Raw genomic sequence first — 236,107 nt, 5'->3', positions numbered from 1 at the left:
ACCAGTAACCAGTGAGGGACCAGCCTGTCAATAAGACGGTAAACCAGTTTAAACATAAAACCAGTAACCAGTGAGGGACCAGCCTGTCAGTCAGACAGAAAACTAGTTTAAAGGAGTAGTATTTGTGTAAAATCCACTTTTTTTATCTTTAAATCATGTCGTAATGTTATTCCCCCATCCAAAACAAACCTGGAGTGTTGCTTTGATTCTAATGTATGTTTGAGAAATTCTTTAATTTCCATGGCAACCATTCAGCTGTTCAAAATGCCTGGGGGGGCCTAGCCCCGCCTTCGAGGTGCAAGTCCTCCTCAGAGCTGCTGTTTCCAAGCTACTGCCCTGTTCTTTGAGCTTCTGCCTCACAGAGCAGCGCTTCCCCATGACTCAGCTCCTTCAGACTAGCCACAAGCAATTAGCAAACACCTGGTGGAACTTTGCACCTGCCACTGAAACACTGGTAAAAATGTTGTCATAGGGTTAATAGAGGAGCCATGTTGTGATGACTTTCTGAAGGCAGAGTTTCAGAAAGAGCAGGAGTTTTTAGTGACACAGACCCAATTTCAAAGCATTAGATCAAGAAGTGAAATATCTTACAAGTAATATTTCATAGCTATAGCACTTTCATAAAAATGTAAGTTAGTAGCCTGATTGTGCTGTAAAATGGCACTATAGGTCTGGAAAATATATAATACTGTCCCTTTAAGAAGCAGTTTAAAGCATAGTTGGTTGGTGATAAATCAACTCCTTTTAGGAGCTTTCTATTTAAGTCAGTATTTCATCAACGATATCGTCTTGTAAACACTTTGATATTAGTGGTTGGTAAAAACCAACCACTTGTTCTAATTCACTTCGTACAGAGGGTCTGGACTTAGTTGAGGTTTTAACTGCTAACGTTTGGCCATGACGTACGTAACGAGGCAGTTGAAGCTTACCGGAAATGGTCTGCGCGGTAAGCAACCGTCCTCCACTGCGAAGAGAGAAGTGCCGAGCAGAAAAATATGACTTTTTCAGCCACATTGTTGTTAATTCAACACGGACCGGACCGAACCGAACTGTTTTGTTCACTTCCTCCGCTGCCGATGCTAAACTACTTATCCTGTTTTTCACAGTAGGAAAAAAAACTGGACGTGTGAATTACCGCCACCTAGTGGTATGGGGTGTTTCATGATGATTTAATTTCGAATATCGTCGCCTTTCGAAATAATAAAGTCACCTAATAAAGTTGTGTTTTGTTTCATAAATTATCTTTTGGCAATCAGAAAGGGGTCATTTTTATTCATTTATTTACTTTTTGCCAAACTCACATTTGGAAAAAAAAAATACTTAGGCCATCATTTTAGGAAGGTGACATCTATCTACAGGCAAATTACAATTTAAAAACAGCACAGGAAATAATGTTTACAACTTCTATTTGCTGATTGGTCTTGAGAAATCCAAGTGAATGAGAGAAATTCCAGGCAGTGCACTGAAGGGAGATGAGTATCTAGTTGAAATGTGTAAGAAAGCAAAACCTTTACAAGTTTAATTGGCTTTGTTGTTTTTATTTGCTCTTCCCACTGCATTCTTGTCTTCATTTTTTTAACTGCTAACGTTTGGCCATGACGTACGTAATGCAGCAGTTGAAGCTTACCGGAAATGGTCTGCGCGGTAAGCAACCGTCCTCCACTGCGGAGAGAAGTGCCGAGCAGAAAAATGACTTTTTCAGCCACATTGTTGTTAATTCAACACGGACCGAACCGAACTGTTTTAACAAGTTTTTTTGGTACTTGTTATTTTTGAGTGTTATGTTTGTTTTGGGTGACTGTGGATCAATAATATTAAATGTTATTTTTAAACAAAACTAATTTTGTGAATAAAAAGTGTGAATTCCTAATGTTTTTATGGTCTGAATACAATAAAGTAACCGATTTAATCTTCCTTCTGATTTTTTTCTAACGATTCCCACTGACCAGACTAGTGGACCCAAGTAAAACCCTCAAACAAAAAGAATCCAAACACATAGCTGAATGCTTTATATATTTTATATACAAACAGATAAATTAGAGTGAAGAACAAGAAATCATTTTTACTCTACAGAGTCAGGTTGCTCAAAAAGACGCAACGATTTACCTTCATGTTTTCCGGCCTGCAGAACGACTACAGGATCTACAGGATCTGGTTGGGTTCTCTAACTGCTGGCAAAAATATCAGCTATTCCTAAAATATTCACTTTTAATATTTACATATAAACAAAGAGTTCCCAAGAACAGAATAGAGTGAAGTGGATTTAAACATTCAACAACAGATTCATCCAGAAACAAGAAGTCAGTGAAGTGCAACATCGGGTTCAGGCTGCAGGACGAAGTTCTGCTGATGAGTTTGTTAGAAACTCTAATTTCTATCATTGACATTAAATGGGCTCTGAGGGAGGGGAGTCCAAACGTTTTGCAACATGGGACAGAATCACAAAGTCTAAAGTATTGAGGAGCCATATTGTTTTTTCAACTTAAAAACACATAATTATACATGCAATATTTAATGAAGCAAAGTGGCATTTTCTTTGCATTAATAAAAGCTGGACAGTTTCCTAACTTTTCTGAGTTGTTTTTTCAGCTTAATTGGTTTAAAAAATCTTTAAGTCAATTGCTTGAAACAAAAATTACGATATTCTTTAAAAGAAAAACCTTACATTAACCAAGTTTAATAGAAGTACTAATGTGCTTTAATTTTTAAAAATAGTAATTAAAACTCAAAGAAGTTTCTGTTAAAAAAAGAATTAAAGGTGTCATTAAAACTTTCGTGCTAAAAATGACAAAAGTGGAGGGCCACATTCAGTTTCTAAGAATCAAAATAAAATATTGTATTCAGAAACAAATACTTTTTCTGAAATTATTTTCAAAAAAATAATTTCCAAAAATTATGTTTCCAAAATTATTTTCTGGAATATTATTTCAGAAAAAGAATTAAAAAAAATAATTACATTATTTCAGAATAAATATTTTCAGAAATAATTTTTCAGAAAAATAATTTTTCTAGATGTTACGACCACTTATAGTGCAATAAAAACAACCAATATAAAAGGGACAATATTTATTATTACAAAATAAGAGGATGTGTATTTGCAAAAAGCAATAAGTAAACAAAAATAAATGAAAAACAATGGAAAAAGAAAATCAAACTAAAAGAACAGCAGGGTGCAGCGACAACTGCAAAAAACAAAAAAACAAATTACCAAACACCTATTAAATCTTTACAATAAAACCATTCAATTCAATCCAGTTAAAAATATACAAAGCCTACCTGCAGCGTCGACAAACCACACGCCCAAGTAGGAATCGTCAGCTCAACACATGCAGTGTGGCCCTATATAAAAACATCACACAAACACACTGACTAAATATAATCAGTTTAAGAGTTTTTCTTTACAACAAAAAAACTGACAAACCTGATCACAACAGTGGGACTTGTGGGCCAACACACCTGGTCAAACACAGAGGAGATTGACAATTGCCCACCAGCCTGACAGCTTCCCTTTTATGGGCGCTCAAAATGTAGAGGAAGCGACCCCTGGTGGTTCCACCCGTTACATTCCCCCCCATCATTATGCATCGGCGACCCGACGATGTACATAAAAAAATTAGTACTCAATAACTGAATCACTTCTTCTGCACAGGACAGGGCAGCCTGTAAGGGTTGGAATGCTGTCCGGCAGTTTTCCGAGCCGACCTCCTCAGCTCAGGGATGATGGTAGTGTCAATCTCCTGTGTGGGTTTTTTGCCAGAAAGAGGCTGAACATCAGAATTTACATCAACAGAAACAACATCATCATCATCATTCTCAGCCTCTGATTGAATCTCAGATTGAGGCAAGTCCACCATTTCATCTCCCGCCTCAATATCTGTCTGCACATCTTCCAAACCAGTTTCCTGACACCCTTCCCCTCCACCATTTTCAGGGACACTTCTAAGCTCAACCCTGTGGACCTGACGGAGGGGTCCCTCCTGACCCACGGGCGCTATAGAGTACACTACCCCTCGCTCAGAAGGTGGACGAACCACTTGATAGGGAGTTGAATCATAAAAGTCCTGAATCTTGCTGCGACCCCTCACTGAATGATTTCTCGCATACACCAAGTCTCCTTCCAGAAAATCTGGAGCAACATCCTCATCCTGATGTCTCTGAGCCCTTCTACTTTCTACTTTTTGGTGCACCGTTTCATAGGCAGCATGAAGTGATTTTTGGTGCTCTTCAACCCACTCTTCCAAGGGCAGGTCAGGTCCTCCATCACTTTCACTCAAACCCACAAAAAAATCCACAGGCAACTGTGGTTTTCTACCAAACATCAAAAAGTAAGGCGTCATACCAGTGGATTGATGGACAGTTGTATTATAAGCAAAGGTGACTTGGGAAATATGCCGGGGCCACCTGCGTTTCTGTTCAGGTGAGAGAGTTCTTAGCAAATCATGTAAAGTGCGATTAAAACGCTCACACTGCCCATTCCCCTCAGGATGATAAGGAGTCGTGCGACTTTTCTCAATTTTATACACTTTGCAGAGCTGATGAACCAACTTACTCTCAAAATTTCTCCCCTGATCAGAATGAATCCGAACAGGAGGCCCAAAAAGTTGAAACCAGTGCTTCACCAGTGCCTCTGCAACAGTACTGGCACGCTGATCTTTTGTGGGGACAGTTTGTGTAAACTTTGAGAAAACATCAGTCATTACAAGGACATTTTCTCTGCCGTCTGTAGCAGGTTCCAAAACTGTAAAATCTATTGCCAGAATCTCATTAGGTCTAGATGCTTTAATTGTTCCCATATAGGTTTTAACTTTGGGCAATAGAGCCTTTGACACCACACATCTTTCACAGTTTTTACACCACTGCTCTACATCCGAGTGCATATTGGGCCAATAAAACCGTGACCGAATTAGCTGCAAAGTCCGCTCCACCCCCTGGTGGCCATGATCATCATGGAGCGAACGGAGGACACCTTCCTGCAAACACAGAGGTAACACCACCTGTTCAACCTCAGTCTGCCCATCAGAGGCCTGAACACAGCGATAAAGGATTGATTCTCGCTCCCTAAGCCGATTCCACTGCCGAACCAATTCCCGGGTAACCTTATCAAGTTCATTCCTCTCTTTAGCATCAGGCATCCTACCCCTCTTCCAAAATTGCATAAAAGAACCGATGTTAGGATCCTTATGCTGCAATATACACAGGTCAGCACCTGACAAACCAGGTAAGACACTGATCTCTTCCTGTACTCCAGCAAACCCCTCACGTAAACCAGAGCCAGCCCCTGCTTCTCCGTGTGTGGTATGCTGACGGGACAATGCATCTGCATTGGCATTTTGAGAACCAGGACGATATTTCAAGGTCAAATCGAAAGCTGCCAGTTCCGAAACCCACCTCTGCTCTGTTGCTCCAAGCTTTGCTGTAGCCAGATGACTCAATGGATTATTATCTGTAAAAACTGTGCATTTATTACCCAGCAAATACTCTCTGAACTTTTCTGTAACAGCCCACTTAAGAGCAACAAGCTCCAATTTCATGGAGCTGTAATTATTCATATTCCGCTCGGTGGGCTTCAGACTGCGGCTAGCGAACGCTATAGGGCGCAATTTACCCCCATGATCTTGAGAGAGTACTGCTCCTAACCCTGCATGGCTGGCATCTACTTCCAAAACAAATGGCTTCTGGAAGTCTGCATAGGCAAGAACAGGAGTTGTTATTAATGCAGCTGGATGAAACACCAGTGCGACAACCTTATCGACGCATTGTCCCTTCTCAGTATGATTTAGTTCGCAATCATATTCAACAGCTACTACAAAGTCATGTTATTAGGGAAAGCAGTAGTCCATATGCTTCACCAATAGTTTTAGTTCAGAAGAAGGATGGAACATTGCGCATGTGTGTGGACTATAGACAATTAAACTCTAAAACCAGAAAGGATGCATTTCCTTTACCCAGAATTGATGAATCCTTGGATGCTCTGGCTGGGGCACAGTGGTTCACAACATTAGATTTGGCAAGTGGGTATAGTCAGGTTGAGATGGCTGAGAAAGACAAGGAAAAAACAGCTTTCTGTACTCCATTTGGACTATTTGAGTTTAATCGCATGCCTTTTGGATTGTGTAACGCACCCAGTACTTTTCAACGTCTTATGGAGCGCTTATTTGGAGATTGCCGTTACCAGTCATTACTGCTGTATTTAGATGATGTAATTGTCTTTTCAGCATCAGTTGAACAACATTTGGAAAGATTAAATCAGGTATTTTCCAGATTAGAAACTCAGGGGCTAAAGGTTAAGTTGTCAAAATGTCATTTTTTTCAGAAGAGAGTTAAATATTTGGGTCATGTGGTGTCAGAAGAGGGGGTCTCTACTGACCCAGACAAGGTAGCAGCAGTACGTGACTGGAGGCAACCTACTACTTTAGCAGAACTTCGTTCATTTTTGGGATTTGCCAGTTACTATCGGAGGTTTATTTGTGGTTTTTCGAATATGGCTTCCCCTTTAAACCGTCTTGTTGCTAGACTGCTCTCTCCTGGAAAAAAGGGCAAAACCCCTAAGAAGCCCTTGGGTGGCTTCTGGGATGAGGAATGTGAGCAGAGTTTTCACAAGCTCAAAATGTAGAGGAAGCGACCCCTGGTGGTTCCACCCGTTACATAGAGTAATAATAAAAAAAAACTATAACTGAAGTTTCTCATCAGAAACAATTACAAAGGTTGAATTTTGATCTTTTAAAATACAGAATATTAAATTATGTTATTTCATTTTGTGGCAGCAGATGAGTAGACATTTTTGTTTGATTTTCTTTCATGTTTTAACTAATTCATATTTTTTTAGGGGGTCTGACGACGCCTGAACTCGATGTTAAACACGTCACACTCACGACTGAATATGAAGCCTCTGCAGACCTGGACAGTGCTCATCCTGAACGCTTTGAATTACATTGTAGAAAAATTTAAACCCTTTAATTTGTTACTGGTTTTTCAGACTGGATCAAACTGTTACAAGGGGAGTATAAACATAAACCTGGATCACAGGAGACAGTCCTGATGCCGTCTGAAGGATCAAATGATTTCCACCTTCAAATGAAGTCCATGATCAGAGAGACACTCTGATCTGATGACATCCTTAGAAAACAAAAGGTGGAGCTGTACAAAAAACACATAATTCATCTTACATACATTATATGGCCTCAATAAGGTTTTAGACCAGACAGCAGCCTGTTTGCAGTTTCTGTCCTGATTTGGGTTAACTGGGGTTTTAATGTGCTGCTCCTCTTCCATTCATTGGATCATCAGATCCAAAGGAGCGTTCCTTAGTTTCCAGCTGGATGGAGGAAATAAAAAGATTGTTCTCAGAAACCGCACCTGAAGAGACAAGAGAGTGAAAATAATCAGTTTATCCACAAAACAAGTTGGAGATGTGTCTATAATAAAGAAATACAGTTAAAGTTCTGCTCCGTTTCATATGGATCTGAGTCCTTCACACCAGGAGAAATATAAAATTCACGACTAATAAATAATATTTATTTCATAATATTTTAACAGTTTGTTTTTGGGTTTTATTCTGGCACAACCGGACCTTTAAGAATATTTATGACCCAGATTTGGCCCAAAATGAAAATGAGTTTGAGAGCCCAAAAAGCCAATGAAATAAAACTGAACCAAAATGAAAAACCCAAACTATTAAAACCCTGGTAACTACCTTGTCTGTCCACCTGATGTCACTGTTGCGCTGCTGCCGTCTCCTCTTCCTCCATCCTCTCTTCATCCACCTCCTCCTGCATCATCTCCTCCTCTTCCGTCGCCATCGGGCAGGACGGACGTTCTCTCCGTCTTTGGCTTCGCCGGCCCTTGTGGGCGACGCCTTTCCTTCTCGGGGGCAGCGAGGACGGGCTGGCGGACGGTGAGGGGCAGGAGGAGGAGGGAGAGCCGGGTTTGGATCGAGGTGCAGGGCTTTGGGGTGGACTGGAGGCAGGAGAGGACGGTTGGCCCGAGGAGGTGCAGTGATCCTGGAACAGCCGATGGAGCGACGCGTTGTCCTGGTCCAGAACCGGCGCCGAGGTGGAGGAATCTGGAGCCATCAGGCAGACGGCTGCTTCGATGTCGGCGAGAACTCTGGGAGGAGAATCTGGGAGAGGGGAGGGAATAATCCGAGTTCAGACCGTTTGAAAACATTTTCCACGTCTGAGGAAGAAAACTTTACCGTACCGGGTCCGCTGCTGGTCTGAGACTCGTCTGTCATCGGCGGCTCTGCTTCCTCCTGGATCGTCGGTACCGATGCCAGCAGGCCTAGAACACAGATATGTTATTTAATTAAAGATGATCATTTATGTTTCATTGAACAAGTTACGGCATTTATTACATTTTTTGCACAAAATGTAATAAATACTTAGATAATCAGATATTAGTCTAGTCAGTTCTGCCTATTTTTGAGCTGTTTTAGGGACTCCTGTCACGTTTAATCAAAATAAGCAGCTGCTGGCCACGGCCCCCAGCTCAAAGTTAACACTCTCATGAAAAAGGCTTCAAAATGATGCATAATTTTACAAGGGTATAGCTTTGAAAAACATTAGTAGAGCCTCCTGCACAACCAAAAATAATACAACAACTGGTTTCTGGATGATAAGTCAACAACAAAACACAGCCATTGTACAGCACATACAGTCATAAAATAGCTGACCAAACATGCTGGAGCTCAGCTTGGGTTGCTAGGTAACAGATGGAACTCTGCTCCAGTTGCTAGGTAACACAGTGTGACTCAACAATTGGGAGGTTTTTGAAATGGTTCGTTTTTCAGACACCAGAATACATTAACGTATTGCCAAAAAAACAACTCAATGTTTTTGTTAAATGCTTGGGTTGTTTATAGAAGCAGTTGAGACCCAAAGGAAAGTATAAAAACACGCTAAAAGTCAGTTTTGCATAATAGGTCCCCTTTAAACCTCCTGCTGTTTAATCTACAATCAGAGGATTTGATGCTTTTCTGTATTACAGAAAACGTGTGATAAGTTTTGGTTTTGGTCTACAGTGATTTAGAAATCCTCTGTCTACAAGATACACTTTTTGTTTCATTAAAATATTTTTAAATTAAAGGAGATTGAAGTAAAAAAAAAAAAAAAAAATATATATATATATATATATATATATATATATATATATATATATATATATATATATATATATATATATATATATATATATATATATATATATATATATATAGGCAATTTTAATAAAAAAAAAAACATTTAATTGGCCTCAAGTACCTTCAGCTTGATTTCGGCCCAAAAGTCAAAGAGTTTGGACACCAGCAGTTTAAACATCTCCTCGTTGCTCCCTTTAGGGGGCGCTACAGCAGGTAAGAACTGTACTTACTGAGTCCCCTGTAATGGGACAGCTGCTGGTAAACTTGCTTCATGCGCTCGATGTTGAGCCGGCTGCCTTCGGCGTGGTTTATCATCGGTTTGGGGTAATCGACTCCCACCACGCAGTTCGCCGCCTTCTGCAGAGACTCCGGGGCGTTCCACGGCTCATAGATGTAGCGGTTCGGAAAGTCCTTCAGGATGGGAATGTAACGTCTGCAGGACGAATCAGTATGTCAAGTTTAGTAATTTTATTAAAATTAGCTAAAACACTAATTTTAGCTTAAATGCTACCATTAGCATCTGGGCTATCACTAGAACATCGGCTAACATTGACTTACTCCATTCAGTAAATGGGGTTTAGCTTTTCTATAAAAATTTGCTAAAATTATCTTCAGTTACCATTAACATCTGGGCTGTCGCTGGCATGTTGACTAATATGCACTTACTCCATTCAGTGTGATGTTTATCTTTTCTATAAGAGAATAGATGAACACTTATTCTAGCTTGAAATGCTACCATTAGCATGTGGGCTGTCACTAGAATGATAACCAACATTGGCTAACTCCATTCTCTACTAGCCTCCAATGCACTTGCATTGCTATGGCAGGTCCCAATAATATAACTGTTTAACATTGTCCAGCCCTAATGTCCAGAATCTTCATCATGGACCAAAGTCTTCCTGCAGTATTACGTCAGCTCTGCATCCGTTTGCGTTTTTACAGTGTAACCCAACCCCACTGTGTAGGCAACTACCATACATTTTTACTGCTTTCTGCTTCTGTAGTTTACTTCTCCATCGATTGATCAAATTTATCATCTGAGAGAATTTGCTGACGGTGAAGAATTTGTCCTTTAAAGCGATCCGGTACCGTATGCTGGTGCACAGCTCGAGCTGAGTGCTGCAAAGCTGTGGTTTGAAATCTGTGCTTGAAATTCACCACACTTCCTGAAGTCAAGCAGTTGGTACAGGAAGTGCATCCTTCATACACAGACAGAACGACACAACCTGAGCTACACTGGCCATCCGAGACTGAAATCTGTCAGTTTGCTCTCGATTCGCTCTGTTCTTCGTCTATAAACCAACATTCTTTGTTTTAAATTCAGCAAAACTGATAAGATTTAAGGTCAAATGCAGTGAAGCAGAAATGATGATAATCTATCAGTTTCTCCATTTGCTGTTGGATTTACACCTTCTCAGCTCTTGTTTTATCCTTGATGCATGCATAAAACCAGGAGTGCTTTTATTGTGAAAAGAACAAAAATGTTCCATTTTCTAAGGTTTAAATATCTGTTAGGACTGGGCGATGAATCAGTTTTATCAATTAAGTTAATTTTTGGTTTTTGATGATTTAATTTTTAGAAAATAAGAACATTTTCCACCCAATTAACTCTTTGAGTTTCCATAGTTCAGAGTGATTGAGCTGCCATTTTGCTTGAAAACCGTTTTTATCAGCTTCTATTTATTTGGAATTTGAATTCAGGTCGACTCTATGACAAAATATTAGGGATAGGTTAACATTTTTTTAATATTACGAGAATAAAGTCATAGTATAATGAGAACACATTCATAATATTATGAGAACGGACTATTAATTTTATGAGAATTCCAACACAAAAAATACATTTACAGATGAACAGAAATAGTTAATCTTTTACCACATCAGCATCAAATTATTACCAGTTTTAGGGCTTTGAAAGGATCAAACTGCTTATAAAGTCCACCTGTGTCTATTTTGAAGAAAGAACCACACAAACTCAGGTTTATCAAATCCCTTTTCTCATTAAAACAACTTTTTCTTGAAATTTTAAGACGTTTTTGTTTTCAGGTAAAATTGCATCCTTTTTCTGCTGATATGACCACATTCTCATAATTAAACAAAAATCCTGAAGTCCCACCAATCAAATAAAAAGCACTTTTACAAGTCATCTGTAATTTTTTTTTTATAAAAGTGAGAGGGGAAAAAATTAGGTAATCTAATATTTTGGTTTTAAACCATATATAAAAAAAAACCCCACTGTGGGGCCGTAAAGTTTGTTCAAAAGAGAAAAAAAAGTTAAAAAATAAAAAATAAAAAGTAAAAAAAAAAAAAAAAAACATTTGAAATTGAAAAAAAAAGTTTGAATCTGAAAAAATAAAAAAAAGTTTTGAAACATATGTATGGCCCCAATTTAGTTCCATACATATCACCCAGTTGTAGTATCTCATACCGGTGAATTAGCAGATCTGACATCAAAGAAAGCCAGAAATGCGTGTAAGCCTGCAGTCAGTCGGGTGTGCAGGTGGGCGCTAAGCTGACCTGATGTAGTCTCCGGACGGGTCGGTCCTCCGCCCGAAGCCCACGGGACAGTAGCAGTGAAAGAACTGCTGGAAGAAGGCGCTGCAGGACAGCCACATCCAGCTGCCGGCGTTCACGCTCCAGTCGGCGTCCAGGAGCAGCTCCTCAAACACCTGCAGGAAAAACAGCAACACACCGTCAGTCGGCTTAAACTAAAGTCAGCGACTTGTAAAATGTGATACCTTGGACCTGGTTATCAGTTTGTCAATATAATGACATTGTGTGCCTTTTTCTGATAGTCTGCATAATTGTGTCATTTTCCTGACCACCGATCGATGATTAGCAACGGCGCATGTGTAGGGCATGACAGTCCGACCTTCATCCCGCTCTCCCAGCTGATCCACAGGTCGCCTCTGGTGAGGAAGCAGGCCACGGCGTGCCGCGCCCGGTGGTGGATCCAGCCCTCCTGCCTCAGCTGAGTCATGATGGCGTCGATCCAGGGGAAGCCGGTCCGTCCCTCGGCCCACTTGGCCAGCGCCTCTGGGTTCTGGTCCCATGGGATCTATTGACAAACAGGTAAATAAGCATTAATCTCTGCTGTGGAGCTGCAGAGTAAACATTAATGCCCCTCGTACACTTTTCAAGCATTTTCAAGGTAAGTTTTCAAACTTTCAGCACTGGATATAAAAACAAATGAACTGAGAAAAAGACATTTTCTATTCACTATTTTATGATATTTTATTCTGCAAAAATATTCTACATTCTGCAGCAGGGAGAAGATAAACTGAACAAAATGACATTTTTTGAAATGGTTGTCTCACACACCTGGCTGGCCTGAGAACAAAATACTAAATTAACACAAACACAAAAACATGAATAAGATACACAGATCATTAAGTCATTAATAATAAGAAATATTCATCAAACTGAAACAATACAAACAAATTATGTTAAGGTAAATTACCTTTATGCTCAAATTAAATGCTTAAAACTCAATATGCAAAGAAAGTTGCCCAAACAAATTCTCAAAAAATGTTCTCACCAAATTTTTTGGCAATTAGCAAATAGAAATATGCATCTTTATACACCTGTAGTAGGTGTGTAGAGATGATCTGGTTTCAACTGTAAGTAACGTTTTCAAAATTTATGCTTTTAATCAAAACTCTTCAGTTTGAACATCAAGTCCTTTCAAGGACTTGATAGATAAATCAAGCACTTTCCAAACCTTGAAACCACCAAATTGAAAATTCAAGCATTTTCAAGGATTTCAAACAGACCCGACTCACCTGCACGCAGATGGGGTTTCCCTCCATGCGGTCAAAGTTTGGGTTGTTAGTGGCGGCGGTGTAGAAGAACTCCCTCCACAGCAGCTGGCCGTACAGGGACAGCGGAGGACTGCTGCGCTTACAGAGCTGAGGAGGAGGAGGAGGAGGAGCAAACCCACAGAGATGAAGATTACGTTTGGTTCTGGATCAAAACGGGAATATTCAACCACCTTCCTGTCCAAACCACTTTTTACACAATTCTTAACTGCTTAGGGCAAGTTAGGCTGAAGACTTTAAGGCATTTTTATGACACATCGAATAAAATTTAAGACCAACGTCAAAATAAACACAAATTAAACAACCACAGTTGCCAAAGTTTTATTCAGAATTTCTATTTTACCATAAAGCATGACTCTTTAGTCCAGTGTAAAAGTTTCCAGAGACGAAGAAAACGTAAAAATGCCCAAATGGTGGATAAGTATAACTGCATAATTTGTGTTTATTCACAATATCTCTGCTTTAAAACTGCAGTTTGTAACTTTTTTAAAAATGTGTTTCTTATATTTTTGTTAAAAGTGTCATCATGTGTCAGATAAAAATCTAAGTCCTCTGCCTTCTCCCAGTGTTGGCTACAGAAAAAACAGCCAATCAGATCCAGGAGAAGGGCTTGAGCGCTGTCAATCATGCTCATGTACAATTGAGATTGTTCTCTGGCTCTGATTGGTTGTTTCTGCTTGTTGCCAGAAACAGAAACAGCTGTCTGTAAAACAGTAAAAAGGATGTTTCTCACAGTTGTGCTTAGTTTTGGACAGAAGCTGTGTGTGTTCTCAGTACCTTCATGTAGATCTCTCTGAGGTTGTAGTACAGCACCCTGCAGGACAGGCAGCCGAAGCGCAGGTAGGGGCTGAGGCCTGTGGGGCTGGCGTACAGAGAGCAAGTCTTCACCCGAGTGTTGGCCACCCACACCTGAGGAGACAGACGCACAGGTGTGAATCGGTCAGCGGAGCGACAGATGTGACTCCAATCAGACGCTGAGATACTAAAAGTAGTTTAATAAAACTCTGCTTTTTAAAAAGTTACAGATTGAAGCTTAATAAATCTACAGTATAAAAAAAAACATTTCCAATATTAAATGAACTTATTGAAGTTAGAGTTTATAACAGTGACATATAAGAGTGAAACGTCTCAGTAAATAATCTCACACTGATGCTGCTCATTCTGTGGATTTTTATGGAGGACTAATCCTGCTAAACTGGGAAAAAATAAATAAATAAAATATAAGATTTTACTTCAGTATTAGTTTTCCAAGAAATTTTGTTCTTATTCCTGAGAACAAAATAAAATATTTTCTATTTTTTCCAAAAGTGAAGTAAAAAAAAAAAAAGAAAATTGGATGCTTTTTGAAATAAATGAATAGACAAATAAGGCTTATGAAAAAAAAACATTTTTTCAGTTTTCGCTCTAAAGTTTTTATACACATTTTGTTCTGTCAATAAAATAAAATCAACAAATAATAAATAAAATAAAAACAGATTTTTTGCTTAATATTACATTATTACCTAATTGTTGAAAATTCTTTTCAATTTTAGTTTTTTTAAATTACATTTCTTGTCTTCCAAATGATTTTTACGCAGTTTTGTAAAAATTACTTTAAGGTGTATTCATCTTTATCCTGATTCCTTACGTCATTATTATCGGGGTTTTTCACACAAATCGAAAGCAAAACAAGCGTTAATGTCCTGCCGCTCGGCTCTAGTGTCAGTTTTACGTTTTTGTCCAGGTATCTGCTCAGTCGGTCCAAAGCCTCCGACTCTCCTCCCCGCCACACAGCTGGAGGTAACCCCTCCGTCCTGAAACCTGCACACACATTTAAATCAAATCAAGTTAAAACAGTAGTCCAATAAAGCAAAACAAAGCTCTCTAGAAGCAGGGAAGCAAGGTTTCAAATGGAAAAATGATTAAAGAAAGCAAGATATCAAACATTTTGGTAAGCAGATCATTTATTTCCACACTCTACAGCTTGTTTGCGGCTTCAAGATCCACACACAAAGTGTTAAAAATGAATAGAAAAAAGGTTTTTGTATTTACATTAAAAATCATAATATTTTAAGGGTCCAAGATAAACTACAGTCACATTTACTTAATGGTTTCTAAAATTTATATCGGTTCATAATTAATTTCTTGTCAAAACTACCGCTTTAAATTCTCCTTTGGCGTTCCACAGGGCTCACAGTTAGATCCTTTTCTTTTCATCCGTTTCTTTTATGATCTTAATAATAACATTTGTAACAATAAGAACATTTAGCATATTTATTTATATATAAATAAAGTAAAGAGCAACAGTGAACCATCAGAGTATAACAAAGGGCCTGAAAATTTTCTTTTTATTCTATATTTTTGTACTTTATAAGATATAAATATATTTGGAGGGATAATTCTCTATAATAAACCTGGAAAACAAGCTTGACTGACTTTCAAAGAACCTCAAGATACAAACTTCTTAAAAATAATTTAAAAAAATAAACTTTGAGACGTTCCAATCCTGGATTCATTTTTTTAAAATTAAATTCAAAAATGTTTTCTTCATCCCAAATGGAATTTAAATGTTGTCGTAGTTTGTATCTTCAAAGAGTCATTGTTGATGGAGATGCTGTGGCCAGGAGGGATCTTCAGTAGCAGTCAGTGTTGCAACGACTCTGCAGAGGCCTCTGACTGAAGACAGTTGACATGACTGTCACGACATGCAAACAGCTCGATTTCCAGACAGCAGGGAGGACATGAAACCATAATATGTCCTGGAAGATCCCATCAGATGTAGGCAAAGTCTGCTAACCAACCTCGTTTGCTTTTGCTTCCCCTTTTTAAATCTCAACATTCTCGAGATGTTGGAGTAGGGGATATAATTTTTGTCCGCTATGATGGATTGAAGGAAAGGTTTAAATTTCCTCCTTCTTTCTCATAGTTGAAATATTATTTGAGCTTCTGAGACGCTAATCAGCTACTTCCAGTTGTGAAGATAGCCTGTTGCCATGGTTACGGATCACAACTGCCCAAAAGTAATGAAGTTGGAGCCAAAATTTTTCTAGCTGCACAGCAACCAAAACCAGGAGTAATTGTCTGAAAAAGCAACAACTCAGCCGAAGAACTGAACAAAAGTCAACCAAGAGAAAAACAAACAGAAACGGCGTAAGAGAGCGACTTCAACATGAATTCATCAAAAATAGGAGTGATTACTCCAATAACTTCACAATAATGCAATGAAGTGTCTGAGTCAGTGATGTCATAAAATGTTCCCAGTAAGGCAATAAGTTATTGCACAGAAAACAAAGGAAAGGTAAGATTGCACGTCTTTAAAATTAGATATTTTTGTGCGTTTTGATAATCAAATATTAATTATAGTAGTTTAAGTGATATAGTAATGCAAAAACATGTTCTCAAAGACCAATAAACATTAAACTTTAAAATATCCCAAGTGAATAAACAAAACAACCAATTTATTCCGACAGGCCTAATGGTACTGTCCTCATAAGTCAGCAAAAATATGTACAAAACATGTTTTACTTAGAATATAGCTTACATGCTTTCATACTTAAATGAATGATTGAATACCTTTGACCCGATAACCACAGAGCAGAAGCCGTGTTATCATTTGTTTTAATTTAATGTGGATTAAAAAGCTGCAGGTGGATCTGGAGATGCTTACCCAGCTCCTCCAGTGAAGGTATACTGTACAGCTGGTCGTGGTTGTCAGAGATTTTGCCGAGGCATCGGTTCATCTGTTGCTGGCTGACGGGAGTCAGTGGTCTCCTAGGCAACTCCAGTCGGCTCACGATGGCCTGGAAGCGTTTAAAGGTCAGAGGCGGGTTGTTGTTGTTCATCTCGATTATCCTGCAGGCATGAAAACAGCAGAGGAGGATTACATCTCTGATGCATTTAAAGTCAGTTGATTCCAGGAATTCAACCTGGAAACTGAAACTCATGAATTATAGAGAGTCATTAAAGCACAGACTGAGGTTTATTTTCGGCTATCTTCCATGGTAAACAATTAAAACTACGGAGACTATATTTGCTGAAAAGTAATTTATTTATTGGTAGAACTTAAAAAAGCTACTTTCCAGACTACATTTTGTAGATTTTTTTCCTGCAACGTTTTTATTGACATTTAGGGAATTTCAGTTCAAAATAATAGAGTTTTGCTATCTGTGTTCCACAATAATGGAGCTATGTGATGCTAAAACTGGCTTTACATTTCTGAAGTGAACTGTTTAAACCATTTCAAAGATTTTGAAATTTTATTTTTAAAATCTAGAACAAAACTTATCAAATAAGGAATTTATTTTGCACAAGGTTCCTTAAATCTAGAATAAAACCCCACCCGTTGATACATTATTAGTAAAACATTAATCAACATTTTGATGTTACATTTGACAAAATGTAATGCTTCAGTTAATGACTGTGTGTTCCGTGACTTTGCATTTTTGTGTTTTTATGACGTAAAGCACTTTGAAATGTCTTTTTTTATACAAATAACCTTTTTAATTTTATTTGTTTTATGCCTTTGTTTAGCATTTTATGCCCAGTTTCAGAGCAGCTCCACCCTGCGCTTAATGAAGAACATCTGAGTGAATCAGAACCAATCTGTGTTTTCATCAGCCCGTCTGGCTGCTGCAGTCTCAGTTTTAAACGGATCAGCTGCCCTGTGGACTTTTTTAAGTTTCCTTCTTACACAACCTGCTCAGGATCTGCAGCAGGGATGGCGTCCCATTGGCTGGGTCCGCTCTGAATGAGCGCATTTTCACAACGCTGGAACGCACAAAGCCCAGCTTCACCCAGCTGGTACACTAACACACAGGCCGGCGGTAATCCGCTGGTTGCATAACGCTGCACTGGTCATGCAGCAGCGCAGAGAGGCATGGAGAAAGTTCTTCACTCTCACTCGTTAAAACCCACTTATCCGCGCACATGGGTGCAGTATGTGACCTGCAGTGGCAGCAGCCAGCCACTGGGGGCTCCACCGAGTCTGACACTCTGGAGATTCACTTCAGCTGTGACTCAGAAAATTTGACCAAAATTTATTTATCTATAAAATAAATTTCTATAAGTTAAATTTTTCTTAACATCCCAGTTATTTCTGTGTTTCTACCATATTTTTATATTTATTGAGATATACTTATTATTTTATTCAATTATTTGACTTGACTTTAAAAACTGCTATTTTTTTAAACTTTCTTTTGTGAACAATGAGAATAAAATGAGTTCTGATTTTGAATATAGTGTTAAATTACATTACATTAAGCTACCATGCTTCATTAAGAATGTCAGATGCAGCCAGAAAGACCCAAAGTTACAGATTTTACCATGATAAAGCTCCAATTTGTAGCTGCGTACAGTTGCAATTTTCTGGCCGATCTCCAGTCTTTAAATAATATGAAACTGATTTATTTTCTAAATGACACCATCAGGTGTTTTAGATAGAGATGCATGGTCACGAGATTAATATCTCAGATTGTAATTCCTGAGAATAAGTCTGACAGCACTTGAACTCCTCTAGATATATACTAAAGTTCCGATATTATTAAAAACTCTACAGTTTCTCTCTTTTCTTTTAGCAAGTGCCCAGGTCTGTGATGAAAATACACGAATATTATCATCAGTTGTTCTAAAAGTGCTAAAAAATATTTCTTTATCCACACATTTCTTTAGGATAGAAGTTGTTTTTAGTTTAAACTACCAGAAGAAAAAAAGACCTGTCTCAGATCAGCAGTTATTAAAAACTCTGTGGAGACACGAGAAGCTCATTCCAGGGGAAATAAAGAGAATTTTTTAATTTAATCTCATTTTCCTCATAAAACCATCTCCTTTAAATGATACCCCTTGCTTGTGGAAGCTGAATCTCACTGTGAATCTCAGACCTGTCCAGGTTGTAGAGGGTGTGCGAGTTCCTGACCACCGTCTCCACTCCAAACTCCTGGGCCATCTTGATGATGGCGCCGTCCCTCTCCTTCCCGTAAGGCTCCGGGTCGCATTCGAACGTCAGCCGGGTCACGTTCCATTCCTGAAGTGGGACGAAACAGGAACAAAGGTTTGTGGAAAGAATAAATAAAACCGAATGAAGAAAGAAAGAAATGCAGCTAAATCAATAAGATTTTTCATAAATATATGTCTGTATGTTTTTATGTGGTGTTCATCATTTAGACGAAGATGAAAATGAAGACTTAGATTAAGACAAAGATAAAGATTTAGATGAAAACAAAGATTTGATGAAGATTTAAATAAAGACAAAGACAATGAGGATGGTTTAGTTGAGACAAAGATGATAATTCAGATGGAGGCAAATATGGTGGCTTAGATTTAAATGATGACAAGGTGATTTAGATTAAGACAAAGATCATGATTTAGTTGAAGATGACAAGGAGAAAGATCAAGATAATGGCAAAAAGCAGTGGAAGAGAAAGACAGGGGCGATGTCTCAACCACCGTTTCATTATCAGTTTAATTGGAACGTAAATAGGACCACAAACATAAACAGCAGACTTGGGCATTCCCATTTATTAAGCTTGACTAAAAACAAAAGAGTGACCCATTTCCTGTTCTAGTTGTAATTATACACAACAAACAATCGAAACAAAGATGAACGACATGAAAAATGTAGATCATCTGTTTCACTTTTATTGTTTTATTTCTTGACTGGACAAACTGGCCAGGCCCTGATTTACAGACGCATTTCTACAAAAATAAGATTACAATGGACTCCTGGTATATATGGGGGTTAGGAGTTGCTCAAATCCATGAATACTTCAGACTTGATATAAAACCCCTTATAACATACTATTTTAATAGTTCAAACTCCAAATATACCTTAATATGCATTAATAAACACAGTAGAAACCGTCTTAGGACAACTGCAGGAGCTAACATCCACAGTCTTCCTCATCTCCAATGGAGGGTTTCAACCAATCAGTGCAAAGGAAAATGAATGGGATTCCTGGATTGGCTGCTTTGCAAATGACAACATCCCAAACTAGCATTACACCCAGCTCCATTTTCTTTTTAATATGTTAGATATGCTCTGCAAACTTTCTCTCAAATAATTTAGTTGCATAATCCATGACAAACAGTTTGAACACAAATAAATCTGTATATTTACACAGCAGAGGAAAATTTGTGACATGAAGAAAACATTAGATCATAAATAAACTTTCAAGCACACCCAACATCACCACAGGTATTCAATCTGCCTCATCGTTGGTAAACCAGAACAAAAGAAGTGGATAAGCCAGTTCTAAGAGGCTGAGGATGGCAGATAAAAACAAAAATACATCTGATTGATTTACTCTTCAAGAACTTCCAAGCCAAAGAATGTCCAGCAAGCTCTGTCAGCAAAAAGATTCATTTTATTGTCGACTAATGGTTTATTACATTAAAATGAGTTCCAATCAACTAACAAATAACGCCGGTTTAGACCTCCTTTCAGTGTTGTAGTTTGGACGCCATCCAGAAGAGGGCGCCACTGGTCATCCTTTAGAGGCACCACAAATTTGATACAGGAATAAAGATGGCGGCCAGACAAAACTGTAAGGAGAAACGGCCCAAACAGAGTCCAGTTTGGGACGCAAAAATGCACTTTTTATGCGGTTCTGTTTGGAAATATAATCACTTGACAAACGCATTAATTTAAGTTTCACCTTAATGGCAAAATTCACGTGTCAAGTTATTAAAAATTTACTGATGTGCTACGAAGGTGAGGAGGATGTGATGACACAAACCCAGAGGAGATTACACAGAAAAACTCTAACATAATGGGAAAAAACATGATGGGATTTCATAAATTAATGCAATTCATGGAGCTACAGAAGATGTTTATGTATGAATATCTTTGCGTTAATGACGAATCAAGCATTTCACATATTTTACTCTTTCAGCAGCCTAAGAGTTTTCCGTTTTCTTATGTTTTATAAATATATTTAAGTTTAAAAATATGAGAAACCACCATTTTCTCTTTATTCAGTGAGCATTTAATACAGCTGACACAAAATAATGTATTTTTTAATTTAGCGTATAAGATGTAGAACTTCATGTTACTGACAGACGGTCGATACTCTTGAAACAAGAAAAAAAACTCAGGTTCTTAAGAAAATGGCAGTTTATCAATGAATTAGACGATTAATAAGATCAATCAAATTTAGATTAACTCATTAATTGATAACATGCATCCTAGTCCAAATGCATTTCCCCATTACAAATAAACACATTGGTGTTTAATCACCACATTCACAGAGATCCTGGTGGAGAACATGACATGTGCAGGACCACCGACCTTAAAGAGTCTCGGGAAGACCTCGGTGGGCTGACCTCTGACCACAAACAGCCTCGAGTTGAGCTTCTTCAGACTGTTGTCCAGGTCCTCCAGAGACTCCAACAGAAACCTGCACAGAGAAAAAATATCACACGTCACACAGCTGCAGAGATTCATTTGTTATGAAGCTTCTCCTGATGTGATCTTTACCGTCTCCATGGATACAAAAAGCAGGCTTTGAACTCTAGAGATGTATATTCTAATATCATTGAGCCCAGGTTGTAGTTTATGTCCTGAAAACTTGCAATTATCCCAACTGTCTACCTTTTTTCTTCCACTCAACTTTCCATTAATTTATTGCATCCAACGCTCTTTACAGCCACCATCTTTGACAATCATTTTCTGGAGGCTCTTTGTATCCCTGAACCTATATTAGCTATTTTGCATTTTAAAAAGGTGTTTTAATTAGTCTTCTGCAACATTCTACTGTTCGTAAAAACTGAAATTTCCATTTTTAAAACCAGCAACATAACTTTTGTCACTGGCCTTCAACCCAACTGAGACTTGATTTTACTGGTATTGATTTCATCTCTTTAATTGAGTTTTTTGATTCTGTTTTGAATTTAGTTTTTAATAAACTGCGTACTTATCTTTGTCACGTTTTTATCTTATTACTGATATTCAGCACTTTGTTTCAGCTGTGACTGGTGTTAAAGCGCTTTATAAATAAAATTGATGATGATTATTTTTATTTACGGCCTAATGATCAAAATTAGCACAAAGGCGTTGAAGTATATCCCTGTGAATGTAATGAACCTACTTACGATTTTCTTTGTTTGATTTGAATTAGTAAGATAAATTAGCTTCTTGATTTTTGAGACGTGCCTGCGAAAGAAGATTTGTTTATGTTGCTGTAGAAATGCAACAATCTGACAATAATCCCGAAATTGCCCCGAATTAATTAGGTCACATTAAGGATCCCAACTAATTAAATTGCTTTTCTGTAAACGTACACACTGAAGTAATATTTGAGGATCAATTAAAATTGTGACTTTTGTTTATGGAGTTTCTTATGAGCTAGTTTTAGCTAACAGAGCGGAGGCCAAGGCCTTAACTCTGAGGACTGCACATAAAAACATAAGAACCCTCGACCTGATAAACCCTCCGAACGACATAAATAATGTCCTGGAAACAATTCAAAGTAACTGTAAGGTTTATGAGATGATGTCAAAAAATGTCAGACCTCCATCTGTTGATCCCGACGTTAGCGGCTCCGGCGAACCAAGGGTCCAGGACATAAACACAGCGTACCGTGTCCGCTCCGTTAAGGGCCTCCTGCAGTGCCGGATTATCATGCAGCCGAAGACCTTTGCGGAACCAGTGCACGGAATTCACCACCATGCTTCCCTCTTATTCCACCATCAGAATAAAATCCACCAGAAAGTCAGCATTAATCCAGAAAAACGGGGACAAACGAGGACATCAGCGGGACTTCAGAAAACTTTACCAGCAGCAGCGGGCGAGGTTTACTGAACAGAGGGCGTGGCTAGTTGTTGGCTTGCTCCCTGATTGGACAGATGGAGAAACGTCAAGATGAATTACAAAACTGGGCTGCTGTGATTGGCTGGGTCGACAGATGGCAGAGAAAAGCTGTAAGGTGACAAGCTGTGTCACGTTTTTGTTTGCCTCGGATGTAGGGTTGAGCAGGTAGGGGTGAGATAGAGTGCGGGTTACAGACAAATGAAGGCTCTCATTTCAGCTGTGTTCACATTATTATAGGGGCCATGTGATTTATATAGCACAGTTTATAAAGGTAATTTGATTCAGTTATATAAATAAATACATCAAACCTTGGTAAACAAATTTAAGCATCAAATAGCGTGTTTCATATAAAACTAATTTTAATATTAGGCTAAAAAACAAGACAAAACTATTTTACTCTATTTACAAACAACCATAGAAAAAAGCCAGTCTACCAGTAATTACAAAGTTTCCCTAGCTCAGAGAAAATCAGCAGTAACTATCAAATTATGGATTTTTTAGTACTGATTTGTGTTTAACTAGTGGGCTTGCCAGAAGAAAGTCTGTTCTCTCTAAACAATATAATAGCACCCCTTGCAAAGTCACATCTAAATGAAAAACTTTGATTCCAAAATATTCTACTCATCCCTAAGGAAAATTAAATGTTGTAAATGATACCATCCAAGTCTCTTTAGTCATTGTGAATGATGAATGTGCAGGCAGGAAAAATCTTCAATCTTCAGTAGCAGTCAGTCTGGCAACAAATCTCAAGAGGCCTCTGACTGTAGACTGCTGTTGTATGACAGCCTCATGACCGTAAAGACACACCAGCAGCTCAGTATCTGCCCATCAGTAATGATGTTCCATGGTGATATGTCCTGGATGACACCATCACTTATTAGCAAGCTCTGCTAATCCACCTCATTTGCTATTTATTATTTTGGTTATGCTCTGCATTTATTAAGCCTCTTTTTCAACACCTTTGGGAGTCATAGTTCAGGCGTTATTTGAGCTTTTTGGATGGTGTCAGCTTTTAACAAAACATTGTTGCCACAAGCAACGATTCTACAAACATTGCAATGCCTCAACCAAAACAATTGTGGACAAAACAAACAAGTCAGAATGCAACAGATCTACTCCAACATACTGCCAAGATTAGTGTTTCAAGTCTACATGAGACCAAATAATCAGAGTTGTTTTTCTGATTTTATGCACAATTTGTGAATTGTTATGCCCAAATCTTTTTTTTGCTCTTATTTTAAAGTGATATTCTTAGAGAAGCAACTGTTGCTGCCACTTTCAAACTGAAATCCTTCATTTTACAGCTGTCAGTCTTCACAGCACATCCCAACATAGTCATTCCAAGGTCTGGGCGTTCACTGCTCAGAAACAAAAGAGCTCCACCTATGAGCCTGCAGGCCGCAGCATGTTAGATGTTACAGTTCAAAATAAATAGACCCAAATATGGATGCTTGGAATAGTTGAAAGTTATTTATAAAAATATGACATACTAAGGGTTTGTAAAGGTACATCTGGATGAACAAGACTTCTGGGTGGAAGACATGAAAGTTGAGAATGGAGGGTGACTTCAGTAGTCGCGTTTCCATCACAAATTTGCACAAAACTTTGCCAGTATCTTGCTAATGTGAGGGGAAAAAAATACAATTTCACAATTGCAGTGTTTCCCTTAAATAAGAAACGCAATTAAAAATCATGCAAATAAGTTTGTTCATATCAGTCATTGAAACAAATGCTTCCTTCAACTACTTTCTGTTGGCTTCTTTGTCATTTGCACCAGTGTATGAAGGGAACCAGGATGGATTCAGATGTAACTTAGTGGTTTAGATGTTATTACCATAGTATAAAAATCCTTTTAAAATAAACAAAGCTTAGCCTGCTGACCCGCCAGGCTGATAAAACACTGGGGGAAACTTGACTTCTAGAGAGCAGAAGTTTTGAGTACAAGCATTGCAAGTTTTGAGAAGACAGACATGAAGTCCTCCTTTCAAACTGCAAATGTGTGGACTCGTCTTATGGCAGAAAACTTCCCCCATAGGACCTTTTGAATCAGCTGCGTTGAGCAGAGACTCATGTAAAAAAAAACATTTATGATTAGAGGGAACATCGTATGCCAGTGGTCTCAAACTCCAGTCCTTGATATGCAGAGTCCTGCAACTTTTAGTCCAACACTTGAATTATATGGCAAAACCATCACGCCAACATGCCTTCAAGCTAATAGTGGAGCGAAGTGTGCTGAAGAAAAGACATCTAAAAGTTGCAGGACTCCGTCATTTGGAGTTTGAAATCACTGCTTTATACCAATTAAGTATGGTTTTGAAGTATGATTTTGATTTTTAGCAAACTTGGGAAAAACCAGATCAACTAAACCAGGGGTCTGCAACCCTTGGCTCCTGAGCCACATGTGGTGCTTTGGCCTCTGTACTGTGGCTCTTAAAAAACAATTAGGACAGGTTTTTGATAATATTAAGAAAAAGTGGTATGAGCAAACTTTTTGTAGACAAATTAAATGTGTGGCTCTGAATTGAAATAGGTTTCTGACCCCTGAACTAAATACATTTACAGAAGCAGAAGTTCTGGTTTAATAGTGGCCTAAAGGTCAGTTGTACCTCAAATCTGAGTTTGGATAAGCCTGAAGTCTATTCCATCTGACCTTTTGTCAGTTGTCTCATAGTGGCAGAGTTTATCAAGAGGAAGTTTTATGCAACAGATTGAGATAGAGAGCATTTCAGTCATCCGAAGCTTAAACTTCATTTTGACACTAGTGCCATCTTCTGGACAAACTGAAGTTCATTTTGGATGAACAGTTGAAAACCACAGCAGCTTTCAGTCCTGATCCCTGCTTTTCTCAAAAGGATTCTGCAAGATTTCACCAATAAAGTTTTTGCGGAAAGAATCCTGGCAGCACACAGATTAGAAAGTTAAAGATTCCTCAGCTGAAATTTGACAAGTTATTCTCAAAACAGTAACTTTAGGGTCGTGCATTTCTGTAACTAGTCCCAAGAAGATGGCGCATAAAAATTGAAGACTTCTTCCAAGTTCAGATATTAGGCACTGAATTAAAGTTGCACAAATATCCTATGGTATAGGAGACAAACCTAAGGTCCTCATGAAAATTTAGTCTAGTGCATCTACAAGTGGCTAAGGCTAAAATAAGTCTAGTGGACAATGATAACCTTAAGACACAAAGCATTGAGTTGTTTCTCCAGACATGTTATTACAAGTTTTGATGCAGCAGCTCATCCCTGGAGACAGACAAGAATCAGCATAAGCCATCAGACACCAACCAGTCCGTGAAGTGAGCCTCACCACAGAGAGCTTCAGGACTCTTCAGGACCCTAACCTCTTCTGGATGGTCAGGATGTTTCCCTGGATAGTGAGGCTTTTCCCAGGATGGGGAAACAATAGTGGCTGAAGGACACTTGGTTCTGTTGGGGTGTAGCAGAACTGGCTGAACCTCAACTCCATGCGGGAACGCGACCTGGATTTGAAGGCGTAGACTTGATCCTCGTCATCTACAGGAGTGAAGATCAGCTTAGGGTCTGGTACCGCTGGTACCAGATGAAGAGCTCCAGCTCTCCTCTGCAGACTGGTGAGGGCTGCTGTCACCTGGAGCCCCCTGCTGGCCACTCTGCTGGGTCCCAGGGGTAGAACTGCTGTCAGAACCTCCAGTTCCACTGGTTCTACTGTAGTACTGAACTACTGGCTAACTGCCGTAACTACCAGAACCAGCCTGTCCAATGGGGTTCTGGTAGTCTGCCTGAGATGGGTTCTGTTCCGATGAAGAAACTATACACAGTAGTTAGTTGTCTTTATTCTGTAACATGGATCATTGTTTAAAGAAAATAAAGGAGTAAATTTCTGCCAAAAGAAAACTCTGAAACTTTGAGAATAATCTTAGAAATTTCCTTAAAAAGCAAGAAAATTTCTGAGCTCAAAAGAAAAACAAATCTGACATTTTGAGATTAATCTCAGATATTTTCTAGAAAAAAACCCCTCAAAAGTTCCCAAGTCTTTCTTTCTTTCACTTTTTTTTTTTTGCATTTGAAACTCCCAAGTTTTCCCATCTATAATGATTCTTTGAAGAATTTGAATTAAACATTTAATTTTCCTTTGGGATCAATACATTATTTTTGAATAGTAAGAAAACACTTCTTCCCATTGATACCACACAATTACTCTATTTAATTTAATAAATTTTCAAGACTTGTGGGACTTTCAGAAGAATCGTATTATGGTTTAAAAGCTTGACTTTCTTCTACAGGAGGAATTGGATTTTTTTTTTTTTAAATAAAAAAAACATTAGTGTTAAATTTAGCCTTTTAGGAACAATTGATTGAAATAATATTTTACATTTTAATTCATACAATATATATATTCTGCTGAAGTACAAACTGTTAAACTTCGGTGACAGGAATGGTTTTCTGTCTGGAGCTCTCTGTGTTCTGCAGATTGGTCACTAGGGGTCAGTGTTGTCAAGCTATTTATTTTTTTTCAACTTATAAAAGTCAAAGATATGAGATATTACTTTGTCAAGTTTGATTTGTTGACTTTGCATTTTGCAGTTCACAGATAAAAACTCCTTTGATTTGATCAGTACAATAATACTTAAGCAAATATTATCTTCAAGATTCTATTTATATGTCTCTTTGGAGTATATAGGGCCACATAAAAAGTGGAGGAGGACTGGATTTGGCCCCTGGACCTTGAGTTTGACACCTGTGCCATAACAGATTCATGAGCAGCAACAGTTATTTTTCTGCTGTCATTGCCTTATTCCTTTCCTTTGTGTGTTAACTCAAACGTTCATGCTTCAGGGATGCAAAAAGCCAAAACTCCTGCTAATTTGGTCCACAGCTCCCAACTGCATTACAAAGTAGACTGAGTTGGTTAGTTACTAGTTACATTTACTCAATTACATGAGTAACTTTTTGGACATAAATGTAGTTTTAGGAGTACTTTTACTATGCTTTTTACTTTTCATTTTTATTTCACTAATTTTATTATGAAGTATCTCTACTCTTGAGTAGAGATACTTCATTCCACTGAATGAAAATCAAACATGTTTTTACCAAAAATTCACCAGACACAGACACACAATGATTATCATGTGAACTAATAATGATGACAGAGACTATGTTAAAATAACCAAATCATAGTTGAGTTGCATAATTTATCATTAACGCAACATCACTGGAGCATTTTGTATCATTATTACATCATGAACACCAACCAAAGCACAAGGCTGCCTCCACATTCAGGAGAAAAATCCATCATTCTGGTTGTTTTGGTATAATAGAGGTCATTACTTCCTGCTCAATCTCAGCAGCAGTTAGGGAAATCTAAGGGAAAGGTTCTGCTGATTTGACTTCACAGCACCACAGTCCATCTCTTGGATGTCATGCAAACGTGTAAGACTGTGTTTCAGGTGGAACTTCATCATCACCATGAGTCTGGAAACCTCTGTGTCATTATGTAAATAGAATCAACAACGTGTTTCCTCCTGCTGGAAGGTTTTTAGACGGGTGTATTTGCCCAGTAAAGTGCCCTGCGGAATATTCACTCCTCTTTGAACTTTTCTCAGTTTTTGTTTCCTGACAACTATAAATTTTAATGCATTTTTACTGGAATTTTATGTCTTAGACCAATTCAAAGTAGGGGCAATTGTGAAATGGAAGAAAAAAGGCATGGTTGTCAAACAGAAATGCTTAAAGTGTGGTGTGCATTTGTATTCAATTTCCACGAATCAATTCCTTATGTAATCACCAAGCTGCAGGTGTTCCTGGGTGTGTCTCTATCAGCTTTGTGAAACTGGAGACTTACAATTGAAGCCAGAAGTTTAAATACACCAAATAAAAAGACAAAAGCTGTGCTTCCATTATAAATGTGCACAAATCTTTGTGTATATTCTGCAAATGTTGAACAAATACAATTTTACAATTTCGCTGTTTCCATTAAATAAGAAATAAAATTAAAATCACACGTGAGTAAGCTTCAGTTTCCACAAACTTGAATTCCAGAAACTTGAATACCTAAACTCAATTTTATAATAATAATAATAATAATAATAATAATAATAATAATAATAATAATAATAATAATAATAATAATAATACACCCGGTTGAAAATAAATTGTTTATTTCTGAGGGAAATCATGTTTGAGATGATAGAAAAGACAATAGTAATAATAATAAAACGTATGCAGGATTCTAAATAATAACTATAAAATCCACCATTGAAACACAGTGAACAGTTTATGTTGTTTTCCTTTTTAGATGAACCTGGTCTCTCTTACTTTGTGTCTCTTACTTACACCCTGACTACTCGCTGGTACAATGCAGTTATGTAACCAATCCTTCTCCATAATCCCTCCAACCCCCACTAAACTCTACTCACTTTCTCTAAGGGGTGGTGAGGTGGGGGCTTCTCTATGTCCAGATTGCTATAGTGGAAGCAGCATGACTTGTTAATCTTAATCTCAGCCGACTTTGGTGCTGAATACATTATAGAGCTTAAATCACATGATTGTAGTATTACGGTCAGGAAATGGAATAAAAGAAACAGAGAAAATATCAAAACTAAACAGCTTATGATGAAATATGCACCTAAATGATAATAAATGAGTTGGATATGAAGACGGATGCAAAGTAAATATATAAAATAAAATAAAAAAAAAAAATAATAATAATAATAATAAAAAAAAAAAAAAATATATATATATATATATATATATATATATATATATATATATATATATATATATATATATATATATATATATATATATATATATATATATATATCAGTGATAGCTGGTGAGGCACCGACATTTGCAAATCTAGACCACCTGGATGTTATTGTTTACTTAAGGAAATTTCGCGCATGCGTACAATGCTGGAGGGCAAAAAGACTATTCTTTAACATGTGATGCTTAGCCGCGCCGCCGCCGCAGAATAATTCCGTTATCTCAAACTTAGACATGTAGATATTATTAATTTCGTGCTCTGCTTAACAGCAAAGGGAGAAACGTTAAAGTGCAACTCAAAACCACGTCTTTCTCGCTCTCTGTATCAGCACAGCTACTGTATGGCTAGCTAGCTGTTACTGTCTCTTACTCTGCAGTTGTGGAGTCACACTGTCTGGGTTCATGAGCGCCCCCAGCGATGAGGCAAGAGAACTGTCTGCCTCACCTCGAATCTGTTCTCTGCCGTTTCTGATCGCTCCTCAGCACACGAAACATGTTACACACAGTTAGTGACAATAAAAATACAGTACATTAAATACATAAGCTAAATTATGGAAATCAGTTCATACATTAAATGTTTTTAACCATTTTATTGGCGACGTACAGGCAGGATGAACATGCTCTCATAGAATGGCAACCGGTGCAGTTAGCGAGAGATTGCGCAATCCCAGGTGAGGCTCAGCTCACTGCTGCCTCACAGGCTTCGCTTCCAAGCATTTGAATGGGAAAATGCGAAAATTCAGCAATTTTGAAGAAAAAAATAATCAAATTAAATGAAACCATTCATTTTAGCTTTTAAAGTGGTTCTATTGATCCTGTGTCCAGACAGAGGGATAATCAGTAGCCTAGCATCATGACCTGTTTGTGGTGAAGATCCTGCAGCTTCCACTTCTCTTCCTAACATGGCGCCTCCGCACCCTAACTCTCATACTGATAGAAGGTAAAATAACTGAACTGGTGATCAACTCTAAACCACTTGCACATTTTTACTCTCCGTCTCTCTTTGTCAAAAGCACACCCGTTGCCATGGCAACCTCCTGCGCTCCACAAGCTGATCAAAGATTATGTTAAAAACATAACATTCAGTCCATCAGGTTTTCAGGCTTGATATTTATTTTGCGATCATTAATAAGCGCTCCCTGAACAGAGCGGTGGTTGATTAGTTAATATTAAACTCCTGCTCTGCTAGTTATTTTAGTAATGGAACCGAAACGCACAGAATTGCGCAACACCTTGTTGAAACAATAATTACTGAGATTATTATTGTTGTTGGGTCATTAATTTGAGCACGTTTTGTAGATTTTTTGTTGTTGTTGTTGTTGTTCTTTAATTAAGTTACGAAACGTTTTAAGGAGTCAGAGGAGGACGTGCTGGTCTCAGCGTCCTGGCGGCGTTCAGTTTGTCACCTAATGCCGAGATCGACTCAAAACCTTCCGCGATCGATGTATTGCAGCCCTGCTCTAGCAAAGCACGAACAGCTCAGAAACAATATGAAAAGGGAAAAAAGTTATTTATTAACTGATTAAGTTCTTTTTTGATTGTTCTTGAAAAACTAATCAGTCACTGCTGATTAGTGGGTGAACTTACGGCTACACAGTGAACCCATTGATTTTTTTTACAGCTGACAGCCGCTCCTCTCTCTTGCAGGTTCTGCGGACCCCCGCTAATTCTTTTAGGGGGTACGCTGTACCCTACCGTATATATATATATATATATATATATATATATATATATATATATATATATATATATATATATATATATATATATATAAATAAAAAAAATTTTCCCCTCTCACCCTCCGTGGGTGGTCTCTTTCATCCTCTGAGCTCGGGTCCTCTACCAGAGGCCTGGGAGCTTGAGGGTTCTGCGCAGTATCTTGGCTGTGCCTAGAACTGCACATTTCTGGACTGAGATGTCTGATGTTGTTCCTGGGATCTGTTTGAGCCACTGCTCCAGTTTGGGGGTGACTGCCCCGAGGGCCCCGATGACCACAGGCACCACTGTGGTCTTCACCTTCCAGGCCTTTTCCAGTTCCTCTCTGAGGCCCTGGTATTTCTCCAGTTTCTCATGCTCCTTCTTCCTGATGTTGTGGTCACTTGGTATTGCTACATCCACCACAACGGCTTTCCTCTGTTCTTTGTCCACCACCACAATGTCCGGTTGGTTCGCCATTACCATCTTGTCTGTCTGGATCTGGAAGTCCCACAGGATCTTAGCTCGGTCATTCTCCACCACCTTTGGGGGTGTCCCCCATTTTGACCTCGGGGCTTCCAGTCCATATTCTGCATATATATATATATATATATATATATATATATATATATATATATATATATATATATATATATATATCTGATTACTGGTAAGGCATCAGATAGATCAGATCTACCACACCAGACAAGACCCAAGGTGTAGGTTGTGCAAGGAGGCCTCTGAGACAGTCCAGCACATAACAGCAGGGTGCAAGATGCTGGCAGGGAAAGCGTACATGGAACGACATAACCAAGTGGCGGGCATAGTGTACAGGAACATCTGTGCAGAATATGGACTGGAAGCCCCGAGGTCAAAATGGGGGACACCCCCAAAGGTGGTGGAGAATGACCGAGCTAAGATCCTGTGGGACTTCCAGATCCAGACAGACAAGATGGTAATGTCGAACCAACCGGACATTGTGGTGGTGGATAAAGAACAGAGGAAAGCCGTTGTGGTGGATGTAGCAATACCAAGTGACCACAACATCAGGAAAAAGGAGCATGAGAAACTGGAGAAATACCAGGGCCTCAGAGAGGAACTGGAGAAGGCCTGGAAGGTGAAGACCACAGTGGTGCCTGTGGTCATCGGGGCCCTCGGGGCAGTCACCCCCAAACTGGAGCAGTGGCTCAAACAGATCCCAGGAACAACATCAGACATCTCAGTCCAGAAATGTGCAGTTCTAGGCACAGCCAAGATACTGCGCAGAACCCTCAAGCTCCCAGGCCTCTGGTAGAGGACCCGAGCTCAGAGGATGAAAGAGACCACCCACGGAGGGTGAGAGGGGAATTTATTATTATTTATTATATATATCCACACCACCAGGATCTACAGCACTGACATTGGGATGTCATTCGGACTAGAGAAGTGTGGCCGGATGATTACAAAGAGAGGGAAGGTCACCCACACAGAAGGGGTCTCACTCCCAGAGGGAACAATAGCAGACATAGAGCACAGCTACAAGTACCTGGGAATACCACAAGCAAATGGCAACCTCGATGAGGTCACAAGGAAAGGAGCCACAGCCAGATACCTCCAACGAATAAGGCAAGTCCTGAGAAGCCAGCTCAATGGCAAGAACAAGATCCGTGCAATAAACAGCTATGCCTTACCAGTAATCAGATACCCTGCCGGAATAATTAGCTGGCCAATGGAAGAGATAAAGGCCACGGACGTTAAGACTCGGAAGCTACTAACCATGCATGGAGGGTTCCACCCCAAATCCAGCACCCTGAGACTGTACACAAGCCGTAAGGAAGGAGGCAGAGGACTAGTGAGTGTGAGAGCCACTGTCCAGGATGAAACATCCAAGATCCATAAATACATCAAGGACAAAGCCTCAATGGACGATGTGCTCAGCGAATGTCTCAGACAATGGGGAACAGAGGACGAGGTGCTGGAGGAACCATCATGGGAAGACAAGCCCCTACATGGGATGTACCACCGACAAATAACTGAAGTGGCTGATATCAGGAAATCCTACCAATGGCTGGAGAAAGCTGGACTCAAGGACAGCACAGAGGCCCTCATCCTGGCCGCCCAGGAACAGGCACTAAACACCAGAGCAATAGAGGCTCAGATCTACCACACCAGACAAGACCCAAGGTGTAGGTTGTGCAAGGAGGCCTCTGAAACAGTCCAGCACATAACAGCAGGATGCAAGATGCTGGCAGGGAAAGCATACATGGAACGACATAACCAAGTGGCGGGCATAGTGTACAGGAACATCTGTGCCGAATATGGACTGGAAGCCCCGAGGTCAAAGTGGGGAACACCCCCAAAGGTGGTGGAGAATGACCGAGCTAAGATCCTGTGGGACTTCCAGATCCAAACAGACAAGATGGTAATGGCGAACCAACCGGACATTGTGGTGGTGGATAAAGAACAGAGGAAAGCCGTTGTGGTGGATGTAGCAATACCAAGTGACCACAACATCAGGAAAAAGGAGCATGAGAAACTGGAGAAATACCAGGGCCTCAGAGAGGAACTGGAGAAGGCCTGGAAGGTCAAGACCACAGTGGTGCCTGTGGTCATAGGGGCCCTCGGGGCAGTCACCCCCAAACTGGAGCAGTGGCTCAAACAGATCCCAGGAACAACATCAGACATCTCAGTCCAGAAATGTGCAGTTCTAGGCACAGCCAAGATACTGCGCAGAACCCTCAAGCTCCCAGGCCTCTGGTAGAGGACCCGAGCTCAGAGGATGAAAGAGACCACCCGCGGAGGGTGAGAAGGGAATTTTTTTTTTTTTTTTATATATAGACTCTAAGAGCCTTCATTGCAAACTCGATGGGGCTGTGGAAAACCACCCTTGAAGCCAACTGCAAACCACTTGCACAAGTGTCCATCAAATGTGGCATATACCAAGGAGATGCTCTGTCCCCACTGCTGTTCTGCATAGGCCTGAACCCCCTTAGCCAAATCATCAACAAGACTGGCTACGGATACCGACTCAAGAATGGGGCCACAATCAGTCACCTCCTCTACATGGATGACATCAAGCTGTACGCCAAGAGCGAGCGAGACATCGACTCACTGATCCACACCACCAGGATCTACAGCACTGACATTGGGATGTCATTCGGACTAGAGAAGTGTGGCCGGATGGTTACAAAGAGAGGGAAGGTCGTCCGCACAGAAGGGGTCTCACTCCCAGAGGGAACGATAGCAGACATAGAGCACAGCTACAAGTACCTGGGAATACCACAAGCAAATGGCAACCTCGATGAGGTCACAAGGAAAGGAGCCACAGCCAAATACCTCCAACGAATAAGGCAAGTCCTGAGAAGCCAGCTCAATGGCAAGAACAAGATCCGTGCAATAAACAGCTATGCCTTACCAGTAATCAGATACCCTGCCGGAATAATTAGCTGGCCAATGGAAGAGATAAAGGCCACGGACGTTAAGACTCGGAAGCTACTAACCATGCATGGAGGGTTCCACCCCAAATCCAGCACCCTGAGACTGTACACAAGCCGTAAGGAAGGAGGCAGAGGACTAGTGAGTGTGAGAGCCACTGTCCAGGATGAAACATCCAAGATCCATAAATACATCAAGGACAAAGCCTCAATGGACGATGTGCTCAGCGAATGTCTCAGACAATGGGGAACAGAGGACGAGGTGCTGGAGGAACCATCATGGGAAGACAAGCCCCTACATGGGATGTACCACCGACAAATAACTGAAGTGGCTGATATCAGGAAATCCTACCAATGGCTGGAGAAAGCTGGACTCAAGGACAGCACAGAGGCCCTCATCCTGGCCGCCCAGGAACAGGCCCTAAACACCAGAGCAATAGAGGCTCAGATCTACCACACCAGACAAGACCCAAGGTGTAGGTTGTGCAAGGAGGCCTCTGAGACAGTCCAGCACATAACAGCAGGGTGCAAGATGCTGGCAGGGAAAGCGTACATGGAACGACATAACCAAGTGGCGGGCATAGTGTACAGGAACATCTGTGCCGAATATGGACTGGAAGCCCCGAGGTCAAAATGGGGAACACCCCCAAAGGTGGTGGAGAATGACCGAGCTAAGATCCTGTGGGACTTCCAGATCCAGACAGACAAGATGGTAATGGCGAACCAACCGGACATTGTGGTGATGGATAAAGAACAGAGGAAAGCCGTTGTGGTGGATGTAGCAATACCAAGTGACCACAACATCAGGAAAAAGGAGCATGAGAAACTGGAGAAATACCAGGGCCTCAGAGAGGAACTGGAGAAGGCCTGGAAGGTGAAGACCACAGTGGTGCCTGTGGTCATCAGGGCCCTCGGGGCAGTCACCCCCAAACTGGAGCAGTGGCTCAAACAGATCCCAGGAACAACATCAGACATCTCAGTCCAGAAATGTGTAGTTCTAGGCACAGCCAAGATACTGCGCAGAACCCTCAAGCTCCCAGGCCTCTGGTAGAGGACCCGAGCTCAGAGGATGAAAGAGACCACCCACGGAGGGTGAGAAGGGATTTTTTTTTTAATATATATATATATATATATATATATATATATATATATATATATATATATATATATATATATATATATATATATATATATATATATATACATATGTACCTGGGTCTTGTACTCAGGTACAAGTTTGGGTCAGTCAGATTTGAGCTCACTTTGTTTATTTATTTATTATTTTTTTTAGTTGTTATGTGCATCACTTTTTTTCATTTTAATTGTCACCCATTTGCCTAGCCCCCCCTGTCCCCATCTCCTATCAACGTCCCTGGTGTCAGCGAGCTTCGTGCTGTGCTCGCTCCCGACAAAAAAACTTGAGTACGCGCGCGCCCCGGCTGCTACTAAGCGCCTGGAGTCTGTCTGAGTCGGAGCTCCGATGTGTTCACCGAGTAGACGGAGGAAAGACGACAAACAGGGACCCTGGCTCCGTCTCCTCGCCGTTCACCCGCTCAGTGATCCGTTGTGAGCTGAAGCAGCCGTCTTTCAAAGGTGAGCGGGGGATTTTAGCGTGATCAGCACCGGGTTTTTCAGAGCAGCCTCCTTCGGTGAAAACAACAGCAGACGTTAGCTTCAGCCATTAGCTCCTTGCTAACAGGAGGAGTGGTTATCCCTTTAAAACGGCGCTGTTTACGGTCTGCAGTCGGGTGACAAGCATTTATAAAAGATCCGCTGGTGCTAACATTGACTGGAAGGTTGTTGAAATTGCACCGGGTTATTTCCTTTTTTGTCTGGTACGGATTGAGCTAAGGGCTAACGGCTAATCTGATCCGGGTTTACTGCACGACGGAGGCCTTTGCTGTCTGTAACGGCGAGAGCACCGACAAACCGGGCCGCTCAGGTCTGCAGAAACTGGTCGGGGTGTGGGCTTAAAGCTTTTCTCGAGTACTTAACTGGTTTTACTGTGGAGAAGGCGTTGAGTTACGTTCACCCAATCCACGGTGATCGTTGTGGCTGCACTGAGATCCACGGTGACTGCGTGGGTCTGCAGCTTCTCCTGCATCACTAGGATCGGGTTCATTTACGAAGCACCTGTAGATGGAGATGCTTTTGGCTGTGAGCAGAAAATCAGATAAGTTAGCGTGGTGTTTGGGTTTAAAGGGACTATGATGAGCAAGAACAACCGGTCTGAGGAACCCGTACCATAATACCGGTATGGCAACAGTTTCTTCCCAGTTGCATCTGAGCATCCTCAACATATGTTATCGAGCATTTTAAGAGCTAGTTTAGTTCGTCTTTGCATACTTTTTTAGTTTTCAATCACAACTGTTTGAATAAAGCATTTCCCGCTTCATTCTTGTGCAGGTATTTGTTTTGTTTTTATATGTGCATGCTTGTCGTTATACAGTACAATAAGAAAACATCGTCGGTGTAGGTGTGGCGATAAGACTTAAAGTTTTATCACGATATTTTGTGGTACAATCGTGATGAAGAGAAAAGTGATAAGAACTATTTACTTATTTTTTTAGGTAACTATAGGACTGTAACTGCAAGGCATAGCAGTCAGAGCTGGAAAAACACAATAATGCTCTTGAAAAACATTCCCATATATAATATGTTTCTTTAGGACACCAGTCACTAAAAACAGTGTGATTTGTGTCACTAAGCTGCACATGGTAACTGTATTTCATAAATATTTTCAAATGAATTAATATTTATTATTGATCTATATAAAAAAAAATCAATAAATGGTAAAAAAAAAATAACATTCCTAACAATACGGACAGTTTTGGGTTTTTAAAAAATCATTAATTGGAATTTACCGTGACGATAAATTAAAATCATTATAATAAGAAATTTTATAATAAATGATAAATGATAATGCCCACCCCTACGTCAGTGCAACGATTCCCAAACTATGGCGAGAATTACATGTTAGAGTATATTTGTCTATGCCTGATTTAAATGTATTGAAAACAGAACTTTGACTGCAACATCAAAATTTATTATGAACTGGAATTTTTTTTTTTTTTTTATGCGCTGCTACAAGCCAAATTATACGCCTATTTTGTATGTATTATGTCAGGTCAACATTTCAGTGCTTATAATGCGTAATCTGTCTTTATTAACATCGATATTGGTTCGGTTCGGTGAGGTTTCACGTTGGTCAATTTTGACCTGCTTCAAAATTGAAGCAGGTCAAAACCTGCAAAACCTGCAAAAACGCAAACCTCCCCATTCACTCAGTGCGTTATAGTTCCACATCGCTTAGGATTTGTTGCTGCGCGTTTGCGCAGAGTGAAGGAAAGAGGAGACCAGCTGCACAGGCAGGTTGGAAATGAGATGATCGGTATCGGCAACAAGAGCCAATTATCGCCGATCACCGATCATGCACTTTTTCACGAAAATCGGCCCGATTGTGATCGGTGACCGATCGATCGGCACACCTCTAATGTATATGTTTGTACAGTTTTGGCTTAGTATGTGCTGTTATCTTGTTGTTCTTGCAGGAAATGGTCTTTTTACTATGTAAGCTCCAGTTAACAGTTATTTGATTACTAAATTATTTATCGATTATTTAAATTATTTTTTTCAGCCCCCCCAAAGTAGAACTGTTACTTTTTAGTAGAGATGCACCAATCTAATATTAATATCTGTATCAGTCTCGATATTGAAAAAAGCTCTCGATCAGATGTTGGTGACAATGTGTCTGCTCCATAAAGGCTGATCTATTCAGTCTAATTCTATGCTTTGTGCTCTGAGTGATGCCATGCTTTATTAGATATTTTACGTTATATTTAAAATGTTCAAGTGCACTTTCTGAACCATTTGAAATTTTTGTTGCAGTTTATTTTTTACATGTTTGACCATAGTAGTCAACTTATTGTTTTTGTCAACTTCTTAATTATTCATTTTGCATTGGCTGTTATATTTTTAATTGGACTGACTGAACAAATTAAAGTTGTTTTTACATGTTTGACAAAGATTGTGAGGCTATTGGGGTATTTAACTGTCGTGAGTTATCAAATGTGTAATTCAGCATGTTTATGTCTGTAAAAAACATTTTAAGTCAATGTAGTGATGCTTTTCTGTATTGGATCGGTAACGGCTGATACCAAACCTCAGATATCAGTATTGGAATTGAAAAAGTGGATTGGTGCGTCCTAGTTTTTATTATTATTTTTATTTATTTATTTTTTAACATAAATATTGTTAAAATCACGTTAAAGTGTGCTATATATGACAGACTGACAACTTTAGGTTAATATATTTTTAATACTTATACGTATTTTACTGTGTGCAAGCAGGTGTGTAGATGCATCAGGATGGTGGATGAAGGCCTTTTTTAAGTTTTATTTAAAAAAAACAACACTTTCTGGGTAATTCCAAGCAGAAACCATAAAATAATTTTCCCAGCAGACTTGAACATCCCCAGTATAGCTAAACTAACAGCAGCATGCTTGTAGCTGCAATTAACCTGCATTCTTCTGTAGCTCTTTATCTGCTCTGCTGCTCCAACTGAACCATCAACCGAACAGTACAAACCTGCTCAGATTCTCTCTAAACATTCATGTTTAGTCATTTGACAAATTAATTGCAAATGGTTTTGGATCCATAATATCTGAAAAACCATTTCAATAGACAATGATTAAGATCAGTTTTCAACATTCTGACATTAACCTACAAATTAAAACTGAAAGGAATAGTTGAGGAATAGTTAGTGGATTTGCACCAAAATGCATTATTGCAGGCTGCTAACATCACGAATCAATAGATTATTGATCCTCTTTAAAACCTAATGAGCTTTTGAAAGCCAAATCCGTTCTGTGCAGAGTTTTATTAAGCCAACACAACGAGCAGAAAAGTAGTTTTCATCTCCTTCAGTTTTCATTCCCATTGGATTCAGTTAATGTGGAATACTGGAAATGATCTCAATCATTATACCATGGCAGTGATATTAAACCTAATCCTGTTTGATAATAATATGTTTTTGTGTGTGAAATGATCTGCCTTCCAGTCTTCTCTCTTATAGTTTCTGTGAAATAAAACACATTCCTACATAAAAACCCAAAAGATGGAGAAAGTGAGAGTTGCTCCATGGTTTCCTGAGTCCAGGTGTCTCCGGTTTCTGGAGCAATCCGGGCCCAGCTGTTGGTTTTCTGTTTTGGTCTGAGGTTTCACGTTGGCATCCATCATTAGGCATATTTTGGGCTGATGGCAGTCCTCGTCGTAAGGCAGTAGGAAACGTTTGACGCTGGGATTTGAGTAATCCTCTCGGGGATCAGTTCTGTCCAGAGTTGGTTGGTTGCAGAACTGCAGCCAAGACGTTTGACATGCTGTGTAACTACAGACACAAAGCTCGGCCTGTGTGGCAGGGTTGACGCAGAGAAACTGTATTTATAGCTAAGTTTTGATAATTTTTACTTGGTCTGTCGCAATAAATCAGTTAATCACATGATTAAGTTTTATTAATGGCTTCCAGTTCCAGTGTTAAATCACTTTGAGAATGTGTTCTTGCATTATTATTCCATTATCATTATATTACTTGAAAATGGTTTCAAAATGACAAAATTATTGTTTATCGCAATAACATCTGGAACAATGTATCGTCAAAACTTGCTAATTTTTACAATGCCTGTCGTGATAAACAAATTAATCGCCTGATAAACTAAAGGAAGCTCAATAATTTACATTTCCATGATTTATTTTTCTGTTTTCTCTTGTTCTACCAATAATCGGATGACAAAAGTCTTCACTTTGGTCTAAAATAGCATCTTAATTTCTAAAATTGTCGCAATTTATTGTTATCGTGACAGGCCTGCTTGTAAAATGTAACTAAGTGCTCGACTCATGCTCCACGAACAGTTAAAGTGTGTGCTGCTGTTGTGACATGCCGTCTATGAGGGGACAGATTGTGCTGTTTCTCATTTTGGTCTTTTTATCTGGGACCATGAGTACCTGGTGAGAAATCACTTCGTTTGTTCTTTTCTTCTTCTCTTCTAAATGGACTTTGTGGAAGCCGCCACATTATCGCCCCCTGTATGGGTGAAGTCCAAAGTGTGTGTTCTGGGGTTATACTGAGCTAAAACATTTCTTTATTTTTATGTATTGTTGAATGATTTGATGATTAAATTTATTGTAATTTTTCTCAGTACAGTGAGATTAAAGTAAAAGTGCTTCTCCAAAAACAGTGCAGTACAATATAAATACAATATAAACATAAATATGGTGATATTTACAACATATACTCAAAAATGGCTTCTCCCCGAATACAACAATGCACTAATTCACACACACACACACACACACACACACACACACACACACACACACACACACACACACACACACACACACACACACACACACACACATATGAATTATGTATTTCAGTTGTTGTGATTTATTGATGCTGTTTTAAACAACAAGCAGCAGTAGTTTGGGCCAATCAGATCAGCTGATCTCTGATCAAATTGGTGCTGGTAAATGATAGTTTTCCACAACATCCAGATTGAAATTAAAAGTCAATATTTCAGAACCAAAACATAAATGGCATTCTTGAATTCAGGGAAATAAGTTTGAGCAGCTTCCTGTGGCTTGTTGACCTGCTTAAATACCATGATGGGTGATATCAAAATAAACTGCGGCGAGTTGACCATCAGTGCGCTCATGTTGTTCTGATTCTTCATGATGAGCTTGTTATTTTCGTCTTAAGGTAGACAGATTAATCTGAAGCTAAGTGTGCAGATTTAAACATGGTGATCATAAGATCTGATTTGTTTTGTCCTCAATAAGTCCAAAGTTGTTCATCATCTGGTCTGAGTCAAAGTCAGAGCTCAGAAAGAACCGGTTCATTGGGCAACTGCCAGAAAGAACCAGTGCTAATTTAGCGCTATTACAAATCAAATTTTAAACTGCTGCTTTGTAATGTTTTGTAAATAATATCTAATAGTTTAATAGAAATACAGGAAACTTGGTCTGTTTAAGCACCAATCTGCTTTTTTCACTTTTGATACCGATACAGATATCGGAGGTTTAATATCGTCCATTTCAATACAGAAAAGCGTTGCTGAATTGATTTAAATTCTTTTTTATTTTTTAAATGATTTGATGATTAAATTTATTGTCATTTTACTCAGTGAGATTAAACTAAAGAATGAATAGTTTTTTTTTTTGTTTTGTTTTCCGATATTTGACCCAATACGGTTATTGATATTAAATTGTTGCATTTCTAGTTTTTGTAGGTTCAGACGTGATAATTAGCTGATTTCCTGGAACATTTGCAGTGGATTTAGAGCGCTGAACTCTGGAGTTTGGTCGAATATTTCCAGCTGATGCTCAGATGCAGGATAAGCTGTGATTCTGTGATTCTGAAGAAAAACAGAGACTTCAGTCTGACTCCATCACACCAGGGATGTGAATTTTCATGTTATTAGTTTAAATAAACAAAAGGACTTCCTTTTCATTCTGGTTTTATCAGTCTTGATTTATAGTTAATTATTTAGTTCTCCCATTTGTTTCCTGCATCGTATGACCTGGTGAGCAGAAACCTGAATGGATTTTGACTCATTGTTGCATTCCTGAGAGTTTTACCTTTCTGCTGCTCAGAGGAGTGAGCTGCCGCTGCTCTGGTTGGTATTTGTCCTTTCAGTGAACTGTTGGGGGTCAGGAGCTGCTGTTTGAGGTCAGTTCTTTGGTACGATCGGGAATGTTGATCCATTTGAGTTTGGACCTTTGAACTGTGAAATATGTGTTACCCAATTTCTCTTGCATTGTCCCAGGAAATCACTCTGATAAAACTGATTTGTTTTGTTCCATTTTGCTGATTGTATGTGTATAAATTGGTGCACCAATGTGTTCAGGTAATCAGAATTAAAAGGGTGTGTAAAGTTTGTTGAATTTTTATCCAAGTATTGAGTTTTTATTTTAATTTTTATCCATGCTTTATTTTGGATATTTATTTATATTTTTGGATAGGATGGAATAAGACTTTATTGTCCAATAAGGTGAAAATTTTCCTTTGGCTCGCCAACCGTAAAAAAACAAACAAAAAAAACAACAACTTTCATACACAATATCATTATTTTTGTGCATAGATTAACACGCTTTGCATGCCATCGGTAGATGTTGACATTTAGTTTGGTTAAACATAGAGGTGTGCCGATTGATCGGCCACCGATCATAATCGGCCGATTTCCATGGAAAAAGTTTATGATCGGTGATGAACCGATCACCTGTATCTAATTTCACAGCTTACGTGTGCAGGAGATCTCTTCTTTCTTTCACACTGCGCAAGCGTGTGGCAACAAATCCCAGGCGATGTGGTGAGGAACTCCAGCGCTCAGAGTTTTGTTGAATGTCGTATCTGTTGGGATGAGATCTGTTGTCAGCGGCGGCCATTGATGTAAGGAGAATAGAAGCTTGTTTGCTCACAAAACCATCTACCATGTCAATTAAAACTGTGATTTTTAATTGACATGGTAGCAATTAAAAAGCACACAATCACAAAGTGATTGTGTGCTTTCTTTCCCTAAAATCTAAATTTGTCATTCACCTGGTCTGCTTCTCTTTTTCACTTTTTTCTCGCATGCTTATGCACTTTGCGACAAATTTGGTTGTTTAAGGGCTTCTTTAGCAGAGCTTGGTTGAAATAAAACCTTGGAACTGGTTTGGGATATTTAACAGCTTTTGGTTTCTGGTTCTAGTTTTCTGTTTTTGAGAAATTTTATATTTTAATTTTTAATCCATCTCAGTGTTTAGCTGTTTGCTTACAGTGATGAGATTGTCAAAGCTCTGCTGCTGATCCCAAAGTGACTTTTATGATTTATTTAATTTATGTATTTTTTGGTCACTTTTAGATCTCTTTGTGAATGTGTGTATGGTTCACATCTTTTGTTTGTTTCATTACAGTATTGATAGGGAGTGAAGCTTTTTTCTGTGCTTGGTGTCGGGGATTGTCTCGCCTTTGCTCTGCTCTTCCTACCTCATGACGCCTCCTTGGTAATGGACTGTCTAGAGGCGTTGCTATTATTTTTTCCTCCTGGGGATAAGATTGGAAAGCAGAATAAAAACACCAACACTCCCTGAATGCAGGAGAAAATCCCTTTATGTTTACTTTAAGAGCTGAATTTGGTTTCCTGCTGTTGCTGAATCTGTTAGGGTGGGTTTACACCAGCCCTGTTTAGTTCACTTTAATTTAATTTGTCTAGAAAATCTGGTTTATTTGGGGGAGGTGTGAATACAGACCAAAAAGTGAACTCTGGTCCGCCTAAAATCCTCGGCCTCGGTTGAAGTGAACTCTGTTGTGAATGCTGGGCAGACCAGAGACGCTCCAAAAGCAGAACGCGAACTATAGCGCAAGGCATTCTGGGTAAATGCAACCAAAACAAACAATGCTGCAGGAAGAACAAAGACAAAAAAGAAATACTACACCCACTACAATCTGACACAGCTCCATTTTTGTTTACATTTTGTGAAGAAGGAAGTTGCGCTCATGTCTTCTGAAGTTTTTGTCGTTTCCTTCAGTGTTTTTTTGTGCAGCGCCCCCACAGGCAAGGAGGGGAACAGAGCTTTTGATCGTTTGACACAGAGCGGTGTGAAAACAAACTACAGCAGCAGAAAATGTAAAAAATAGATTATCTATTTTTACTCTCATCCAAATCCAGTTTGATCCTGGAAGTGTAGTCCTCTCACTGCCCAACACCTGACTGTTGGGTTAGCTGGTGTCTGTAAATTGTCCTGTGTGTTGACCTGTGATGGGCAGGTGACCCGTTCAGAGTGAACCCTGCCTCTCGCCCGATGACGGTGCTGCTTACAGTTTGTCTTTAAAAGGCAGTGCAGACTCAGATGCTGAAGTGTTTTTACCGTCAGCATCTTCCCTTTCAGTACACCTGCCATCCATGACGTGCAGAAACGGAGATTTGATCCTCAGCGACGGCGGTGCATGCTTGTGCAAATTAAAAGATCAACTACAAGTTGGAATGTTCAGCTGAGGAAAACACTCAAAACTCAGAGTGGACAAACTTGTTTTTTCTTTGTAGCGGTTGGTAAATCTGAAACAGCAACACAATTCAGATCCGCCTCCATCTTCTGTATGTTTTCTCCCAGAAAAGAAGACTTGAGGAAGAAAATCTTAATAAAAAAAAATGTCGAGATTTTCAGCTGTTAGGCTACATCCAGTGACCAGAACTGGGGCCATCTTGATGCAGACGGTTGGTTCTGGGCAACATTTAAATATCACAACATTTTGTTGTGTTATTGTGATAACAACAAAAGTGACTATTAGAATGATTTATTTCTTCTTTTTCAAGCAACCCTATGGCTGCTACTGCATGGCACAACAACTGTAGACCAACAAAAACAAATACCTTCCTAAAATAATGACCCAAGTCATTTTTTGCCAAAAAGTGGCCATTGTTTTGGGAAGATGATGATATGCTTTTTTTAGGTCACCAGTCATATAAAGAGGTGTGATTTGTATCACTATACTGCACAAACTAATGGCATTTAATCATATTTCCTTATTTATCGATTTATATTGATACTCTCATTGAACAAATAGTGGAGAAGATAGTAAACCTAACAAGTAATATAATGGTAATGACATAATAATACAAGAACACACTCTCAAAGATCAATGGACATTTAACACTGGAACTGGAAGACATTTTAAATATCCAGAATAAATAAACAGAACAACAAATAAGAACAAAATTGTCCTTAAAAACGGGGCTAGTTGAGACCAAAGACTTTTATCATCCACATTTTGGTAGAAAAAACAGAAAAACTATAAATCATGCAAATGGAAATTATTGAGTTAGTTTTAATTTATCATTTGATTGATTAATTTATTGTGAGGATGGATTAATTTCACTTTTAGGTATGTTTGTGTTGATCCAACCTCTCTTTCCAACTGCTTACATTTAAAGAATCAGAGAATGTAAAGGAAGAAGTGAAAGGTTTACATCAGAGGTCTTGATTTATTTTGCTCTGCAGCACTTGAAGGATTTATTGTTTTTTTTTTTTTAATCAGATGTGCAGATTAGATCTGACCTGTCAGGTATTCCTGTGATATCTTCATTGCTTACGGATGTTTGATGTAATCAAAGCGATTTTCTGGCTTTCGCCGGCTGCTTGCATCCCAGCGTGAGGCCTGTAAGTGAAAAGGACAGCAGGCGTCGTTTCATATGGAAATGCGAGCTCGTGTTTTACGCGGCTCACCCCGCCGCATCTCGACTCGTCGAGTTTGGAGTTTCTCTTTCTGAAGCAACAGCTCACGGATGTTTTCATTAGAGTGACAGATTAAAGATGTTTAAAATGTAAATGACCCGTCTTCGTCCCCTCTTCCTCTTTGTAAACTTCCTGGCTGGAGGTGATGAAGTGTTTGGGTCGCTGCTGATGAACTGCTGCCTGGTCCAGATGGCTCATTGTTGTTTCCCCTCGGCCTGCCCCTTTAATGATGCACTTCGGGCAGGGGCCAGTTTCACCGCGGCTGCTGCTTTACAGCTCAAAGTTGGCATGTGGGACGCAGCGGGGTCTCTTTGTGTCCATGTTTTTCTGCTGCTGTCTGGTACATAATATGACCAGCTGTAGTGGAACGGGTTGCTGAACAAATCCTGCAGCTCGGATCGAAATTATGACGACTTAACGCCAGGGCTGGGCAGTATGGCTTAAAAATAAAATCAATTTTTTATTTTATTTTTTTTGTGTGTCATACCAGATGAAATTTTTTGATTTTTATATTTTTTCCAAAAATGGAAATTACAAATGAGCAAAATTATTTTCAAAAATTGTCTTTTCTTTCCATCGTCCCTTCTGTGAGTCGAATTACAGAAAAATGTAATTCTTGTTAAATTTCTGTTAAAGGGGCAGTAATATGTGAAATCACTTTGTTATTCCCTCATCAAAAACCTGCCTGGAGTGTTGCTTTGATTCTTTCCTGCATGTTTGAAAAAAAATCTCTCAATCTCCATGGCAACCATTCAGCTGTGCAAAACGCCTGGTTGGACGTAGCCCCGCCTTCAGGACAAAGCTCCTCCCCCAAGCTGCCGCCTCACAGAGCAGCCCTTCCCTTGCCACTCCCTCACTCGGCTCCTTCAGACTAGCCAGCAGCAATTGGCAAACACCTGGTCGAACTTGATCAGCTGAGTTTATTAAATGAGGTACTTCTCAGTGAAATGCTGGTAAAAAAAATTATGTTTAAGGGTTAATAGAGGAGCTGTGTTGCGATGACTTCCAGAAGTTTGAGTTTCTTAAAGAGACAAAGGCCCAATTTCAAGTCAAATTTCTTTTAAGTCATAATTAGTACAGCATGTTTTATAACAATTGAAGCTAACATAGTTACTTGATTATACTATAAAAAGACACTGTGGCTGGAAACACATAATACTGCCTCTTTAATTGCAAAATAGTTTCCTAGTAGTTTTGGTTTAATTACTGCTCTTGGTGTGTTTTTCAGCATATATTTTGTCTGCATTCCTCAGTTAACAATTAATAATTACTAAATAGTTGACACTTATTTCAATAATTGTTTCATTAATCATTTCAGCCCTACATCAAAATCCTGGCCGTGTAAATTAAAGGAGAGATTTCTCTCTGTTTAAAACTATCTTTGAGAAAATAATGGAGATTTTTTTTCTGCCTTCTTCTTAGTCTGGAGCCGATTGTGGTTTGTTTCATTTTAGTTTGCTGGTTCTGGTTGACTTGGTTCAGTTCTGTGCACAGGAATGAGCTTGTGTTGAAATTCCCAGAAAGTATCATGTGCAAATGCCTTTTAACAAAATCCCAAAGGAGTTTATATTTTGTTTTGTTTTGTTTTTTAGTTGCTGTGAGAATGCCTCATTTTCCATCTGAGCCAGTTACCGTGGCAAAGCCAGAAAGAGAAGCGATCTGGACAGAAAGGAAAAGCAGCGAGAAAGTGAAAAAGTGAAGCATGGTGTCAGGGAGGGCAGCTGGTGGTAGAGCCTGCAGCGAGACGAAGACTGAAATCTGACACTTGCACAACCAGCATTGGGCGAAGGGAGGGGGGAGAGAGAGGGAGAAAGTCGGGAGAAAGGGGAAAATATGCAGGATTTAAGCTGACATAACCGTGGAAGGAAGTGCTCAGGAAGGAGAGGAGGGGGAGCCGATAAGACGCGGAGCAGGAATCAGTTGGAGTCGTCTCTGTTCGGGTGACGAGTTGTAAACGGAGGGACAGGATGCCAGTGAGCATGCTCCGTTCGGACTGACATTGGATGCCAGCTTACTTTAGCTCTCACACACAAGCAGGCAGCTGCAGGGGCACCTAACTCACCGCAGGGGACAAAAAGATCAGCGCCGGGATAAAAGCCAGGAATCTTCTCCTGACTTTTCCTTCTTTCTCTCAAACCAGGATTGTTTCACTCTGTTGTTTTGTGTTATTATTTGGAAGATTAAAAATCTGTGGAATAGTTCCTGAGGAGAAGACGGTGGAAGTTGGACGCGGATAATTGCCGTAATGAGTTGTCTGTTGGAAGTTTTCAAATCTGTGACTTTGTGTCAAAGTCCTTTAGCTCCACTCATCAGCTGCTGTTTCCAGAAACGATCCAGTCAACACAGAGGATCTTTGTAACTTTTTATTTTTATTTTCTTCTCCCTCCCTTGGTGTTTTTTGTATTTCTCTGGCTGCTACGGATCCCGTTTCCGTTGCATGGACACCGTCTTTGTTTTACTCCAACATTCCCTGGACCGTCGCAAGCTTCCTATACTGGGGAGTGGGAGGAAGAAATATGAGCCAGTGTTTGGGGCAGTGTGTAATGGTTTCTGTGAAAAAGGCCAGAGTAATGTGGCAGAGGGGGGCTGCATGAATGTCTGTGGTGAAACCCAAGCCAGCAAGCGTCGCTCTGCATTCTCCACCCTGGAATTCCTTCTGCAGACTCTTCCCATGCGTAGCCGCGAGGAACGTCCACTCCGCTAAAGGTGAACGAGCGTGAAAACGCCGGCGCGTGCGTGCGCGTTTCGCCGAGCGAGCCGCCGTGTTTTCGCAGCTGTGCAGCTTGAGGTGGGGTGCGGAGCGGCGATTTCCTGCTCCCTGTGTTTGTGACGGCTTCATGAATTCGGACTGTGTGCAGAGAGCTGGGATGTGTTCTGGCTGTGGGTGAGAACAGAGGGCCCTTTAAGCGGCGTACATTATGTTTCTGTGTGCGCGCGAACGCAGTCTGATGTTTGGGAGAAAGTGGGCCACGAGTTCGGAACAAAGAATGACATGTTTGTGTCCAACTCCCCCCTCCATCCAGCTCAGTCCATCTTCTGCCTTCATCCATTCTGCTGCCATAATAAACAGTAATTGCACCAACTTTTATCATTTTTAGCAAAAACGGCATTCAAATTCAAAAATACTTTATTGATACCAAAAGGGAATTAAATGTTGTAACTCGCATCGATTCAAAGTCTTCAGAGTTATTATAGACATTGATAACTGTTGGCAGGAAAGAGCTCCTGTAGCAGTCCATATTACAGTGGATTTGTTGAAACATCTGACTGAAGACACTCTGACAGTCTCATGAAGAGGATGATCAGGGTTGTCCATAATTTTCTTGATTTTTGTGAAGAATCCTCTTGCATGATCATCTCCAGAGGTTTCACATTCAGTCAGATACCAACATCATCAGATATTTCAGCGCCACATGGAGGATGATTGACAGCGCTAAGGCCCTCCTCCTGGCTGTGATTGGCTGTTTCAAGCACTGGGAGAAGGAAGAAAAGCTCAATGTTTCCAGATTATCTGTCACGACAAATGTGTGAAAAACAATATATTTTTAAGTAAAGTTACATACCGCAGTTTTAATATGGTTCCCACAGTCTGGATAAGTCTGAAATGGGCTTTTATTCTGATAGCAATTTAATTTAAATTAATTTAAAAATCCCAAAATTAAATCTTCAGATACAGATAATTCAGTTAATTTATAAAATTAATTTATTGCCCACCCTTAATAATGCCTTTTTTTTATTGAATCAACATGATTCATCTTATAATTGGCACATCGCGCATATTTAAAAACATTTATCCACTCTGGAGTAACCGAAGAACAACTGGAACTACTTTTAGATTAAGGTTTCAATAAAATCGCATATCATGTGATGGAGGTAATTTAGGTAAACATTGATATCAGTTCCAATAGATCTATTATCTTTAATAATATGACAATATCTGAATTACTCTACAAAATTAATAGTGAAGTCAGTAGCCAGCCGGATAAAAAAGAATAACCTAATAGTGTGTCTTTCCTGTAGCCTTGGTTGAAGGAAGAACCTTGGATCGAGTGGTTCAAGCTTCATCGCAGTGTAAACAAGAGCCTGCTCCATTCAAATGAAGGTTCAGTTTATGTTTCTTTGGTGATTTTGCATCATATTTTCATTGACCAAATGGTCAGCAGGGCAGTTTGGTTTGGGACGACTTTCTGATCAACCTGTAAGCTTTTCTTAAGTTTTTAAACGCTTGCAATCCATTCAAAACTTGTGGATTAACTACATTTGTTCATGTTCAAATGTGTAGCGTTTTTAATGTTTCTTTAACATAAACACTTGCCGCCATTTCCTTTTCTTCTGACCAGAGCAGGGATGGGATCCCTCCTGCTTGGCCTGTGAAAACGTGTGCAAACATTAGAAATGAAAACATCTGTTTGTTTTGATTTTGAAGTAAATTAGTGTATTTAATGAGTTAATATTTTTACTACTGATTAAATCTATTTTTTAATATTACCTAAATTCATGATGCTTCAGTTATTTAATCACTGTTGTAATTCAGCCACTTTTTCTTTGGCTGATTAGCAGGACAAAGAAAATCAGAGTAAAACTTAACCAAACTTCAGCACATTTTTCTTTTGTGCTTATTGTTTGTTACACTTAATCACTAAAGTAAAATGAAGTTTACACATATTGGGGGTTTGAATTTAGATGGGGTAAATAAATTTAAATATGCAAGTTGGACTTTAAAGATAAATTTCTGTCTGTTATAAAGAGTAAAGGGCTGGGTGGTGCTTCACTGCTCATTAGCTTTTTTAAATTTATTTTTAAATTTGGCTGAGATTACTATGATGAAGTATTGGGCCCACACTAGAAAAAATTTAAAATTAAATTATAAGAATATAGTTGCAGAATTATGAGAATAAGGTAATGAAATTATGACTTTATCCTCTTAATATTATTTCACCGACTTTATTCTCAAAATATTGTGACCGTATGACATTATAGTGTTTAATGTAACTAAAAATGATTATAGTATTATTATTGCGATATTATGACTTTATTCTTGTCATTTTATTTTTAATTAATATACCCCTAATTCTCTGTTGTAGATTATGAAATCAAGTTTAAATTTTCCCTGAGAGGCAGCGGAGCTACTAAATTACTTTGCTTTGCGGTTTAAAAGTTGCAACGTTTCAACTTTCCACTGGTTCTGGTCTTGTTTGTGTCGGATACTGATGCCAAGTTCAGGATTCAGTCCTGCAGGGCGAAGCTGTTTGGAAAACAAACATCTGTCCACCTGAGCTTTTTCCTGTTTGCTTCAGAAACAAAATGAAACGTGCTGATGGGGAAACTGGTGGCCTCTGTGTTGACGGTTCACACATAATGACATTTTAGATCAGTTTGAAGTCTTTCATCACGTCAGTAATCTGTAGAAAACAGAAACTACGTCTCAGGTGTTGGAGCACAATGGCTTGTTTTCTGAACTGTGGGAGATATAATCCAGAAAGAATATAAAAAATTGGAGCAATGTCTGATATCAATAAAAAAACAATTGGAGATTCAAGAAAACGCCACATTTGTGTTTGCGTGTGTTTATGGGGAAGCAGAGATTTACAGTCCCACTTATAAAAACGGTCTGAAACAAAGAACGCGCCAAAATATCCATGAACTTGTTTTGAATAACGTTGATTATTCACAATGTTTTTATTACTTTATTTGAGAGAAGGTCAACCTATATATCCATCCATACAAATAAACCTCTTTGTGCCAATAGGAAGTTATTTTGAAGCAATCCGATTGGCTGAGACAGGTTTTATCTTTGCGCTACACTGCCCCCTATGGGTTGGGCATGTTTAAAAGGACAACATGTTGAATTTTGCAGGTTCATGAGGATAAACAATTTTCTGATATTGATTGCGTGTTTACCATATATTTTTTGTAAACAATATGATGGGGATATTTGTTTTTTATAAATATCCGGCTAACAGAAATGTGTCTAAATGTTTTGTTAGTCACATTTCTAGTTTCTTTTGCTGTTTTTGTTCTGTCTGGATTTTCTTGGGTGATAAAGACGTTATACATGCTCCCTCCCAGAGGAGTTCTTATTATGTTAACAAACCGCTCTTTGGTCTAACTGGGCTCCAAAGAGAATCAGAATATTCTGATCCTGACTGCAGGGATCCCAGTTTCAGGATAAGACGGTGGCTGTATTTGCACTATTAAATATGAATGAGAAGCAGCAGCAGCCAGCTCAGCAGGACCAGTGATTATGCAGTCGCTCTGCGATACGCGCTACATTAGCAGCAGGTAAAAGCCCTAAATGCATTTATTGAGCATTCTTCAGTCTGCTTAAATGGGCCGAATGGACGGGTTCTTCCTGATCCCAGTCTGCCTGTGGGCACGGTGGAGACAGCAGCCATAAAACACAAACTGATCCCACCTGAGAGGAGGACGCTGGTCCTCAATGGACTTCCCCTCAGCAGCCCAGAAACGGCTCTGCTGCTTAATATCTGGTCCTGCCACTGTTAATTTATCAACTATTATTTGTATTAATCAAAACAGCCAATTTTTTTTTATAAAATGTGTATATATTTTATATTTGTCGCATGAAGCAAAAATGTAAACAAGTACTTAAGACGCATTAAAGTAGGAAATTACCCATGGGCATAAAGTGGCAAAAAATATGCACAGGCATTTCGTTACTGAAATGCCTGTTTAATTGTTTAGTTATCAGTTTTTTGACCTTTTTATTTACTTTTGTCTTTTCAGAGGTCCCCACATTTCAAGATCAAAAGAAAGCCGCCTTTGGAAATCTTATGGACGAAGGTGAGTGCAGGCAAACAGAAAAGCTGAATCATCACCGCTGTTTATGTTTGGAGACATAAATCTGTTCTGTTTCTTGACACTGAGCTGGATATTTTCATCACTCTCTCTATAGAGCTGCCCTGATATGAAAATCATGGGCGATAGTTACAGATGATATATTTTAATTGTGTTCCAAAACATGGATTCACATAAGAATCCTGATTCTCACTTGCTACAATGCAGAGCTGATGTAAAGTGTCCCAAAGTCAATTTAAAGAAATAAAACGGATCCAGTGTCTGTTTTCCTCCATTTTGTTACTGATGTTCTAGTTTGCAGCCGGTACTGAAACGTACGCATGTGTGGAAAGCACCAAAACAGAGGAAACTAGAAAAATGAAAGAGAGATTCAGCCGACTCTGTCTTCGTTAAGGAAAACATTTGGATTTATTTTGGTTCATCTTTTGGTTCCGATTCTTCACTAAATAACTGCAACGATTGTCTGATCGTTAAAAACCTTTTAGATGTAAACGGCAGCGCCGTCGTCCGTGGAGGAGGAGGAAGTCTCTGTGATCGCTTCGTTAAAGCAAAACGAAGCCATGGAGTAATTCCATCTTGGCATGGAATAATATTTAAAATTTAATAAATGTGAAAAAATAAATATTTTTATTAGAGCCAGTCAAACAAATTGCAGTGTTCAATTCTTATTATACATATACACTAAAAATAATCTTGACAAAATAGTCCATCAAAAAAATACAGTGCACCAGTTTCAGCCCCTTTTGTTGCTTTTTTAGCAAAAGAAGAAAAAGTTAAATGAAAAATAAAACTAGAGAACAAACTCAACCCCCTTCACATGTCAGCTCACCAAATTCAACCAAAAAAAGAAAACAACACATCATACATTTACACTCATCCTCCCAATTACACCTTCAGTTGGGCAAAAAACCTCCAAGTTTGGAAAGGAGGAAATAAAACATTGCCGCTTTTTGTAAAATCTTTGTGCGCATCCTCGTAAAGTGTATTTAATTTTCTCAAGCTTTAAAAAAGCATAATGTCTTTAATGCACAGGGATATTTCATCAGACTTCCAGTGTGACAATAAAAGACCATCTAACAATTAAAGATGTAAAAGCAATAATGTCCTTTAGAGCCGAAATGACCAAATATAGCAAATGGACAAAGTTGCAAATTCACTTTGAGAACAGAAGAAATAACTTAGAAGCAACTTAAACCAAAAATGATGTAATTTAGGACAGAAAAAGAACAAGGCCAAGATGACACGGCGCCAAAAGGAAAAGTGAAAGTCTGCGTTTGCCACTTGCAAAACAAACTGGAGTAGATCATAAGGAGCCTTTTCACACAGATGGATTAAAGCTGAAATCACCATGAATGTCTGATACTGATGTCACTGCAGATGTGTTGTGCTCAATATTGCAGTTGCCAACGCACCGGCTAATGACTATTTAGGTGTGAAATATTAAGAAGGATATTATTCCAAATGCCATTTAATAATACTTTAATTGGTGGGTTGATTGGCGGCTGATGTTTAGACGTAACACCTGAGATTATAAACCCCAAAGACAGTGGTGTGGCATTGTGTAAAAGTAAAGAGTCAGGAAAATGTGGATTTATGTTTTGAGTCCAGTTTTCTGCGTGTTTTAACGTTACAAACCAACGAGAAGCTGGTGCTTTTTGGAGTCCACACTGCGAGGAGAGTTGCCCAGGAGCTGCGGAAATGTAAACCGTGAGTGGAGAAGCCTCCCTGCCAACAACAAAAGAAGCTGCAGCCTGCGCTGCTTTAATCTCGGCACCTTGCTGGCACCACATGTGCCGGCTCAAACTGCCGTGCTATGTTTATCCGCCTGACGGACACGTAGCGGCTTGTCGCCGTCCGACGTGCAGAGAAGCAGCTTTTACAGCTTCTGGGATCTGAAATGTTGAAATAATTATTCCAGATATGTCGTAAGCTTTTATTTGTGTCCTCAAAGCCCATCAGTCTGGTAGGCCTGTCGCAATAAGCATTGAATCAGTTAGTTGTTTGATAAATTAAAACAAGCTCCATCATTTCCACAGGCATATATTATCATTTTTCTCTGTTTCTACCAAAACTGGATGATAAAAGTCTTCAGTCTGGTGATTTGGTCTCAACTAAGCCTGTTTTTGAAGGAAAATTTTGTTTATACAGACTTTATAATTAATTTTTATTTATTTTGTTAATTTATTTTGGATATTTGAAAGTTCCAGTGTTAAATGTTGATTATAATTTAAAGTTTATTGATCTTTGAGAATGTGTTCTTGCATTATTATTGTGTCATTACCACTATATTACCTGAAAATGGTCTCAAAACAACAATATTATCGTTTATCGGAATAACTAATATATCGTGCAGCAGAATTGATCATGACCAGCCCAGACCGGAGTAGAACCACTGTTCTGGTTTTAGGGGGAAAAGCCACAATAGTTTAATCTTCACAGTTAAAATAATCTCTGATCTTTGAGCCACTTTGTCATTTTGGTGGTTAGACAGGAACATGCAGAGAAATCTACAGACCGCCTCCAGTCTGTTCCTGGATCAGTGGAGGAAGTCTGCAGTACCTGTTTGCTCATTGTTTAAGTACGATGCATTCAGGCTCTCTGTGCCTGTTAAACACTTGGTAAATATTGGTGCTTACTGCAGCAAAAACGTCTTAAGAGCCAAAAAGGTGGTAAAATCAAAACAAACTACAACTACAAAGCGTTGCTGCTACTTATTGCCTATCATGGTAAGTAGTTAATTGCATGATAAATTAAATGAGCTGGATAATTTCTGTTGTGGTTTAATATTTTTTGAAGATCAATCTTGTTCACATTGTTCATGATCAGTTTTATTTATGGTTTTGGTTGTGTGTGGTTTATTTTCTGTTATTGTTTTTAGTTTAATTTTGTCTTCTGAACAAACTTCTTGTTGGTCTTTGAGGAAGTGAATTTACACTATTATGCCATAATTATTGTATTAGTCGAAAATGGTGTCAAAACGTCAATATTATCTCATTCGTTTGAGGGACGGCGTATTGTCCTATATGACAGGCCCACGGTTTACATAGGAAAAGTCATATTACATCATCATCGTCATCATTTCCACATATCGTTTCCGGTCCTAATCCCAGTTTGGAGGAAACGACTCCTGAAGCTTCCTGACTCTCCTGTGTCCTGAAATCACCAGGACACAGGAGGGAATTGTTCTTCTCTGCCACTAATCCTCTCAGCATGACGTTCCTGAAGCTCTCAGCTGTTATTTCTGCAGTTTCCTTCACGAGAACTGGTTCTAATTAATACACCAATACCGATAACTGATATTTACCAATATTATATATATATTTATATCCCTCCACTGTTTCCACAGCATGAACAAACGACTGCGCCGCTGTCGTTGCTTCTCTGCTTCGGTTAAAGACTAACCCTGCTCTGCAGGCGGTGCGGTTGCTTTGGCACAGAAAGGAGCAAATCTGTGATTAACTCGATGAATAAAATCTTCTTAAACATTCATTTAGGTACAAGACAAATTATTTTTTTCTTTTCTGTTTTCATTGATTACACGGGACTAAAACCAGCAAGCGCTGCCCAAGTTTTGTTGCCAAACAAAATGACAATTAAACCTGACAAATATTTTTTTAAATATTTACCTTTGATTTAATACAGCAACTCTGCAACAACCCATTTATATTCTGGATCTCCAATAATTCCAATAAGAAAAAATAAAGTTCTCTCAACTTAACAGTTTTGGACAAAGTTTGGACACAGAAATGTATATAATATCTGTTATTGGCCATAACAGCAGCAGTAATATTGGTTATTGATATCGGCCTAAATTTTCATGGCTGCATCCTTCGAGCTAACTGTTGCTAAGGCAACAGTTCCAGCTCATCTGCCTGACTCTGTGTAAATAAAGACAAAATAAAATATTTTCCTGATCAGTTTCTGCCAAAATCCCAGAAAGATTGTCTTTTTACTAAGTAACTTTATAATCTTTTGGATGATGAAAATACTGTCAGCACAGAGACCAGAGCTGAAAACTACCTAGATTTATGCAATTATCTTTACTTGAGTAACTTTTTTTTGAAAAAGTGCTTTTAGGAGTTTTACTTGAGTAATTGTATTATAAAAGTATCTCTACTCGTGAGTAAAATGTCTGTATTTTCTACCTACTGAATGAAATTCAAACATGTTTTAACCAAAAATCCACCAGACACAGAAACAAACCTGCATTTTCTGATAAAGTTTCATAAGTTTTTTTATTAAAATGATTTGGAAAATTTTCTTTTGGCTGATTTTCATCCTTAAAATATCAAAATTTCCACCTAAGTTTATATTTTGGTAAATAATTAATAATTTGATTACTTACTCAGTAGTTGAGTAGACGTTTATAAAATATTCTTTTACTTGAATAATTTCTTTTACAACTGCCTTTTACTTTTGCTTTAGTAAAACTTGAAGTATTTCTGCTCTTACTTGAATAGATTTGTGTTACTCTGCCTGCGTCTGGCTGCTTGCGTCTCCGTTGCAGACTTTGTGCACACAGGCCTCTGAATGTCCTGAACTAATTTGGTCTGTGCTGCTGTTAGCATGTTAAGAGTGGCTAATAATAGCCGCTAAGCCTGCAGCTCCGCCATGGCAGATGTTTAGAGGCATTTTCTGCCTCTGCAGCTGCTAACAACCTGCACATCTGCAGCTACCAGCTGCTTGTGTTCTGCTGCTCATTGTCGTCACTGTTTGTTGTTGTAGAATTATGTCAAAAGTTTCTAAATTACAACAAAATAAGAATATTTCTTAATTCTTATGTTTTTATAAATCCTGCAGCTCCTGCTGACCAAAGATCAGAGCTCAGAAGCTGCTGTTGTTTGCTAATACGTGTGCAGAATTAAATATTTAACAGCTTTCCTTAGCTGCTGTGTACATATTGTTCCCACCTGAATCTCTTCTCCTCCCACGCACGATGCCATCACTTCTCCACTGTCTGACTCCTGCACATCATTAGGGCTGGAAACCAGAACGGAGCGCGTCAGGTGGTAAAATGGGTGGGAAAGCCGATCTCCCTCCCATTTTACAGCTTGGAGATGTTTTTTTGTCCAAACCGTCCAAACTCGTCAGGTTTTTATTCTGCTTTTGATTCATTTTATAAGTTGGAGCTGAGAATGATGATTATCCAAGCCGAGTGTTGTTGTCGTCATCCATCATTAGCATGAAAAGCTAGCAGCTACATTTCATTTGTGGCTTTCAAACACAAAGCAATGTGATGAGCAGCAGTTATTTCACAAACCGTGTAAATAGTTTACACCTGCAGCTCTTATTATATGATATGTTCTGATGTTTAAGGATAATTCTTTGTTTTTCTGACACTAACTGATGGCAAAATAATAGATAATAAAATGAATGACACAAAAATAATGGATAAAAAAATAATAGAAATCCAAAAAATATTTTTATTGATGTTTTATTTATATTTCTTTTATTTTTTTTATCTTCTGTGTTCTTATTTTTTTAGGTGCTATTTTTATTTCACTAGTTTAATTATTTATTACTGTTTATTACTCCTCTACCCAAATGGAAATAACAATTTTAAACAATAAGAATAAGTTTCAGATAAAAATAATTAGAAATTCAAATAAAATTTTTGTATTATTTTTGCTACTGTTTTTTTTTAATTTATTTTATTTATGTATTTTTTCAGTTTTTATTACGGTTTTAATTTATTATAATTGTTTATGGCATCCAAATGGTAATAATTAAATACATTTTAAACAATAAGAATTGTCCTATAAAATATGAGGCATAATTGAGGAGACCTCATTTTTTTATATTGATATTTAACGCATTTTATGGTTAAACTGAACTTTTAAACTAAGAATATAATTTGGAGTGGGAACAATAAAGAGCTTAATTTTGTAACCTTATTTCTAACTTGTCTTTCTTTATAGTTGTATTGTTTTAATATTGAATAGACAAAGAAAGGAAATCCTACTTGATGCACGCACCCATTTGTTGTTGTTTTTCTCTCTGTGCCGTGGAGTTGCAATAAAAAACCTGCTGTGTGGTTTCAGTCACCACCTGAATCTGCTTTTATTTAAATTAAAGGTCAGCTGCAGGATGTAAAGGTTTCCTCTGCTCTCTGTGTCATCGTCAGAAATGAGTCGCCAGACCGCCACCGCGCTGCCCACAGGAACCTCCAAGTGCCCCCCGTCTCAGCGCGTGCCCACTCTGTCAGGCACCACCGCCTCCAACAGCGACCTGGCCAGCCTGTTCGAGTGTCCTGTCTGCTTCGACTATGTGCTGCCCCCCATCCTGCAGTGTCAGTCCGGACACCTGGTACGTCCCCCCGCTCAGGTTTAAAAAACTAAAAGCACCAAAAATGTACAAGCACGTATAAGCAATAAATCAATTAATCAAATTAGGGGTGCACCGATTTATTAGTGCCAATTTCCTTAATTTTGTGAGATCGGTGATTGGCTTATTTTTACATGTGAAGCTGATCTTATCCACCGATGTTATCAACCTCAGCAAAGGTCTAAAAATCAACCACTGTGCTTTTCTTTTCTCCTGTGAGAGACGTTTTACTGACGAACCGGCCGACCAGCTCATGTTGCACATTGACAGTTAACAGTAGTCGCCACATTGTGGCCAATTCAGCAACTTTCTTCACACATTGAGCAACTTTTCAGACAAAAAACTGGTATCGGCCAAAATCGGTAAGTTAGGCCTTTTGAAAGATCAGTAAAACTGCAATCGGTGCACCTGTAAATCAAATGATAAATTAAAATGACCTAGAGGATTTCCAGCCAAACAACAACTGTTGGAGAGATGCTACAATTTGATTTCATATTTTACAACCGTCCTAGCTGCCACCTTTACCTGTTTTCTCTGTCTAAGCTGAATGGTTAATATTTGTTGAAATATTAACCATTTGCTTACAGAGACTTCATAAAACGACAATTGAATTATTGTCGTTTGTTTATTATTTTGGATATTTAAAATGTTTTCCAGTTCCAGTGTTTAATATTCTTTAGAAATTAAAGGGCTTTTGCATTAATATGCCTTTTATCGTTGAAAATTGTCTCAAAATGATATTATTGTTTATTGTAATAATTTGTGGAATAATTTATCGTCCAGCTAAATTTATTCCGCCTATAATCAGAGAACATCTCATTTTAACCTCGGCTCCGACCGACTGGGGTCCGTTTGTTTCTCTGACTGAAAATATCGTCCTGTACTTTCTCCAGGTGTGTTCCAACTGCCGGCCCAAGCTCACCTGCTGTCCCACCTGCAGGGGCCCGCTGGGCTCCATCAGGAACCTGGCCATGGAGAAGGTGGCCAACTCCGTCCTGTTCCCCTGCAAGTACGCGTCGTCGGGCTGCGAGGTCACGCTGCCACACACCGACAAGACGGAGCACGAGGAGCTGTGCGAGTTCCGGCCGTACTCCTGCCCCTGTCCCGGCGCCTCCTGCAAGTGGCAGGGGTCGCTGGACGCCGTCATGCCGCACCTGATGCATCAGCACAAGTCCATCACCACGCTGCAGGTCAGAACCGCACCACTGAAACTAAACTAAACGATTCGTACCTGCTAAACTCTTCCACATTTTGATATAGCTTCGAGTTTTTGTGTAAGATCAGCAAAAAGTCTCACCTGAGTGAAGTCATGATGCTGCCACCACCGTGTTTCACCATAACGAGGGTGTTTCTGGTATTTTCAGCCACACAGTCTGCAGGTCAGCCGGAATGTTTGGTTTCAAATGTTTGAGTTTTATGTCAGATTAGAGAGCTTTCAACGAGCTGGACGTCAGGAACCAATCAGAACAGAGAGCCTTTAACGAACTGAATGTCAGGAACCAATTGGAGCAGAGAACCTTTAACGAGCTGAATGTTTAGGAACCATTGGGCAAGACTTTCCTTTTTGAAAAAACAGTGTTGTAATTCTTTCCTCTCCTGACCTGAAAATATAGTTTTTATATTTTTCTCTCTAAATACTTTGAGATTTTGAATGTCGAGTTGAATTTATGTTATAAACTTCTTCTGAATAGTTTATTTTGAATAAAATCTGAGGCGGCAGGATGTTTTCTGGATGTTTTATCTCACACCAACAGTTCAGAGCGCCCTCTGCTGGACCACAGGATAAACTACCTGGAATAGATGAAACGCAGTGAAGCAGCAGCAGGACTGAGCTGACTGTGTGGCGTTGACGTTCTGTGAGGATTCTGATGGTTCTCGTGTTGCTGCAGGGCGAGGACATCGTGTTCCTGGCGACGGACATCAACCTCCCGGGCGCGGTGGACTGGGTCATGATGCAGTCCTGCTTTGGCTTCCACTTCATGCTGGTCCTGGAGAAGCAGGAGAAGTACGATGGCCACCAGCAGTTCTTCGCCATCGTGCAGCTCATCGGGACGCGCAAGCAGGCAGAGAACTTCGCCTACCGGCTGGAGCTGAACGGCCACCGGCGCCGGCTCACCTGGGAGGCCACGCCCCGCTCCATCCACGAGGGCATCGCCACCGCCATCATGAACAGCGACTGCCTGGTGTTCGACACGTCGATCGCACAGCTGTTCGCCGAGAACGGAAACCTGGGCATCAACGTCACCATCTCTATGTGCTGAGAACGTTCCGCAGGCGAGCGTCGGAGTGCAAGTTTGCCGGGGGGGTAACGGGGGCCCGATCAGTCAGGAGCCCGGGCCCCTCCCTCTCTCTGCTACACCCCTGAGACATGGAACTGGACTGTGTTCGGGCAGCGCAGACGGCCCAGGGGTGCTGGATGGATGGATGAGTGGATGGATGGATGCGTTTAAAAAACAAGGACGTAACTGTGTAGTGAGGACATCTTAAACACTCGTGGGAGACTCGTGCACGCGCATGTGTCATAAACCCGATTAAAGTGAGAAGGTGTTTCCGTTTTCTCTCTCGCTCTCTCTCTCTCTGTCCGTGTCCGTCTCAGATGTTCGTGTCGGGTCAGAAGCTAGCTTGCCAGCTAGCTTGTTTTTCTTCCTTTTATTTCCTCCCTCCATCTTTCCTAACCGACCGACCCGATTCCGACTACGGCAGCTGGAGCAGCCACCTTGTGTACGCAGACTGCTGCAGTTCCCGACCGGAACCGGGTCTCAGTCTAGATTACAGAAGATTCATCCAAGTTCAGGAGGTTTTGGACCGGATTGAGCTGAGGGGAAAGCTCTATTTCAGTTTGCGTTAGGATTTTATTTTAATGTTTTTAGTTTCCGAACTCCACCCCTCTCCTTTTTGTTTTTTTTTTTTTTTTTTTTTTAAACCTCCTGTGTCTAACACCCAACCTGGAACGAGAGGCACTTTCTACTGTTAAAAACATTGCTGTTATAAGTAAATAGAAGTATCATAATTCTCATTTTTTTGTATTGAATTTTAAGAATTAAAGGCAGTTGTAAAACTTGTGGCTAAATTTCAGTGTTCGTAGAAAAGAAGAAGAAAAAAAAGTTAGTTTTTTCTCCAGAGTTGGGCTGTTTTCATCTCTGTCCTCCTGTGTGTGAACTTCCTGTTTCTTTTCTTCTGTGGAGGGAAACCATCAATCACACCTCCTCCCCTCCTCCCATCCCTTCTCGTTTTTCTCGTGGAGTCTCGGTAATGTTGCTGCTCTTCCCCAGAAGCTCCATGACTTCTTTCTGTTTTCATTTGTCATTAAATAAATCTATCTTTTTCATATCTGCCGCTGCGGTTTTTTCTCGTCTCTGAGGTTTATAGTTCTTTGTTTGGGTCAACTTGATACCAACTTAAACTCGCTGAAACTACATGGCTACAAAAAATAGGCCAGGTAATGAATCTGTTTTATCAAATTTTTGAAGATTTAATTTTTTAAAAATCAGTCTTTTTTTTTCTTCCTGAAATCATCTTTGTGTTTCACCAAAGCATTCGGAGTGATGCCAGGTCCGCCATCTTGTTTGACAACCTTTTCTCAGTACAACACAATATTAGGACCAAGCTACATTTTTTATTTTTTAATTACTAAAATTAGTCACACTATTAGGAGAGTGAAGTAATAATTTGTTGAGAACTCCATCTTATGAGGTCATACATTATCAGAAACACTTCCTGTTTTAGCATCAAATTATCAATATCAGAACTTCGAAACGATTGAAACTGATCTATTTGACATCACAATCTTGTTTTTATTCACTTCATTCAAATTTTATCTGTTTATTTTATATCTAATTTCTCTATATTTCATAATGGGAGTCACCCGTTGGGACACAACGGCGACTTAAGTTCAACGAAGAAACAACGGCCCCTAACAAAAGGTCATTTGTTCATTTAAAATTTTATCACATATATCCATTTAAATAAAACAAATCCCACTAATATGTTCCAAGACACAATTCAATATTTTGTCTTTTAGATTCAATTTTTTTCTTCTTTGGTTTCTGATAAATACCAAACATTTGAACTCGTTCTGACTGTTGAAACCTGCCAGAAAAAGAAGAAAAAAAACAAAACAACAAATCGATGGTTTCTGATATATTTATCTTAAATGCAGCTGAAATTCGCTCCGCTAACCAGAGGAGACAGATCAAATATTTAAACTATATTTTGTTGACGTTTCAGCCCGGAAAACAAAAGTGAGCACCGCCCCCAAGTGGCCACAACACGCATAACAACCTACATTTACAAACCTCAAACCATTTTCAGGCAAACTTGGTGAAAACAAAGGTTAAAAATACTGACCCTGTCTAAAAATAAAACCGTTTATCTTAAATATTTTAAAACAAAAATCTAAAATTTGAGTTTTGAATCTATTTCCATGATTTTTCTAAAATGTTTCTGAGATTAATCTCAAAATCTGACTTTTTTCTTGCAATTTTCCAACTTTTCCAACTCAGAAATTTCCCTTTTATCGGGAACATTTCAGAAATTAATATCAATTTCTGAATTTTTAATGCCGCTGAAAAAAATTATAAAATAGCCCAATTATGTATGAATAAGTACATTTTAAAATGGAAAAATAAAAAAAGGAACAATGATGCACTTTAGGACAACAAAAATATTTTATTTCCTCTTGAAGTAAAACAGGCATCAAGTAAAATTACTAAATCAAACGTTTTCTGAAATTTAAAATGAAACGATGTAAACGTAGTTCAGACTTAGTAAAATCTAATTGAAATACTAAATTACTTAGACGTCTTCAAGTGACTTTTACGAAGTTCCTAAATCAAAAGTTTTTCAGGAGTTCTCCAACACGACTTCTGCTAAACCATCCAAGAACCTTCAATAATTCAACATTTTGTTTATTGAAGGCTGAGAATTAGTCATTTAATTTTCACTTTAGTTCATTCCAGCTACTTTGTTGTATTATTAATAAACTGAATTCATCAAAAATAAATCCAGATGTCTTCAGAAAGAACAGCAGCTTTGACTCAAAGATGCAGCTTCCAATTATTTCACATCTATAAATCGATATGATTAGTTTCCAACATGGCCGCCTCTGCTGGTTTCCCTCACAGTTTGCTGCTGATCTGAGGGTGGGCACGCGTGCCGGCTTTCGCTGGGAACCCGCCGTCGAAGGAGGCGTTCAGAACGTCGTCCAGGTTCTCGGCCATCACGAAGTCCAGGTCGGCCCGGACGTTGGCCGGCAGCTCCTCCAGGTCTTTCTCGTTCCGCTTTGGGAGGACGACCCGCTTCACGCCGGCTCGGTGCGCCGCCAAGACCTTATCCTTGATCCCGCCCACCTGACGGAAAGGGAAAAAAAGACGATTTTCACAAAATAAACCCCAGACGGATTGTTTTAACGGCTGATCTGTTCTTTTTGGTAAAAGATTTTTACAACTTTGGATGAAAGAGGAGAAAAGATGAGAAAAGATGAGTCAAAGCAGCAGGAGAGGAAACGGGAAGCAGCGAGGATGAAAAATCAGAGAGTAATTTATGACTCCATGTTCCTGCAGCCATTCGCAGCCAGGAGAACAAAAGCAGCTGGAAGGAGCTGGAAGGAGCTTCCTGTGGGGGCAGAACCGCTGGCAGAACCGCTGCTCATCCAGTCTGGAGGAGACAGTCCTGAGACGATGGATGGATGGATGTGGGGATCAAACGGTTCGGATCTGAATCCAGGTCCGGATGTGGACAGGAAGTGAACCTTCTCCGTTTTGAAGCTCCGCCCTGCAGAGCTGCTGAACCAGGAAGTTGGACCCGACGTTGAGCTCACCGGCAGCACCAGGCCTCTCAGCGTGATCTCTCCGGTCATCGCCACGTCTGACCTCACCAGCCGGCCGCTGAACAGAGACGCCAGGCAGGTTACCATGGTGACGCCAGCAGAGGGGCCGTCCTTGGTGACGGCTCCGGCGGGAAAGTGCAGGTGAATGTCCGTCCCCTCCATCGGATCCGGACCGCCCACCACTAGGCAGACACACACACAGATCCAGTCACTGAGCGGCTCCGACGGGCAGCTTCACTCTGCAGTGCTGATTTTTCCCCCCGAATTTTAATTTTTTGTTTTTCCCTGAATTCCATTTTTTATTTTCTGAAATCTGATTTTTTTTTTTATTTTTGCTCACAACTCGAAGCTTTTTGTGGAGCATGGACTGAAACTTCTGCAGATTTTATTATATATTTTATTTTTATTATTGTAACCCTGATACTCCATCATAGAATCGCTTTGTTCAGACTGCTGTCGGATTTCTGTGACCTTTGCCCTGGACTCACGGTTGGTGAGCTGGTAGGTCCTGGCGTTCGCTCGCAGCCAGCTGATGGCCAGATGGGCGGACTCCTTCATGACGTCGCCCAGCTGACCCGTCAGCGTCAGCTGACCTTCGCCCTCCATGCGGCTGGCCTCCACGAACATGATCTCCCCGCCGAGCGGCGTCCAGGCGAGACCCAGAGCCACGCCGGGCAGCGTGAGCCGCTCAGAGACCTGCGGACACACGGAGAGCCGAGGGAGGAAAGCTCAGGGGCCCGACGGGTTCGTTCCCGAGGGGTCCGACGGGCTCCCGAGGGGCCCGACGGGTTCGTTCCCGAGGGGCCCGACGGGTTCGTTCCCGAGGGGTCTGATGGGTTCCTGAGGGGCCCGACGGGTTCGTTCCCGAGGGGTCTGATGGGTTCCTGAGGGGTCTGATGGGTTCGTTCCCGAGGGGTCTGATGGGTTCCTTCCCGAGGGGCCCGACGGGTTCGTTCCCGAGGGGTCTGACGGGTTCCTTCCCGAGGGGCCCGACGGGTTCGTTCCCGAGGGGCCCGATGGGTTTCCGAGGCCGTCCTGCTTACCTCCATGTCGAACAGCGGCGGCCCCAGGATGTCCTTCAGGGCCACATGATCGATCACGATGGGCATCTCTGGAGGCGCTGCCTTATCTGACGAAAACACGACAAAACCTTGGAGATATAGATCTATATATATCTATACATAGATATATATTTACAGATATGGATGGATGGTAGGTAGAAAAAATGAACGGACAGATGGACGTATCGTCCGTCCATATGGACATTCAGTTGAATCACACCAGGAAGTTCACCTCTGAATGACTCAAAACAACCAAACAAATGTTTTGGAGTGGCCTAGTCAAAGTACAAACCTAAATCACAATGTGTGAACTCCCAATGGATTGGGTAAATGGAGTAACAACTTAAAAAGTAGATCCACACAGAATAGAATGTTATGTTTTGGACAAACTGTTCGCTAAAAGATCCATTTACTACGTAATCTCCCTTTAGGATCAATAAAGCATTTTTTGAATTTGAATGAAATGTTTAATATTGCAGCTCTACTGGGATGGAAACCGTCCAATGAGGCTGAATTAAATTAATTTAAACTACCAAAAGCGTCCAACCTTCCTGCTGCTGTTCCTGTCCAGAGGGCGTCGCCTCCTTCACTCTGTGACCTTCAGCGACCTTGACGGCCACGGCTCGACAGATGGCGCCGATCTTCCTCTCCAGGGAGCGCACGCCTGCCTCCCGGGTGTACCTGTCGGAGCGACGACAGGAAACGGACCTGCGTCAGCGCAACACACGGCGGCTACACCAGGTGACGCTGCTTGGGAAAACTACAGCAGCTTAGAAAATATTCAGCAGAAGAAGAAAAACTTAAAGGTGCCTCCAACCGAGACGGTTCTGTAGAACACAAAAAACAAAATCCTGTGGTTCTGATTGGGTTACAGTAAGTTAACACCAGATCATTCAGGTAGAACATGGAATCACCCCACAGAGATACCAGGCTTCATCCCAGCACTTTGACCCTGAGGTCGGTGTCTGACCCAGGCCCGGTTCTGTTGGTCCGGCGGTACCTGCTGATGACGTTCTGGGTGGAGTCCTGAGGGAGGAGCAGCTGCTGAGGCGTCAGGCCGTGCTGCTCCAGCTGGTTTGGGATCAGGTGGCGGTGAGCGATCTCCAGCTTCTCCTCCTGCGTGTAACCTGGAGGCCGAGGCCGTAAAAACAAGATGGCCGACATCAAGGGAGGGAGGGCGGCCAACCAACATCCAGCATCCAACTGACATCCAACAAACATTCAACTGACATCCAACCAACATCCATCATCCAGCATCCAACTGACATCCAACAAACATTCAACATCCAGCTGACACCCAACCAACATCCAGCATCCAACTGACATCCAACAAACATTCAACATCCAGCTGACATCCAACCAACATCCAGCATCCAACTGACATCCAACAAACATCCAGCATCCAACTGACATCCAACCAACATTCAGCATCCAACTGACATCCAACAAACATTCAACATCCAGCTGACATCCAACCAACATCCAGTATCCAACCGACATCCAACATTCAACAAACATCCAACCGACATCCAGCATCCAACTGACATCCAACCGACATCCAGCATCCAACTGACATCCAACCGACATTCAGCATCCAACTGACATCCAACCGACATTCAGCATTCAACTGACATCCAACCAACCAACCAACCAACCAACCAACCAACCAACCAACCAACCAACCAACCAACCAACCAACCAACCAACCAACCATTTGTCCACCAGTTCCTCCTGCAGTAAACAATCCCAGAGCATGATACTGCCACCCTTGTACTTTACAGGCGGGACTTTGTTCTCAAGTTGTAAAGTTTCCTCTTTTTTTCCTCCAAACTAAAAAAGTGATTACGGTCAAACAGTTTTTACTAATACTAATAATGATAATAATGCACCAATTAACTTTAATGTTATAAATTAATCTGTAAAAAGACTTTAAATAAATATAAATACATTTTATTTAAGAGAGGAGGAGCCAGACCTGGAACCTGCAGCACCTCCATCCTGTCCAGCAGAGCCGGCGGGATGGTCGCCGTGGTGTTGGCAGTGGCGATGAAGAGCACCTGGGAGAGGTCAAAGGCCACGTTGAGATAATGATCGGTGAAGCTGTGGTTCTGCTCCGGGTCCAGGACCTGGAAAGGAGCAAACGGAAGAAGAAATGCTGATCAATTTAAAGGTTGGACCCATCAGCAGGACTCCATGACAGGCAGCCGTCTGACCTCCAGCAGGGCGGCGGCGGGGTCTCCCTGCAGGCTCTTCCCCAGCTTGTCCACTTCGTCCAGGAGGAAGACCGGGTTGTTGACTCCAACCGCCTTCAAGCCGTTGATGATCCGGCCGGGCATGCTGCCCACGTACGTCCGCCTGGAGACACAACAGACCCGAAGCCCGGAATATAAACCTTCATCGCCAACATGCACTGCAAAAACACCAGGTAGTTTTGGTGAAGTTTCTAGTGCAGATAACTTAGTTTTAATTGACGTTTTCTAACTCATGAGTAACTTTTCAGCAAAATATAAATGTTTTCTTACATCTTGTACAACTGACTGGTCCCAGTAAGTTACAAAAATATTTCAAAAAAATATTCTTGATAAAGTTTTCTGAAATTTAGCAAATAGAAATAATTTTGGTAATTCTATCTGACCTAACGGAAGAGAAATTTGGTCTGATTTCACTTCAGAACGTGAGAAAAAATTGCGCATGTATTTTTATCATCTGATTTCAACTGTAAATAACGTTTTCAAAATTTAAGCTGTTAATCGAACGTTAGACTGAACTTTATTACGTGACTGGACAGTTTAAATATCAATCATTTCAAGGACTTCATACAGAAAGTCATTTGTTCCTGCATATTATTTTAGTCATTTTTCTGAGGATTCATTCACATCAGTCCTGTTTAGTCCACTTAAATCAAACTCCAGTCCGTTTTTCTTAAAGTCCGGTTTGTTTGTGGAGGTGTGAATGTGTAAAAGTGAACTTTGGTCCTCCTACAAAACTCGGTCTCCATTTAGTAGAAGTGAACTCTGGTGCAGTTTGAATGTGAACACTCCAGAAGCAGGAAGCGGACTACGACGCAGGGCATTCTGGGTAAAAACAAGCAAAACAAACACTAACCCCAGCGGGAGAAACAGCTCGTGATCTTTCTTAAAAACAATTGATAAAATCTGGAGTCACATCATTTTTGTTTACATTTGGTGAAGAAATGTAAACAATGGTTACATCTGGAGTTTTTCCTGTTGTTTCTTTCAGTGGTTCTTGGTGCAGCGCCCCCAATAGGCGAGGAGGGGAACAGGTTCCTCAGTGGGTTTGGACACAGGGCTGTTTGAAAGCAAACTGCAACAGCTGAAAAATGTAACAAATGTTGCAATGAGATGGAGCTCTTGGGATTTTTCTCTAAGCTACACACTCTGAACCTCTGCTCAGATGTCCTGGGAAGATCCTGGATTTAAATGTTTTCCATTTACTGATAATATTTCTCTCTGTAGAATGATGGAGTTTGAATAGTTTGTAACTGGCCTTTTGATCGATGAGCAGCTGAGGTTACTTTTCTAAGGTCACTGCTGAAGTTTTTGTCTTTGGCGTTGTGCTAGCACACACCTGAACGGACAAAACTTCTTTCTCTTGCAGAGATGCTCACACGGCCGGGTTTGTACAGGTTTCCCACATTAAAATTCAAGCACTTTCAAGGTTTTCAAACTTTTTCAGCACCATACTTTGCAAATTAAAACAATGCAAATGAACTAAAGAAGACAGTTTCAATTCACTAATGCATCAAATCATTTATTACTGTTATTAATAATATTTTGTAACTATATTCTAAATTCTACAGCAAAGACTAGGTCAACTAAAATATAACAAAATATAATGTTTTGACATGTCTAACGTAACAAAAAAACCTGACAATTTCAATAATGTTAAGTAAAATATATATGCTAACTTTTATTTCAATTATGCAGATCAATAAGTCATTGAGAAATTTGAAATATGAAATATTTTTTACATTGAAACAATCCAAACAAATCTTGTGACCTTCCTGCTCAAATTAAATACTCAGACATTTTATAAAGAATCTCTAAAAAAGGCTCTCGCTAATGTTTCTGGTGTTTAGTAAACAGAAATAGTTTTGGTGATTCTAACTGACCTAAAACAAGAAAAGTTTAATTTGATTTAACTTCAGACAGTGAGAAAAAACGTGTTTGTGTCTTTTTATTAGGTGTACGAAAATATCTGGTTTCAACTGTAAAGTTTTCCAAATTTAGGCTTTCAATCAAACGTTAGATTGAACTTTATTAGAAAGCTGCACAGTCTGAATTTAAGGACTTCATAAATAAATCTCTCTTGAATCCTGCGGGAGCCGACAGGATGCACTCACTGTCCTTGGTGTGATTTCTTTCAAATTAAAAGTTTAAGCGGGAGGATCAGATCGTTTTTATTTTGTTTTGATGCAAAGGGTTTTATAATCTGATGTACATGTTCAGAGAATAAAGCCGTCATGTTTCTGTTTATCCTGTCGTTCTCCATCTTGTCCACTAGGTGTCCTCGTGCTTTCATCCCTGCTGTCCATCAGCTGTCCATCATCACACTCAGGACTCCTGAGGCTTTTCCATGAACTCTCACGTCATGGATGTTTGTCGCAGCCAGACTCAGAACCAGAACCGCCCTGATTATTTATGGTAAAAGAAAACCCATCAGTTGTTCTGCATGTGGGTCCTGTTTAGAGTTGGATGGGGAGCGGCAGCTTATGTAATCAATATTTATGAGCATCGGTGTCAAATGTCTTTGAGTGATTTCAACATCGCTGCTCCTGATGGTGTCATGAGAAACGCGGGTCGGACTGAGCCAAGCAGGTCTGACAGTGGAGGTTCTGTTGGGACCGTGATCGCTTCTGAAGCGCCTCATCTCTTTATAGGCCTAAAAATATCAAACGCAGGTGATGATTCTGCAGGGTCCATGCAGCTCTATGTGATTTGTGAGCCTCTCCGATGACTGAAAATTACTCAAGTAGACGAAAGATGGTCTGCTCGCTCCTCCGCAGCAGGTGCACTTCTGGGAAAAACTCAGGATAAAAAAGAAACCTTTTCTGTTGAAACACTCTGCGTCAAAGTGATTGATAATGTCAGCAACTCATCTGTCCTGAAACACTGCAGTGATGTTACATTCTGCGTAGGATTAAAGATCAATACTCATAAATTTCAATTTTTCGGAGAAACTTCAGGTCACAGTTGGGTTGCTAAAGGTCGCCGACTCATACCTGTGTCCTCTGATGTCCGACTGGTCGCAGACGCCTCCCAAAGCGATCCGATGAAACTCCCTGCCAAGAGTCCGTGCGATGGAGCGTCCCACGCTCGTCTTTCCGACCCCTGGAGGTCCAACGAAACACAAGATGGGGCCCTGCAGAAACATCCAGGGAAACATGGGAGGACGTTCTTAACAAGTAGGATTAAGAAGAAGCCAGTGCGTTTTATTAAAACAGTTCAGTGCCAGTTTTTTTCACATTACTCCTCAGTTTTATTTGGCTCTCCTCTGACGGCGTTAGAAGAACTCATACTAAGCAAAAAACATCAACTGGGAATTGTGGAAACTATGATTTATGTTGACGTATTAGACAGAAAATAATGAGGTATAAATTTCACCAATTTCCTCTGAAATTTTGAGATTCATCTCAGAAATGTCAGATTTTCAAAGGTTGAAAATTTTCGACTTTTGAGACTCCAAAAATTTCCAAAAGGTGAAGATTTTCGACTTGAAACGTTCATGTTTTCTAATACAAAATTAATATGAAAACTTCAGGGGGTTTTTTGCAAATGTTCGACTTTTTTTTTCCAGAATATTTCTGAAACTAGTCTCAAAATTTCCAAGTTTTTTAAATAGAAAATTTCTGATATTAATCTCAAAATTCTTGAGTTCTTTGGCAGAAATTTACAAATGTCTTTTTATTTTTATCTACAATGGCCCTAATACACCGTTGTCATAAATCAAAACAGTTTTTCAAAATGTGCAAAAATAGGCACAGCTCTGCCATACGGTCCAGCAGAAAAAACATTTGAAGTTTAAACACATCACAGATGGTTGGACTTTATCTGACTGAACTGGTATTTCGATACCTTTTACAGGTTTTACACAATTATAACTGAAGCTTCATGACTTTTATGTTTTTTTATGATTTTCCCACAGAAAGTTCACATTTGACTCTGTGAAGAATTCAGAAACATTTTAAGTTACTTTTGTGCCCAGGGTTTATACATCAAATGATGGGTATTTTTCTCTGCTTTCACCCAATGTGTCTCCCACCGCTGCAGGACTTACAGTTTTCTACTAAATGAGCCCCGAGTGCAGAGAACGCACACCCAGCCTGAACCTTTCATACTAACCTGGAGCCAAACGGGTTTTTAACGCCTCATAGCTCCTAAATAAAACAATGTAGAGACATAAAAATGGTAACAAGTGGCCACCAGAAGGTTCTGACATTCGTGGTTCAAGATCTGTTTTGATATCACTTTTAATTTTCACACACAGAGTTTTTGTTTAAGCTGTTGTCTCTTTCCCGCCTTTTCTGCTCCTCCAGCAAAGAAGAGAATCACCATAGCAACCCAGAAAAGAAAAATCAGACTCTGGTTTTTATATAACTCAGTACAAGTTACTCAGTTGGTTGTTGCTAGGTAACCAAAGAGCGTGAGTTGCTAGGTAACCAAAGAATGCGTGAGTTGCTAGGTAACCAAAGAATGAGTGAGTTGCTAGGTAACCAAAGAGCGTGAGTTAGTTGATTCCACCAACATTTCTTAGCTGTCCATGAGGCGTTAAGCAGCCAAAGCCTTAGAGTGTTGATGTTTTATCTGCTGATGTTGATCATCTGAATCCTGAACTCTGAATCTACCCTTCTTCTCGGTTTCAGTGGGACTGAAGCCCAGATCGGGTTAAATCACCTTCAGTGAGGTCTTCAGCTGTCTGACGGCGAGGTACTCCAGCACACGCCTCTTCAGCTTGTCCATGGCGTAGTGGTCGTTGTCCAGCAGCGTCCGAGCGGCTCGGATGTCCAGGCAGTCTGAACACGTTGAAAACAGAAAAAACGACGAAGTTAGACTAGATTTAATGAATCCACGTCTGTAGGAAGGTTATTCTTCCACCAAGAGTCAGACAATAAATCGATTTGTTTGGCTTTTGAAGATTTCATTTTTGTAAAATCAGGATATTTTTTTGGATCTCTACAGTTCAGAGTGATGTCAGCACGCCCTCATCCTCCATCTTGTTTTATAAGCGTATTTTACAGCTTCTATTCTTTTGGACATTGAATTGGACTGAACACATCTCTGTTCATCTAGAAAAGCATCCAGAAAAAAAGTCAGAAATTTCTGAGATCTAAAAGTTGAAAACTTGCTAGAAAAAAACCAGAAATTTTGAGATTACTCAGTAATTTTTGAAACTCAGAAATGTTCATGTTTTTTCTAGAAAATTTCTGAGTAACCTAACATTTTTTGGGGGGGTTTTTTCCAAGCAAATTTTTGACATTTCAAAATTTGAAATTTTATTATCTTTTAAAAAAATTTCTGAGTTTTCAGGTATAAATTCAGTTCTATTTTTTTCCATCTACAATGTATCTGAGGCGCCATCGTAGTGATGTGACCAGCTCAGTCGGTCAAGTGTCATTGGGTAAATAATGACACTTTTAATGCAAAGTTCCATCAAAACTTGCATTAAAAGTCCATTAAAAGTGTCATCTTTGCATTAAAGGTGTAGTTATTTACCGAGTAACTCTGCATGACAACAGTCCTAAACATTCATGAATGCTCCTCCATGTTATTGACAGTGTTATGTCAGTTATTCTGTCCCTTCTGAACAATTTCTTCTGTGGTCCGGCTGCATGTTGGGATAAAAACATGCACTGCCAATGGAGGAAGAGATGTAGCTCTTTAGTTCTGGGCTTACTTGGAAGTGAGTTGGACACTGGTCAAAACTGTCCTGCGCTGGTGGCCGGATAAAACCCCGATTGCTGCAGGGACCAGCTGCATCCTGGATGGATGCTGTTTTCCTCTTTACTCCGTTCCTTGCAACAAAAGCCCTGGAACGCTGATCCTCCTGACCACAACCCGCCATCCCAGATGCCTCGAGTGAAACCGCTCATGCATACATACATGTGGGAGCGTCCATTCTTATTTGTATTTTCCAAACTTGTCCTGATTGGAGCTGTAGCTTTGCTTCCCCCACATGCTGCCTCTGGGAGATACGGTGTTTATCTCCTCAGATGATAAATGCTCCAACATGTTCGCTGGCTGATGGCCAGCTCTGTCGCTGCACAAAGACCAGGAGGCCTCCAGGAAAAACCCGGCTCTTCAGACGAATCGTGACATTTGACTGTTTGGACGGAGCTGATTACTTTTAAAGGATTATATAAGCTATCTGAGTCGTTTAACATTCCTGGCGCACAAACTGGGAATAATCTGTTATCCAGCTATCTTTACACTTGAGAAAAGTTTTCCAGCATCATAGAATTGGCTCCATTTGAGTAAGATAATATTGACACTTAAAGCCAAACACACTGATTTCCACTTAATGACACATTAAGGTATCAACGCTTTTTATTGCCTTTGCAATTAAGAGTTGCACTAATCTGTTAATTGCATCACAACTGAAAACTCCTACAATTTCCGGTCTGTAAACACATCGACAGACTTCCTGTTTGTTGACGCAGGGCAATTAAATTTACATACAAATTATTAGATGCTTAAATAGAGAGAATTTGTTCATTTCTTCTCTTTAATGTGTCCTTAGAAAAATGTAACAGAATCAGCAAATCAGACCTCTTAGAAAATAAAGAAATCTATTCGATGCAAATGAAAATATGCATAAGATGAAAGACCAGCTGACCGTGCAACTAATTTTCACAACTCCCATTCCTCTTGATCTTAAAATAATGCATCTCCACAATTTAAAGGAAGAGATGGATATCTGTGGAAAAACTTTTTATTTTGTGCAAAACTCCTTTTTTCTTGCAAACCCCTTGTTAGCTTAAACGTTGCTACAAGTTAATGTCCTCTCTGTGTTTTCTGAGAGAAAAACTAAAGTAAACCTTAAATAAATAAATAATGAGCAGCTAAGTGAAAGAAAAGGGCCAAACTCTGTGCACCTTTGGTGCTTTTGCTCCACGGCAGCTCCACCATCAGCTCCAAGTAGTTTCTGGTCAGCGCATACTCAGGCATGGACTGAGGCATCTTCTTCAACCTGAAAACACCCAATCAGACCCGACACGTTACCAGCTTAATGGAAAGACAAAAAAAGGATAAAATTCAGCTCAACAACATCACTGATGAGGGACGCTTTCCACAGTCAGGACACGGTGTCCACACATCCTTAAAAATCATTAAAATATAAGTTAGCTTTAAATATGTCAACCATAGATGTTAAATTTTGTGTGGCAGGATAATTTAATCTTGTATATTCTATGTATTTTTTCATCACTGGACTTTTCTGTCAGGCAAACGTTTGAATCACCCACAAACATCTTCATTGCAGTTTTGTGGGAGTTTGTTCCAGATTTGTGGTGCCTAGAAGCTGAATGCTGCTTCTCCATTTCCGTTGATTTTTCTCCAAAATTGTCAAAAACTTTCTTACTTGTACTAAACAGCTGCCTCAGATTTAATTGATGTCAGATTATAATCCATGATTGATACAAGTAACAAAAAGTGGCATTTACTGTCATAAATGAGCGCAAATATTTCCAAATTAGTGCCACAAACACTTTGATTTTTATTGCAAAAATCACAAAAAGAATCACAAAAACCTGGAGGGACTGAAAGATATTCAATTATATTACTTAATTTTAAGAACTGATAAATATTTGAACAGTTTGTGAAAAGGTTTCAATAATACATTCTGGCACAACCGTCCCTTTAAAAGGATTCATGATCTTGATTTGACCCAAAATTAAAATGATTTTGAAACCCTGATATAAAATCTGCATTTTGTTTGTAGGTTTCTGTCATGATCCAGGTTTTAAATGTTACATCTGTGTTGAATGATGGTTGAAGATGCTGTTTCAGGGAGAAAACAGCTGCAGTAACCTAAACGTCTTGTTTTTACCTTTTTAGTTCTTTCAGACAGACTCTGAGTGCCGCTTCCGGCATGCTGGCGCCCTGGATCTTCCTCTCCAGAGCCGCCATGTCATCACCATCCTCACCCTCATCATCCTCGTCTAGATTGAACTGTCGCCCTGGGAACACGCCGCCCTTACGCACCGACAACACCTGAACAGGTGACAAAGGGTTGGTTTTATTCTCACTGATTGGTGGTTCCACTCAGAAATGCGTGCAATACAAAAGTATTCCCACTTATTTCACTTTCTCACAGTTTGTGGCTCTGAGCTCCACCAGTCTGGCAGAAAAAAAAAGCAATTGTTGCATATGAAGAAAGTGGAAGGAGGATCTCACATTGACCCTAAAGCATCGACTCCGAGGAGGGGAATAAAAACGCAGACAAACATTTCAGATTTTCATTTGGAAAATAAAATGTATCCATATCCAGGACTTCATCTCTGGGTGATTCAGTAAAGGATTCTTCAGTTATTCAGAATCTGATTCTTCAGGTCTGATTTGCTCTTAGATTTTTCAGTTATGAACATGGCTGGAAGAAACCAAAATGTCATTTGTAGTCAGAACATTCAGAGTGAAAGGGCCGTTAAGGTCGATAATGGGATCATAAAGGAGATGTGAGTCTGATGCTCTGTTCAGTTAAATGTTTGTTGCATGGCAACCAAAGCAAGAATAAAGACGATATAAAACCATAACAGCCTTATTGGTTATTCCAACTTGTTATTCCCAAGAGCCTCCTTTTTCTTCCCACTTTATAATTATGCACCTTCTTGTGTCTACCAAATAAAATCCAGATGAAACACTTTGAACTTTGACCTCTGAGAGATACACATTACAGCTGTATTTATGCTAAGATAAAGTTACTCTGTTTTGTCTTATTTAGGTGACATTCGAACAAAGTGCTGGTTTGTGCTGGTCCTAAACTTTGAGCGCATAAGGAAAACCCCGGTTACCCTCTTGTCAGAGTCTGGACTCATTTTCCTGGTTTTCTGCAGCAGCTTCAGTCCCTCGATCTGCCTGGTCAGCATGGGCAGAGCCTTCCTGAAGCGCTCCTCCAGCCTGACTGCATCCAGCACCTTGATGAACCACAAACAGACGGACGTTCCTACCAACTCAGCCAAATGGTTTTTACTTGTCATGCAGTGATATCAAAGTGTCAGCTTCACATTCAGTGTGAGCCGTCAATAGTCTGAGGTCCCACCTGGAGTTTCTCCTTGTTGGAGGTGCGGATCATCGAGGCAACCACATCCGGCAGAGTTTCCCTGGGCAGACTGTCCAGCAGGCGCCTGAACTTGGCCACTACCGGGACCGACATGTCCAACATTCCTAATAACTGCAACACACACAAGGAGAAGCATTTGGATCTGATTGAAACAATTAAAGCATGTTTCCACAAACTTTTGTCGTCATATCCCATCAACTGTGCGTTGCTACGATAAGCTGTTTTGAAACTACAGCTCGCTTTCATCACGCTCCAATATTTCCACTGGGGAGACTGGAAGCAGCGCCGACATCCACAGCGGAGTTATATGGAGCTGATCCGATGAACCTGGTTGGGAGAGACGCTGCAGGGAGAGGCTTTGGAGTGATGCGATTAGTGAAAAAGCTGAATTATTTGGAAACCTGAAGGATGTCTGGTCAGATAACTCAGTAATATTTCAGTCAGTAACAACACGGTGTGCCAAGTTTTCAGCCAGCAGCGTTTTAGAAATAATCTCTGGAGTTTACAACCATTTTTATTCACATTCTTTAATAATCTGCTACATTGTGCCATAAAAGCTGAAAATGATTGATACCCCAGCCAGATTTGAAGTTTAAATCATCTTTATGCAACAATCACAAGAGAGGTTTCATTTTAAGAAACAATAAAGCATGTCCTTTTAATAATTACAGAGCAGATTTTCTTCATGTTTCCACTTGATCTTTGGCAAAGAAGCTCAACTCTGAGGTTGGAACCATAATTTTCATTTCCCTCCAGATTCTCAATCAGATTTAAGTCGGGACTCTAAAATGTTGATAATACTCCCAGTTAAAAAAAATAAATCAACAAATACTCAACTTTCTCATTTTCAATAAAATACAAAGTGATTATTGTTAAGCAAGAAAAAAAAATTGTGGTAATTTCCACTTGACAAATTTCCAAGTGTCAAAACAGATTTTTGCATATTTTTGTACTTCCCTTTGGGTTTCAACTGCTTCTAAAAACAGCTTCAAAAAAACTTTTTTTGGCAATAAGTTTATGTTTACGAGCCGTTTCAAAAACCTCCAGAAAGTAATGTTACAAATCAGCAGGCACTGCCCCGTTACCTAGCAACCTCAGCAGAGTTCTGCCCCATTACCTAGCAACCTCAGCAGAGTTCTGCCCCATCCATTACCTAGCAACCCCAGCAGAGTTCTGCCCCATTACCTAGCAACCTCAGCAGAGTTCTGCCCCATCCATTACCTAGCAACCCCAGCAGAGTTCTGCCCCGTTACCTAGCAACCTCAGCAGAGTTCTGCCCCATCCATTACCTAGCAACCCCAGCAGAGTTCTGCCCCATTACCTAGCAACCTCAGCAGAGTTCTGCCCCATCCATTACCTAGCAACCCCACCAAAGTTCCACCTGTAACCTAGCAACCCCAGTCAATCCCAGCATGTTTGGTCAGCAGGTTTTACTGCTGTATTTACTGTACAGTGGCTGCTGGAAAAGATAAGTGTTTTCTTGTTGACTTAGTATCCAGAAACCACTTGCTGCATTCTTGTTGATTGTGTAGGAGGCTCCACTTCTGCTTTTCAAAGATGTATTGTTGCATAATTGTGCAACTGCTAGCAGCCATTTTCACATGTGAGTGGAAGCTGAATTGGGGGGCGTGGCCAACAGCGGCTGATTGGGATATAAAGTGACAAGACGCCCTAAAACTAAGCTCATTGTAGGTGAAAATTAAAGTCAGAGAATGAGTCCATCAAAGTCCATTTTGAATATTTTTATGTTTTAAGTCCACTTATGACTACTGAGGTTGGCAATGAACTTAGCAGTCTTCGGGCTTTAAACATCAAATCTTTGGAGGGTCGATGTTTCTGTTCTCTAATTGAACTAATAACACTTAAAGCTAATTCCAAACATTTCTTTATCTTTAAGGATTGCATAGAAACCCTGATGACTGATTGGGCTGAAATGAATCAAATTATTGAAAAATCCAAAGGTAAACTCTGAAAGTCCGGCAGTAAGCCTGGAGAACTTCAGATCTGGACCAGGTCAGTTGGGTTCACAGGACAAAGATAGACATTTAAAACTTTTGGATCAGACAGCAGCAACGTTTCCTTCTCAGCGGCTCTGCAGGTTCACCTCATTTCAAACGTGAACCACCAGCCTGAAGACAGAAAACATTAAGAGCAAGTTTTCAAACCATCATTCCTGACGGGGTTAAACGGATTATCGATCAAATCCATCAGAGCTTTTCGTTTTCAGAAACCTGCAGCCGTTTATAAACCGGAGAAGACAGATTCTGTCTGTTTCATCCCATGCTGATAAAATTCAACATTCCAGCGGTAATCTCCTTTTTTTTCACCTGCAGATCGTCAGAGTGGATCTTTACACGAATTGTGGGAACAGAGATGGACGGGGCGCCTTGTGATTTCAAAAATTTAGTGCTGCACATCTGCTGGCCGCAGGTCTTCGCATGACAACATAATTCAACGAAGAACTTAATTCATTCCCAGGGAAAGCTGTGCCCTACAAAAAAGAGCTCCAACCGAGCTTCTATGTGTGTGCGCATGTTCAAAAGGACATCTGTGAGATGGAAGATGAAGACGAGAAGTGGAGGAATGATTCAGATCCGATCTGACTGCATGCCTACAACATGAGGTCGGAGGAGAAACTGGAACTAATCACAGAGTTGGGTAAAAATCAGCAGCGTAGGAATATGAACTATGAAAGGATGAATTACTTCAGCTCTGTGTTCTCAGTTTGGCCGTGAATTTATTATCCCTCCCCTCCGAAAACCCCCACCCCCCACCCCAAAATAATCCCAACAGCCAGAAATGTTTCCAAACTTTATGTTTGGAAACATAAAGTTTCCAGCTGATCGCAACATCGACTGGGTTCTAAAACTTCATGTTAAACTAATAACATTTTATTATTAATAACAATAATATTATTATATTGTCATCATAATAATATTAGATTATGAAATATTATAACCCAATGCATTATAATGAAGTAAGTAAGGGAAGAAAGGGGATAAAAAAAGAAGAAAGGTTTGAAGGAAGGAAGGAATAAAGGAAGGAAAGAATATTTGAATGATGGAAAGGAGAGAATAAGTAAATGAATGAAGGAAGAAAAGAAGGAATCAAAGAGGGAGATGGGAAGGTAAGAAGGAAATGAAGGATGAAAGGAAGGAAGGAAACAGAAGAAAGCATAAACCGATGGATGGACTGAAGGTTGGCTTTAAATTTTATTCAATTTAATGTAAAAAAAAAAAACAGTTTGACTGCAAAATTTTTTTTGTAATGTTTACATTTTTAAAAAAAAGTTAAATCCTGGAGTCAAAATTTGTTTCTTTCCTGAAACTTGAAAAGGGTCTTCAGAAAATAATATCTGTCATTTTCCTGATCGGATTTCCACTCTGTTGCATCAACCTGTTGGGAAAACCTCAGTAAACTGAGGGACGGAAAACTGATGCATCCGAAACAAGGAAAAAAGAAAGTAGCTCTTTTCCCTGAAGCTGCAACAACCAGAACAACGATCACACTTCACAGGAAGTGCATACGTCCAAACTGTTATATCTGAGTAGCTTTTCTGAATAAATGTACTTTTAGGAGTAATTTTACTATGCTGTACTTTTTACTTTTACTTCAGTAATTTTATTATGCTGTATCTTACACCTGCTAGCAGGTAAGAGGAAAATTACATTATTCAGTTTTTGCAGAGTACGTATCAAAGCTTATTTATCCTCTGTTCTCCTCCTCACTCAAGTTTCTTCCAAACTAATTAACCAAAGACGACTGGAAACGTTTCAAAAGACATAAAACACACCTCTTGTCTCTGGGCTATGATGTCAGCTCATCAACATGAAACACGATTATTACGAAGAGGAAATTAGCGCATATAAAACTTTGAAAAACATTAAATCCTGAGAACTTTAAAAGCTCGTTTCCCTGCAGGTTTGCAGTAAATCAAATAATTCCAGGAGCTGAAAGAGGCCGAGTCAGCTGTGATAGAGCCAAATCTTTCCATCTGTAAAGCTTATCAAAGTCTTCTTTCTTGCACTTTGCAACTTCTGAGAAATTATTACAGAATAGCAGCTGATGGAAACACAGCGGGATGGGAGAAGATTTCAGGAAACCTGTCAAATCTTTGCTAAATCGCTGCTGGGCAGGAAGACAAAGAGAAATGTTCTCCAGAAGGAGAGATACTCTGCAGGGCCGTTCCAACGAGGGAAGATCAGGTCATGTGTGGACAGGCCGCCGCAGACACGGGCGAACAAAGCTCGACTCCTCAAACAGAGTCAGACAGAGGCAGCAGCACTATGACATTCTGACTTTTTAAAGGACGGCAGAGAAAACACTGAGGAAGACAAACTTCCAACCTGAGCTTCAATTCAGTTTCCCTCTGCTCAGTTAAAACGTGATATACTGATATTTCTACATATAGTCATAAAAAGAAGCTACACCTTCAAGTCAGCTTTAGGTTGCTTTCCTACCTGAAAGTCCGGTAGATTCAGTTTTATTGGGGACCAAAATGGCAACATTTGTTACATTTCAGCACTGTGGAAATGTGCTGCGTCAAACAAACTAAACTCTTTGAAAAACCTTTTCCCCTCCTCACCTGTGGGGGCGCTGCACCAAGAACCACTGGAGGAAATGACACGAAAACCTCCAAAGAATACAATGAGTGCAACTTCCTTCTTCACAAAATGTAAACATGTAACAAATGTTGCAAATTTGGTAAAGGTAATTTTACCTACATAGCACATTTTCAGCAACAAGGCAATACAAGGTGCTTTGCAGGAATTAAAAGGAAATACAAACAAAGTAACAAACCAAAGGAAAGAGAAAAAGAAGAAAAAGCTAATAATGTTGATCCAAAGTAAATAAACTAGATACTTCTATTCAGGGTTGCTAGATAAGTATAAGTAAGTATCCTTTGGTCTAATTCATTTTCTGGGTTGGAAGAATAGGAGTCTAAAACGCAGTTGCTAAGGTCGTTTTTCTGGATTCCAAGTTTATTGTAATCCCTGTTCTGGGCTGCTAAATAAGTGTAAGTATCATCTTGACTTTCTTTTTAATGGTTTTATTGGCTCTGGTGGCCTTTATTTGATAGTTAATTGACAGGAAGGTTGGTAATGAGAGGGGGGGAAGACATGTGGCGGGGGTCGCCAGGCCGGGAATCGAACCTGTGACGGCTGCGTTGAGGACTAAGGCCTCCAAACATGGGTTGTGCTTAACCGCTGCGCCACCACAGCACATGCCTCCAAAAATAGGATCCAAAAACAGAGCAAGCAGGGCAGAAAGGACAGGGAGGGAGCAGAGGAAAAAAGCATCACGGAGAGCAAGAGAGCAAAAGTCTCCAATCGAACCAAGTCCACTGGACTATCAGGTGTGAAAACACTAAAGTCTGAATGACCTGATTTCTCAGTTGTTGACATGAGCCATCTGACCTTTTAATTCGTTTTCCAAAATCTCCCAATCCCTGGAGTCTTTTTGCATTCAGTTTATATGAATAAACAAACTTTAAAGGACATAAAGCACATGTACTTATCCATCAGGAAACAGACAAGAGATGTGATCTTGTAGAGCGTGGGGACAGGTTAACACAGGGACACACAGGACAAAAAGCATCCACGCAGTAAGACGCACATTTTTGGAAAAAGTGTGGAGACTGGAGGAAAATTCTGGAAGGAGATCAAGCAAACTCTTCATGCTGCAAGGCAGCGATGCAGCTGCATCTGGCGTTTGGTTTATTTTTAGCAAAACAAACGATGACACAGAGAACCAGAACACTGCGAGTCACTTTGTCTTCCCCTGCTTTTTAAAACCCACATCAGGTGCTAATGAAGTTGAATAAAACACACCTGAACAGCAGCCTGGTAGAACCTCTGAGAGAGCTCTCCCAGTTCTCCATCTTCTGCTGTAGCGCCCTCTGCTGTTGACGTTGTGTACTGCTCCAGCTTATCCAGCTGCTCCACCTGCATTTCACCACAAAAGACAGAAGACTCAGACATTTGTGTATTTTTGCAGATGACACCAGATTTTTACATACACCTAATAAAAAGATGCAAACAAGTTTTTCTCGGTCTGAAGTTAAATCAAACCAATTTTTTCTTGTTTTAGCTTAGTTAAACTGATCAAAATTATTTTTATTTGGAAATGCCAGAAAATGTAGCGAGAACATTCTTTAGATATGTTTTTTTTTTAAGTCTGACAAAGTCAGAAATGTACAATTATTTTCTAGGACATTTCTGAGATTAATCTAAAAATTTCTTGATTTTTGTCTAGCAAATTTAAAATTGTTCAAACTCAGAAATGTCCATGTTGTTCATAAAAATTTCTGAGAGTAATCCTTTCTGGTTAATCTCAGACTTGTTTCTAGCAACTCTTCGACTTTCCAAAATCAAAAATTATAATACGTTTTGTAGAAAATTTCTGAGATTAACTTAAAATTCTTGGAGGAAATTTACTCCTCCTTTCTCTTCCATCTACAATGAATGTTTGAATCTTGTGTTTGTTGAGACTACAGATGGAAATCCATCTAAATCCGCTACATTTACAACAATATTCTACATACAATAACACAATCCTATTCAAATAAAGTCAGTCAATCAGAAACTGGGTTAAGGTTGCAGACAAAGTCATCTTGCAGCTCTGCAGGAGTTTCGTGCATCCCTTTGGGTTCATGTGACCTTTGAACTTCCTGTGTGTTTTGTTTTAAGATGTCGGTCCAGCTGTATGGACTCCATTGACACCTGAAGGCATCGTGAGCCTCCAGACGTGATCCGACTGAGCTGTGATCACCATGAGGAGAAATTCACACCCTGATCCACATCAGGTCTGTTGGACTTTTGTTCCCGTCTCCTATAAGGCCTTAATCGTAGCACATTTTCTGCATTTACAGAATGCTAAAAGGCCAGAAATCGCAGCCAGGAGGGTTATTTACGACCACAGAGAGATAAAACCTCCTCAGAACAGCTCGTCTTGGCAGCGAAGGTGTTTAACAGCAACGGTTCAAAGAATGCAAACACAGACAGAACCACAGCGCTGCTGCGGCCCGATCTGTGGTTTCATCGGCTCATTTGGTCTGTGGGAATCCCAACACTACGCTTCCACTTAAGAGTTTATACGAAGCAATAAAGCTGCGGTCTCTTCGATCTGCTGATGAACGGGGAAAAGAATGAAAACATTTATTTTCTTGTTTTCAACATAACAGTGTGGCAGTCAGGGATTTACTTGGGTTTTAATGGAAACTGCTGAAAGAAACAGAAACAGAAACATCCTGAGAAACTATCTTGGGGTTTTTTTATAACATTTTTATTTTAACGCAGGTTTTGTTTTCCTCAACAGCGAGGAAGAACAAGCTGAATAGTAGAATGAATATGAGCCACCAGTGTTGATGAAAGCGAAGGTTTTTACCTCTGCCAGGACAAACGGCCGCTCCTTCAGCAGACTGGAAACCCGGAAACGACAGAGACCAGTGATGAGGAGCGTGTAGTGAGGCTTCGGCCAGTTACTGCCGACAACCTGGACGGCGATTCCTGCTGTACCGATCCTGGAGAGAGGGAGAGAGGGAGGGACGGAGGGGGGAGGGAGAGGGAGAGAGATTTTAAACAGAGGATGGAGAGAAGAAAGAGCAGAAGGAAGGAATGAAAGAGCACAGAAGTGAAGGAAAGAAGGAAGGGAAAAGGAGAAAAAGAAGGAAGGAAGAGTGAGGAAGGATCAAAGGAATTAAGTAAGGGAAGGAAGGAAATGTAAGGAAGGATGGAACAAGGGAATGCATGAATGAATGAAGGGCAGATGAAAGAATGGAGGAAACGCAAAAGGAAGGAAGGAAAGAGCACAGAAAGTGAAGGAAAGAAGGGAGGGAAGAAGGAGAGAATGAAAGAAGGAAACACAGAAGGAAGGAAGGAAGGAAGGAAGGAAGGGAGGGAGAATAGAAGGAAGAAAGGATTAAATGAAGTAAAGAAGGAAGGATAAAAGGAAAGTAGGGCATAAAGGAAAGGAGAAAAAGGAGAGAAAGAAGGAAGGGTGAGAAGAAGTAAGTAAGTAAGGAAAGTCAGAAGGAAGTGAGGAAGGAAGGAATGAAGTATAGGAAGGAATGAAGGAAGTGAAGGACTGTTCCCTCCCAGACGTTTCAGAGGAGATTCTCTTATCAACTTAAAATGTTCCCAAAATCTCTTTATAAGCCATTAAATGTTGGACTGAATCTGGCAGCGAAGCTGAAGACAAACTGAGCAGGAAAGAAAGAAAAACACTGAGACATAAAAACGTCCACAAAATGAGCAAATAATAAAAACAGAGTTAGGTTCTGCTACAGGAAGCAGGTCTGCCTCTGGTTCTGACCGGGTCAGAACATTATCACAAACAGCAGGTTTGATCTTCACAATGCTTTTGTTTAGATCTCAAAATGAAACTGGATGAATGAATGAATGAATGAATGAATGAATGAATGAATGGACGGATTAAAAGAAAAGTCTACAGAATGTGACATTTTTTATCCGATTAATAGTCTGAATGATCAACAGAAGCATACACCAAAGGAAGGATGTGATGTTGCATTTAGGAATTTTATTTTGTTTTTTTAAAAGGAACTAATTTGTTTCTTTGTATCCTTTAATCTATTTAAAATACTGTTTAATAAAAGGCTTTTTGAATCTGATTAATTGATTAATCATCTGAATAATTAATAGAATAATAATTTGCTGAAATGACCGTTAGTTGCAGCCCTGGATGAAGATGACTGGTGTTGGTGGTGAAAGGATAAACCAACAGGAGCTTCAGCTGCTACTGAGTAACCAAGCAGAGCGAGACGCAGCTGATAAAAAGCTTAAAGTCCACTCCTCTGTGGTCACCTTGAGTGAAAATGCTACAGCTGGCCTCTGGAAATTTCTGGAATAAATCGCTTCCCACAGCAAAAAAACAAGTCAATTAGGCGCTTCCAGTGTAACTCAGTGACAGGATATAAAAGCTGTCTTTTTATTATGTATAAATATAAAACCCTTGCCTTACCTGGACAGGAAAGTGAACCTTCTGCGAATTCTGAAATTTTCAGTGTGGTACCGGATCTTTAAACATCATAACTCAGGTTTAACGAGTCCCAAACTGCCTTTAATACGACTTCCTCTCTAAAAGTTGCACGATCCAGTCCAGATGTAACCAGTTTAAGACTTGTGGTTTCTGGCCTGGACTGCATCAACTTTGGTAGAGCAGATGAAAAGAAAAATGCTAAATTACCCTTTGGTTATTTCACACACTGCTGAGAACATTTAGGATCATTCTGAGACATGAGGCACTAAATCCTCTCTGACTGGGCGATGAATGGTTTATCATGGTTTACGTAATTATTTGTCTTTTAGTTTTTGTGTGTGTCAACTTTTATGGGGGTTATTTGTTTCCTTATGAGCCACATTTTTGTAATTTATTTGTATAGTCTTAGGACTTACTTTGTTTTTGTTTTTATTCATTTTGATTCATGTCTGTTTTTCTTAATAATTAATTGATTTACATTTGTTTTATAATAATCTACACTTTATCTTTTGGATGGTTATGCTTATTTCATTTATTTATTACCCCTCTATTTAGTTCTATAGGTATGTATTTTATTTTTAGGCTGATTTTTTAGTTTTTCTTTTCTTTTGATTTATGACTACTTATGATGCCCTTTCATGACTCTTATTTATATTTAGTTTTTGAGGATATGCATTACTATTTTTAGGCTGATTTTTTTGTTTGTTTTTTATATTTTTTTTTATATAATTTTTTAAAAAATTGGTTTATGGCCCATTTTTTTTCATTTGACATGACTCGTCTATAATTTTCTTTTCATTTTAGATATTTATTTGACTTGGGGGTTTTACGCCCTATATTTTAAAGTATTGATTAGGTCTATGATGAAAGTCACTTCATTAATTTTTGGTCATTGACCCGATGACCTGTTACGTCACAGCCCCAGACCTGACAAACCCCAGGCCAATCTGACCAGTAACCCCACCAGTGTCTCCAGCTGAGCAGCGGACTGGTTCTTACTGGTGAACCGGCGGCAGAGGGTCGGAGTCCTGTTCGGGGTCTCTGGTGTTGGGGATCATTCCGATGATGGTGCTCTTCAGGGAGGTCCCCTTCAGCAGCCGTTGGCCCACTAGCTGCATGTTCCGCGGCGAGTCCACGCTGAACCGGACCGTAGAGCCCGGCAGGAGCACTCCTTCGTGGGTCAGCAGCAGCGGCAGACGGTTCGGTATCTGGATACCCCCGGCTGAGGCCATTTCTGAGGAACTTGACCGAAAAACAGGTCTCTGTTTACAACACAGGGTCCTGAACTGTCGCCACTTCCGGGTTAGAACTTTCAAAACAAAAGCTTCGACAACTTACAGCTATGTGAAAATTCTAGTGTACGGCCAGCGCGGAGGGACATAATACTACGTAACGAAAAATCACAACATCTCCTGTTGAGCTTTCTGCCTGTTCCTTATATTTTTACGGCAAAGGGACTTTATTTAAAAATCATTTTAAATTGTTTGAAGTACTAAATTATTATTAAATGTTTAATAGTAATTTAAACAAACAAAATTTAAAATATACAATTAGTCTGCTCTCTTTAGGAAACAGACCACTGTTATGTTCCAAGTTCAGCATCTTTTTTCTTTTGTTTCTTTTTTTATGGGTGACATGACAGATTACCTTCCCCCTTAGAAATACAGGGTTACAGCTAAAAATGTGCCTGGCTGTGTGCTTTTTAAATAAGCTTTACTACAGATTAAAAACAATAAAAAATAGAGGACACACTGACTGAAAGTAAACAAAAACACCTACTGTTAAGGTAACAGTTTTATACCCATTGCAGATTTAAATGTAAAAAAAAAAGAAAGCTTTTTTTCCTCATGAGTGAGGCTTGATGTCTCCCAATAATAAGGCAAGGTTCAGAAATATAGACTCTTCTCAATACTTTTTACTTATACTTGGGTAATTTACACAAGTCACATGATGAACAACTGGATATTGCCACTGGTGCAAAACACAAAGAAGACAACAGGAAGTAGTTGGAGAATTGTCGAGGATCATGTTTTTTAATGATTTATGGCATAAATAAACTTATTCACATGTGACTTTAATTGCGTTTCTTATTCAATGGAAACAGCACAATTGCTTGTGCTTTTTCGACATTAGTGGAATGTTGGCAAAGTTTTGCAGACATATGTAATGGAAACACAGCTACTGTCGCTAAGTTAGCAAGAATGCTACTCTCGTCCTGACCACAGTCACATGGAGGTACTTTTTCTGGTTCATTCAAAAATAGATATCCATTTTTTCAGAGATAAACAATTATTTTTCTCATACAAACAATACATTGATTATTAATTAAATGTATTGAATCAAGACACAGAGTTAGTTGATAAAAATATTGATTTATTTTCATAAAAGTATTGTCAGAGCGTTACACACTTCCAAAAACAACAAAAATTCAATATCTTGTGTATAAAACAATAATCTGTGAGACCGCAAACATTCATGTTTTTGCAGGTTTTTTTCTCTGTTATATCTGAATCAAGCTCCTACACAAACAAAAGCACTTACATGGTTTCTGAAGCACGAGAAAGAAACACTCAGACAATTGTATGTAGGAAAAATATACAAACATTGTTCTTTGTGCACATTGTTGCATATGTCTTGTTGCATATGTGGACCAGCTTAAAATTGGACCTGAATTTAGTTACATGTCAGGACTAAATGCAGACTGAAGTTGTAACTTATGCAAACAGAACCATGTCACATAAAATTTTAAACCAAACTCAATGCGAAATGTGAAGCTAGCAAGGTGTTTCAATACCTTAAATTCTGCAATAAACATTTCAGCTCCATCTCTTTATTCTGATTTAATCCAACATGTATGAGCAAATATTATTCCTGACTGCTGTCTTACAATGTGTGTGTGTGTGTGTGTGTGTGTGTGTGTGTGTGTGTGTGTGTGTGTGTGTGTGTGTGTGTGTGTGGGGGGGGATAGCTTGTGGGTTGTTTAGAAACCAGCTCTGCTTCAAACTGTGAGAAATAGCAAACAAAGTAAACCAAAGAGTAACACGGGGGTAAGTCCTACAGTAAAAACAAGGCAAACCAGCTTGACGGGATTTACAGGAAATTAACCATGTGTCTTAAGTTAAAGTCTGAGCCACTGAAAGAAATCAAAAAACAACATGGTTTAAGAGTTTAGACTTATGGTCGTATGAGGGTGAAGCTAAAATCTGAATCTGCTGCAGAGAAAACATAAATATAAACTTTAGTTGTTCAAATGAATCCTCTTTGTGACAGTGGCTCACATGCAGAAGACAATCTGGATGGAGATGATTTACATGGAGCTGATGTCTAAAATGGCCAGTAGAGGGCAAAAGTGAGCAATCAGAAGCGGCAGCAATCGCCGTTGGATGATCCTGTTACTGCCTGTAACCATGGTGATGCCAACTTTTGCCCTCTGGTGGCCGTTCTAGTCACGTCTGCTCCCTGAAAATCACCAATTTCTCCTCTACATATGGACAAACATTACTTTTAGAGAGCTTCACATGGTATAAAACCGATTTTATCAGTAGGTGTGTCATACTCGAGTGCTTCTGTATTCACTTTACATTTTTATAAAATAAATTATTTATTTGTAATAAACCAAAACAGAGAAACAGGACTCTCAGGTCATTTTCTGAAATGTTGTGAAGAAAGTGTACAATAATAAAAATTAAAGATGAATAAAACAAACTCATTTATTTATCCTAAACATCCTGAAATTACTTCTGTTGTGCATTACATTTCTGCAAATATAACCCAAGAAAAGATTTTTATCCAATGTAAGTTATAATTTTTAAAATTTGCAGTTGATTTATTGTGCTACATAACTATAGTTGAAAACAAGCAAAAGGGGCTAATGGAGCCTGAAACCAAGAAAACCCCCCCAAAACATCTGTGTAACATGGTGGTGACTACATTATGGAGTGGGCTTGTTTTATTGCACATGATGTGGTTCACATGGACACTAACATCTTTATGTTCTTTTAAAGGTGTTTTTATACATTTCTTTTTGCAGGGTGAATTCATTATACATCACAAATATGAAACAATATCAAAAAAGAGAGAAAAATACACAGTGAATTTAGTTTTGTGCACAAAGTTCTTGGTTTTAAAAATCATTGCTGATATTGACTTTTTGCACGTGACGTCACGCTCTCCAGAACTCCTCCCACTCCGCCATGATGGACTTCAAAACAACCAATGAGTTCCTTAAAAGCTAGTCTAAAACAGACATCTGCAACCTAATATCGCTTCTATTTAGTTGATTTCACTTAAAATATGGTCATACGATGGTGCTGCGCGATCGACTACACAGATAAAGATGCAGATCAAACTTACCATTTTATCTTATAACTTTTAATAAGGAAAGATACGGCGGCGATGAACAGCAGCTGTCAAATTAATGACTGGCAGCTGTCTATATGATTGTCAGCCCTCGGTGTAATCGTGGATTTGCAGCGAACACCTTTTACAAGGTAAGAAGATTAACGTTCATATACTTTATAAGTAAGTATTATTAGAGATATGGAGAAAATACGTGTCTAACCATTGGTAACCATGGAAACAGTGCCGCACCTTCATGTAGCCTAGCATGTATGGAAAAAACTGGTTAGCATCTTGTCTTTAGTACGTTTTTAATGCTGCTCTGGTGTAAGGGGAAACTCTGTATTTGATTGTGATATAAATCGTGTGGCGTGAATTCAGACGAAGTCGATAATTTGATCAACACGTCAGGAGGGAGATGGTATGGGTCGGTTAGCTAGCTATTATAGCTAGCTATTTATATGACCCCCCCCAACCAGGTGTGTTACGTTCACAGACAAATTAGCTCGACTCGAACAAGTAGAAGCCATAAATAAACTGGCAAAAACAACTTTGGAAAACTATTTTAGTCGCTCTGTTCAATGCTCCCATCCCTCATTTCCGACGTCCATCATGGCGCCGAAATGATTTGTGACGTAGTTACAAAGGGTCAATACATTGAAATATAAAAATAAATAAATCATTAAAAGCCTCAAAATTAATGACATTCATGCATGACAGGTGGACAGAAGCCTGGATTTTTCTTTAGTTCGACGGTAAGCAGAAAACCAATACCGTGTTCAACCATGATGAGCAAACTTTGTTTACACCAAATTTATGCGCTATAGGCGACCAGGAATGCCACGACAGTTCTGGATTTCCTTTAAATTGCTCCCTGTCTGCAGCTGAAGAGTCAAGATCAAAGATTACTATCTGATCCACGGAATCACTGGGTTTATTGTGCTCCAGGGCGATTAAGTAAAACACCACAGATATGTATAGCTGGATTGGAAACCATTTTGTATTTATTCTCAGCTCTTTAAGTTGTCAAATCAGCGCTGCCAAAACCAGACTGCCCAGCTTTCTCAGCCCAGATGTTACAAATTTACTGGTTCCTTGTACAGATTAACCTTTTGCACCAACCCAACCACTGCTGTCTGTGCACATTAAGTCATAATGTATACCATGTGTTGGCTCCGCACTCCAGGTGTGAAATAAACAATAAGCAAACCTCCAGCTGTGAGCAGAAACTTTACAGTTACACAAATTCAAGAAAGCCAATTATATCCTTGAGGCTGAGCAGAAAGTATTGCTGCAGAAAAACTGAGGCTCTGTTAAGGGTGCAAAAGATTAACAGTGGTTAAGAGGTTCCTTTGTATTAACTATGGAGATATTTGACCTCTCATTCTCAGTTATGTCTTTTAGGAGGTTTCCAATAGAAGAAGAGTCTTAATCTGAGTTGTTTTTTTTTTTTGCTTAGAGCTTCTTCTGATGGGGGGTTATGAAGTGTGATTTAAGATTGTTTCTTAGTACACTTAAAATTAGATAAAACTAACTTTCAAGTAACTTCTCAGCAAGATTAAGTCAATAATTGTTTAATATAGATGAAAAAGTTCTTGTTCCACTGGCAGGTTATTTCACAAGACATATTTCCCATGTTATAAATTAATCTGCCAGTGGAACAAGAACTTTTTCATCTATATTAAACAATTATTGACTTAAAACAAGCTCTATGGCTTGCTAAAAAGTCTTGTCTTATTTCAAGTGTACAAAGATATTTGCACTATATACTAGACTAATATTTCTCTGCTAAGTTGCAGTGAATCTCAAAAAGATGAAAGAGATTACAGAGAGGATGGCGCACTGGAACGTCAGGAAGAAATGGCCGGATAAGCATCACCTGATGCTGGACGGACCTTCAAAATGGGACGTCTGATTTAACAGTAAATCCTTCAAAGTAAATCTGTAATCCCTGTGGATTATTAACAGATCAAGGTGCTGCTGCTGCTTTGTTCCTTTGGTGCACATCCGTTTAATATCTGTGAATTTGAAAAAAAATTCAGATTTTGAAGATATTATAATTCAATTTCGCTGTGAAGTTATCACAAATTTCTGGCTAGAATCTGGGGTTTTAATCCTCAGAAGTTTAATTTTTTGCCTCAGAAGAAGTCCATGACATCAAAATCTGTTTAAAATTTGTTGAGTTCATGGAGTTTGTCCTGACTTTATTGAGGTAATAAAGCATATTCGCTGTGACATAACTATCGCTTATAGCTTTATTGCTAAAAATGACAGCTTTTATATGCATGATGGGAGCGTCTAACGTACTCTCAGCCTCTAAAAGAGTCATGGGAGAGTCTGCGGACGTAAAGATCTAAACAACCAGGACAGATGAAAACTTCACAGTCAAAACTTTAAGAATCTACTGATTACTTTTGGGTTGAGTTTCTCATTCTGCTCAGGAACCAAAGTTTTTCTGTAGGTCACTATATTGAAACATCAGTCATTTTACTTGCTGATAGCTCTTTTCTTATGGCATTGTGCTCTTTCCTGTCACATCTTGAAACTTCAGCCGAAGACTTTAGGGAACTCTGACGTCTTTTTTTATTAAACTTTCAGTCAGAAGACTCTAATTTCTGCATCAAGACCAAACTCGATGCTTGTCTTGTTTTGCGAAGGCACCAGTTTGGTTTCTCTCCAGATTCCTTTCAAAACTCAGGAACCTCAAACAAAACTCGGGTGCCAATTATACGTCTTTCACCATCGTTTTCTACAAACTTGCCTTTGAAATCATGGCATACCTGGTAAAAACAAACTGAAACAGATTTCTGCTGAACACAGGGCTTGGTAAAAAGGAAGATAAATATGCTGTCAGTTGACCAAGTTCGTTTTTCTTCCTCTTTTTTTTTCTTTTGCACAGATAAAAAAAACATAAATACATAAAGCAGCGAATGAAAATGAACATACTCTTTTGGACAGCTCTTTGATTATGCAATCCTGGCCTGTAGCACAGCTGTAAAACATTTGTTTTTAAATAACATGATATATCGGGATGTTTGGCTGTGGTACAAAGTCTGTCTTTTTCTGTTAGCCTCTCGATAAGAAGTTCCTTCCCAAAGAATCCATCTCAGAAAACAATGCATTCATCATCGTTATTAACATAAGAAAACATAAACACATGTGACGGATGAGTTACCAGAAGCAGGAGACGTCTTCAAGGAAAAGGTCCGGCGTCCCAGATGAAATCCTGAAGGTTCCTCTCAGAGCCGAGCCGCATTTCGGCTACATGGATAGTCCGTACGCTACCAAATGAAGCACAGGCAGCGTCGCTATGCCAACATGTTCTCACTGCTGCATGGTGCCAAGGTTTTCAGTCTGCACAGTGATCTTGGCTCTTTTTGGAAATGACTTGTTGAAATGGGTTTTTACTGTGAATCACTGGAGTCTCTGGGCGGCATCAGCGTGGAAATCACCACTCTGCAGGCTCCGTTGGCCTCGTCTCCAGTTCTTGGCTCTGCGTTTTTCTGCCTTTCTTTGAATGGGAGACTTCACAGTCTGAAAAGCAGAAAAAATAATCACATCCATGTTATCAGTAATTACAATAAATCAAAGTATTATTTGTGCGGGTGCAACCTGACTGCAGAAAGAGCCGGGCTGCTTTTAAACCACGTGTCAAACTCACAAAGCCAAATCTGGCCCGCCGTAGCTTTTTATGTGGCCAAATTACATCATTGAGTCCTTTTAGTTTTTCACAAATCTGTGAAATTCACACAAAATTAACAAATCTTCACATTTTTCTCTGATTTCACAGCAAAAATTCTCAAAATTGATCAAAAACATTGAGTTTAAGTGACTACCATAGACCAAATTTTGGCATTTTAAGGACGAAAATTACAATAATTCATACAAGTAAAAAATAACTAAATCAGGCAAAAGAGAATTTTTCCAAATCAGTTTTGTTCGATGTAAAGCTTATGAAACTTTAACAAAAACTGCCGGTGAGGTAGAGATGGGGATGTTGAGGATTTCTGGCGAGCAGATGATGGATTTGGAGCTGTAAGGAAGAAGGAGGACTGGTGTGACCGACAAGGCTGGTAGGGATTTTTAAGGTGAAAACAACAAATTAGGATGGTTTCTGAATGCATACAGGAGTTAAAACCAGGAATAAATCCCTCTGACATTTCCCAGAAAACAAACCTGAACAATTCCCTGGATATATGCATGTTTAAAAACAGTGTATCAGTCAAGATCAAAGTGCTGTGGCGTCATCATAGATGTGCTCCGATTCCTGAGGCATGCCAAAAATCTTCCCAAGCAAATTTCTGCACACTGTCCATCCATCTGAAAGTGAGGCAATACTGTGCAGCATCTGTGGGGCCTGGAAATCTGGAGCACATAAGGCTGCGGCGTTCTTCATGCACACGCAGTTACATCAACGTGCGTCTCCTGCAGGTGTTGGGTGACGTTCATGTCAGGACCTTAATCTTTTATGTTCAGATTGAGCCAGAGGATGGGCTCCGACTGGAGGCTGTGAAATCTCCTGATGGGATCAGTTCTGATTGAGATTTAAGACGCTCAAATGGGTCAGCGGCTCGTATCGGGGATATCCAGAGACGATTCAACAAGTCCAGCAACAACAAAGAATAAAAATGAGTTCAGAATCAGTAAATTGGGACAATATTTTGAATAGGCCAATAGCTTTTTGTCATGTGGGCCTAAAACATCAAGGCAAAACAAATTTTAATTTTTAAAAGCGAAAATCACCAAAAATGTTGTGATGATTTTTTTGTGACTATTAAATTGTAAAATAAGCTTGAAGTACATTAATTAAACACATTTTTTGTAAAAACCGGGTTGCAGATCAGAAATTTCAAATGGTTTGTGCATTTTTTCCTCCTTAAATGAAAGTCATCCGGTTTGCATATTATTTTGGGCTTGACTGAAGAAAACTGAAGAAATATTTATCGTCTGTTCTCAGCAATAACAGGATCTGGGTCAGTCTTCATTTGAAAACGCTTGCTGTACTTGGACGAGTTTTGGCTGCACCAAGGTATATTTTAGAGCACAAGTCAATGAATAGATGTGATTCTGGTTACCATGAGAACAAAAGGAAACCAAGAAGCTAGGAAAATATGATCACTTTGTATTGCATCTGTGATCAGAGGGCTGTAACACCTCACCCCCAAAAAATTAGTCCAGGGGCCCCACTTTAAACACCCTTGTTTGTATTAAAAGTGGGGTACCACCCAGGTTTATGCATGTGTGAGATTAGACAATAAATACTTAATAATATGGTGAATTCAGCTGAAATGTAATATAGCAACAGAACCCGGCGGTATTCTTGTTCTTCCGTTTTAAATCCTTCCTTCAGGGGTCGGCCTGCACAGATTAAAAGCCATATGAGGCACGAAACCAAGAAGCATGACTTCCTGATCACACATGGTCAGTCGCTACATGTTGGGGGGCCTCAGAAATGGGAAAATGAGGAAGACTTCAGCTCTACTGTCCCCTTCACTGGTCAGCCTTCAGTGGAACTGGCGTTTCATGTCATGATTGAGAATCTGGATTGCATGTGATTGGGCGACGATTGACAAAGATGGATGGCTTACTGGAGCACCTGCTGAGGATTTTTTAAAAAGCGAATGCACCTTTTTTGCAAACCCTTTCCAGTGGCAGCTGTCCAGATGGTTCTGAGTAAGGCAACGTTCAGGACGTCAGGTTACACATTAACATGGCTTTGCGGGAACCTGCAGGCACAAAATCTGTCCAGATGGCCTGGCAGAGGCTGTGGCCCAACCTGGAGCATCAAAGCATCGGATCATCTTTGATCCCGAGCTGGAGAGACACTCACACAACACCGGAGAGTTAGGGGGAAAAAAAACCCAAAGCGAAGGACGCAGATGGCTTCCTGCATGGCAAATTGACAGAAAAACCTGCCTTTTGTCATCTTCAATCTCCAAACATAACCCCACATGGAACAGATCAGGATGCAAACATAAATTTTCATGTAAGAAATTGGATAAATGTTGATGCATGTTTTATGTGCCGGAGGGAGCGGCTTTCATTTGGTTTAAATGTCTTCTGTGTTGAACTCACAGTCCTGAGAAGATTCTGTGCCAGAAAAGCACTCCCAGAAAAGGCAGCACATGGTGTGGCACAAGTTATCCACTAGGGATTTTGGAGACGCGAACCTCCAGCTGGACTCCGGCACCCTGTCGGGCTCCTCCGTTAACTGATCCCAAATGTCTTGGATCGTCTCTGGAAGCTCCTGCTGGAACACCTGGACACACCAAAACAAACACACACACAGCTGAGAGGCTTTAAAACCATGAGTCACCTGACAAACACCAGGAAAATAAAAATTATATTACAGCAGCCATTAAATCCTGGCAAATGTTTGTAAAAGGATAACATTTCTGACCTTCATTTAACTTTTTGCATGTTTTTATACTTCCATTTGAATCTCAACTGCTTCTAAAAACAACCTAACGAATAAAAAAAAACAAAAACCCAGCCGATTTATGGTAATAAGTTAAAGTTTTTTGGTGAGCCGTTTGAAAAACCTCTGCTTGTTGAGTCACATCCCATGGGCAGTGTGTCGTTACCTAGCAACCCCAGCAGAGCCCAGGCCGTTACCTAGCAACCCCAGCAGAGCCCAGGCCGTTACCTAGCAACCCAGCAGACCCCAGGCCGTTACCTAGCAACCCCAGCAGACCTCTACCCGTCACCAAGTGGAGCTGGGGATATGGCCTTGGAATACAATATTTTGTAGTAGTATTATAATAATGATAAAATTGATGATTATTAACGATTGATCTTTTTTCATTTTTAGGTAACTGCTTGTCGAGGCATTCATGACGCCACAAACATAAATGCTGTTCTATAAAAACCTTTATTTGACATAGCTTACTTAAATAAGTGTGCTTTCTATCACTAAACTGCAGAAAGAAACTTAATGTAATCATATTTTCTGATTTATTGATGCTCTCGTGGAAAAACAAATGGCTAAATAGTCCCAAAACAGAAAAAGATAAAATCACATTTGTCAGTTTAACATTGATTTATCATGTCAACAAAATTCTGAACATGACAAGAAATTTTTCACAACAAATGATAAACAATACAATAAATGCCCACAACCTGAGTTCCAAGTCAATAGGTTTTACCTCTGTATAATGGCTGCTGGAAAAGCCAAGCGTCTTGTTTGTTGACTTGCCTGCCAGAAACAATGTGCTGCATTCTTATTGGTTGTGGAGGATGCTCTACTAATGCTTTTCAAAAATGCACCGTTGTATAATTGCACATCTGTTTGAAGCCATTTTCACTTGTGAATGTAAACATTGAGTTGGGGGCGTGGCCAGGAGCAGCTTATTTCATTTAAAGCACATGTGTCAAACTCAAGGCCTGCGGGCCACATGTGGCCCGCCATGTCATTTTATGTGGCCCCCACAGCATTTCATAGGCCCATGATTGATTTAAAATAGGTTTTAAGCACGAATTGACTACAAACTACATCTCCCACAATGCATTCTGATTGTTACCAGCCAACATTACGGCTTCTCGCCACTAGAGAGCAGCAGAGTCACCTCAAGCTGCTTATTGATTTTCCCAGTGAATAAAACTGAGACATCGACAAGCTAATATCAAAGCGTCCAAGAAAAGAAAAATCGATTTACAAGTAAGACTGTGAATGAAGATGTGTGTGAGTTGGTGTCAGGGCGGCAGGTCGAGCTAGACTTTTTTTGTTATCCTTATCTTGACCGACAACATTAAAAAAATCGGTCATGTACTATTTTTATCTGTGAAATTACAATCATATTAACATCGACTATTTAGCTGCATTTTATGCGGTTTAGTTAATATTCGCCATGAATCCAGATCCCATCACAAATTAAGCAGATACATGTATCTACATTTTCTCGTAGTGACAAAAACCACCCCAATAACTTTAAATAAATTAAATTGAGCAACTTCACTTAAATTAGTGTCACTGTCCTCCAGAATGCCGCTCTCCTGGGCGTTCTGGACTCTGTAGAACCATTTGTCTCTGCTAATGACATCTTCAATACATTTTTTGTATCCCAGGCTTAGTTTATGGACTGAACAGACAGAAACAGTTACCATTATACATTTTGAACTGTTGATTTTATTTTTGAACCATTTTTAATTGTAAAGTGTTGATTTTATTTTTGAAACCTTTATTGTAGTGTTGATTTTATTTTTGAACCCTTATTTATTGTAGTGTTGATTGTCTGAAAGACCTTAGACATGAATTGCCCCATATGGGGTTTGAACCAACAACCTCAGCATTACCAGCACGGTGCTCTAACCTGCTGAGCTAACTCACCTACCTTACGAACTGTTGAGTTTCCATGGATTTAAGAAGAACTCACATGATTTTACCACAATGAAGATTTGATAAAAGTGCTTATATTCTAATGTTTTTCAAAACAACATGCATCATATTTTATTTTCCAGAGATTTTGTATTTTGAAGTGTTGATATTATTTTTGAACCATTTTTCATTTTCAAGGGTTGATTGTATTTCAGAGATATTTTTATTTTAATGTGTTAATTTTATTTTTTAACCATTTTTTATTTGTAAGTATTGATTTTATTTTATAGCCATTTAGCCAAGTCTCTGTAGAACCATTTGTCTCTGCTAATGACATCTTCAATACAAGTTTTTGATCCCAGGCTTAGTTTATGGACTGTAATGTGAAATTAGGCACAAGTATAAGTCTGACAGTTTGTTCACCAAGTTACTGTGCTCTCTGAGAGGATCTGTGCTATAAGTATTTAACATTGTTCCATGCCAATCGTTGACATTAGTCTCTAACAAAATGTGGATCATCTACCAGGAACACTGCAGAGAGCATGAGTTTCTGTAGTGTAGTGGTTATCATGTTTGCTTTACATGCAAAAGGTCTCTGGTTCAAAACCAGACAGAAACAGATTTTTGCATGTTCTATTCATCATAGGTGTTTACTAAAGGTCAACAAGGGTTCTGTGGTGTCATGGTCTGTACTCTGAATCCAGGCATCTGAGTGCAAACCTCAGTTGACATTTTCATGCTTTGCATCTCACATCATCAACTTTGGAACCTCAAACTGAAACAAAGCAGAGAAGTTCAGTTCCTGTAGTGTAGTGGTTATCATGTTTGCTTTACATGCAAAAGGTCTCTGGTTTGAAACCAGACAAACGGTTTTTGTAGGTTATGCATCTCTTGAGGTGCAGTGAGACAACAAGAGCCTTCCTCTTTGGTGATGGTTCATTTGCCAATCGACTTCAATGTCGGCTTCTTTGAAATCAAAGCTACTTTACTTCAATTACCAATTGGCAGTTCTATGGCGTAATGCACATGTGTCAAACATGCATTACACCATGTTTGACACATGCACCGTGCTTTTATAGGCTGATGATTGACTTAAAATAGATTTTGTGCACGAATTGACTACAAACTACATTTCAACCAAAGGTTTGTAATGCGCTTCCTAACCAGACGCTCCAAAGCGTCCGGTCCATAACTCTTCAACACGCTGTCAGCTCCCGGTCAGAAAGACGCATTTAGTTCAGAGACCATGAGATGATATTCAGAAAGGATTTTTTAAATTAATTGATTTCAGTTGCTTCTGAGACTAAATCTTTGCGTAAAGTCTATAATGTCTGCCCATGTGACTTGTTTTTATTTTTTGTTTGCTTACCTTTAAACACTGATTTAAATATTGTAATTTTTAAACTGAGCAGTAATTTTACATCCATGGAAACTCAAATGTAATATTTAAAACTTCAATACATAAAATCAGTTATTTAACAATATGAGGTGTTTAATTTATTTTTAACATTGTATTTTTATACATTTATGCTAGGGCTGCCCAAGTCTAGTTTTCCAGACCATCTGCAACTTTAGATGGTTCCTTCTCCAACACACCTGGACCACTGACTCATTATAAGCCTCTACAGAACTGAATGAGGGAAGTCAGCCTTTTGTCTGGGGTGTTTTAGCAGGGATGCACTCCTGATCTGTACCGTCAATGTGGCCCGTTGAGGGGGGCCAATATGCTGAAGTGGCCCTCAGTGAAATTGAGTCTGACACCCCTGATTTAAAGCAACAAGATGCCCTAAAACAGCTCATTCTGAAAGGAGCCAAAAATAGGCATTATTGATCAAACTAAAATCTCATTAAGAATGATTTAGTGCAAAAAATGTAACAAACATGTCTTGGTGGCCCACAGACCTGTCCTAACCTGTTCACAGAAGCATAATTGGACACCTTCAGGTCGATCTTTGATGTACATAAACTTCAAGCTGCTGCTCAAAGTATTTTTTACTCCTGAACTTTGGAACCAACTGCATGAAAACATTCCTGCGATTGGCCCCTCCAAATTTTAATTCTTTTTATCTGAAGCCGAAATTAATTTTAAGACATTTGTCTGTAATATTTTTTCTTTTTCTGCGTACGAAACAAACCAGAGAGTCTGGGCTCCACATTCAGAATGATTTCATACAAAAAGACTTTTAAGGAGGCCCAGGACGAGGTTCATTGTGAATTGGTGCTAAATAAATGAACTGAATTTAATTAAATTTTAAGGAGGACTCCACAGTTCTTTCAGAAATGTAATCTACAGTTTTAAAATAGCTAGAAGATTAAAAAACTCAACGTTTAATGTGATTTCAGGTCATTACTAGTACTGCTCATGACGAACAGATAAAATATTTCAGCATTGTGACCCAGGCAGTCTGAGATCCTAATGTTTGAGGGAGATAAAAGTACCTGAGGTCATCGACGGGAAAACATTCAGGGCCAACAAAAGAGCCTCTATTTTGCAATGCTATATTTGTCTGTTAAACAAATAATTCATTAAAGACATGAACAGAAGAAATACTTGAAACTACAAATCACGAGAGGATGAGCGAGATATGAATCCAGGATCAGAGATGGGATCAGCTTTGCTCCAGACTCTGCCTCCTGCGGCTGCAGGGTTCCTGTGTGCTGCTGTCTGCAGGGGCACCGTGGTGATTAATGCACGCCCTGCTTTTGGAAAATAGTCTAAACTGGATTAAAATATTGGATTTAAAAACAAATCCCAGCACAGATAAGCCGTTATAAAAGGAAAACCTGCAGACAAAACTGGTATTTATTCCCTCATCTGCACTTTACTGAATAATCAGACGCTGCATCTTGTACATTCACCTCCCCTGAACTCTTGTTTTCAATCATAAACAGAAGCTGCACTTAGGTTTCCATCAATAAGAGAATTAGTTCCTGATATTAAACAGATTACATCAATGTGACATTAGTTAGTGAATTGGTTAATTTTGGGAGAATGTGAGCGCAGCTGCGGAGCAAACATGTGAACTCGGTCTTACCTCAGGAGGATGTGACTGAACAAAGACTCCCTCAGCATCCCTGAACCGTCTCTCCAGCTCCGCCGTGTACGGACGCGAAGGATGCCTCTCCGGCAATACCCGGATGATCTGAAATAGGAACCCATTTTCAGTTTATAGCTCCTTTAATTTGGCATGATCACTTAGTGATGGAAGAAGCATAAAACTCAAGAAAACCTGTTGATACATAGTTCCCACAAGTCTGAACCAGAAGTGATTCACCATCTAGGTAGGCAAAGCATACATAAACCATGGCTTCAAAACCAACAAAAAGAAAGTAGAGTACCCAACTGTAATCAAATAATAGTTGTAATGTACTTCTGTTGTTTATAAGTTAGATAGGAATAGAGAGCTAGTTCTAAACTTGTGACTTGCTGTTTTCATAGCAACTCCATAGCAGCTGTCATCACAGTTACCTGCGATGCCTACCAAGATGGCTGTCAGCTGCAAAGTTCCCAGAAGTGACGTCAGATGAGAAACACGTATTTGCTGTCAGATGGAAATGTTAAGTTGGATTTTATTCTCCTGCAGGTCTCTGTAAAAATTAATGGTTGCTAAAGTAATTATTTTTGTCTAATTGCTCAACTCCTCCTCCGCTCTAGCCTGTTCAGGACTTTAAGTCCTGAGAGACTGAATGTAGACAAATATCCACGTTTCTCAATTCATATGATGGTCTTTTATGCTGTAATCAACATTGTTTACCATGTTCTATTGGTACTCACATTTTTATTACAACTAAAGGCATAAATGGAATAACCTCTGGTTTATTCAATCACCATAAAGTCTTTTGAGTGTGTACAGAACAAAAATGTCAAATTTTACTGTTTGAAGATCGAGTATGTACTGTTTTCTGACACTGATGATGGATTACTGTGAGAAACAAAAAGCTGCTGAGTAATGTAAGAAGCAGAGTCAGAAAAAGCTGAGTCACTGGTTGCTATGGTGATTCTGCTCAATTCTGTTTTTCCCACCACAAGAGACAAGAAAGTAAACCTCAAACAAATAGCTGCCGTTTAAAAACTATAAGTTAAATTAACCAAAGACTTGAACCGAGAGTGTGTGAACGTTCTGCTTCACAGGTAGATTTCTATCTGTTTACGGTTTTTTAAGTTGCAGATGTGAGGTGATAAAAAGTCCCTCCAGTTCCAGTTTGGTAAAAAAAAAAAAAAAAGACCTGATATCTAATAGGAGTGAATCAGAGTCTGGGTGGGAGCTATCTGCACTCAATTTGTCAGAAAAGTGTAAGACCGACATCAATGAGAGTCACACACACTGAAAGAGAGTAGACAGAAACAAGTTTGATGTACAAACTGCATATGGAGATGAAACTGTGAGCATTAAAACAGTTTAAGTTTAGTGAACTTCATATTTCACAGGGGCAACATCTCTAAAGTGTGTGACATCATCATACTGTAAACTGAACAGGTGAGAAAAATCATTAAACTTGTGATTATGTAAAACCATAAAAAGGTATTGAAACGACAATGCGGTTCATAAAAGTCCAAATTTCTTTGAACTGTTTAAATATCAAACTGTTTCTGCTGGAAAGTGAAGTCGAGCTATGGAGCTTCAAAAAGCGCACAGTTTTCACTAAAATCTCATTAAAGTCAGTCCAAAAAATGTTTTTTAGGGGGAGGAGCAAACCAGAAACCAAAAGTAAACGGTAGGGATTGTATTTTTACCTCTTATTTAAGAGGGCATTGTCAAAGATGTTGACTTAATCACCTGCAAAAATGTAGTTTGAATGTGTATCTGAGGAGCAGTTGCATTAAAGGTTTTTATTAATAAATACAAACAAATACGAATACATTTGTGTCACTATGACACTGTTAATGTGCTGTTTACATGTTAAAAAAAACCCAAAAAGGCTGGAAAAAACCCCAAGACATTTATTGTTCTAAAACCCTGTAGGTTGACATTACACAGATAAGGAACTTGTTTTATTTGTTCATTTTTTTCCACCAAGGAAAAGGTGTGATCATATCATGTGCTTGCGAAACCAACTGTTAGTTTAGGACAAAGTGGTGATTTAACCTGGAGCCGCGCCAGCAGCAGCGTCGGCCGTTTCAAACAAGCCGCGTGACAGAAAGCAAAACAGAGGATCGACTCTGGAGAAGATGAACGCATCCTCGAGCATTAATCACGACGGCGTTCTCAGTTTTTACACATTGCGTTTATTTTAACCGTGTTAAAGAGCCTGACAAATGACTGGTGCAAAATGGAACAAATTAGTTGACAGATTGATTGGCGTTTTAAACAGCGTTCAAAAACAAAAATAAAATTGGTGAATTCCTTGTAAGAAAACAGGAAGTTACTAGTTTGGAAAATGCATTATACAGAGTCAAAATGTTCCCACAACGTGTTTACTTACGCAACTGGAACCACTGGAGCGCAACATGAGTTTCCATGTTTCCAACAGCAAAGAGCAATAATAAATCCTTGAGATATGAAACACTGCGCTGGACTGATGCGCTGCAGCTGACTGAAATAACTGATCAACTCACTTAGCTCCAAATACCAGCCGCTATTAGGTTACACGTCAGTCAAATGCAGTTAGGGGAAGTTATTTTTCATAAGTGGTCTGAATTTATGCCGGTAATTCCTGACGTGTGATTCTCAAGAGCGAGTCACAGAGCCTGCCTGAACAAAGAGTCACATCGGTTTATCGCAGAAATCTGGAACATTTAGACCAGATTTAACAAATCATTTAATGTATTTTGGAGAAGGAAAAAGGCTTCGTTGATCCGGCGAAGGTGGGAAAACTGGTGTGAGCTGCGTGTGCTGGCATGCAGAGACAGATAAGGATTAATCGGTTGGGTTAAAAACACGAAAGAATAAATAATTTCTGTCTGAGATGATCTGAATGGGTCTGGCTCCACTTCGGCTGGTGTGTCTGTTTAACAACATCTTTCACTGCCATCCTCTAATCAAAAGTTAGACATTTGATTTTACACAACATTTTAATCAGAAAGTGGTCTGTACTTTGACTGGGCCACTTTACTTGGATGTTTTTCTGCTTCAGTCAACTTGTTTGGGATCATCGTCCTGTTTGGGCCAAACTTCATCTGTCAAATAATACTGGTTTCTTTTCCACTCAATGCCAACAGTATGCACAAAAAAATATGGCAAACCATTATACATTATACCGCCATCGCCGTGCTTCATAGTTGGTGCTGATATGTTGTGTTTGCAAACGTAAGTCAAGCTGCGATATCGTCACTTTCCTAAAATTATGGCTGAAGACACTTCTGCCAAAAGTGATTTTGGAAAGAAAAAAAAGAAAAAACTGCCACCTCTCTTTTAATGATTTTTATTAGAGAGAAGAAGGCTATGGTATCACATTTCCACCAAAAATCTTGAGGAGCCGAATAAGGAACCACAACAGTGCTTTTTTTTTTTAAATGAGTGCATAATATTTCCATTTATTCACGGGCCAATTAATGCACCACCGCAAGTAATAAAACATTCCCTCTCCAGCTGGTGTATTTCAAATTAAAATTCAAAGATACTTTATTGATCCCGAAGGGAAATTAAATGCTCTAATACCTCAAATTAATTCAAATTCCTTATAGAGTCAAATCAGTAAGAGAGCAGCAGCTCCTCTTATTGACTGTAGGGAGGATGTGTCATGGATTTAAAGCATAGAAGAAGAAAACAAAGAGGAAGCAGAAGAGTACAAACCAAAAAATGTGTGGAAAGGAAAAACCTTTTTCCCCCTTCTTTCCTCCACCTCCTTCTCTTTTTTTTAATTTTAGGCCAAAATCAGATCAGTCAGAAGCGTTTCCCAGACGCGCCCACTAAACACAGAGAGCGACCACAATTTTTCAGCGTTTTATCGCTCACTGTGCTGCGTTCATGAACCAGTGAATAAATGAGCCAAGTTTATTTGTATGGTTCAGCAACAAGGCAGTTCAAAGACGTTTAAATACAGTCATAATTTATGAAACAATAAGCATTACATTTTGTCAAATACCATCATCAAAACCATCAAGCAAATACACTTCAAATATGTTGATCAGTTTTCCAGTTGGTATGAATCAAAGGCAACGTTAAACAGCCTTAATTCAAAGTGAATCAGTGTTTCAGCTGTTTTGCAGTTCTCTGGAAGTTTGTTTCAGATGAGTGAGAATACCTGCTCTCTCAATAAGTGTGGTGATGCGATTGGTTACTAAGCTCCTCAGTGTTCTTGGCAGGAATGTGACGCCATAAGAGCCTTTGTAATTCAACCCTGTGAAAATGCCATACTTGTTCAGTCTTTTCCTAGTTGCCCCATCATGAACTTTAACACTAAACCTGCTAACTGAGGCATGTGGGTTCTGAGATGGAGCTCTCTGGGTTTCCTGCAATTAAACTGGGTCATCCATTCCTGGGAAGGCTGGCAGATTTTTTAAATACTTTCCTGTGGTGAATAATCTCCCTCTCTGCAGAATGATGAACTTTGAATTGTTGAAGCAGTAGTCTTATAATGCTTCCCACATTGAGCTCCTTGCTGATGTTTTTCCATATTGGACCATCTGTATACTTCAGAGCAGAAAACCACCCAAACTCTTGCTTTTATGGAAATGTTCACGCTACTTACTGCCTGCTATTCCCCATTTTTAGATACCATGGGAGTAGCACAGTATCTAAAGTCAATCCTCTTTTCAGGAGGAAAGTCCACCCTGAAAAGAGGATGGACTTTCTTCTTTTCAGTCACACCTTTTTCATTTTGGCATCAATAAATAAAAACAGAGTTTGACTAATCTACACACCCATATTAGCTCAGATTTTAACGATAAGATTAGTTTCCATTATATGCAGATGATACACTGCTCTACATTACGACATCACCTACTGAACCTTCAGAATCACATAAAGACGGTAACAAAGTTGGCCTTCTGTCACCTGAAGAACATTTCCAGGATTGGAACACTAATGTCTCAGTGAGATCTAGAGGAACTGTCAGCTCAGAGAATAGACTTTAAAATACTGTTGGTTTATAAATCACTGAACATCTTGAAGATCTGCTGGTGTCGTATGAACCTCCCAGGTCCCTCAGGTGTTCTGGTTCTGATTCTGCTCTGCATCCCCAGAACCAAACATGGAGAAGAAGCATTCAGCTTCTATGCACCACAAATCTGGAACAAACTTCCAGAAAACTTCAAGACAGCCGAAACACTGAGTTCCTTTAAAACTACACTAAACACCCATCTGTTTAGAGTTGGCTTTGAGTCATAATAACTGGAACATTGATTAATTCTAGTCTTCAATATTTGATGATGATCATTTTGGAGATGAAATTGGACAGAATGTGATGTTTTTGCTTGTTTGCTGTTCCCAACATAACTGGTTACTGTGTTGCTTTTATCATGGGAAGAGCTTTGAACTGACTTGTTTCTGAAATGTTCCAGAAAAATAAACTTGACCTGCCTTGACTTTGTCTCTGTGGAAAACAGAGGGACAGAACCAGATCCAAACTGTCTCTGTCCTGTTAGCATTGGCAGATTTTTGCTAAATGTTTTTCAGTGCCTATATTAACTGAATGGAAATGTACCTTTTTTAAGACGCCTTGGTTGACTTGAAACCACAGCCTCTGGAGAACCAGCTCATCCAGTCCGTCCACCTTTAATTTCTGAGAACAGGGTACAGTTGGCATATTAAAACATTAAAATAATACATTTCCACTAATGTTTAATTTAGAAATCTCAAAATTAGAGGCATGAAACCAGACCCATAGCACAACAATCATTCGTAAGACTCATCACTGGAGCAAAGTCCAGGCTTTTGAACAGGACAGTAAATTTGTAGAACTTAATGTTCTGGATCCGCTCCGATACAACCACTCTGCACCAAACTGAACTCTGCGGTGAAACTATAAAAATCTTGATTCATACCATTTTGCTGATATTTGACAGCTTAAAGATTTCCTCGTGATGAACTCGGATGAAGTAGTTGATGGGAAAGTTGTGCTTCTGAAACAGAGAAACGGAGAGATAAAATCCTTTAAAATGTCTATCATTAAATCAAAAGGAGAAAAGTTTCAGAAACGTAAATGTTTAGCAAACTCTGCAGCTTCAGATTATGCTGCTGCTTGACTAAAAGCTTCAAGTTTACGGTTGCTGGAAACACCTTTAGCATCCTGCTCCAAGTATTTATTGCTTAGTTTCTAGTTCAAATAACTTATTACACTCGAATTAACACAAAACTCACAAGATACAGGAGCTTATTTTAAGTCAGTAATTCCTGAATATTGATAAGTATTAGTTCTGCTGGCAGATTATTTCACTTGTAGGAAAACGTCTTTGTAAGTGAAAAAATCTGCAAGCGGAAGTATTAATTTGATTATTCACTTAAAACAAGCTCCTATATCTTGCTGAAAAGTTACTTATAAGTTAGTTTTGTTGTATTTTAAATTTACAAAGCACTAGAAACCAGAGTTGGGTACGATTAAAATACCAAAATTTCCACTTAGCTTTACATTTGGGTCCATCTGATTATGTAATTTTTAAATATTAAATGATTGATTATTTGATCAGTTTCTCACTACTTTAGTAGACTTTTTACCAAATACTTCCTTTACTCTAACTTTAGTCATTTCTTGGACGAATGCGTTTTACTTTTACTTGAGTACAATGTTTGGATGCTTTACCCATTTCTCCTAAAAACGACACAAAAATACTTAAGATTTTGTGTTTTTGTGGTGAACTTGCTTGAATTGTTTTAATGTTTTAAACATGTTTTAATGTTTTAAACTGTTTTTATTGCTTCTTTATTGACCCTTTTATCACATGCAGTAAAGTTTTAGGGCTTTGAACTGGTTTGCATCCCAACACCATTTTAGAGGAAACCGTTAACAGATGAAGGATTTTATTCACGCTCATTGCTTCAGGATCGGTTCCGGTCCATTTTTACGTCGCCTCGTCTTACCATGTACCGTCGCCTGTGGCTCAGGCTGTCGTTGAGCGTCTTGAGGGGCGTGCACATGCTGGCGGGCGTGGAGGCCATCAGAACGGGAGCCATCAGAAACAGGCCTGCAAGAGACGGGACAGACGGAGAAGATTAAATGTACGGCGTGCAGCTCATGCCTCCAACACCCCGATTTAACGGCTGGAGTTAAAGCCTCTCAGTCTGAGCTGAGATTTAATCTAGATGTGCAAAGTGGTGTTAAAGGAGGTGCTGTTATGTTTCCGGTACATCTCACCGTGAGATGATCCAGTTAGCGTAAATGATTGATAATTTGATCAGTTACTCAGAACGAGTAGGCTTTTTAGCAAATACTTTTTTACTCTTACTTGATTAAAGTCCAGAAATCACAGAGAAAGAAAGACGACTAGGAAGCAGGGCTGCAACTTAATTATTATTATTATTATTATTATTATTTTAGTAATCAATTATTCTGACAATTAGTCGTTTGAAAAAATAGCACATTTTACAGATTTTTCATTCAACACCATAAATCTTCGTATACAATGTTGGAATTACATTAAAAAAGCAAATAAATAAACAAATCCCCCTTTTTAAACAAGAAAAACATTTTATTGCCTAACATACATTTGTTTTTAACTGGGCGAAGCCAAAACTGCCACTTGAGGAGATTTACGTAAAACATATTTACAAAGGCTTTTTTTAATCTTAAATGCAAAACTAATATATTTTTTGTACAGTTTTGGAATAATTACTACTGCATTTTTTTTTCTGTCTGTATGCTGCAGTTAGTAATTAACCAATTACTAAGTTAGTTGACGATTATTTCAGTAATTAATTCAATTAATAATTTCAACCCTAAATGTATCGTGTGCTTTTCTTCCCTCGAGATTAGATGGAAATAATTTACAAAAACAAAAAATATTTTTTGCCAACATTACTCAAACAGGGTGTACTTACTTAAAAACTTTATTAAAACACAACCCTGTGTGTGTTTTTTTTTTTAATGGAACAAATTGCCCACATTTTTACGGCAGTCATGCCCCAATAAGCAGACGGGACGTTTCTGACTGGAACAAACAGATAATGATCTTTGTTATGCAGCGACAGAAATATAAATTCTCCCACCAAAGTTAAATATGTGCAGCGCTCCTGTTGTTCCCACAGTTAAACGCTTTTTCCCCCCAGCTTTTACAAAGCTGGAAAAAAATCTGAAAAGGCTTCCTTCATAAAATAAACCAAAAGTGTGAAAAATCACAAATTACAGTCCGAGGACCAAAAAACAAACATTTTCAAATCAGACAATCTGGACTTGTTTGAGTATTTTCTAAAGACAAACAAATACTTTTGAAGCACACGTTTGTTAAAAATCAAAATATGTTCCTGATAACGTTTCCAAGTCCGTCACAGTTGCTGTAATGGTCTGCATTAGGAACAGGCCTGCCAGTGTCTCAATGTTTGTGACTGATTTCATTTGAAGGAAAATCCAAATGAAACTGCTGGTGATGGAACTGGAGCATCTTTAATAATAAAAACACAAGAAAAAAACAAGCAGAATGCAACAACGAGCAATAAAAAACAGGTTACATACAGAGGCAGGGAGGAAAATGAGATGGGAGCCAGGTGAGGTAATCACCCCACTGTTGTCAACTCAGCAACTTTCTTGCTGAATTCAGCGACAAAAAAAAAAAAAAAAAAAATTGGTTTCGACCAAAATCTGAATCAGCAGGTCAGGCTGCTTGAAGATTAGTGAACGGCCAGAAAACTAGCCACAATAATTTCTTCCTTCTTCTTCAAACTGTTTTCAACAACTGCTGTCTGCTGCAGATAAGATACTGCCTGATTATAGGCGCTCCTCATAACCCCACTTCAAAAACCAAACTATCTCTGACTTTTGAACATAAACGTCTTTACATTTCACCTCCCAAACCCATTAGCAAAGCAAACACAATATATTTTCTGTCTCCAGCTTGGTAGTGGTGACTGCTGGACTTACAGGAACCTCATTTCTTTGGTTGGAAAGATTGTAGTCAAGATAATCTCCACCACATGCTCCATCATCTGCATCGCCCTCAAACATGATAAAAGATCCAGATAACGAGCAGCATATGGAAAACACACCAGCTCTTTGGGTTAATTTGGGGGTGAGGCTAGAGGAGTAACTGTGCAGTTATTATTTCAGAGAAGCAAATAGATTAGAGGGAGTTATTGTGTGCTGCAGAACAGGTATGCAGGTCAGGAGGATAACTTATCTGTACTGATCCCTGGATTTGTCTGGTTATCTCTGAAACAGATGCTTGAGCATCACCAGTGTCCTAAATGCTTCCTGTCTTCAGCTTTTCTACAGATTTCAGGTTTCAGGCGACGATGGAAGAAAAGTATTAGCTGCTCAACCTCTCACAGCTAGCTAAGCTAGGGTGGTGGAATCAACTAACTGACTGACTCACTCACTCTTTTGTTACCTAGCAACTCACTCACTCTTTGGTTGCCTAGCAACAACCTGTTGAGTAACTTGCGCAGCAGCAATTTAAGGTTTCATAAAAATAATGACTTGGAGTTAAACTGGATAAAACGGGAAAAGTTTGGCAGAATCTCAGATATTTAAAAAAAAAACTAGTTAATAATTATCGATAGACAATTATTGATATCAGTTGATATGAAACTAATGGTTAATCGATTCTTGCTCATTCTGGACGGAGACGCCGCCAGGCTTTTCATGACTTAGCAACCTGCTAAAGCAAAGGTTTGCTGGGATTTTTTAAAAGTTACACACGACTGAATTCAGACATGATTGGGCTTTATCGATAATTATTGATGCTCTCATGGAGCCAACGGAGGAGAAAATGGTAAAAAGTGCGATTCATGACAACATGATCAAGATTAAATAAGAAATATTCATAATAAAGACAAAAACAATAAATGCCCATAACTAATGTGAAGTTTGGAACAGCTCTACCTGAAAAACCCTTAGCAGACGTAAACGCACCCTGCATACCTCAGAGGCCAACCCGGGACGCTGAGCCTCGTTAACCCCCGACTGGCTGCACAGATTCTCATATTTAGAATTTTCACGGACATTCTGGTGCTGATAAATCTGGTGATTCCTATTCCATGTGTCTTCTTATTGATACAGTTTCTGCAACAAATGCAAAATCAGTTGCATTGATTTGCTTTTCTGCTAATGTGGTGTGATGTCTTGTTATTTTAACGCAACAATTGCTCAACAGTAGCATTCGCTCAGATCAGCTCATCACGCCGAGGAAAACAAATTAAACCCAACTTTCCAGCCACATAATGAAAAGAACGGCTGCACAAGTCAATTATGTGGGCCTGCAGGCTCAGTCCCTGCTAATCAGTCTGCATTCTGTGGTGTGCATCACTATTCAATGTCACATGCTGTTCTTATTATTTTCTTTAATTATGTAAAGCACCTTGAAATGCCTTGCTGCTGAATTGTGCTATACAAATAAAATTTGATTGATTGATTGATTTATCCTCCTAAATCCACCGTTTCACCCAATAAATGAGGACAGTCCACCTGCTTTTATTTAATATCGGTGTAAACACAGCTTTTCTTGATTCCTCAGATTATTGTTTTAGACTTATTTTCTTTTTGAGACACATCAAGATCAGGAATGTGGCAGAAAGTATTATTAAATAACAAACTGCTAAGTTATGAATAAATAGTTTTCTCTGCATTCAACGAGAATCTCTTGAAATCAAGTTTGTCCATATTTGTTGACAGATAATTTTAGAAAAAAATTGAGCTCCTCTGCCTTCTGGAAACAACCAATCAGAGCCAGGAGGCGGGTCCTATCGCTGTCAATCACCCTTCTCTTTTTTACCTTGCTCTCTGTTATGCTGCATGAATGCTAAGGCTAGTAAGCATAGCCACCAATGACATTTTTCTGTAACAGTAAGTTGTTTCTTCACCATTAGCACATTTTGAAGCGCGTTCATGAGCTTGATTGACAGCACTAGTATAATATTGGAAGCACACACTCTAAAAGGTTAATACACTTCTTTTTCTAAAGAACCTTTAACACTGGAAAACATGTTAAAATTCCAAAGTAAATTAATTAAGCAACCAAAAAACAAAAAATGCAATTAATTATGAAATTTTTATAAGCAAAATTGTCCTTGGAAAAAAGGGCCAGCTGAGACCAAAGCACCAGACTGAAGACTTTTATCATCCAGTTTTTGGTAGTAAAAAACTCGTTACTTCCCAACTCTGCTTCCTATAAGCCATAATAGTCTAAATAAACACTAAATGCTTAGTAAGAGTTTCACATTTTGTTCTGAATAACAGCTGAATTACATTTCTGGTACTAAATGCTGTGAGAAAACAAAAATGCCGTCTCAGCAACTGCAGGTCAGACATGATGGGAGGACAAAAACCCCGGTGACGAAGTCTCTTTTCCTGATGCTGAACTTGTAAATTGGAAACGGTTGGAGGACAATTTATCTGCTAAACTGTATCCGTAGAAGATGGCTTCCAGATGGCGCGCTGCATTATTAAGCTAATCTGTGGGACGATCTCCACTGGCGACTGTGTCAGAAACTCGGAAACTGTCACTCAAATGTAACCTCGGGGGTTTCTTTTCCTATTAACGCTCTGGGACTGCATCAGACGGCTCTGATCGGAACCACTGCTGGATCAAGGGGTGACGTAGATAAAACCCCACATATCAATCTGTGCTAATAGCTGGTGCTGCTCAGGATGAAAACGACCTGGAGACGCCAGCGAGAGCCAAAGTTTGGTCGTTTAGAGCGCTGATGCTAAACGTGTGTCCCAGAGGCAGCAGGCTGTCTCACTTTAAAACAGAGAGTAAGCTGAATATCCACCCTGATAATCTATTTCACTTTCATTTGTTCATTCTTCATAAGCCAGCTTCTGCTAAAAACAAAACGTAAATGAGGGTGGGAGGGTTTCAAACACAAATTTTCAGCTCTAACTGATGTTTGCTGGAAAAACTAAAGAGTAAAATTTACTGTAAAAAAAAATTGTAACAATTTGCAGAGGGAAATTTAAATGCCATGAATTCAAGAACATCCAGTAAATTATACTAGAAGAAAACTAAAGACGCTGTAAAACCAAAATCTTAGCCAGTATTTTTACTCTTGTTTCTGGTGGAAATGTCTTAACAGGCTGAAATAACACAAAACAACTTGCAAGTAACTCTTCAAAAATATACAGGAGTTTATCTTTAGTTTATTTTTCATTTAGTTTTTTCCTTTTGTTGCATTTTCTGGGGGTATTTTGTACACAGTTAGCTTTGCGATTGCACCTGTTAACAAATTTAAAGCGATAGCGCTGTAAATCAGTGCAGCATGTTCATTGATCTGTGCCGTAGAGAAAATTTATTGATCCATGTCAGAAGAAACGTCTAGAAACGGCTTGAGCAACATGAACCAGAGTCGATCTGCAGGGAAAAGTCCAGTTCATGAACCTTTCTGCCAGAACGTCCCGGCAGGTGCTAAGGTGTTTATGCAACACACACTCCTGCATTCAGAAAGTTGAAGGTTTCACAGCAGGCAGACACACAAAGGGTGAAAGGGGGAACGTAAACGATCCAATCAGTTCCACATCCAACGCTCGCTAAAAGCTGAGCTGCACCTGCAGCAGGAGATTCCTGAGCTTCAAATGAAGGAATCGTTCTTGGGCTGAAATCTTTCCCCGTGAAGATGGATGACCAAAGCTGCTGCTCAGTCCAACCCGCTGCAGGGAGAGCAACACATTCGCTCTGTGTGAAACACGGCCACGCTCAGCAGCGCACCTGCAGGCGGCAGCGGCTCAATCGAGGAACTTTAAGGCAGAAGAGCCGCAGAGAAACTGTGTTAATTTCTGAAACGGTTCAAAGTGGAACAAAAACTAAAGATGGACGACGACAGAGAGGCAGCAGGTGAGTCTTAATTTGCTCTGAGTATTTTACTTTAAGGAGAAAACATCTGAAACTGTAGTGGATCTGCAGACTCAACATGTTCTTCTCTTCCAGATAAATCAGTTTATTAAAGCGTCTGAAGTTTCTGTCTAAGCCAGAATATCTTAATCTGATCAGTTAAAGAAAGAACACAGCTGCGTTTGAGGCTGGACCGCTTGGTTTTAATGCCTCTCTTTCTTTTGCTTTGTCAAATTGTCTTTTCTTATCCTCATTTAGTTTATTTTAATAATTTTACAAATGTTTTTCACTTGTACTTACATTTTTTCAAATATTTTATTGTTTTTTTTATTTATTTCATACTTGAATAACAAGCTATTGCACCAATAACTTCATTTCATGCATAAATATTTTCCTAATATTTTGTCTTATTTATTTTATGTATGGTTGTAAAACTCCTTTTTCAATGTATATTTAATTTATTTTAACATTTTCTTTTGTAATTTAACTTTGAATTTCCTAATTTCTATTTTACATTTTCATAGCTTTTATTTTTAATTTAACACGTCCTTCCTATTTTATTTGCACCCTGATTTCTACTGATATTTTCAATTTCTGTTAAATTTTAATATTCTATTCCTCAAACATTTATTTACCATTTTAATTTCTTCATCGTTATTAGCATTTAGTTTAACTTAATATTCTTTAACCGGTTAAATATTTTAGTTGTGCATCATTTCTTTTTATTAGTTTTTCTGTTTTTGATATTTTAATTATTTACAAATCATTTTTTTGTTCTAAATTTAAAATTTTAGACATTTTAAACTTTGTCACTGCTTATAATTTTCCATGAATCTATGATAATGTTGTAACTTGTTGATAATCTCAAGATTGGTCGTCATTGTTGAATAATCTTTACATCCACCCTGCAGGGTCAGAGCTTTAGCGGGTCGGAGCTTTAACTGGTCGGAGCTTTAGCTGAGCGGGTCGGAGCTTTAGCTGGTCGGAGCTTTAGCTGGTCGGAGCTTTAGCTGGTCGGAGCTTTAGCAGGTCGGAGCTTTAGCAGGTCGGAGCTTTAGCTGGTCGGAGCTTTAGCTGAGCGGGTCGGAGCTTTAGCTGGTCGGAGCTTTAGCTGGTCGGAGCTTTAGCTGAGCGGGTCGGAGCTTTAGCGGGTCGGAGCTTTAACTGGTCGGAGCTTTAGCTGAGCGGGTCGGAGCTTTAGCTGAGCGGGTCGGAGCTTTAGCTGAGCGGGTCGGAGCTTTAGCTGAGCGGGTCGGAGCTTTAGCTGAGCGGGTCGGAGCTTTAGCTGAGCGGGTCGGAGCTTTAGCTGGTCGGAGCTTTAGCTGAGCGGGTCGGAGCTTTAGCTGGTCGGAGCTTTAACTGGTCGGAGCTTTAGCTGGTCGGAGCTTTAACTGGTCGGAGCTTTAACTGGTCGGAGCTTTAACTGGTCGGAGCTTTAGCTGAGCGGGTCGGAGCTTTAGCGGGTCGGAGCTTTAACTGGTCGGAGCTTTAGCGGGTCGGAGCTTTAACTGGTCGGAGCTTTAACTGGTCGGAGCTTTAGCTGGTCGGAGCTTTAACTGGTCGGAGCTTTAGCTGGTCGGAGCTTTAACTGGTCGGAGCTTTAGCTGGTCGGAGCTTTAGCTGAGCGGGTCGGAGCTTTAGCTGGTCGGAGCTTTAACTGGTCGGAGCTTTAGCTGAGCGGGTCGGAGCTTTAGCTGGTTGGAGCTATAACCAGTTAAGCATCATAGCATCCTGAATCCTCCAGGTTGGATTCCTGTGACTGAAGCATCTCAGATATTTTTCAGGAGTTCATGAAATGCTCTCAACCTGTGATGAAAGCGGCTTGTGACGATATAGTTTCTTTAACCATCTGGAAACCTTTTAACACACGGAGAACAAAACCATTTCAAAAGGTGAAGCAAACATACTCCAGGGCAGGAATGTTGGATCGTCACAGTTGCATGTCTGGAAGTGCATGGGTTCTGGATAATCCAGACCGCCCAAACCGTTCCTCATGGTTACTTTTCCACTCACTTTGCAGCCGGTTTGATCAGTTCTTCTCGGATACAGTTGATTATTTTGCATCAGACTGAGTCCATGCAGAAAGCCGTGTTTCTGCAGGTTGACGCATGTTTGTGAGCGAGAGTTGGGATCGTTTGCGCGGGCAAACATGTTACTTTCATTTATTCGTGTCATCGCCACTGCAGGGAGAACATTTAGTCTTTTGCTTAGGATCAAAACTCAAACAGCCTTCAGTCCAAGAAGGTTTACTTTTTTTTTTTTACGAAGTGAGACATGCATGAGAAACAGAACACAGAAACGTACAGATGCCTTTTTTTAATGGTCTCCACCTGTGACGTTCTGACACTTGATGGCCTTACCGCCTGAACCACAATAGCTTCTCCACATCTGTCAACAATCACAGAGCAAAACAGAAAGCCTGAGCAACACTTAGAGGAAGCAGTGGAGCCAAACACAACCCACCCAACCATCTACTCATCCATCAAGGATGTTTTCACACCTGATAAACCAGTAGACTCGGTTTGCTTTGGGACCAAAATTGCAGCATTTATTACATTTTCAGCAGCTGTGGTTCACTTTCACACTGCACTGTGTCAAACAATGCAAACATTTCAAAAACCTTGTTCCCCTCCTTACCTGTGGGGGAGCTACACCAAAAAACGACACAAAAACCTCTGAAGAAGACACTGAGTGCAACTTCCATCTTCACAAAATGTAGGCAAAAATGGAGTAACATCAGATTTTAGCAGTTGTAAGATTACTCATTTGTCTCTCGTAAAAAGACAAAAGATGAACCCAGAGTTGGTAAAATAACAATCCTTTGATGGATTATAGTACCGAATATTTATGTACATTTAAACTGTAAATTTATCACATCGGTTGGTAAAATAAAGACAGACGTAGTGAAGAAACTCCTCAAAGAAAGAAAGACCTCATCTGACCAACAACCAACTCTAAGCCATTCTCTTTTTTAAAGGAAAACATTCTCTGTCGTTAAAGACAATAAAATTGTGTTTTTCTGTTAACCAGTTCTGTTTTTTGGTTTCACTGTCTTCAATCAGCCCCTCTCATGACATCCTGCTGGGGAAGTTTAAAATATGAGGACAATTTTAGGGAAATATTTCAGCCAGAAGACAAAAACAAATTTCCTAAATTTTCTCAGAACAAAAAGTCACGAGTCGAACTGAAAAACACCTGCAGTGGATTACAGTGACAGAAACATAAGAATGCTTCCAGGTCAGCATAATTTGGCTGGATGTGGAGATTAAAACAAACCATTTATATTCATAGGAACCTCATGCAGCACAAAATGGTAGCAGGTTGCATCACAAAAACATGAGGACGACAGGAGTAACCTGAAAAACAATCACAACACGGTCAAAGGTCAACAAAACTACGCTAAAACTACCGGCTACTACGGCTCCATCGCAGGAGATTCGACAACCTGGGGAAATAAAATGTTCCCCGTCGCCACGGCAACTCGGACACAGTCAGACCAATCAGAGACGTCCATTCCCTTCACTAAACTCTTTGCATTATGTCTAATCTAAGCAAGAAAATAAAATAACCAAACAGGAGAAAAAGGATGCAAACATTAAAATCCCAATATGTACACTGTAAAAAAAAAACTTCTCTGATTTATGGCAGAATTTTACAGTGTAAAATATGGCAAAACCCATATTTATACGGAAAATACAACATTTTACCCTATTTAGGTAGTAAATTGGGTCAAATTGGTCACATTTTACTGGTAAAATACAGTAAATTACCAGTTTGTGTAACAATGACTTCATTTTTTAGATTTCATGCAACAATTAAATTTCACCATATTAATACGGTAAAATTCTGACAACCACATTTGCTGGTATTTTACAGTAAATTACAGATGCTTTTGGGTGTTTTTTACAGTGTGGTAATTGGAAGAAATTATTTAAAATTCTTTTATTTTAGAAATTAAATAAAACCATGACGGAGAAGCATGTTTTGAAGAGACTTGGTCATTGTGTCGTCCACTCCTGCTGGCAAACAGGAGCGTTCCTCCAGTTGTTGTTGGAGGAACAAACTGTCCTCCATCAGTCAGGGAGTTATGAGAAGTAAAAAGAGAGAAAAAAGCAGTAAATAGATGAAAAAATTATTTTAAGGCGATCTGAAAAACAGAGACACCGACTGGATTTTGTTCTTCATATAACATTAAATTTAAAACCCTTTACTGAATCATCGTTTTCCATAAAACTCCACGACCTCATTAAGTTCAGGATGTCCTGTTGCTCCCGTTTGAGACTGAATTTCTTTTTCCACTTCTTCCAAGTCAATCACTTTCAATGTTCTCTGGCAATAATGTCCATTATGCAAATAATTTGATGCTTTTGCATGTTTTATTTCGGCATTCTTGTGCTCTGAGAACTCTTCAGCTTCTTTATCGTCCAACATAAAGCCGTGAACGACGTGTAGCACTGCGGTTTGTGAAATGACTCGTTCAACAGGATGTTTCCCAAATCAACTTATGTTCACTGCTCTGTCACAGCGACTGCAGCCTCCACATTTAATGATGCAGAAGGATCTTTAGCCAGGATTTCTTGGTAACATGGTCCTATGTTGACCCTTTGCAGCTGCGTCATTCGAGGCGCCATGGTGGACGTTGGAAGTTATGACCTGTGATGTTGAACAGCGACTGACGTTTTTTTTATCAGCGTTGCCATGATTTACTGCTGTCCACGCAGAGCGGTGGATGGAGTCTGAGACAAAAATGAAGACTTTTTAAGTTTAAACTAAAAAGATTTAAATGGGATATATTAGGAACAAAATTCACATTTTGAATGTTTTTGTACTTCTGTTTTAGTTTCTATTGCTTCTAAAAAACCAGAAAGTCTTTTAGCAGAGCTGAGAAGTATCTAGTTACACAGTTACATAAGAAACGTGTTCTTTTTTTTAAATTGTACTTTTATGAGTATTTTTACTATGTTGTACTTTTTACTTTGGTAACACTTTATTTGAAGGGGGTTGAATAAGACTGACATAGCATCTGTCATGAACATGAATAAGCCTTCATGAATATTTATGACTGTTGTCATAAAGCGTCATTCAGTAAATTATGACACTTTTAATACAAAGTTGACATTATTCAAAATGTCTTTGTTATGACAGCTTGACATTAACCAATAAATCATTACTGATATAAATTTGTTATAAAAGTATTAATGATTTCACTTTAAAAATTAGGTAACTTTATGTTATTAAAGGTAAAGTTTAAACAGTGATGATTTCCTGGTTAATGTCAAGTTGTCATAACAAAGACATTTTGAATAATGTCAACTTTGTATTAAAAGTGTCATAATTTACCGAATGACGCTTTATGACAACAGTCATAAATAAAACATAAAACAGTCCTAACACATGTTCATGACAGGTGTTATGACATGTTTATGACGGTGTCATGACAGTCTTATTCACCCCCCCTTCAAATAAAGTGTTACCTTTACTTTCAATTGAGCAATTTTACTATGAAGTATCTTTGCTCTTACTTGAGTAAAATTTCTGGATTTTCTACCCACTGAATGAAAATCAAACATGTTTTAATCAAAGTTTCACCAGACAGACACAGGACCTGCAGGTTTGGTTGAAGTTTCAAAAGTTTTTTACTGAAAGAAACTGATTTGGAAAAAAAATATTTTGCCTGATTGTTTTATTTTTATTTTTTTGTAACTTTTGTGAATTAATCATTTTTGTCCTTAGAATAACATTTCCACTTAACTTGGTTCATCTGATTTTGTCATTTTTAAATATTAAATGATTGATAATTTCTTGGACAGCTGTTTTTTACTTTTACTTGAGTAAAACTATGTTGAGGTAGAGCTACATTTTGGGTACTCTGCCCACCTCTGGTTTTTAGCAACAATCTAATGTTTTTTGGTGTCTGGAAAATGTCCTAGTTTTTTTTTAAATCTAAAATATATGAGACAGTTCAAACATCTTTGTGGCCAGTCGTCGTCCCACATCCCTGACATGCCTTTTTCTCACCATGTCATCCATCAGAAAGAAAAACATACCTTTAATGAAAGCCTTTAGCCGTTCGTCTTCTGAACAACTTTATTAAAGTAAGTTCCTGCCTTTTCATATTAACCTGACAGCAAGCTTTTAAAAACGATCCTAAAATAAGCGGAAACTTCACTCCCCGCTGAGCGGTTTTGTATCTCACCAGCGAGCCACACAGAAAGGAAAGACTTTCCCCCTTTCAGGTCAGAGGGAAATGCTGTGAGACGTGAATGTGAGGCCAGTCCACCTCACTGGAGTTCTGACAGGAGTGCAACACCGCCGTTAATCATCCTCCACTTCAAAGAAAAAACGGCACGGACGATTTATAGTAATTCAGTTCATCTTTATTAGTACAAGAGATCTATGGCACAGGCCTGAATCACGGAGCAGGAATGAAAAACATACGCTAAAGTCAACAGCATAAAGAGAAGCAAAGTCAGAAATGAAGGAGAGATTTCATCTGTCTGAGGGCAACATCTGCCCAGCACAGAGAGGTTAGCTTCATCAAGCCTCAGCAGAACCGAGTTTCATCCAGGCGGTCAGTTCACCAGAGGTAAACAGAGTCTCTAGCTTTTATTCATGATATTATGCTACAAATACAAGAAAAAGGTAACAAAGCAGTGGATTCTTGCTGCTGCCACAGAAAAGTGCCACCCAGGAGCTGCTGATCATTAACTGATCAATAACTAAAGCTGCTCTCTGGAACTTTTACAAATATGTTTTCTACATATTTATTAAAACTCCCACTATTATGTGACAGTACAAGATGAAACAGACAGTCTGTGTGGTCCTACTGCCATCTGCAGCGGTCAGAAACGACCAATCAGAGCCCGGAGGACGGTCTCATGCTGCGGTCACACCAAACACGGTTTGAGCTTCAGGAGCGTCTGGTTTACATTCAACGTCTATGTGGACGAGTGGCGGCGTGATTGAGGCGTTTGGAGCGACCGACGCTGGAGTTGGAAAATCTGGACTTTCACTATTCAGCGTGGATCGTCAACCAATCAGAGCGTCCTGTCAGTTTCTATTGTTTGTTCAATAGAAACTGAACACAAAATGTTCAGGAAAGACATCTGAGCCTCCGTTATGATTGCAGAAGCGGCATGATGTTTTGGTGCCACTTTCTGTTTCATCTGCAATTGTACAAAAAGACCGACAACAGAAATCAGCGGCGTGTCCCTACGTCTGACCCGTTTGATGTGCGTCCACCACACAGGCCTGACGCTTCAACCGCGTTTGAGGTGAACGCAGCATAAATGTCAACAGAGTCAAAGAAATGGCAGCAACGTTGTTCTACAAGGCCGAGTCTGAGATTAGGTTGTTTTTGTTGCATTTCTCTTCATCCCTCCTTCAGAGGAAGAAAAGGAACTGTTGTCTCTAATTTGGCTCAAATTAAAAGTCAAATATTTCCACCTTCCAGAGGGAGTTCGGCTTTTATTTACTGGCAAAGTAAAAATGCGTCAGTAAACTCCCACTCGTCTAAAGCAAAACCGCCTCATCAGCAGATTCCAGCGGGTACAGAGCCGGCCCAAATCATAAGCAAGACAAAAAATATTTTAGAGGGAAAACAGTTGAAAAAATATATAAGTTGTTTGAGATTTGAGAGCAAGTTGATTTTATAGACATGCAAATAATGATCTTTGTTTTATTGTCGTGTTGTCATAGTTACAATCCGATGAGTTCCCACACTGCAAAAACACAAAATCTTACCAAGTATTTTTGTTTTAGTTTCTAATGCAAATATCTTTTCAGACTTGAAATAGGAGAAAACAAACTTACAAATAACTTTAAACTGAGAGCCTCGCCGTTCATCAGCAGATGAAATGTTTTCTCATGAAGAAACTCATTTGATAACACAAGATGTGAATATTTGTGCAATTGCATCCCAATAGAGTTAATTTTTAGCAAAAACTTTCTCCTGAAGCTCCTGCATTTTTCATATTCCCTCAAACTAATTCCCCTCAGTCGGCTCCGATGTGCAGCAGCAGTCTGATGAATACAATCTATCGTGTTTAAAAACTGCTTAATATTCAGCTGTAGGGAAACCCACAAATGTAAATTTTCTTTAAAAAAACAGTTTCCATATGTTCGGGTCTGACTGGAGGCATCTGTGTCTGTGTGTTGGAGTCATCCGTCTGTTAGCAGGTCATTGATGGACTTAGCAGCAGAAATCAGAGAGTGAGGCCGACGTTCTCCTTCAAACTGCCTCAGTAAACATGGATTTCAAGACATTTCGCTCATTTAGCCATTAAAAAACACCAGAAACCCTCTGGTTGCATTTCTTCAGCATTCAGTTGGGGTCAGAAGTTCACTGATCACTCATCAAGGAGAGTCGGGTTGTTAAATTGGGTCTTTCAGTGAGTTTTCTGTTGTTCCAGGGTGGAACAGTTTTAAAACATACATCAATGATTGCAAAAAAACAAACAGATTTGAATTTGTTATGGATTTTTTCTCATACACACAAGGTATGAATTAGGCTACACATGCAGACACAAATAAACACAGCCAGATATTTACACTCATGGACACTCATTGTTGGTCCCCACAATGATCACAGAAATAAATTACAAAGCAAAGCAAATTGGTTATGTTTCACATAAATAAAAAAAAATAAACTAATAAAACTTGTAAAGGTGACCCATTATGCAAAATTCACATTTTGCATGTTTTTTGTACTTCTCAACTCAAGCACTTAAAACAAATAAGCCGTTTTTGGTAAATAACTAAATGCTTTTTGGTTTCAAAAACCTTTCCAAATGTAATATCACCAATCAGCAGGTACTGCCTGTTACCTAGCAACCCCAGCAAAGTTCCGCCCGTTACCTAGCAACCCAACCGGAGTTCCAGCACATTTGGTCAGCTGGCTTTACTGCAATGGCTGCTGGAAAAGACGAGTGTTTTCTTGTTGACTTGCCGTCCAGAAAGCACTTGCTTCATTCTTGTTGGTTGTGCAGGAGGCTTCACTTCTGCTTTTCAAAGCCATATGTTAGTATAATTGAACATCTGTTTGCAGCTATTTTCATGTGCGAGTGTAAACATTGAGTTGTGGGGGGCGTGGCCAGCAGCACCTTATTTGGATTTAAAGTGTTAAGATGCCTTAAAATGGCAAAATAGTCAGAATAGAACTGACCAAAACTTCATGATCTAATAATGATTTTGTGCAAGAAATGTCATGAACATAGACATAGCCCACAGAGTTATCTGAACTGTTCAGGATCGCCTTAATGGAGTCCCACAACTATGAGAAATTCATTCAGAAGATTTTCCAAGCATGTGGAAAGCTACAATTCTCTTCACTTTCCTGTTCTTGTAATTGTTGCCAAACAAATGTTTTTGCTACAAAGAGAAACTCCCAGTTCCACTCAACCATCCAGATGTTAATAGGCCTCGTCAAGTTAAAGACCTTCAGCACCACTTAACGTTCAAAGTCTTTTTCCTTCTCTTCAACAATCGTTTTTATAAGACTCACAGTAAAGTTAACACTTTAAAAACCACAGCCTATAAATTTCAGTCATGAGAGTTTGATACCCTTCAGCCCAGAGAAACACCCTCATTACTGCACTCGAAACCCCAATCCATCAATCAGCAGCAAGAAACCATTAAGCTTAAAAGTTCAGATTTAAACAGAGGTTGTTTTTCTGCGGTTTTATTAGAAATATTGTGTAACCTCCCTCCAGACTGCTGAAAACTTCTGTCTTCCGACTCATATAAACAGTGACCCGGAGCCAAAAGCCTTAAATCCAAAGCGTTTTGCAACGAAGCATGTCCTCAGATGATGTCTTCATCTGTCTTGTTAACACTTCCCGACGATAATGACATGGCTGCCGAGCAGCTGGATCCCATTACAGCATCCGTCAAGAGGGAGACGGTTTGAAAGAAGGCCTCCGGGACGCCGCGGCAGTAACAAACCGAAGTGGACAAACGCATTCACAATCACGCTCACATGACAAGCAGATTACAGGCTCCCTGGTCTGCGAGTCGCTGAGCTGAGATGTGACACATTTGTGAATGCGAAAAGAGACGATCTGAGCGCCGGAAAGGTCCGCTCGGGCCAGGCTGCATGGAGAAGATCAAACCAGACCGCAGAGGCTGGCAGATGAAGGAGCATCACGGAGGACTTTAAGGATCTGGCTCATGTGCAGGAACAGCACTGCCCAAGCAGAAACAACCGAGACATCTGTCTTCAAGCATCATGATTGACTTCATACGACAAGAAACGTGTCATTGGAGTAAAAAAGACGGTAAAATTTAAATGGACTGCTGAAAACTTCACCTAAAAGAAACAAAAGATCTGGATTTGATTTTGTACAAAGAAACCAGAAGGAGAAACTTTGAAGGCGCCAGTGAGCCTACTGCCCGAATATCCAACAATGAGGAGACACTGGAGACAAAGTAGACCAGCAGTTTTCAGTCCTGGGCCTCAGGACCTGCTGTCCAGCATGTTTTAAATGATTCCCTGATCCAGAACACCTGAATCAGCGAACCAGAAAGACTGCATTCACACCAGCTCTGTTTGGTCCACTTCAATCAAGATCTGAATTATCTAGAAAGTCTGGTTCATTTGGGAAGGTGTGAATGCGAAATCAAACTCTGATGTGGACTAAAAAATTGAATTCTACTCTGCTGTCTTCTTCAGAGGTTTCCTTCTTGTTTCTCTTGTTGTTTTTATTGGTGCAGCACCCCCACAGGTCAGGAGGGGAACAGGATTTTCAGACGGTTTGGTTCGTTTGAATCACTGCAGTGTGAAAGTGAACCACAGCTGAAAATCAACAAATGTTGCAATTTTGGTCCCTAGTCAAACAGAGTCTACCAGGCTACCAGTGTGAAAACACCCTGAGTCATAAAATAAATAAAAAAGACAACAAATCAAACTCATCCATCCATCTAAAACTATATTTTGAAAACATGAGTGGAGCGTCAGAGGAGAGAAAACACAGCTGACCCTTCGTTCTGCAGCTCAGCCAAACAGCAGCTGCTCTCTCCAGTTTATTTTTTACCCTCCTCACACCATTTTTACAATTAGTGTTTTTTAATTTGATAATTTTTAACCTCTGTTGCTGCAGGAAATGCATCAATAATCTGGTTAAAAGATATGTCTGATTGCTTAAGGATAGAAAAATTAAATCTGGATGATTGAATCTGGTCTGCTTCGAACACTGGACCTTTATGTGTTCAGAAATACATTCCTCTTAATGAAGTTTTACTGCTAATTCAGTTAAAGAGGAGGTTAATTAACGATCATTGGAGACAAGAAAAGGTTAATGTTTTCCTGAGACCAGGGATCTCTGCTTTAACACCGACAGTCAACTTTAAAAACGTCTAAATGAGGTAGCCTACCTCTTGTTTGATGTCTTCCTACTGGATAATTTTTAAAGGTGAACTATTATGCTTCCTTAAACAGCATAATAGTTGTTTAAGGAACAACTATTATGCAACTGTAACCTATCTTACATGTAATATCTTACATATAACCTCTAATCATTCTTAGATATTGAGATTTTGTTCTGCTCAGTTCTGTCTATTTTGTCATTTTGGGGCGTCTTGTCACTTTAAATCTAAATAAGCTGCTGCTGGCCACGCCTCCCAACTCAATGTTTACACTTACACTTGAAAATGGCTGCAAACAGATGCGCAATTATTACAACCGTGCATCTTTGAAAAGCAGAAGAGGAGCCTCCTGCACAACAAACAAGAAGGTAGCCAGTGGCTAAGTCGACAACAAAAACACTTGTCTTTTCCAGCCTCCATCATACATCAGTAAAACCAGCTGACCAAGTGTGCTGGAGTTCTGCTTGGGTTGCTTGGTAACAGGCGGAACTCTGCCGGGGTTGCTAGGTAACAGAACAGTGTCCATCGAATGAGACTTAATGATTGGGAGGTTTTTGAAACACCACCAAAAAACATTAACTTATTTCCAAAAGTCATCTGAGTTTTTCAGTTGAGACCCAAATAGATGTACAAAAACGTGCAAAAATTTTATTTTTCATAATAGGTCCTATTTAAATCAGTGTGAGATTTGTTGAAGTTGTAAAAATAAAACATCTAATTTTATTTTGGATTCCAGTAGAAGTGGTACAAATGAGCCCAAATTTCATTTAAAACCAATCAGTTTGATGGACTTTTTTTCCCCCCTCATTTCTAAGAACTCTTGAGTCATCCCGTTGTGTTTGGTGCTCTACAATGACTCAGCATTCCTCAGCGGAGGAATTTCAAGGACCTGCTTGAAACCTTCCTGAAGTGACGCATGGCTTTCCTGCGGCTGCAGCAGGATCACCAAGTTTCTCCTAAATATTTTCATTCAGGGGATTCAAACCAGGCTGGAGCCATGATAACGCCACCCCCAAGTAAGTGGTATAGGTTGAGTTTGTCCAAAGGGATTGTGACCATAAAGGTTTAAAGACAAAAGGACGGCTGGATCTGGATTCCAGAGAGCCAGACTGACTTTGTTAAGTAAATGAAAGGGTCACACAGCTGGAAAACAGCAGCATGTTTAGCTTTCCGACACATCAAATTTATCGGTTCTCCTCCGACTGACCAAAAATGACCTCTGATCTGATTAAATGTTTACTCAGGTTGAAAAGACGTAAAAATAAGAAATGGTCCCGATTCCGTCAACATGTTGGTAAATTAAACATTCGGTTTAAGTCCCAGCTGGAACACTTCAAAACTTATTTAGTTGCTTCTGCTACATTTTATTGTAGTTTTGTTTCCAGATGGAGATCCACTTCTAGCTCTTGGGTTTTATTTCTCTTCAAGAAGTCAGGTGAAGGGATTAAAGTTGTTTCTTGAAGCACTGACCTTTGACCCCGTTCCCCTGCTGCCCGATCTGCGACTAGTTAACTTCAAACAAACAAATCTTCAACCTACAAGGGATTTAAACCTTGAAGTTAAACATATTTTTTTGTGATTTTTACATGAAAATACAAAAAAAATTAAAATAAATCAGCTGGAATTAAAAAAAAATAAAAAAAAGCCTTTACCAGTTTTTACTAACAAAAATATGAAAAGTGTAAAAGTTGTGTTTCTGGAGGAGGAAGACAAAATACATGCCACAAACAACTTTTACGTATACAGACTGAAATTTTATGATTCTCAGCTGGATTCAGATCTGGACTTTAACTAGGCCATTCTAACACATAACCATCACTTCACTCCGTCATTGTAGGGCCAGATGAGACCAAAGCGCCAAACTGAAGCGTTTCATCATCCAGTTTTTGGTAGATAAAGAGATAAAAAAAGAAATAAATGATAAATCATGCAAATTATTGAGTTTGTTTTAATTTATTATGCGATTAATTGATTATTTTGACAGGCCTAGTTTATACTACAAATTAAACCCAAGGGAGTCGATACGCAGATTAACGATGATGTCACACAGCAGCGCTCCAGACGTTTATGGATCCATTTATTCAGCAACAGGAGGCGACAGCAGCAGCATCAGATCATGTCAACGTGAATTAAGCTCAGAAAAAGGAAACAACTAATAGCTTCTGAAGAGAAGTTGCTCCTTTAACTCACCTGTTGCCCCTGAACCAAAATAAATGGAACAATGACCAGCATATATCTGAAACGTATTGATGATTGTGACCACAAAAATTGTTTGTTTCTAGTTTTTCAGTTATTATTAGGAATCAAAGGCAGCTTTAAACAGGTGAAGTTTTTAGCCTTCATTTAGAGCACGTGTCAAACTCAAGGCCCGGGGGCCAAAATCGGCCCGGCGTAGCTTTTTAAGTGGCCCTCTAGTTACATCAATAAGTCCATTCATTTTTTCAAAAGTCTGCGAAATTCACACAAAACCAACAAACCTGCAAACGTTTTCTGATTTTATTGCAGATTTTTCTCAAACATCGAGTTTAATCGACCTTACTTGATGTCAAGTTATAGTCCGTGATCGATATGGTGAGTAATAAAGTCACATTTATCATCATACATTAGCGCAAATATAATGAAAATTCTTTACAAATGTTTCTAAATTAGCACCACAAAATCTGTGATTTTTATTACAACAAACCTCAAAAACAATCACAGCCATTTATTGGCTCTTTAACAGTTTAATGAGTTTTAAATCAATGTATTCTGGCACAACTGGCCCTTTAGGAACATTCAGATTTTTCATATTTTCCAAATGAAAATGAGTTTGATACGCCTGATTTAAAGGAACTCAGTGTTTCGTATGTCGTACAGTTTTCTGAAGGTTTGTTCCAGAAAACTGGGTCAGAACTCTGTCGGATTTTCAAAGTTTGGGTTTTTGTTTCGGATTCGAACCCAGCCCTGCTTTCTGCCTGACCTTCATACCGTTTGTTCTCTAATGAACCTCTGAGTCCTTCACAGAACAGCTGGATTTATACGAGATCAAATTACAAACTGCTGGTCTCCATTTACTAATCACATGACATGTTGGTGGCCATGGATCTTATTTCACGGTGGTGTGGCTCTTATTAAGGGGCTGAGTAGTGATGCTCTCCACAGAAATGCAGATGGATACCGAGTTGATTTACTCTTCCAACGCCTGCCATTTTCCAGGCATGAAACACTCGAGAGCAGCTTGTAAAACCACGGAAGTGGAGATTTGAACATGGCCAACGGTGAAGCTCTGCTCTCCATTTTGGGAAGGACAGTCAGGTTTAATTTGGAGCATTATCTGATCTGTTCGCTAATCTGCTCAAACAAACCCCCAGGCCTTCAAGGAACAGCTGCGTTTGTGCTGAGATCAAATTACCCACAGATGGACTCCATTTACTAATTAGGTGACTTCAGAAATCAATTGGTCGCACTGCAACACATTTCTTATTAGATATAAATACAAATCCAAGGTATACATTTTACTTTTTTTTATTTTCACAACCATAAATATATATTTTTTCTTTCTCTTCACCTTTATGCACTACTTTGTGTTGGATTATTGCATGACACTCCAATAAAAAGCACAGAAGTTTGTGATTGCAGCATGACGACGTGGAAAAGTTCAAAAAACAAATATCCGTCCAAGAAGGTACTCAAGTAAAGAAGTGTTTGGTAAAAAGTTGCTCAGATTCTGAGTAACTGATCAAATTATCAATCATTTAATATTTAAAAATTACATCACATGGACCAAAATATAAAGTTCAGTGGAAATTTTAGTATTTTGTGGTTGAAAATGATAACAATTCATATAAACAACAAAAAATTTATTTTTTTCTAAATCAGTTTCTTTCAATAATAATAATAAAATTTTTTTTAAAAAACTGCAGGTGTGTCTGTGTATCTGGTAAAGTTTTGGTTAAAACATGTTTTTCATTCAGTGGGTAGAAAATCCAGAAACTTTACTCAAGTAAGAGTAAAAATACTTAAAAATAAAATTACTCAAGTAAAACTAGAAAGTACAGCATTGCAAAAATACTCTTAAAAGTACATTTAAAAAAAAGATACTCTAGTAAATGTAAGTAGTTACTACCCGACTCTGCCAGTGTCAGCTGCAGGCCTGATTAAAAAGTTTTTTTTAAAAAGAAGCCATCTTGGATCCGCTGCACTATTTTGGGCTGAAAACCTTGTTACATTTCACACACTTTGTATTTTACGAGTCTTGGACAAACAGAAGAAAACGCTCGTATTGGACTCGGCGTTGCAGCTGTTTGGGATTGGTTTCCTCTGATCTGCGCCGGTCCGTTCCAGGTACTGCTCTCTTCTTGGTTTCAGCCACTGATGCACATTTCTAGAAGTTTTTATTTATGCCTCTCAGAAGCAGGTCATCTATCTCACTGCCTTACAGAGCAATATTATCAAATTGGCGCTCATTGCACATTTATAGCTGAGCATTACGTCAGCAGTCAGGCATTTCTTTATGCATAATAAAACCCCATAAATTTAAATTTCTCCATAAAACCTCCAGTATTTCACTGCAACTAGGCAATGCAAACGCATTCCCAGCTCAGATGTCACAGCCAACATCTGGCTCATATATATATATATATATATATATAAAAATTCCCCTCTCACCCTCCGTGGGTGGTCTCTTTCATCCTCTGAGCTCGGGTCCTCTACCAGAGGCCTGGGAGCTTGAGGGTTCTGCGCAGTATCTTGGCTGTGCCTAGAACTGCACATTTCTGGACTGAGATGTCTGATGTTGTTCCTGGGATCTGTTTGAGCCACTGCTCCAGTTTGGGGGTGACTGCCCCGAGGGCCCCGATGACCACAGGCACCACTGTGGTCTTCACCTTCCAGGCCTTCTCCAGTTCCTCTCTGAGGCCCTGGTATTTCTCCAGTTTCTCATGCTCCTTTTTCCTGATGTTGTGGTCACTTGGTATTGCTACATCCACCATAACGGCTTTCCTCTGTTCTTTATCCACCACCACAATGTCCGGTTGGTTCGACATTACCATCTTGTCTGTCTGGATCTGGAAGTCCCACAGGATCTTAGCTCGGTCATTCTCCACCACCTTTGGGGGTGTCCCCCATTTTGACCTCGGGGCTTCCAGTCCATATTCTGCACAGATGTTCCTGTACACTATGCCCGCCACTTGGTTATGTCGTTCCATGTACGCTTTCCCTGCCAGCATCTTGCACCCTGCTGTTATGTGCTGGACTGTCTCAGAGGCCTCCTTGCACAACCTACACCTTGGGTCTTGTCTGGTGTGGTAGATCTGAGCTTCTATTGCTCTGGTGTTTAGGGCCTGTTCCTGGGCGGCCAGGATGAGGGCCTCCGTGCTGTCCTTGAGTCCAGCTTTCTCCAGCCATTGGTAGGATTTCCTGATATCAGCCACTTCAGTTATTTGTCGGTGGTACATCCCATGTAGGGGCTTGTCTTCCCATGATGGTTCCTCCAGCACCTCGTCCTCTGTTCCCCATTGCCTGAGACATTCGCTGAGCACATCGTCCGTTGAGGCTTTGTCCTTGATGTATTTAAGGATCTTAGATGTTTCATCCTGGACAGTGGCTCTCACACTCACTAGTCCTCTGCCTCCTTCCTTACGGCTCGTGTACAGTCTCAGGGTGCTGGATTTGGGGTGGAACCCTCCATGCATGGTTAGTAGCTTCCGAGTCTTAACATCCGTGGCCTTCATCTCTTCCATTGGCCAGCTAATTATTCCGGCAGGGTATCTGATTACTGGTAAGGCATAGCTGTTTATTGCACGGATCTTGTTCTTGCCATTGAGCTGGCTTCTCAGGACTTGCCTTATTCGTTGGAGGTATTTGGCTGTGGCTCCTTTCCTTGTGACCTCATCGAGGTTGCCATTTGCTTGTGGTATTCCCAGGTACTTGTAGCTGTGCTCTATGTCTGCTATCGTTCCCTCTGGGAGTGAGACCCCTTCTGTGCGGACGACCTTCCCTCTCTTTGTAACCATCCGGCCACACTTCTCTAGTCCGAATGACATCCCAATGTCAGTGCTGTAGATCCTGGTGGTGTGGATCAGTGAGTCGATGTCTCGCTCGTTCTGGATCTGTTGGAATGCTACTACTCAAGTAACCCTAGTCAGAGGGGTTACATGCAAAGACTGAGGGTGGAATGGTTACTTCGACACCCACAGTCTACAATGACTGCCAAACAACTAGTAGCTCAGTGTTCCAACATCCGCAAACGGCAACTGCTATCACAACTTGAGATTGACGAGGTACAACACAAATGCTACGGCAAAAGGGAGGAGCCCAAAGATAAGGTCAGGGGGGAGTTAACTACTCCCCACCCCGAGACTGGGTATGCAGCCCCAGTAATGAACGAACTATCAAAGCTGAACGAGACAGCAACTGACCTGAGAGAGAGAATCGTGGCCCGAATGAACACCAGCCAACCCCGACGCCAATTACAACGGCTGAGTGAAGTACCATCAGAAAGTCTCATTCAAGATGTGAATGCAGCATTGAGAACAATCCCTACCAACACCATAACAGAAACCAATGAGCTGATCCTTGAAATGCTCGGCTATAAGAGCAACTATGAGAAGCACTCGAAACTGCCAAACAAAGGCTCCAAGCCTTGGCCAGCCGCCTAAAGAGATACACAAGAGAGAATGAAGCCAGGAGGATTAACCGGCTCTTCTCCACCCAACCAGCTAAAGTGTACAGTCTCAATGGCAGGGTAATAACAACAGAGCAGACCCACCAAGGCTGAACAATACTGGAAAGGCATATGGGAGAGGGAGGCGTCCCACAACAGCAATGCACAGTGGCTAACCTCTCTACGAGAGGACCACAGCAACCTCCCTGAACAAGCCCCGGTAACCATCACTTTCTTGGCAGATGTCCAAGAAAGAGTCTCGGGTATGAAAAACTGGACAGCACCAGGGCCTGACATGATCCATGCCTACTGGCTAAAGAAACTCACTGTCCCATCCAACTATCGGCCGATAACCTGTCTCTCTACAACATGGAAGCTCATGTCAGGCATCATAGCAGCTAAGATAAGCGACCACACAATCACCCGAGACTGCAAAACCCGACACACCAACCTGTGCACCGCTTGGATTGATTACAAGAAAGCCTATGACTCGATGCCACACACTTGGATCATTGAATGCTTAGAGATGTACAACATCAATAGGACTCTAAGAGCCTTCATTGCAAACTCGATGGGGCTGCTTGAAGCCAACTGCAAACCACTTGCACAAGTGTCCATCAAATGTGGCATATACCAAGGAGATGCTCTGTCCCCACTGCTGTTCTGCATAGGCCTGAACCCCCTTAGCCAAATCATCAACAAGACTGGCTACGGATACCGACTCAAGAATGGGGCCACAATCAGTCACCTCCTCTACATGGATGACATCAAGCTGTACGCCAAGAACGAGCGAGACATCGACTCACCAGAGCAATAGAGGCTCAGATCTACCACACCAGACAAGACCCAAGGTGTAGGTTGTGCAAGGAGGCCTCTGAGACAGTCCAGCACATAACAGCAGGGTGCAAGATGCTGGCAGGGAAAGCGTACATGGAACGACATAACCAAGTGGCGGGCATAGTGTACAGGAACATCTGTGCCGAATATGGACTGGAAGCCCCGAGGTCAAAGTGGGGAACACCCCCAAAGGTGGTGGAGAATGACCGAGCTAAGATCCTGTGGGACTTCCAGATCCAAACAGACAAGATGGTAATGGCGAACCAACCGGACATTGTGGTGGTGGATAAAGAACAGAGGAAAGCCGTTGTGGTGGATGTAGCAATACCAAGTGACCACAACATCAGGAAAAAGGAGCATGAGAAACTGGAGAAATACCAGGGCCTCAGAGAGGAACTGGAGAAGGCCTGGAAGGTGAAGACCACAGTGGTGCCTGTGGTCATAGGGGCCCTCGGGGCAGTCACCCCCAAACTGGAGCAGTGGCTCAAACAGATCCCAGGAACAACATCAGACATCTCAGTCCAGAAATGTGTAGTTCTAGGCACAGCCAAGATACTGCGCAGAACCCTCAAGCTCCCAGGCCTCTGGTAGAGGACCCGAGCTCAGAGGATGAAAGAGACCACCCGCGGAGGGTGAGAAGGGAATTATTTTTTTTTTACATATATATATATATGCCACACCACACGGCTGATGAGTGGCTGGGAATGGAGGATGGTGGAGGTTGACCTTTCAACCCTTATGATTTGGCTCGCCCCCAGTGGGAACGCTTCTCCTTACGTCACTTTTTCCAAATACGCTCACATGTTTGTTGGGGGGAGATGAAAGCTTTACAAAAGTAAAACCGCAGGTAGCAAAGCGGGGAACAAAGCTAATAAAAACCATGAAATATTTCCCTACTTCATCTTTCCTGAGTAAACCTGCGAGGCAGAAACGGGACTGGACTTCACCCAACCAGAAATTTCCTTCAGAGGCGCACATGACCGAGTTCGTTGCAGGAAACGATTTAAATTTAACAGTTAAGGAAAAAGACGCTTCGTGTCAAAAATGAAAAGTTAAACGTTAAGTTTATAGGGAGTTTCCTGACATCAGCAACCTTAAATGTGATGCTAAATGTATTAAAAACTTCCTGTCAGGAGGAATAACTGACAGCAGCAGATTGTTTTTCACCAACACACAATCAGCTTAGAGCAGAAAAACTAACGATGGCGAAATCGGTCCAAGCATTTTCCAAACAATCAGCTCAAAGGTTAGATCAGATGAATGTGCTACAAAAGTTAAATGTAAACTTTCACACTCATTCAGATGGTCATAGGACAAAAAATACCAGAAACTACGTCAGTATTTCGTCGTTGCAGGCCTGTATGGTAGGCTGTTAGTATCAAAAATAATATGTACAATAACATGTTCTTTTAATCTGTAAATAAGAGGATGAACAGTTTTTTGGGCGGGAGGAGGTTTCGCGTAACCATGTAGTGAATTGCAACACAGGGTTGTCATTTTAAAGGTGACCCATAACCCTTTCATGAACAGGTTAGGATCAGTCTATGGACCACACAAAACATGTTCATCACATTTTTTTAAAATTTGTTTTTACAAAATTATGCCTATAAACGAGATTTTACCCATCTTGTCCTGCTGGCCACACCCCCAGCTTAACGTTTACACGTGAAAATGTCAGCAAACAGATCCTGCACAACCTACAAGCACAACCAATTCAGCAAGTGGTTTCTGGATGTAAGTCAATAACAACACTCTCTTCTTTTCTTGCAGCCATTGTACAGAGCACACAGCAGTGAAACCAGCTGACGAAATGTGGTGGAGCTCAGCTTGTGTTGCTAGGAGACGGGTGGAACTCTGCTGGGGTTGCTAGGTAACGAGGCAGTGCCGGCTGATTTGTGATATTACATTTGCAAGGTTTTTGAAACCAGACAATAAAAACATTAACCTGATGCCAAAAAATGGAGCTAAAATATTTGTAGGAAACGTTGATTGATACCAAATCTTTTTTGTGTTTTTTTTTTTGGTACTTTTTTTAAATGTGGCAGGGCTGGTTGACCTTTGATGATCTCTGGAAACATTTATTAATATCTTTAAAATGATAGCAGCACAAATGAAAATGAAAGTTTTGCTGCACAAACATTTGACATCAATTTAATTTAATATGAAGACTTTAGGTTGGTCCAGTCATGCAAACGCCACACAGAAAAGGCCAGATTTAAATTCATGACAAAAATCAACATTTTTGTCATGAATTTAAATCTGGCCCTTTAAATCTGATGCAAAAACTAAAAAAAAAGAAAAAAAGAAACATTCGACAAGCTAGTTAAGATATAAACTAAGGAATGAACTAATTCAAGACAAAAATTTGACAAGATGTAGAAAATATCAGGCCCTAATATTTATTTCTAAAAATGTTTAAAAACAGGATGACAGGTGAGGAAAATCTGGACCAACAAAGAAATCAAAGCAAACAGAAACTAGAATAAGTGATTAAAGAAGATTGAACATGATCTCAACCACAATTAAAACCACTAAAAAACAAAATCATACAAATGTAAATGATCAAAATAACATGATTTACAAGCCACAAAAAGTCTGAAAATAAAACATGGAAATTAAAGCCATGATCTACATGTAACCACATCAAACCGGGAGTCTGAGCCCAACAATCACCACAAATATTCAAATCAAATGACCAACGTGGAGCTTCAGGGCTCTTTGGAAATCCGCACCTCCGCCCTTTTAAAAACATGTTTTCTTTTTCTAAAAAACATTGGATCCATGTAAGAAAACAAACCAATTCCCCCCGGAGCGGCGAGATGGACGGAGAGCTGAGGGCTTCATCTTCAGCAATCAGGGCGTTGCTCTGGGCTGTCATGTTGAGGAAGCAGATACGGATCACCAAACCGTTTGATCGCTGGTTCTGCTTCACAGAAAATGCTTCATTTATTTATTTTTTTTATTTTACACACTGGCTGCTTGTTTCAGATCTCATTCCTGTCTTTGATTTTGCACTGCAAAAACTCAAAATCCTACCAAGTGACTCTGGTCTAGTTTCTAGTGCAAATATCTGATTTAAAATGAAATAAAACTGACATACATGTAATTTTTCAGGAAGATATTGGAGCTTGTTTTAAGTCAATAATTCCTTAAAATTGCAGAAAAAAGCTGGTTTTATTGGCAGATTATTTCTCCATGTTATAAGTGAAATAATTCCCAGTTACTGCCACTTTTTCATCAACAAGGAATTAGACTTAAAACAAGCTCCATATCTTACTGAAAAGTTACTTATAAGTCAGTTTTGTCTTCATCTTTTGAAATCCGAGTATCAATCGATCGGCTCTGCTCTGAATTGATTCTAGAAAAGCAAAAATGGACGAACCTTTCACATGTTAGAAGATTCATCTTTTGCTACAAGTGTTTACTACTACTTCTTATTTAAGAAAGAAACTGAATTATTTGTTTATTTGGATGCTTTTAAAATTGCTGAAGTAGTTTAATCAAAAGTGATAATGTCATTATCAGATTCAATGATTAATAGTCGTTAATTGCAGTTATAAAAAAATACCTTTTTATGTCTAAACTGCACATGTGGAGGCAAATCTGTAGAAAATAAAAGTAGTTTAAGTCAATTGACTTTATATTATATTAATATAAGCTATATGAGGTGTGTATCGTCATATTAAGCTGAACATTCAATGTGAAAATATCAAATCATTTTATTAAACTGTGATTTAGAACAAACTGTGCGAGGCGTCAAAACGCCAAACGAGCCAGGTAAAGTCCAACTTTCATTAAATCGTTTAACGTTTGAATGTTGTTTCTGCTGGACAGTCCGGCCGAGCTTCTGCTCTCCGTCCAGCAAAAGGCCGTCGTTTGTCTGAAGGGAAATTATTTATGCCAAATCTTTAACCCTTTAAGCCTCAAATCTCCGCCTGGATATTTTTGCTTATTTTAATTGTACGAAGCTCTTTAGATGCCCTGTGAGTAAATATTTTTGCCCATTTCTCCATAACAATTGAAACTTTCCAGATCTAGCAGTTATTTACAATTTACAGTCTATTAAAACGGTTTCATCAGATTAAAACAAAGAAAAACATTCTTCCTGCAGCGGCAGGAGTGAAATTACCGTAATAAGCCGAAACTGGCTGGAGAGCGCAACGTCTCGGCCGAATATTAAGCTCCTTTTTTCCCCAATCAAATCAGAAACTGATTTAATCGCTTTGCGGATTTCCTCCAGCAGCGCGGCAACACGCTTCGTTGGTTGATTTTATTTCCATTTCAAACAGACGTCTTGTTTAATCACATCAAAACTCTCTACCTCCCACCTGCTTTAAATTACAAACACATCTAGATTTGAGACCATATGAGGAATTTGTATTGAATTTCATTCCTTTGTGCCCAACCTGATCCGAAGCATTCCCAACTCTGGCCTTGACCTGTACTTAACTCACACCTTTACTCTATAAATAAAGACCAGGCTTTGGTCCCTGCAGGGTTTTCCTGTCTTCAACAGAAATGGTCTTAAGTGACATAAACAAATATCAAAAATGTGAAGAAAAAAATAAAATAAAACCAAAAATTGTTGCCATATTTTCTTGAATTACCTGATCTGACTCGGATATTCTGGTAAATTTCACATAAATACTTCCTTACGTTTCATATCACTAAGAGACAAAATAAATATCTGCAGAGTTAAAGAGTGAGTCGATTAATTAATTAAAGGACTCAATGTGGGAATTTAAACAGCAAGGTTTGCCAGAAGAAAGCTTTTATCAGTCAAGCTGCTCAAATAATTTTAATTTAAGTAAAGAAAACAGTCAACAAAGCTTCAAGAGAACCATATGGGTCAGTTATTTAACCTCATAATCGGGAATATTCTGCTCAATTTGGCTCCGCTGTGAGCAAAGTCTCACACAAATGCTACAAAACAAGCAAAAGAAACTGAATTCACGCCTGGTTCTGCAAACCAGCAGCAGGATAAAGATTTAGCCTCAGAAAAAAAAAAAAAAAAACAATCAAGACCTGCGGCCTGCGGTTCAGCCTGGGAAGAGAAATAAAGACAAGAAAACAGGATCGTCTCTGTTTGAGACATTTTATATCCAAAAAGTAAAAGGTCTAAAATGGGTCAGATGTTTTATTACAAGTGCAAACGTGTTATAAATTATGTTTTTTTCCCCCAATTTGACCAACTACCTCCTTTTACAACAAACATATCTATAAAACTGCTAAACCTTAAAAAGATTATAGTGATTATGTATTTTAAAATGGTTCCACTTCACTGCATGTTGGTCTGAAAAACTCATTGCATGATTTAAAACTGATTTGTTAGCTCCGTCTCACTCAATGAAGCAATAAGAAAGATGTGGCAAAGTCAAAGAATGGATATGTGCTTTGCACCAGTTGCTAACCAGCTAGAAAAACTTTGACCAATTGCCAAAAGGAGAGCATTGCAACAGAAAAGTGGAGTTATAAAGTCATGTATAAATGTCTCTGGACAAAACAAACTTAATCATTTTACCTCCAAGTTTCAGGTCCCAGATTTAGAACTTGGGTTTTTTCATGAAGCGCCAGGGAGGAAAGGGCTGTTCTGGGGACATGAAATCCATCTTGCATTGATTAAAACGTAGAAAATTCAGTGGTATTTAATTACAAATATGAAAAAGTCAGTGATCAAAACGCCGGACGGAGCAGTCATCCATGTGCTTCAGTGGAAAAATCCAGTTCAAATCAGCATAAAAATGAAACAAAAACACAAACATTTGGAAAACGGCACCAAGTAAATACATTTACATTTAGTTTGTACATTTAGTACAAACTAAATGTTGATTTTAACATCCCAAAACCAGAATTTTTTTCCAACATGTAATCGTTAAATTTAACTTGAGTTTATAACTGAGAAAATTTTCTTGTAAAAGATTTTTAAAAAAAGAGAGAAATTCTGTCAACTTTAACGACATATATTTTGTTTTGTGTGACAATTTGCATCTGGTTTTACTCCAACTTTAAGGCTTTTTAATGAACAGAGGCTCAGATTTTAAATGCTGTAGCTCCTAAATGTTTCAATCTAGATGCATCTTCTATATCAGAGGCATCTGTTTAGAAAGCTAAAGTAGCCAAAGTCATTATTCCAGAAAGTTGTTCTTCTGAATTAAGAGGTAAGAGGTAAGATACTGACTGACTTGACTTATCCAACATAACCCCAAGCTCTCCCCTGAAGTCAGTAAAATTCTGGCTTGTTTGAGTAAAATCTGCTCAAACTGCGTCATTGTTGTGATTTCCATAAGGATGAATGAATTAAAGTGAATAACGACTGTCCACCAAAAACCTCAGTTTCGATCACATTCAGAAAATTCAATCGTTTTTCTTAAAACAGCCAAATATCATCACCAAAAGCTTTGATAACACAGGAGACCCGTACAAATTCTGCAGAAAAAGGTTCATCCAGTTTTGTTGTTTTGCAGCGAAACGAGACGAAAACCCTCCAGAACTGAGACATTTCTGAACTGCAGGTGGTAAACTGAACCCATGCAGACCTGATCATCCATCACACAGTCCTCACTATCACTGACATGTAACAGGGAGCTTTCCTGCCGTCAGCAGATTGAGCTCAGATGGAGAATCAGCTTGAACATCAGCAAAAAGCGAGGCGTGCGTCTCTTACCCAAAAGGCCCCCCAGGAAGCACAGCGACGGTTGCACCATGCTGCTCGGCTTTCCCACGGTGCTTCAAACGCAGCACACACACAACAGCGATGTCTGCAGCTCTCCGCTGTGCGGATGGACACGCATGGGGCGGCTGCCTGCCTCAGCTCTTCATGGCACCGGCGAGCCTCTCAGACCGACTGAGGCAGCTCACAGCTCCAAACTCTGCTGCCGATAGTCTGGAGGAGAAAGCAGAAGAGAGGAGAATCCAGCAAATGTCTGCAGGAGTCTGACCACGACCTAAACTGAGCTGCGAATAAACACGCACCTTGTGGGTTTCCTTACATGTTTTCATTTAAAACTTGAAATGTTGTCAAAAATGTTTATTGGATTTTTTTTAACGCCCAAGTGAAGAAAGAAAATTCAGGTCTGAAACAAAACCAAATGTATGTGAAGATAAAAGTCTAAACCTTTGGCAAAAAGTAATTAATCAATTAATCACATGATGAAGTTACATAACCTTAATATTTTCCATTTAATTTACTTTATATTTCAAACCTTTTTAAATACCATGATACATATTTAGATAACTATTTGTTTGAAAATGAGGTAGGCAGAAGTATGAACTTATTGACCTTTTATGTCCATATGTATTACATTATTCTTTATTTTAAAAATATATATTTATACATGTTATCAAGAAAACATTCTGATTATTAATACTTTTTGAAGGGTAATTTTGCTTACAGAGATATTATAACACATTTTATTTATGGTTTCAGTTGTGTAATAAATATATATATTATAAAACAGGTAATTCAAGTACGGCCTGCATGGTGGAATTACAGTTCAGACCAGCAGCACAGGTGGTTGATGCAGATGGAGACTTTTCATCTGAACACAGGGTAAAAACTGATGCGTATATCTTTGAAAAGGATTAGTAGAGCCTCCTGCGCAACCAACAAGAATGCAGAAACAAGTGGTTTCTGGACGGCAAGCCAAAAGCAAAACACTTGTTTCTTCCAGCAGCCATTGTACAACATATACACCGGCAAAACCAGCTGACCAAACGTGCTGGAGCTCGTCATGGGTTGCTAGGTAACGGGCGGAACTCTGCTGCGGTTGCCAGGTAACGGGTGGAACTCTCCTGGGGTTGCTAGGTAACGGGCACTGCCTGCTGATTTGTGACGTTACGTTCTGAAGGTTTTGAAACGGCTCATTTTCAAGATAAAAAAAAAACATGAACTAATTGCCAAAAAACAGCTGTTTTTTGCTAATAACTTGGGCTGTTTTTAGAAGCAGTAGATTTCCAAATGGAAGAACAAAAATGTGCAAAACGTGAATTTTGCATAATAGGTCCCTTTTAAGAAAGGTGAATGAAAAGTGAGTGTCCACTATAAAGGGTCACACTTCTCAGCTTCCTGAGGAATGTTTGCCCTCGAACAGCGGTCTTCAGGAACTTTACCGTTGTGGATCTGCTGTTGGAGTCAGGAGAGTTTGGTCGTCTTCTTCACATGTGTTTTTTGGATCTGGAGAAAACCTGCGACCAGGATCCTAGTCTAACCAGAACAAGACCTGTGCATGCATTCTCACCACAAAGTGGATCGACTTGAGAAGACGGAGCATCCAAAACTGAAGCTGCCATCAAGGCAACTACAATATATTTAATTCATTATTTTAATGTTTGGTTAGAAATGGCAATAAATGCACATTCATGTGGGTAAAGTTCAATTATTTGGTTAAAACACATTAAGATGTAAGGGGGAACTTATCTTTTGTTCCACATGCCACATTGTTGCCCATGGGGAATCATTAACTGGCACACCAAGTACTCTGCCCACTTCCTCCTTATTGAACACTTCCAAAGACTCGATTGGTGCTAGCACTGCATGTGACTCAAAAATATTGCAATCACAGAATAATTGTTTTAATAAAGTATATTATCCCAAAGGAACATTTGGAGCAGCTACCGTGTTTCACTAACAGGATTTTTCAGAAAAATTATGCATCTCTAATTTTAACTACTTTTTGCATTAAGAGGCCAAACTTTGGTCTCTGGCTGGAACGTTAACACCAGGAAACCAAGATCCTGCACGTGCATGGAAAGCCTTTTGTGTCTGAAGTGTTTATAATAATAAATCTGGCTGGTGGAGCAGAGCTGCAGCCCAGAATTTAAACCGGAGACAGAAGCCAAACGGTGGATGAATTCAGGAGCGAAGAGCAACGAGCGGCCTGCTCAGATTCACAAAAATATCCGGGAGAGCTGATTGGATCGGACGGAGCCTCACAGCCCAGGAGGACAGCGACCCAAAACATTTTGGCAAACCGGTCCAGGAGCTTTCCAGAATCCAGTTTCATCACACTCACTACACAAACACTACATTTCACCAAGTATATCTGGTCTAGTTTCCAGTGCAAATGCCTTATTACACTTAAAATAAGACAAAATGAACTTATAAGTAACTTTTCAGCAATTTATATGAGCTTTTATTAAATCAACATTTCCTTAAAATTGATGAAAAAGTAAAAGGTACATCAGCAGATTATTTCACTTACAACACAGGAAAAATGTCTTATTATACGTGAAATAATATGCTGACTTTTTAAGCAAGTATTGACTTAAAACAAACTCCAATGTGTTCCTGGAAAGTTATTTGCAAGTTGTAATTGCACTAAGGTATTCACACTAGAAACCAGACCAAATTTACTTGGCACGACTTTGTGTTTTTGCAGTGCAGAAACAGAGCTTTATTTTGTAAAAACAAATAAACCAGCTGTTGGAAAAGCACCAATGTTGCTCAAGCAAAAGCTTAAAACTACTTATTTGTAATAAATCTATATTTAAATGTAACTCTTAAACCTGTCTTCGGCTATTTTTCTTCGCAAAATCAACTCGAAGCCAAAAAACAAAAAAAACCTCTGCGTTGTCCGACTGAAACTCGATCATGCTCTGGTAACCATGTGCAACTCCAACTCTCAGACTTTACGAGTCCAACGTAAGACTGTTTTGACACAGAGACTCAAAAACAGAGTTCCAGCAGCGTAAATAGCTGAAGACTCTGGCAGGCAGCGGGAAGCGAACCAAGAGGAAAGTTCACACAGCCAAGGATTATCCAGAAGAGTCGAGAAAAAAAAAAAAAAAAAACACTCCTGGAATTGTAAAACTTCGATGGGAACTCTAAAGTTTCTGATATGAAGTTACACATCAGTGAAGCATCGCCTGTCCTGTTCCTAACCGGTAGTTTTCTGCTCATGTGGTTCCATTTATCACAGCTGTCAGGGTTATTCTGAGACATGAGCTCCGACTTGTTCGTTAGAGGGACTTAACAGATGCAGTGGCTCGTTGAGACTCTTAAACTTTTCAGATTGTTTGAGCCCGGAGCGATGTAAAACAATGTTCTGCCATCAAGACAGAACATTGCATCTTTCTGCATCTTTCATTGATTATGAATAAACTGAACCTTGGCATCGTAACACAGGGTGGATCATCGTGGCATACATGTTTGTGATTGCTTCAAATGTTTCACGCTGTGCGCAAGGAATCAATATGATGCGCCACACACACGGCGCACGCAGGAGACCGGCGCCGTCCGTAAAGGCCTCAAAGCCTCGCCAAGAGAAGAAAAAATTACAATAAATTACAAGCCGTGCATAAAATTAAATCAAAACGAAATAAAAACATTACGTAACCAGCTTGTTGTTCCAGGCGCAGAATGTGGTTTCAAACGAGGCCGACTTTTTTTTATTAAAATTGATAAAAATAATAATTTATGTTAAGAGAAACAGCAGCGATGATGTTTCAGCTGAACTCATTAGTTCCTCCTCAGGGCAGGCGATGTGGACCGAGAATTTTATTGCAATTTTTTGTGGAACTAATGAGATGACCATAAAAATGAAAACAAATACTTATGGTACAGCATTCATTGCCCCAAATGCACAAATAATGTTCTTGAAAAACGTTTCCGTTTGAGTTATATCTTCCTCTGGACACCAATGACTTTATCATCATAACCTCACACAGAAACACCATTTAATCACATTTTCAAATGTTCCGATATTTGTTGAGGCTCATGGATCAGAGGAGAAAATAGTAAAAAATAACATTTAGGATAATTCTGTAAGTTCTGCTCTTTATTAAATGTCATTAAATTTAATTTACTGAAACATTGAGATCTGAAACGTCCATCATGTCTGAAATTGTGTCTCTGTCTCTTTAAGAAGCTCCTGCTCTTTCTTAAACTCCGCCTCACATGATGGCTCCTCTATTAACCCTTTAACTATGTTTTTACCAGAGGTAGCTGCTATAATGAGCTCAGCTGATGAGCATTTTCATCAGGTGTTTGCTAATTGCTGCTGGCTAGTCTGAAGGAGCTGAGTGAGGGAAGAGCTGCTCTGTGAGATGGAAGCTCGGAAACTGCAGCCTGAAGGCGGAGCGAGGTTCATCTGAATGGTTGCCATGGAGATTAAATCATTTCTCAAACAAAATAAAAAATAAAAAAATCAAGGCAAAACTCCAGGTTTGTTTTTGATGAGGGAATCACGTCATAAAAGTAGATTTTATATAATACTGCCTTTAAATAAAGCAGAACGGGTCGAAGCAGACGGTATCTGGAGTGCTCCCCTGCAGACATTTTAGATGCTACAACCCTACAAATCGCAGATTTTCCGATTATTTAAAAGTCCTCTAAAATTTAATTTGTTTAGAGGACGAGCAGCAGGAGCCAAAGTCTGACCAGCATTTATTCAATTTAAAAATTAAGTTAATTCATAAATAGTCTAATGCATTTTACCATCAGTCACGGTGCTAAAAAGTCAGACAGAGCTCCCAGAGGAGGATTTTGATGGATCTTTGAGGCTTGGAGGTCAAGTCCTGGTTTGTTTAACGGTGCAATTACCCGGCTAATTACCAGGTAAACGCTGCAGGAAAGCTGCAAAAATCCTGCCTGGAAAGAAAATATCAATCTGTTTTACGCCTCCAGTTACATTTTCAATCCTTCATCTTGTGCATAAGGGAAATAAGGGTTTTTATAAATGTCGGATTATGGAGTTTGGCATCTTTTCTTAATGATTCTTGGATTTCAGGTGGAGAAAGTAGCTGGAATCGAACTGAAAACATTCCGAAAACCACTTCCCACTGAGCCGAATCCCCTGTCTACGCTCTTAAACCAGATGCTCTGAGTTAGTTGGACAACATGGCGTTGAAAAATAATTTGAAAATCCATCTCAGACATGTTTTCCTGATTTATTCTGCTTTATTGTTGCATAAAAAGCCCACACTGATGTTAGTGTGACTGCAGATAGTTTGTGAATGACTCATTACTTCATTGATGTCTAGCAGAGTTGTGGTCGGGATCAGCTGGACACTTTTAGCCTGGAAACAAACCAACACGTGGGAAAAGATCTGCTCTCCATTAAGACACGACCTTCAGCAGTAATCCAGACTACAAAGGAACTTTCAGCTGCAATCCTCCACAGAAAGTGAAGATTTGACTTATTGTTTGCTTTTATAAAAGCTGCATCAAAAAAAGAGGAGGTTTGGAAATCTGAGAAATCATCAATCAAACTTCAATCAACATTAATCATAATGTTTGTGCACACAAACAACGAATTTGACTTTGGTTCTACTTTGGTCTCAGTGGAGACGATTTTAAAATAAACACATAAGAAGAAGATGTGTATGGTATTGATCTGAGCTGTTGATCAGAGAGCCTGGAGGACAGAAACTGTCTGGGGTTTGCAAACAGCGCTCTGAGGCGCCGACATGAAGGTAAACGTCTAAACAGTCTGTGTCCAGGATGTGTGGGGTCTGCAGTGACGCTAGCTGCCTCTTTCCTGACCTTTGACCTGATTAAGTCCTGGATGGATGAAAACATAGGTTAGGGGTTTTAAGGTTAAGGTTCCCTGAGGAATCTCTCTGATTCCTTGTCTGCCAAACTGGGTGTGAAAACACCCTGAGGTTCTCCCTCTCACCCACCAGGCACCACAGGAATACAAAGAGTCATAAGAAAAATCTTTAGTCTCCAGCTCTGGTCAGCATCACCTCGTTTCAAACAGAAGGCAGACTCCAGAACGGTTGGGACGCTGTGAGATCTCTGCGCCTCTGCTGTAATGGATAATCGCCTTGTCCTTTGTCACAGAACAGATTCTCAGCTAAGCTGCAGGAAAACATGAGATCATAGAGATAAAAGCAAAAGTTTACAGATTCGGTCCAGTGTGAGTGTTTTTGTGGGGCCTGTTCTCCGGGTCTGCGTTGGTTTTGTCTTCTTCGATTCCGTCCCATCCCCATTATGACGATGCTTCTAAACGCTGCGCTCTCTGGATTTTGTCAGGAAGATCACAGTTAATCTTCCGCATCGCCCAGAAATGCCTCTGATGTCCTGATGGGAATCAGGTCTCTGAGAATTCAATCAGCAACATGTGTCATAAATTTACCCAACTATCATTAAAGACTCAGCATGTCTGCTTATTAGCCATGCAGTTGGAAGAACGGTGTAATTATGTTACTGGGGATGAAACTAATCAGGAAATAAAACCGGTTTTAGACATTCCTCCGTTTCTGCTTCAGATTTATGGGGAAGAATTACACAAATATTGACTAATTTGAATTATGACTCACTATTTCGACCTGTGACCCCCCCGAAATTTACACTCTCCCGCTCTGTCATCGTCCCTTGATTTACATCTCAGGGTGAACTTCTTTAGTCTCTGCAGCTCCACCTGACTGAGCAGCCAGAGAACTATAACTCAGAGAGTCCTGCAGGGCGAACACGCCGTGGCTGCAGCAGGAGGTCAACACGCCGCTGCGAAGGGCAGCAGCCGAACACAAACCAAATGTTCATGAGGATAAACAGATCTGTGCAGCGGTTACAATTAAAGCTAACGTCCACAATGCAAACAAATATGAATCAAAAAAGTCTTTTAATACGTAGTTGGTGCTCTATTAGGGCCATAGTAGATAGAAAAAAAGGAGGAGTAAATTTCATCAAAAGTAAAAAAAATCTGAAATTTTTAGATTAATCTCAGAAGATTTACAGAGAAAAAAATTTAAATTTCGAAAACTCGAAACTAAGCATTTTCCAAAAAACAAATAAAATAAAACAAAACAAAAAAAGTGGAAATTGGCTTTTCAAGCCAAATTTCAGTTTCAGAAAAACTCTGAAATTTTGAATTTTCCATCATATTTTTCTACATTTTTTTTGAAAATTTTAATGTTTGAAAAGTCAAAAACTTGTGGGAAATAACTCAAATGTCCACGTTTTTCTAGAAATAAGCATGTAAATTTCCGAGTTTGAAAAGTCACAAATTTGCAAGAAAAATATCAGCAATATTGAGATTAATATCAGATTTTCTAGAAAAAAATACATTTCTGAGCTCACAAAGTTGAAAATTTGCAAGAAAAACACTGAGTTTTTTTTTATCAATCTCACAAATTTCATACAAAAGCCTTTCTAGAAATTTTTAAACTTTTGAAAAAGAAACGTTTTCTCTAGAATATGTCTGAGATTAATCTCACAATTTCTGAGATTCTTTCTCATAAATATTAAACTTTTTTAGCTCAGAAATTGAATCAAATTTTATTTTAGAAAATTTCTGAGAATATTCTCAAAATTTCTGCTTTTTTTGTGGAAATATACTCCTTTTCTTCTATCAGATTCAAATTAAAAAATACGTTTTAAATGATTAGCTTAATTAATTAATAATTAACTTTATTACTCCACTACTAAGACGCTTCTGTTCCAGTCAGAAATTGTTGTAAACTCTTTACCAGTATGAATTATGGATGTGCCAAAAAATAGAAATTTATTCACACAAGAATCATGTTTGTCATTTGCTATGATCGATTTAAAATGTCCAAATATCAATTTGAAAAAAACAAAAACACGCTGCAGGTTGGCCTCTATTCTGTAACTCCACTGGAGGGTCAGAGGTCACCACACAGTCGGCTGTTAAACCACCATGTGGTGACAGTTTGTTTGTTATGAGACAGATAATCTGTGAAAACATCGATTTCCTCCACTTTCTCCCTGAGCTGCTGAAGAAACGCACTGATCAAAATCAACCAATCAGAGCCAAGAGGCGGATCTTAGTCCTGCCAATCAAGCTCATTTGAACCAGCTGTGGCGCAGCAGAGAGCAAGGGGAAGGGTGTGAGCAGCGTGTACACCGACATGATTAACAATGTTTCTGGTTGTGAGTGGAGTTGGATTTCTTCACAGATTATTTGACTCAAACCAAACTGTCACAGCAAAGTGGCAGGTTCAACAAACATGTGAAAAACATATTTCTCTTAGAAAAGTTGCATACTGCAGCTTTAATTCAATAAAAAACACTTTTCTCCTGACAGCGTTTGGCTCGTCTACATGGCATCTTAGTGTTGCAGCAGAAAAGAGTCCAACTTGTGAAAATACAGAATTCTCCTTTTTAAATGTTGTCAGATTAATTTGTTGCAAAGAGAAATTGCTCTCAATCATGACCACTCACCAGACTAGCAGAGTTATGTTGTTTAAAGTAAGATTTAGGTGAATTTATCTGAGCCTGTGTGTTGGATTTTACACCTTCAAGAGAAAATCCAAGGTAAATTTACAGTCGTGAATCCCAATTGATGTTTTTACAATCACAAATGTTGCGTAATCTTTCCAACTTGGAAACAGAGCGGTCGAGATAAACCACCAAATTCAACCCCATAAAGAGCGTCGACTTCTGACTGTATCTTTATTCCAACGGATGAAGCCCCAAAAACAACATATCAAATATTTTACTCCTTCTGAAAAATGCCAGCAATCCGTTCCACTGCACCGGGAACAAAGCAACGAATCCCTGCAACGGTTTTGATGGAAAATCCCAAAACTATGTGGGAAATTATCACCAGATTAGATGCAGAAGCATAAAAACGTGTCTCCCAGAGAGGATTTCTGGTGTGAAAACAGGGATTCAAAGAAAGTGAACTACAATTTCCAAACTGCTTTGTGTTGCATCACATTGTTCATTAGGTTTTAACTTATTAACTTAGATGTTGCGCAACTTCAACAGGAAACACATTAAACATGAACAGGCTGGCAATCAGTCGTTTTTTAACTGCATCACATTTGCAATCAATGTCATCTTTTCTTAAAATATTGTGTTTTTATTAACAAGGATAAGTAACTACATAAATTACAACGCAGTACTTAGTTACCACAGGTCTGAACTGGATCCGCGCCATGCAGCGTAATGCACCCCAGGGCTTCCAGACCAACAAAAAGATGTGTGAGACAAAGACACATGAATAAACATCATGATGGAGATTTTCCTAAGGTTTTCCTGAGCGATGGAGAAGGAAAATGAGTCAGACGATGTGAACAAGCTGCCTCCGATGTCCCACTACGATGTAGTTCACTACTTAGTGAACACAAAGAGACAAGATGGAGGAGCTGCCAAAAAAAAACAACAAAAGACAATGAAATAGATTTTATAAAGAGGAGCGCCACCTACAGACGGTTTAAGACAATGATTTAAAGCATTGAAACAGAGGCTTTTACCAAAATAAGCAGCCATTTTGCTACATTTGACACGAAAAAGCAGCAGGAATTACAGAGCTGCTCAGGTGTAATTACCAAGAAACGGAGCTGCAGGAACTCAGACAGACAGTCCTGCTGAAACGTCTGCGCCTGTGCAAAGTGTTGCTAAAGCACCTTTGCTTTCACACCGACGCAGCACACGAGGAATGCAGCTTCCACGCACCTGGAGAAACTGAAAACGCTGCGCCCGTGACCCCGCCGTGACCTTTCAGGACCAGGAAGGCCGAAGCAACCCTCACTCAGTTTAAACAAACATCTCTAAAGTATCGTTTCTGGGTAAATGGCAAGTCTAGTTTCATTTTATTTTTGTTTTTTAATCTTGTCCTAATGTGAATACTGTATTTGAGTCAGAAACCTAAAAATATTTTAAATTACTGAGCACATTTTAATCATGTTGCATTTAGATATATTGTGTGCTGATGTAACTCACCTCATAGCAACTAAACCTACCAAACGGGATAAATAAAGTTGATCGATTGATTTAACGTCGATCAACTTCCTTCCTTTAGCCACATTAAAATTAAAATCCTCTTTTTGTTAGAAATCCAGCTGCTGAATAATGTCACAACCACTCTCTCAGAAAATGCTGAGTCACTGGTTGCCATGGTGATTTCTCCATCATTTTCTTTATTGTAAAGCAGGTGACAGGTGAATCCCACAGACCCACACAGAAAAAGACAAGAATTTAAAGCCTTAAATAAACTGTAACTCTGTGAAAAGTGTTTGTCATATTAAAAATATTCTTTGTATGCGAGTGGGAGAAGCTTCTGGAAGCAACATTTCTACATTTTTATGAGTCTCCTGTGTTTACTGTGGGAGATATGAAAGACTAAAGAGCGCTCCAAACGGTAGGGAGGAAGTAAAAGGTCACCTGAACTGAACGTAAATGAGAGTTTAAGTGTTTTAGTGTTCACCCTCTGAACTCTGGTTGATTTAAATTAAAACTGCAAGTCACTCAGCACTGGGTGAAAACAGGCAGGAATATTTACATTTCTACATAAATGATGGATGTAGAAATGAAAATGTTCTGTTTGACGTCGTATTTGGGCCATCAGAGATGGAACAAAAAGAAAAGAGGAGTTGTATCAAAATAGTCAAATTTTGAGATTTTTTATGTAAAAAAAAATCTCTTTGAAAAGTCAAAAATTTGCTACAGTGAAATTAAAATTTTTTGAGATCTCAAAATTTTTTGAGGAAACGAACTTGGAATTTTCTGAGTTTCTAAAGTAAAAAATGTTCAATTTTAGACAATTTTTCTGAGTTTAAGACGCTGAAAATGTGCGACTTTTCATATTGAGAAATTTCCTCCATTTTTCTAGAAAACTTTTGAGTTTAATCTGAAAATTTCTGAATCTTATTCTGGCACATTTTCAACTTTTCAAACTCAAAAAATTCATTGATGTTTCCAGGAGGTTTTTGATATTAATCCCAAAATTTCTGATTTTTTTCTAGAATTTTTTTAAATTTTCAAACTCAGAAACTTCCATGTTTTTTTGAGAAAATCTCTGAAATTTTTTGCAGAATTTACTCTTTTTAAAAAAATCTACAGTGGTCATAATACACTGTTGTAGTTCTGTGGTAGAAAGAGAAAATTAGTAAATTTTGAACAGTTTTCTTTATTCAAGTAAAGAGCAACTTCCTGAGAGCTGTTTAAAATCTGAACATTTTTTCTGCTGGAAAGTCCTGAGAAGAGGGTTGGTTCTCTTTATTCCCATCACAGAAAACATTTCATTGTCATTACCACACATGCATTTTTGTTGTTGTTGTTGTTTGGGTTTTTCCACCCTCACAATAGAGGTGAAAACCGAAGTGACTCTTAGAAAAGCTGCAGCAGGCTGAGCAGTGAACCAAATACGTCGAGACGAGAAGAGAAACCGCCTTCAGATGCAGCACAGGTTGAATTTTTACCCTCTGGTTTGCAGCCCAGACGGTTCTGATGCATCACCCCCCCGGTCACAGCGACCGCAGGACGCCCACAGTCTGAACCTCACCAAACCTCATCTTAATCCTAAAACTACTGACGCCGCCCAAAACGTTAGCATGCAGGCATATATGTATATAAAACCCAAAACCTCAGGCTGGTTCTGAAATACAGCAGCAAACAGGAGGAGGAGGTGAAGCACGCGGGTCGAGGCTGACTCACTCCATCGCTCGCTCCGGTTTATGTTTGCACGTTTTGGTCCAGAATGCTATAATCAAATCCCAAAACAAAACGCTCAATGTGCTGAGGAATGCAGAGCGTGTGAATCAGATGAGAAAATGTCAAAGAACATCAAATTAACATTTATCTGCTGAAAGAATCACATTTTTTCATAAAATCACTTTACATTTTCCATGCAGAAATCAATTCAAGCATCATTATTGATAACATAGTTCATTTTTGTAATGTGATAAAGCCCATATTTCTTTAAGAAGCTAAAAGGAAATCAGTTTTAAAAGCTCTTGATGAAAGAGAGAAAAGCACAAAAACTTCTGCAGCAGAGATCAGAGATGCATCATCAGGCTGGAACTGAAATCCTGCTACCTTTGAATTTTTCAGATTCAACGACAAACAAATTGTGACAAATATTTGATTTCCTCTCTGAATAAAAGTTTTTTCCAACCATAATTTGCTTTATTTTAAGCCAGATTGAAACCTATATGAACGTCTGCAAGGATTTACATAAATATGAAGCTTTAAGGTTGTTTATTAATATGTAAGAAGGAAAACAAGTATTTTTATCTTGATTTATAAGTTGCAAGACTGTTTATTTGAATATTTAGGCAAGAAAGCGGATAGTAGGTACTTCAATGCATAAAAACTCAATGCATCACCTACAGACTTGTTCTGCTGTTTCTGTGCTTTCAAATAAACAAATAAATGGAATAAAAAGATAAAATGTGGCAACAGAGATCAATAAAACAATAACTGAGTCTCAAAGATCAAAATAGACTCACATTAAAATCAGAAAAATGAGGTAAAAAGATGTTCGTGCAGAAGTTCTGGGTGCAGCGCAAACTCTGTCCCTGTTTCCACAATTATCTGATGTAATTATCTAAATTATTTCAGGGGAGCAGAGGCGCACCGCTTCCACCTCTCCACTCCGCAGCTGAACCATGAGCAGACCTAGCTGTGACCCGGATGATGCGGCTGCAGCCCTAATAAAGAGTCACAAATGTCAACAGCGAAACTTGCGCAACGTCTGACGCAAAGCCGGAGGAACGCACGTTTCGCGCACCTTGACGAAAGTGAAAGTGTTGCACCACTGCGCACTTTCAGATAGAAAAGCCCCTCAGCTCAGCGGGGTGTCCGAGCTAGAAACGGTCTCACCTTAAAACCTGAGCGCTGTGACCGTGGGAACTGCCCTTACCTTTCAGAAACCGCCTCCACGCCCAGAAAGTCCTTCCAGAAAAGCCGCAGCAGGTAAACACGTAAGAGGACGCAGCAGCTCGACTGTCCCGCTGCGCTCCGGGGATGCGTAAAGTCTCTGCGCGCTCAGACGCGTTGGCCGGGTTGATCTCCTGTCATCTAAGCGGATCGATAAGAATCCATTCACAGAGCTGTGCGTAAAAATCGGCGTGCGAAGGTCATCTTCGGTTCAGTCCACGCGTGGAGCGCCGCGATCTGTGGCTGTACGTTCCGCCAAGTGCGCAACAGGGAGCCTGCAGCTTCTTCCAATCACTTCACACCTAAATACTGGCTGGATTTCAAAATAAAAGCACGTCTGCGCACACCTCCAACCCCCTGGAAGAGCAGCCGACTTCCTCTTTTACAAAGCAAAAGCACAACGAGGCAGCAGCGCCGCAAACCTCTCAGCGGGTTTTATCATTAGATCAATAAAAGTAATGAATGAATTACTTCCCCTATAAATCTCTCACTGGAACTCAGAAGGAGATTGTTTCAGGAAGATTTTAACTCAAATCTTGATTTATTTGCTGCAATCTACTCGGTTTCCTCAAATAGAAACTTTTTAAACTTTTTTTTTTGCTTTAATTCTGTTTTTTATATTTTTTATTTATTGTCACTTTGCTGCTGTTTCACTGAAATTTCCCCATTTTTGAAGTAGAAGAAGAAAGGATATTTCTTCTTCTATAATTAACTGAACTGCCTTCATTGTTTTAGGATCAATTGGAATGTGATTGAATTTAAATTGTTTTTCTTGTAAAGTGTCTTGAGATGACATTTATTATGAATTGGTGCCATATAAATAAACTGAGTTGAATTTTTTACATTTAAACAATTAAAATAATGATTTATTTTATTTTATATAATGTTGAATATTAATTGTTCATGTACATTTTATATGTAAACGTGGAAATTCAGATAAAAAGTTAAATGATTTTAAAAAAAAACCTTCATTTAATAGAATATTTTATGTATCCCCACGTCTCATCGACAGTTATGTTAAACCAAATGTTATCTAAAAAGTATTTTTCTAACTTTTTACCACTTTTAATGTGACATAAATATTGTACTTCTTAGTTTTTTCAGCTTAACTCTACAAGATGAGGTAGAAACCCTTAAAATAATCCCAGGTTTTCATTTTTTGCTCCCAATTTTTCACATTGTGAGGACATTTTTTATTTACACATCTCTTCAGGTGGATTTGTTTTGGTCAAATTAATTGTTGGAACAAGTTTGTCATATGATGAGGATCAAAATATAAGCAAGATGAAAATAAATGTGCATAGTTTAGTGGAGATTTACTGGAAAAAGAAAACATAGAGCACAAGAGGAAACGAAGCAGGGCAACGATAGAAACCATCAGAATGACAGACACTTTAATACTGCAGTGAACACAGACGGGTTTAATTAGCACAATAAATGTCGGCTGTGAGGAGATTATGCTGAGGTGACTGTGGTAAAACCAGGAAACAGAGAAAATGACAGACGGAGCAGAAGACGAAGCGAGGATTAATCAGACCACAGCATAAATTCAGAAACAGGAGCAATGGAGCAACTGGAAGCAACTGGAAGCAACAGAGCAACTGGAGCAACGGGAGCAACTGGAAGCAACTGGAAGCAACTGGAAGCAACAGAGCAACTGGAGCAATAGAGCAACTGGAGCAACGGGAGCAACTGTAGCAACTGGAAGCAACAGAGCAACTGGAGCAATAGAGCATCTGGAGCAACGGGAGCAACTGGAAGCAACTGGAAGCAACAGAGCAACTGGAGCAATAGAGCATCTGGAGCAACGGGAGCAACTGGAAGCAACTGGAAGCAACTGGAAGCAACTGGAAGCAACAGAGCAACTGGAGCAATAGAGCAACTGGAGCAACGGAAGCAACGGAAGCAACTGGAAGCAACAGAGCAACTGGAGCAATAGAGCAACTGGAGCAACGGGAGCAACTGGAAGCAACTGTAGCAACTGGAAGCAACAGAGCAACTGGAGCAACTGGAACAACGGGAGCAACGGAAGCAACTGGAAGCAACTGGAGCAACAGGAGCAGTGGGAGCAACTGGAAGCAATGGGAGCAATGGGAGCAACGGGAGCAACAGAAGCAATGAAAGCGTGAATTAAATGGATCTCATGGAAAATCTAGAGAGTAACCAGAAGTTAAAACTGCAGCAACAGAAGATAAAAGAACAAAACAAAACATGAGAAAACTGAAAACTATGAATGAAGAGCTGAATATGGAAAGCAATAAAGATTTAGAAAATTTCAGCAACAACATATGAAACAATATGAACACAAAGAAATACGTTGTAGAGGCATATTAAAGGAAAATGATGGAACATTTGATGATCTTCTGGTTTTTATTAGTCAAAAGCAGCTCTAACCAGTTGGGTTTTTAGTCTACATTTAAAGGAACTCATGTTTCGGCTGTTTTGCAGTTTTCTGGATGTTCGTTCCCGATTTGTGGTGCATAGAAGCTGAATGCTGCTTCTCCATGTTTGGTTATGGTTCTGGATGCAGAGCAGAACCAGAACCATAAGACCTGAGAGGTCTGGAAGGTTGCTATGACAACAGCAGATCTTTAATGACTGTTTGTGTCGATCAGAGATTTATAAACAGAAGTATTTTAAACGTGCAAATTCAAACTTTGCACATTTTCTACGTCTATTTTGGTCTCAGCTGCTTCTATACACACATCAAACACTAAAAAACACCAGGTGTTTTTTGACAATAAGTTATTGTTCATGTGTCTGGAAAATGAGCCATTTCAGAAACCTTACAAATATTACGTCATAAGAGACCTAGTGCTGCTAGCAACCCCAGCAGAGCTCCAGCATGTTTGGTCAGCTGGTTTTACTGATGTATGCGCTGTACAATGGCTGCTGGAAAAAACAAGTGTTTTGTTGTTGTTTCATAAAATGAAATGAACAAATTTTGATGAACATGATTGATTTGTAAAAGTAATAAAAAGGGTAAAACATCCAGTGGGTAAATATTTTTTATATTAAATATGTGCATCACTTACGCCATGCAGGGAAAACAGAATCATCCGAACTTATTTCAGCAGAATCAATGTTAAAACGTGGAGTAAAGACATAATAAATTCATGTTTCAAATGTTATATCTAATTACAAAATAGAGAAAGCTTCACCATAAAGCTGGATTGATGATTTTATTTTTTAATTTTTCAGTTTATCTCAGCTCTCTTCTTTCAAGTCAATTAAGATTTTCAACTCACTTTTGCAGGAAAATAAACTAAGACAGACCAAAAAACACCTTAAATAAATATATATAAATGCCAGCTGCACTTTATACGGATGGTTTACAGTTTTAAGACTGGAAACACTGAATTCTGCAGAGACCGTCTCAGTGAAATGCGTTTTAAACCAAGATGACACATTTCGTGGTATTTTGGAGGCTGCAGTGAAATAAAACACCAATAAAGAAGAAGCTGCTGAGTCGGTGGTTGCTATGGTGATTTTCCTCTTTTGAAAACACACAATGGATGGAGCGATTGACAGTTTCAGGGTTATATTTCTTGCTGATTGACTTTCAAACCTCTGTGATCACAGATTAGGAGCCCAAAGGGGGAAGTAAAGTTGGATGAATTACAAAATTAATTACATTATAATGCTACTTTATTTCTCTTTAAAGACTTTCTGAACCTTTCAGAGAAAGGACTGTACCTGAGAAGCATGAGCAGGATAATTTGGACTCATTCTTTCCACATAGTGCTGGAAATCTTTGGCCACAATTTGTTCTCCTTCATGACCAATAAACAAACCAACTAACCTGTTGGAATGCAACATCTTAGCTTTATTTCTGACGTGATTTATTTTTTAATTCTGCAGTGTGGTGGAGATGACGCGGTGGAAACATCGCTTTAGAGGAATGTGGCGGGCAATGCCCCGTTCCCCCGTGGGCTTTCCCGTCTGAGCTCAGCAAACACGTGTGGTTGTGGGGAAATTTGTTTTGGTCTGGTCCAGATTCTGCTTCCTGACTACTGGGATTCCATTACTGCGTTTATTTGGTGACAAATGAGAGTGATGTAACGCCGTTTGGTTCAGGTTTCTCTCCTCTTCTGAATATTTTTATCTCGAAGTTGGAAAACATTTGATGCCGTTTTGCTAATTTGAACACAGCAAATGATTATTGATTAAATGTCAGCTGCCTTGACAAACAGATCGGATCCATTGATTAACTGATTACTGGCCAGCTGGGTGTCAGCAAAATATTAAGAGAAAAAAAACATCTTATTCTGTTTTTTTAATCCCAATTATTAATTTATTCATCATTATTTTACTCTGACTTTATTCAGTTTTTCTAGTTTTTATCATAAATATATTTTAATTTAATTCTGGTTGTAATCTAGTTTTTATTTGAAGGAAATAAAGTTAAATTTACTCATATAGCACCTGTCACACACATTGAAATCACAAAGTTCTTCACAAACACACTTATATAAAAACTGACATTAAAATTAGGATATCTAGATTTTGTCCTATGTCCTTGTTTAAATTTAGATTGTATCCTGCTTTCTCTGGATTTATATATGCAAAAAAAAAAAAACATTGATATAGAGTATAGTTACTTTTTAAGGCTGTTTTCAAATCTAATAGTCCGGTGGACTCGCTTCGATTTGGGACCAAAACTGCAATATTTCTTACATTTTCAGCTCTTGCGGTTCTCCTTCACACTACGAACCAAACCCGTTTCCGTCCTCGCCCGTGGGGGCACTGCACCAACAACCACTAAAGAAAACAACACAAAATCTTCAGAAGAAGACATGAGCACAACTTCCTTTTCCAAAGAATGTACATAAAAATGCTGTGCCATCAGATTCTAGTGGCTGTAGGATTTCTTTTTTGTCTTTGGCAAAAGACAACAGACTATTTCTCCGGCCAGCACAAGATGGGAGTTTGTTTTGGTTGTATTTACCCAGAATGCAATGCGCAGTAGTCCACTTCCAGCTTTTGGAGCAGTCTCTGTCCGCTTGCCGTCCATGTAAGCATTCAAACCACACCAGAGTTCACTTCAACCGAACCGAGACGGAGGTTTTTACACGGACCAGATTTTGATTTTTGCTCCAAATCAGAGTTCGATTGAACATTCACAGCTCCACAAACGAACCGGACTTTCTAGTGATTGAAGTGGACCAAACAGGGCTGATGTGAATGCATCGTAAATGACTAGGGAGGGTTCTGATTGGTGGTTCTTTACCACGACGGACCGGGTCCATCTGGAAAGAAGCAAACCTAGCAGGTGGTCCATCACACCAATGGAGGTTAGACTGTTGAGGATGATATGATGTGGGATAGAAACCAGAATCAAACTCTTCACAGGGATAATATTTTTAGTGAGAGGATCATGAACCTGTAAAGCAACTTTTTTTTAAGGATTTCAAAGCAGAAATGTGAGGTCTGAAACTGGTCTGGGTTGGTTTGAGTGACCTGAATGAAAGGGGCTCTGCTGTGTCTGTTAAACAGGCATCAGCAGCTCAGACACCAGCTGAGCTTTATGAATTAAAATGGAGAAAAGGCAACAGAAAACCCCTTTAAAAAGCTAGAAATAACAAATCAAAAAGACAGTAAAACCACAGAAATGTTTTCTCCCTCACCAACAGCGGTGACTCAGCTGGGGCAGAAGTGCTGGGTTGCTACCAGTAAAGGCCCTGCGGTCAAACTAAGAAGTGTTGTTTCATCGACTTCTGCCTTCCCTTCTTTTGTCAACCGTTACTCAAGATATGGAGCGTAATCTCGGCTAAACGCAGAAGTCCTCATGGATTACATCTGAGACGATAACGGACATTTGCTCCAGATGCTTTGCAGTGATTTCTGCTCTGACCGTATCGATCGGACGTTTTTCCGGCTGTGGCTGAAGGACTTTAACCCCAAACCAGAGTCACATGTCAAAGAAAGTAATAGTGGGAATTTTTACATGCAAACTTCAGATTACAAACATCGCTAATTGGAGTGGTTCCTCCACCGATCAATAACTGCAACTGGCTTTCAACCAGAAAACGATAACAACAGATAAAGTGGCTGAAAGCAAGAAAGGATGGAGAAGTTTGTAATTTATATCAAGCCAAGTTTATTTGTATTGCACTTTTCTGTAACAAGACAGTTCAAAGTGCTTTACATCATAAAAACATAACGCAGTAACCAATTATAAAAGAAGCAGTAAACCTTACATTTTCTCAAAGCCCATCATCTTGGCCACTTCAGAACCTTGAAATGCTTCTAATGGAGCCGCATCTAATGGTGCGTTTACACCAAACGCGCTTTGAGCACCAGGTGCGTCTGGTTTACACTCAATGTCTATGTGGCGCGTCGGACGCATTGAACGCGTTCGACGTATCAAACGCTCCAAACTGCTCAAATCGTGCCACAACAGGCCCTCGACGTGCCTCCACATTGACTTTGAAACCAGATGCACCTGACGCTCAAAATTGCACTCTTCTTTCTTCTTTCCCCAACCACACACAGTTAAAGGGTTCAGAAGTGGAAGACAACGTATGATGGATACAGAGAAAGATGGGTTCCATTGAATATCAGTGCAAAATTCACACATTTTACTCTGTGCTGTACAATGGCTGCTGGAAAAGACAAATGTCAAATGTTTTGCTGTAGACTTATCATCCAGAAACCACTTGCTGCCTTTTTGCTGGTTGTGCAGGAGTCTCCACTTGTGCATTTCAAAGTAGTACAGTTATATGACTGCTAATGTTTGCAGCCATTTTCACATGCAAATACAAGCTGCAAGCAGCATCTTATCTGGATTTAAAATGACAAGAGTCCATATAAAACAGCTAATTCTGAAAGAAAGTCAAAATAGCAACTAAAATCTCATTATCTAAGAATTATGTTGTGCAAAAAAATGTAACGAATATGTTTTGTGTAGACCATATACCTATTCTAACCTGTTCAAGAAAGCATAATAGGTCACCTTTTATGACCTATTATAAAAGGTCATATATCGGTAATTATATGACCTATTACATAACCCTTTAATTGCTAGCTTCTTCTGCAGCAACGTTTTTACTGAAGGATTCATTTTATTCTTCATGTTGATTCCTGATTCTTCATGAAATATATTGTGTGAAACTTGAGCGAAACTTTAACGGTATCACACGCTCTCTTACAAACATGCAAACATCAACAAATCGTCTGTTTTCCACAGGTAAGTGTCAAAGTAAAGTCCCACATTTGTTTATCTGGAGCAATGCGATCTTACATAACAACTGAAACCAACTTTGTGTGTACAGGTGTCGTGGTGGAGGGTTGTTTGGGCAGAGAAAGCACAACCAGTCAGAACAATGAGGACAAATAAAATGGCTTTGTTCCCAGAACCGCAGCTCTACCCTCAGCCACCAACCTCCCACCACAGCCGCTGAAGCCTGAGGACAGCAAACACAGCAGCCTGTCTGTAACTTTTCCTCCCCAAGGACGCGCCATCTCTCAAATGTTTGTGTTTCACACCGCTAAAATGTTTGTGTAGCACTTCCCCCAAAATAGCCTCAGCATGTTTAACAAGTCTGCCAAATAGATCTCTAAGGGTGGCTGCAGATTCAAAATGAATCCTGTGATTATTAGCTTGACGTGGCCATGACCAACTCATGCTGTTTGTTAGGAACATGCAGACGATCCAATGTAGATTATAATAACTAACTTCCAATGTCTGCCTTTAATCTTGCTTCAAATAGTGAATTGCTTACCGTTTGCAGACGGTTTCTCTAGCAGTAAGTATTGGACCACAGGAAGCATGATGGTTTTATGGAAGAGCTTTTGGGTCTATGGTGAAGGCAGCTGCACTGGAAGAAGAACCAGTACAGTTTGTGCAAAGATAATCTAAAGTCAAATTAATATCACTTCCACGTTCAAAATTACTTTTTATACTTGAACTTTGTGCAGACCTTTCTGGGTATTTATAAAAACAAATATCTTTGCCGTATTGTTTAATAATAATATTGTACACATGACTGGTTTCAGAAAAGTTTTCACCCGCACATACACCCCAACATGCCAAACCCATAGGGGGCAGCGTAGCACATAGCAGACACCTGTGTCAGCCAATCAGATTGCTTCAAAACAATCACAACTTCCTGTTAGGAATAGACCCTTTTCACAGTGACGTCAGACAATGGCCGCCATAACTCAAACCTGGGTATCTTTACTTCCGGTGTGATTTTGCCTTGGGAACCAAGCTGAAAAATTCCCGCATTCTCATAATCTTAAGGATATAATAAAAGGTAAGTTTAATAATAACAGCATTTAAGTGTTAGATAGCTGTTATTAATCATTGTAAAATCACCATTCTCTAACTGTGTATAAAATAAACAGCCTCCAATCGGAGAGTAAACCACCTAGCAGCAGCTTTAGCCACATTTAGGAAAAATATACTCTGTCAGCGCTGTAACGTTTAGAGGTTCACTTTCTGTGTTTTATAAAACAGTGTTTACGTGTTAGATAACCGTTATAAGTCATTGTCAATTTACCATTCTCCAACTGTATTCAAAGGAACCAGCCTCCGATCGGAGTAAACCAGCTAGCAGCAGCTTTAGCCACAGTTAGTAAAGATATACACGGCCGCCTGTCAGTGATGTAACGTTTAGAGGTTCACTCTCTGTATTTTATAAAACGGTGTTTACGTGTTAGATAACCGTTATAAGTCATTGTCAATTTACCATTCTCCAACTGTATTCAAAGGAACCAGCCTCCGATCGGAGTAAACCAGCTAGCAGCAGCTTTAGCCACAGTTAGGAAACATATACACCGCCGCCTGTCAGTGATGTAACGTTTAGAGGTTCATTTTCTGTATTAATGGAAAATAAAGGGCAGCTTCCAACAACGTTGTTTAGAATAGTATTTTAAATATTGACTTAAAAGTTTTACATGCATCATTCACATATTCTGATGTGATTCATAATTTCTCTTTTTGTTTTGTTGTATTTTTCCATCTTTCTCAGCAACGACCCATCTATCAAACAACCATGGCACAATCATCAAGCCGTTGCTATTGTAGTGTGCCATGCTGTTCAAATAACAAACAAAAACAACCCTATTTGAGCTTCCATGACTTTCCTGTGGACGTGGAAAAACGTGCCCGCTGGGTAAGAGCAATCAGGAGAGATGAAGGAAAAATGTTTCAAATCCTCAGAGGGAGCACCTTTGTCTGCAGCCAGCACTTTACCCCAGAGGATATAAGTACAACAGCCAGTGGAAGAAAACGGATTAGACAAGGAGCTGTGCCTTCTAGATTTCACTGGAATGATTGGGGTAAATGGAGGAGAACATTGTTGAACAGTTTTTAAAAATATTATAAACAAAAATATATTATGATCATGAAGTGACTCAACATATTTTTCACATCTAGGGAGAAGTTCACAAGCTCGTGAGTCTGTTTACAGGCGAACCAAAAAGTCTCTCAGTGCTGCTGTTCAGGATGACTCACAGAAGATTGCTGACCCTGAGGACTCCTCAAAGGAAAAATTGCCTGCAGGTCCAATGGCAAAAGACCATGACTATGCCTGTCATTCTTTTCCGGGTTAGTATTACATAAAGTTTCTTGTAGAAAAATTATATGGCAATGAATCATATTGTAACCGTCTAGAAAATATAGTGTTTTTTGAGTTTAACACAAAAAATGCATATATACGTACACACACGCACACGTGTATCCTGTAATGAGGACAGTGAAAAATTATAGATGTTTGTGTGAAGTCTATTAACATTTATTTTTCTTTCCCTTAGGTGAACTACACGGTGCCATACAGAGAATTAAAGAGTTGGAGTTCCAAGTGTTATCACTTGAAATGGAAATCCAGGAGCTAACTCTTCAAAAGAAGCAGCCAGTGATTTTCAGGTTTTGTTTGACAGATGAAGATTTCCGTTATTACACCAAATTCACCTCAAAAGAGGTCTTCAATGTGTTTTGGGAGTCAGTTTACCCTTCTGCTTCAAGGCTAGTGTATTGGTCCAAGGCACAGCGGACTGCAGAAGAAATACCTAGTCCACAGCAAAAACTTCCACTCATTGATGAACTGTTTATGTTTCTTTGCCGTGTTGCAGCTGGACTTCAGGAGAAGACTTTGTCGACCATCTTTGAGGTCAGTTTGTCTACAGTTAGCCGCACCATTTTAACATGGACTAGTTACCTTTACCTGGTTCTTGGTTCGCTGTCATTGTGGATGACAAGAGAGCAAGTTCAGGCCACCATGCCTGACAAATTTAAACAGTACTGCCCTCACGTGCGTGCGATTATAGACTGCACTGAGATCCGTTGTGAAACTGCATCCTCCCTCACACTACAGTCAGAAACCTTTTCAAACTACAAAAACCACACCACCTTTAAAGGTCTGATTGGCATTGCTCCTTGTGGGATTATAACATTTGTATCCAGACTGTACACAGGCTCCATCTCCGACATAGAAATAACTCGAAAATCACAGATATTAACGTTACTTCAGCCTGGAGATGGGGTTATGGCCGACAAGGGTTTCCAGATAGAGAAGATTCTGTCAGAGGTGGGAGCAACGCTTATCATTCCTCCACTTAAAAAATCCACCCAACTCAGCATGGAGGACACCCAGAAGACCCACGCTATTGCTCGGCTGAGGATTTTAGTTGAAAGAGCCATACAAAGGGTGAAAGAGTACCATATCTGGGATGGTCTTGTTCCTCTTTCTATGGTAGGCTCAGTCAATCAGCTGTGGGTCATCTGCTGTCTACTTTCAAACTATCAGGGGCCTCTGGATCTAAAAGGAGACAAACCTGTGTAGGGCCTCTTCTCCTGCAAGTCACAGCCCTTGGATGAGCATTAATGTAAACAGTTGTGTTATAAACAAAATCTCTCCATATATATGACCTGTATTTGTTTTTATTATAGAATAAATGAGTAGATGTGTACAGTTCTATCAAATCTATTGTAAATAGCTTATCTTGAGGAAGCTACATATGTACAACCTTTACATTTAAATTGCACTTTCTTGTACATTTTACACATCTGTCAATGAAGTATTTGAAGGAGAGAAAATGTTCAAATTAAAGTTTTTATTGTGGAACAGACGATTTGTGGTCATCAATTGCAAACATTAATAGAATAATTATATTACAAAATGAACATGGAGCATACGCAAATGGCCTCAAGTTCACAACTTTAGCCCATTTGTGATAGGGAGAGTATTTACAAAAGGCCTATCAATTTTATAACAATCATTTTCTCAAGGTTTACCATTTAAGAAAACATCCATGTAGATGTCATGATAGAAATGATCGAGCCTCTGTCTCATTGAGAGGATAAGCTCCTCATCCCTAAATATTCTCTCAACTGTGAAGTCAGTGTGGGTATCTAATAAAATCACACCACTGAAGTCCGCTTACAGCCAATTGGCCCTGAACCTGATAATAGTATTTATGACTCTTCTTAAGGCAAGCCTGGCCTTTAATTGTAACTAGGTGATTAACTTGTGCCACATTGTCAACATTGCAACTCTTTACCTCAGCTAACCCAAATGGAGGCATTTGCTTTGGGTTGAAGACTTTAGCATCAGGGCTAGCTCCAAGGTGAGGTGCCTCAGGATGAATGATAAACCCACATTGCATCACAGAGACATCAAACAAATCTGAATATTGCCTCAGTATTTCAGGTTCCAGATCCAACCCTCTTTTCATAGCGGCTGTCTGCGGAGTTCCTCTGAGAATACGAGTTGCCAAGGCCTTGGCAGAAGACTGACCACGCACATGGCATACTTCACGGAACCTGCTGGTAAGTCAGGGTTTGCGTACCTCTGTCCACAGCTGGCATTCTGATTGCTGTCTGGTTTCTGCTTCAATAGCAGCACAGATCTTATGTGATATCTTAAGGCTCTCTAAATGGCAAAGTTGCCTATAATTAGGCTCAAAATCTAGTGGAAACCTAAAGCTGTAGCCGTCAACAGGTAATTGAGGGAACTCAGGGGCATCTGGATGTTTGATTATGTCTCTGCTCATTTCAGGAGGGCACTGATATGAGAGCACAGAACCAAATGGCACAGGACCAAATTTAGAGTCCACTAAAGTAAGGTTTTGCAGTCCATAAAGCAACTTGCATATTCCTGGTTGTGGACGGATTTCTTTTAGTTTCTCCCCGCTGGCTTCAATATGAGGATCTGGAAGAGGACCTGCCAAGTGAGAGACGTAAATTTTTATGTAGATGTAATTATATCATGTGACCTTTCACACCATGACAGTCACCACCTCACTGTATGTTTATAATGAAAAAGCTGTTACAAATGTTAATAATAAAATGTTAATAATTATGTAAGCTAATATGAAATACAAAGCAATACATGCTATTCATTCTTATCTATGTTAGTCCCCTGCTATTCCCCTTTGAATAGCAGGGGACTCATTCCCTCACCTGCATACGCTCTGTACAGTGTGCACTTCACGCTAGTCCTAATCCTGGTTTTTTTCCCTTGCCACTGGTGTACACACTGTCATATCATTTGTAGCCTCTGGTGCAACTCCCTATAATCACAAATGATTTATTTAAAAATAAATCAATACAAGTGATTAGCCTAAAACCTAAAAAGTTAAAGAAATATTAATATCTGACCTTTGTCCTTGGACGGTGCCAGATCTGCAGTGAACTGGTGCACGACAGAGGCAATGGTACGGTCTTGTAGCCCATTGTACTGTAGTGAGCAGTTTGAAACAGAAGATCCACCATGTGATTGCACAGGGCTTTCCCAGCTGTGCAAGAACATGACATGTACTTCAGTTCCACAGGCACCACAATAGAATCAAGTGTAACCTGCCAATAGGGACATAAAAATTATTAATCCTGTTATGCTGTCATCAATTTTCTACTGCCAAGTGTGCAACTGCAGCAAAACAAAATAAAATAAAACTTAACCCTAATCAAAACATCTGATAATTATTCATCTGAGAAACCTGAAGGTAATGAGCTTCCTCATTTTTCTTCATTGACCTGTGACATCGTCCTCTCACTGACACCTTTCCCTCAACTGCAGAGAGACAGCAGGCGCAAATCGTGACACCGCACCTACTAATGGCACTTCCAGTGGCAGGTGTGACACCTGTCACAAGTGCCACTGCTTTTGGGACTAGCTGCCAGTGCTGCCACTGCGTTCGGCTGACTTCGGCTGACCTCGGCACCTCGTACTGGCACTTCCGCTGACACCTGCCATTAGTGCCACTGTTTTCAGGTCTAGCTGCCAGAGTTGCCACTGCGTTCGGCTGACTTCGGCTGACCTCGGCACCTCTTACAGGCACTTCCGCTGACACCTGCCATTAGTGCCACTGTTTTCGGAACTAGCTGTCAGTGTTGCCACTGCGTTCGGCTGACTTCAGCTGACCTCGGCACCTCGTACTGGCACTTCCAGTGGCAGGTGTGACACCTGCCACAAGTGCCACTGCTTTCGGGTCTAGCTGCCAGAGTTGCCACTGCGTTCGGCTGACCTCGGCTGACCTCGGCACCTCGTACTGGCACTTCATCTGACACCTGCCATTAGTGCCACTGTTTTCGGGTCTAGCTGTCAGTGTTGCCACTGACTTTGACACCTTCCAAGGGTTGCCACGACCTCATACTGGCACCTCCCACACCTCACGGACCGCTCTCGCCTATTTTTGCTGACGAGATTTAGGGCGGCCATCTTATAGCGTTCGACCGCTCCACTCAGCGTTATATGTTTAACAGGCACAATGACGTATTTGAAGATTTAATCTTTCATAACACGCTGTTTTGTTACTGGAAACCTTATACATGCAGCCATATTTATAAACAGTTGTATTTTTAAAGTATTTTTAATTGTATTATACATACTTCAGCATATTTAAATATGCTTAGTGGGGAAAACAATAGAATAGGAATAGAATATTCTTTGGTGACAGCTTCTGTGTCAGATTTAATATGAATGAATTTATAATTAATGAAAATAATGGTGGATCTGGCACAAAGTATTGCATTTCCTCTTAAGTATTCTGTTCCCTTAAAAAAGCAAATATGCCCTGGTCTATTTTTTATACAGTCTCAAATTTCAGTTTCCAATAAACAGCCTCAGTGAAAATATGTTGACAGTTGCCATAAGCTGTCACTTGTGCCACGGGCTTCTGGGTAAGGTGCCACTTGTGCCACCTTACCACTGGGTAAGGTGGCACAAGTAAGGTGGCCATGGGTGCCACAGGCTGCTAACCTCATTCTCTATCTGTTTCAGACAGAATGTAGCATATGAATAACTTTAGTTCAAACAAATAGAAATAAAATATATCTTAATTACAACATAATTCTCATACATATTTAAATATACAGCCGGTGTTCAGACTTAAACAGAGAAAGACAACTCCTGCACTGTCAGATGGGACCTCTTCATATATATATGAAATAGACAACTTTATCATTACTTACTATGTACACCGGAACTAAGGATACACAGCTTCGAGCCAAAACGGAAGTTGTGTGACGTCATGTGAAAAGGGTCTATTCCGTCCTATCTGAGCTCTTCACAAGAAACATGCAAAGGTAATAAAACGAAATAACATGGAGACATGAAGCAACACGGTCATATTTTTCTAAAAGCAGCAACTTTGAACCTGAACAGCTGAACCAGATCTCTGACACCAGAGCTGCGCTACTGTCAAGCTATGAGGCTTGTTGAGCTCCGTCAGGCTTCGGAAGCTAAAGCCCGAACCGCAACCGAACCCCGTTAGTCTCTGACACTAACGACTTGAAAATAAGATAAATACATTGTCCGTTAGAATGTTTAGATACTTAAATAGCACATTTTTACAAGAACAATGTCAGAGAATATTGCCTACTAGCATAAGCTAAGGTTAACGTTAGCCACAAAGTTTAAGTAAAACTCACCTTTGTGTCAGTGAATGTATAACGAGGCGAACATCTTAAAACCTTTCTCCAGCTGACTTGTTGGGGCTTCGGATCGATGTACAAACCTTGGCCAAGCACTGCAACCACCTAATGTAAATGATATTTGTATTTGATCGGAAACAATCGAGCCGCTTTTCCCCGAACGCGGAAGCTGAGGTGTAAAGAGTCCATATGGCGTCAGGAGGTTCATTTGTGTGACATATAGGTTAAATTATTTTTAAATGGAGTTATTAAGACCAAAGTCGATTGGGAATCGTGTCAAAGCACATTGATATACTGACACATTATTTGTTGCTGACTTTATTTCCGGTTTCCCATGGACACACTCAAGCACAAATATCTCCACTTTAGCGAGCTACTCAACAGGATGAGGTCCTGATTTAATAAAGTCATTTACACAAATACTATACAATCTTCAGATTTGTTTTTTCCTGGGAAATTTAGCAGACACAAGCAGCTTCTCCACACAGTATGCTGAAAATGCCAATAAAATGGCCACCCAGCTGAACCACATGCCTCTGATTGATAATGTAAAATCTGGAGTCAAACAAGCGAGGGCAACTAGAGAGGCAGCCTAACAAGTCATTATCAGTCTGTGGATGGCAGCATTAACAGGATATTTTCTTTAATTGACTGATTTTTAAACAATGATAGGAAAATTTAAAGGCCATCCGTCGTTTTTATGGATTACTTCACCCACATGATCGCAGTGCAGACATTTTCAACTTTAGACCCGGTGGTAAAAACCAATCCCATGTGAGTATCATCTCTAACCTGGACAATAAAACCAGGGCATCTTATTATCCCTGAAGAGTTTTGGACAGGAGGCTTTGGAGTGAGTCTGGTGCTGGATTTTTGTGTCAGCAAAAATCCCTCGTTCAGAGAGTCTTACCAACTTCCGATCACTTGATTTGGAGAAAAGTTCCCTGATTTCAAAACTGGCGGAAGTGCCGCTTGTAATCCCAGTGTCCAGAGTGGCAAAGAGTGCTGATTCTTCCACCAAATCAACATCAAAACTTAGAGACATTTAATTAAAAACCTGAATAATTCAGGTCGATGCGGCCCAGGATGAAGCTGTGGGACTTTCAGGTCACTGTAGTTAATCGTTCCTAATTTAAGTGCAATCGTTTAATTTAATTATTTATGTGTAGTTACTGGGGCAGAAGTTGGTGGGTTTCGTCAGTGGAGAGAAAAAGTTACATGTATTCATCTGCTTAATGTGTGATGATGACATGAAGTGGATTCTCTGTTCAATATCAAACTGATTGAATTATCATTTTAGAAATGAAATGATTTTATGACAGATTTTCTTTTGATGCCGTCAGTCAAAATGACTCAACCTCTAGACTGACATCTGAAAAACACAAAAACGATCTTTGTAGATCTCTGTAGTTCATTTTGTGAACACAAAAATGCTTTGAAAGAACAAAGGCAGAAAAAGACACAAAATAGTGGAAAGATTGATGAATAAATAGGAAGTAAAAAAAACCAAATCCCAATGATAATTAATTAAAGTTAAAAATAAAAGCACATCTTGCTCTGTTTGACTTTGCCAACAATAAAATCCAGTGTGCTTTCTTTGAAAGGTCCAGGATTTCATCGGATGCTAGGGTTGAAGCATGTGATTTTTATTTTCAGCCAGCTTTATAGCTTCAGAGGTTGTTCAAGTGTGAACATGCCTGTGGACAGAAGCGACGAAGTTAAAAGTAAGATTTACCCCCTACAGGTAGGAACCAAATACCAGCCCAAACCCTCAGACAAAGTCTCATGTCACATTTAATCAGATAGCAAATCTGCTGCACTAGTAAACCGGGGTGTTCATGACTTCCTATGACACATTTCAAATCGCTTCTTGAAGAAGATGCATCCATTTCTTAGCACAACTTGTTAATATGTCAGGCTGAAGGCTGGGAAAGCCTTTTCACGTGGCTCATAAAGACCACAAGATGTTGACAATAAAGGCCAAAAACACAAAGACACGCTGTAATGTGACGGTGATCAGAGGACGGGAAGCAACTGAGGACAACTTGGACAAGACGCAAGCAAGTCCATCACTGAGGACAAACATCATGAAGGGAAATTTAGGGAGATCAAGTCATGTTTTTGGGAGGAAGTTGGAGTACCCAGAGAGAGCCGACTCATGCAAAGGGAGAACATGCAAACTCCACATTTAGATCTACGCAATTAAATATAAACGACAGCCGTGACAAGGGAGGAAAATATCACATGATCTTCTTTTACAAATCAAGCAGAAATGTTTACTCTGGCATCAACATTCAGCCATTTTCAACCATCTTTATTGAATTTTCCTGTTTTCAAAGATCTTTTTTTATATATAAATTATGCACATTTACATTACAGCTGCAACTCTTTTATTTTGGGGTTATTTCTCTGTCCTCTAAATTAAACTTTGTTTATTTAGTGCTCATCTTTCTTCCATGTTTCTGTTGTGTTGTGTGTGTTTATATATGTTTTTCCAATTCCCCCCAATCACCCAGCCCACACGTGGCCCCACCCCCTTTCAAATCTAATATCCTGGAGTCATAAGTTGGTTTTATGCTGGAGGGACTTCACGTCTGTCTTTGAACTGGCGCCGATGTTTGGGAGTTAAAGCTTTTTTGAATTGCCTCCACAGTGAGATCTTTTTCCTGGGTCTCTCTCCTTGTTCGCAGATATTTTCCTCAGATGGCTCTTCAGCTGCTCGAGTTTCTGGTTCCTGAGATGTTGGGATTATATCTTCCTGTAATGTAGTCTCTGTCTGTGGTGGTGATGTTGTCTGTTCTTTCTTTGGGCCACTCTCCCCTCTGTAGGAACTTAATGAACCTCATTTTGATCGGTGTCTATTGGTGTTACAGCGGTTTCCAGTTCATCTTCCATTGCCATCTTTCTCTGTTCAGATTCAGATTTTGTCATTTTGTCATCTTGCTGGTCCCCGTCTTGCTGTATGTCAGGGACCATTTCATCTTCAGTCGCCTGCTCTAGTTCATCAATCGCCGTTTCATTTCTCTGGATGTCAGTTTTCATGATGGCTTTCTGATCGTCATCTATAACTCCTTCACCGTTTAATCCAAAAAACTGTTCTTTATTGAAGCTTTCTAATTGAAAGGCAGCATCCAATGCTGCCTTTCTAATTTCATCTTCAGAGATTTGCTGTGGGCTGGAGATATTTTTTCTATCAAATTAACATAATTTTCGATGCCAGCTGTCTCATCTCCAACTGTTTCTGGTACAGAAACTTCTTGCTGCTCATCACTTTCTCCAGAAATGTTGTCATTGTTCAGGGTTTCTGATAGCTTGGTCTGCTGATCCTGATGTCCATTCACTTGTTCCTCAGAGGGCTGGTTATTCAGCAATGAGCTCAGTTTGTGTCGACGTCGTCTGGTAAACTGGTTTTAATTGACATCTGGTTTCCAGTTTCTCCTGTGAGTTGTCTTGTGCCTCTGTCTGAACCTGAACAGAAACCATTGACTTTTTGCGCTGCCTTCTCTCTGCGAGTACTTCCTTATCAGATTGTTCTGCTGTTTAACCTTATCAAATAATTTATGGTTCAGACTGACCACCTCATCAAGCTGTTTCATCAAATGTTTCTGTACTCTGATATATTCCAATTCGCGCTCCTTAAATTTGGCTTCGTACAAACGTGTTGCTTGAGCTGTTTTTTCAGAAGAGTGATAAGTACATCAAATGTTGGCTAGCAAAAAAAAATCCCCACATCGTTTTTGCGCCGCCTCCGGTGCAGCGCCCCTATGCGTTGCGTACTCTGCATACCCACTTTTAGCACCACTGATGAAAAACGTGGCACCAGTTTAGCGCCAGTGAATCATTCCTGTTTTCTCCAGGATATTCCAGGGTCGTCGCTCATCGAATGTACTTAAAACCCACAGAGTGACGCCAGGCCTGATTCACTCCTGAAAATGACAAACTGTGTCCAAACGTGTGTTTAAAACCGACCACATCCTGCTGAGACCTCCGGCGCTCCGACCCGAGCCGATGCATCTCCTCCACACGCAGAGATAAGGCTTTTACTGCAGCAGGAAGAAAACTTTGCCTCTGAGCTGCTGGGCCACATGAAAGGAGCTGTCAGAAATCACACCTTGGTTCTGGACAGAGGGCAGAACCCGGCGCGCCGCTCCTCCGACCTCTGGGACTGCTGTTGTTTCAGCAGACAGTAAATCCCATCGATGTTCGCGTTTTCCCTCGATGCCAGATGAAGATCTTGAAATAAATTCAGATTCTATTAGTGCAGCGTTAAATATTTTTAGTCACTCATTTCAGAAAGGGAAAATAAAATCATAATTTAGCACAAAAAAAAAATCCAAAAATCATAATCATAATTTGAAGACAACAGACTTCACTGGCCCTGAATGAATGTATTCAAACTGAAAATTGTATTTTTCCAGATTTCTCTGTGTAATTTTCTGCTACTGCCACAACAGATGGATTCCTTTTAAGGGTTGGGGTTTGTATGTGTCTTTATTAAAGGTCCCACATTTTGAGGATTTCTCAGAGTTCAAAGTCATGTTTGCAGCAGAACTACAGTGTTTTTGGTTACATTTAAATTGTTGTCAAATGTGGTAAAGACCAGATGACATCTGTGATCTCCTGATGCACAAAACCGTAGAATCACAAGAGGATCTCACAATGACTGCAAGTTAAACGGAGACAGGCTCAGCGGTGACTGCGTCAAAATGACAGCAAAACCGAACCCAAAGAACATTTGACTGCAAGCCGAAACGACACAGAAAACAAAAACAGTCCATCAGTTTAAACATCTGAATGATGGAAACGAACCTCTCTTTGTGGTTTGGCAGAGTCTGTTTTCTTCCAAAGGAAAACAAAGAGAGGAGAGAAGAAGAAGTTTTCAAACCTGCTGAACACATCAACAATCACTTATTTGGAAAACAATACCTGGAAAAAGCCTGGATATGTCTTCACTTCAGACGTGATTTGAAATATTTTGGTTTAAAGTGAAAAGTCTCCGAGTTCAGCAGATAAGAAACAGACGTTCATGCGGCACATATGTGACTATATATCTGATTAAAAGAAAACAACCCCTTTATTTTGGGTTCTGAGTCTTTGTAGATGCAGCTGTTTTTGAAGAACTGTTTCTGGGGGCATCATCCTGAAGTCCTCCCGGTTTACGGTTTTATGTGTTTTCCGAAGAGATAAAGTGAGAGGAGAGCTGCTTGTCCACATAGCAGGAGATAAAATGAAGTTGTTCATCTTCTGGACTCCTTCATTTGGAAAAACACAACTCTGTAGATCAGCGCTTCTCAAACTTTCTCAGGCCAATTGATTAGCATTTTCCCCCATTTAACAAAAACTCAAATAGCACAACATCTTAATATACACAACCTGAAATGAAAATATTACCTCTTAACTTATCTTTGTTCATCCTAATGTGAAGGGTGGTATTGCTTTGTAAATGTTACTGGCCACTATAAAACTACTTGGGGCGTTTTGAGTTATTCATACTTTTTGAAAATATGGATTCTATGTTTGGAAATCAAAAAAGTTGTTTACCACAAATGTTTGTGCACTAATAACATATTAGGGTTATTGGTAGTGAAGAATCAAGTAAACTTAAGTTGCTTTGGAAGCCAACAAACATTTTCTTTCAGCCAATAGTCCAATATAAATAATTTCATTTTAGGTGTTAAGATGCAGTTAGTCAGCGTGGGGCGCAGCGCTGCTTAGCCGCTCGTCACCTTCATATTTCATTCAGCAACGCTGCAGACGGAGACATATTGTTGAAAAACTAAAGCTCTGCATCTCACCTGAGAAACTTCCCACCAGAATCTTCAGATTTTCTTTTATATGACCCAGTTTTAACCAATTTATCCATTATTATTTTTAAGCACAATCCCTTGGTAAGCTAACGGAAGCGTCACACTCTGAGCTGACGTCACAGCACCTTGTTTACATGCAGTACTTTGCGGACCACTAGGGGGCGTCGGCAAACCACAGTTTGAGAAAGACTGTTCTAGCAGAACCATTTCTGTCTGCAGACATTTGTTTCATGACTGTCAGCTTGGCATATCTGTCCTTATTTATGCTAAAAATACACCGAAGCTTCTGCTGTTATCTAAGGAAGTTCTACAGTTTCCTAACTTGTTGGTGAAGATATCGTTTTTAGTTTATTCCCAGCAACAAAATCTCAGAAAAAATAAAATAAATCGCATCCAGGGACCACACAGAATTACCCCAAGGGCAGCAGTTGGCCCCCAGGCCACACTTTGGACACCCCTGGTCCAAACTGAAAACCAGCTTCATGCCTTCCTGTCTGCTGCAGCTTATTAACGGAGATGAAGCTGCTGCACCCGGATGCGTCACATGACAACACTTTGTCCTGTCATGTGATGCACCCGCGTTCTTCTCTGTCACTTTAATGCTTCGACTAATTTTCCTGCTGAGAGACGAGAGACAGAAACGACCTTAATGGACCTCAACTGGAACACATTACCTGTGTTTGATACAATACAAAATGTGGAAGTGCTGATAAATACCACCCAGTTCACTGTCAGCTCCTAATCCAGCTGGGATCCCAGTACGCCCAGTAAAGAGTTGTGATTTTTAGATAAAGGTTTGATGGAGATGACATGTTCAGGTGAAAGCTGGTTCTGATCCTCTGATCCAAAACAACATGAGAACCAGTAAATGGATCATTAATTAAAGTATGGCAAGACGTCTTATCATTAAATCGCATGATCCAAATCAGAGCAACTTAAATTATTATATTATACACATTTACATCCATCCGTCTGTCCGTCGTTAGTAACATCCATATTTCTGCCCAGCCTTCTGTGTAAATATAGTTAAAAAGTTAAAGTCATCAAAGGTTCCACCATACATCTTTTAACCTTTTTAATTAAAAATATTAAATGTTAATTCACAAAATAATTTTTGCATTTTTAGCTGAACTCTGCAAAAACATAAAATCTTACCAAGTATTTTTGGTCTAGTTTCCAGTGCAAATATCTTAGTTCACCTGAAATATGACAAAACTAACTTACAGGTAAGTTTTCAGAAGGACTTTATTTTAAGTACACAATTCCTTAATAATGATTTTTAAAAAGTACTAATTCCACGGTCAGATTATCTCACAAATAAGACATTATTCCCATGTTGTAAGTGAAATAATCTGGCATTGAAACTAGAACTATTTAATCAATATTAAGGAATTATTGACCTAAAAGAAGCTTCTATTTCCTGCTGAAAAGTTACTTTTACGGTAAGTTTACAAACTACCATAAACATATGGTACTAAATATTTAGTTTGCTAACCAAATATTTAATTTAGAGCTTAATTTTTGGATTAATTATTATTAATAAAAGCATTTTTTTTCTTACAAAAGGCTAAAATAAACCATTTTTTTGATTGTGTGACCTCACATCATTTAGTTTTTCTTTTTGTGCTTAAAACTGACATCCTAATTAATTGAAGAGTTATCCTCCTTCCTTGGTTCTGGAAGATATTTCTGTTCGCGTCCTGAGGCTCAGTGGGACTAAAACGGCCTTTTAACACCCAGATAAATGATTCATCACATCTGCTCTGATGTTTACAGACCTCACACACGTCTGCAAAGCAAATGAGTGGAAAACAGCACTTTATTGATGAATGATGCAATATGTGCAGGTTCTGTTTGTTTAACAGCCTCCTGTCTTTACAACGGCATATTAAGGCCTCTGAAGGCGGAAAAACAAGGAACAGAAAATCTGAGTAAAAACAACAAAGAACAAAGATTTTGAGATGAATCTCAGAAATTTACCAGCAAATAAACTGGAAATTTCTGGACTTCAAAAATCTGAACATTTTGAGAACTTAAATTTAAACCGGGAGAATCCTCCCAGATCTTTAGATTAATTTAAAAAAAATTTTAAAAAATAACTTGGACACTTCTGACTTTGAAAAGTCAGAAATTTGCTAGCAAAAATCTGAAATGTTGACATTTGACACATAAATTTCTAGAAAAGTCAAGGAACTTTCTGAGTTTCAGAAGTCAAAAATTTGCTAGAATAAAACCAGAAATTTTGAGATTAATCTCAGAACTTTTCTAGAAAAATTAAGAAATTTTCTGAACTCCAAAAGTCTAAGGGCCTTTGTAGATTAAAAAATTAAAGCAAAATACTCTAAAATGTCAGTTTTTGTAGAAAATATCAGTTTCAAAAATGGAAAATGTTTGACTCTTTTTTTCTTGTAAGTTTACATATTTTTAAACTCAGAAATTTGAGTTTGAAAGTCAAATTTTTCAGAAATGTTTCCTCAGTCTGGCTGAGGAAACAGCCAGAGGAAACGCTGCAGGTTTAAGTTTTCCAGGCCTCCATTTATCAGCCACTAACAGCTTCATCTGGTTCTGCATCCCATCAAACCCGACCCAGCTGGACAGAACCATCCATCCATTGAAGCACCAGTTACTTTTGATTCATTTTGACTAAATTTTGTCTGTTTGCTTCGATTCTTTTAAACGAATTGAAGAGAGCTCTTCAGAGCTTTATCCAGTCCAGAGGACTCCAAAGTTCAGTCACACACTTTAAAACTTTCTCTGTTGAGTTTGAGCTGAGTCCTGCTTTAACTGGTTCTCTTGTCTCTCCAGTGAAGTGTTTATGTTAAAGTGTTCATAACCAAACACCCCTTTCTAAATCCAGAGTCACAATCTCCAAGTGCAAACCTTTGAACGGCATCCAGAAGGCGCTTGGATCCGGATCAGATGGACCAGAGTCCGTCTGGTCAACAACATCTGTGCAGTTCTGCTCCCTCCCTGGGAGGAACTGTTAAGCAAAACATAAATACACAACAGAAATAAGACATTTCTCCTTCCAAAACATCACAAACACATCTGACTGCGTTATTATTTAAAATGACCTGCTACGTCTCCAACCATTTCCAACCAAAACAAAACTAAAGATTCTGCACATTTCTCCTCTTACATCCTGACTGAGCTACCGCTTTAAACATTTAGCTTCACGAAACTAAGACTAACCAGAGGTTGGTCATTTGCCAACATAATACGGTCGGAGAGGGAAATAAAACAAACAGCAGCAGTGAAAATAAATGACCCGCGAAGCCAGAGAGGTTATCAGGAGAGAGTTAAACCAAACGCTTACTGATCGCTCATTTCCCGACCCGCCTGCACTAAAAAGGCCAAGGGAGGCAGCCTCTGTTTATTCAGACTTAAATTAAACGGACGGATTCATTTCAGCAGACGCAAGTGGGGAAACCGAAGTCCTAAATAAATCAGACTCAAAGTGAGACAGCAGAGAGGCTCTAAACGTCCTGCAGCTGCTGCCCACAGTCTGATAACGAGATGACAGATTTACTTCGAGGCTGAAAATCAAACAAAGCACACAACTATGAGACGAGAGCCTGATTTATGCACAGCTCATTACTCCCAGCAGGTTCACACACACACACACACACACACACCCACCCACACACACACACACACACACACACACACACACACACACACACACACTGCTGCTTAACTTTGATCAGATTCAGATTCTGCTGCAAACGTTTATTAGTTCAGGGTGTTTAAAGTATCACTTATCTTTGTTAGCTTAGCATGTTGGGACAGAAACATTCTACAACTTAAACTTCCAGTTTGATCAACTTTTCATAAGAAAAATAAAGTTTACTAAACGAGAAACTCTCCTCTCAGCAGGTAATATTAAAGGGGCAGCTTTACGTATTTTCACAGTACATTGTGCCATTTTGTAGCACATTTAAGTAATTACGTCACCTTCAGTTGTTATAGAAATTTTATATTTGTCAAACATGACTTCGCAGTTTAACGCCTTGTAGTTCCCACAGCTAAGTTAGCCTGGAATCGAGTAGCATTAGCGATACTTAAATGACTTTTTTAAGGCATTTCCTGCTCTTCCAGAGAACCAGTTCAGTATCTAACAGGAGCACATCTCCTGTTAGATACAAAAAAATGCACAAAAAACAACCAATCAGAGGCAGGAGGAGGGTCTTAGCACCGTCAGTCAACCTCGTCAACAGGCTGCTAAATGAGCTAACAGTGGAGAAACAACTTACAGTCATAGGAAAACTATCGCTGTAATCTGTGACTACGCTAATTAGTCTGAGCACATAGTGCCACACACAGGGGTGATTGACAGCGCTAAGACCCGCCTCCTGGCTCTGATTGGTTGTTTTTAGTTAGAACTGGAAGAAAATACAGGACTTTGTTGGTTCATCTCATAACAAACTGTCACAATATGATGACAGAACCAACAAATATGTAAAATATATTTTTACAAGAGTTACATAATGAAGCTTTAATTGTTTGAGTACTCGAGACATGCTAAGAAAAAAATATGAGAATAAGTTGAAACAATACAAGAATAACGTCATAACATTCCAACTTCATTCTCATGTTATTCTGACCTTATTATTGTAATATCTTCTTATATGACTTTATTTTTGCAATGGCTAATCTGTGATTTCTTCTTAGTGTGGCTTTAAGACTGTCGTAACAGTTTTATAACAATATGTTCTTTTTACTTTGTGAAATCCTTTCTTCTGCTTATAAAAAAGAAACAAAGTAACTTTTACTCAAAATTTGTAGTTGGGAACTTTCTACTTTCACGTGAGTAACATTTTACAGAGGTAGTTTTGCTTGTATTTAAGTGGAATTTTATGAAGGTAACTACTAAAACACACATTGCTGCAGCAGCATTCCCCTGCAGAATGCCTCAGGTGACGTGGTTGTAAAAATCCTCCAGGTCCGCAAAACATTCGTTTCCCAAGACGTGAAGGTCATCTGACGCCTTCAGGAGCTCGCAGAGGGAAAAAGGTTTGGCATCCAGAGCATCCTTTCCCTGGAGTTAACTTTCCCGGAGAAGCTGGGAAGTGTGGTTGCCTGCTCTCTCAGATCTCTCTTTACAAAGTAAAACATCTTTCCCTGTAGGAGAACTTGAGAGATGACCTCTGAACTGCGCGGTAAGGCTTAGGAAAACTTCACGGTTTAACCTTCTCCACATCTTATGAATCTCTTTCAGTTTGACGAGGACAAAAAAAAACAAATGACAAAAATGTCCTTCTGAAATCCTTTGAAAGGCAAAAATCACAAAGACCAGAAGTTGTTTTGAAGCCATCAATTCCTCCCGGAGTAAAGAAAACATCAAACCGAGTAGCTGACGCAACCAATCGTCTTGTGACAAACTGCTTCTTTCAAACAGCTTTCATGGTCTCTTATTGGATTTTCATGGCTGCCAGTGAAGGATTAGAGATCTAACATATCAGGTGTGTCTGTGATTTAATTTGCCTAAATGTTGACGCCACTAAACAAGCTACACAATGATCTGAAGAAGAAGAATCTCTGGTGTTTATCCAAGCATTTAGATGTTTTTCTGTTAAGTCAAGTTTAGTGCAGGAAGATAAAATTAGCTCAGTTCTGATTCACTTGAGGATTCTTAAGTCACGCAACCTGTTGGTGTAATCTGATTACACTGGAGGTCACTATGAGGTTCCTTTTGTTGGCTGCTTTGATCAAAATGCCAGAGCAGGAGCTAAGGCTGCATTCACACAAACCCAGTTTAGTTCACTTTAATCCAACTCCAGTTTGTTTGTTTGGAAAGTCCGGTTCGTTTGGCGAGGTGTGAATGCGCAATAAAACTCTGACCTGGACCAGAAAAATAACTGGTTTGTCTACTAACCTTGGTGTTGGTTTGGTTGAAGTGAACTCTGATGCCATAACAAACGCCAAGCGGACCGGAGACCGCTCCAAAAGCAGGAAGTGGACTACAGCGCAGTGCATTCTGGGTAATTACAACAAAAACAAAACCGAGAGTCTAGAGCTAGTGGGAGAAATGGCTGTTACTTTTTCCAAAGACAAAAGAGAAAACCTAAAACCGCTAAGATCTGACTTTACTCCAGTTTTGTTTACATTTTGTGAAGAAGGAAATTGCGCTCTGTGTCTTTTCGGAGGTTTTTGTGTTGTTTCCTTCAGTGGTTCTTGGTGCAGCGCCCCCACAGACGAGGAGGGGAACAGCTTTGGTTGATTTGACAGTGCAGTGTGAAACACAACTTGCTGCAGCTGAAAATGTAGCAAATGTTGCAATTTTGTCCCCCAATCGAACCGAATCCACCAGACTATCAGGTGTGAAAGCAACCCAAGGCTGATTTCAGCAGCCCTGTTTAGTCCGCTTTAATAGTTTGTTTGGAAAGCGCAGTTCCTTTGCGGAGGTGTGAATGTGTAATCAAACTCTGATTGGTACCAAAAAAGCAAACTGTGGTCTGCCTACAAAACTCGGTCTTGGTTCGGTTGAAGAGAACTCTGGAGCGGTTCAAATGTTTACGTGAACGCCAAACGGACCGGAGATTGCTCCAAAAACAGGAAGTGGACTCTAGCGCAGGGAATTCTGGGTAAATGGAACCAAAACAAACGTGCTAGTACAGCGCTAGCAGGAGAAATAGCTCATGGTCTTTAACAAAGATGAAAGAGAAATCCTACAACCACTAATCAGACTCTGGTCCATTTTTGTTTACATTTCGTTAAGAAGGAAGTTACACTCTTCTGAGGTTTTTGTGTCGTTTCCTTCAGTGTTTCTTGGTGCAGCGCCCCCACAGGTAACAGGTTTTGGTGTTTGGTTTCCTCCAACATGAAGCACAGCGGCCAAACATGCCAACACTTTTTGGTCTCATCTGTACAAAGAACATTGTTCCAGAATCCCATTCTTCATTCAGATGCAGCAAAACAAAGTCATACTTCCATTTTCCTCTTGAAGAGCCGCTCTTGTTCACTCTTCTCCCTCCTCGTCCTTCAGTGAACTCTGAAACTTAACTTGCTGCAGGACAGTAAATTCTGCCATCTTGATTCAAATCACTGTTTAATTTACAAAACCCAACATAACTGATGGTATAATAGCAGGATGGATTTATGAAGACTGTTTATTCCTGCTGGTGTAAATTTGATCAGTCTTTTTTTATTTTTTTAACTTAAAAATGTTCCTGTCTCTCAGTAAACAACCGCTTTATGTTCCTCTACTAGCAAAAATAGATAAAGGTTGCTTGGAGGCTGATTGTGCAAAAACAATATAAAGTCTTATGAGGCTAAGCAAGGTGAGCGGGTTGAACCCAACACAGCTTCTCCACTACTTTTACCTCATTTTCTTGTTTTGTTTTGTTTTTTGGAACACTTTCTAAAATATGTTTATAGTCCTGAGGACCAAATGAGCAGCAATTCAACTTCTCTTTTCATCTGAAAAACAATAAAACTACCAAGCACACAATTACATGACTATAATTAGAAAACAACATCCAGAAACATCACGCAAACACACACCGCCATCTAACTCGGTCAAGTGCAAAAACAGTTGGAGAACAGAAACAGTTTAGATAAATCTGAACCTTAAGCAACGTCTGAACCCAAAACACAAACAGTGCGGCGGTCACTGTGCATTCATCACATGCCGGCTGCGTAATTTCAGAGCTGCAGTTTTAGCAGCGTAAGCAGACATTCTGTGAATTTTGTTCATGCTCAGAGCAGCTGTAAAACGGCTTCTGTGGGGGATGCAGAGTGATGGATGAGCCGCCGCCGTCACCGTGACGACCCCCGCCGTCACCGTGACGACCCCCGCCGTCACCGTGACGACCCCCAGCATCAGGGCACTGCTGCGGGTTTAAAGGAGACGATACAAAGATTCATCCAGGAGAACGTTTCTCTGCTCCTCAGGAGAAAAACCGGCTCTTCAGAGTTAGTTACATTTACTGAAGTTTTGAAAAAATTTACTTTTAGGAGATTTTTACTACGCTCTACTTCTTACTTTTGAGTGATTTTATTATAAAGTATTTCTACTCGAGTAAAATTTCTGGATTTTCTACCCACAGAGTGAAAAACAAACATGTTTTAACCAAAAATTTACCAGATTCAGACACACACACACCTGCAGTTTCTGTTAAAGTTTCATCTGTTTTTTTATTGAAGGAAACTGATTTGGAAACATTGTTTTTTCCCCCTGATTTTATTTTTGTTACATATACCTGCCAAAATTTCCACTTAACTTTATATTTTGGTTGGTCTGATTATATAATTTTTAAATATTAAATGATTGATCATTTGATCAGTTACTCAGTACTCAAGCATCATTTTTACCAAATACTTTTACTTGAGTAAAAATAAGTTGTGCTCGTCTTACTTTAGTGCATTTTTTACGTACTCTTTCCACATCTGGGATTTAGGGTGCGTTCACACTGCAGAACACATACAGGTCGCATTTACTGGCAGTGTGAACGGCCCCGGCAAAAAATCGGAATTGGGTCACTTCAGGCTGCAGTGTGAACGCACCCTTAGTCGTCCATACTTGATCAGAGGGATTACTGCAAAATTATTGATTCAATGCCTCGTCAGTATGAGGAAGTGCAGAAAAGTTAACGACTCTGATAAACAGCTGAATATATGATGGCAGTATGTCCTGCAAACCCTCAAGTTCCCCAGAGGTACCACACGTTTCTTTCTCCTACTGTTGCTATGGATACCCGACCTTTGATTCTGACTTTAAACCAAGGGATATTGATCTGGAGTCAGAGAATAATGCCTAAATAAATCCCTGTTCTTCCTTTGGGAATACCTTGAAAGGTTCTGGATGTGAAACCAACGTGGTGTGGTTCTGATCTGGACTGGATGAGACCCACAGCAGAGAAAACGTTATTGCTTCATCCGCGTTTTACAGACCCGCCTTCCTTGTGGCCATTGTGCCATTGTTCTAATTGGGAAAGTTTAGTCTGAGCATGTCGTGTCGATGTTTTTCTTCCCTTCCCGCAGAAGCAAATCATCACACCCGGGTCATTACGCAACATGAGAGCGCCGGGAGGCAGCGAGGTTCTGTGTGGACATGCAAAACGGTCCCAGATGGACCTGAAGTGGCTCCACAGGCTGGCGTTAGCGTTAGGCGCCAACTCTAAACCGGCAGAGAGAGGAGCCGTCTCTGCCGGTTTACAGACGGCTGAACCAGGAAGATTCCCCACCAAACTGTCAGAAACCAGAAGAGAAAAGGGAAAAAAGTAATTAGTCGTTATTTACTTCTTCATTGGACAAAGTAATTTTCTTATTAGTCTTTTTTTTTTTTACTTTAATTGTAATTTCATATTAAGTTGAAGCACAAACATCGTGCAATATGCATACATTGTTTATTGTTGGGTTTTCTCTTATTTTTCTCCCTTCCTGCAGGTGTAGAAACTGACTTTTACAGCATCATATTGTATTTTTTATCCTCCATTTCCTTTAAACTTTCTCCCCTTCATTTTCTGTCAATTACAGTTGAAATAATCCCAAAATAATCCCCAAAATGTTCTTTTAAATATACATCTAGTAGAGCATTGTAGCCAAAGCCGTAACGTTCCACTTGTGAAAGTAAATCTATTCATTAATCTTCAATAAATAGTTTTTCTTAAGTTGCTCGTTTTCTGAAATCAAACGACTTTCTTTCATTAAAATGATCCAAGTTTAATTTATTGCTCAGCAGGCAAAGAAAGAAGGTAAAACGGATCATGTTTTACCTTGATCTGTTCAATCCCTCTGAAAAGTCGAAAACCCGGCAAAAAATGTTCAGTTTGTACAAACTGTAGATGCAGAAGCACACAGCTTCAGTTATTACAGCTGGACACCAGCGATCAGGCCCAAAACCTGGAAGCAGTGCTGGACTCTGCCTGAACCTTCAGAGCCACATAAAGACGGTTACAAAGTCGGCCTTCTATCACCTGAAGAACATCTCCAGGAGTAGAGGACGAATGTCTCAGTGAGATCTGGAGAAACTCATCCATGCATTTATCTTTGGTCGCATTGATTACTGCAACAGCATCTTCACAGGTCTGTATAAAAAAAAATAATCAGCTGATCCAGACTCTGCTGCTGGAGTTCTGACTAAAACCAGGAAGTTAAGAGAACATCACCCAGTTCTAAAGTCCTTCCTCTGGCTTCCTGTAGCTCAGAGAATAGACTTTATGATTTATAAACAGTGCTTTAGATTATAAATCACTGAATGGATCAGCACCACAATACATTAAAGATCTGCTGTTGTCATAGCAACCTTCCAGACCTCTCAGGTTTTCTGGTTCTGTTCTGCATCCAGAACCAGAACCAAACATGGAGAAGCAGTCTTCAGCTTCTATGCACCACAAATCTGGAACAAATTTCCAGAAAATGCAAAACTGCTGAAACACCGAATTCCTTTAAATGTAGACTAAAAACCCAGCTGGTTAGTTTCTTTTTAAGCTAAACATGAAACATTTTGATGTGCAACGACAGCATGTGACCAAATGTAAAATATTTACTGATTTTCTCCATTGCTGACTGTGTGATGTCCTCTGACTTTGTACTTTTATGTTTTTATAATGTAAAGCACTTTGACCTGCCTCGCTGCTGAAATGTGCTATAAATATTTCTGTACTTCCTCCATAGCCCTGATTCATTTCTTTCAAACTGAAAATGAAAACCTCTTAAAAGATGAGGTGTGAATTTTCCTGCTCAGTACCTTCAAAATTAGACGACTCAGAAATCAAAGAGTGACTTTTTTCCATTTTGAAATTTTTATGTATACAAATGTTTCCACATCTTAGAAAAAAACATTTGTTACAATTTGTCTCTATCTGGATCCTAAGAAGTCTCCGCAGCTCGAAACTAATGTTGACGTTTTGGATCAAAACCAGACAAATTGGTAATCTCCCTGTCCGTCTGCTCCTGAGATCCAGCGCTGCGTTTAAACCTCATCTGGGATTGACTGGAGAAGGAAACTGAGTAATGGGATTATCCGGTTCGTCGTGTGCGCGGGGTTTGTGAAGGAATGACAGACGGATGAGTAACTTCCAGGTTTGTGGAAGAGGCTTACGCCAAACCGCACCGTTTACCCTGGAACTGCAGCGCTCAAGATGCTACGCTTTCTCATTTTCAAAACAAAAATCAAACAGCAGCGAAATTATAAACCAAGATGTTTCAGGTAGGAATGAATGAAGATTTTAAAAACTGGACTCATTTTGCTTCAACCTGGAAAGTTTCCAAACAGACACAGAAAACTGATTTTATAAAAACAGCTTTATTTACAAAAAAAACAACAAATGTTCACCCCAGTCCCACAAACCCAAACGTCCACCGATTTTTTTATTCATTTCATTTTTTTGTTGGAATGTCGTCTGTGGCTGAGGTTGGGAATTTACCACCCGGAGCAGATGGCCAGTGTTTTTCCACCATGACTTTCCTGGTCATCTAATGACCCAGCAGGACAGAGAAGAGCCGCACAACAGGTGGAGGTGAGGCTGAAACTATGACTAATTAATGCACAGTAAAATAAAACGTTTCCTCCATCCAGCTGGGATCAGAGTCAGCAGAAAAATCAGGAATTAGGTCCTTTTTTTCCCAGCTTTATGGAGCGGCAGGAAGTTCTTCTCCACAAGTTTGTTTATGAACGTTTCTTCATGAGTCGTCCGTAAAAAACTAAAGTTCTCCTCAGTGACCTGTCTTTCCTGCGCTGGCGTTGCCTGATGAGTAGAAATGCGGCTCCCTGCTGGGCGGTTAGAAAGCGTAACGGGTGCGGATGTCCTCCAGCTTCTTGGAGACTTCGGGCGGCGTTCGGTCCAGCTCCTCCGCCACGCTCTTCTGCTTGTGCGGATCCATGCTGTTGAACTGCTCACACAGATCGCCGTCGATCACGTTCTGCAGGAACGAAACGAACCAAAGATTAAAACGTTTCTGGCTTGGACTAAAACGTTTGATCTCTTTCAACTTCCTGTTCCAGCGAAAAGCTCGTCAAAGATCTGAAGAGAAGTTTAATATCTTCGGGGATAGATCGCTGATCCGAGGCAAACTCATGATCTGCTCAGAAATACTCCAGTCCTTTAAACTTTTACCCAATTTATCGCTTCACAACCACAAGTCTTTACGCATTTCATCGGGATTTTATGACGAACAGAAATGAAGCAAAACAAAATGTGAACTGAAGTCTAATAACGGCAAATAAAAATCAGCAACTGTTTCAACAAACCGGGTCAACAGTGAACAGATTCCCTGAGCGGAGCAGAAAACGGACCGGTGAAAGATTTAATTCATCATCATGCTCCGTGTTCAGAGATAAATAAAGACAGAAGAGAAAAAAGAAAGAAAGAGAAATAAAGAAAGGAACAAGAGAGCAAGAAAACGAGAAAAATACTGAAAGGCAAAGAGAAAGAATGAAAGAAAGCAGAAAAAGAAAGGGATGACAGGAAGAAAGATGAGAAGGAAAAATGAGGAACAGACAAGAAAGAAAGGCAAGAGAAAAAGAGAGAAAGAGTGAGAAAGAAATAGAACGAGAAAGAAAAAGAAAGAAAAATCTCCAGAAAATTGGTTTCACTTTGGCGTTGAAAATGTTTTCCCCTCATTTTTTAATAAAGTTGCTGGATTAGCGAAGCATCTCCAGTAAAAACACACCGACCTTCACTGGGAAGTAGTAGGACCTGAAGCTCAGGTGATCTCTGCCGCACAGCGGAGGAAACTCGGAGCGCATGTGCATCTCCAGGTGCTGGAAGAAGTCGTGATCCTGGAGAAAAGACGGGAAAACGTTCAACATCTGAGAAACATTTCAGGAAAGATGGCTGGCAACGTTTAACACAAATAAAACGTTCAACATTTTCATCCCTCATTTCAGAAACTCAATCATTAAACCCGATTATCAGAGTGAAATATTCAGTCCTCTTTCTTGAGAACTATAGGAACCATTTCTTGTAATTCTAGACAACAAGGACTTGACTTGTAGTCCAGTTCTTTAATGGTCGACAGCCGTGTATTTAAGGAAGCTACCAAAGCAACATGAACTTCCTGAACCACAGCCTGATCTCCATGCTACGCCGCATTGATGCAGGAACCAACATTTAAATGCCTTGAAGTGACATTTCTGTTAAAATCTACATTTTTTTAATTGATCTTTTGTAATATTAACATTTTATTTTATTAACATTTATCTATGAGCCAAAAATCATCAGAATTACAGGAAATAAAGGGACTCGTTCTGAAATGAAAGATGAAAAGGTTAGTTATTTTTTCCTCTATATTTGCTATGTTTTGACACGTATCTGTGTGTAGCAGACGTTTTACCTCGTGTGACGTGAACGGCACCAGGATGCCGATGCCCCCCGACAGCGTGGTGTACACCAGCGACTCCGACCCGCCGGGGATCAGAGTGGTCTTCTGCAGCGACAGCACCGTCTCTCCGATGTGGTAGTTCACCACAACCTCGGCCTAGAGGCAAACAGAAAGCCACAGGTGACCGTGCTGCCCCAGAAACTGCCTGCTGAGAAACCACAAGGCATCTGGCTTCAGCCGTGGCTAATCGATGACATCACGACGCCGGTCAGATGCAGCGGTTTTAGGCCTCAGAGGCCTTCAGCGTCTGTGTGATCTGGCCGCACATTAACAGCCGCGTCCGAGCCGGGGTCACCCCAGCGCTGGGTTTAATCCGACATCGCTCGCCGCAGATAGTGGAAGATAAGCACCGGGGCACAAAGGCGGCATTCAGCGGCGGTGAAACCTCAGGACTGGGCCGGTCGTACGTGATGCTGATGCGATGAGACAAGAGGGAGCAAAGCTGATGCTGAAACTGAGCCTGCGGTGAGACACAAATAAGCAGAGACCGCAGATTCCCTCTGAAGCCGAACAACGGCGGCTGTGTGTGAAGCCGCCCCGTGACGGGCAGCGACGCCCCCAGGGTGGCACAGGGAGACCACGACGCTGCTCTTTGATCGCAGCGGTCAGAGCGAATGGATTTATAAACACGTAAACAAAGCCGCTGCAGAACCCTGCCCCAAAACAGCCAGCTGAATGTGGGGCAAACATGCGGCAGCGATCAGAGGAAATACTCTGCTTTGACGGAAAGATCATCATCTGGACCAAAATTAGGCAAATCAACAGAAACAAAGGGCTTAAATAAATAAAAATAAGCTCAATCCGCTTAAATGTAGCAGACGCACTAATTAAAGTGGCGGTATCGTGTATTGTCCAGGCACATGAAATTTTATAGCTTTATTCTCATATAATTTCGACTTTGACATACGACGTTTTCTTGTACTGCTACGACTGTATGCTTGAAATATTATGACTTCATACAGAAAAAAAAAAAACAACAAAAAAACAAATAAATCTAAGTGTGACACTTATATTGCGTCATAGATTTGACCTGAATTTAAAGTCCAAATAAACAGAAGCTGTAAAACAAGATGGTGAGTTTTGGGAGAACATTAGTGGAAAAACAAATCCTGATTTTCCAAAAGTAAAATCTTCAAAAACCAAAATTGCAATTGATCAATAAAAATCAATGAATGTTCCAGATTCAGTTTGATATAAGCAGCATTTTCATGACAACAGAAGGTAACATTGTATATTTGGACTCATTTCTAGAGCAAATATTTCAGTAAAACTAACAAGGCAACTTTGATAATTCCTTAATGTTGGTGAAAAAGTTCTAGATTCACTGTTTCATTTATGTGAAAATGCCTTGCTATGAGACAAACAACAGATATTCTTTTTGTTATTAATGTGTCTGAATGGATGATTGATGCTTCATCGTTTTATGGTTCAGTAAATTCACTTTTGAGTCGATTTTTAAGATTGTTTTCTTCCAACGACTCTTTTCATTCAAACCTTTTGTTTATGTAACATGTTTGTTTTAAACAGTAAATTAATTAAATGAATGAAATATTTTAAAAAAGGCTTATTCCTAAAAACAGCAGTAAAAGTTTCCATTGGGACGACTGGTCTTCACGCAGAACGTTTGGTGGACAGACAGTCGTCCCTTTCATTTCGCCTGACCGCGTTTTCTCACAACGAACTAATCAAATGAAAGAGGAATGCTTCTAATTTAATGTAAAACTCTCAGAAAGCCGAGCCGACGCACAGCGTTCTGGGCGTTTCCATTCATGGTTATAAATAGAGCCGCAGTACATTTCCAAATGAATCAACGGTGCAGAGGACAAACACTGGAACCAGCTCATCATGTCTCAACTGGAGGGACTTTCCCACCCCGTCTGCTACCTAAACAGATCCTGACCAGCTCCTCAAGTATGCAGCTGAGCGATGCTGCGAGGAGCTCCGACCTGCGGTCGGTGATGAAGGGTGATGAAGAAGAAGCAGTGGAGGTCAGAAACAATGCAGGAAGCAGATCAGAGATTTCAACCCCAACGGTCAAACGGTTTTCTCTTCGGTTTCTGTTCCTCTGAGAGGTTTGGTTCTGTTTAGCTCCAACTTTGGTCTCTAATTTAGCCGTTTGCAGCGACGCCTGAACGGCCGGGCTCCAGACTTCTACCTGTGGTCAGGATCTGACCCCTGAAGGCCCAGACGGTCACCGCGTGGATAAAAAGGCTCAGGAAGGGCTCAGAATCTGCTGACTCAGCAGGGCTGGAACAATTAATCGCATTAATCATGATTAATCTCAATATTCATTAGGAAAATGAAAACCAATGAATCGTGATTAATGCTGATTGATCAGCATTAATCATTTTTCATAAGGAAAATGAATTAATCCTGATTAATCCCAAAGTCTGGTGATGTGTAATGAAACAAGTCGAGATCCAGACGCTCTTCGGATTTTCTAAACATTTTTTGCTTGTGCTGGTAATTGTCCTTGTTTATTCCCGTATTATTTTGACATTATTCTCGTAACTGTATTTATTTTTAATTTTCTTAGCATGGTCCTAAGACCCCGCTGCATAAAAGAGACTCGATTGTTGAAGGACTTTTTCTTTCTGACCTTCTGTGATGCTCCGTTCAGGAGACCTCGATCCCACAGGGCCTTGTTTCCTGTGGGGTCTTCATCCACATCATCACTGGTGTTGGGAGGAAGACGCACCTGGGAAAACAAACCACAGAATAAGACGAGTTTGTCTTCTCATCTCGTTAAACCCCCACAGGACTCCAGATGGCTCGGGTTCTTAGAAGAACTCACATGATACATTTTATATTTGGACTGCAGTTGAATTTAGTACAACATGTTGAAACTGTTTCTACAGACACCAGGTCTTGAATTACAGTGTGGGAATGTACGGATCACACACGGAAAGTTCAAGGAAAAGTCCTAAAATGGTCCAACGTCGTTAGCTGAGACGAATGCTACAAAGCTGCAACAACAGCTTAATTAATGAGAATTATTATAAAGAGTTGTGTTCATATAATCAGCTGTTTGCTTCAGGAAGTGGAAAGAGGAGGAAAAAAAGAAACAAGAGGAAGAGAAGAAGAGCATCCTGTTCCAACATGTCCGTATCGCTGCACTTACGATGCTGATGTTGCCAAACTTGTCGGCGGAAGCCATGGTGTCGTAGTCGAGCAGACAGGCCGTCGTCACCCAGCGGGGGTACGTATCGTCTGCGAAGATGATCAGTTGGTTCTCGTTGCGCCGGTACCGGACCCAGAACAGGCTCTCCTGAACGTCGGACACAATGACGCGCTGGCCGATGGTGTAGATGCCCGTCACCAGGTTGGGAACGTGCTGCAGGACGAAGCAAGAGCAAAAAATTAATTATGCAGATGGTGGGACTTCCAGCATTCATGAGGGCTCAATGTGAACAAAATGCATCTTGATTGGATAAAAATGGCGGCTTGTGTGCATCCTGAAGTATTCGCAAACACGCTGAAGGAAATTTGTTTAAACTTCTTCAACTCTGACAAAGTTCATGTACAGAACCCAGACTGCAACACTTCAATCTGCTGTAAACTGAGCGAAGTGTAAAACGAAGTGGTATGAAACCAGTTTTGGTTCCGTTGGGGAAAACATGACCAAAGCACCATAATGATCCGCCAGGACGAAGATTTCAAAGTGTGTGTGTTTTTAAATCTCTCTTGTTTCTGCAGCAGCTTTGAAATTAATGTAAAAGCTGAGTTATTACTCAGAGCGATGCGGGTCTTCTCACAGACAAATCAATTATTCGTGGGCGAGCCGAGAGGCAGCTGCACAGAGAGACGCCTCAACGTCTCAACCAAGGCCTTTGGGCTCCACCTCCGAAGCGCTTTCAGTCGGTGGGAGGCATCAGAGAAAACCGTAAATCACTGATTTCATCAGGACTGTAAGGAATGAACCTACAGCTGTGGTCAGAAGTTTCCATCCACATTTCATGTTCAACAACGTAACATTCATTTTGGTCTTTTAGGGATTTACTTCACTCGTTCTTGTTCCAGGTGGGAACGATCAAACAACACACACCTGCTGTGGTTTTTATAAACAATAAGAGGGGAAAAGGTTTGGATTTACTAAAGTTGGACATGGAGTTAAAATTAAAACTAGAGGCTCAAAAACTCCCAGCATGCAAGAGGAAAAAAGTCACACCTTCATCTGCCTCCCTTCTGACTGATGAGCAAATCGCTGAGCAAGAGAAGAAATCAGTGGAGACGCACCGATCCAGTGTTAATATCTGTATCAGTCCTGATATTGGAAAAAATTCTAGATTGGGTGAAAATGTGTCCGATCCATAAGGCGGATCTGTTAAATCTAACTCTACGTTTAGTGCTCTGAGCGAAGTCATGCTTTACTTATTTTACGTTATATTTTGAATTCCTAATTGCCCTTCCAGAACCATCTGGAAGATGATTTGTAGCAGTTTATTTGTACGACCTGTTGCTTTTGTCAGTTTCTTTACCACTGAGGCTTCAGACTCAGAATATTTTTATTTATTTATTTTACAGGAAACCCTTTCTTGTCTTACCTTGTTCTCACACTTGCGCAGCAGCTTCTTCTTGCCCATGTCGTAGATTCTCAGCAGTTTCCCGACTCCGACCAGGATGCGTCCCTGGAACGGTGCGATGGCGAGCGGCACGTCCTCCACCGGAGTCTGGAAACACCGAGTTCAGGGAGAATCAGCACAGGAGGACTGATACGAGTTCCTTTGTGTCATATGTCCAGATTTAAACATTTATTGGTTTGTCTGAAGTGTTTTTTCCTGCTAAGTATTTTGTCAACTACACGTCAGGCTGAAATGAGCCAGCTTTTCTTTCTGAGGCGACTCTCATCCATAATGTTTACAGATCTGCTCCACCTCACACACACAGGAGTGAAAGATTCCCAGATCGGATGAGGAAGTCTGAGCTACTGGACACCTGCTGCTGGTCTGAACTCACTGATCCCTCAATAACATTTGGCATAAAGTTTGATGTTAATGAGACCAACTGGAGTTTTCAATAGGAGTCACAGATATTCTCTACTTATTCAACTGAGCATGTTCAGAGCATTTTGATCAAGTTTCTATGCAAATATCTTAGTGGACTTGAATGAAGACAAAATTAACTCATAATTCAGAACAAGTTTTAATAAAAGGTTAATAATCTGCACCGACAGACTGTCTCACAGGAAACTTCCCAGATGTGATGTTTGCGTGCAAAACAAAACAAAACAATGAAGTTGATGACAGGGAATCAGAGAAGGGAATCAAGAACCTGTCCTGTAAAGGAAAAAAGTGAAAATGCTGCAGGGTGGAAAAATCTGAAACACCTGGATCTTTCTCCTCAGGTTTCGTTCAGCACCAGCAGACCGGAAGCTATTTGCTTTGCTAGACCACGAACATCCATGAGAGTCTGCCGAGGCGTCTGTCACCACGTTTCATCCAACTACTTATTTCAGCTCAGAGTTTTATGGATAAAAAGTCCAAACTGGATCTGTGTGATCGGGCGGAGCGACCGTGGGATCCAGCGAAGTGGTTGGGAAAGTCCTGCAGCTCCGTGAAAAGAAGCGGCTGATGCGGCTCTGAAATACGCCGACTCATCAGTCACGTCAGGTGACAAAAGTGCTGATTCACGCCGATCCCCTCCGCCCTGATCCGGTTTCTGGGGAAATGCCCAAATCAGTCGGGATGCTGTGGGATTCTCTGCCACCATTACAGGGGCAGTGTTATGTAAAATTGACTTTTTTGAGCTTTTTATATCATGTTATGTTATTCCCTCGTCAAAAACATACCTAAAATGTTGCCTTAATTTTTTCATGCATGTTTGAGAAATCGTTTAATTTCCATGGCAACCATTCAGCTGTGGGAAACGCCTGGCTGGACGTAGCTCCGCCTCCTCCTCTGAGCTGCAGCTTTCAAGTTTCCACCTCGCAGAGCAGCCCTCCCTGCTACTCCCCCAGTCAGCTCCTTCAGACTAGCCGGCAGCAATTAGCAAACACCTGGTGGACCTGCACATCAGCTAATTTTATACAAGCTTATCCTCAGTGAAATGCTATTAAAGGGTTAATAGAGGAGCCATGTTGTGATGACTTCCTGAAGCCGGAGTTTCACAAAGAGCAGGAGTTTCTTAAAGAGACAGAGGCCCAATTTCAAGGAGTTAATTTCCAAAGTCACATTTCTTTTAAGTCATATTTAACATATATTGCATTTTTATAACAATTGAAGGTAACAGTTACTCGACTGTAGGGCTGCATGTAGTAAACAATTATAGTAGTCGGGCAGTCTATCAATTATTCAGATTGTTAATCAAGTAATCGAATAAAAAATTGTCTCATTCTGTAGTAGATACTCAAGGTCCAATATAAAAGGAAAAATGCCAGTAAAAAACATTGTCCTTTTTTAAAGAAAACATTTTATCACCCTGCTAACAGCGCTTCGCATCCATTAACAGCTCATTAGCAGAAGTGACAGTGTTGCACACAGACCTGTAGCAATAAATCAATTGATCACATGATAAATTAAAACTATTAAAATGATTAAAAGCTCAAAAATTTCCATTTGCATGATTTATAGTTTTTCTTTCTTCTCTTTCTATCTGAAACTGGATGATAAAAGTCCACAGCCTGATGATTTGGTCTCAACTCGTCGTTTTTGTTTACAAAGACTTCATATTTAATTTTATTTGTCGTTTCTGTTCAGTTTATTTAATTTGGATATTTAAAATGTCTTCCAGTTCCAGTGTTAAATGTTGATAAGTTTATTGATCTTTGAGAATATGTTCTTATATTATTATTACATTATATTATCAAATCAACAGTATTATCATTTATCGTAATAAATTCTGGAACAATTTATCGTCCAGCAGAATTTATTACTCTAACAGGCCTAGTTGTGCAACACAAATAATCATCCGGGTGCAACACATGGCATTAAATAGTAAAACATAATGTAACCTTCAGAAATTTGAATAATCAAGGTACTCGAATCATTCGATGGATCGTTACAGCTCTAATTGATTGTGCTATAAATGCCACTATGCGACTGGAAAATACACAATACCACCCCTTCAAGACTTAGATGGGAGTAATTTTCCCTTTTCTTCATCCCAAAACACATCGCTCCATCTTTTCCACATGTACAGCTAGCAGACACGAGCGGCCTGATGACAGCTGCATCAGAAGCAGCTGCTGCAGACTCGAGGTGACCGGGTCAAACATCAGGAGAGGGGAGCAACTTAACCACATGGCAGGAGATTTATCATCACGGGCAGAGGGAAGGAATCCCAGATGGAGAGCTAAACTATGGAGGTGAGCACATTCCCAGTTATCAAACCCACCTTGTGCACAAACTCCAGCTTCTCCCCTCCGGCGGTGAGGCGATACGTGTAGATGAAGCCACCGCCTACAGATCTGGGGTTGAGGATCATGTCTCTGGCGACTCCCACCAGGACGTACCAATCATCGCCGGTGTTGGGGAAGCGGCACACGGCCACACTGGGAAAGGGGAAGAAGAAGAAAACCAGTGAGAAGGATTCTGGCGGGTGAGGAAAGTGAGACGGGATGCGTTCCATCCTGCTCACCTGAAGGCAGCTTCGTTCTGCTCCAGCTGCACCTGATCCAGAGTGGAGCCCTGGATGGGGTTAACCAGTCGCACCAGTGAAGCCCACTGACCCGCTCCGGCTTTGGGCGCGCCGAAAATGGCTTCAGGGAGGTTCTCGTTCAGGAACGCCGCCGCCATCTCGGCAGCCAGCTCTCGCTCATCCTCACCGGCCGCCTCCACCATCTCCTGCAGGGGAACCAGAGGATTACAGCGATCCGACAAAAACCTCCAGACCAAACGTCCATCAAACCTCCTCACTTTTAACCACATAACAGAAAATGTTACCAGAGATTTTTACAAACCTGACATACACCGATCGTAGTTTTCTGGCTGATTGTCAATTACAGATATTTAAAAAGTCAGATTTGCTGATTCTGATTTCAGCGAACACCAATTTCTTTTGTCTGAAATTTTGCTAAATACATCAAGAAAATCGTTGAGTTGGTAACTTTGGGTGACTTAACTGCAAACATGCAGACATGACCATGTGGGCCAGTCTACCAGTCAAACCTCTCACTGCAGAGCAGAAGAGGTCAGTGGCTGATTTTATATCTTTGCTGAGGTATATGAGATTGTTTAGCAAAAAAAGTGATAAAAATGTGATCTGGTATAAAAAGCCTCCCTAAAAAACAGAAAGTTGTGTTTCTTGCTCCTCACTTGATGGCAGAGAGATGAGGACTGGAGTCAGAAACAAAAGACTTCACTTGGACTCGCCTCAGTAACTGTTTTTATCTCGTGTTTTATGGAGAAACACAATAAAACATGAGAGTGAAGTTTTATGTGACGTTTATAACTCCTAACAATTTTTTCATGTTAGTTGTAGCTTCATAATAATGACCACATGACTTGGTCATTATTATAATCTAAGTAGGAAACACAAAGTTACAAAACCGAATCCTGAAGAAGTCAACAGTCGAGTCTTAAATAAGTCGGAAACTCATCAGACCTCAGCCATCTGCTGCTTCCTCTGAGCTTTGGTCGTCTCGGTGTAGGCGTTGTGGTCGGTCTCTATCAGGATGAGGTTGTTGGTTTCCGGGTGGATTACAAACTTCCGGGGCGTGTACTGCAGAGGGAACGCCACCTGGTTGAAGACGGCCCCCAGTTTCTCCAGAGCCAAAATCCTGCAGGGAGAAAGATGATATTTTTACTGGTTACATTTACCTCAGCATGAACCAATCAATAATAATAAAAACAATCTGTTCATTGTTACATTATTTAGTGATGGAAATGCATTCAGACTTTGTACTCAGATTTTATCTTCTTATCATAATAAAGTTCAGAGAAATAATAAAAATGTGTTTTCACTTAGCCAGAAAGTAAATTAATCAATTTTAGAAATTCTGTATTAATCCCAAAGGTTAATAAAACAATTCAAGGTTCTCCTGTCTAACCAGATGTTACACTGATAAAACTATTGAACAAATGCTTTATGGCTAACATGAAACTCGGAATGCTATGTAAGCAGAACATGGATGCTAACCTGTTTAGCATAAAAACACCTTAAAGTATAAACACTATTTATTTTGTTGTTGTTTTGGAAAAAGTAAAAACAAACATAACGTCTTTCTATGCTTTTAGTAAAAATAACCACTGCACATGGTGGGAGGTTTAGAAGAAAATGTTTTCATATCAAATATTTTAATAAATATTAGAAGGTTAAAGCTCAAGATTGGCCACAAAGTTCTCGTCAGTGCATCGCTGTCAGGGATTATTAAAATGTTATTTGCATCTTTTTGGGTGACAAATAATAGTCAGAGCCGTAGCAGGCACAGAAATTTAAAGTTTCAATAAGATCCACAACAAGTCCAAATGATTTAGCATTTAACCTGGATCCTACCTCAGAGTGTTGGTGGAGATGGCCACGATGCCTTCAGGGCATTGCTCTGAGGCAAAGCCGGACGCGTACTCCAGCGTCTCATAAGAGAGCGGCGTCAGATGGAAGCGGGACTGATAGGAGTAGCTGAGCCACGAGCGGCTGGACATGGCCAGAACCTGCCAGGAAGACCAAAACAGCTCACTTTCCCACAGGGATTAAAAAAACGATTTTAGCAAAACAAAAACGTCAACATATTTCAGCTCAATGTTTCGTGGTGATAAATAAAAGTGACATACGGCCTCCTGTCCCTGCATCCGGACTCTGAACAGCTTGACCGGACGGGACCCCAGGTACCGGGTTCTGGTATCCGACAGGTCACCGGTTACCGGGTCCAATACGGTCCTCAGCAGAACACCGTTCTACAGGAAAGAAAATAAAAAACATTTAAACAAATGATCAATCACCACGTTATTCAGATTCAAAACATGATTCAACATGTCTGCTGAGAATTCTGTTAAAAAAAAAGCATTAAAAATAAAAATAATTCAATTCATTTTGGCTTAATTACTGCTCTGAGTTGTTTCAGCAAAGGGCCATGTATGCTCTCCAGTTAATGATCAATCGATTACATAATCAGTTGACGATTACTTCAACTGTTTTATCCCTAATTAAGGGTCTTGACAGAACAATGTTTGCTGGGTTTCATCCTGGATGTGAATAAATTAAGAAGGAATACCTGCAGGCCGATGTTGAGGTAGAGGAAGCCGATGGTTCCTTTATCTCCGATTTCATCCTGTTTCTCGACGCCTCCCATCTCGACGATGCACAGGCTTTCCGGCTGAGCAGGAAGCGCCTGCATGCTCAGCGGCTGCAGACAGTCCTGAGGTGGAGGAGGTTTACAAGTTAGGACAAATAAAACTGAGGGGGGAAAACCATGGCTGCAGTTTACAGCAACATCTACACAGCTCATCTAATTATTTTCCAAGTCAAATATGATGTTCTGCATCCAACGGTCAAACTTCAAACCAGGCCAGTTCCAAAAAGTCTAAAAAGTTCATGGAATGACAAAAACTGCTCTCTGGAATTGACTTGTAGTGAAATATGCAGCTGGATTGGAATAAAAGTCTGTTGATCCCTAAAGTGCTTCATTTTGGGTCGGCAGGGAAGCTTCATGCAACATAAACCTTTTCCTTTTGGGAAGGGAGGAACTGATGAGACAGAAAAACACAATCCATCCTGCAGGAAACTCAAGCCCAACATGTTGGAACAATTTCTGAAGGCATCCTGATGTTTGGAAAACATCAACACTTAAACTATCTGTCTGAATGTTTGGATCTTTCATCTGCAAACCGTCCTTAACCAAGAGGATAATGCAACTTAAGTCACACCTCGATGAACAGACAATAAATCAGCTTTAAACCCTCCCAGAGCGCCGAGCCGCTCCACAGGATGCTTCCCTCCAACCCGGGTGTTTGTGTCGTACCGACGGGTCCAGGGAGATGATCCGGACCGTGTTGTCCACCAGGCCCACAGCCAGGAAGCGGGAGCGCTGCTCGCCAGGCGGGACGTTGGCCAGGCTCATGCAGACCACGTCTGCAGACATCTCCTTCCGCTCCGTGTATTCGTTCAGCTGGCCCGACTGCAGACGAAGCAGAGGCGCGTTATGAGCCGGGAACGCAGGAAAAACCCACTCAGGGTGGGATCTTCCACAGCAGGGGGATCAGCTACACCCACTGACAAAGACAACTAGGCCTGCAACTAACCATTATTTTGGTAATCAATTATTCTGATGATTAATCAAATATTAAAAAAAATATTGGCACAGTCAGCAGATTTTTCAATTAACCACCTAAGCCTTTATATCCAAAATTATAAATAAATTAAAAGATGCAAATAAATTATTTTCTCAAATAAACATTTTACTGCCTGAAATGAAACAACACAGCATTTCTTTAGTAAATGCTTCATCACTTGTAGAAAAGGATTCATCTGCAGCTAAAAAAATTCTTCTAATAACGTTTGAGGAGTTCAGCTCTTCCTGATAGACGTATCAATAAAGCACACGGCTGATCTGTTTAGTATTTGGGTGAACCGATTAATAAATTTGCAGAATTTAAACCAGACGAAGCTAAAACTGCAGCTTGAGGAGTTCTGTGTGGAACATATTTACAGACAAGGATGATTTTTTTATGTTAAATGAAAACATGTATATATTTCTGTGTGGTTTTGTTTTAATTAGAGTCTGAATACTCCAGTTAACAATTACTCGATTACTAAATTAGTTGATTATTTCAATAATAGGTTCATCATGATTAATCTGATTAATAGTTTCAGCTCTAAAGACAAAATTCCTCTTTCTGGATATTATTCTGTATATTAATATATACCAGATGTTTCAGACTGCAGTGTTTTTAATAACTGAATATTTTATGGCAGGTGATTCATTTATGCTGACACCATCCTGGTGGGACAAATGCAAATAAACACATTTCTAATGTTTGGATGAGGACAAGTAGTTATAATATATATTGTGATATGGACTTCAGAAACAGGAAGCAGCACCATATATGGGCGTAACATGGCTTTCTGAATGTATTATATACCCAAAGGGTGCTGGAGGTTTTCATTCCCCAGTTCTGTAGAAAAACGATAAAGGATGGTGTTGGAGTAGATTAACTTTCCTACTTCTAATCAAAACAGTCATGAAACAGATTGCCTTGGTTTTACATTATTTAGACACGTTAGTAGGAATAAAACCTGGTTTTAGTTCTTCCAAATCTTAAATCTTTCGGTCCAGGACTGTTTGGACTTTCTCCGTACACAGCTATAAGTCTAGCAGCCTTCGCCTCACAACAGCATCATCATCCTTCAGATCATGTTCAGCCCTTATTTTTCTGTCAGAATTCTAAAATGCTAAATCTGGGCGTTAAAGAATAATTCATCCATAACCTTAGACAGTGTTAGTGCTGAATAAAATGTAAAAATAGAATGTTTCCGTTTTCTTACCGGATCCATCTCGAAGTAGACGAGTTCTCCTCCGGTCAGAGCGATGACGACCTGCCGCTGGTTCACGGCGCAGCGGACGATGGTTTTTTTCCCGGGAGTTTTCCACTCGTTCACACGCTTGTCCGCTCGGATGTGACGAATGCCGTCCGGGTAAACCTAGACGAGGCGGGAAGCGAGAAAAACACAAGATGAAACACTTCCAAACTCCTCGCACCACCAAACAGGCCCACCGCAGCCGTTTCTGCTCTTCTACACACTGCAGAAACCGGTTACTGTAGGCAGAAGGTCAGAGGTCAAGGGGTAAAAGTATCCTCATGCTGTGTTTTTATGGGTCCAGTGAACACCCACCTGCACGAGGGCGTCTTCGCCCAGCAGGGAGCAGGACAGAGTGGGCGTCGTTCCCAGAAACCCAGAGTCTGTCACTTCCTCCACGGTTTCTCCGATGGACAGAACCAGCGTGGCGTTGACGAAAGACACGATGATGTAAGCGTCGAACTCATCTGAGGAGCAGAGGAAGATCAAAACCCTGCAGCTTAAACAGCATCAGTCCGTCTTCATTTAAAACAGTTTTCTGTCTCATTTGTGGCCAGCAGAGGTCGCTGTTGGCAGGAAAAATCAAGCACTTTTCTAACATTTTCAACTAAGTTTTCAATCTTTTCCATCACCACTTTGGAGACAAAAACAATACAAATGAACTAAAATAAAAAGCTTCAATTCACTATTTATTACTGTTAATAATGTAAAAATATAACAAGATGTTATACTTTAGGTTTCGATACATCTGACTGGTCTGAGAAAGTTACTAAATAAAATCTCATTTATTAAATAAAAATTATTTTGGTAATTCTAACTGACCTGGAACAAGAGAAATTTGGTCCAATTTAATTCAGACTGTAAGAAAAAATGTGTCTCTTTTTATTATCTTTAAACATCTGGTTTCATCATAACGTTTCCCACATTTACGCTTTAACAAACGTTAGATTGACGTTATTACAAACATTCTAGTTTGGATGTCAAGCACTTCCCAAACCTTGAAAACACCTAACTGATATTCAAGAATTTTCAAGGATTTCAAGCACCTGTATAAGCCCTGCGATCGGATAGAAAGAAAGATCGATTCACAAGTCAAGAATTGAAGGAGAAATAAATAGAAACGAATGGAGTTGAACTGTAAACTCCATTGATGTTGAATGTCCTGCATTTATTTCTACCTCTAAATGTTTGTACTTTACTATAAACAGCTATAATTTCTTTATTCTTTGAGAATGCATGTTACCTTCCACGTGTCGGCGTACGGTCCACACGGCGTTGGGGTTACCAGGCAGCTCAGACACAGCCATCTCTGAAACCTGGACACAGGAAAATACACTTTCACTTTTCCTTCACCCAACGTCCAAAATATGACACATTAATGAGACAATAATGAGAGGGGCCAGGCACTTTGGACCACACACTGCAAACATTTAAACTGTGAGGACAAGCAGAATGACTCTGTTTAACAGCAGAGATGCAGTTTTGAATTATTTGTGTTCTCCATTATGTTGGCCTCTTCTGATCAAAATGATGTAAAAACGTGTTATTGATCCTACAGCAGGGATCAGACTGGACTGCATCAACATGAAAGCACCAGTTAGGAAAAGTCCAGGCTTGGCTGAGCTGTGATGCTCCACAGCAGGGAGGAACTTTCTTTGGCCAAAATAACGTTTCTGACAACAGAGAAGCTTACTGCAGTTTTCTAAAACTTTTGTTCACAATTTATGATGAATTGCTAACAGTTCATATTTTTATGGGTCTCTCTGAGGATCAGTAGGGAGCTGGATATGATTACAGAAATGGAGCAAAAGGAGGAAAAGTGCTGAACAGAAACATGTGTCTCTGAATGCTTTGGCATCGACGGCCTTTACAGGATGTAGAATAAAAACAAGTAACGATTACTTCATTATTTCATTCGATTGATTATTCTCACAAATAATCGGATACTTTTGTCACATTGTGCTGATTTTTCATTTAAACACTTAAACCTTTTTGATACGATATTAAAAGATGCAAATAAGCAAATAATTGAATTCAATACAATCATTTTATTGCCTAAAATGCAACAATGTAGCATTTATTTAATGAATTTGAACCAGATGAATTTCTGAAAAAAATGTGAGTTTTGGGTAAAATACAAGAGATGTTTTCATCTTAAATGCAAAATCCATTTCTTATACTTTTGCTTTCATTAGTGCTCTGAATATGTTGTTGTTTTAGCAAATGGTATTTTTCTGAGTCTGTATACTCCAGCTAATAATTAATCGATTAGTAAATTACTTAGAGATTATTTCACTAATTGATTAATCACGATTAATCATTTCAGTCCTAAAACAGTGGAGAAGAAATCTGGACTAATTTTTGGATTAACTGGTTATTAACTGGATAACAAAAGGTGCTTAATAGAAGATATTTTTTTATAGAAACTGGACCAAGTCAATCTAAAACATTGTTCTGGGTGGAACATATTTACATTTTTACCTTAAATACAAAACATATATATTTACCATTATATTGATTTAATTACTGCTGTGAGGATTTAGCCTTTGTTTGAGTCTGAATAGTTGATTACTAAATTAGTCGAGGATTATTTCAATAACTGATTGATCCGATTAATCATTTCAGCCCTAATATAAAACAGAAACACTTTGCCTACAAGCTGAAATCAGAATATTTCCAAGACTCTTCAGCTTTCATCAGAGAAGAGACATGAAAAGCTCATCAGTTCTTCAGCCGGCAGAGCGAGTGAGGGTCCGTACTGACCCGGTAGCAGGTTGGGGTTTACCTCCAGTCCGTGGCGAAGAACCCTCAGAGTGGACCTTGGGCCCCGTCCACAGGACACATACAGCTGAGGTGTGTCTTCATTGGCCAAATCAGCAATCTATAGCAAAAACAGATTACAGATGTATTTTCCTTCATCTTATCGAGACCTGATGAGTCTGAGTGGAACTAGACGGACTGACCTGACAGGACATGATGGGGGAAAGGTTCTCCTGTTCATCCACCAGCACCAAGTTTTTGAGCGGCCGAGGCTGAAAGAAGAAGGTGTCTCCCTCCTCCAGCGGCATCGCCGAGGAGAACTCCGGCTCCTCGTCGTCGTCGCCCAAATGAGCGATTTGGTAAAGATAACTGAGGGAGTCGGAGGCAGAGTTTCACCGGTTGGGGAGATCGACAGAAACGAAGGATGACTGAGTTCAACCGGGAGGAGAACTTACTGGTTTCCAAACTCTGAGGCCACAAACAGGAAGCCGGTCTTCAGGACGCACATGGCTGTTGCCACGGGGATCGTGTCGAAGTATTTAAGCCGGATTTCAGTGACCTGGAAATAGAGGTGGATGATATGAACTTAAAGTTTAATTATAATATTTTGGCTACAGTTACGATAACAATAAAAGTGGCGATAAGAACAATTTTTTTAAATAACTGTATGATTGTGAATGTGTGTCACAGCAATTACTGAAACATTTATTACCAGAAAACCCATCATAAAAGAACAAAAGCTTTTACTCACCATTTCTTCGTCGGTCTCCAGGGTGACCTTGAAGATGTCTCCCTGCTCGGTCTGAGCCAGGAAGAAGAACATGGACTTGGTTTTGTGGGTGGCTGAGCAGACAAAGATCATGCCGCGCTCAGGGTCATCCAGGTCATTCTGTAGGATAAAAACAAACACATTTTCACTAAATCAGCATAAAACCAGCTCCTGTTCTACCCGAGTGGCAGCAGGTTGGCTCCTCAGAGGCAGAAGAGCCACAGGACAGCACCGTAGGGTCAACGAGGTCACTAGGACTCACCCTGCGGCGGGGGATGGGACAGCGGATGTCGGGCTGATCCCCAAAGTTCTTGTAGGTGATGTAGTTTTCAGAGCAGATCAAAACGCCGCTGGGTCCGTCCGAACCGCCGGGAACTAAACGGAGAGGAAGGAGAAACAGCAACAGGTTCATTTTCATAGGAGACACGGATAAAACGGCGCCGCCATGTTGGTTACAGTGAAATCTGTGCTGAGATCAGAGAGAGTTGAATGTTTCTCCACTTCTTGTATCAGAGAAGAGACATGACAAACTCATCACATCTTCAACACTTTGATCAGTCATTTTACCCACTTAATTCATCCATCAATGAAGGTAAGAAGCATTTCTCTGCCTAACTCTAATGTCAGAAAAACACTAGTTTATAATGGGTTTCTTCAGGTTTCACCAACTCAAGGTTAAGACTTATTAAAACCATTATGAATGAAAATTAAGAGCTATATCACAACAGAAATTAAACTTCGTCCAGCCGACAGGCAATAAATTTGTACTTACCTGTGATAGCTGCAGAAAGGCTAGCTAGTTTGTTGGGTATGTTAGCAGTGAGTTACTGGTAGCTTCAACCGTAGATGTAACAAATGTATTTATTTAGTTATGTCTATGGCCTCAACTGTACAGTACTGATTAAAGTATAACACAGGAATCTTTGGCTATGTTTTAAACATCCATACCGGTGATGAGGAAGTTCCCATGCTCCTCCAAAGCCTCGCTGTACTTCCGGACCACGTGGTTCAGACCCAGATCCAGCTCATAAAAGGTCAGAGTCTGCTGTGTGTTTGCAGCAGCTTCTCCTGTCGGGTCGTTGTCGGCTTCCTGGAAATAAAAATGCAAAACAAAAAACATAAATAACAGGATTCCTGACGGTTGTGGTTCTTTTCTAATCAACCCTGGATGTGAGATTTTTCTAAGGTCAGAGAAGGTAAATGTTTCTCCAGTGACAGTCAGAGAAGAGACATGACAAACTCATCACTCCAAAGCTCCAGCTGTGCGAACGTACAAACTGGTTTCCGTGAGCTCACCTCGTAGTCCATTTCTAAACAGGCAAACATGGGATTCTCAAAGCCAACGTCGACTCCGACCACGTGATAAACGAGCGTGTTCGCTTTGTGAGCTTCCAGAGGAGACGAGATGGTGAGCCTGGCAGCGGCGTCTCTGTTCAGGATGTAGACCAGCTTCTGCTTCTCTATCGCTCCTGGAAGAAAGAGGGGGGGAAAAAACGCACATTAGATCCATGAAGTTTCCCTTTAACTGGGAGAAGGAGAAGGAAATTAACCATTAATACATTTACAAGAGATGCACTGATGCTCTTCTTTCACTTCCCATACAGATATCTAAGATTTAGTATCAGCTGATACTGAAATGATACAGAAAAACAGCTGAATTGATCTAAAATGTTTCTTTTTTTTAAACAGACATAAAATTCCAAATTTATTTACCAACTCTACATTTGTACAGCTCACTTAAATACACCTGTAGCTTCACAAACTTTAGTCAAACATGTAAAAAGAAAACAACTTTAATTTGTTCAGTCAGGAGTAGAACAGCCAAAGACACTGAAAAAAAAAAAAAAAAACATTATTTGACTTTGGTCAAACGTAAAAAATAAGCTGCAACAAACCTTTTTTCTAATGGCTCAGAAAGCGCAATTAAAAATTCTAAGAATAAAATAAAATATAAATCATAGAATTAGACTTGATTAGGGCTGTTGTAAACGAATATTTTAGTAATCGAGTAATCTATCGATTATTCTTACGATTAATCGAGTAATCGGATAAAAAAAATTATAAAATGAAATATTGGTAAATCTGGCATAATACCGGTGTTACTATCAGATATCAATATCAGTCCAATTTTTCATATTTGAGCATCCCTAACAGTTGCTTTATTGTAGTTTAGAAAACTAACCTGTAACAATAATAGCTCACTTTCTAAGTTAACCAGAAGAAAAGTTATAGAAAAATCTGAAATTATATTGAATTTAATAACAAAGAGGCAGGCTCACAAATGTGCTTATAAAAATGTCTACAATCCAGCTTTTAGTTTATGTATTCATCTTCAGTGAGTTTAATAGATTAATTAAACTCACCGTGCCACCTAACCTGTCACGCTTTGGGTTTGAAAATACGGGAAATGCCGCCTGGAGTGGGAGGAGAGGGCGAATGAACGAACATGGGGTGGAGGGGAGGAAATAGACCAGCGGACTGACGAACCGTTAGACCGGGGGACGAACACGGGGGGAAGCAATACGGGATATTTACGACACCTTCACTGGTCACACTCAGAAACTCATCTACCAGCCATGTACGATGCGCTCCGCCACCCGTTTCTTCAGACCGGGATATGAAATTTATTGTGCGGTTCGTCGGTAAAGCTACATTTACACGGTAAGCATCAGCTACTCAGCCGCCCGCCCTGTTCAGGCTATCCGCTCACCTCAGCGCTCTTCCCGCCGTTCGCTTTCAACCAGCAGCCCCGGAGGAGAAATGCTGCCGTACTCCAGGCATTCCCCAGTCATTTTAAGGTCGGGCATTATCATCAATCAATAAAATCCCCACGGGCCAGTCTTGAAGATTGGACTTTATGCCGCTGAGACTTAGCTTTTGTCAACAACTCAGAGGCGGAAGTGAGAGCTCCGCGCAACGCAAATGAAGTCCCGGCCGGAACACGGTGCGCTAACTAATAAAACATAAATTAACGAAGCTTCGAGGCAGGTAAATTTTCCTCGAGGAATTTTAGTAATCGAGGTACTCGAATCATTCGAGGAATCGTTTCAGCCCTAGACTTGATAGATCCACACTTATGGATCAGGCAAATTATCACAAAACCCTCCGATATCAGGACAGATACGTCTCTAAACTTTACACTGTGTGAAAGGTACACCACCACCCACCGATCATCACAGCTCTTCCTTTTGGGTCGACGGCCAGGAACTGTCCGGGAACGATGCGCCGGCAGCCGCTCTTCCCAAACGTTTCCTGGTGAACTTTCTCAAACTGGTTTTTGGACGGGTGGTACTCCAGGATGACGATGCGGCCGCTGTCGCTTCCCACAACGATATAATCTGCAGAAACAAACACAGATCACACAGTTACACACACTGCGGCTCCTTCTCTGACCTGTGACCCAACTACAGCTCACCAGGCAGAGCTGTGCTGAGATCAGAGAGTTGAATGTTTCTCCACTTCTTATGTCAGAGAAGAGACATGACAAACTCATCACATCTTCAACACTTTGATCAGTCAATAATTTACCCAGTGTTGTCATTGAGACCCACCACACTCTTCTGTGTGGGTGGTTTTACTGAAGGAAAGAAACTCAAAGCAGCTATTTTCAGTAATTAATTAAGTGACATAAGAAGCTGTTTAAAGGGAACTTTTTGAGAAATGACAGAGAGAGAAAACATGATTATTGTCTGGAAACAAGAAGGCATTTTAGAGTTATAAACTTTATATCTTTCTACTTTGGAGTAAATTCTCTCAGAGTTTCTTGACTCTCAGTAAGTTGACAGTTATCAACCTGCTTCAGTCAAAAGGCCAGGCTTCATTCCAATTGATGTCTAACTTATAGACATTATTAATACTTCCTCCATATCGCACATTAGATGACTGTGTTTATGTAGTAACTCAGTTATTAACCCACTAATAGTTCAGGAAATGCCATCAAAGTTTTAAGAAAACCTGCCGTTTAGTGTGCGGTATGGATGCAAGGCCTCAATGAATGTTGACATTTGATAATAAACAGTCCGTTCTGTCAAAATTATGAAGTTATTTGCAACTGGTGTTGCAAATCAAAATGGAAAAACATGTTATTAAATGAAACTACAAACTAAGATACAATTTGGGATCAAATTTCTGGTTTCTTCAAGTCACGGGTAGTTATTTGCTCGTTTAATTTCTGCATTTGAGCGAGCGTTTCCATGACGACATACCTTTAGTTCCTCCTGTGAGCCTGAAGGCCATCAGGGACCTGACGATGCCGAACACTTCCATCGTGAGGAGGGTATGCACCTTTCCCGTGTTCGCATCCGGACGCAATAATTCCAGGATCTTTCCCCTGGAAACAACAATCTCCTGCATCTTGGTTCCTACCAAAACACAAACAGATTAAACTTAATCTGCGCTAAGCCCCCTAAAAATCTTAAAATCACTTCTTCCACTTTAAAGAGCAAATGAGTCAAAGACGGTTTCCAACCAAAAAGGGTTGAAAGCAGCTCAGCCAAATAACCTAACTGAACAGGAAGGAAAAATATGCAGAGGAAGCTCACCTGAGAAGTTTCCATGAATGGCATGAGTGATGCCAGTGGCCCGCTGCAGGGTGATGTTGTAGAGAAACATGGTTCCTCACGCTGTTGTCTGTGACGGCTAACGGACTGCTCAACCCAGAACTACGAATAAACAGGAAGAAAAGCAGCAGTGGAAGATGTTTTATGTAGTTAGTTACAAAAACAGCAGCTTAATTATGTTTAGCCAAGAGTCCTGCTGGAAAAAGAATAACAATTAAATTGAGTAAATCAAATAAAAATGTCAACGGTTACATAAATTTGGAGTTACTTCTAAATTACCTCATGAAACATGGACAGTTTACAAACTTTCTCAGATTTATTCAATGCTAGTTGCACAGATTGTGGCCCTAACTATAAATCCTTCACTATACATAGCTTTCCTACAGGATTAATAAACAAAAAGATAACAAACACCATCCACATTCCATAAATCCATTAATAGAAAAGCATTAGAATAAAAGCTTTAAAACTGAAATTACAACGGTAATGTTCAAACAACATCAGTCTGTTGCATCTTCATTCAAATACAGTATGAAAAAAATCATTTAAAAAGATTCAAATTTTTGATTTTGGGTTATTTGGCTTGGTGGATAAGTATAATACTGTATGTAAGATTTTTGAAGCACATCTTCTGACCCCTTGCCTGGCATGCTATGGCCCACTGCGGGCTCCGAGCCCAACATTGAGAACCACTCTTCAATATCCCACTAAACAAAACCAGAACTTTCACTTTTACAAACATCTGGACATTTTCATAACTCACTTTAAGTGGTCTTTACTACAAAAAATAACGGCAGCTGTTTCTGCAAGCACAAAGAAATGTTACTTTTATACATTTTTTAAAGTATGTTACTATGGAGCTTAAAAACTACTAATTGAATTTTGCAAAACGTTTGGTATTTTTAATTTGATCCAGTGTGAAGGGAACTCGTCTGAGTGGTGTGGTTTTGAATCCGGCGCTGGTTCTGGACTACAACTGGCTTATTTTAGCTTCTCCTTTAGCAAACTTTCAGGTCATTGTTAATGCTTAGCTGCCCGTAACTCCACTAATAAAAAGTTAATACATATTAGCACAGATTCCTGCTTTATAATCAACCTCTGCAGATATAAACAGTGTTTTTAATAGAAACTCGGCCTGTTTGAGTCGAGTTGACCTCCATTTTTACGTTTTTCATACGAAGCGCCACTTTCTGCCAGATGCATCCGCTTCACTGAAAAACAGCAACATTCTACCGCCATACAGCATCTGCTTGGCTCCAAACAAACTAAAGATGTGCAAAATAAAATATTTACCGGGGTAGTTAATTAGATGTTTGAGATTTCAGCGGATAAAAATCATCCATTCAAAGGTTTCTCTGAAGCTTTCCGAAGCCAGGGTCCGTCTTTCCAACCGTCGCAAAAGATAGGTGGCCCTAAACAATGCCTGACTGAAATTATTCTCTGCAGTAACGCAATGTGTCCAGCAGATGTCGACAAAGGATCATAAAGTTACGATACAGTCAATAGTAAAAGGAAAAAACAAGAAGGAACTGATCAAAGCCAGCAAAGAAAACATATATTTTTAAAAATCTTTAAGAAAAGGAAGCATAGATAAAGGAACTAATCATTGAAAAAACTATGCAGATTTGTCTCAGTAATTTGAACTACAAAACTGTATTTGTTTCAGTACTGAAATTCAAAAATATATATGAATTATTTACACAAAACATGATATATTTCAAGTATTTTTTTCTCTTAAGTTAATAGTCCAGTTAAATCATTTTTGCTGAATTACTGCATCAGTGGCATGGAGACCATCAGTGACCCTTTTATTCTTCCACTCAACTTTCCATCGATATAGCAGTGACAATTTGTGGATGTCACTGACTATCAGATGTATTTCTTTATTAATAAACTTTTATATTTGTCTAAAGTTTTTAAGAAACTGAATGTTGGGGTTTCATGAGCAGTCTCAAATCATTAGCATCAAAACAAGCACTTGTGATGTATTATGAATCTATGTAAAATATGACTTTATATTTTTGAACAGCTGCGACAGACTGGCGACCTGTCCAGGGTGACCCCGCCTCTCGGCGGAACGTTAGCTGGAGACAGGCACCAGCACCTCCCAACCCCACTAAGGGACAAGGGTGTATAGAAAATGGATGGATGGATGGATGGATGGATGGATGGATGGATGGATGGATGGATGGATGGATGGATGGATGGATGGATTTTTTAATAGAGTAATTAGCTATTCTAATGTATTGAGATCAAGATCTATTAGGATAAAATACAACAAAACACTCAAAAGAATACATAACAAATATGATTATTTCTTTCTAAATGAAAGTTACTTGCTATTACATTAATTGGAATTTTTTTTATTTAAAATAAGATATTTTTATCATTCATTTGATTTTTATTTATCTTTTACTTATATAGTTAAAACTTGATTTATTTATTGCCTAGCTGCGTTTCAGTTAAAAAAAGATTGTTTATTTCTAATTTAACCCCATTTTAAGTTATTATATTTGTAGTTCTTATGTATATTTTAATCAATTTACGTGTGCTATATGTTTTTTTATCCATTTTGTAACTTTGTATGCATGTGTATAGTTTTGGCAATTGTATTTCTTGTTTATTTGTTCTGAGGTATCTCGGACTTTTTGTTCACCTATAAGTGTTTCATACTCGCAATTAACACAGTTGTGTTTCCTCAATCCTTCAAACCAAAATCACATCAGTTTAAAATATGTCTGTACGGGGTTTCCCTGTTACTATCATGGTTTATTTTTTATTGTAGATTTTCTTTTTTTAAAAATATTTCCGCCAAAAATTCAGAAAATTTTAGATTAACCTTCAAATTTTTCTAGAAAAAAAGATTATTAGTTTAAAAAGTTGTAAAAAGCTGCAGGCAGCGTCTCCTGGCTGTTTTTATGTCTGCTCCTCTGACCAGGAGGTTTTCAACTTAAGGAGTTCATAAATGTTATATTTTCTAGAAAAGTTTTGAAATTAATCCCAAAATTTCAAAGTTTTTTGTGCAGTAATTCATCCCTATTTGTGCGCATGAGACCATATTTACCTTCGATTAGCTCGTTTTCTCATTATTACCTTCTGTTTTTATCTCACATTGTTATGTAAGAAAATGCTCAACAAATAAAGACTGATTGATTAATTGTGATTTTTACCATATCGTTCGTTTCTTTGCACAACTAACAACAAAAAAATCTCTGCTCGGGTTTTTTTGTGAAAGATTACAACCGGAAGTCGTGGTTTATCGCCGGTCAGTTTGACAGCCGTGGCCGCCGGTGATCATCCACGGTTTCTCCGGGACAGACTCCGACCTCGCAGCTCCTCCGGGACACGTCCGACCGGCCTCGGGGCTCACTCTAGCTCTGTGGACCCCCCGCGGTCCTCCACCTGTCCCGGCGTCCTCCTCCGCTCCGATCCGCTCCCAGTCTGCGGAGTTAGCAGCTTTTAGCATCTGCAGGCAGCGTCTCCTGGCTGTTTTTACGTCTGCTCCTCTGACCAGGAGGTTTCAGCTCCGGCTCTGGAGGCTTTGGACCCGGAGAATAAACAGACGCATTTACATTCAGACGGCGTGGCTGGCTGCTGGAAGGCTGCGGAGCCTGAATGACCTGCAGCCGCAGCTGCTGCAGCAGCAGCAGATCTACTGGTGCCACACGGAGGTAGGTCGTTAAATCATGTTTTAATTAAAGAGGGGGCATGTTTGAGCTTTTATGCACACCCAGCTGGTGATGATGAAGAGCCAGTACCTTGGAGGTCGTCAGATTTGTTTCTGTTTCTGAGGACATAAACTCCATACTGTCCTCCTCGTGTCGCCTCACATGTGCAGAAATGAAGCCTGTCTCTTTAAAATCTCATGCGCACAGATCAGACGGTGACATTTCAAGCCTCCTCTTCATGCTCCATCCTTGCTTCCCCACCCTTCCTTCCCTCTTTTTGTCCTCTCGGCCACTCATCCATCTCTCTGTGGCTCCATTGATCCGGCCGCTGGCGTTGCTAAGAGACAGCAGAGGGCTGTGAAGGGCAGAGAAATGATGGAGGACAGATTTACCTGCGAGCAGATGAAGATCAGGTGTTCATGGCTCCGTTTTCTGTGTGAGAAAAATCATTTTTTAATGCTTAGAGAATGTTTTTATAACTCCAAACAGAAAAAAAGTTGAGATGGATTTTCTCTTTTAGAAACATGGGGAAACTGTTTTGATCGTTTTCAGAGTGAGAAATGTGAAGCTGGAACATCCAACTGGATGAAGAAATGGGATATAGTTAATTTACTCCACTGCTGGAAATAAGGCATTAGATTTTCCTGGGTGGAAGGTCAGAGATGGATTATTTGACTGGATGTACTTCATAATTTTAATATGCAGCAAAAAAATAAAATAAAATAAATGCAATAGTTTTCTACTTAGGACCAAAAACAAGTGGACATTAATCAGGGAATTTGCCCTGATGTGGGTTTCCCAACCCTCCAGATGTTTTGACCTCTGAACCATCCTGACCTCTGACCCATCCTGACCTCTGGCCTTCCCTGACCTCTGGCCTTCCATGACCTCTGACCCTCCCTGGTGGCGTTCTGGTTCCGGCCTGCTGATCCGATTCCTTTTGTCACATTTTCATCCAGCGGGCGGCTGAAGCGCAGCGAACATCAATCTGTCAGACTTCAGAGCTGTAAATCTACTCTGTGAATTTTAATTTGGCCGTTAAATAATCCAGAATCGGTTCTTTAATCTGCAGCCGTCCTCAAGGCGCCTTTGGAGGACTTCGATTCTGCTTCTTCCTTTCTGCCAAAGTGAAGCCGCAGAGCATGGCTCGGCTTAAACTGACACTTTTCTGCTTCGACTTACTGATCAGAAACAAGAAATATGTCGATTTTCTGCCTGCTCTGACTCTTGATTTATGATTTATCGGAGTTAAAGCAAGGAGACGCCAACAGAAGCACATCCATCAGCAACTCAGAGCTGCAGCAAAGAGAAAAACAGCCGATGCTTCAAGCAGCTTCATGAATTATTACCTCTGTTTAATATGTAATGTTTTACATTTTGTCCTTCCAGTTCAAAGGTAAGGAACCCCAAAACACAGCATCGCTGCATCCATATATATTCATTTTAGTAATCTGTATCGATTATCGATTGTATTGTTTATTTTCATTTGTTCTGATTATTATTATTATTGCATTTTTAAATTAAATATAACTTTATTTTCAATATAACTATCTCATTAGAATTTTCTGAAGTCTTTTAATGCACTTTTACTCATCAAAATATTCACATTTTGTCAGTGACTCCCCTATTTGTGTGTAACTACTGCCTAGTATGACAACATTTAATTACATTTTTAATTTGATCTATTTATGTAATTTAATTTGTTTTATTTTTATTTTTGATATATTTAAATTTTAATTTGCAGTCTGTATAGTCCAGTTATCGATTAATCGATTACTAAATTAGTTGACAATTATTTCAATAATCGTTTCAGCCACAACGGGATTACATTACATCCTGATATTCTAAAGCCAAAAGGAAGAGGGTGTACTTACTTCCTTTAACCATGACTGATCAACAGCAGACCAACCGTTGCCCTCTCTGCTGGACGCCGAGCCGTCAGGTGACAAACGGACCAGAGGCCAACAGTTTGCTAATTGGATTCCTCCCTTTAAACCGAGCGCACACTCACACAAACAGGCTTTATTATCTGCCTGCTTCGTTCTGAGAAGAACCGATTTGAAATGTAAATCCGTCATGCTGAGCCGCAGCCAGGTCCAACACCGTCCCAGCAAACTGTTTATGCAACAGATTCTTAGATTTCTGAATCAACTGATTCCTCCACGAAAGCAGAAGCCTGTGTTTGGAGAACAATTCCCAGCTGCCTCTGCCGTGTTTTCTCTTCACAAATAACTAAAGGAAAAGCAGAACGATAATTCTGTTATGCAGAAAAGGCTTGATTCCCACCCGGAACGCTGCAAAAACACAAAATATTATCAAGTATTTTTCCTCTAGTTTCTTGTGCAAATATCTTATACTTCAAATAAGAAAACTAACATGAAAGTAACTTTTCTGCAAGACATAGCAGATTGTTTCAAGTCAGTAATGTTGATGAAAAAGAGCATGTTTCATTGGCAGATTATTTCACTTATAACAAGATTGTTTCTAATCGGTATCAAGGAATTATTGATTTACAACAGTTAGTAGTTGAAAAATTACTTGAGTTAGTTTTGTTTTATTTCAATTGTATTAAGATATTTGCACAAGAAACTAGAACAAGAAAATACTTGGTAAGATTCTGTGTTCTTGCAGTGAAAGGTTAAAAGATGTAAAATCAGTGCAGGTTCTTTGTACGGTAGTGAAATCTGGCAGAGACTACAGATTAAGGGCTTAAAAAAATCTGTGACTTGTTTCGACTTTTCTGCCTCGAGGCAAAAGGGCCTCCAGTGAAGATGTGCATCGTGACGGAGTCGTTCAGCGACAGCAGGTTTTCATGGCAGGAATGAAGCCAAACCGCCACTGACTGACACACACACACACACACACACACACACACACACACACACACACACACACACACACACACACACACACACACACAATCCTATCATTTTAAACTGCTTACTGTAAATGTATTTCATTTTATCACATCCACTCAAACACAAACGGCCTCCATCCAATCACTATAAACTGCTTAGCTTCACACACATTTAACTCAGTTAAACTGGGAACCAAACACATCCTGGAAAACCAAAGAAGGTAAAGCCAGGATGGAAACTGCAAGGTCTCCTAAACCGGCTCCGCTTACGCGCTGAGCTGTTCTTCCTTTTCCTGATCAGACTTAAAACAAATGCTAAGCAGCCATCTTGAGTTTTCAGCTAACTGGTTCACCAAGAAGAACTTGGTGAACCAGTTAGCTGAAACTAACAGTCAAATTAATCGTGATGAATCAGTTATTGAAATAATTGTCAACTAATTTAGTTATTGACAATTTAGTTACAACATACTATATAATCAAAATTGGTGCTGAACACCTACTGGTTGGTATAGGTTGGTATAGGTTGCACTTCAGGAAGTGATTTTTTAACAGACCTTTCACTCATAATTTCAGTTTTATTGTTGAGTTTTTCTAACTCTGTTGCTGATTTTGCTTAATTGATGAGTGTAGGACTTTGGTCAGAAAGGTGCAGGACATCAGTAGATTTTAAGCTGTTTACTGATGCATTCTGGGTACAGAACAAAGGTGTTGAGAACATGAGAGGAAGAGGAACCGTCTTCACCCACTTCAAAATAAGAGCATGAATATAAATGTCTAACTACTTGAAAAATAACAGTCAATAACCAAAACTTCAACAAAGTTGTCAAACTTTATTCAACAAAAAGTTCACCAAACAGCAACGTAAATCAGAACTTTCTAATTTACTCAGAAAAATTAATTTTATGAAAGCTACGGGTGCTAAATGTCTTCAACACTAGCAAAACACTAAAAATTAGCGCTGCTATTAGCGCTTTACCAACCACTGACACCTTCCTGTGTGCTTTGAGCATCAGGCTGCCAAATGTCTTGCCTTCATTGAGTTTCTCACTCTGACAACGATCAATTAATCAAAGCGTCGGATCAGCAGGATGTAGCTGAGGGCTGTGGCTGTCTCAGGAGACAAATTCAGATTATTTTAATGAGAAAATGTCTTCTAGTTCATGTTTCGAATCCTGTTTCTAATAAAGGATGCACATGTGAGACCGAAGCTGCCTCACCCACTCATATCATCCATCAGTGTCCCGGGGTCCCTTTGATATCCGCCCCCATCCTCTCCTCCTTTGTGCTTTGTAAAAATAGTTCATCTTTGATGCATTAAAGTTGTTTTTCAGGACACAGAGAGTAAGAACACCATCATATATTATATTATATTAAAACTCAACTTCAGTCAGATTCTAGGCCAGAGCAGTATTAAATTACCGTAATCTGAAACTTGCTTTGCTGAGCCAAATCATATAATAATGCATAATTTCTCGACTCAAAAACTGAAGTCTAAAACTGCAGCTGATTATCTTTATTATATCATTAGAAGTCTGCAGTGGTGGGACTCTGAAGCCTTTTCCAAGCTCGACTAATTACCTAATTAGGAAAAGCTTCAAACAGGTTAATCAGACACCAAGGGAGCGCGCAGAGTTTTAATGGATCCTGACATCTCCAACTGGGTTTTTCTCCTCTTTTTCCTCTCTGGTTGCTGCTATTGGGGGAAATTCACTGTTTATAAAGAGCTATTTTATCTTTACCTCATTCTGCTTCTCATACACACACAGCTTAGAAGATTAAAAGCAGACACAGATGACAGAGCAGCACATGGATTGTGTTCAATTCAATTCAAGTTCATTCGTATAGCACATTTCAGCAACAAGGCAGTTCAAAGTGCTTTACATCTTAAAAACATCACAGACAATAAGCCTTATATGTTGTCAAATACAATCAAAGTAATCAAGCAAATGTTCATCAGAAATACTGATCAGTGTCCCATTTACTGCCAATCAAGAGCAGCTCTAAACAGGCGGATGATTTAAAGGCACTCAGTGTTTCAGCAGTTTTGCAGTTTTCTGGACGTTTATTCCAGATAAGAGGAGCATAAAAAGTGAATTCTGTTTCTCCACGTTTGAACCAGAAGGTTGATACAACAGCTCTTTAATGTGTCGTGGTGCTGAGCCGTTCAGTGATTTATAAACTAGCAACAGTATTTAAAGTCTATTCTCTGAGCTACAGGGAGCCAGTGAAGGACTTTAGAAGTGGGTGATGTTCTCTAACTTCCTGGTTTTAGTCAGCAGCGTCTGGATCAGCTGGAGGATTGATTTTTTTTTTTCTAGGCAGACCTGTTACAGTGATCAATGCGTTTCTCTAGAGCTTGCTGCTACATTAGTTCTTTAATCCTGGAAATGTTCTTCAGGTGATAGAAGGCTGACTTTGTAACCATCTTTATGTGACCCTGAAGGCTCAGGTCTAGTTTCTAGCTGTAATAACTGAACCAGACTGCCTCTGTACCTCTGCTATGCATTGAGATCATATCTATGAACACAGTAAATGGGATCCAAGCTGAGCAGCAGCCTTGAAGGGCTCCACCCTGTACCGTTATGCTGAGAAATAAAAATATACCACCTGTTTTACTCATTTTGCAGTCGCTATTCTTGCTCTGCAGCTGGATTCATTTTTAAAAGCCCTTCCAGGTGCTGCATTAACCATTTAAAGCTTGCATCACAGCCTTTAATCTTTTTTAGATTTAGTGTAATTTCAGTGAATCCAGGGTGGTTAAAATTTTATTAGCCACAGCGATGGCTCTATGGGTGCTGCAGAAGTGCAGGAACAATCAGGGGTGTCCAAAGTGTGGCCTGCGGGCCATTTGTAGCCCTCAGACAGATTTTTTTGTGGAATCCAGCTACAGTTCAAGAAAAATTTATTACATTTCTTATTTCTAATTAGTGTTAAATTATTATTGACCCGATTTTCTTACAATCGAAAATGTAAGGTACGACACAAAATATTTGTATTTTTACAACGGAACTTTTATAATAATTAAAACAGCATCTATCCAGGAACTGTAACAGAAAAGCTGACTTTTCCTGTCATTTAACTGAGAATAAATTTGGTTAAACAAGCCCAAAAGAATTAGAAAAATATCTGCCTTTCATTTAATACAGAGAATGAGTTGGATAAATAACTTTACTTTATCACAACAAAAGTTTATCTTCCTTCTCCCAGTGCGAACGAGAAACAACCAATCAGAGCCAGGAGGCGGGTCTTAGTGCTGTCAATCATCTCTTCCCATCGACTGCTAGCTCTCTGGTAAACTGCAGCTAGCAGAGCCGTTAGTGAATGCTAAAGCTAGTTAGCATGGCCGTCAATGACGATGGACAAAGAGTTATGTGAAATGATAAGTTCTTTCTTCACCATTTGCACATTCAGCAGCGAACACCTGCATGATTGACAGTGCTATGGCCCTCTGGTTGTTTTTGGTTGGGAACATTTCTTCAGATGCTAATAGTAACTCAGGGAGAAGGTGGAGATCGGTCTTTTCACAGATTATGTCTTTTAGCAAACTGTCACGATACGGTGACGGTTTTAAAAAAATATGTAAAAAACATTTCTTTAAATAAAAGTTGCGTACTGCAGCTTTAAAACCCGTCAGACAGCAGGAACCTCTTGATCCAGTTTGTCTACAGGGTAGTGATGTGTGACCCTCATAAGTCCTCCATTGTTCTCCCAATGGGACAGTCCGGCTCATTGTCTGTTGTTTCAGGATAGTTCTTTGCTGCTCTGATCCTGGATCCTGGAGAACCTGGAGCCACCAGGAATCTCCTCTCCTCCAATGATCTGATTTAAAGCTTGGACAGAAGCAGCAGCTGGCAGACATTCCTAATAACCTCTGCTGATTTTAGCAGCAGCTCTGCAGCCTTTGTCATTACTGAGATGATTCTGCAGAGCTATCCGAACCGCGGGTTGTTTCTGTCACAGATCTTCATGCTTCCCTGAGTACTGTCTCCACACTAATGCGATGTAAGCTGCTGGCTCTGTTCCTGGAGTTTAGACGAAGCGAGTGTCATTTCTTCCTGTTTTATAAAGCAGGAGAAGTTCCCAGGGCTGCTGTCTGTCATGCTTTTACCTCATCTATCTGCTAGAAACCATCTTGTTTCTCTATCTCTGCGCTGCGTGAAGCATGAAAGAGCTCCCAGGGGAATCCCGTCCCACTCTCTGTTCGTGAAGTTTTGGACCTCCTCGTTAATCGACTCTTCCCCCTGAAACTGCAGAGACGCTGCTCTCTGTGCAGCACCTCAGCATGTACTCATTACTTCACTGTGGTTGAGTGAGCGTGACCTGAAAGCTAGCGCAATAGCCACCATGTTTTTATTTAAATGGAAGCAAGGGAAGCTAGCTGCAGATTTTGCCGATTCGAATCCCATCTGGAATCGATTCTTTATCCCCCCCGCTCCGCAGAATAAACTTCACTGAAACTAAACCTAGTAGGGCTTCAACTGATTATTTTAGTAATCTATTATTAGTCAATTAATCAGATTTTTAAAAATGGGCACATTCTACAGAACATTCTACAGATTTTATGCACATAAGCGTATGTTACATGACATTAAAAATACATAAAATGCAAATAAATAATTTAATTTCTTTTCTAAATAAGAAAATAAACATGTTCTTGCCTAAAATGCAGCAAGTTTTCACTCTATGCCGTTTGTTGTTGTTGTCATTATTATTATTATTAAGCATTTATGAGGCATGAAAACCTCAAACTGCTGCTGGCAAGTTACTCAAGAGGTTGTTGCTAGGTAACCACAGAATGAGTGAGTTGCTAGGTAACCACAGAATGAGTGAGTTGCTAGGTAACCACAGAATGAGTGAGTTGCTAGGTAACCACAGAATGAGTGAGTTAGTTGATTCCACCAGCTTTTCTTTTAGCTCCTACACTGTCTGTCGGAGGTGGGACAACTAAAGCCAAGTTTTCCAAAAAAGGAGTAAATTTCTGCCAAAAAACTCTGAATTTTTTAGAGTGACCTCAGAAGTTTTCTTGAAAAAACAAGAAAGTTTCTCTCTTTGAAAAGTTGACAAATTCCAAGAAAAAAAATCAATGACACTTTTGACTTTGTGAAAGAAATTTCCAATTTTTTTCTAGAAAAGTTCTGCAAGTATTTTGGTGGAAATGTGCCCCTCCTTTTTAATATGTATCTGAAATGGTCCTGATGTGCCAGAATGCTGTACAGTCCTGGATCAGAGCTCCGAATATTTTATCAGACATATCATCTATTGATATTGATCACATATGTATTGTGATATATATTATTGATTTATTTTCCATGCCCAGAAAAACATTGTGTTCAGCTGCATATGATATAAAAAAAACTCGTTTAATGAAATGATGCTGAACATGGCGCTTTTTTCCAGTTATAAGATCTAAAGCGAGTTCTGCTGAAAACCACAGCTTAGCTCTTCCATCAGAGCTATTTATTGATTTTGCTCCCAAATGTAATGCAGTCCATTTGCCTGTGTTAATTAACACCCTAACTGCATTTGACAGTTAGGGTGTGAACGACAGCCACAGGGATTTTATCATCATTGGTTCACTGTTTACACCAGCCGATCTGTGCTGAATCAAACCAAGAGTCGTGTTTTTTGGACTTTGGGAGGAACTTGGAGTAACTAGAGAGAACCCATGCCTGCATAGGTAGAACATGCAAACTCTATGGAAAATGGCCGCAGTTGAGATTTGGTATAAACGCTACTTGATTGCTGAGTAACTACGATGCCTGCTAGGTCCATTGTAGATAGAAAAAAGGAGCAAATTTCTGTCAAAAAGAGTCTGAAGTTTTCTAGAAGAAACATGAAAATTACAGTCTTTGAAAAGTTGAACATTTTCTGGAAAAAAAAACCCCTCAGAAATTTGAAATTAATCTTAAAATAATCTAGAAAAAGAAATAAGTTTCGAAAGTCAAATTATTTTACTTTTGAAAAACAGAAATTTCCAATTTTTTTCTAGAAAATTTCTCAGATTAACAGCAAAATTTCTGTGTTTTTTGGTGGAAATTTACCCATTCTTGTTGGTATAGATACAATGGTCCTAGTAGGGCATCGTGGAGTAACGGATTAAAATATCAATCATTCAATACTTAAAGATTTCCTGATCAAACAGACCAAAATATAAAGCTATATGGAAATTTTTGGCATTTTAAAGACCAAAATCAAATTAATTCACACACATCATTACAAAATAACAAAATCAGGCAAAATAAACATTTTTCTCAATCAATTTCTTTAAAAAAAAAATAAAATTTATAAAACTTTGATAAAAACGGCAGGTGATTGTCCGTCTCTGGTGAATTTTTACTTAAAAAAGCTTGTTCTTCATTCATTGAAGTATCGAAAAATGTTTTACTCAATAGTAGTGATACGTCATATTAAATTTACTGAAGTAAAATAAAAAAATACAGGGTTGCAAAAATGTTTATTTTTTAAGTTACTAAATGTAACTTTTTAAGTCACTGCTGTATTTGACTCGACACTGCCCGTTTAATACTCTGTTATTCTCATTTTACGACATCTTAAGGAGTCGAGGATGTTCCAACATGTGAACCTTGTATGTTAAAAGCAGGATTTACTTTTTTGTCTGTGAAAAAACTGAGACTCAAAGGCCTGTGAGGCTTTCACATTATAAAAATACCCACTCATGGAAAGTTGGAGGGACCCTGTTTGCTTTAGAGCTCAATGCAGGAATGGGGGAATCTACAGTACCCTGCTGGATCATTTCCTCTTTCTAAGTGAAAGAGGAAGTTGGCAGGATGCCTCTTTATTTGCAGGATACTTGCACCGAAAGGTGATGCAGTTCAGGACGGACAGAGGTTTTAATCTCCATCTGTCTGTTTGTTCTTGCTTCCAGATGGTCTGCTTTCTTTCTTGCTCAGCTGAGTCTGACGGACTAACAGAGGGTAACGCTTCGTTAGCCATCAGTGTGAAGGAAGTTTTCTGCGCTGAAGGTTTCAGGTGGACCAGCTGTTGTGCCAAACGTGTCGCATCGCCGCTTTCGTCAAGGGTGTTGGCGTAAAAACATAGTTGCAAAGCAAATAAGCGCAAAAGTAGACTCATAATGTACTGCAGATTTCAATCGATGATGATTTTCATTTCGTGCTCACTGGCTTCTTGCCTCTTATAAAAATAACTGCTTCAAATTTTAGGTGGTCAATTTTTTTACTTTTGGTATTCCTCATATTTGTTTTTGTTTTTTTGTCTAGGTTTGTGCAAAGACATTAAGAGGAGATTTTAAGAGAATACAGAATTGTATAAGGGACATGACATACAAAATCCACTTTTGAAGCCCTTAAATTCCCTTTGTTGTGAACTTGGAGCCTCTAGGATTGCAGAAGAGTTGAATGTAGTCTCTTCTGATGCTGTGTAGATATCTTTATGATTAAATTTTTCAATCTGTTCAGTTTTCTCTACTCCCTTTTACGTTTTTTTTTTATCCATTACATCACAGTATTTGCTGTGGAGCTGTCATGGACTTTCAGCTAACCAATTCTGTGAATCTGACATTTTTATTAATCAAATCAATTTTGTTGTACCAAAGCATCTTTGAACTTGATGCCAAGTCAGAAAGTTCAGTTGTTCTTTACATCCTTCCCCACCAAACCTCTTTGAAGTACCCCGTTATAGTTTATTTTTCTTGAAAATATTCTCTTATCAGTGGGGAAAGTCCTCTTTGTGCAAAACACTTAAAGAATGAGTGCATAAGGAAACAACAAACACAACAAAATGGTACACTGCAAATAACGCTAAAATGACAAAAAAAGCTAATTTATTGTGTGTTTATATGATTCTTGGCTGTTTCGTAGCAGAAGCATTTTACTTATGTTAGCACTGCGTGCTAGCCGTTAGCTCCTGTTTTTGCCATTTTTGTCTCATGATACAAACCTACTCAACAATTTTCTTAGCGCTAGCATTTGCTAATTTACCAACTGCGTTGATTAATTCATTATGGTAGTACTTTCTGTCTGAAATATGTAAGGCTGGATGGACAAGTCTGTCATTGTTGACATCTTTAAGACAGTCTAGGAATAAAAATCTTTTGTGCTGCTAGCTAATCATATCCCTGCTATCAAACTACAAAAATGGCTGATTGTGGTGGAGTGGAACGCTGTACAACCTGGAAGGGGCGGGGCTTTTATTTAAAGAGACGGCACCAAAAAGAGTTACTTTATGACATACCCAGAACAGGAGGAAACGTGGAGCCGTTGGAGCTAATAATGAAAAATTCAGACTAAATTATTGCAGCTCCACTTTATATAGACCTCAACTGATTGATTCAAATTGGAAAAGGACAGATTTAAAAGCATGATATGTCAACTTTAACTGTGATTTGATGCTCTTTGCACTGGTAGACTTGGCAATGTGTTCTTAATTGGACAAGAGGAGAGACTTGATATTATGCATACAGAGAAAGGACTCATCCAGACTGCCGAAGCTGGCAGACTGTCTTCGTTTGCATCAGCCTTCTCCCCGTGTCTGTGGATGGATCGTCTCTGCGGCGGCAGCAGCTGGCACTGGGCCTCAGGACAGAGGGCCGTCCTGCCAGGCTTCACTTTATTATTCCTCTCGCAGGACTCCAGTAAGACGAGGAGGAGAGAGGCTGAAAGGCCCAGCAGGGGTAGCAGTGAGGAGGGAGGAGGGGGAAAGTATCACTTTGTGTTTGTGTCTTGAAACTGTACATCTGTTCACTTAGAAGGTCGCATTTAAACATACGACTCAGCGGAAATACCACTGGAGAAATTGTGAAAAAAATCTGATAAGATCTGCTACTTTGGCAAAGTTTTTCATTGAATTTAATAAAAATTTAAATTTTTATTGGGGATTCATGAAAAATCTTTCCAATTTTAGGGTGTTTTCTATCCTCATAGTTGGTAGATTTGGTTTGACCAAAACTGAAACATTTGTTACATTTTCAGCTGCTGCAGTTCGCTTCCTCACTGCATATCTCAAACAAACCAAACTTTTTGAGGAAACTGTTCCCCTCCTCGCCTGCGGTGGCGCTGCATCAAGAACCACTGAAGATAACGACATGAAAACCCCGAAGAAGACACTGAATGCAACATCGTATTCACTAAATGTAAACAAAAATGGAGTAGCGTTAGATTTGATCAGATGTAGGATTTCTCTTTTCTCTTTGGTTAAAGTCCACCAGCCATTACTTCTGCTATCGCTAGGCACACAGATCTGTTTTGGTTGTATTTACCCATAATCCCCTGCTCTGTAGTCCACTTCCTGCTTTTGGAGCGGTCTCTGGTCCACTTGGTGTTCACGTATGAATTCAAACCACACCAGAGTTCACTCAACCGAACTGAGACCGAGGTTTGTAAATGGAGCAGAGTTTGCTTTTTTGGTCCAAATCAGAGTTTGATTGAAGCAAACGAACCGGACTTTCTAGTAAAACGAACTGGAATTTGATTAAAATGGACCAAACATGGCTGATGTGAATGCTGCTCCAGATAACACAAAAATACTGAATGAAACGGTGACTGAGGGATTGAAAATTATGATTTTTTTTTTAACGATTTAGCAGCTCTGCTGTGCCTCCCGTTAAGTCCACTCTGTTCCTGATAAGTGGATAAATACAACGCAGTCCGCAGAGAAAAAAAAATACTAACAACGACCGAAGAGAAATGCTTCTGATCTCACCTGCAGAGCAATGTCTCAGTGGTCGAGCAGATCTGCACTATTTGATTTGTGCCAGTGCAAACAAGACAGAAGAAAACAAAAAAAACCAGAGCCAGGCTGAGAAGGCAGAAGAGTGGAGCAAAGTGTAGCGTTCTGGGAATTCGTAGGCCACAGTGAAAGGTGGTTATTGATCACTACATTTCAAAAAAAGCAGATGGTGCAGAACTCAGGAGTCGAGTGCAATCCAGTAAGCAAAGATAAATGGAAAAACTTCTGCAAGGCTAATTGCTGCTGCTCAAAAATATGCTCAAAGCTCATTTGGGAATCTGTTAAAATCAGGAAAAGTGAGGTTTTTCCTCAGTATCAACAAAGATCTAATTGAAAAATTATCACTGCATTTAACCCTTTCAGCTGCTGGAAAATAACAAACTCCTGCCAAAGCCGTCAGCAAACATTTACATGCCATTGTTTTCTCAGAATTGGCTTATAGATGCTTAAAAATAGAAAGAAAATATAAATAATATTAATAAAAAAAAAGTAGAATAAAACTCGAGAGGTAAACAATCCAATACAAACAATAGTACAAAACAAAGTTGTGTTTCATTAAATTAAAGTTAGCCAAGTGGAAAGGCTGCTGTAGCCTGTGAACATGGCAGAGGATTAATGAAACAATTTAACTGCTCAAAGATTTAAAAAGATTTTAATAGGTTTTTCCAGATTATTTAAATTTGGGAGGTAAATACATTGAAGCTCACGCTGCGAAGTGCTTATTGTTATATTTTTGTCACAGTTATAGTTAACTACTCATTTATAGCTCCATGCCTCAGCCGCACTTTCCAGCAAAAACACAACTCAAAGTTTAACCATTTGCAGAAAGTTGGATTTTACTAGACTGAACTGGGATTTTGATCCTTTTTATGTTTGTTTTTTTTAACACAATCACAGTTTAAGTTTCATGTATTTTTCAGATTTTACAAAAATAATATTCAACTTAGAGTGATGATGTCACACTAGATTCTGAACCTGTGTGAAATACTCAGATTTTTTTTAATATAAGCTACATTTATGCCCACATTTTCATCTCAACAGCTACAATTTACACACCAAAACGCAGGTATTTCTGCCTACTTTCACTTAGTGTCTCTCACTGCTGGAGGACTTGCAGTTTTGTGTCAGATCAGGTCAGAATGCAGAGAGCTCACACCCAAACTCTCATTCACTCTCATTATATTTCTTCTTATTCCCAAAATTGAACTGGAGGGTCTCTTCAGCCACTCGGATCTCCTTCATGAAACACTGTAGACACATAAACATTAATGTGTGTTAAACCACCAGAGCTTCTGGTACATGAAGGTTTTCAGAACAAGTTGCAGTTTTTCCACTGGGATAGTTTGTGTGATGCTAACGTTTCACTGTGGGCACTGTGGACAGATAAACAGCCATCACCATGGAAACAGGCGACTCAGCATTTTCTGAGTCTCAGGAGTTTGCTTATTCTGATATTAAGTTAAAAAAAAATCTGTATTTTCAGCCCTAAATGCCTAAAGAAACAGGAAGAGATCTTGTATGGACTTTCAAAATAATACTCACAGATTCTCTTTTACATAAGAGACGAACAAGGTCATGAATTTGTTTGTTACTTAAAGTTTGAAACCTAACAGGCTTAAAAGATAAATGTACAAATGTTTAAAACTAAATATTTTCTAGTTTTAATTTTTTTTTTTTACTGTATCTAACAGTAATCAGCCGCCTGCCTTTGTATTTGCGTAAGTATCAAAGTATGACAGTAGGGCAGCTTAAACTTTCAGGGATGATAAACCATGCAAAGCAGATGAAGCTAAAAACGTTGTCATCTTTGGAGCTGCTTGGTTTTCAAAGTGTCCACATTGTGTAACGTTGTGTTACAGAACCAGAGGAATTTGGGTTAAGCAAAAAAAAAAAAAAAAAAAAAGAAATCCTTGCTGTTTAGTTTAAATTTACTTGCTTTGTGCTGTAATCCTGTTGTATAACGGGTTCTTGTTGCGGTATATAACAGCAGAACATAGCGTTTCTCCTTTCTTGCTGTAATTTCACTCGTTCTGCACCCTCCACCCCCCCCCCCATGCTGCTTGCAATAGTCTTCTAAATCTGACTACACTGGTCTGAGTTCAGGAAATTTGCCGTTTGGTTGTTGTGATACATATGCATGGTTAAGCCTGTTTATCCCTGCTAATCCTCTCTCGGTATGTCTCCCTAAAATATGCATTATATCCCACAACAAAGCAAGACAGAGAAAGTGGTTGTGGTTGGATGCGTCTGACATTCATGACATACATAGTGCTTCATGCTTCTGTGAAATTTAATCATCCTCACTTTAAATTGGAGCTTAAATGGATCCACAACCAGCAGAAGAAGAAGTTGCTAATAGACTCTGGGATGTTTTATTTCTCATGCAAAGATGCTCCATTAGGTTTGCTGCTGTTTGTCCCTCACTTATTATAATTTTAATTAGCAGTGGAAGTCAAGTGTATATGATCTAAGTAATGTGGGAACTAACTAAATGTGTTGTAGGAGGAGGAGTGACAGTTTGGTTCTTGTTAGTTTGTGGTTTTCTGATTTCTGAAGCAAACATGATGCGCCTGTGCTGTGGGGTTTAATGAAAGTTAAATCTGAAAGTTTCTGAACATTTCACATGTAAGAATCTGAAGTGTGACATCATCACTCTCAGCTGAAGATTCAGTGGGAAAAATGACCAAACTTAAACAGTCATGGTGCCAAAACTGTAAAAGCTGCTAGGACTTCAGTAAAGCCACTTAAATCTGAACCGGTGGAAAGTCTGGCTGAGATATGGAGCTCCAACGATGCTGAGATTTTTACTGCGTTCACCAAATTTCTATTGTCAACAGAGGAAATACCACATCCAACAAATTTGATCATTATTGCGATAAACGATAATATTGTTGACTTTAGACCATTTTCATGTAATATAATGGTAATGGCATAATAATTTCTACATTTAAAACTGGAACTGGAAGACATTTTAAATATTCAAAATAAATAATCAAAACAACAGAAACAACAAATAAAATAAATTATGAGTCTCTGTAAACAGAGCTGGCTTTAAAAAAAGGGCTAGTTGAGACCAAATCACCAAACTGAAGACAAAAAATCATCAAGGTTTTGGTAGAAAGAGAGAAAAGTATAATAAGAAAGGCTGTGATGCTAAAAATTCAGCCAACATTTTAGAATTACTTGGTGAAAATCTTTTATGAAATCATATTTTTATCTTTCCTGCAGTGAGTCAACAATCCCAGTCAGCCACTATCTTCCCTTTATTCAGTCAGATTTTATCCTTCTTATGATTTCAGTTCAACAAATCTGATCAAATGAAACTGCATGTTTAAACAACTCGCTGCTCTGATCAGTGATGGAAAAATACTTCAGTGCCGTTTTAGATACACACGATGATCTTTCAGAAACCTCCAGACCTGGATCCGATGCAGCTCTCCATCCCGACATGAAAAGATGTTCGCTTTAAATTAAAGCATAACGAAAATAACTTGAGACATAGCGAAAGGGCAGCTCAGCTGGAAGGGAGCTAATGGATGATTTATGGCTGAATTTAAGTGTCTCCGTTTTTATAAAGCTGTCTGCAGAAAGCCTCGCTTCTTGGCTGTATCCATGGAAACTCACTCTCCACATCCTGAGGAAAGAGATAATTCGTTCACTCCTGTCTCCTGCTAATTGTGTCATTTGAATTATATAAAGGAGGACTGAAACTGGTGCTCGTTAATGTTATTGGCACGTTGATCAGCTCGTCTGTCTGTTAAATTAACAGACCAAACACCTTCCATCAGGAGAATTTAGTGTTTCTTGTGTATCTGTGGTAAACTGAAGAAAATATTTTTCAATATAACAATATTCAGATTCCATTAAATTTAATAAAATCCATCAGATTTTTTCCACTTTTTTCACACCTGGTGCCGATATGTGAGGCTTAGTATCACCGATACCGATCCGATACAGAAAATCATCGCAGAAGTGACTTAAAACGTTTCCTTTTCTTAAAAACAAGGCATAAATGTACTGAATTATTGCACATTTATTTGATAACTCTGCACACTTAAATATACCAATAGCTTCATAATTGTGGTCAAACATGTAAAAACAACTTTAATTTGTTCTATCAGTGCAATTAGCAGGAGAACAGACGATGTGAAATAAATAATAAAGAAACTGAAACTGTTTAACCTGGTCAAACACTCAAAAATATACTGAATTCTATAAAATGTAAATAAATAATAAGGCATGACATCACTCAGAGCACAAAACTTAGAATTAGACTGTCTAGATCTGCCTTACGGATCGAACACGTTGGCACTGACAGAGGTGGGCAGAGTAACTGATCAATTTATTATTTAATATTTAAAAATTACATCATCAAACTGACCAAAATAAAAAGTTTTGTGAAAATTTTGGTATTTTAAGGATGAAAATGACAACAATTCATATAAGCAACAAAAAATATTTCAATATTGGGACCGATACAGATATTAATATTGATTCAGTACTAGTCCTGGTTGATTGGCTTTCTTACTGGATGTCATGGAACTTTTGCTCATAATTGTGATAATTTCAGTACGGTAGCTCCTGTATAAAACACATTTTACATTCACCATGGTTGTAAAGTTTGGAGTCAACAGACCTGACTGCTTTTAATTTCTTTAAATTATAAAGGTCAGATTTTCCAGATCACGCTCTCCTGTTTGGTCAAATCTGCATCCTGTCATATTCATCTCATCATCATTTACCATGGTGATTTATTCCTGAGTTAAAGATAATAAATGCTCTTGAAATTAATTACGTTCTGCAAACAGAACTGTGGAGCGTAACCTTCATCAGAAACTGTCAGAGGGAAAGTGGAGCCAGATGGGAATGAGCATGTTTAAGGGAAAGAAAAGCGACGCAGGTGGAGTCAGGTGGAGCAGTGGAGGCAGGTGGAGCAGCAGAGCCAGGTGGAGCAGCAGAGCCAGGTGGAGTCAGGTGGAGCAGTGGAGGCAGGTGGAGCAGCAGAGCCAGGTGGAGCAGCAGAGCCAGGTGGAGCCAGGTGGAGCAGTGGAGGCAGGTGGAGCAGCAGAGCCAGGTGGAGCCAGGTGGAGCAGTGGAGGCAGGTGGAGCAGCAGAGCCAGGTGGAGCCAGGTGGAGCAGTGGAGGCAGGTGGAGCAGCAGAGCCAGGTGGAGCCAGGTGGAGCAGTGGAGGCAGGTGGAGCAGCAGAGCCAGGTGGAGCCAGGTGGAGCAGTGGAGGCAGGTGGAGCAGCAGAGCCAGGTGGAGCCAGGTGGAACCGGGTGGAGTCAGGTGGAGCAGTGGAGGCAGGTGGAGCAGCAGAGCCAGGTAGAGTCAGGTGGAACCGGGTGGAGTCAGGTGGAGCAGTGGAGGCAGGTGGAGCAGCAGAGCCAGGTAGAGTCAGGTGGAACCGGGTGGAGTCAGGTGGAGCAGTGGAGGCAGGTGGAGCAGCAGAGCCAGGTGGAGCCAGGTGGAGCAGTGGAGGCAGGTGGAGCAGCAGAGCCAGGTGGAGCCAGGTGGAGCAGTGGAGGCAGGTGGAGCAGCAGAGCCAGGTGGAGCCAGGTGGAGCAGTGGAGGCAGGTGGAGCAGCAGAGCCAGGTGGAGCAGCAGAGCCAGGTGGAGTCAGGTGGAGCAGTGGAGGCAGGTGGAGCAGCAGAGCCAGGTGGAGCCAGGTGGAACCGGGTGTGAATGAGCATGTTTAAGGGAAAGAAAAGCGACGCAGGTGGAGTCAGGTGGAGCAGTGGAGGCAGGTGGAGCAGCAGAGCCAGGTGGAGCAGCAGAGCCAGGTGGAGTCAGGTGGAACCGGGTGGAGTCAGGTGGAGCAGTGGAGGCAGGTGGAGCAGCAGAGCCAGGTGGAGCAGCAGAGCCAGGTGGAGTCAGGTGGAGCAGTGGAGGCAGGTGGAGCAGCAGAGCCAGGTGGAGCAGCAGAGCCAGGTGGAGCCAGGTGGAATCAGGTGTGAATTAGCATGTTTAAGGGAAAGAAAAGCATTACAGGTGGACCAGTCAGGTGGAGTCAGGTGGAGAAGTTCAGGACTGAGTTCAGTGGAAACAGTGATGCTGTTTGGAGCAGCATTGCTCAGTCTCAATCAATTAAAAAAAAGATGTTGAACAAAAATGATTAACTTCTAATAAAATGACTGAACAAAAAACATGAAAGTCAGTTTGACGGACGGACGGATGGATGATATAATTCTTTGGTTTTTGTGTTTCTGATCATTTCCTTGTTTATTCGGTTTGAAATGTCTTGCCATATTCTGCTGTTATTATTGCCGTTAGGGTGTTGCCATATCACTTCATTCCTTTCTGTTAAATCTTTCTTGTGTTTGTTCCTCTGATTATCTTATCTTCCGTCGGTTCCAGGCCTGCTACCTTTTAGTCTTTAGAACATGTTGAGTTCAGTTTATTACTCTCCCTCAGATCCACTGCTCTCACTGCCGCAGCTGCTCCACATCTCCTCTGATTAACCGGTCAGTCTCTCCAGCATGTGGGTCTGGTGAAAGGAAGGAAGTATGAGCTGAAACTGGGAGCAGCAGAAGAAAATGCTCTGCTCAGGTTTATCTTTAGCATCACAAAGCATCACAGCTGGAAGAGGTGAGAGCACCGAGGCGGTGGGTGGAGGAGCAGATGGCGACAGGTTATTGGGAAACTGATGAGCAGCTGCTGGCCGCTGCTTCAGGATCTCACTCATCCCAGAAGCAGAAAATGGAAGACATCTCGGCAGGTTAATGACAGATTGGAAACGTGTGCTGCTTACCGGCAGCAACAGGCAAAAAAATTAAAAAATCAAAGATGGTAATTAAATCTGGACAGGAAGTCACACAGACTCGGTTCTATAAAACCGTCTGCAGAGACAAAAAGCTGGAGTGAAAAACCTGGAGCCAGTTGTCCTGTTTCAGTCTGTAAACACTGATCAGGTCAAGCCAGGGGGTCCAAAGTGTGGTTCGGGTGCCACAAACGGCCCCTGGAGTGATTTTGTGTGGCCCCCAACTGCAGTTCAAGAATGATGCAAATGCAAACTTTTTATTTTTAATCAGGGTAAAAAAAAATTTTTTTACAATAGAAAATGTTAAGTACAGCACAAAGTATTTGTCCTTTTATAACCAAGCACTTATAGTAGTAGACACAGCACTAAAAATAGGACTTCAAAGTAAGTTTATGTGTTTATTTAGCACTTTTTACCCAGATAAATAATAAATATGGGTAAACTGCTGCAGCATTTTGTGATGCAAAAACCTGGAGCCTAGTTTAAACAGAAAGGTGTTGGAAGGCATTTTTTTTCTGTTTGTGTTTGTAAAACGTTTTATTCTCTAAACTGAGTAATGTGTCCAATAAAGGACCCTCTGCATTTTGCATTAGACCTAAAGTGGCAGAGCAGAGCTGCAGGCTCGCATTAATTGGCCTAAATGATTAATGGGAGAAATGCTAAAAAAGCATTTACACAGAATCTTTAAACCGACTGGAAAACAGAGAGTCAGGGTTGGAAAAACAGGTCATGTTTTAAACCTTAATATGTTGAAAAAGCTGCGCCAGCTCTGCAGATTATCACATGCTTTCCTGTGAGGTGTTTGGTTCGCTGCTTCAGAAAAAGATCCAGTAACTCAAACCTGCAGAATGTCCTCTGGGTTTGTTCTGGAAGCATAAAAATGAGACGGAAACTGTCTGGACTGGAGGCAGTCTGTCCTCTTTCTCTTTTCCTTTTTTCCAGCATTGATTAGTTGGGTCAAGGTTGGAGACTCTGCGGTTCGTGTTGCTGTAACAACCCAGCTTCGCTTTGCTGGCTGCCATGGCGATGCAACAAAAATAGGACGATGGAAAATAAAAGTTCTTGGACTGATGGGTCTGACGTTTCAACATTTGTATGTTTAATTTTTATTGCTGTTGATGCTGAATATTCACCATTAATTACATTATTTAATGGAATTCTCCTCCATGGTGTGATTAGTCTGCAGATTATCTCGTCTGTTAATCCATTTAAGCCATTGTATATGGAATAATGGAAAAGCTGTTGAGTTCCTTTTAAATGCATACAAGAGGGTGAAAATTACAGATCTTAAATACATTTTTCCAGTTTAGTAGTTTGATTATTTTAACCTTAAGTTTTTCAATATATTTTAAGGCTCTTGCATCTAGAATGCAAAAATCTACGTAAAATCAATCAAGAAATGTATCCATAAATCTGGCCAATCTTTTTTTTTTTTTTTGATAACCTGATTAATAATTGGGAAGCAAAAGATTCTCAATAGAGTTTTTTTCTTTCTTTTTGCAGAATTTTAACCAGGTGAATCTAAAACTGCAATTTGAGAAGTTCTGGGTGAAACATATTACAGACAAAGAAGGTTTTTTATGTTAAATGTAAAAATTTTAGAGTCTGTATACTTAAACGATTAATCTATTACCAAATTAGTTATCAATTATTTCAATAATTGATTCATCACGATCAATCCGATTAATCACAAATAAAGCCTCGTAACGTTTAGTTGCTGGATTTGTTTCATATCATCAGAAAGACAGTTTTTTAGGAATCTGTCTCACAGAATCCAGTAGGATAAAAGAACAGCTCTTATTTTGAAACAAATTTCCCAACAGAAGCACATTTAAAAGTTTAGACAGGTCACAGAAAGTTGCACTTCAGCTGAACTGCCATTTTGATTCATTTTACAGTTTTTATACAATCAGTTCAAGTTTGATTAACTCTTTTGATGGATTTTTTCTCTCTCTAGATTCTGAAATATTCAGAAATGAATTGATTTAAACTATTTTCATGCCCACAGCTTGACCTCCACATGTGAACTTTGGATTTGATAGCTTCACACATTCGCAGTAGATTTGTTTTCTGCACATCCGTGAAGGGAATCTCTCACTAAGATGATGACATTCAACCGTTCTTAAATCCTCTTCCTCTCTTCAAGTGAGAAAGAGAAAGACGTATATATTCATTTTGTTCCCGTTAACAAGCATTTGAGCAGGGACCATAAAGTTTTTATTTGATAAACCACTCGGATTGTGTGGAAAGTGTTTGCTGAGTTGACAGTTTCAGTTTTTCTGTCTTTAAACTCCATTATTTCTGATAAAAAAAGGCTTTTCCAAGATTTGGTCCAGTGAGGAATTATGTTGTTTATCCGTTTACAGCAAGAATTTACCACAAGATTTAAGAGCTTTGCAAAACTCTCCCAGCTGATCGCTCTTTTTTTTATTATTTTCTCTCAGCTTGAATATTGATGGAGTTAAACTTGTTTTCTCATCAAGCAGCAGCACAAGAAAACATTTTCCAGAGTTTATGTCAGCATAACCTGTGACAAAACTTTGTTAGCAGCCTCCTTTGTGACACATTTCTGCAGCGCGTCACCGAGCGCTTGGAAAAAAATAACAGATGAATTTCCAGAAAAACAGCCAGAAGAGCCTAAAAGTGACAGGAATGTGTTTGGAAGTTCGGCGTCCCTGTTTGGTATTCCACAGGGGCGTTTTCAGTCTGTACGCTGTCAATCAACATTCCCAGTTCAGCACTGTGACGTTTTTTAGATGCATTCAGCAGACATCAAACTGAGACACACAGATCCTTCTCTGAAAGACGAGCAGAGCAGCACAGAAAGAAAGAAGAACCGGTGAAAATCTGATGGGGAAACGCGAGCACAAAGTAAAAAAAACAAACTGGAAACATGTGAGCTGTGTTGGACTGAGATCGGATCTAAGTAGGTTAACAAAACGAGATTAAACAGCAGCATGAAATTTGGTTTAAAAAATACTGTCACTCAGAATCAGCCCTGAATATCACTATCTCCTCTGCATCATGGAGTTCCTCAAGGCTCCATCTTAGATCCGTAGACTTTGCTTCCCAAACAAGATGTAGAAATAGGATTGAAAAGCACATCTGTGTTTATTTAAGGGTTCATCTTTTCGCTTTTGTTCAACTTATTTTTGAGATTCTGACTGAATCCTCGGATAAATGTAAAGTCATTTATTAATTAAAAAAAAAAAGTCCTGATTGTTGGTTCAGGGTTTTAACACGTTTTTCTACACGATAATATCACAGATAACAAAATGGGCTTTAGAAAATCTGTATTTCATGCAGAATAATCTGGTGCAGATTGATCAAAATTGGTCTATTTTCCCAAAAATGGATCTTGTTGCACATCTACTAATCATCTATTACAAAGCTAATCACTAGAACATGTCATCCTGATTTTATGTTCTTTTAGGACGAATTAAGTTTGTTTTCACACCTGTTAGTCCAGTAGACTGGATTCGATTGGGAACCTAAATTGAAACATTTGTTACATTTTCAGCTGGAGCGGTTTGCTTTCACGCTGCACTGAGCCAAACGATCCAAACTCTTTAAAAACGCTGTTCCCCTCCACGCCTGTGGAGGCGCTGTACCAAGAACCACTGAAGGAAAGACACAAAACCTCTGAAAAAGACAGAACGCAACTTCCTTCTTCAGCAAATGTAAACGTGGAGTAGTGTCAGATTTTAGCGGTTGTAGGATTTCTCCCTCTACCACTAGACTGTCGCGTTTGCTTTGGTTATTTTTACCCAGAATGATCAGCACTGTATCTGCTTCCTGTTTTTGGAGCGGTTTCCGGTCTGCTCAGTGTTCACATTCAAACTGCACCAGATTTCACTTTAACTGAACAGAGCTGTAGGTTTCAGGCGGTGTGAAAAAGTTACATATTACAGCTTTAAGGGGACTAAACAGAGCTAAAGTTGCCCATCACTTTTATCTGCTGGGCTTGTTTTTATGATGCTTTAGTACGGAGAACTGCTTTTTTATTCTGCTTTTTCTTTGTCTCTACAGGTTTCCTGGAAAAGCCAATTTTCAGCATTCCTGGAAAGATTCACAAACACCCACATGGATGTCTGATAATCGATCTCCTGACTTTACTGGAAGCCTTGAGGCAAAGGGATCTGGAGATTCAACCGCGACTGGTTACTGGTAGACCTGCGTCTGTACAGGCGAGTTAGGCAAAGTGGACACTCAGATTTCTAACATCACCGCTGCTCAGTGAACACCAGGCACAGCTGGAGAAAACAATTAAATTAGTGCATCAAATGCAGCTTAGCACACATAAAACCAGACGCACGGAGTCCCGCTGAAGGACAGATGCTGCCCCCACCCCGCCTCGCATCATCCTCTCAAATCCAGCCGCAGGGAAGATGAGATTTGGATCCGACCGATTTGTTCGCTCACTCGCTGCTTCGTTCCTGGCCAAAACGTCGGAAGCGTCGTTGTGAGGCGCCGCTGCAGTGAGCATGATCTACTGCTACCGCTGTGCTTTCCAGTTTTCCCCCCCATGGGGACAAAGATGAAGATAATCTGAACTACTTTGGATCTTATGTGAGGAGATTTGAGCTAAAAAAAATACTCAAAAATATCAGTGTCGAGGCATGTAGAGAACCCCAAAATTGTACCCAAATAAGAGTAAAACGTACAAAGTATCCGCCCAAGACATTACGCAAGTAAAAGTAAACAAAGTATCTGGTAAAAAGTCTGCTTAGGTACTGAGAAACCCATAAAAATAATTTAATGTAAAGAAGATCATCATCAAACAGACCAAGTGGAAATTTTGGTATTGTAAAAATCAAAATATCAATAATTCATATAAATAATTACAAAATCAGGTGGAAGAAACATTTTATGTTTAATATAAAACTTAAAAACTGCAGGTCGTGTCTGGTAAATATTTTATTAAAACAAACTTGCTCTTCATCCAGTCAGAGTCCAGATATTTTACTCAAGTAAAAGTAAAAAGTAGCAGCCAAAAAAAAAAACTGAAGAGTAAAAAATGGTAAAATGTTACCAAATAACTGATTTACATAATCAGACGGATCAAAAATATTCTATTTTAGAGCTAAAAAGGAAAATAATTAGTATAAATAACATAATATTTTGAACCTTATAAATCTTTAACAAAAACTGCAGTCGTGTATTTTGTGTTTTTTATTTTTTCGTCTAATAAAAAAAACCTCATTTTTTGGTTTAAACGAGCTTCTTTTTCATTCGGTGAAGTTACTTTCGGTGGGTAAAGTATCCAGATATTTCACTCAAGTAAGCGTGGTGATAATTCATAATAAAGTTACTCAAATAAAAGCAAAAAATAAAGCGTAGTAAAAGTCGTTTTTTCCAAAAAGTTAAGTAAATGTATCACAACTGAATTGTGAATTCTCATGTAGCTAATAAAACTGCATTTGACTTGACTCTGTTCATCAGTTTTTCAAAGTAAGGAGTAAAAAAACAAAGCAGT

General features: G+C 39.7%; 7 protein-coding genes and 1 non-coding gene across 9 annotated transcripts; 3 read left to right on the top strand and 5 right to left on the bottom strand.

The window, feature by feature from the left end:
- Positions 1-3,051: 3,051 nt before the first annotated feature.
- On the bottom strand, positions 3,052-22,736 carry cry2 (cryptochrome circadian regulator 2). Its single transcript, XM_014973778.2, has 13 exons — positions 22,437-22,736; positions 21,215-21,323; positions 18,810-18,952; positions 16,601-16,785; positions 14,666-14,754; positions 13,732-13,863; positions 12,919-13,044; positions 12,009-12,194; positions 11,654-11,805; positions 9,367-9,569; positions 8,200-8,280; positions 7,694-8,119; positions 3,052-7,356 (listed from the first exon to the last, which is right to left on the bottom strand). The coding sequence occupies exons 1-12, from the start codon at positions 22,592-22,594 to the stop codon at positions 7,713-7,715; spliced, it is 1,971 nt and encodes a 656-aa protein (XP_014829264.2). The 5' UTR covers positions 22,595-22,736; the 3' UTR covers positions 3,052-7,356; positions 7,694-7,712.
- Positions 22,737-35,832: 13,096 nt separating this feature from the next.
- siah1 (siah E3 ubiquitin protein ligase 1) lies at positions 35,833-62,327 on the top strand. 2 transcript variants are annotated; one of them, XM_014973776.2, is made up of 5 exons: positions 35,833-36,179; positions 52,602-52,658; positions 58,798-58,979; positions 59,891-60,187; positions 60,887-62,327. In XM_014973776.2, the coding sequence occupies exons 2-5, from the start codon at positions 52,649-52,651 to the stop codon at positions 61,256-61,258; spliced, it is 861 nt and encodes a 286-aa protein (XP_014829262.1). In that variant the 5' UTR covers positions 35,833-36,179; positions 52,602-52,648; the 3' UTR covers positions 61,259-62,327. The 2 variants fall into 2 exon arrangements, with proteins under 2 accessions (XP_014829262.1, XP_014829261.1); XM_014973775.2 differs by lacking the exon at positions 35,833-36,179 and adding an exon at positions 47,563-48,563.
- Positions 62,328-63,645: 1,318 nt separating this feature from the next.
- lonp2 (lon peptidase 2, peroxisomal) lies at positions 63,646-87,530 on the bottom strand. Its single transcript, XM_014973774.2, has 17 exons — positions 87,177-87,530; positions 84,567-84,702; positions 83,012-83,125; positions 77,160-77,291; positions 76,912-77,034; positions 75,951-76,114; positions 74,998-75,092; positions 72,800-72,918; positions 71,128-71,267; positions 68,099-68,240; positions 67,861-68,011; positions 66,886-67,012; positions 66,433-66,566; positions 65,868-65,953; positions 65,313-65,520; positions 64,816-65,006; positions 63,646-64,345 (listed from the first exon to the last, which is right to left on the bottom strand). Exons 1-17 carry the CDS (start codon positions 87,407-87,409, stop codon positions 64,115-64,117), a joined length of 2,526 nt encoding a protein of 841 aa, XP_014829260.2. The 5' UTR covers positions 87,410-87,530; the 3' UTR covers positions 63,646-64,114.
- A 999-nt stretch (positions 87,531-88,529) lies between these two features.
- On the bottom strand, positions 88,530-154,092 carry il34 (interleukin 34). The gene is made up of 8 exons (XM_014973779.2): positions 153,077-154,092; positions 140,191-140,409; positions 108,789-108,892; positions 107,756-107,833; positions 107,416-107,493; positions 101,865-101,972; positions 96,591-96,774; positions 88,530-94,049 (listed from the first exon to the last, which is right to left on the bottom strand). Exons 2-8 carry the CDS (start codon positions 140,228-140,230, stop codon positions 93,964-93,966), a joined length of 678 nt encoding a protein of 225 aa, XP_014829265.2. The 5' UTR covers positions 140,231-140,409; positions 153,077-154,092; the 3' UTR covers positions 88,530-93,963.
- On the top strand, positions 99,376-99,448 carry trnav-uac (transfer RNA valine (anticodon UAC)). The gene has a single exon. It is a non-coding gene; the product is annotated as a tRNA-Val (tRNA).
- An 8,765-nt stretch (positions 154,093-162,857) lies between the features above and the next one.
- LOC106910047 (uncharacterized) lies at positions 162,858-164,432 on the top strand. Its single transcript, XM_014976599.2, has one exon. It carries the CDS (start codon positions 162,915-162,917, stop codon positions 163,878-163,880), a length of 966 nt encoding a protein of 321 aa, XP_014832085.2. The 5' UTR covers positions 162,858-162,914; the 3' UTR covers positions 163,881-164,432.
- A 46-nt stretch (positions 164,433-164,478) lies between these two features.
- LOC148158617 (uncharacterized) lies at positions 164,479-171,013 on the bottom strand. Its single transcript, XM_088006710.1, has 4 exons — positions 170,843-171,013; positions 165,698-165,895; positions 165,500-165,563; positions 164,479-165,260 (listed from the first exon to the last, which is right to left on the bottom strand). The coding sequence occupies exons 1-4, from the start codon at positions 171,011-171,013 to the stop codon at positions 164,872-164,874; spliced, it is 822 nt and encodes a 273-aa protein (XP_087862836.1). The 3' UTR covers positions 164,479-164,871.
- Positions 171,014-185,007: 13,994 nt separating this feature from the next.
- On the bottom strand, positions 185,008-209,058 carry sf3b3 (splicing factor 3b, subunit 3). Its single transcript, XM_014997314.2, has 27 exons — positions 208,936-209,058; positions 207,625-207,744; positions 207,289-207,444; positions 206,251-206,421; positions 204,380-204,552; positions 204,032-204,173; positions 203,346-203,458; positions 203,066-203,203; positions 202,770-202,873; positions 202,518-202,683; positions 202,340-202,435; positions 200,798-200,870; positions 199,870-200,021; positions 199,522-199,677; positions 197,999-198,154; positions 197,252-197,395; positions 196,812-196,934; positions 196,537-196,691; positions 195,646-195,820; positions 194,680-194,885; positions 194,437-194,593; positions 191,649-191,774; positions 190,226-190,438; positions 189,704-189,802; positions 187,057-187,200; positions 186,398-186,502; positions 185,008-185,643 (listed from the first exon to the last, which is right to left on the bottom strand). Exons 2-27 carry the CDS (start codon positions 207,692-207,694, stop codon positions 185,503-185,505), a joined length of 3,654 nt encoding a protein of 1,217 aa, XP_014852800.1. The 5' UTR covers positions 207,695-207,744; positions 208,936-209,058; the 3' UTR covers positions 185,008-185,502.
- Positions 209,059-236,107: the final 27,049 nt, after the last annotated feature.

This window comes from Poecilia mexicana, unplaced genomic scaffold (assembly GCF_051168715.1).
Source record: "Poecilia mexicana isolate PSO_F unplaced genomic scaffold, ASM5116871v1 scaffold_6, whole genome shotgun sequence".
In the NCBI taxonomy this organism is placed as follows: Eukaryota; Metazoa; Chordata; class Actinopteri; order Cyprinodontiformes; family Poeciliidae; genus Poecilia; species Poecilia mexicana.
Note: the sequence above shows the minus strand (reverse complement) of the source record. Positions and strands in the feature narration are given on the sequence as shown.

Coding starts and splice junctions, on each gene's coding strand:
- cry2 (XM_014973778.2), bottom strand. CDS start 22,594: ATGGTGGTGAATTCCGTGCACTGGTTCCGCAAAGGTCTTCGGCTGCAT. Junction 16,786..18,809: donor ACCCTCTACAACCTGGACAG/GTCTGAGATTCA, acceptor TCATGCCTGCAG/GATAATCGAGATGAACAACA. Junction 9,570..11,653: donor CCGTCCGGAGACTACATCAG/GTCAGCTTAGCG, acceptor TTCGTCCTGCAG/ACGTTACATTCCCATCCTGA.
- siah1 (XM_014973775.2), top strand. CDS start 48,452: ATGTCTGTGGTGAAACCCAAGCCAGCAAGCGTCGCTCTGCATTCTCCA. Junction 48,564..52,601: donor GAACGTCCACTCCGCTAAAG/GTGAACGAGCGT, acceptor TTGTCTTTTCAG/AGGTCCCCACATTTCAAGAT. Junction 58,980..59,890: donor AGTGTCAGTCCGGACACCTG/GTACGTCCCCCC, acceptor TACTTTCTCCAG/GTGTGTTCCAACTGCCGGCC.
- lonp2 (XM_014973774.2), bottom strand. CDS start 87,409: ATGGCCTCAGCCGGGGGTATCCAGATACCGAACCGTCTGCCGCTGCTG. Junction 75,093..75,950: donor TGTCTGAAAGAACTAAAAAG/GTAAAAACAAGA, acceptor GGGTGTTTTCAG/GTTGAAGAAGATGCCTCAGT. Junction 65,521..65,867: donor CGCCGCTGTTCGACATGGAG/GTAAGCAGGACG, acceptor GTGTGTCCGCAG/GTCTCTGAGCGGCTCACGCT.
- il34 (XM_014973779.2), bottom strand. CDS start 140,230: ATGGTGCAACCGTCGCTGTGCTTCCTGGGGGGCCTTTTGG. Junction 96,775..101,864: donor TTCAGTCACATCCTCCTGAG/GTAAGACCGAGT, acceptor TGGTGTGTCCAG/GTGTTCCAGCAGGAGCTTCC. Junction 94,050..96,590: donor CACAGAATCTTCTCAGGACT/GTGAGTTCAACA, acceptor TCTGCTTTTCAG/ACTGTGAAGTCTCCCATTCA.
- LOC106910047 (XM_014976599.2), top strand. CDS start 162,915: ATGGAAATCCAGGAGCTAACTCTTCAAAAGAAGCAGCCAGTGATTTTC.
- LOC148158617 (XM_088006710.1), bottom strand. CDS start 171,013: ATGAAAACTGACATCCAGAGAAATGAAACGGCGATTGATGAACTAGAG. Junction 165,896..170,842: donor AAGATGAACTGGAAACCGCT/GTAACACCAATA, acceptor CCCTATTGGCAG/GTTACACTTGATTCTATTGT. Junction 165,564..165,697: donor GGCACCGTCCAAGGACAAAG/GTCAGATATTAA, acceptor TGTGTACACCAG/TGGCAAGGGAAAAAAACCAG.
- sf3b3 (XM_014997314.2), bottom strand. CDS start 207,694: ATGTTTCTCTACAACATCACCCTGCAGCGGGCCACTGGCATCACTCAT. Junction 202,874..203,065: donor TGGAGACCGACGAAGAAATG/GTGAGTAAAAGC, acceptor CTCTATTTCCAG/GTCACTGAAATCCGGCTTAA. Junction 197,396..197,998: donor TCATCTCCCTGGACCCGTCG/GTACGACACAAA, acceptor CCTCCACCTCAG/GACTGTCTGCAGCCGCTGAG.